Here is a 288,358-nt window from a genome sequence, read left to right on the forward strand (position 1 = left end):
TCTATAAGTTAAAGGATGCACATTCTTACTACATGCTATCCCATTTTCTAACCATCATCTCATATCGTATTCTTATTTTACTACTTTCTTGATCTATTATCTTGATTCCAACACCATGTTGTCGATTTAATAGGCAACCACATTCCATCACAAAGAGCACATCAAGAGGGCATTGTTGTGACTCTTCTTCTAGCTCAATTAGAGGAGGAAAGCATAAATAAGGTAAATGTTTCAATTATTGCTTTGAATCTTCATGTTTTACCCCTTTATTTTCCTTATTTTTGGTGAAAATCAGAGTGCTATACATCTAGCAAAGAATCGGGTCTTACATGTGAGGATGAAGCATATTGATTTTTAGTAGTATTTTTATTGGGATATGGTAGAGGATGGGAGATTGATGCTAGAAAAAAACTGATGCAATGTATAATGTTATAAATGCACTAACAAAACTAGCGAGCACATAAAAATCTAGGTGGTGTTATGAGTCCAAGGGCCTCTTGGTGTTGATACTCCCTTTGCTCTTGTAAGGTGTTTGATAAACGAGAGAATGTTAAAATAGGTGTTTCAATCTTGCTCTTAATGTTAAAATTTTAAAAGGTGTAATTTTTGGGTTGCTCCATAGCACTTCTAGGCTGATTATTATGTATTTATATTTGAGATCTACAATTTAAAAAGGGGCCTAGTCACCCTCTTAGATAATAAGTTATGGGCTTTAGAAGTTGGGCCTTCTATATAGGAAACATAAAAATGTGTTGGACATATACAATGGTTATGAGGTAAAGCTACATTTGTTAAAGAACTTATGATGTATGTTACAACACATTATAAGACATCTTTGGTTGGAGATAATGGAATCAAAATGGAATTCCCATTTTGATGTGTGGATTATAACAAGGTTATGATAAGTGTAAAGAATATGCTATTTTTAGTTTGTGGACTCATCTTGACATTTGGGTATGGATTTCCAAGCTAAGAATTTGGGCACCACTTTTGGATAGTTTTAGCTCATGGATTTCTAATTACCTTTTGACAGTTTTATGTATTGTATCTCTCATATATTAGGTGCCATAATTCCTTTAGATCTTTGCTTGGTGGTACTCCAAGAAAGGCTTTCTCTAAAAGTGTATTGTAATTGTGTTGTTTACTAAATAATATATTGGATTGTTGTGAGTGTGAGATTTTTCTTTTTAAAATGTTTTCTCCATGTACACTTGTGATATGGTATATTATCTATTTTATGTTTATACGTGATTCTAATTTATGTAATTGTTTAAATATTAAAATTTGCACAACTCTCTCTTTAGAATTTTAGTGTAGGAAATATTTTCACATACCTTGCTTCATTTCAAACTTATGCTACTATTTTGAGCACCTTACATCCAATATTTCGTACACCAATCCATCTTGAGCACATCCACCTTTGATGCAACAAGGGACTTGCGGACAAAGAATTTGTTATTGTTTTTTATACTTTTTATGCATGCCTTTTAGCTCAATCTGGAGGTTGTATTTAGATGTGGAATATGACTTAAATTTATTAGTTTGATTCCTTATCTGTGTTCCATGTTTATATGCATAGATATACTACTTATTTAAGTGTTATATCATAATGATTAAATGATGGGTTGATATTAATGACCAAGCGGGGCGCTACATTTTTCTTTTTGTAATGTCAATCTTTTACTATTTGTTTTGATGTATTTTTTTATTTTCTTACCTTCCCCTCTTTAAATATATCTTACAATGAATCCACTATTGAATTATCCACACATATAGCTTGGGTGTTACTATATACCATGCACTCCAAAAGAAAGCGCTTCTCTATCTTAACTATTTCACATGTGTGAAGGCACATACCCTCTCTCCTTTATTCTTGTTTTTGGTCTCTTCCATTTATTTTTTTTCATATCAAAATTGACATGAATTAGTCCTAATTGAGCCATGAGCATTTTTACTCTCCCATCTATGTTTGTTCCTACATAAACCTTTCGATGGTGATCATATATAAGACTAAACTAAGTGAGATAACATTTCTTCTTTCTTCCTAACTTTATTTGTCATATAATTATCTGATTTTTTTATAATAAATATATTTCTGTCTTTTAAAATTTGAATGCACATTTAATAATATTCTATATGTTCATTCATTAATTATTTTGTTTCTTTTATTTATTTCTTATGAAAATTTAATTTAATTAAAAATTTAAATAATTTATTTACATGTATTTATTCAATTTCTTTAAATCCTTAAAGAAATATTTAATCCTGTAAAAATTATATAAAAATTTAGTCGTTCATTTTGATTTTAATTATCATATGTTTTCGTTTTGGAATTAGTCACCTATCATTCACACCCGTCAGACACTATTGATACCATAAAAAGGTAAAGGACAAGGATATGCGGTTTTCTGTATTATACGAACACTATTTCAGTCTTTTGGAGCGTCCTCTAATTTCAATGCAGTTTCCCGCCTATAAAAGGCGAAGACCTGTTCTGCTCGTCTAGCGGCACAAACTATAGAAGCCGTCTCTATAACGTTCACATTTGAGGAACCTTCTACATTTTCCTCAATTCCAGCCCTCTTCTGGAAAGCTTAAACTTGGTGCGAGCATGGATAAATCAGACCCGAAACTTTGCAGGTAGTCTGACCAATTTATCAACGTTCCCTCCAATCTGGGCGCACAGTTTCCTAGAAATTGTTGTATTCCCACCTCAATTTCTCCTGCAACTCAAAGGTCAGAGAAACTTTACGCGGATTCAATTTCACCATGGGAATTAAGGTTTCTATACTCTCCCTTTCTGTTTTGTATGTTTGGGACTTTCATATTATACAGTTTTTGACGAGACAGTTGTATAATGGTTGAATCAGGGCCTAACTAAGCTTTTGGCCACTCATGCTCCCAAATCTTTGAAGGAGGAGAAGCTGGAGACCTACAAGGGGAAGATGATTGCAATTGATGTCAGCAGAAGTGTCTACGAGTTCCTTGTAAATCCGTCTCTTTACCATAAATTTTCTAATCAAAGTGTGTGCATATTAGGGATTTAAAATTTGGGTTTGTGTGTTACGTTTTCTTGTCGCTGGAAAGATATTTTTCTGCCAAGAATTTTAGACAAGAATGTCTATCAATGTAGCTGGGACAGTTGATAGCAACGCTCAAATTTCATTGGGCCAACCAGTTATTGAACTGGACAAGGTGTTATAATTCTCTCGCAAAATGTAGTGCCGATATGGAGGGGAAAACGTACGAAAAATAGACAGAAAAAAAGAGTTGCTCAATCCAGTAATTCTCTCATGTATAAACCTCATAATTAATGAAAATGATCCACTGTAACTAAGAGGCAGGAGTAAAATCATATTTAGAATGACCAGTGGAACTGCTTTGCAGCTTCCTTTTAGGCCTTTGTAAATTAATGAGCGTGAAGGGAGGGTAACCCGTCGCTTGGCAAGTCAAGGGCAATTTCTTGAATCCAATATTCCAATTCCAGTTAAATTTCAAGACCTATGAGGAGGTGTGAGGCAGGCTCTATTTAATCATAGAGTGGATGGAAGTAGATTCTTAGCTTAGAATGATGATCATCTTCAAGATTGCGATCTTTAGACTTGGGCAAGGGGAACTTTGTGCACGAGATATATGTAATGCAACTTAAATTCCATTGCACTAAGTAAAACTTAAGGTTGTAATTTTACATTTCATTATGTTAATGTTGAACAATGAGATTGAATTTTTATTCATTATGTTTTCTCTTTCTAGATGCCTGGTGGAAGAGGTTTGGTTCTAAGGTACTAAATCTTTAGAAGATTGTCATGTGTCTTGAGCCAACCATGTAGCATTTAAGGGTGTGAGTTCAATCGGAGTGTGCTTGAGCACATATGTCTGAGAAGCATAATGGATTAACGGTAGAAAGGTTTAAAATAACCTTGTCTATATTCACTACAACTATCACCTCTGTCACATTTAATCGCGGTCTCAAATTTATCTCCCATTGCACAAGAGGAGTTTGATCCACTATCAAAATGGAACATCAAGAATGAAGATCTTTTGTTTGCCGAGGATGACCGCACATGCATTAATTAGGTTGAGCATGAGGTAGAGGCAGTAGCAATGGTAGAGGAATGTAGAGCACACACAAATCCCTTGTTTTATTTAGCTCAACTCTCCTATTTTGCTCATCTGTTCAATGTTTACTTGTTTAAGTGATCAAAGTAGCTTGTCCTTGATTAGTTTTTAAAGTTGTTTAAAACATATTTGTATATCATGTTTCAAATTGTCAAGACTGTGTTGAGTCCAAGTGTGATAATTATACTTTTGAGACCACAAATGCTGATAGAAGGCTAAAGATCTGTTTTAACTCCTTTTGTGTTAGACCATATATTGCTTTGCATAGGAAAACAACTTGTCTACCTGCCGTTATTTCTTAACTGAAGCAATACTACTATCTATTTCTTATAAACTTAATTTTTTCTCTCTTTGTTACATGGAACAAGCTAGATACTTTTAAGAATTAAAAAAATGTTTCTATTGGTTACATGCAGAAAACTAGATATTTCTAGAAAGACATCGATAAAGTTTATTTGCATTAGCTTGTAAATGCAAGTGAATAGATGTGCAAAAACAGATTATTCCTGAAGTATAAATTAACTTCAATGTGCAATGCACAGTGTCTTGTATAATAATTCATGAGATGGTCATTTGTAGAATGTTGTTTTATGTGTTTTTCTGTTTATTGATTTTTCTCCTTTCTTGAAAGAGGGTCATGTGCAATTGCAAAGACCAATTAATTGACGAAATTTCTATGTTTCACTTGTTGATTTATTATTGTAGATTGTTGTAGGGAGAAATGGACATGGAGCCCTTACAAATCAATTTGGTGAAGTGACAAGGTTAGCATTCTACAATTTACTAGTAATAGCTACTCTTTGAGGCATTACTTGAATTAATTGTTTTGCCAAGTGAAATGATCATGCATGTTCTTGATATGAATGATTGTCACTGCACAAGTGTGCATATGCTTGTCCCTTTTAGGTTGGGATAGGTTTTGAAAATAATATAAACTGTTGCAGTCATTTGCAGGGTATGTTTTATCGGGCAGCGAGATTGTTAGTTGCTGGGGTGATGCCTGTGTGAGTTTTAACCAACTCTGAAAACCTTGGGAAGTTTACTTAATGAATGGAATTCTAAAAGTTTGATGGAAACTACTTCAGAACAGATTACTTCTAAAATCTATATTGTTTTTTAATCCTTCATTTTTTAATCTGGTTGGTGTTGGGAACTTGAGACATGCATTCTGCATGGCAGCTTTGTTTTTGATGGAAAGCCTCCGTATCTGAAAAAAGATCTTCTCATGACAAGGCAAGTTTTCTGTTGTCTTATAATGTGCCGTGGGCACCCTCTACTGGAATTGCATTTCCCATTTTGCTGGTTTCTTCTAATTATATCTGCTAAAATGTAATTCATTTTCCTGTAAGCTTTTCTACCGTCAAAGTATGTTTGAAGGAAAGTGTACTTCACTTTATCATCTGATTTTCAAGTTACAAGATTGGCCTGGGTATGCTGCCATATTAGTTCGTTGTTTGGTTTGTTATAGGATTCCAACACAGGGAGAAGTGCTATACAATACGACACAAGCAATTAATGTGGGCAACTTTCTTCTTTATTTGACGCTTTTCTATTTTATAATTATTTTGGTCAACTGCTTCCCTGTGAACGAAGACATAGTAATAATCACATTTTTCTTGCAGCTAGGTGAAAGGGTGGATATTGACAAATGTAGCAAAGAAACAGTTAAGGTAAGTGTTTGTTAATTCGATCATTAAAAAGAATAACTTAATAGTAGGATATACTAGTCACTATTACAATATAATACCAGAAATGTTAAATTAAACTTTGAAATTTTATATATAAGGTGGGTAGCTTGCTTTGTTATTAGACACTTTTTCTATTTAATAATTAATAATGGTGATCCACTGCTTCCCTGTTAACCAAAGTATAATAATAATCTCACGTTTTTCCTTAAGTTAGTTTTTAAAAGGTGGATGTTGGCAAGCATAGGAAACAAACAATTAAGGTGCATGCATTTGAATTCGATCATCGCAAAGAATGAAACTTAATAGTTTTCTTTCAGTTTGATATTTGTTTGCAAGTTACCATGATCATGTATCACTAGGAGTGATACACTACTTCCCTGTTGTTGTGACGTATTCACACATCACCCCATTGCAAATGGGGACCGCCACTCTTTGCTTTCTGGGGTTAGCCCTTTTGGTTTTGTTGTTAGTCGTTTTAGTGTCTTAGCCTTTGCATTGAAGGGATTGAGTCAGGTGGATCTCCTCAAGAGGTCAGGTCAATTGAGTGATTAGGGGTTATTTAGATCATTCCTAGGGTGTTTTTGGTGTACTATCCGATCACACTTCAAGTTGCTAAATCAAACCTTGGTTGAATGCATAATGTCCTCCTAGGTCCCATCCCTTACATCAAGGACAAAGCGAATTCGCCTTAAGGAGTCTGGAATGTCATCCTGATCCTCAAATGTCCTGAAATTTGGCTGTCTAGAATGTCATCCTGATCTTGAAATTTGACGAAGTCTGGAAAATTAAAGAATCCTCCAAAAACTAGATTTTGCATTATAACTCTGGAGGTCTGAAACCACTCTCAAACATCTCGACAATATATATGGAATATAACTTAAAGCATAAGAAACTTATACTTAAATGTTATATTCCATATATGAATCCTGACGGAGAGACCAACATGTCAAATTTCGCTCCTGACCCTTCCAAAGGTTCCAGAGCGAATTTCCTTATATCTCCCTTCTTGGTCCTAATTTGCCTCATAAACCTTATCCCTATGGCATGTTTGAGAGAGTATTGATGTGTGAAACAAAGTGAAGTGATGAAAAGTGAAGGATTTGAGCATAATTGCAAATTTCGCTCCTGACCCTTCCAAAGGGTCGAGAGCAAAATCCTCCAAATGACTTATTTCTTCACTAAGGACATTAGATGGTGGACATACATGGCAAGGAAGGGATTTTAAAAAGACAAGTCTAAAGCAAGCTAAGTGAAAAAGGATGAGAATTGAGCCAAAAAGAGCAATTTCGCTCCTGACCCTTGCAAAGGGTCCAGAGTGAATTTCTCCATGAAGCAGTATATCTTGCTCAAACCTTTGAACTAACTCATTCCCAAGCATTTTTGAAGGCAAAACAATTGTTTTTGATGAAGAAGATTGAAAATGAAGTCAATAATGGAAAATTTGAGCCTAAAACATCAATTTCGCTCCTGGCCCTTCCAAAGGGTCCAGAGCAAAATTTTTCTAAGCTCTTGACCCTTCCAAAGGGTCCAGAGCGAAATTTTTCTAAGCTCCTAACCCTTCCAAAGGGTTCAAAGCGAAATCCTTAGGATAGCTTATTTCCTCACCAAAAGCATTGAGTAGACACCACTTTGAGAGCAAGTTGGCTTGAATATGATAAGATAAAGGGGAATGGGCAGGTCCAAGGCAAATTAGATGTGAATTGAGCCTAGAAATGCAAATTTCGCTCTTGACCTTTCTAAAGGGTCCAGAGCGAAATCCATAAATGGACTCTCAATTTCACCTAGTGCACCAAGGGAAGCCTTGTTTTGATAGCAAATTGGCTTGAGGGTGATAAGGGGAGGTATAATAAGTTAAATTCAAGACAAAGAAAGGATGAATGGATGAAGAAATTGGGCCTAAGAAGAATTTTGCTCCTAACCCTTCCAAAGGGTCCAAAGCGAATTCTCCTAAAAACACATATTTCCTCCTTGTTCAAATCAAAGCTTTTGTTCCTAGGACATGGTTGAGGGGAGATTGATGTATTCTTGCCTTGAGAAGTGATTTGAGACAAAGAGATGATGAAATTTGAGCTAAAATGCAAATTTCGCTCCTGACCCTTCCAAAGGGTCGAGAGCGAAATTCCTAGGAGGTCTAATGTTTCGCCTAGGCCCTTGAGCAAAACCCATCTGTGATAACCCCCATGATATCACCTGCGGGGTTAAGGATATGGTAAAGGAATAAATTGAAATAAATAATCTAAAGGAAATATATTTAATTTATTTAATAAAGGGAAAGTTATTTAAATAGTTAAATGGAAAGGTATTTAAATATATTCTTGACATGTAATATCGAATATATTTAAAATAAAAAAAAAGAGAGGAAATTATATTCTTTTGAAATGTAATTAATATTTAATATATTAAAAAGAAATAATATATGAAATGCAATTAATATTTAATATATTAAAAAAAGAAATAATATATTATGCAATTAAAAATTAAAAGGAAATATGTTATGAAATACAATTAAACCCATATTTTATATTAAGAGAGGGGGGACGTAGGTATCCCGAACGGCTGGGTACCTCTGCACGAAGTGGTGCGTAGGTAACCGCAGCCTAGGCTACGGTTACCTCCGCACCCCTTCATGCGGAAGGGGGCCCGTGGGGACACAACCCCTCACAAACCATAAAGGAAGGCTGCGGTCAAACAAGGAAGGAAGGCAGCAGACTACGGGAAAAAGGAAGGGAGCGGACTGCAGGGAAAAAGGGAGAGAAGTCAGCGGACAGCAAGGTAAGAACCCTGTCCTATATTAATTAAGGTGAAATATATGAAGGGTTTCCTCATTATTAATATTAATAAGTAGGATTAAGGGTGAAGGCTCAATAATATTAATTAGTATGAATTAATGAACAATGGGAAATGGGTAAGTCCATTGATAAGTCATGTTCATAATTGTCTAGTAAGAATGTATACACATTGTAGGGTGTAGCATTCACTAGATATAAATAGGAAAAAGGTAATCTTGTAAATAATATACACATAAGTTGCATATCAAGAGGGACTTAGGAATACAAGGTATTTTAAGAAACATATTGCAAATATGAAAGATGAAAACTGAAAAGTAATGTTGATATATATATCTATAAGTTAATTATATAATGCATTAAGAGTTCATGTTAACATAAAGGAATATTTATGAACAAAAATGTTATGTAAATTACAAGGCTTGGTTGAGTCAAACTTAACCAAGAAGGGAAGGATTGAGTCAATCCCCTTTGAGGACTTGGATGATGAAGGCATCGTCCAGGGCAAGGAAAGGCAAGGGTCTTCCTTGGCTGGCTTGGGTATAAGAGGTTATACTACAGGACTCAAAGGTCAGGCCGATCCCTTCTGAGGACTTGGATGATGAAGGCATCATCCAAGGCAAGGAAAGGCAAGGGTCTTCCTTGGAGGGCTTGGGTGTAAGAGGTTACACCCAAGACAGGATTTGAATTCATCTTTGATTTTCTGGAGGGCTTGGAACCAAGGGGTTCCAAGAAGGCGAGCCTCATAGCCGCCTAAGGACATACATTCTTATGGCATTCATATCCTTTTTATTAGATTAAAATTATGATTATGTTAATTGAGCATTGAAGTTAGGTTGTAAATTTCGATTACTTACATATGTATATATATGTTTGTGGTGTTCTAACCATTTGTTTTGTAGGTTAATGATCTCTAAATAGTAGGGACATTACACCATCTCTAAGCAATTTTGGAGGCAAGTGACTTGATCTTGATAAGGTAAGGGTGAGAGATGAAGTTCTATAAGGGAAGATTTAGTAAAATGCAAATTTCGCTCCTAACCCTTCCAAAGGGTCCAAAGCGAATTTTTCTTGAGGCCTGTACCTTGCCTAAGGTTCAAAGCGAAATCCTTCTTTTAGGCCATTTTGGGGGTCAAATAAGTGATGTCTTCATGAGAGAGGGATTGAAAGGTGAAAATCAATGCAAATTGAAGTGAAAGGAAGGAAGAATTCAACTTAAAGGAAGAAATTCGCTCTTGACCCTTCCAAAGGGTCCAGAGCGAATTTCATTATAGGTCCTGTCCTTGGAAGGGGTCCAAAGCGAATTTCATTATAGGTCTTGTCCTTGGAGAGGGTCCAAAGCGAATTTCATTATAGGTCCTGTCCTTCTAGAGGGTCCTGAGCGAAATTGATCTTAATGCCTTCTTGTTGATGATTTAAGGTAAGAAATGCTATGTTAGAATGAATATATTATGTATACTTAATCATCTTTTGTTTGTTTTGCAGATCAACAAAATCAAGTTTGAGGGAGATCAGGCCAAGACAAGGGCGACCTATTCGAGTTCCATCATCATTAAAGACGCCTCAAATGCATGAAGGAGGACTCAAGGTGCTTCTAAAGTGTTGGAAGACTTAAAGTGTTCAAGGAGTTGCAAGCTATCCTCAAGATCTTCATTTTACCACATGGAAAAATCACAGGATGACAGAGAAGAAGGATCTTACAAGCACTTCAAGGCAAAGTATGCTACCAGAGAAGGAGGAGTGACTTGACCGTGAGGAGGCCTCACCAAACACATGGGAGTCAAGGAGGTACATCATTCATCGAGTACATCAAGGACGAAGGAGGATCACCGAGGTCAGTGCAAAGGTACGTTGAAGAAGCAGATAGTTTCAGAAGAGTTAATTAGAGTTAGCTTCTCAGCATCACCAAATTGAGTGTTAAAAGAGATACGAGCAAGTACTAGACAAGGTGGCATCCCAGTCACTATTCCTCTAATCAGATAGCTCCACCTCAGCATGTCCAGATTCAATGTACTTGACTCACCAGTGATGGCACAAACTTCAAGGCACTTACCCCTGACATCTATTGGTACACACTCATGGAATGTAATTTTCTCATTGGCTAAAGAGTTTGTTGTAACAAACCCTAATTAGGGTTTCCATCTTTCAATCCTAGCCATTGATTGTAAATCGATCAGAGCCATTGAATTGTAAGGAGCTCTTTATATAAAGCTCCGACTCTTCATTTGTAAAGGTTAATAGTTAAGAGTTAGCTAATAGAGGTTAGAATAGCTAAGAATTAGTAGCTAGAATAGTGAATAGAATAGTAGTTAGAGTAGATTAGGAAGAGAAGGCAAGAAATTGTTGCCCTGATTGTAAATCAACTCCATTTTCATTGAAGTTAAGGTGAAATGTGTTCTTTCTTGCAATATGAATGGTTTCTTGTTGAATCTTCATTTTAGATGGTAAATAATTAGATTGAATGAAGGAAGTTACTGAATGCACTCGCGTGGAATCCGCCTAGTCCAAACCACTAACCTCTTGCTGATTGTAAGTGCACCTTGCATGGTCAACTAGCATAGAATGAGCTTAATCTCGAGTCCTTACACGTCTATTGTTCATGCATTATCTTGAATGGTGATCATTTGTCTGATGGTGTACGATTTGAACATATTTGAAGCATCCCTTAGAAGATCACACTGAGTTGGTGTTGAATTGTTCAGCCTGATGGTGAGACCCAGTCCAGTAGGACTCCACCTAGTCGTTCATCCATCTTCTTGCATTCTAGGTCTTAGATTAGATTCTCCAAACCTTGTATCTTTTGCCATTTCTTTATCTTCCAGCCAGTAGATAGGATTCAAGTTCCAGCAAATCAAACGCTTTGGCATTCGAATGTAAGTCCCCTTGTGATTCCAAGAAAATCACATCATACCACAAGAGCTTATCCACACATAGAGACCCTACATACCAGAACCTTGGAGTTGCCTTGATTGATCCTTAGGCGAAATCTTCAGCATTCGGGGAAACTTTGTTCAAGAGAGGATAATATACCTTGGTATTTTATTCTGTGTTCGTATGTGCATGAAAAACACATCAACACCTGTTAACCAAAGTACAATAATAGTCTCACGTTTTTCCTTTAGTTAGTTTTTAAAAGGTGGATTTTGGAAAGCATAAGAAACAAACAATTAAGGTGCATGCATTTAAATTCGATCATTGAAAAGAATGAAATTTATTAATTTTCTTTCAGTTTGATATTGTTTACAAGTTACTATGGTCATGTATCACTCCTAGCACCCCTTTGCTCCACACATGGCAAACAACTATCCTCACTGTTTTACACAAGCTCCTTTGCACTCTTAGCTACCCTTCTATCTTGGGAATCTGATAAACTGACAAGGCATTGAGAGGGGGGGGGGTGAATCAGTGCAGGTAAAAGCTTGATTAATCTGATAACACCTTTCGCCAATCTGAAAATCAATATGCATGCAAGAAATATAATCATATAAGCAAACATCCAATAAAGCATGCAAACCATAACATAATGATTGGTCACATGGAAACCCAAATGGGAAAATCACAGTGGGAATTAGTACCCACAAAGATCAACTAACTGCAGCATAGAGATCTGACCGGCTAAGGTCTTACAATACCTTGTTAGGGGCACACCTGGTTAGGAGTGTCTCAGCTCGGTTAAGAGCTATACAATAAGGCCTATTAGGAACTACCCAAGTCACTAGGATTTACAAACACTAGGATTTACAAACACAAGCTCATGTGTCACCTTGTCAGAGGATTTAACCTTCGGACTTGCTAGGATCCTACTGCACCCTGTTAGGAGTGACCTTGCTAGAGGATTTTCTTGCTGCAACTGTTAGGAAGACAACAAGTTTGATTGATCTACTGTTAGCACCTCCGTGCCTGATTAGATCCGCTTCTGCTCAACTTTTATCACCGACAACACATCAAAACCTAACTCCTTCCACCGCACGATCAAATTCTCACTCTGATACATTAAATCATATCACTTTCATCTCCTTATATCAAACTCTGTTAGGTCGATGAAAAACCTTGGAACAATTCCCTAGGTTCATTGAATCTAGCCATCTTGCACAATACGCTTTCCTTATGTCGGCAAAACAAAACAGAACTCAAAAACATTACATAAAGTCTACTGGTTTACGGATCAAAGTAACTTTGCTATACTGGTTCTCTGTTCTTCATGACTGACTGCTCTTTTGATCATAACTTGCTCAATACTTCGAATCTGCTGATGCGGTTCCAATCAAAGGCTCATGCCAATGTCATAAACACATGTTCCAAACCGCAACGTCTAACTCTTCATCAATCGTCCGTACCGGTTGTCTAATCATCGCTTTGTTCCTGTTTACCGGTTTGACAACAACTTAGTAGTTTTGCTGTCTAACAAATTCCATTACTGGTTAGGCTCTACCGGTTGGTCTAGATGACTTAGATGACTAACAAAACATGGTTGCCATCAATGACAACACAAATAAAGTCATCAAACATCCTATTACAACTCTATCATCATCATCAATCCAACACAATCAGCCTTGGGTTGTTTGCTTCACTACCTTGGCCTTGGTCACCAAGTCATTGCCACATTTTGTCCTGCTAACCTTCACCTGTGGGCCCCATGTCAATGGCATGATTGGATAATTTGTGCTTCCCAAGCTTTGGGTGAATACTTCAAATAGGTCTTTTATTTAAAAAACATTGGCTCACTTTCTACATGACTACATGGCCCTTGTATTATGTTCCTATCCAACATCACTTCCGCACAATTGTGTGGGGGCTTAATTTGGGTGGCTGTAAACATGTTAAAAACCCTGAAAGTCAATGTGCCTTCGATTATTGTCAGGTGTTTGAGGATAGGCAGTTTTTCATTGCCAACAGGTTTAATGCATATGCTGGTTTGCTTAAAGTTGATACCTACAACGATGCCTTGACTTCCAGTGTAATGTATCCAGCAATAAAGAGATGCAAGGACATGACAACAATTGATACGAAGATCATTGTGATCCTTGTCTCGAATCTTTTCCATTATTCTCTGCTGCTGCCTCTTACATTTAACTCTCCAGGTTATCCTGTTTGATGCCACAATGGATGAATAACTGGTGCAGGGGCACTAGGCATGAAGACAACTTGGAGGACACCATGGAAGCATGACAAGGAGGTGTATGGGTCTAATAGACTCAATTATGATGTCTTGAAGCCAATTATGGCATTTTATTGTAATGATCCTAATGTAATGATTAATTGTCCTAATGGACCTAATAAGGCCATAGGACCAAATATAGGGTTTCATGGATATAGAATTGGGAAGGGTCTCAAAGGTGTTTAGACCTATTTGATAAATCATTTTGATCCTTTAGAAGTCATTAGGTTGGGGTAGAAGTCCATTTCATAAGAGTTTTAAATTCAAAAATTTGAAAATAGTGGCTAGTGTCATTTTGGGGGGAAAAGCTAAAAACTTGTTTGTTAAGCATTTTAATCATGAATAACTGATGGATTTTGGTTTGGGAAGTTAGGGGAAGGTATTATAAAACCTTGGAATTCCATTTTGGTGTGGTTGGATGCTACAGTACGGATGTTGTACGGATTTAACAGAAAAAGTGAATAAAACCTTCATTTTCTTGCAATTTCTTGTGTTTTGTTGCTTGAAAGTGATTGATCTTTCATGGTATAAGTCTTGGGCAGTCATTAAACATTGTAATAAGTGATTTGGAATGATTTTGTAGCAGGTTTTGCTCAGATTTTGTCATTTGTGCTGACTGTCCTAAAATTTTCTGAGTTGTGTCATTGGCATTGAAGGCCCAAAATGCAATTTGGAGCCCTTCTATGGATGTAAGGTCCTGTTTCTCATAGAGGAGGCTCTATCTAACATGTACATTATGATCCTAACCAAAAAATTTGCAGGAAGTGTGTTTTAACAGGTGTACACCATGAGTTTGATGAGGGAGAAGTGAGTAGGAAGCATAGCAAACTTATAGCAGCAGAAGATCTACCTCTTGGAGAGGGTAGTTTGATGATTGAAGTTGGTTAATATGACCAAGGAGATGGTGAAGGGACTTTGAATGAGCCCTGGAAGTGATTGGAAAGGTCTTAATTAGAAAATCCTCGGTTTTGGAGCCTAATGGTGAGGGTTTTGGGGTTTGCACATTAAAAGAGCACATAGAACCAATTTTATTGGATATTACTTAGTTTTGAGGCATTACTAAACACTGTTGAGAGTTTCAATATTGGGGAAGAATTATTTCTTACACTTTCTTTGTAAAACTTGGGTTTTTGGCAAGCAAATTTGTCTGAATCTTAGGACAGCAAAGGCACGGTCCAAAACAACCTACCCTCAATCTTTGATATGTTGTAGTAAGCCGAAAAGGGTGTCTGAAAATATATTTTGTTTTTGGAGTTATTTGGGAAAAGTTGGAGAAAACAATTTATTTCAGCCTCAGGTGGCCTAATTGAGGCTCTAGGGCTAGTAGCAGACATAGTGGGGTTTAAGAGCATGGTGAAGACTTGAACCTTTGAAACTAGTTGAATCTTGTTGGATTGGGTTGGAATAGGTGTTTAACAACCTTAGGAGTCATTGTGGAGAGTGGATTGAGATTTGCCTTTTTAAAACCATTAAGGTGCCTTGGAAACACTAGGTAACTACAAGGAGTGTGAAGCATTTGAAAACATATTTTCTTGAAATCACCTAAAACCCCTGACCCTCTGCATCAATAACAGCTCGCTGTGTTTGGTTTGATGAGATTTTGATTTTCCTGGATAAAATAATTGGCATCAACTTTAACCGCAATGTTATGATCTCAAGTCACCACCAAAATCTCTCATAGAAATTGTTTATTGATGAAAGCATTTTCTCCTTTCCTCAGCATCCCAGAAATGTCTTATGCATTTACTGCTAGGGATCTCCCAAAGACACTTCAAACTTTGAGTACTATGTAGATGCCTAAGTCAAGAAAGGAATGAGGCAGAGAAGTCATGGAATTAATGAAATAGTAGTCTGGTTTATTGCATTTTAAGTTCTCAAATGCCAATCATAGGTCTCTTATTTTGTACAAATGGAAAAACAGATACTCTCCAAGTACAATTGTAATATCCCTTGCCCAAACTGACTGATTTTGGCTCAAGGAATATTGTCAAACACTTTGTATGCTGTCTTTCTCTATTTTGATTTTTGTATTTCAGATTGTTTGATACACTTTGAAAGTTGCCAAGAAATTTAGGAAGTTCACCAATGATGTTGACAATACCTCTTACAATGAACTAGTATGAGAGTGCAGTTCTTTTTGGTATTTTCAATGCATATACATGAAAACTAGATATGGAATGCATACCTACAGCCAACTGACATTTCGACAAACAACTGGCATGCAACCATTATGCTGATCATATATGCTATTAAAAGGACATTTCGTCAAACAAATGGTATGCAACATATATCTTCTTTATTGAATTCATTCCTAAGTACAATGCTGCTATGGATTTGCCAAGACTAATTGGCTTACAAAAAGACTACAGCAATGCCAAAACTGATTCAAAGTTATCACTTACAACAGCAAAATTATATGCCTACGATTTCAATACTAGCTACTAATAGTTGCAAGAGGAACCTGATAATAGTGATGCTCGATGATGGAGATGAAAGTTGCAATCGGAATCAAGCACAAATACTGTAGCGCGGCACTATTCATGCGCACTGTTCACGGGTACTGTTCACGCGCACTGTTCACAGGTACTGTTCACGCGCACTGTTCATGTGCACTGTTCACGGGTACTGTTCATGTGCACTGTAGCAGCAAGAACAAATTTTAAAAAGAACGATTACTAATGGCTGCCAATGAATCTTCAGGTCTGCACTCGATAGTCCTCAATATTCTTCAAACCCTTGTAGAAAACTTCACCAATTTGCACAAAGGAAAAAACTGAAGTATTCTTTCCCACAACTGCAATAATTCAGGTGTTATTTCACACCTTCAAAATTACTATCAATAGGAAGTTTTCGTTTCCTATGATCAAAGAAGAAAATTGCGAAAGCCCTAGGCTCCACAATAAAAATCAATCAAAATACTATTCATCAACTGGATGCCGAGAATGAACTCCTGCCTTTCCTTTTATTCTTTCCTTAAGAGAGCTCAAACACCTTCCTGGCCAATGTGGGATAAAAGATTTATTCCTACATTAAATTATTCACTTAACGCACTTTATTATATTAAAGTGACTTTATTATTATAAAGTTACTTTAGAACTTTATAATAATATTAAAATATTAAATAAATCACTTAAGTCACTTAAACTTTAATATCTCTTGATGTACTTGTCTGATTGCTAAGCCGTCTGAGCCAGGAGTCGACTCTCCCCGTTCTCCATGTGATTGGATGCCTGCCTAAAAATAGAAACCCTGAATAGTGACTTACTATAAATAGTAAGTATGTGGAACTGAGTCAAAAAACCTGTGCAAAGGCCAAAACCTGAATTCAGCTGAAGAGTAATGTCTCTAATCACCAAGTAACTGCCACACGAGGCCCTCTATCAATAATTATTAGCCTACGAGGGTCAAATGATAGGCTAATTCTTACAAACTCTGATGCTCGCAAAATGGGGACATTACAACAATTTTCACACAGAGTGTGAACTACATCATTGAGATAAATGGTTCTTTTAGAGTCATCTTAGACGAAGATACAAAAGGCGAGGCTCCTCTTGGCCTCATCACTAACAATAATCTCAATGCTGCCACGCTAACTCCCATTAGAGTCAATAATGTGGTTGAGCTCATCTGCAAGTTCAGAGCCCCATTGTCTTCACCTAGTTTTCCACTCACTATTGAGAACAAGAATCCTATTTGCCTCCTACTATTTGCTTTGGCATTCATCACGTACCTCTGTGCATTCCGAACAATCTTGTTAAATCCAACATCTCTCATGCATTTGGCAACAAGGCTGAAGAGGGAACAAAGAATACAAATCCCTCTAACTGTCACGTCCCAATAATAAATATACTAAACATACATATATTCATGTATTATAATTTTGATAAAAAACTATTTTAAAAATCAAACTTCTTACAAAACCTTGAAATTCTTACAAAAACTCCCTTAAGGATAACTTGCACCATGCCCAAAATCAGCAAAAAGTGTATGCAGATTGGAATCGGGAAGAAAGAGTTTTTGAGGTGGGAGACTTGGTTTTCTTGAGACTTCAGCCCTATAGGCAGTCTTCACTCAAAGCCAGTGGAGCAGAAAACATCAAACCACTATTTTATGGTTCATACAAGGTATTGTGAAAGATAGGAGAGGTAGCTTATGAGATTGAACTATTAGAGAAATGTAGAATCCACAATATTTTCCTCATCTCCAGACTTGAAAGGTTCTGGGCCAACAGGTTACTCCTTGTACAGAATTGTCTCCCCTTGATGATGAAGGTAAATTAATATTGGAACCTGAGATTATTTTGAATATGAGGGAAAAAAGGTTGAAGAACAAAACCATTCTGGAATTTCTAGTCAAGTGGAAGGAATTACCTGAGGAAGATGCCACTTGGGAAGGGGAGGAAATTTTTAACCATCCCCAACTCAAGTTGCTTGAGGACAAGCAAACTCGGGAGGGGAGGACTGTCGTGTCCCAATAATAAATATACTAAAAACAAATATATTCATGTATTACAATTTTGATCAGAATTCAGATATTAGCTGATCAGTTTTTTTCTTTTCTTAATTTACTACCTATGAATATTAATTCCACTTATTATTGTACTAATCTGATTATATCTGAATCAAATATTTATTAAAACTCTATTTAATGTGAATTATTGTTAACTATTAATTTACTGATAAATATCAATAAATAATCATTAGATATGATAGTATGTATTTCCTAAGATGATCGCTCTGCATGTTACCATTTTTCCAAGAGTCGTAACCCAAGGCGATGATCAGTCTTGTGGAAGACGTGACTTGTTTTGTCTCCTGTAAAGAGACATGATCTATATGCTGCGAATCCCTTGTGATATTTATAGAGCACTTTGTATCCCACACGGGGATAAGAAGGTATGGGGATAGAAAAAAAGGGAAAAACAAGGAACAGACCACGTAAGCTGCCTCAGCCACGTCTGCATTATATTCAATACAATAGGGGTTTAAAGCAGTCAAAGGGAATTCAAAAAGGTGCCGACCAGGTATGTATCGTCCGCTCTCAAGAATAGAGTAAACAATGAAATGACAATATGACAATCCATCCAATATAAGTAAACTGTCAGTAATATTCTGATTATATATACATTGCATCAGACTATTAATCTGGTAATAACATTCTGAAATACATAGCGTAAATCAGATGATATTTATTTAATAATAAGGAAGTTAAATGCATCTTAATTCAGTGTATAACTATAATAAATTCACATTCTGTATTATGGGAACAGTAAGCATAAAATTCGTATAACTGCAATATAATCCAGTACTGGAATAATTCAGTAGCATGTCAATACTATGGTATATACTCAATACAATCTGTTAAATAAGCAATGGTATCCAATAACATAATGAATATCAGAATATGTAATCAATGAATGGTACAAATAACGGCATCATTTAATTAATATCTGATCAAATATAATATCCGAAAGGGGTACAGAGTATGACCAGGAGAATAGGACCCACACCATGTTAGTAAGACCTGGAAGGCTGAGCATGGGTTGGCTGGGTAACCTGATCATGACTCCATTCCCAAAGAGAGTATGATCAGGAGAATAAGACCCACACCATGTTAGTAAGACCTGGAGGGCTTAGCATGGGTTGGCTGGGCAACCCTATCACGACTCCAGTCCCAAAACAATAATCTGCAACAAATTATTTGTAATTAAAACAACTATATAAAAACTCCAATTCGATATACAAATAAATAAAGCAATCTTATTTGTTTCTGCAAGATACTTTAAAGGGAATTCATAGAGATTTTAAGTAAGTAATTTTCTTGTCCTAGTTCACCAACTATTTGTATACTTTCCAGGGTTACTGAATAGGGGACATTACACTAACTTTAATGACTATTCTCTCCACATTGTTTTGGCAAATTTAAATGACTGGTTGTTGGTATCCAAAAGACCCTGGAAGCTTAAAATGTCCAGTCTGGTAATAAATGACACCGCTTTAACTTGCTTTTTTAATAATCTCTAAGCTAGAAAGGAGGAATCAGAAGGCCATTATTTCTTGTCTCTTGGTGCCAACAATATGTTGACTGAGATTACAAAATACTAAAAGGAAATATCAGTCATTTAGGTGGCAGCACCAGTCAAGTTAAAGACCTGTATGACAGTTAGGTAGAAGCATCAGTGAAAAGTAAAACAAGTGCCTGATCATCTGTTTAGTGACATAAGCAGCTCTAAGGTGTGCCTATGACTGTCATGACTAGTTTAAAGTGCAAAAGGAGGTAGAAAGTGTGTCTCATGTGATGGTTATGATTTTGAGAGACTAAGGTGAACTGCACAAGTGCTCAAGACAGTGGAACAAGACATTTAAGTTGCAGAGTTGATGAAATGAGGTGCTTTTCAGAGAGTTTAGCTATATAAGTGCCTAGTTGCTTGGAAATAGCAAAAACCTTAGAAAAGCATGCCTAGAAGACAAAGAATGGTGTTTAAGAGGCACAAATGGCATAAAGGCACGCTTAAATAGACATAGGAACACAGTCAAGTGACAAATGTAATGAATCAGTGCCTGAGGTCATTTTTAAGTGGTACAAGCACCTTATAGGTGCGCTTCAGCAATGACAAGGTCTATTAAGTGGTAAAAAAGTCAAAAAATATCTTTCAATCATTTGTGCAAGTTCATTTTTGTTGTTTGAGTATAAGCAATTATTGCAGTTTGAATATACTTGTTGAAGAGTGTGTCTATGTTATTTAGTGAATATTGTAGTTTGTGTTTCAAATCTGTTATTTCATTTAAATTCTGGAGATGGACAGTACATAATGCTTTCCTTTTTGATGTTGCATTTCAGTTATTATTAATCTTGAACATCGTATGCTCTCACCTTGCCCATTCTGGGATCTGGGTGGTTAGAAAGTGAAAAGGAAGCTAATTTAAATCTCATTTTCCAATTGCAATATTTTCAAATAAACTAGGGGTGTATATTACAAAATTAGTGCAGCAATTTGTCTCAACCACCTCATCCTTCAATGCTAGGGTTTCTCCATAACATGGACTTTGGTCCTATTTTGTTGAAGAAACCTTCTTTTACAATGTGTCTATATGAGATGGGTTTGGAAGTGATCTAAGAATGTACATCAGATTCTCTTCCTTTGACCTAAATGTTTAGTATTCCAATTCCTCTCACGTAATGGAGAAGCGGCTGTTTTTGAGAGTACATGTATTTTGATTGATTGGAATTCAGATACATTAACATTGTGGTTGCATCACCACTCTATTGGCTCTTTCTTTGTAGTCCCATTAGACAAGGATTCCATGGTAGAAAACTCTCTTGTCCATGTGAAAACTCATTCTGCCAAATATTGATAATTGAGGCATCCTCTCCTCAGTGATATATGTTCTTCATTACAGCTTATGATCCCTTCATTACCTCTGTACTTCAAATGAAAGATTCTTTTTGGTGACTTAAACTCATAAAATCAATTTCTTTCTAAATCTCCTCCATAAATTGCTTCTTTGATTTTGCAATGCAAATTACCCAGTGTTCCACGGGGACGCGTCCCCCCGTTAGAAACGTCTTGAGGACAGGGGGATGGGGACGCGACGTCCCCCGCCGTCCCGCCACTGCCACCCAAGCGCCGCCAAGACGTGGAGATGTCTCCCAGGGAGACGTTTGGGCGTCTCCCCGTCTCTCGAGAGACGCCCAAACGTCTCTCGAGGGACGGGGAGACGCCTAGGCGTCTCCCGCATTCCCACGTCAAAGCTAACAAAAAAAAAGCAGTTTTAAAAAAAGATGTGACTTTTGGGGGGATTAAGGGGTAACCCTAATTAGACGCGGGCCAATAGAAAAATAACACCTGATGCCTTTAGACGTGTTGTGACCATTTCACAGATCGCCCCATTAGAATGGGGACCCCCTCTTTTTCTTTGGGTCTTGCTTTCCCTTAGTTGGGTTTTCTCTCTGCTTGCTAGGATTTGAGTGAGTGAGTGGGCGCCTGGGTTGGGTAGATTAGGGTTTATCTCTGAAAGCTCATATTAGGGTTTCTTTCAAGCTGAGTCTAGCCTAGTTTTGGGAGGTCGTTAGTTGTCTGCCTGAAACCTTAAGTTTGCCTTAATGAAGCTTTTCCTTTCAGGAGAATGAAGATGGCCAGATTGAGGAAAATTCTGGATAGGTCTCAGGTCAGGATAGGTCTGGATTAATGGTTTTCTTGTCAGAGTCCAGTTTTCCTCCAGGTCCGAGTCGATTGAGCAGAGTCAGTGGTCAGAAAAAGATGGAAGTAGAGATTTTAGAAATTGATGAACAAATGCACTTGATGATGATTGAAGGAGTTTTGAAAGATATGACCAAGGTTGTTGACTTTTAAGGCGTAATTGCGAAAGTTGATACATTTTTTGCCTTGAAGAAGAGTTTTTAGACCTTGGGAAAATGAAGATTTTAGCCCAAAGGGAGATTTTCGCTCCTGACCCTTCCAAAGGGTCCAGAGCGAAATCTTCCTTTTTTCCCTTCCTTTGACCTTGAAACCTAGTTTGACCTCACCTAGACCCAGTATAATGGAGATTTGTCTTGATTGCGATAAGAGGAAGTTGATTTGGCCAAGTTTGTGTGAGAATGAGTTGAAAGGAAGATGAAAATCAACCTAAGAAGTGATTTTCGCTCTTGACCCTTCCAAAGGGTCCAGAGCAAAAATCCTTAAAGACTTCAATTTCTTCATTATTCAGGACAAGCTTTTGGTTTCTAAGGCATGCTTGGTGATGTTTTTGAATGTTCTAGCCTTGTAAAGATTGAAAGATGAAGGATTTTAGTCAAGAAGATGAATTTCGCTCCTGACCCTTCTAGAGGGTCCAGAGCGAAATTCTTGAAAACTCTCATTTTTCCCTTGGCTAAAGTCAGGATCTTGATAGAAAAGCATGAGGAAGGATCTATGTTTGCCTCTCAAAGAGAATTGGAGTTGAAAAGGTCAAGAGTCAAGCCCAAATCATGATTTTTGCTCTGACCCTTCCAAAGGGTCCAGAGCGAAAATCTTTGTAGCCCACATTTCCTTCCCAATTTTGGCTAAGTGCTGGTTTCTAGGGCATGTTTGAAGATGAATTGGTTTGATCTTGCCTTGAGATGGAGTTGGTGGATTTTTGAAGAACAAAATTTTGGCCTAAAGGAGAATTTCGCTCTTGACCCTTCCAAAGGGTCCAGAGCAAAATTCATCATAAACCTCATTTGTTGCCTTGAATGGACTTGAAACCTTGTTCCTAAGGTGGAAAATGATCTAGTTTTGCCTCTTTAGGTGGTTTGAAGTTTGAAAAGTGAGTAATCTAGCCTAGAATGAGATTTTCGCTCCTGACCCTTCCAAAGGGTCTAGAGTGAAAACCCTCTTGAAGCTCATTTCCTCCTAAGTTTGACTAAATTTTGATTTGCAGGGTATCTTGAAAGGAAGGATGGACATCTTGTAGCCTTTGGAATGTTTGGAAGCATTGAAATGTGAAGGATTTTGGACCAAAAGATGAATTTCGCTCCTGACCCTTCCAAAGGGTCTAGAGCGAAATTCCTAAGATCCCTTATTGTCTTAGCAAAATCATGTCAGACTTGGGTTGGATGTGAGAGGAGAAGTGTTTTCTAGCCTTTTGAGGTGAATTCAACTTGAAATGATGGGGGAATAAAGCCTAAATTAAGAAATTCGCTCCTGACCCTTCCAAAGGGTCCAGAGCGAATTTTCTCTAAATCACCTTTTTTCCCAATTTTGTGCCAAGCCAAGTGCTGACTAGGGTGAGTTTTGATGGGAGAGGTCCTCAGGAATGACTTTGACTTAGCAATGATTATCAAACTTGAAGGAATTGAGCCAAAGAGTGATTTTTGCTCCTGACCCTTCCAAAGGGTCCATAGCGAAAATCCCAATTCCACCTATTTTCTTTGCAAGGCAAGGTAAAATTTTGATTTTTATGGCCTATAGAGGAGTGAGGCAAGGTGTTCTAAGTCTTGGAGGTGATTTGAAGTTGAAAGGATGGAGAAATAGCCCTAAAACAAGATTTTCGCTCTTGACCCTTCCAAAGGGTCCAGAGCGAAAATCCCAAAATCTACCTATTCCTTTCAAATTTGTGTTAAACCATGCCTAGACCAAGGTGAAAGATGCCCTTGAGATTGCCTTTGAGTTGATTGTTGTCTCCAGAAGTGATGATTTTAGGCCAGAGGAGGAAATTCGCTCCTGACCCTTCCAAAGGGTCCAGGGCGAAAATTCTTCAATCACCTAGGGTCCAGGGCGAAAATTCTTCAATCACCTTTTTCTCCTTGCAAAATCAAGTCAAAATTGGATTGAATGGGAGAAGAGAGATGTTTCCTTGCCTTGTGAGGTGAATTCAAGATTAAATGATGAGGAAATGAGCTACAAACAAGAAATTCACTCCTGACCCTTCCAAAGGGTCCAGAGCGAAAAACCCTAAAACCACCTTTTTTCTCAAGATTTGAGTGAAGTCAGGCCTAAACAAGGGTGAAAGAGGCTATTTGAAATTCCTTGGAAAGATTTTTGACCATCAATGATGTATATTTTGACCTAAAATGAGAATTTCGCTCTTGACCCTTTCAAAGGGTCCAGAGCGAAATTCTAGATTGGTCCTGTCCCTGGCTAGGCTTTTGAGCAAATTTGACCTTTTGGGTCTTGTGAGGATCAAACCAATACTGGCAAGTTGAGAAGTAGATTCGAAATGAAGGAGTCTAGATGAATTGAAGTGAAGGAGATTAAAAATTTGACCTGAAGGCTGAATTTCGCTCCTGACCCTTCCAAAGGGTCCAGAGCGAAATTCCCAAAATGCAATGTTTCCTCCAAAATAGTGTTGAGCCAAGTCAGTGGTCGAGATGAATGGACCTTGGAGATTGCCTTGAAGAAGGTTGTTGATCAAAATTAGGTGAGTTGTGACCTAAAAAGTGAATTTCGCTCCTGACCCTTCCAAAGGGTCCAAAGCGAAATTCCCATTTTCACCTAATTTACCCATGTGAAAGGCTAAAAAATCGAAATCCTAGGCTTTGTTAGGCCAAAACAAGCGTATGCTCACCTTTCGGAGGATTTTGAAGTGAAGAAAATGGGGTAACTGAGGCCTAATCAAGAAAATTGCTCTTGACCCTTCCAAAGGGTCTAGGGCGAAATCCTTAAAGACACCTATTATTCACCTTCTTTAGACTTAGTAGAAGGCAAGTTGCAAAATTATGATGACAAGAACATGAAAGATGGCAAATCTAGGTTGTAAGGATGTTGATTAATGAAGTAAACAAGCCTAGACAAAAAGTTCAAACAAGCCTCCTTGGAGAGACCTAAACTATGAACATTCTAGTGCCTAAGGAGAATGAAGATTCATCAAACCTTGATCAAGCTTTAGCATTCGCTAAGCTAGCCTAAATCTTTCCATTAAATTTGCCAATTATACATCTTTGGGAGACTAAGACAAATTCGCATAAATTAAGGCACTTATAAATTGATCAACTAATGTTTAAGCCTTAAAATAAATAAAAAATACACCCTTAGCTTTGAAATCAATTTTAAGAAATTAAAAAATCATATTTGAGCGCTCAAAATTCATTATTGTGCCTTTGCAAACAAGTCGGCCATGCTTGTGGAGGAGTTTTTTTCAATTTATTTAAGCCTTTACCAAGTCGGCCTTGATGCAAAGCAAGGTGAGCCCCCTATATAAGGGAGGTGTGTTTTGACAATTTTAAATCATTCATTCATTTTCCCTTGTGCAAACTTGAAGAGCAGATTTGGAGGTGCGAAATTGAGCAGGTTGGAGGATAATTTCCAGATTTTGGAAGATATTTGAAGGCTGGTTGAGGGCGAACTTCTTCTTGAAGGCTGATTGAAGATTGAATCCATCAAAGAGAGGACCAGAAATTCAGATCAAACATCTTTGTCCAGCAAATTCTCATTCTTCCTTCATTCATTTTTCAAGGTTGATAGCTAAAAGATCAAGGAAGAGGTATCAAATGATGACCCCCAAGACCGATGGATCTACTACTCGGCAGGCTCTCATTAAGGAGGATCAGAAGAATGATGAATTGGAAACCTGGATCGTGTCCAAGTGGAGCAATATCTGAGACACCAATCTAGGAAACTTCAATGTGAAGAAGTTTCGAGAAGCGCCCTACATTGGCAAACCGTCACCCGTTGCGAAGAAGATGATTGAGAGTGGCATCATCAAGGCCGCGGGTTTCCCTCCTGCAGTCAAGTGTCATGAATTGATGATCGAGTGTGTCCGACACTATGATTCACACTCAAGGATGATTGTAGCCAAGGATGGAACTGTCTTAGCCTACCTTTCGGAGGAAGCTGCAAGTGAAGCTTTTCATCTCCTGGAACATAGAGACATGATCTACAAAAGTCTAGAAGGAGCTAGGTCTATCTATGAGGATGATCCTGATTCCTGTTTGAACTTCATTAATATGAATTGGCTACTCAAGAGCAGACCTCGCCTGAACAAGATTCCCAATACACCACACCGAATTGATTTCCAAGAAGAATTCAAGGACTTGATAACCATGCTCAATCGGGTCACGGGTGCCTCTCAAGCTTTCTTCTTCGACAAGTGGATGTTCTTCTTCATACAACTGATCGTCCAAGTAAAGGGAATACTCAATTGGGCTAGAATCATTAGCAACAACCTAGACGTGCAGTTGAGAAGGCTAACTCCTACCAAGTCATTTCACATGAGTTCATATGTTATATATGCCTTGATCAAAAGTTTTGAGTACGCAGGGCTACCGCACTGAGGAGTTGTTGGGAGAGGACCCGGAGAAATAAGAGTTTGTGATTCTTATGTTCAATTGCATCATCCGCCAAGAAGTGACTACAAGCTAGTCAATGACACCTTCACGATGTATATCACCAGGATATTGCAAGGAGGGATTCACAATCGACTGTCTCTGGACGCACAGGAGCTCGTGAAGAAGCATGGTGCATGGTTCATTCAGTTTCCAAAATTCACATACATCAGAGTTCATGGATGTCCTCCACCTCCCTACATGTTGCCGAGATATCCTACCGACGGGATAATACTACTTGAGGTGACTAGATAGTTGGCAGCTTATGCGAAGGCATCAAGACACAAGCCTGGAAATGGGATTTCCGTACCCATCATGCTAGGGAACTCAGTTGAAGTATGTCCTAATACTCAAGCCGTGGAGGATGCAGAGAAAGAATTATCTCTATATTCATTCACATCCTTTGCCTCAAGGGAGAATTTCGATCCTCGTGGTCATATAGAAGAAACAGTCGGGAAGAAGTACAAGCATGAGTTTCAGGTGGAGGACTTTTGGATGAATGTCCAAGATGATGTAGAGGTCAAAAGAAAGATGCATTCCATGTTACCCTTGGATCTCATCAGGAAATGCAAAATTTACAGAGTAGCTGATCAAGCCCAAGACAGTGGTAGATGCCTCCAATCATCCTATGAGAAGGAAGATAAAGAAGTGAAGATAGATTGGAATGAGCTAGAGGTTTTGGACCTAAGAGCTTTGATGGCTCCCGTTTTATCTTGCACTCGCAGATGGGTGGACGTATAGCATCAAAAGTTGAAGGAGCAGAATGTATCCATGACATTCACCTTGGAAACAAGACCAGAAGAAGGAGAGGCAAGTGTGAGTGAGAATACTTCTCATTCCAAAGGTTCAAAGAGGAAAGAAGGACCTGAGAAGAGAGAACCTTCCAAGAAGAAGTAGAAAGTGAATCCTGATCGCCCACCAAGCACATCTTCTAGGCATGAAAAGGAAGCAAGTCAAGGAGAAGATCAGAGGTAGATAGTGTATGAAATTGATGAGTCTATGGAATCCATGGTACAAAATGATAAACAAGGAAAAGGACAGACACCTCAACATTCATCGAGTCAATTTCCCCAAGTTGGTGCTAATGAGCAACAAGAAGAAAAGAATGATAATGAAGCAACATCTCCTTTCAGGGAAGATAGACCTCTGCCTAAAGAAATACAAGGGAAAGGAAATCTATCATTCCAGATTGGCTAAAAGAGAGGTTGACAAGGGTAGTTGTGGTCGAAGAGGAAGAACAAGTATTTGACTTGGAAAGCCTCATAGGAAATTCTCATGAAGAAATAGAAAAGAAGAAGGCCACAAAGATGTCAAAGGTAATTAGAGATGAGACAGGCTCCAGGAAAGTGCAGATAGCTACACTAGTGGTGGACAAGTATGAAGATGAGATTCTAGCAGAAGAATACGATCTGGAAACATTTGATCTTGGTCCACTTACCACTGTGCAAGCCATGGAAGAAGCAACTGATTCACTGAAAGCACTTAATGACAAACTCAAAGAAGAAATGGAAAAGAATAAGAAACTAGAAAAGGGGGTCAGTGCTTGGAGGAATTATTTTAGCCATCTTAATCAACCTTTGAGACAACAGGATCTAGCAATATCTCCTTTGCATGCACTTTCAATAAATGAGGCGGAAAGGGTAAAGAGCTTGGTCCAACTCATGAGTTCTTGGATTGATGAATCTTACAAGGTAGCTATGGAATTTGCAACAAGGATGATGAAGACGGTCCACCGTGCTATCCAAGTTCTTGAGATCATCCATAATCTATTGGTAACTGTGGATGCATTTGCTCGCACTAGAGATGTTGTCATCCCGATCTTGCAAGTGATAAGGAGGACTCCAAGACAGATTGTAGCGCAAGAGAAGATAATGAGTGGAGAAGCCCATAGTCTTCTGTAGTGGTCAACTTTGCTCCAGATAAAGGAAGTTCTTTTCGAAGATATCAGTTCCAGGTGCAGCCAAGTTGAGGGAACTATCCACCCTATTCAAGACAAGGTATTTGAGGTATTGTGGTCGATCCTTAGTAGAAGAGTTGAGATCGAGACGGATGTAGACATCCAAGAATTGGAAGACAAGATCAGGATCATCTTTTGCAAAGAGGAGAACACAGTCACCGAAGAGCAGCGAAATTAGATGCATGCAACTATGTTCCTAATTGAGAAAACAAAAGAGGTGGAGCTTGGATGGGAGACAACTCTTCTCACTGCCTTTGATCAAGTTCTTCACTTGGAAGAACGAATGAAGAATCTTCCTGAGATTCCCATTGCTGAGATTGAGGCGGTCACGTCCAGATTCATTGAATATGCTAGAAAAGAGCATAGAAAGGGGAACAAAGTTCTAGATGAAAAGTTGTTATAAAATGATGTGGCAGCTAGCTTAATTCTTATTGGTCTATGTCTCCTCGTTATTTGTGCCAATTCTTATTGGCTATGGATTGATAATGTTTATCTAAATGGGGACTTTTTTTGTAACAAACCCTAATTAGGGTTTAGGTGTCAGAATCTCAGCCGTCGATCTTCTTTTGATCCAGGCCGTTCATTGTATTTGAGAGTGCTATATAAGCCCTCACTCATTTCATTTTAAGGGGTTAGTTAGAGAGAAAGTTAGAAAAGTTAGAGAGAAATAAGTTTAATATCAGCAGCAGAGAAATAAGGTGTGAAGAAAGAAATTTGAACAATTGTTGTTTTATTTGGCTATGAGATCAATAAAATATTGAAGTTATGGTGTTTTATTGCAATCTTTGTGGCTATTTTCATGGTTGTTTATTTTCTTGAATCACTCTTAGTAGAGATAGCATTTAAGTTTTAAGTTTGAAGGACGAATGTTGTACTTGATCTTTGATAAGACTCACATTCCAAACCACTAGCTCCTTACTGATTGTAAGAATGCCCTGTGTGGTCAACTGGAAACATTGAGATTGTTTAAGAGTTCAATCATTGTTGGAGGCATTGATATGTATCTTACTGATAGTATCTATCCCCTTTAGTGATTTGAAAATCATTGAATCCCCTTAGAAGATCGCACCAATTCCAGTGGAGTTGTAACCTCTTGGCAATACTGAAATTGGTAGAATCTTATCAAGACTAGTCCTCATTAAGTCATTCTTAGGGTTAGTTTAAGTATCTCTTCCTTGAATCCTTTATCTTTTGATCTTTTTTGAAAATCTGTTAGTATTAGGAGAATCCTGTTTCCTCTTTAGAAATGTAGTCACATGAACAAGCTTTCTCTGAAAGTACGTAAGGCCCCTTGAAAAACAGTAAACACAACGACCACTGGTGCTTATCCACGAGTAGAGAACCTACATAAAAGAACCTTGAAGTTTCACCGATTGATCCTTCTTTGCGATATCTTCAGCATTCGGTAACTTTACTCAAGAGAGGATAAGATACCTCTGGGTATTTTATTTTGTGTTTGGTCGTGTACAAAATACACATCAACAGAATTGGCGCTCGAAGGAGGGCCCCTACTTTTCTATGCAAAAGTTTGAACATTCAAGAGGAACAGTACTATCTTGAAAATAATTTTTTTTTTTTTTTTAGCAGAATCTGAGATAAACATGTATCATCATGGTGTTGCCACATAGAGGATTGAATGAGGTAGTACAACCTAATTTGGAAATAGACAACATTCAAGAGGACATTATTTCTGGACTAAATGACCTGGCGTGGAACATGAGGAGAAGTGAAACTAAATATAATAGGGTCAGAATCATTTTGGAACAAGAAGCAGACAGAGCCGAAGAATGCCAAAGAGCCACCGCCCGAGAACTTTGTAACCAAAGGAACTTGCAATAATCCCCAGAAACAAGATCTTCACACTAGATCGTATTGGTTCTTTCTCGCCTGAAAAACATCAAAGGATATTGAGATCTACACCAGGCACGAAAAATCTGACTGAACTCCAGTTCACTTCAAGATCGAAGTGGGCTAAAAGAGAAAATATTCTAAGAGAATCTGAATCGAGATTAGAAGGCACTCCCGAGTTATTACAAGCTCCATCTCTTCAAGAACAAGTACAAGCAACAATTCAGGCAAGTATCCAGGCAATTTCTCAACCAGTAAGCCAGGACGGTTCACCAAGTTCTCAATCAAGTTTCCAACCTTCGGGAAGCACGATGGCTCACAATGCTCCTCCTCCTCCTCCTCCTGCTCATGCACTCAACGGCGCTACGTGGATGATCGATAATCCATCACCATTTGAATTTGCAATTTATCATGATATGCCTAAGAATCCTGAGAATTTCTGTCCTAAATTCAATGCCAGTGATTTCAATCGTACCGCGGAGGATCATATCAAGATGTTCGAAGATCTTCTTCGCAACAGGCGAGTTGAATACGGAGATGTAGCATGTAGGCTTTTTCCCTACTTGTTGGGAGAAGAAGCTTACTTCTGGTTCATTCACCTACCAACAGGGTCCATCAGAACATGGGATGCAATGAAAGATACATTTATTGCAAAGTTTGGTATCTCAACCACGCTAGCTGAGCTATATAGACAATTTGTTGAGATCCGAAGGAGAGAACATGAGCCTATCACTTCTTTCAATAACAGATTCCATAGAGCTTACACGATGTTGCGACATCCATATCTCATTGCTGACCCAAGGGAGATTTATTATGGAGCCTTAGATCATCTCACTGCCATGTTCATGAGAACTTATCCTATCTCGAATGATTTAAATGCAGCATATGCAAAAGCTATTGAAGTCAGTAAGCACATGGGGCAGATTATTACTGGGCCGCTACTCCATATGGGACCTGCTGCAACACCAAACCAAATTCAAGCAGTTAGTATGGCTTTGGCAAATCAGACCCCAGTCATGAATCCTATTCCGCAAGCAACATATCCTAGTATGCAGCCGTCAAACCAATTGGTACTTCATCCTGGAGTTGCACTTTCACAAGCCCCACCAACGCAACCTGTGTACCTGCAAAATGCAACAAGCTCTTCAAGAACACAGGAAGAAAAGGACGAAATGAAAGAATTGATTGAACAAGTCAAGAAGCTGTCAATTGAAGTGACCCACTTGAGGAACCAAAATAACCAACTACAGAGCATGCAAAGAATTAACCAAGGACAACAAATGAACAATCAAAACTTTCAAGGGAATAATAACCAAGGTTTCAGAAACAACTATCAGGGAAACAACAATCAAGGCTTTCAGAGAAGAACATGGAATACAACTCCTAATAATGGAAACATGGTAACGCCACTAGACAACCCATCAAGTTCACAAAATCAGGAGAATCATTCTACCAGTAAAGTGTTTCTAGCAGAGGCGGCCTTATCCAGCTGGTGTAGACTCCATAGTACAAATCAGCATTCTGAATTGCAGTGTCCGAAATTCAAGATTGCAGCTGACATATTCCAGCAAGAAATGCGTAGCAATGATGCACCTGAAAACCCTCCTACAATAGGATATGAAATGGTCCCAACCACTCGATATGACCAAGCCATGGTTGTGGAAAGTTACAAACATTTACCAAAAGGAGAGGTCGACCAGGCCCAGAATGGAAGATTTCCGCCAGCATCAGCTAATGGACCGATGGTACCTCCTGGTTCCTAGTTTCCACCGGCATCAGCAAATGAACCTGTTGAAGACTCAGGATATTATTTCTCGCCTCTGAATAATAGCGTCCTAGTTGAGGGAATAAAAGAAGTCTTCCACCAGTCTTCAGGAGGCGTAGGTCCGAGGGTATACCAAAGAAATCAGAGAAACCAGGAACCTCTGACAACATCTATCCCTCCAAACAACTTCTCTACTCCTCCAGATCCAAAGGCTAGCAATACTCCGGATTATCCACAAGATGCACAAGAGTATAGGCAAAGGAATGCTCCTCCTTCCCCAAGGGATGAAATGAAAAGATTGGCTATGTTGGTGTTGGAAGAACTCAAAAGGGTTAAAATTAGCTTGCCACTCTATGAGTTGTTGAAAGTGTCAGAAATTAAAGATACTGTGATCAATAGCCTAAATGACTCAAACACAGTAAGGCCAAATAACCAGAATACTTCCAAAGAAGTGGCCAATAATATTCAAGCCACCATCAATGTAATTCAAGACGAAGCTGATAACAAACAAAAGTCAGAGGAAGACGAATGTATGGTCCAGACCGTAGCATTCCTCGCCAAAAAGGAGGACATGTTAGAAGGAAAAGTGTTACTTAAAAGAGGCGATGTTAAGAAAACTCAACCCACCGTCAAAGAAAGCCTCATTACAACTCAGATCCTTCCCGAAAAATGGGTTGCTGCTAAGAAAGATGTGATCAAGAAAGGAAAGTCTCCAAAGAAAACGGAAAATTCAAAAGAAGAAACCTTAGAAAAGAGTGACAATCCAAAGATCAATGAAGTAAAGAATCAAGAACATGATGAGGATTCCTCAATTCTTTGCCAAGGAAAAGATGAGCTGGCCCCGTTCCTGCTATCAGTCAGAATCTGTGGGAAACTATTGCACAACTGTCTATATGATTCAGGAGCTTCTAGCAATGTAATGCCCTTGGCTGTCTGTCAGAAACTAGGTATAACTCTTGCACCACAAGAAGGAAGGTCACTCAGTTAGACAAGACAGAAGTTCCAGTCATGGGAGAATTGAACAATATCCACATGCAGTTAGCAGCAGACCCAAGAGTCCAAAATTTCATAGACATATCAGTCGTGGATATACCTGACACATATGGTATGCTTCTGAGTAGAGATTGGTCACGAAAGTTGAATGGGTATGTGTCAACGGACTTTGCACATATGTGGCTACCCTGGAGAGGAGTTCCAAACCAAATCAAAATCGACAGTACTCCAAGATTGAGACTTATGATAACCGATTATGGAGAAGATAATGAAGTCCTATTCTTGGAAACTGATTTGGAGACATACAAACCTAAAGTAGAAGAAGTCTTGATGATACAAGATCTGCAAGAGAAAGGCACCTAACAAGAGGTGATAGAATCCACGGAAATTATCGTGGAAAGCGATCAAGGATCTGACCAAGACGATGATGGAATGTTTGAAAATTGTAGAAAATTTGTCCATAAGAATGTGCAACAAAGTATGCAACTTGGCAACTTAGCCTCTGTTCGAGATCTACTCCTCCCCAACTGGTGTAGGATACATAATGCCGTCCATTCAGAATTTTCTTGTGCTATGTGCAAGACTGCATTAGAACAAGTATACAAGAGGGTCCCACAGACATTGATTGTAGAAGAAATTGAAGACCCAGAAGTTGAAAGCTCTTCAGAAGATGAAATTCTATCCAACACATCAGAGGAAAGCCAAGATGTCCAAGAATCAGAAGACCAGAAGATTCTAGTGTGGACACTAAGGTTTGATGGATCTAAGTCCAAACAAGGATTTGGAGCTGGCATTGAATTGATCAGTCCATCAGGAGAAACCTACCTCGCTGCCCATAGGCTACAATTCCCATGCACCAACAATGTGGCTGAACATGAATCCTTGATTCATGGGTTATTGCTAGCTATCAGAAAGAAGGCTAAAATACTGCAAGTATATGGAGATTCAGAAATAGTAATAAGACAAATTAGGAGGTAGTATGTGTGCCATGACAAAAGGCTGACTAGATACCGGAATCGGGTTTGGGATCTCATTGAAAGTTTTGATGCTTTCAATATTAAGTCCATATACATACATCAGAATCAGGTGGCTAATTCTCTTGCACAGGCCACCAACTCTTTGGTACCATTCGCTATGGAAGGATTGAAGAAGTTCACAGTAGAGCTGACCCCAGTACCTTCAGTCCCAGACAACATCACCAACTTTCAAGTCTTTGAAGACGACAAGCACATATTGGATTTCTTGACCAACACGGATGTCTTCTTAGCCCAAATCATTGATGAAGAGGAAGTGGAAGGAGTAGAACTGGATGCAGAAGGAGTTTTGAATCTGAAAATAAACACTATTCCAAAAGGAATGGTGGAGTTAGAAAGAATCTTTGATCCCGACAAATTGAGGGAGATGAAAAGCCATAGCATGGAAGGAAATGCATGTGACACAATCAATGTTGGTGATGACAGACAAGTTAAAAATGTGTTCATTGGGAAGACCTGTACTTCGCAAGAGAGGAATGGTATCTTGAAAAATGTAAGAGATTTCCCAGATGTCATCGCTTGGAGCTATGAAGATCTCAAAACTTATGATACTGCAATCATCACTCATACAATTCCTTTGAAGCTAGGAAGCAAACCTTTTAGACAAAGACAAAGGCCAGTTAATCCTTTACTGGAACCTTTGATATACCAGGAGGTTAAGAAGTTGCTTTCAGCTAAAATCATCTTTCCAGTAAGACATTCGACTTGGGTCGCCAACCTGGTCCCTGTCAGGAAAAAGAATGGAGAGATCAGATTGTGTGTCGATTTCAGAAATCTCAGTCGAGCTTCAGAGAAGGATAATTATCCACTGCCATTGCTGGACGAAGTGTTGCAAATTGTCAACGGATCACAAATGATGTCGTTTCTGGATGGATATTCAGGTTATAATCAAGTGTTGGTAGAACCTGAAGATCGATTGAAGACCGCTTTTACTACCAAATGGGGGACATTTGCATATAAAATAATGCCTTTTGGACTTATCAATGCCGGGGCCACCTTTCAGAGAGCCATGGATATTGCTTTCAGAGACTTATTTAGATTTAGTATTTCAAATTTCCTATAGTCTCATTTGAAATGTAATTCTTATACTGTAATACTGTCATACATCTTTTCAAAACTAGTTTTTGAAGTACCATATGTATATGTATAACTATATCAGCAGCACCACCCCGCCACCCCCCCGCCGTCGTCCCCAAACTTGGGCCCTTGGTTCCCCCATCCCGGAAACGGGTCCCCTTGTCCCCTCGTCCCCAACGCCCGTGGAACACTGAAATTACCTCACAAATAGGTTTTACTAACTCAACCTTAAATTTAATATTTGGTTGAAGCATAGTTATCAAGTACCATTTGTCTCCCTTCAACTTCAATTTTCGTTACAAATTCAAATTAATTCCTAGCTTCCAGGTATTTCTTACTATATTGGAACATAACGCTTCTTTGACTGCATAAATAGACTCAAGAAACATGAAGAATCTTACCAAATCATGTATCAATAGGTTTGAAGAGTTCCACATTTGTCAAATTTGTAGTACATGATTGTATCCAAAATACATGCTAACATTTCTTTTACACCAGGAAGTCACTCATTTTGCAAATTGGGGTAGCATCTCTAATGACCTAAAAAACATTTGTTGACCTTACCTCCATAATGGAATCACATAATTGGTTTTGGAAGAACTCTACTTTTTTGCTTGAGACCTTTTGCTTGACATTTAGTAATAAACGGTTTCTAGTATGAGTCCAATTGCCTATCACAATGCCATACCTCTCCATAATCTAGGCATATTTTTTCTTTATCAATAAGAGTCAATAAGTTTCACATACTGAAGTGGTTTATACCTTGCTTGTTCATCACTGATAAAACAAGTCATGTCCTCATATTAAGTTGCCTGAGAAGAGTAAAATGGTATGCCATTTGCTTAAAAATTGATGCAATGGATGCATCAATTGCAGCTCAAGTATGCACATTAAACAAACTTCTGATAGGGTTGGCACATTAATTATTATGTGGTACTGGGTAATTCTTCAGCTTTTGGGCCAAAGGTGCCCTTGTCCTCTGATGGAAAGTGTAGGAGTATTGTGTAGGGTTATTTATTTGAGTTTCCGTCGATAGGTAATAATTGTATTTCTAATTTTTAGTTGGATTGCATCAAAGAAAAGAGTGAAGAGGAGGACATATAAAATTAAAATCTAACCCTAAGGTGATACACCAAAATGAATACCTGAAAACCTGGACAAACTGATTAACACACGAAAATAACTAGTAATAAAAGAAACCTTGCAGAACTTAGAAAATTCATAACCTCTGCATCAACACTTCATAAGAAGGCTGTGAAAATAATAATCTCAGTAGGAGAAAAGATGTTTTCTCACAACCTTAGGTTACTCTTACAACTGACACAACCTATGACTTGCAAGTAATTAGAAAAACTCCTGCATCAAGGTGCTAACAACAACACAATCACAAGGATAAAAGACATCACTTGAAATTGCATTAACGTCAAGCACACAAATACAAGAAATCTGAGGAGGCAAAATATTGTATTACTGTCAAAAAGGTGTTACAATGCTGTCAAACTCTCCGAAAATGAGTTACAAACTCACTCCTTTCTGCAGAGAGAACTCAGAAAATTACAGTCTGAAAGAAGCAAAAGGCAAAAACCCTTGAAATAATGAAGTCCTGCAGTATATATGCTTTCCAAAAAGCAGATAATGAATAAAATAATCCACCTCGTCTTGGGCGAGCAGAAACATAAAGCCCACTTTTGAAGACCTAAAATAGGTCTGAAAGGGAACACACTTGAGCAAAAGTCAAGCCAGCCCATGCTGCTACCATAAAAGCTCTTAAATGCATCATAAATGGCCCCAAAATATCTCCTGACAGGCCTGCAAGCCTTCATTAATGCAAAAATATCCCCTTTGACCTTATCAAATAAAATGAAAATAATCTCATAAAGTGATTTTTTTTTTATTTTAAAATTTACTATTTAATTGAATATTTGTTTTATTTCATGTTTATGTTTAAAGGCAAAATGGTAATAAATGTAAATAATAATAAAACAATTTAATAAAGTGATCTATCTATTACTTTAACAAACATTTTATTATTTCATTTATTAGTATTTTTGACTTAACTATAAACATGATATAAAATAAATATTTAATTAAAATGAAATTTAAAAAAAAAAACTTTAATTAATATATATTAAACTTTTTATTTTATGACTTATGCTCAAAGGTCTTCGTAAAAGACATATTTTATTAAGTGATTTATTAATATCACTTAATAAATATTTGTCATTACAAATCACTTATTAAGTGATATTAATAAATCACTTAATAAAGATGTATTAGGGGAAAGCAAAAAGGAACGACCCCTTAGGCATTTCACGAGGGATATGAGAGAGGAAAAAGAAAGGTAAAAACAAAGGCAAATGATGCCTTAGGCACTTCGATACATTTTAGGGAAAGTAAACCCTAAAATCTACTCCATTTTCATTCTTGCCATTGGCATGATGTTCTCCATCTCTTCTGCCGCCGCCATAGGGTTTGGAGCTGCAAATTCGATTGATAAATGCTAAGAATTTGGCCTCCACTGCTGCGATTTGAAAGTCGATTCTATGTGTGCTGGTTGTTATTTGCTGGCCTCTCTTGTGCTGGGCGCCACCAAGGGTTTTCGCAAGGCTTTTAGCGGACTCCTTTCACATTTTGATGACCCCTGCGTGCTCACTTTTACTAGCCGCCATGCTGCCATTTCTAGGAACCATTTTCTGGTGACTTCCGCCATTAATGGCGACCTTAGGTGCACGTTATTTATACCAAATAACTCTATCTTCTGAGCATATTTCATTGGAAAAAGACTGTCCATTGGCTTTGTTTTTTGCTGTGTGCTTCTTTTTCTGAGTTTTATTAAGAGAAGGGTTCATTATAATTCGTATTTGATGCTTCTCTTTCCACTCTCTCTGCCTAAAAGAAGGCCTTGGTCATGATAAATAAAAGTGCTTGATAAGAACAATATTCCTGCTCTTTGCCTTTGCTGCTCTATTGAACACCGTTTTGGACTGTATGAGTGATTTTATTCTGCAATTTCTGAGTCTGCTGTCACTGCTATGGCTCCCGTTTGACTGCTATGAATGCTGTCACGACTGGTTTTTTTTTTGAGGTTTTGACTGCTGTGATATATTTATGCTTATCATTGTCATCTAATATCACTGATAAATATTACTGCTCTGTTATGTCTGATTCTTTTCGGTACTGTTCAAGAAGACTAGGGCTGCCAATGATAGTGACAAAATCCACCGAGTGATATGATTGTCCCAAAATTTGTGACTAATTCTCTGCATATTGACCTTGCTTTGACTACTTTCTGCGCATTTCCATCAATGCTTTGCACTCACCGTCAATGCTTCTCGACAAACTGCTATTTTGGACTAGGTGCATTGTCTTAGGAGATCACTTATTGTTTGGACAGTCATATAGTGATTGTGTTACTGCACTTACTGCTATGACCTATTGGGTCTGCAACTTGTACTCCTCTCATTATGATCTTCATTGATATTTTGTGAATTATCCTAACTATCCGCACTTCTGTCATCATGAATCTTGACTAGATCTTTGTCACCTATGTTTGCAAACTGGCTGCCCTTGAATACTGGAGACTTTGAATCTCTGCCCCTTGCACGATAACTTGCTGCTGCAGTCACCTTTTTGACAGTCATCCTCCTTGAATGAGTGATATTGTGGTGATAGCTTGGCATGACTGTTGTAGCTTTAATTTCATGCGTGATACTGCTCCTTTTGTTCAATTTGTACTAACCTCTATGACTAATGAGGCAAGGTAAAACAAAAGTCTGCTCCTTTAGGCCTATACTGCTATATCTTTGACAGTGACATGTAGCTGTACCTTTGGCATGATAGAAAGCTCCTTGAATGTTTATGCTTTGATCCTTTATCATAGTTCTATCACTGTTACAACTGCCCTTGTAGCTGATCATTGATCACTGGCAAAAACTTTGGCTCTTATATGCTATTATGACTGTGTTTGTACTTTTGTTAGGGACTATATGCCTTTTTTTGATGGCATTGTAACAGTGCTAACTGCAAAAGCCTTTTAATCAACCTCTTGATTATCATAACATTCATCTCTATAAGGATTGTAGTCTGAAATGTCATGCAACTGTCCTCGTGAATACATTTATTGTAAACTTAAAAGGCATACCTGTAACCTAGCATGCCGGGCTCAACCCTTGTGGGAGACACATTTTAACCCACATGCTGAAAATGAACATAATTAGATCTATAGCTCTGCACATGAGGCAAACATGTTAGAAATTATATGCCTATGATATTCCTTTGATCTGATATTTCCTTCTTTGAGATTCTTTTGTGATGCTGATTATATGCATCTGATGCATATAGGGATTATATATGCGTGCATGGATGGATGTACATGTTCTGATTGTAATCAGGCATTGCCTAGAACAACATGTTCTAATTCATTTTTTTACTCCATACAGGATCTGGAAAAACACTTAAGGGCTGGGATGTTGGAGGACAAGGCGACAAGGCAAAGCGAGGAAACGTGGATGACTCCAACAGTACCAGTCATTCAGGCAATGATTGGTCATCTCTTAATATGCTTAATTTACATTTATTCATTCATGTTTATGCTCCTTCTTATCCGTATCAGATGTATATAGTCAGTCTCACGGCTCCTTATGTGAGACATGCATTCTATCATTTAAATAAAGGTTACATTTCTTCAAAAAGACTTGAATAATCTTTCTATGCTTCGTACATTTATATCAATGAAAATGATTTTCACTTTGCAATCTTTACATTTTTGCAATCTTTTGAGGCTATTTCCTTTGCAATTGAATGCAACATAGAGAGGCTATGAAATACCACCTACTCAAAACTTAGTGGCTCTACCTGATTGAGCACGTAGGTGAAAATCTGGTAACATTTTTGGCGATTTCTGCTATATGTTAGCCTGCTAAACATCAAGACTAGCTGCCTTAGACTATTCATTGGGCATAGAGTCGCTTGTAACTTTTGTGAAAACTGGAAAAACACATCACAACACTGCAAAACTCTCTCTTTTCCTCTCAAAACTTGTCCTAACCTATTGAGTACAGGTGTGTGGTTTATGGCAATGGTCTTGACACCTTACTGTCATGAATTCTACATGTGTAATTGATAGATTAGGATATGGCAACAACAAAACACTTCCTTTGGAACACATTCATTTGCACTACTGAAACTCAGATTTAGACTGAAACCTCTGTTAATAACACCTCTTTAGAAAATTGTTGTGAGTTGTCCTAGTTCTATGAGGCAGATATGTATGATGTGTGGCAGTGAAATCGTGTATTCACTGTTCCATATGATGGGTGTCTACCTCATACAATTGTAGCACCTTACAACAGCTTCAGAGCTTCCGCAAAACCAAAACCAAAAACAACTAAGTAACCTGTGCACAAAGCACTTAGAGAAAATAAAACTGCAACTAATCTAGTGTGCAACAACACTTATTAAAACAAAAACACCTAAGCTACCCCAAGCAAAGAAGCTAGTTAAACAAAACCATTGACTGGCTTTGCAAAATAACACCCCTTTCTAATCAACAACTGATTGATTACATGACTATGTATTGCCGAAAGAGCATGAAACACATGTAGATATTCAATAAATTGTTCCAATGCTTCCTGAAAGAGGCAAAAAAGCTCACTTACACCTTGATTTCAATCATGTCCACTGCTGTCTTGGACTGGACGCTGTCCTGGACTGGACAAGTGAGCTGAAGTTGATCACTTTCAGCTCCAACTCCAAAATCAGCTTCTTCTTTAATTGCATCCTCATGCTTGGGCGCAAGCATGACCTCTAGGACCTCAGTGGCCTCCAAACTGGATAAGTGCCTTATAGGACAGCCCCTAGAAAGCTTTGGACTGGTTGCTTCATTTTCTTCTTTCAAAGATATTTCACCTTACATGATAACTTGCCATGCTGATTCCTCCTTCAAAGTCAAAGGACCATCTTCTCCCACTAGGGTAGCTAATAGCTCATCAAAGCTATCAACCCTTGGTAGGTTCCTAGAGACAACTAGTTCATTCTCAACATCCCCATTACTATCCAAGGAGGTACACTCCAAATCAAGATTTTCTCCTTCAACGAAAGAAGGCAAATGTTCAAACAATGAGATAGCCTCCTTGAACCAATCTTCAAACAACATATCAGCTTCATGCTCTTCTGTACAGCAGAAAGGAAGCTCCTCCAACCAGCTGAGATCTTCCAAATCAACTTCATGAGAAGCTTCTTTACTTGAGAAAATAAACTCGTCTTCATTAAGACCATGTTCCTCCTGTTGCTTCATGTCTAATTTTTTCTCTTGTTGATTGTTACCTTGCTGCTCTAGCTGATCGAGCTCATCACATAGCTGCAATAAACCTGATTCTGCTGCTGGTTCACATGGCATCAAGTTATCGTCAATATTAGAGCAAAAGTCCTCTATGATGCTTGAGAAACTGTTCTCATCTGACTCAAAAATCTGTACTGAATCGAGATGAGTTTTATCACTCTGATCTTCAAAGATCACTGTTGATGAGAGCAAAATCATACTTTCTTCGGTATTTTTAACAGAAGAATGTAGCTCTTTACACCAGATTGAAGGACATTCTTCCTTATTAGCCTGCTCTAACTCCCCATCAAGCTGCTTTGGTTGATCTTCTGAGATAAAAACTACAACATTTTTATCAACCTCAATGAAACAAGGGAGCTCAGTTAGAATATTCAAGGGTTTATCCTTAGAAATCTTTTCTTGTTCAAGCCGATACTGCCCCATAGCCACATGCAGTAAATTTATACTCCTAGCATCCTCTAAATTGAGTGCTTTATCTTGACAAACAATAGGACAATCAAATTCATGAGGTAGGGAAACTTGGGGAGTCTCCTGAGATAATTCTTTGAGGAGATAAGGCTCTTCAAGTGGCTGATCTTGAGGAATATCAAGCTCAGGCTGTGCCCACCCAGATTTATGCATAGGTAAAGGGTTCCTAAAACTTGGAACCTTGACACAAGGGGGCTTTTTTGGGGATTCAAAAGGCTTTTTTGGTTTAAAACTGGGAATTTTGGGCTTGGAAACCTCTTTGTTCAAAGGATGACTCATTGTTAAAGGAAGAGTTGAATTGAAACTAGGAGTGATGTTGAGACATGGACTAGCTAGGACTCGAACCTAGGACCTTCCATACGCTGCTGGAGTGCTCTACCACTGAGCTACTGGCCCCTCTTGGACCAGTCCATCGTCGGTCCAGGTGTGGCTTATTTCCAACACCAACACCCCCCCTTAAGCCACACCTCTCATGTGCTTGGGGCTCCGAGCCTGGACCTGGCTCTAATACCATGTTGAGACATGGACAAGCTAGGACTTGAACCTAGTACCTTCCATACGCTGCTGGAGTGCTCTACCACTGAGCTACTAGCCCCTCTTGGACCAGTCCATTGTCGGTCCGGGTGTGGCTTATTTCCAACACCAACAAGTGAAAGGGGCTGATTGGGTCTCATACCTTTGTACTTGTGCAAACAAGTCCTTCATTTGTTCTTCTTTGACTGCAACTTGTTTAGCAAGCATCTCTTGCTCATACCTTTGAGCCTCTACCTCCCGCTGGCAAATATAACCTTGATAGGCAAGTTCCCCTTGCTGCATGTTATACTCTTGCTCATCATCAATGGCTGCCCACTGCTCTTGAAAACTTGACAGTATGTCTTTTATGCTTATACTTTCAACATGCTGGGGCTGATCATGAGAAACACCATGATGGCTTGGAACAAAATGGCTAATTGGGGGCTGCCAAAAGGATTGAGCAGGGGTGGGAGGGAGGTAGGCATATGAAACCTGTTGATAACCTCCTCCATCAGAGGTAGAAGCAACCTCTTCATGATATGATGGGTTATAAAACATATTAGCACCTTGTTTGCTTAAAACCAGCAAATAATCCTCTCAGAGTCGCCAGGTGTGTAAATAAAATACCTCCTAAAGGCTGAAACTTCTGCTGTACACACCGACCAGCAGTATCAAAAGTATAAAAATGGATTGAGAAACAGTTCACAGTCCCGCCGGGCATGCCAAAAATTGTTATCAATAAAGCCTGCACCCTTACTAAAGCTATGAACTACAACTGCCTATTGAAACGTGGGAACACTTCAAGGTCGTGGGTAACCTAAAACTGAAGTAGAGCTCCAGAGTAAGCTGGTTCTTTTCAAATTCTTCACCTAAACTAACGATTTCTCCAGAGAAAAGAGTGAAGAGGAGGACATATAAAACTAAAATTTAACCCTAAGGTGATACACCAAAATGATTACCTGAAAACCTGGACAAACTGATTAACACACGAAAATAACTAGTAATAAAAGAAACCTTGCACAACTCAGAAAATTCATAACCTCTGCATCAACACTTCATAAGAAGGCTGTGAAAATAATAATCTCAGCAGGAGAAAAGATGTTTTCTCACAACCTGAGGTTACTCTTACAACTGACACAACCTATGACCTGCAAATAATTAGAAAAACTCTTGCATCAAGGTGCTAACAGCAACACAATCACAAGGATAAAAGACATCACTTGAAATTGCATTAACATCAAGCACACAAATACAAGAAATCTGAGGAGGCAAAATATTGTATTACTGTCAAAAAGGTGTTACAATGTTGTCAAACTCTCCGAAAATGAGTTACAAACTCCTTCCTTTCTGCAGAGAGAACTCAGAAAATTACAGTCTGAAAGAAGCAAAAGGTAAGAACCCTTGAAATAATGAAGTCCTGCAGTATATATGCTTTCCAAAAAGCAGATAATGAATAAAATAATTCACCTCCTCTTGGGCGAGCAGAAACATAAAACCCACTTTTGAAGACCTAAAACAGGTCTGAAAGGGAACACACTTGAGCAAAAGTCAAGCCAGCCCATGCTGCTACCATAAAAGCTCTTAAATGCATCATAAATGGCCCCAAAATATCTCCTGACAGGCCTGCAAGCCTTCATTAATGCAAAAATATCCCCTTTGACCTTATCAAATAAAATGAAAATAGTTACATTTGTGGAATTCAGAGCAGATAAGGCTTAAGAATGCCATTTGAAGTGCACTATGATATGGCTCCAAATAAGCAATCTTCTTCAAAGAAAAAGTTAGGGACCAATGCAAGACGACTCTCCATTCTCAAGCTGAGTAACAACAGTTGTAGGGTTTTTTGTAGGTTGATGTTAGTCAAGGGTGGCAGCCCCCATTTGAGCAATTTCTCTTCCTCAATTAGATTGCTTGGATATCTTTGAAGCTTGGTTGAGGAAAGCTCGTGAAATTTTTGGATATAAATTTCATTTGATAGTTAATTTAATGATGAGGGACTCAATTCTCTCAGTCTACGAATTGATAATAAAATAATTTTATAGAAAGACGATTAAAAAAATAGAGAACACTGAAAAAGTTGAAACCTAAAAATCCTAGCCTAGATTAAGATAAAATATGCCAGGCTCAATAACATTATATTTAAATAAATTTAAGTCTACTAACTGAAAATATAGTTAGTGTAAGTAATAGGCAAAAACTTCATAAATTAATAAACCACGTTTGACAAAAACAACTTGAGGCAACTCATGATGGTAGCTTGGAAAACTTAAAAAATTAAAAGTTATAGTTTAAAGCTCAATTCAACTTGATTTTCGTATCATTTTCTTATTTGACTCCATCAAATAACCAATAAGCATGAAGAATTAAGCATAAATAATTTTTATAGCAGTGGATGGAAATGGGAAGACTTGGGAAAGGAGGACAACAATGGGAGTATAGGCACATGCTCGAAAACGAAATTTTTTCTTAGTCTTGTGTCCTCTTTGGTGCCTTGGCCCTTCTTTTCCCATCAGTGATATTCAATTAGAGACTGTCTTCAATAGTCCCCTTGGTCAATTTGTGCGTATTATGGTGCTTTGCCTCCCTTAATTGCTTTGTGATGAGCCTAAATGTTAAAAAAATTCAATTATGAGGGTTTTTGGGTTAGTATCTAGGTTTGGGTTAGACTTTGGGGATTCCCCTTCCTAGGATATCTTTCCTCAGTCCCCGAATCCTAGGTTCCCTGCATCTTGGGATTTTGGGATTTCCCTTCTCAACACGTCTTTCCTTCAAGTCCTCGTTCCATGATTTCTTCGAGTCTTGATTTTGGACTTTTCTGCTTCCTCAGGTTGGCATGCCTTTTCCTCAAGTCCTCGTTCCCCAAGTTCCCTCAAATCTCAATTTTGAACTTTTGAGGTTTCTCACACTGGCATGCCTTTCCCTCAAGTTCTTGTTCCTCAAGTTCCTTTGAGTCCTAAATTCACAATTTCGGCTTGCAACATGTTTAACATTGTTTTGAGATATGAACATAAGAACAATGGAGTTCTTAACCCCCTAATTTTTCAACGTCAAAATCCAAACAATTGATGCTCACTGTCTGGAATTTATCATGAGGAAAAAATTTGACCAAAGTGACCGACGAGCTTTGGAGAGAGAAATAAATTAGAAGCTTGGTAGTTGGGTTTTCAGCTTGTTTGTAGCATTTCTTCTTAATTATGAATTTGTTCAGATTTTAATGTTAGAAAATATTGCCTCTGGAATATTAACTCTTGAAGTGACTCCATATATGTAATTTTTACTAGAGATTTTTTGTGGGCAGGTTACCAAAAAACAGAATGAGGATTGCAAATTACTTCTAACACTCATGGGAATACCTGTGCTTCAGGTAAACACACCAGTGGCATTTATTCAGCTTGCAAAATACTTCTATCTGTATTTTTCATAGATCACATATGTTTACTTTAGTTAGCCTATCATGCAGAAACAAATGGCTTGCTGCTTTTTGAAAAGGTATTCTTGGATTATCAAGTAGGATGGAACTGCACTAAGCACATTTCCTGTTAAGGATGGAAGTGCGCTAAGCACATTTCGTGTTAAGAAGGGAAGGGCACAAAGCATATTTCCTGTTAACAAGGATTATTTTCTGATGTTTATCTTTACATTCTACTAATCTCATCTCTGAGAATTATGGGCCCCCTTCCACTTTTGTATTCTTTTTCCTCACAAATATTTCAAACCACTTTCAAATGCTTGTCCCCTGTTTTGAAACTTCTTCAAAGCATTGTCATGAAGTATATTTAGATCCTTTTATGGATCACATTTTCTCATAATGGAGCCTTTTGATCTCCAAAAACTATGGAGACTTAACAAGAGAGGGAGGATGAACTCAATTTATGACAGGTATGCCACCTTACCTTGCACCACAAAATAAACGACAACCAAATTTTGCAACATTTTTGTCACCAAATGTCTGTGTGATCTGATGATAAAGTACATGAACATGGAAGAACTTGATCAACATTGATTTTCTCGAAGGGAATGATTCTTGTGGTTCCACTTAATATCTTCCCATGAAGATTCATAGCCTCTCTTGGTTACATCTAGTAGCAGCCAAAATTTGAATCATATGCTCCCTTTTTTCCTTTCTTTCAAGACAAGCATAATATCCTTATAGACTTTTGAAAATGTTTAATCCTACATTTTGCTAATTGCTATTTTCATAAGGTAGTCCTTAAAATACATTTATACAACATTCAGAAGTGATAAAGTTTTGGGACAATCATCTGTAAATATAATAGACTGTCCTATTCTGAAAAAAATCAAGTTGCCTGATGTTTTTCTTGCGTGACCCTGTGGTTTAGTTGAACCTGGTGTGTTTTGTATGTTTTTTAAGATGTCTTGAAAGAACACAATATAGCTCACAAGAAACAATATGCCAAACTTAAAGTAATTTCAACAAACAATTGGTCATCACACATTAAATGTATTCATTTGTAACAGTTATTCAAACTTTTTATTCCATTAATGGTCACATGCTACTCAGATTTATTGTTTGAAATAATGCAGAGAACAATCGAACTTTGGCATTCAACATGCATGGTCTAAGCCCAACAAAACATTATCATTAAGGAATTTGGTTGTCGGTGCATTTGCTGAGACAATGAATTTGCTGTGAGTTGCGTCCAGCACCACCAAGACTCCCCCGTCCAGCACTGTGACTGTAAATTGCCGAGCTCACTGCTGGGCATCCTCAAACCCCGCTGCAACGGCCGTACTAACTTTTCCAGCACCATGAATAGCTTATCTCTAAATTCGTGGCAGGTCCTGAGTTAAGCAGCCAGCATTGTGCCAAAAACCTGTGACTATGGGGAGTATGTAGTTGGTTCTAATGACCACGACCGTGCTGTATGGAATGCTACGTCCCAGCTGTAAAGGTTATGTGTCCAGCTACATGCCCAGACTCTGCGACAAGATAGAATGTGTGAACGTTATTAATGGCTGCGTCGCTTGTTGTGTATAGCTGCTACGTCCCAGCTGCAACTCTCCCTGCCGCCAACTTTCTCCAGTCTTATTACTTCCAATGCGAAGATAGGAGTATCGCCAGTCACTAATTAACCCCCTGCGATTCCCTCCAACTGAGTATTCAATGCCAAAATAGACAATAATGGATTTCGACTGTGATTTGCAATGCCTTTCTGCTGACAAAGAATACTCTTACCACTTAACCAAACACTACGACTCCTCCTTGGTCAAACTTCAACCTGCAAATACTAAATTCCCTGCCATGATTCACAATCTCTACAATTTGTTTGAAATTTCCCAGGCCTGGTATTGCACAGGTGTAGAAAATGTTACTAATGAGGGATTTCGTCCTCAAAAGCCAGCAAATTTCCAAAATCGACTCCAGAAACACAAATCCCAAGAAGCACAAATTCCAAGATACCCAGTCAGCATTAAATGCTCTCATTTATAACTCGATTTGGGCACAAATACCAAAGCACCATGAATGTGGGATGAAAGAAAGTTGTAATAAAATAATAATATCCCTTATGTCTCCAAAATGAAAGGGAACTTTTAATTTTTTCCTTTAAACATTAGTCCCAGCATTAATTAGTCACTAAAGTTAAATATTTAAATTTAACTTTAGGAACTTTTAGTTTAATTGCTCAATTAATTAGTGGCTCATAAAATTAGCAATCTTGATGAAGAATTAAATGCACCAAAATACTGACATCCAAAAATGCTTCAAATCTTACTAGTCACTGAGCCACAATTGACTTACTATAAATAGCAAGTATCTGGAAATCTTGTCAAAACACCTCCTATTGGCCTGAAACTGAAATCGCCTAGGCCTAATCCTTCACTGATCCCTGTAAAGTCTTGGTTAGTCCTCAAGACCATGGCAAGATGGGCTAACGACAAAACACCTGATGACTGCTAAAAATGGGACATTATAGTAAACTACAATGAATATTCCATTTGTTAATTCATCAACAAAGTATTACTTAGAGGACAACAAATAATACTAGAATGAACAAAGCAAGAATTGGTGTTACGTTCCCTCAGCCAAGGAAGCATAAAATAGATTATTTTTATAATAAAAAGTGTTTGTAAACATTGAAATAATAATAGAATAATAATAATAATTATTTTACTAATAATAAACTTTGTTTTGGTGTTTTGGCCCACCTTGGTTTGTTCTTCCTCTTGGGCCCACCTGTTCTTTTTTTTTTCATCCACAAATAGGTATACAAGTTAGTTTGGAGGTTCATTTCGAGTACTTTATGAGAATTTGGAATGTTACACCATTATTCTTGGCTCAATAGGGAATCAGGGATAAAAACCTTTGCCACAACATTGTTTAGGTGAGGACGAACTCTCCACCTAGATTCATTGTTTGTAGATCAAATTTGAGTTATTAGATCTGATTCGTTTTTAGTATTGCTAGTGCAGGTCCTTCTATCACAGTAAAATTTCCAAAATGAAGGGTTTTATCCAAAGTTTGAGGACTCGGACTTGCCACGGACTCGGCAAAAACAACAACTATAGTTTAACAAAAAAAAAACAAAAAGAAATTAGTGCATTTAGAGAACATAAGAGCCATAATTGAAACATTACACATATCATATGATCTCCAAACACTCAATACTTGAAATTTCATCATTCATACTCATAGTTTCAAAGTTTAAAATGTATAAAAGTAGCATAAGTTTATAAATGTTTACAAAATTACATATAAGGATATGTTAAAATGTGGAAGCAACATACTAAAGAAAGGACTACATCTTTCTCTTTGCTCTCCTAATATAGCTCAATTTTTCAGGTCTCAAGCTAGTAGTAGTAGCAGTAGGTGTTGAGGTATCTAAATGGTGAGATGATTCTTCTTTAAAATCAAAGTCCTCATCTTCATCCTCCTCCATGTCATCCAATCCTGCTACTTTTGCTTCTTGAGCTGGTCCTCTCTCTATTTCTGCAAGGTCTTCTTCGGTAAGGAAGACATCATCACCATCATTTTGTTCATTGATGGCCCAATCACCATATGGATCAATTTCGTCCAAGTCAATGGCCTCAGGTGAAACACCCTCCACCTTTCTAGTGTGAAGGTGAAGGCTGTACCAAACGAAGACAAGATCATTGAGGCGCTTTTGTGTTACCTATTTCTCTTCTTTTTGTGAATGCTCTCAAATAAACTCCAATTCCGTTCACACCCAGAAGCACTACATGGCTGGGACAAAACACAGATGTCTATCTTTTGAAGATTGGGCATGCCAACACCATAATTCTCCCACCATAAATCTACAAAAAAACAATTAGAAATATTAGAATTGAGAAAAAAATGTAACAATCAAGTTTCAAGTTTTTTTCTTGTAGTATTGAACTAATTTTTTTACCTGGTTGTTTTCCTCTCCTATCAATTGGTTGTTGTGAAGAGAAGAGTCTCCCCTCTGCACTCTTGTAGATGTTGAACAACGAACATTTCCAAATTCATAAATAGATAGTCAAACTCAACAATGAACATTTCCAAATTCATAAATAAAGATATAGCAAATGTCAAATCTCACTTCCAACTCACCAAGAATCTTGTCTCTCAACTCATGATCAGGTGCCATCTTATCAATGCATGCAACAACACTTTCCATGACCTCCTCATCAGCCCTAAAAGCATCAAAGAAGTAGAATTTCGGGTTCAAGAGTAGGCGAAGGCATGTATCGGTTGGTGGAGTTCGTTTGTCCACTAACGATCAATGATGCGCCTTCACATTTTCTTGTATTTCTGCCATAGTAATGTGAAATGGCCTCTTTGGCCCTATTCATGGCCTCATAAATGAAACCCATTGGCATGTCCTCTCCATCCACCATACGAAGAACCCTTATCAAAGGTTCTATCACCTAAAAAAAAGAAAACAAATTTTAAATTAGTACAAAATTAACCCCTAAAAAAACAGCAAATAGATTATCTTGTATAAATTTTATGTTTGTGTTTGTTACTTACCCCAATCAACTCCTCTCCACTTTTGATGAACCCTTCATAAAAAACAATGCTTACAATCTTCTCCGCTTCAGCTCTTTTGGAGTATGTAGACTCCAACCAAGCATTAGACACAAACATTTGCTTAAGATGAGGAATGGCACCAAGAATGCTTTGCAAAGTGAGGAAGTGGCTTGCAAACTGTGTCACTCCAGGCCACACAAGGGCCTTGCCATTTGTGTGTTTCCTCATCAAAGCAAGGACCCAAGTATGATTGTAGATGAATTTGGTGACATTTTTTGCATCTTCAAACGACCCTTTTCACCCATCCAATCTTCCCTATGCCGTCTAACAACAAGTCCAAGCAATGTGTAGCACAATGACTCCATGTAATTGTAGGATGCCTCTCCATAAGCATTCTACTTGCAGCTACATATGCAACTGCTTTGTCTGTTATAATTTGGACAACATTCTCAACTCCAACTTCCTGGATCACCCCATACAATAGGTTACATAAAGTTTCTGCATTTTTTATTTCATTTGAGGCATCAATAGACTTTAGGAATACCATTGCACCATTTGAAGCCACCAAGAAATTGAGGAGAGTGCTATTCCGTCCATCTGTCCATCCATTCGATAAAATGCTGCATCCTCTTCTCCTCCAATATCTTTTCTGATCATCAACCAAAACTTGTTTATTTTTGACGGCTTGCTCTAGCAATGGCCCACTAAAGTCTTTGCCTATTGGGGCCGTAAACACCTTATCTGCAACTATAAATGCATTAACCAAACCTTCCCAATACGGATTGTTCGCCACTTTGAAAGGTAAATTATTGTAATACCAAAAGTCTGTTGTTGCTATCCTTGCTTGCTCATGCTTCTTTTTTTTCCATCTCGTACCTTTAAGTGAAGGTTGTGCTCCTGGAACATTGTGTGGAACAAAGCAATTAGGGTCTGATCTAACAGGAGTCTCACTAGCCTCACCCTCATTGTCACCAAAAGATGAAAGTGCTTGACGTAAATTTGGGCTTTTGCGAGTGCGACCGAGGGGACCTGAAGTGGACAATGTGGGATTCATTGCAGCTGCTATGGCTTCTTTCGTTTTTTGCCTTTCTTCTATTTGCATATCGTACTCATCAAGAAGGGCCTTCATCTATCTAACAATTTCCGAAGTTTGTTTTGTCACATATCTCCACACCTTGTCCAGGTATTTGTGCAAGGTGGTATTTTAATCTATTGATTCCACCAGTCATCCATTTCTTACATTCGGTGCAAGTGACCTCCCCCTTTTTGTTTCTCGGCTTTGTCCTTTTCTCTTCTTGGCTTTGGGGTTGCCCGTGGAGTTGAACTTGTCATTGCTGTTTTAACATGAAAAAAATATAAGGAAATAAGTTAGGAAAGGAAGTAGAATTTTTTTTTGGCAGCATATCCCCTTGTTTTCAAGATTTTTCTGATTTTCAAAACGTAGAAATGAAAAAAAAAGAGAAGAAAAATCCTTATCTAGATCTTTTTTGCTGTTTTGATCTTGTTTCCTCTCCTTCAAACTGTTGATGTTTAGTAGCAGGAGATATCTTTCCCCTGACTTCTATCTTTAACCTTGTATTATCTTACTTATTGCTGAATCACCTTTGCGATTTCTTTTCTATTTGTATTTCCTACATGTTAATATATATTGAGAGTAGTGATATAAGATTTCCACAATCCATAGAATTTCTTAACAAGGGTGTGCGAGTTTTTTTCGATCAACGTTTTGGATCACACTCCATGATCCATCATCAGGATGCATGAGAGCATAAGAAGTAAATTTGTTTTTTAGATCAATGTTTCGGATCACACTCCGTGATCCATCATCAGGATGCATGAGAGCATAAGAAGTTAAAAATATTATATTAATATTTTTTACTTCTTATGCTCTCATGCATCCTGATGATGGATCACGGAGTGTGATCCGAACCGTTGATCTAAAAAAACTCGCACACGATCTTATCCAAAAATCTACTACAAGAAAATATATTGAGTGTTAATTTACTTAACCAATATTTAACTAGTATTCAACACGTTAGTGAGGGAGTGTTGATCGAATTTACTTATCCTAACCACACCCTTGTTTTGATAGGTTACTCCATTTAGAGTCATGTCCCTTCGTATGGTCTAGACGGATATATTACTTGTTAATTCTAGAGCTTTAGGTAATAGTAGTTTTGTCGATAAAGTTTATATTGCGAATATTCACAATATCTGTGGAGGCCTTTCTGCGTATCCAATTTGCTCTGTATACAATTGTATCAATCGTGAGAATATTATTGTATATTCCCATCATTTGTGGAATTACACTCTTGTTATATGCGATAGTCAATGTATAACCTGTAGTGATTACATGTGAGGCCTGTGTAGGTTTTATGCCGAGTCATCCGAAAGTTATATGCTGTCATCCGAAAATCATATGCTGTGAACATTCACTCAAAACTTGTGAAAGAATATTTTCCTATATGTTGTAATTAAAGACTAGCAAATTGATATCAAGCAATATATTGATATACATTGCTTCAGGTTAATAAAATTAGAGAAATTTAATTTTGTACTTCTTCCATATATAATTTTGATCCTTAAAATTAACACAAACCCTACAAACTTGTTTTTGAGCAAATAAGAATGGTAAATGAGTGAAAAATAAACCACTTTAAAATTGTAGCTAGGCGTGTTTCTGGGCGTCGCGAGTCTTCTCGTCGTACTCGTGAGTCTCGACTTAAGACTCATGCGAGTCCTTGGCACAGACTTGCGAGTCTTGTGCTATGACTCGTTTGGACTCGGCTCACGAATCCTTGGCAAGTCGACTCGGCCTACCAACAGACTCACGAGTCATGGCAAGTCCCACGAGTCCTCAAACTATGGTTTTATCAGCATCTAGAGGAGCTACAATGACTTGCAACAAACCTGTCATGCCTTAGAATCAGGAGACCACTAGTCTTATCTAGACAAATATACCAGTCAAATTGAGATCTGCAGAGCTTCACTTGGGTGACAATCATTGCAATGACCGATAAAGAAGGAAATCTGAGCATTCATTTGGGCATCTTTCTATTGCATCAAACAGCATAGGTGAGAATATAGCATACTTTGGCAGTCATTAAAGGGAACTAAAGAGGATAAGATCCTGATTTGCAGTTCTGGGAGAGAGGACACAACTACCAACAAGCCTAGATCACTATCGGGTGGTAAATCTAGATCAAATCCAAGGGAAGACTGAAGTTTCCAGCATTAGAATAAGGTAGTGTCATGACTATTACTAGATTCGAAGGTTGGACATTGCAAGGGTAACTTGTTACACATACAGAGCTGTCGTGACCTTTTCACACATCGCCCCATTACAAACGAGGACCCCCTCTTCCTGCTTTGCGCGTTTGGTTAGTTTAGGGTTTTGGCAGCATAGTTCGCAATTTTGAGTTCCAGTGCCTGAGTCTCAAAATTTTGATCATTCCTAATTGTCATTTAGGATTTTGAAGTTATAGGATCAAATGCGTAGATGTTAGTTATGAAGTGATCCTAATTTTGTGTAAGAGTGAATCTTTTGAGCGTAAACTTGTTTTGAATGGCGTCGTCGGTGATTTTTTTTTAAGTGCCTTGGTGTTTCAAGGACCTTTAGGTGTTGTTTTCTCGCTTGTAGGAGGTTATTCAAGTTGAATTTGCACTTTATCCTGATAGGTTTCCTTTTTCTTCACTCAAGTTTTGGTGAATTTGCCTAAATCCCGATTTGTTTTATTGAAAATTTGAAGTTTTCAGATGATTTGAGTGGTTAAAATATTAAATTCCCGATGAAAATCCATATTTTGAGGGTTTAAACGTCAAAATTCCTGATGGGAGATGCTTTTCCCCCCACATTTCCGATGACCCATGATTTTCCCCCACTGAAAATCATGATGGGAGAAGAATTTCCATTGGATTTCCGATGGACCTCTTTTTTCCCCCATTTAGATTCTTGATGCAAGACAATTTTCCACTAGGAATGTAAAATTTGATTAAGTGTTGGGAAATCCTCCTGATGACCTACGTTTTCCGCCTAAGAGTGCAAATGACTTTAATGCGGATGAAATTCATGTTCTTGATGCAGATCAATTTTCTACCAGAGCAGTTAATGATCAAATTCTAAGAATTTTTGTGCGGATGATGATTCCTAATGGAGGGCGAATTTTCCCAAGTGGGATTTTTGATGTAATTTTGTTTGGATAATTATCCAGATAGGGGTCGATTTTCCCCTAAGGTAAATTTTTGAGCTCATTGACGAAATGAAGTTGGAATTTTCATTCCAGATGGATGGCATTTTTCCCCTGGAGACCTTTTGTGCGAATTTGATGGAATTTTGATTGGGATTTTTATCGCAATGAGGGGTGATTTTCCCCTATGAGCATAATTTAACAATTTAAATAAGTTTTTATTGGGATTTTATCCCAATATGGGGCGATTTTCCCCAGGGGGTTTAAATTGAATTAAATTTTGAAAATTTTAAACAAATGAGCCCCAAATTTAATTGTTTTTGCATAAAGTAATGATTATTTAAAAATCCAAAACAATTATTAAATGACTTGCAATAATAATTAATTAAAAAGAATCTTATAGAAGCAAGTTGATTTTTCCCAGGCAAGTATAAAGGCAAAGTTTTATCCCACATTGCTTGTGTGGTGAAAACTCAAGGCAAAAGGAAGTTTAAAGAGAAGAGACCAGCAATAAAATAATATTGTACTTGCTGATGTGATTGAAGTTTGGAAGGTAAGTGGTTGATTTGGGCGAATTTCTCCAGCTGGGGGATTTTTTGTGTAGTGTTAATTTGACACTATTGGAGCTAAACTGTGCTTTGAGTTTTATTTTCTTCCTAATTAGACCTGGGTGCGATTTTGGGAGACCACCACAACAAGTTTGGAAGGCGATTTTGGTGAAGTGGCGCCATGACTGAAGCTGGGCGATTTTGGTTAGAGTAAAGATTTTCACCATTTTTGGAGTAAAATACATGTGTTTGGGAGACACCATTTATGAGTGTTGGCTGTGCATTCTTCAGACGTGCATATTTCCACCATTGCTAAAGCTTACTTGACTTCCATTATTGATTGGGAAACACATATTCAGACTTGACATTTAATTACCAACAACTTTCCACCTAAGGCAATTTTGACTAAGGGCTGTTTGGAGGAGTTTTCAGTGCATTTCTAGAGGTTATTATTGTTGTTGCAGGTTGGAGATACCATTGTTGCAGGCTGTCTTCAGACTTAGCTCCATTTCCAGCCACCTTCCAATTTGGGCGATTTCATTGGGGAGACATTTTTATGCCATTTTGGGGTCATTTTCTGGGTTTATATCACTGTTTAGGGTGCTGGCAAGTCTAAAACACATTTTCGGACTCGTCTTCAGAACTTTTTCCTTTTACCAACCCTATATTCATACCCAGTTATGATTGTTTTGACCTTGGGAAGATTGTTTCCATCAAATATTTGCATTCTAGATGGCTGCAACATGATTTAAGTGACTGATTTTAGGTGTTGCAGGTTGTCTTCAGACTTATTGGCAGCCATTAGAGAGCTCGGAATGATGTCTTCAGACATTTTTTGAGTGAAAATCAGACTTTTCACACCTTTCCTAATACATTTCTAGATTTGGTATATTCCTATGACCTAGATTTTCAATGAATTTATGAGTATGCTAATGTCTTCAGACTTAGTTAAGTCTGAAAATGGTGATTTTTAGAGGTTTTATGACGGTTTTGACCCTATTCTTATCAATTTATTTTCTATTTTCAGAATTCGTTAAGAATGTAGATGAAATCAGAACTAGTCTAATTCTGAAAATAGCTATCAGGATGAATTTTTCTAAGTCATTGACTTCCAGCTTCGTACAGGTACAATGTCAAAATCCGGAATTGGGATTCGAAAGGAACAATAGAAGATAGTTCAGGAGCGATTCTATCCAGAATCCAAGATGTCATCCAGATGGAAGGAGATTATCGAGACAAATATGCATTTCCTAAACATGGACTAGATGCGGCAAAGGATGTTCGGAAATGGAAACCAAATTCCCTCTCCTAGCTATGCGAATATCATGAAGAGTGGCATCTATCAGGTCGTTAGATTTCTGCAATCCATACAGTGCATCGAGTTGATCCTGAAGTGCGCAAGATGTTACGATCCTCTCTCTCGAATGATCAAGACTCCCAAGGGTGTGACCTTGCCTACCTTGCTGAGGATGTGATTGCAGAGGTGTTTGGAATTCCACGCAATGCGGACATGAAGGATAGAACGAAAGATGAATATGAAGCAAAGTTCAAATTGAAGGCGGATGCATGCAAGACTATAGTGAACAAGGAATGGATGATTGAGCCTAGGCCTCATCATTTCAAGGCTCCTAAGACACTCATGTGCACAGATTTGAAAGAGGAATATAGCAACTTGGTATTCCTAATTAACCGAGTGATGGGGATGTCACAGGGTGCAATATATCATGGATGGATGTTCTATTTTATCCAAGATTGTTTGAAAGGAGCAATGATCAATTGGTCAAAAATCATAAGTGACAATTTGAATTTTCAATTAAGGAATGTGGAGAGATCCAAATCATTCGCCATGACTTCTTACCTGGTGTATATACTTGCATGATTTATTACTTATAAAGGATTGATATGCAAAGGTGAAGTCGGGAATGGACAAGGACAATACACGAGTTATCCTTAGTTGAATATGTATAGAGTTGAAGATTATAAGAGGGTGAACGATGCATTCACCATGTACATTACACGGATTTTGCAAGGCAGAATCCAGAAGAGGTTGTCCAAGGAGGCAACATAGTTGATTGAGCAATATGGATCCGTGGTACATACAGTTTCCCACTTTCATATACTTTAGGATTCATGGATTTCAATCCGAACCTTACAAGCTTCCTTGGTATCCTACAAACAGAATAATCCTATTGGAGGTGGTGAGACAACTTCTAGAATATGATTCCATCCAGAAGGATAAGCATAGAAAGGGGATGACATTTCCTATTTCCATAGGAAAGACATTGGAGGTTTGCCATTCCATTGCTGTAGCTAGCATGGTTATTGAAGAACTTGCATTTTATCGCCTTGGAACGTACAAGAAATGAGAAAGGTTTGATCTAAACAAGAAGGTTGGAAGGATCAGAGGAGATAGATTCATACACAAGCTGGACATTGAAGATTATTGGGCCAACCTAATGGACGAGCAAGTAGTGAAGAGAAGAATGTGGTCCAGAATGTCCGTGGATTTCATGAGAAACTGTGAACTCTTTCTCATTCCTGATCAGGTGTTGGATGACAAGGATCATACCCATCCACAATATGAGAATGAGATGAAGAAGACTTTCCTATTGCCTAATTGGTCAGAGCTAGAAGTGATAGATTTGAATGAATTGATGAGAGAAGTCCTTAGTCTCTTCTGAGGATGGGTAGATGGTTAGTTGATATGGGTGTTATCTTCATGTATGATAAGATGAAGTAGGAGGAATCCTTTTCTGAAGATGATTAGAGGACAAGCAATGACATAAGAATTCATGTAGATGAGGAGAGTCAAGCTCCAAAGCGAAGGAAGAATACACCAGGAGAAACCAAGGCTAGAGGGAAGAAAATTGAAGAAGTAAAGAAGAAGAAGAAGCAAAAACCTAGCATTCCTTCTCCTCCCCTTAGTCCCTCATCAATCAAGGAAATTGATATCCTGGAGAAGAATACAGATGTAATGGACACCCTAGAATGCCCAAAAACTAAACCAACTACTGATAGGAATTTAGTCAAACAGTTTGCATCCAACTCCTTATTTCTCTGTTTAATGTTTAAATCCCCTTATAGCTTCGGAAATGAAATGTTTGTTTGTTTTTAAGTCTTTGCATAGATTTGAAATCACATAACATGAACTAGAAGGAAATTACAATAATATGCAACATGAAGATTGAACTACTGCTGATAATGATATTATTTCCAGAATTATTAAAATCAAATACATAGCAGATTTTTCAACTCACTAAATACTCCAGCATTTTTGACATAATATTCTAGCAATGACTTCCCATCTTGCTGCTACAGTAACATGAATAGTTGCGTGCTACAGTAACGTGAATAGTGCTGCGCTACAGTAGCATGAATAGTGCCGTGCTATAGTAACGTGAATAGTGCTGCGCTACAGTGTTGCTACAGTATTAATTAGTCTTCAATCAGTCCAATATCTTCATAAAATCATCCCTTCAGAATGGCATAAGCATTGGTCAAGAAGTGGAGAAGGTATGAGCAAAACACCAAATCTGCCTGTAGCTGGAGATGCACCCAATCTGCTTGTTAATGAAGCTGATAGCAATGGATTCCAAAGGCCAAACCCCAAGCGAATGACGTCTAGAATGTCACAAGAGACGATAGACGTCCTCTAATGCCAATAACGGATCTGCAACTCACACATCAATTTCTTCTCATATTCAACATGCTGAATGAAGCCACAAAAGCTTCCTTTTATTCTTTCTCCAAGGGTCGACCCAACTCACTTGAGCATTGTGGGATAAAAGATGTGCAATATAAAACATATTAAAATATTCACTTATGTCTCCCTTGGGTGCCCCTTTGATTTGCACACATCCCCATAAAATAAATATTAAAGTAACACTTTAATATTTTACATTAAAATTAAATGTTACTTTAATAACACTTCAGGCATTAAAATATATTAGCAATCGGACTCCGAATAGCGCGAGTGATAGCTCGTCGGAAAGCTCTCACCAAGGAGTATCGAATCCAATCACCAAAATTAGCCTCCGTTGTGTCCTGCTGACTTACTAAAAATAGTAAGTATGCCTGAAACTAAGTAAATGAACTCCGTTTTGGCCCAAACTGGAAATGACTAGGCCAAAACACTCTAGGATCCCCTTAAACCCTTTGTTAGCCCTTAGGACCATGTAGAGCTAGGCTAACGCACCATACACTTGGTCAACTGCTAAAGTGGGGACATTACAACAGATTTTGAGCAATGCTCAAACACAGTGATATTGTCGGCAAATATTCAAAAGTTGCATGCCACAGCTACATCCGCTCCACCTAATGAAGATGATGATCAGCTAGGGTCTTGTTGATGTGTTTTCATGCACATGCGAACACAGAATAAAATACCTAAAGGTACCTTATCCTCTCTTGAGCAAAGTTTCCCGACTGCTGAAGATCTCGCCGAAGGATCAGTCGAGGCAACTCCAAGGTTCTTGTATGTAGGTTCTCTACTCGTGGATAAGCTCTTTGTGGTATTATGTGATTTTGCTGGAATCACAAGGGGACTTACACTTGGTGACTAAACGTCTTATTTGTTTTGAATATTGCTGGAACATAGGATTTCACTACCCTAGATTTTTTGAAAATAAGGAAAAAAGGATGAGGGTGAGGAAATGATCTAATTCTGACACTAAGAATGTAGGAGCAATGAATGATCTTTGATGAAATTCTAACTAAGTCTTGTTTTGACATCCCAGGACCATCTCCACAAGATTAGTGCGATCTTCGGAGGAAAACTTTATGATGTTCAGATCATCGCTACAGGCATAGACACCATCAGGTTGATGCATATCAGTGAAGAAGCGACAATTGAAATTAAGCTTAAGCTGAATGATTCCAGTTGACTACACAAGGCAAGTTTGTAATCAACAAACTGCTAGTAGTATGGATATACAAATTTCACCATCAATCAAACACATTTCTTCCACTCATGTAATAACATGAAATCAAATCTAAAAAGTATAAAGGCCATGCAAATTGTTGAATCGACCCATAGATTTCACCATTTCTTCAATGAAGTTTTACAAGCCTTTTACAACAACATCTTGGCAACAATCTTTGCCTTCTCTTTCTATTCTACTCTAATTGCTATAATATTAACTGACTATTCACTATTTCTAACTATTCACCTTCTAACTACTGACTAACTATTGTCTATTAGCTGACCATTAGCCTTTACAAATGAGGAGCCAGGGCTTATATAGTGCCCTCAATACAATTCAATGGCTCAGATCAATTTGAGATCAATGGCCGAGATTTTACAATGAAAACCCTAATTAGGGTTTGTTACAACAAACTCAATTCAAGCCAATGAAATAATTGCATTATTTGGACACATGTCTTCTCTGGAATATTCGACCAATGGATAACTGGGGTAGGTACATCGAAGTTAGTGCCATCTTTGATGAGTCAGGTACATTGAATCTGGATACGCTGAGGTGGACAAATCCGATTGGAGGAGTGATGACTGGGATGCCACCTTGTCTGACACTTGCAACTTGGTAGATATTCAATTTGATGATGCTGGGAAGCTAACTTAAGTTAACTCTTTTGAAACTGTCTGCTTCTCCAACGGACCCTTGCTCTGACCTCCTTTGTCTTTGATGTGCAGGATGGATGGTGTACCTTTCCTTGGAATGCTGGACTGGAAGATGTCGTCCCTGATGATGCTAGACTGGAGAAGGTCATCCTTGTTGATGCTGGACTGGAGGAGGTCGTCCTTGATGATGTTGGACTGGAGGAGGTTGTCCTTGGCCTTGCCTGGTCTTGTTTCATCTGCAAGACAAACCAAAAGATGATTAAGGACACATAATAAATTTATTTTAACATAGCATTTTCTACCTTAAATCATCAACAAGAAGATGTTAAAATGAAGCTTGCTCAATATTCTCCCCATGGACAGGCCCTATAAGGATTTTGCCCTGGACCCTCTGGAAGGGTCAGGAGCAAAATTTGCATTCTTGGCTCAAATTGTTCTCACTTTGCAACCGTACTTGCGTAGATAAATGCCCAAGGACGCCCTCATTCTCAACCAACACCAATTTTTGATGCAAATTTGGGGCAAAAGAGAGGTTTTTAAGAATTTCCCTCTGGACCCTTTGGAAGGGTCAGGAGCGAAATTCACTTTTTAGGACAAAATCTATCATGTTTCCTCTCCAAAATACCTTCCAAGGCGAGCACACACTAGTTTTCCTTCCTCTAGAGCCCAGGGATCCACGCCTTGACCTCTATCATGAGCAATTTGAGTGAAATTGGGAATTTCGCTCTGGACCCTCTGGAAGGGTTAGGAGCGAAATTCACCTTTTAGGTCACAACTCTTCATTTTCTTCACTTCAATTCATCTTGCAGGGCAAAGTAACATCATTTCAACCTCAACTACGCCTTAGGACTCCTAGTCTTGACTTGACACAAGGAGGAAATAGGTAGATAAAGAATTTCGCTCTGGACCCTTCGGAAGGGTCAGGAGAGAAATTCTCATTTTGAGCTCATTTCTTCGTTGTTTCAACCTCAATCAACTTCAAAAGGCAAGGACACACCTTCTCACTCCCATCCACGCCATAAAAACCAAAAGTTTGATTTGATCCAAGGAGAAAATGATGGATTTGAAGAATTTCGCTCTGGACCCTTTGGAAGGGTCTGGAGCGAAATTCTTGTTTTTGCTTAATTCCTTCCAATTCATTGATTACTAGCAACTCAAGGTCATTCTTGAGGACATCTCCAATCTCAACTTACTCCGATCCACACTTGACTTAGCATAAACTTGAGATAAAAGAGAGTCTTGGAGGATTTCGCTCTGGACCCTTTGGAAGGGTCAGGAGTGAATTTCTTCCTCTAGCCCAAAATCATCATTTTTGAAGACAACAATCAATTTAAGGGCAATCTCAAGGGCATCCCTCACCTTAGTCTAGGCATGGCTTGGCACAAATTTTGGAGAAAATGATGGGTTTTAGGATTTTCGCTTTGGACCCTTTGGAAGGGTCAGGAGTGAAAATCTTGTTTTAGGCTCACTCCTCCATCATTTCAACTTGAATCCACCTTAAAAGTAAAGAAAACACTTCTCCTCTCACATCCAAGTTATAGAAACCCAAGTTTGACTTGATTTTGCTAAGAAAATAAGGGTTTTTAGGAATTTCACTCTGGACCCTTTGGAAGGGTCAGGAGCGAAATTCACTTTTTAGACCAAAATCATCATTCTTTCAAACCCAATCTTCATTGCAAGGTAAAATCTCATCTCTCTTCACCCTAGGAACAAGGTTTTAAGCTCAAGCAAGGTAAAAAATATAGGCTTGTAAGGAATTTCGCTCTGGACCCTTTGGAAGGGTCAGGAGCGAAATTTCCTTCCTTGGCTAAAATACTCATTCCTCAACTCTTTCAAACGTCCTTAAGGGTTTCAATATGCCCATTCTCTCTTTCAACATACCTTGGACATCAAAATTTGGCCAAATAAGGAAGGAAATGAGGTCTAGGAGGATTTTCGCTCTGGACCCTTTGGAAGGGTCAGGAACGAAAATCTCATTCTTGACTTGATCCTTCATCTTTTGAACTCCAATCTTCTCTGGAAGGTAACAGAACATCATTCTTCACCTAGGAGACAAGGTTTGTGGTCTAAGCAAGGTCAAAAAAATAGGCTTGTAAGGAATTTCGCTTTGGACCCTTTGGAAGGGTCAGGAGCGAAATTCACCTTCTTGGCTAGAATCCTTCATTTTTTCAAAGCTTTCAAACATTTCCAACGTCCAAACATGTCCACTCTTCCCTTCAAGATGCCTTACAAACCAAAATTTGGTCAAATAAGGCAAGAAATGAGTCTTAGGTTGATTTTCGCTCTGGACCCTTTGGAAGGGTCAGGAGCAAAAATCATCATTTGGGCTTGATTGTTCATTTTTCAAACTTCAGTTTTCTCCTGGAGGCAAATATTGATCGTTTTCCATCTAAGGAGCAAGGTTTCAAGCTAAAACAAGGGAGCAAATGAAGTTTATAGGGAATTTCGCTTTGGACCCTTTGGAAGGGTTAGGAGCAAAATTCTCCTTTTGAGCTAAAATCTTGATTCTTCAAAGCTTCTAACTCCCTCTCAAGGCAAAAACATACCCATTCAACCTCCATCAAGCCAATGCCTAGCCAAAATAAGGAAAAAAACAAGGGTTATAAGGATTTTCGCTCTGGACCCTTTGGAAGGGTCTGGAGCGAAAATCATGTTTTGACCTTGATTCTTGATTTTTCAAACTCTAATCTTCCTTGGGAGGCAAACATAGATACTTCCTCATGCATCTCCATCTTGATCTTGACTTTGGCTAAAGGAAAAATTAGTGTTTTCAAGAATTTCGCTCTGGACCCTTTGGAAGGGCTAGGAGCGAAATTCGCTTTGGACCCTTTGGAAGGGTCAGAGCGAAATTTGACATTTTGGACTCTCCGTCAGGATCATTTTATGGAATATAACATTTAAGTATAATCTTATACTTTAAGTTATATTCCATATATACTGTCAGGATGTTTGAGAGTGGTTTTGGACCTCCAGGAGTTATATTGCAAAATCTAGTTTTTGGAGGATTCTTCAGTTTTCCAGACTTAGTCAAATTTCAGGATCAGGACATTCCAGACTTAGCCAAATTTCAGGATCAGGACATTCCAGACTTAGCCAAATTTCAGGGCATTTGAAGATCAGGATGACATTCCAGACTTCATCACTCACCAAGTTGACCTAGCTCAAGCAGAGCCTGCTATCCAGGTGATCCTCCTGGCGACACTCGAAAAGCAAAGGCTAACAGACAAAACTCTAAAACCCAGAAAGCAAAACCCCACAAAGGGAAAAAAAAGCAGGGGTCCCCATTTGCAATGGGGCGATGTGTGAATACGTCACAACAGGTCTCCCACTGTCCTTTTGGAGGTTAGCTTGGGAAAGGATGTGTATGATCTGTCTAAGAATAATGAGTATGATGATGATGATGATGTTATTTCACCATTGAAGGAACTTGATTGCGAAATGTGTCTCGATGACGGGATGGAGATGATTGCTATTTCTGATTGGCTAATGAAGAGCATGGAGAAGAGTAAGAAAATGGTAGAGGCGCAACCAATTGATGATTACTTAGCTAGGAGTAATAAGGATAAGGAACCTAAGAGGGCTAAGATTCTTTCGAACGTAGCTAGAGATGAGACAAGAATGTGGATTGCGTAGGTTGTTGTTCCTATTGGAGATATTACTAGAGATGCTGCTACTCCCATGGATTTCCAGATTACCTCGTTTGCCCTTGGACGAACTACAAAGGAGCAAGAATTTCAGGAACTTGGTGATACGGTTTGAGTTATCAATGCGAGAATGGATAGGCAGATTGAGAAGAAAAATAAATATAAGGAAGAGAATATTAGACTTAAGGAGTACATTGTATGAATGAGGCACGAGAATCCCACCCGTATTTCTCCTATTGCGGTTGATCGCGGACTACATGCAGATTATGAGGCAGCGAGAGATACACTCTCAGAATTGGGAAAATGGATTGAAGATGTGAATAAACAGGTCGATGATTTCCTTACTCATTTTGTCAAGGCATTTGACAGGACAACACCACTCATATTCAAGATCCAGTATTTGGAGGGAGTTTGGGAGGAATTCCGATCTATTTAGTAGAAGACTATTCCCCGCCTCAGAGTTTTGAAGAGGATTCCTATGCCCACATTGATCAGGGAAGGAGTTGTGCAAAATGGAGAGAAATATGATTTGCATGGCTGGTATTGTTCATTGGCCATGAAGAAATCTACTTATGAGCACGCACAAAAGGATTGTGCAGAGATGGAAGGATCAATTCGGGAGATACAGTCAAAGATCCTTGCATCTATTGAGGAGTTATTGGGAGTGGATGTTAGTGAGGCTAGTGGTTTACGCTTAGCAGAGTTGAAAGATGAGAAGTTCATGTATTTCAATCAGTTGGATTCTTTGAAGAAGAATTAGATGGATGATTTGGTTTTCTTGTTGATCCATGTCCACAATTTGCAGAAGGTTATGCCAGATTGGGAGAACACCTTAGATGCTTGCTTGGATGCGTTGGACGTGATTGATTTGCAGCAGGATGCCTTGCCTAGCATTTCCATGGAGGAATTAGATTCTTGGAGTATGCTGTGAGAGAGAGATGCAGGATGAAATCTTCTAGAAGATTCCTTACTTGATGACTGCATTATTTTATTGGGTCATATGTTGGTGGCTCCATTTTTGATGTAAACCCTAATTAGGACAACTCTAGGGTTTTGTTGGCATGATCTTGGCCCCTGATTTTGGTTGAATCTTGGCCATTAATTTTGTTTGAAACTCTATATAAACCCCATTGCCTCTCATTTGTAAGAGAGTTTTTTGAGAATTGTTAGTATATGCTGCAGATTTGAATACAAATCATTGTTCGACTTGATGGTGAATTTTGTTTAAGTGTTGTTTGCATTTGAGGTTCTCAATTCCTCCAAGTTAGACTAGAAATTTAGATTAGAATTTTTTAAAAGTTTTTGTTAGATTGAATGAGAAAATCTGTTGAATCCCTTTGTGTGGAATCCATATTAGTCCATACCACTAGCCTCTTGCTGATTGTAAGTGTGCCTTGCATGGTCAACTGGAATTTCTATACGAGTTTAACTTCAATTGTTACATGTCCATTGTTTATGGATTAACTTGAATGGTAATCAATGTTAGCAGCAATATTGTACACGAAAATAAAGCTAGTTAATTAAGTTGTAATTGTCTTGGCTAGTTGGCAACCGAGGGGTGGTAGTTGCGGTGCGACGGTTGGTGCTCGTACCCCCTCGGTATCTTTATATACTTCTGAATGTAACTTGTGACACACGATTATGAATGGAATAACATCTCTTATATTTTATCTGATAACTATGGCATTATTATTTTGCATTACGTGTTTTATCTGTGTACTTAAAGTTATTCACCCGAGAGGGTAAACAATCAATGTTTGATGGTAACGATTTGAACATCTTTGAAGTATACCCTAGATGATTGTACTAAGTTTGTGTCAAATTGTTTGACTTGATGGTGAGACCTTGCCTAGTAGGATTCCAGTGAATCATTCACCCTTTTCTTGCATTCTAGGTTTAGAATGGAATCCCTAAACCTTATTCCTTTTGCCTTTTTTATAAGAAATCTTTGTTAGAATAGACCAAGAGCTTAATTGCAAAATCCTAAGTCATCGGCATACCTATTTCAATTCCAAATCTATGAAAAATCTCCATATTGAACAATTACGTAAGTCTTTGAGTGAAAATAACATTATCACATCAAACCATTGAGTTACCCACATGTCAAGAAGTTACTGTAAAAACCTTGGAATCGCACTATGATCTTTCTCACAATCATAGCATATTCAGTGATTTTGTTCAAGAGAGGGTAAAATACTTTGGTATTTTATTCTGTGTTTGTATGTGCGTAAAATACACATCAACAAGAGCCAAATGCAATTGCCCTACAACAACAATTTGTAAGATTTGTAATCAATTTTGGACCTCTGAATTAGCTTAGAAGATTGATATGTTTGTCCACCAAGTTTTGAAACTTGTTATGCTTTCTTTCTGTGGATTATAGCATTCTGTTTGAGTTTGAGTGTGCTGTTGTGAATTCATTGTTGGAGATGTAAGGGTTTGTCTGAAATCAGTGATTTAAAATTAGAAGTAAGATAGACAACCAAACCCTAGCTTCATAACACGGGTATCAAAGCAGGAAGTCCTGCTAGTCTGCTGGGTAAACTTTGTGTATGTAGCTGAGCCAAAGTGATCAACGAGCTTTGGAGAGAGAGAGAGAAATTAGAAGCTAAGTCACAACAGTTAGGGTCTGTAAGTGAAGACAAGGGGTAAGAAAATGTTAGATTGGGATAAGAACTGGGAATCTTTCATGCAAATACAACATCAAATAGCACAAAGGCAGGAACAAATGGCCGAATAGCAGGAGAAAACAACACAAATACTCCTTCAAATGCTGCAAATCATGAATAATTCCAACAATTCCATTAGATCTGCGCACAATAATGGATCAGTAGGCAGTAACTCAAATCAGAAGGGTTTCCTAGACCCACACAACCCTCATTCTTGCCCAGAGTGGAGTTGTCACAAGAAAAGGAAGAACTGAATCCAACTGAAAGTGATTTTAATTCTTGCATAGATGCCTATTCAAGATGTGATTGGAAGTTAGGCATCAAATTCCTTTTACATAATTCCTTAATGCTAGAAGTGGATCAAGAGGGAGACAACCTATGCAACAAGTGAACAAAGATCTACAACAAAGAGTGAATAAGTTGACTTTCCCAACTTTTGATGGCTCGGGAAAGGTCACTGCACAATCTTGGGTCCACAAACTAGACATGTTTTTCTCTCAGCCCTATGACAAAAGACAAAGCTATCGAGTTTGCTATTCTTCACTTGGATGGTATGGGCATGAGTGGTGGGATCACAGGATAATCACAGAAGGACATTATAGTGTTGTGACATATGTTGACTTTACATAGACTCATAGATAGGTTTAATAGGAGAGAACCCGAGATACATTTCAAAGAGTCAACATGCTTGAAATATCATGGTTCAGTGGAGGATCATATACTTAGATTGAGAAATAAAAATGCTACCATTAGTTTGCCAAACCTCAACACCTAAACAATAATGGAGAAGCCCCAAATCTGTCATATCAAAATCCTGGCATAGATCCTGTTTCATTTCGGCAATCAAATGTGCTGAACTGCCAGTAATGATTAAGTCATCCACATAGACAACAAGAAAGAGAATATCATCACCAGAGTGTTTGATATACAGATTACTGTCTGAAGGGCAACGCTGAAGACCATGAGCAACCAAGTACTGATCAATCTTAATGTACCACGCTCGAGGTGCCTGTTTAAGTCCATAGAGTGCTTTAACGAGTCTACATACTTGATGTTCTTTGCCGACAACCTTGAAACCAGGAGGTTTCGTCATGTAGACTTCTTCCAACAATTCATCGTTCAGGAAGGCACTCTTAAATCCATCTGATGGACTTTCCAGCCAGAGTGAGCTGCAATAGCGAGAGGAAGACAAATGGTACTCATCTTGGCAGTAGGAGCCAATGTCTCCTCATAAACAATGCCCTCCTGCTGTGTGAATCCTTGAGCAACTAATCTGGTCTTGTATTTATCTAAGGTACCATCTGCATGATACTTGACCTTTTAGACCCATTTGCAGCTAATGGGTTTCTTCCCTGGAGGAAGATCAGAGAGAACCCAGGTGTTGTTTGTCAGAAGGCTTTGGTATTCTGCATCCATTGCCTGTTCCCACTCTGGAATCCCTTTTGCTTCGATTTAAGTCTGAGGCCCATAAATGCTGTGAATGTTGGCCATGAGAGCAAAGTTAACTGTATTTTGTTGCTTGCCCTTATTTCTGGAAGATCTACCCTCAATGAGCTCATCAGGACGAAGATCACTGATGGTCTTGGCCCACCACTTAGACCGGAGAGTAGATGTGCCAACATCTGATGGAGGAGGAATAACTGAAACTGGAGGAGGAAGAGGATCTGCAACAGGTGGAAGATTAGCATCATTCGGAGGAAATTCAGGTAGTGCATCATCAAATACAAAATCTGCATCATCCCTCCCATTAGGTGAACCAAATGGAAGACGTACACCTAAATCAGAAGCCTTCAAAGGCTGATCCTCATAATTTTACTCAGATGAGGAAAGCTGAAATGGTCCTCGATCTTCATCAAAGACAACATCGCGACTGAAGATGAGACGATCAATGTCTACAACAATCAGCCGCTAGGCCTTATGGTTGTCACTGTATCCTGTAAAGATGAGCTTTTGACTCTTGGAATCCAACTTAGAGTGCTTGGCATTTGGAATCCAAACATATGCAAGAGAGCCAAAAACTTTCAAATGATTGATCCTGGGTTTGCGACCAGTCTAGGATTCCTCAGGAGTCTTCCCTTTAACAGCATGAGTGGGAGACCTATTAAGGAGATAGACTGCAATAAACACTGCTTCTGCCCAATACTTCTTAGGAACATTTTTGTGTTCCAACATAGACCTAGCCATTTTTGTAATGGTGCGGTTACGACGTTCTACAACGTCGTTCTGCTGAGGGGTGTATGTTGTGGTTAACTAATGTTTTATGCCAGGTGTATCACAGAAAGTGGAGAAAGCAGTAGAACAAAACTCACCCCCTCATTATTAGACCTAAGATAAATAATAGAACAACCAGACTCTTTTTTGTACCAAGGCCTTAAATTTCTGAAATATAGGACCGCTACCAAACTGTTGTTTCCAGCGATCTTGCTACAAAAGTTTGGTGCATAACTCTGGAAATTTCAGATCAACATTCGTAGATGTAATGTTGAGAGTCTCTATGAAGTGCTCGTAGGATTTTGGTAGACTTTTGAGGGTTATGACTACCATATCCTCTTCCTCCATTTTCCGACCAATAGCGTCGAGCTGATCTCAAATGTCCTTAATCTTTGTGAGATGCTCCTGTGAGGACATGCGTTCATCCATCATGATGGAGAACAATTGGTTCTTCAAGTAGAACGCTAGACTTTTGTCAAATGTCTCATGCTATTCCTTTAGATGCTTCCAAATGTTTGAGGTTGATTGACCAGAAGGAATCTGAGGTAGCTTGTCATCTGTGACAGAGAGCTTGAGAAGCATGACAACTTCCCTATTGCGGTCATTAAATTTGTCTTGATCGACTCCGACTGCAAAAGGACGAGAATCTTTTTCCAAGACAAGATCATCTGGGCGGCGATATTCGAAGATTGTCAACATGTGCTGCTTCCAGGTGTTATAATTTTTGCGGTTGAATCACTGATTGCCTTCCAACATCAAGTTGGTTAATGACGCCATCTTGCACGTTTTCCAATGCACGAAAAATGAAAGTCAGAGAAGATGCGGTAGCACATAATACAAAGCACAAATCCCAATGTAAAAGACAGGCAAATATAGGTACATACTTCAAAAAACAGATGAAGTACGAATGGCACAAATTTCGAGAAAATTTTTCGGCTGACCTAGAAAAATCTGAAGACAATCCAGAATCCTTGCGAAAAACCCAAAAAGAATCTGAAATCATAATTGAAATCCGCTGGCACAAAATTTGGGGCATGGAAAACAATGCACCCAGAAAAATTGGACAACAATTCAGTTCCGATTTCGAAAAACCTAGAAAGATTTTGCAATCAAAATAAATTTTTGAGTTGAACTAAGGGGCCAAAACCCTAGTCGAAAAATGTAGAACCTTAGAAAAAATAAATGCAGGTTGCAGAAAAAGATCCTTCAAAACCCTCGAGTTGCAGGCCGAAGCAAAGTTTTTTATTTTTTTGTTTTAAAAATGTCGCCACCAAATCGTGGAGAAATTCGCATCACCCAAAACCGAAGGTGAATGCAGAAAAAATCTGGAGAAATCGGCACGTGTGAAAAGAAATCGAACAGTCGTGCAAGAAGGAAGTCGTGCGTTGAAAAAAGTCGCCTAAAAAAACATCGAGACTGCAGATCGCGACAAAACACGACCACGGGTAGAGACAAGCAGGTCGCAGTGCGGAAAAGGGCGCAGATTGTAATCACGTGAAGACAAAAACCAACCACAGAGGGAAGAAAAAACGGATCCAAAAATTGCAAATTGCAGATGTGAAGACAGGCCATGATGTCCAATACTGATTGGGATATTTAGCATGAACGCGTCAAAGAAAGACGCAAAAAAAAAACCCTCGACCAATCCTCCCGAACGAGGATTAATTTTCGAATAATTTTTTTTTTCAAAAAACTAAAAAAAATTCGTGACGAATTTTTAATTGAAAAATTATTTCGAAAATACCCAATGCTCTGATACCATATTACGAAAGTAATCTGGTAAAAATAATTGTTGTATTTACGAATGATCATGAAGATCATTATAAAGAATTACAAAGAATCTCAAAATAGAAAGATCCTAGTGAGAAACTAAAATTACGATATCTTACAATATATTACATTTTTGAGCATTAATAACTTAGGAAACTATAATATTAATACCAAGGAGTGCAAAATGCATTTTAAAACATGAAAAGACTAAAATTTTGTCCATGTGATGCACACCTTATCAAAAAGTGATAAAAAATGAACATTGAAACATTAAAAAAGGTTGCTCATGAAAGCTAAAAGCACACCTTGCCAAAGAGGGGTCCAAGTTTCAACTCCAAAACATGAAAAGTTGTCATCAAGACCCCAAGTGCATGCTTCATGACAGAATGGTTACAGTCTAAAGGTTAAAACACAAAAAGGGACCCTCCTGTGTATTGGAGTGTAGTGGCCTGCCCTGTTTGCTACTAATATTTTGCACTTTCCCCTCTACTTTATTGCTCAGGAATTATGTCAAACAGTTGTGATACATTCATTGATAAAGAACATTATCTTGCTGGTCATGGAAACTCATTTTGCTGATGGTTTATTGTTTGTTTCAGACTTGCAAGGTAATAACATGAGTTTGATTTAAGTGCAAGCGGATTTCTTAACTCAGAAAAGAAGAGAAACATATACTGACTGAACACATATGATTTACATTTGTACATAAACAGAAATGATAATCTTTCTTCTTAAAAAGCAATAGATTTGATCAATTTACCAGTGCAGCGATATAAATTCTGACCTCACGTTGGCAAACCATACTGTTTTCAATTTGTATTGTTGAGAAATACAAACAGCAATCTTTTATTATAGATATAAGTCTGCAATCTGTATTGCAGCACTCAGAATTGCACAAAAGAACCCTTGGCGCCACCCTTGAATGGTATTTTAATCAACAAATATGCTTGAACTGGCAATGAAGAAACACGCCTAGGTCCGATGTAAATTGCAGATGGTTCAACCTCTATTTTCTTCCACAGTATTGATGCCCGGCACAGAGATAACTTTCCTTACGTCCAACAGGAATTAATACACCAATTTATTGCTAAAAGCTGCACCAAGCAAATATTGTCCAAAACCCTCTATGCCAAAGCTGATTCAAGTCTCATGCCATGAAAGAAACTGTTGTTATCAATCCACGCCAATAAGGAAAGACTGAATCCCACACCAAGAAGTAAACCTTCTAAGTCGCCAATGAAAGATATAAAATAATCCACACCAAGACTCTACTGCAATCTTTCCACTGAAAGAAGCCACACAAGAAATCTTAAATCTGAAAGCACTATGAAATACTTGTAAGATATCTCCAACAAATGCCAGCTAGAGTAGATCTTTTGCTACCATAGCTAGTCTTCTTCAAGAAAGATTTCATCCTCAAGAAGGCTGAGATGGACCAAGTTGAAATCTCTAGAACCATGCAGGGTTTTCTCATAGCGAGATAACAAAAATCATAAACTTAACATACCGAATGAGCTCTCCATCCCCCTTTTTATAAGCTTTTATGGAGTTTTCTAGAAACTCCCTTTTACAATCACATTATTAATATATCAAGCCTTTTAACTCCAAAAGTGATTTAATTTACTTTTAAAACATTTCTGGCACTTAAAAGTCACTTTTTAAGTGTCTTGACATTCAAAAATTTCTATTATTTTTCCAACGAGCTATAACATTGAGGTGCCCAATAAATTAATTAATTTAAAATAGTATCCTTAGTGGAATTAATTAAATGTAGCTCAAAAATACACCCAATTAGCGACAATGGTTGAAATGCATTGAAATTGAAATTTGACTGCACTGGAGTCATTTCGATGATGATAGATGATAAAATAGACCTGACAAGGTAACTAAAAATAAACACTCCCTCCAATAATCTTGGAGCCCAAACTTGAAGTTGGAAATGACATTTGTGTTGGTGTAAATAATTATTCATCTTGGATATTATTACACTTTACTTAAGTTTACTTAGGAAATGCATTTTATAGTAGTTTGGGTATGAGACACTTGGGTGTTTGTGCCACGTTGTGATAGTGTGTGTAGGAGAATTTCCACCTTTTATGGTGTTGATCTTGTTGTTACACTCCACATTCAGTGGGTGATCCACTTCATGCGGAATATTATATTGTTTCTCCTACCTACCCACACCTATTTCCTACTTACCCTTGTTTCTTATTGAGCCACATGTCATGTTTGTGTGCTCACATATCCATATAGCCTTGCCTATATAAGCAGGCTCATATTCATTGTATGTAACGATTGATGATCCAGTTGATCAGTATTTTCATCTTGATAGAATACAGTTTATTCCTATCAATATTTTGTTCTCTCTTATTTGTGCTTTCCATTGCCTCTAGATCTTGGAAAAATCTCACATGGTATCAGAGTTGGTCCATGTCTCACATGGTATCGAAGCCATTAGAGTGTCATTGGTTTGCTAATTGAGAGAAATTTGATGCTATTTGGGGTTGTGTATTTTGGAGTTTTCTATTGCAGGTTATTATTGAAGCTTGATGGGTCAAATCTTAGGTTACCATTGGATTGAGGAGGACCAAGGAAGTCATTTTTGCCTTTTGTTTCATCCAAATCGGACTTCGGAGGCCAAATCTAGAGGCATTTGAAGTTTGACGCTGTAGTGGAAATTTTCCAGAAATTATAATTTTGCAGGCAATTTTCAAATAGCGATATCTTACTCATCCGGACTCGTTTTTCCAAGCAATATTTTTTGTTTTGGGGTAGAATTTCGTGATCTATACAGTGGTGCATAATTTTTCTGATTTTCGGATACAGATTTTTCGGAAATCGTGAAATCCCGCTTTTTACAACTTTGGAGGCTTCGTTTGGGCTCATATGGACTCCTTTTCAGGTGCTGTTTTTTTTGAAAGTACATATTTTTTCATCTACTTTCATAATCTGCCATCTGTTTGTAGTGATTTTAAGTAGAAATTGTACTTTCAGTATTTGGCCATTTTTGGCATATTTGGTACTTGCATTTTGCTTGGATCTTAGTTTAGATCACTAGCAGTATTTGTTGAAGTCTCTTAGATCTCATTTTGAGAAGTTGTAAATTGAAATCAGAAGTCCACTTTTCCTTGTTTTGCAAGTGGCCCATTGTATATGCACTAAGTATAAAGTGCCAAAATCACCATTTTGGGGGGATTTCTTGATTGAGTATTTTGGGGGGGTGTCTTGTGTGATTGTGCCTCTCTCTATCTTGTGTTTTTTCATTTTGGTGCTATGGGTTCTCCTAAATTTCCATTTTTAACTCCTCATAATTATGCATCATGGAAAATTAAGGCATGGAGTAAACTAATGGAAAAAGGACTCATTCATTATGTAAATGAAACTATTACAACACGACCTGATCCTAAGGTTGATCCTAATGCTCAAATTGAATGGCTTACTAAGAATGCTATGACACTTGGAACACTTAGAAAGTATGTATCAGATCACCTCATTTTTCATATTGATAAGTGTACAACAATTAAAGAGGCTTGGGATATTTTTAAGAAATTGTATGGTCAAGTTGATGAGATTAAGGGCTACAAGCTTGATAGTGAACTCACAACTTTGGATCCCAAGGATTTTGATACAATCCAAGATTATGTCACAAAAGCAACTGAATTAAGAGCAAAGCTAAAGGATTGTGGGATTGACAAAAATGATGCTCAATTGGTTTATAACTTGTTGGACAAGCTTCCTTCAGAGTATGCAGCCTTTGTATCTAGCTTTCACACCCATAGGTTAGCTCAAGGTTCCTCATACACTTCTCCCTCATTTGATTCATTTACAGAGATGTTGATACTTGAGCAATCTAATTTGACCACGATGGGGATTCTCAAATCTTCAAAGTCACAAGCTTTGGTGGCTAACAAAGGTAATCAAAGTAATCAAGGAAAAGGCAAGAATCAAAAACAACCTAAGTCTAAACCACAACAAGATGGAGCACAATCTTCCTCTCCACAACAAGGTGATTCACCATTGTCACCTAAGAGGAAATCATATAAGGACAATCTTTTTTGTGGATATTGCAAGAAGTCAGGACATGATGAGCATCATTGTTATAAGAAGGATATTGATGAGTTGAAGAATCTTCTTGAGAAGAATAGAATCAACCTACCTTCTAGAATGTCTACATCGACTTCTTCTTCCAAGGATAAAGGAAAGGATCACTCTTTTGGGACGGATAAAGGAAAGGGACAAGCTCTTTGTGCTACTACAAGTCATGATTCAGGGAGATGGCTTCTAGATTCAGGGGCTTCTCATCATATGGCATCTTCGCAGTCTATGTTTTCTACATTTGAGCTTTGCCACATGCCGCAAATTTTGATGGGCAATCATACATACATAGATATGATTGGGAAAGGATCTATTGCCATTGGGGATAACTCCTTCAATGATGTGTTGTGTGTACCCCACTTGACAAATAATCTTCTTTCCATCTATCAAATCACACATGGGGCAACTAGGAAAACTGTGGAGTTCACACCTGATTCAGTTATCATTAGAGACTTGGAGAGTGGAGCTATCATTGCGACTGGGGTGGTTGATCATGCATCTCGGTTGTACTCTTTTTCAGATTTTTGGTCCTATTGATGAGGTTGATTCTTCCTATGTTGATGATTCAATTTTGAGGAGAACTTTGGGCATTTGAACTTGGGGATTCTCACATGTGACCCTGTTCTTGAGCCTTGCATTTCATCTCCTTCTATTGATATCACACCACCTATTGCACCTGATGATGTAGCTAGTGCGACAGTTTTGCCTTTTTGTGATTCAGTGCAGCAGGATATTTCATGTCTTCCAGCTTCAGTTGATTGAGATGCCTACTTGACAGACATTGCAGGTTTGTTTGTGGACTACTACATTGCAGATTTGGGAGACACCATTGATGAAATTCATCTTCTCTTTGATGAAGATGATCCTTCTTTGATTGTTGGGAGGGATCACTCTGACCCTCTTGTGTATTCTCTACATGATCAATCTTTAGAGGTTGACATGATTGTGGATACTTTTGTACAACACTTGGAGGAGGTCTCTTTATCTTTTGAGGAGACATATGAGTCTTTGGATATTGTTCTACATTCATCTCCACTAGATCTTGGAGTGCCTTTTTCAACAGTGTGGCGCACTTTACCACCTTTGGAGGGGCTACCTTTCAGCATCGACATGGGGACACTTGAGCAGTTTTCAAAGATTCCTTTCATCATGAGTATTTTTGCTTCATCTTCCCTTCATGGTTGGGGAGACTTCATGGATACACCTTTGGTTTTGTTTCTTCCTAAGGGGAGGAATGTTGGTCGACGTTCATGGAGCAGTTTCTTCATTCATCTTTGAGCTTCTATCATTGGTGCAGATTCCAGACTGAGGGGGGGCTTCCTAGTCTCTGTTCTTCTTCTCTCATATGGGGGGGACTTTTTCCTCACATGGGGTTTTGTCCTTCACATAATTTTATGAGAGTTCTTTGTATCTAGTTTTCATCTCTCTTTTGGGGGAGGGTTTTTTCCCATTGGGTTTTTCTCTCTTTCCCCATTTTGTGAGAGATTTCATTGCATTGTTTTGCATGCATTTGCATTTGTACATGGGTACTTAACATGGCCTCGTAGCCAGGACCCATCTTGCATTGCTTAGTTGCATTGTAAACTTTAGTGCATTCCCCTAAGTTGCACTTAAGGGGTGGTGTTGGTGTAAATAATTATTCATCTTGGATATTATTACACCTTAAGTTTACTTACGAAATGCATTTCATAGTAGTTTGGGTATGAGACACTTGGGTGTTTGTGCCACATTGGGATAGTGTGTGTAGGAGAATTTCCATCTTTTATGGTGTTGATCTTGTTGTTACACTCCACATTCAGTGGGTGATCCACCTCATGTGGAATATTATATTGTTTCTCCTACCTACTCACACCTATTTCCTACCTACCCTTGTTTCTTATTGAGCCACATGTCATGTTTGTGTGCTCACATATCCATATAGCTTTGTCTATATAAGCAGACTCATATTCATTGTATGTAACGATTGATGATCCAGTTGATCAGTATTTTCATCGTGATAGAATACAGTTTATTCCTATCAATATTTTGTTCTCTCTTATTTGTGCTTTCCATTGCCTGTCGATCTTGGAAAAATCTCACAATTTGAAAGTGTCATATGGCTCCTCTAAACTATTTGAGCTCACTGGTAATGTTAAATTGCCCCTTTGAACAAGCTGACACAAACCTGAAAAATTAGTGACAACTGCAGTGTTAGGGAACTTGAAAACAGGGACATTACATGGAGTGCTCCTCTCTAAAGGGAAACCAACTTTTGTTAGATGCAAGTGACCATTGGAGTGCTTTTCTTCAAGAAGTGGACAAGTTTCATGTAGGGAAAATTCATTAACGTTTTAAATGAGGCTATATTAAGTTTTTAAGTTCTTTAATATGATTTAAATGACAACATATCATTTGGAATTCATTTATAGGAGCTCCCAAGGGTTTCCATTAGTCAAATGTTTAATGGGCAATATATAGTAGTTTGAAAAGACATTAAAGTCTCATTTCCTTCACTTAATTCAAGGCATTTCAACATCATTGGCGTGAATATCAGCAAAGGAGATCATGCGGAGGTTGTCATCAAGCAAATAATGAATTGCTAGGGTTTCAAGTTTCGATTGACAATTTGTTATTAGAATGAAGGTGTCTCATCAGAATCACTGATATGAGCTAACAAACACTGTATTGACATTTGTTAGCCATTGCTATTGTGGAGGACAACTATTTTGAGATATCTATTTGAGGTTCTCTTGTTTTAGACAAATTATCTGAAGACAAATTTTGTATATAAAGCTTGCTTAATGTGCAAGCAAACCATTTTTAGAATAGGAACTTTAAATATACTTTCTATTTATCTTGAATAAATTGCATGCGCACTTAATTTAACTAATGGTATTCTATATGTCTATTTGTTGTTAAGGTTACCGAACAAGTTTTTTGTTTGATCTTGAGTATGTGTTGATTAGGTGAATCAAATTACTTTTATTGATAATTGCAGGCTTTGAATTAAATATTTAAGTGAAGTGTGGTTGTTGCAGTATGCAATTTGATTTATTTGACTTTGCGGAATCTTGTGTGTATTCCAATTTCAAGTTTTGTGTTGTACTTGTGCTTTTAGTCTTTGCATTTATCATAAAAGTGTGAACATGGTTAGCTCTCGTAGGTATTTACTGTTAAGAAAAAGTTTTAAATGTCTATTTGCTTTTAAGGTTACCGATCAAGTTTTTGTTTCATCTTGAGTGTGTGTTGATTAGGCAAATCAAATTACTTATATTCAAAATTGCAGGGTTTGTACTAAATATTTAAGTGAAGTGTGGTTATTGCAGCTTTGTATGTAGTTTGATTTATTAGACTTCGCGGAATGCTGTGTGTATTCCAGTTCCAAGTTTTACGTTGTACTTGTGCTTCAGTCTTTGCATTTATCTAAAAAGTGTGAGCGTAGTTAGCTCTTGTAGTTATTTACTTTTAAGAAAAAGACCAAAAAATATTGTTTTGAGTAGAACTGCTGATAAGCCTTGTACCTTTGCCCAAGAACTAAAAAGATAGGCAAGTTCTTTAGTTTGTTTACAATACATGCTCAAAACTTAGAGATTTAACTTGTACATATTGTAAAGAGCTAGATGTTGTTTCCTTAGGTTCTAGGGTTTAGTTTTGTTGTAAGTTGCAAAGGAGCTTCCACTTGTTATCAGAAAATGATGTTATACCTTACACGCTGTTCTGTTTTGTGTTGTTCCAAAAGCAACAAATTCAAATGCTAACTACGACAGCGATAACTATGCTTAATTATTCTGCCAAGCTTTAAGCTAACGATAAGACCATCACAAATCCACATTGAAAGGCAGGCATCCCTTGATATTCATCACCAAAAGGTAATACTAATTTGGGTTTGTGTCCACCATCTGGCCAGAATAAGTTAGACAATAGAAATATAAATTGAGATCATGGAAAGTCTATTTCTATTCTCTTGATATCATCCTCAATAGGTAGCTTATAGGTGTGTACTATAAAAAGATGACTCACATGCATCTAATTGGGAACAAATACTCATGGGACAACTTACAAGCTTCAACCATAATGGTATGACTTATAAGTATCATTCAAGAAGGTCAATACTCAGGTATGCCTACGAGACAGCTTGTAGGTTTTGATCATAAGGGGATGCGTTACAAGCATCTAGGAATTGGATCTGTAACTGAATAATGTAGGGATGAATAATGATTTAAATTCTCTTATCATACATATATAAAATACTAAACTGTACATCTTTAGTTGATTACCATTACTTTTCAGTCAATAACATTAGTTTCAGGTTAAAATATGTACAGCAGTTGAAGTTGTAGAAAAATAATCAACTTTTTCTACATCATGTAATAGAGGATTTGCTAAGATGTGTTTCCTGTTGTGCATTTTTCCACATTAACTATGTGTATGAAAGGAAATGATTCTTGACCCACCAATTTTAACTGTTATTGCATAGTAAGCTTTTTCTTTTAGCATTGCTGAAAGACCTCTGTGGGCAAGTACTATGTATAGACAAGCACATGATATTGTTAGAAAACATGAAAATATTACCAATAACAGATAAAGAGTGAGAAGTTTATATGCTCTAGTAGTTGGGATACATGTTTGGTTATTTATATTTTTAGAGATTTTAAATTTTCAGAAGACATTCTGCACTCACCGTTGGTATTATTCCATGAACTGACCTAGGCTCCTTCTGAAGCAGAGGCAGAATGTGCATCTTTATGCAAAGTTGGTAAGGTATGCTGAATTCTCGTCTCTTTAACTTTTGAGAGTGTGGCCATTTTTTTTGTAATGCTTGATTCCATGAGATTTTTGTTTCCTCGGCATAAATTTTGCAGGTAGATGCTGCAGCGTCTGATGATACAGATTTGCTAGCATTTGGAACTCCACGATTTCTCCGGCATTTGACTGACTCTCCCTCAAGAAAAAATCCAGTTATCGAGTTTGAGTTATCCAAGGTATAAGCAATATTTTTTATATGTCTTTTGTTTCTTTAACTTCTATTAAAATGCAATGATAGAGCAGGTAAGTTTGGTATTATAGGGGTGAATAAATCTATTTGGCCATAAAATTTTTGTGTTACTGGAAGCATTGGAATCTTCCTGTTCATACCCAGACCGAAATATCTGGATTTGTCCAGGTAACTAATTTAAGGAATAAAAGAGTAATTTCACCTAATCTAACTCGGCCAACTTCTAATCCTTGCTCCCTGCTACAACAGAACCACCTCTAACTCTAAAACAAAAGGAAAATTGTAATGTTCCCAACTAGTATTGTTTGGAAATTTTTTGAAATGTTTGAATGGAATGCAAGACACATAGTTCTAAATGTACACAATACAAAATATTAAAATATTAAGCATGTCTTGGCGGCATTGCCATCCAGATTTACATTCGAAAGGAAATCTGGTGGTGAACTGCACAGATGTTACAATATGAATAATAAGCAATGAAATACTCTTCTATTTTAATTTCAGGAATCATATCAAACAATTGTTCAACAATCTGAAAACATGCATTTTGCAAAACAGTTGGAAAGCAAAGGAAATACATAAATATAAAAATATGAAGCAAGGTTGAATTGAGGATGGAGCAGCTGATACAAAACCTAATCTAGCCATTTATAAATTGTTGTAATAGCAGTTACCTCTAAAAATCAGCAAAATCAAAAGCTATGATGCTGTAGTGGCATCGTAGCAACTGAAAATGACTTAAATTAATCTTCTCTTATTATAGCCTTAACCCTGTTCTGATCAACGGCAAGACTTTCATTGTTCTTCATTAAAATGCCCACCAATAAGAAATAGAAATCTTCACACAAATGCAACTAGAATATGTAATGAATTGTAGAATCTTTCAATCTTCAATACTAAACCCTTCACCAAATTCTTCAATCCAAAATGATATGCAAAATTTAAGCAACAACTCAAACATGCGATCTTTGTATAAAATCACCATAAAGAGATTGGAGGGCTTTCATCCTTAATCTGAAACTTGAGGATTTCAGTCTTTAAGAGAATAGATGAACGTTGTTCAATCTTGGAAGTAGAAATTCTTTTTCCAAATGGATGTCTTCCTCATACCCCAAATCCCTTTTTTAAAGCTTTTTGAGGAATTTTAATATTATTTTCTTTTTGAAGTACTTAGTAGACTTTATCTTTTAATAATTTGAATTTAAGTTATCATTTTTATAATAAACATAAAGTTACCATTTGAACAATTTTAATTGAATTGTTAAATAATATTTTCTTTTACAACATCCCAATAGCCTATAGAAAAAGTAAAAGTAGGCTAAGGGTCTTGTTGTGACCTAATTCACACATCGTCCCATCATAGATGGGGACCCCTTGTTTTTGTTTTTTTAGGGTTTGTCTTAGCTCTGCAGTTTCATAAGTCTTCATTTTGAGAGAGTTTAAGAGTTAGAGTTTTGAGGGCATCCTAAGCCAAATTGAGAAATCTTGCTCAGAATTGCATTTGAGTGTTGTCAAAGTGTTCAGAAGGTTTGAAGGATGAGGATCACAATTGCTTTGGGTCATTTCTGACAACCTGCTATTTTAGAAATTTTTGCTTTTTCTACTTTTTTGAAAGAGGTATATGGGTTTTGTTACTCGAGTTATTTCATTACTACCTATTTTGTTGGAATTTGAAAATCTGGCCTCTAGGTATAAAAAGCAGGGCTTTGAAATTTTTGCTTTTTTTTGAGATTAGGGTTTTGTTCTTTAGGCCATATTGATCTTGCCCATGTCTTTAGATTTGAAATTTTTTGCTTCTAAGTGTAAAAAGCAAGAGTTCAAAATTTTTTGCTTTTTTTTGGAATTAGGGTTTTGATCCCCATGCCAAATTATTACTACCCATGTTCTCGGATTTTGAAAATTATGTCTTTAAGGGTAAAAAGCAAAACGCAAACCCTAATTAGGGTATTGGTCCAAAAGATCAGCTATTTTATTAGTACTCATGTTCTCAGATTTCGAAAATGAGGTCTTCAAGTGCAAAAAGCAAAGTGGAAATCTAGATTAGGGTTTTTGTTCCAGATGAACCAGCATGGTATCAACGTGGCATGTCACTATTGATCAAGTACAAAGGAAGAATTTAGATATGGCACATTGAAAATTTTGTCTAAGTCAGACAAGTGGAATGGCAAATAGTTAGTCAAATTCGTCCAAGGATGTCAAGTATGGAAGATGTTCAAGTAGGATCAAGGTTCTCCTACAAACAATGAAGTTGTCCAACGAATGACAAACTCCTACCATCGGTTAACTAACCCATGGCAAGCGTTACTTAAACTCCTACATGGGGTTAAGCTTATTCATACACAAAAATGTCTGACAATCTTCTAAGTGCACTTCATGACCAAGCTAAAATTGTCCGACAGATGGCAAACTCCTACTATTGGTCAACTAACTCATGGCAAGGGTCAAACATACTCCTATGTATGGTCAAGCTTGAACCTACGAAGAGATGGCAAAGTAAGTGTCAAGTTTGCCTTGGCCATGTATACTCCAAATCCGCCAAACAAAGATGGAAGGAGGTCTTCAAAGTCTGCTAATGATTAAAACACTCTAAAGTGTGCCTTATCCTAAGGTTGACAAAGTCTGCCAAGGATTAAGAGAGAATGACTAAGGCAATGCAAGGCCCACCTAGGCAGAGTGAACAAGTTGGCAATAAAACGAGTGACATGGCATTCGCAAGACTCGCTTTAATGATAGCAAAATGGAAAGAAGTTCTCCTAAGTATTGGATTGAAAATATTATGACATGACATCTAAACTTCTTCAAAATAAACTTCTAGAAGAAAGCAAATAAAACTTTCTAAAGCATGCCAGAAGCTTCCAAAGGATCAAATTCGAATTTCCTAGAGATAGGATAAAACAATAAAACTTTCTAACTTTGCAAGCATGAAAGAGAATCTTCCAATTCGCCTTCTAGAAGAAAGCAGTAAAAACAATAAATAAAGAAAGCTTTCCTTTTAAGTTCACCTTCTAGAAGAAGGATTAAGTTCGAATGTCCTAAAGATAGAATAAAACAACAAAGCTTCTAGAAACCACCTGAGAAGCTATAAAAGAAGGTTTTATTTCATTAACACTTCTCTTTGCCAAACAAAGTTCTAATTTCTTCTAGAATTCATGAGCAAAGAAGGCAGCCTCCAAGCAAGGTTCGAAGCATAAGGAGATGTCCAAAATTCACAAAAGTTGAGCAGATTCCACATATGAAAGAGCCTGATCAGATCATCAAATTTCAACAAGATAATAAAATTCGCTATGGAGAGAAGAGATAAAGCATGACCAAGGGTTTTTGAAAAGTTCGACATATTCAAAATCCTCCAAGTTTGCCATTGACAGCAGACTGAAGGTTTGCTGATAAAACAATAGAGCATCTTCATATCTTGTCATTCACTTTGATCATCTCCAAGTCTGCCTTGGAAGGGAAAGATTGTTCAAATCTGATATAAAGAAATACACATGTAATGATCTTCCAAGCATAACACAAACTTGTCCAAGAAAGTGTATACTCCGCCTTGTCAAAAGAAAGACATTCAAACATGAAACCTCTTCCATGAGACATGACATAGCTTCACCTAAGTTCGCCTAAGGATGAACAATCAAACGTGACACGAATGAATTTGCCAAATAAGCAAGATCAAATGGTCTGATCATATTCCTAAATCTGCTCAAGACAAGAAGACATATGACTTTCCAAGACATGAGGAATGATGTCCAAGCCTTGCTAAACTCCGATCTGCAGTTAATTAAGATGACACGAGTTAACCAAACTCCTACCTAGGGTTTGAGAAGACAGCAGGTTGAAAGTTTACCTATGAAGCATAAAAATCATTCCAAAGTCTGATCAAAGACATGAATTGGCAGACGATTATCCAAATTCACCAAATTGAAGTAGCATGAGATTGGCAAACACTCTTCCAAGTCCGTCAAGATAAAGCACAAGACAAAGCATGTCCAAACTCTTTCCATGTTCGCCTTGTCTCAGACATGACAAAGAGCAAAACAAATCGTCATGAAGTATGCCAATACATAGAAGGTGAATATTGAAGGAAATTGGTTCCAAGGCAAAAACCCTAAGGCATGAAGAAATTGTCCAAACCCTTGCAAATTGATCAAACTTCGACACAAATTGATTCATCCGGACATAAATGGAATATGTGAAGATACCTAGCTAGAGACCTAAAATTTGACGACAATTAAGTTGACATGCCAGGAAAAAAGATAAATTTTGATCAAAAATTTCACATGAATCAAACCAGCATGTTGGAAAATAAATTTGTCACATGAAATAACTTTTAATTATTTTCCAAAATTAAATTAAAAATTATTTTCAACAGAGAATTTTCAAAATTCAAAATTTCTAGAAAGTTGGAGAAGATCCCTTGATAAGATCGAATTTTTGAAGGAAGAAATAAAACTTTCCATTTTGGAAAGATTAAAACAAACAAAAAAAACAAAACAATAAAACAAAACAAAAACTTCTAAATTTGAGAACCCTAAACTCTATATATTTTCAACCAATTCACTTTCATAATTCATAAATCAGGTTGAGAATTTTGGAGAGCATTAAAGAGAAGTTTTCTCTCAAGTTTTGTGAATTTTGGATTTTGAAGAAGAACTATCCAGAAGTAGATTCTTTTGAGTGTTGACAATCTAGAAATTAAAATACTTTTGATTTTAAGACAAATTTTCTGATTCAAAGGTAAATTTCAGTCATAAAGAGGATCCAAAAACTCAGTCTGACTGAATTTCCTCGCTTTTCAGAAAAGTGAAATTTTCAGAAAAGAGAATTAAAAATCAGAATTAAATTCTGAAAACAACATGGAGTTTTCATGTGTTTTTGCAGGTAGCAATGAAGTTTGCCAGCAAAGGAGTACAACTGAAGTCTAAAATTAAATCCAAATGAAAGAATATCATCGACACAGACCTCAAACATGTTGATATGGAGGAACCCAAGAAAAGAATGTATGGACATGATGGACACATTCCTACACCTAGTGCCCGCAAAATGATGCACAATGGAATTGACCAAGCAACTGGATTCCCATGAGCCAAAGAGTGTGTTGAGCTAATAGTTGAATGTGCTTTGCACTATAAAGCACAATCGAGAGAAATCATTGCACCAGATGGAAGAGTTCTGGCAAATCTTTTAGAATTGTCCATCCAGGAGACATTTGGCATACCAAACCACAGTAAAACCACCTACAAGACAAAAGGACAAGCCCAGAGGGTCTATGATAGTCAGCCTAAACACTGTGCCGCAAATGTGAACAAGTATTGGCTGGAGAAGAAAAGACCTCGAGGGAAAATATCGAAGTATTTGTTGCTTCCATACTTCAAAGAAGAATACGGTGATATCATCCTATTGCTGAATAGAGTAATGGGCAGCCCTAAGGGTCAACTATTTGAGACATGTATGTATTATTACATGGATGGAATCACCTCAGGAACGAAGTTATTCAATTGGTCCTGCATAATCAGCGATAACCTTCTTGAACAATTGATGAACTTGGAAAGGACAAAGCATTCCACATGAGTTCTTACATAATTTATCTGCTGGCTGCAACTTACAGATATTCAGGACTGATTTGCAAAGGCATAGTAGGAGGTGGTGAGAATGAATTCCAATCATCTGATTTTTATCCTCAGCTGTAGCTTAAGGACAAAAGTTTCCGAGCCCATGACACATTCCTGATGTACATCACAAGAACACTGCAAGGAGGTACTCATAAAAGACTTTCTCCTAAATCAAAAAGTCTAATCAGCAGGTACGGATTCCGGTTTGTCCAGTTTCCAAAGTTCACTTATATCCGAATCCAAGGTTTCGCTAGCCGTCCTTACCGATTGCCAATCTACCCAACCAATAGGATGGTCCTATTGGAAGTTCTCGGACAATTGGAAACATATCAGAGCTACAAAAGAGTAAAGCAGAAGGCAGCCATATAGGCAAAAGGCAGCCAAATCTTTCCCAGTCTTCATCGGAAATATGGAAGAATCTTGTTCAACTGCACAAGCAGTTGAGAGTGCCAGACTAGAGATGCAGTGGTACCCTTTTACCTTCTACCAATCCAGAACTAATTATGATCCTGACAATAACATCAGATTAGTGAAAGAGGAAAGATTCAGACATAGAGTAGATATAGAAGACTATTGGGCAAATGCTGATGATGAATTTGATATTAGAAAAAGGATGTGCTCCAGACTGTCAATAAATTTCATCAGGATGACTGAACCTTTCCTTGTACATGATTAGCTGGAAGACAATGTAGAGTATACTCAGCCTGGTTTTAATGAGCATGCACCCCTTCCTCCTATCAAGTGGTCAGCACCAGAGCTTACAAACTTGACCACCTTGATGCGGCTAGTCATGACATACAAAGTGGTGGGTTAATCAACAGTGTCACTGACTGAAGCAGAAGAACATAACTTTGACTTATAATCTGATGGGAGTAGCAGAAGGATATTCTTCAAATAAAGAAGCAACACAAAATGCCAGATCAAGTGAGAGTGCTAAAAGGAAGGGAAAGCCAATTGAGAATGAAGAACTTGCTCAGAAGAAGCAAATGATAGAACCATGTCATTCCGCCACATCAAGGAATGATAAATACATGTTAACTGTTGATGAATCGTTGGTTGAAATAAAAGTTCCTTCTTCAGTTCATGAGGAAAATGCAGAAACAGTCCATCGGGAAGATGAATAGCCACCATCTCTTATTGGCACAAAAATCCTAGAATCAGAGCATGACACAAATATTGAAGAGGGAGAGTTTCAAGAAGGGATGATTTTTGCTCTCCAGGGTATTGCACGTGACAGAGAAACAAAGGATGACCAAGAGGTAGAAGGCATTGAGCAGTCCATTGTTCCTGAATGGCTGAGGGAGAGATTGAAGATGAACACACCAGTAGTAGAAGACCAAGAAGAAGATGACATGGTAGATTTCTTGGCCAGATTAGAGCAAACTGCTGTGAAGAAGCCAACCAAGAGAGTTTCTACCATCCAGAGAGATGAGATAGGCAACCACATAGTGTAGATAGCTGTGCCTAAGGTGAACAAAGCAAAGGGAGACATTGCTCCTCATGAGTACGAGATTACCACCTTTGACTTAGGCCCAAGCACAAAGGCCCAAGTAAAAGAGGACTTAGAAAATTCAGTTGCATCCATGAAGGCAAAGCTGGATGAAGAGACACAAAAGAAGAATGAACATAAGAGAGAAGTTGTGCGCTTGAAAGAATATATTCGACAGTTGACTACTAAGCCACTTGATCAAGCTAGTCTAGAGATTCTCCCACTTTTGGATTCACAACAGGTAGTCAAAAGTTCCGAGGAAGATGCAACAACAACTAGAGAAACTAAAGATTGGATAGAAAGTATAAGAGAAGAACTAGCCAAGTTCATAGAAGAAATCTCATCAGCATATGATCAAACTTCCTCTTTGTTTTCCAGGATTGAGAATATGGTAGAAATGTGGGCTGACTTCCAGGATGTCCAGAATAGAATCATTCCATCCCTTAGAGAACTAAAAGGAATCTCATCTCAAGAGTTGGTTGATCATATGATAATTGAAGCAGTGGTTGCCTATGATTTCAACAGTTGGCACTGGACACTGGTTGCACAGAATGAAGTCTTGGAGAAGGTGAAAGATGACGCTGATAGAATAGAAGGATAGATAAAGGCAATTCAGGTGAAGATCTTCCTTGTAGTTGCAGAAATAATTGGGAAGGAGACTATCCGGGAGAGCGATATGCAATTGGAGAATTTGAAGGTCAAAGTTAAGGACATCTTCTTTGCCATCACAAGACCAGTCTTGAAGAATAATTTGGCAAAGGGGTCAAACCTCATGTCCATCAAAGATGCCTTTCACAAACAAGAACTAGACTTGGAGATCACCTTTGCTCTGTGTGCAGATGACTTGGAAGGGTTAGAGTTTAGGATCAACATGTTGCCACATGTCACCATGGAGGAAATGGGCCAAATTGTGTCCAAATTTATTGAATGTTAGAATAAAGGGATGCAATCCAAAAATAGGATCTCGTGCCACTTGTCTCTTTTGAAGTTGATCTTTGATATTATTTTTGGAAACTCTATCTAGTTGTAGGTTGTCTAGATCTCAGCCGTTGATCTTAGATTGATCTCGATTGTTTATTTTGCTTTCAAAAACTCTATATAAACTGGCTCTCTCATGTCATTTCAGTGTGGAGAGATTTTTGAAATTGTTGCACAAAGCTATTTGAGTAATAAAAGTTCGTTATCAGTATTGTCTTGTAATCTTTTTATTGCTAAATGGTTGCATGGTTGCATATTCCCTTCAACACTTAGATTAGAGTTACTTTCAGTAATTTGCTTTGAAGTTAGATGAATGAAGGATCTGATTGTATTGATGGTGAAATCTTCCTCATACTTTTGTTGGATGAATGATTTTCATTAAATGTGCAAAGTCAGTCTGAGCTTTTAATATGGATGTTTAACTTCTACTTGGAATGATATTGTTCAATTGTTTGTATTCTTCCTAAGTGTGAAAATCTTAAGCATAACCCTAGAAGATTGCACCCGCTTTGCATAGTTGTCCGAGTGTGGTGAAACAAAACGTTGTTACCGGTTTCACCTAGTCTTTACCCTCTCTTGAGTTCATAGGAATAACTTAGAAGTGGTATAGAATCCCTAAACCCTCATCCTTTTAATCTGTTTTGTAGTCTTAAACCAGAAAATCCAAAAACATAGAGCATAAATTGTTAAATCTGCCTAAGTTCAACTTGTGAATGATACTAGTTGATAAGCGTAAGTCCCCCTTGAGATTTTCATCATACACTACCCGATAAGCTATCCCACTAAAGTCGCTTGTTCTCACATATAGACCTTGGAGTCGCCTTGTGGTCTTTCTCGCAATCTTGGCACAAGTAGTGATTTTGTTCAGGAGAGGATAGAGTATCCTTGTGGTATTTTATTCTAAGTGTTCGGTAGACGATAAAACATCCACCAAAAAGTCACTTGCTAGCCTAAGTCCAAGAAGAGGCACGACAGTCTTTCCATCCCAAAATTGCTTGCCCACAAGCAATTGCATGTTGAAATGCTCCAAAAACTATTCTCCTTCCCAAGTGCATCCTTTACTAGTAGATCCTTCCATTGAAACAAATACTCCTTAATGCTTTTATTCCTCAATATTTGCCCTTAGTGTCAGTAATTTTTTTTAGGAACCGATATTAATTTCTCTTTATTATTCAAGGTAGGTAATTTAGCTGACATGACTAATATGTTGCCCTAGTGCCTTTTTGAGGCAAGACACACATAAGCTATTGTGTATCTTGCTATGCTTTGGAAGTTCTAATGCATAAGCAACCTTGCCAATTCTCTTCTTAATTTTTTATGGTCCTGTTGGTGTTTGTTTTATCATCTGCCAAACATTAGAATAAGATACCTGAAGGTATTCTATCCTCTCCTGAAAAATCACTACTGATTCCAAGGTCTATATGTGCAAACAAGCGACTTTAGTGGGATAGCTACTCGGGTAGTGTTTGCTGAAAATCTCAAGGGGGACTTACATTAACAAATGTCTTTTAAGCTTCTGGACTTAGACGGATTGAGCAATTTTAGGCTCTCTCTTTTTTTTGGTTTTTTCGGGATTTAGACTTTCAAAAAGGGAAAAAGGGATAGGGTTCAAGAAAGCTGATCTAAACCTACGAATTTTGGAGACTGTATTAACTGGGTGTTCTTGGGAAACCACACTTTGCTTCGCCACACTAAGGACAACTACACAAAGCGGATGCAATCTTCAACGGGTTGTGCTTATGATCGAAATGTTGGAATACATAGGGGATAGGCTCAGACTAAATTTGCATAGTGAAATGGAAATCATCCATTCACCAAAAGTATGAGCAGAGATACACCGTCAATTAATACTTATCAAATCCTTCATTCAATTCTAACAACATGAAAGCACATCTAAGTTAACTTTAACTAATGTGTTGAGGAAATTGAAACCATGCTAATCACTCAAATAACAGAGATTACAAAGCCTTAAGAGAAAGCGCACATGCAATGTATTATTTGAAAAAAGGACCTTCACGCAACAATATATCAAAAACCTCACACTCTCCAAATGAGAGGAGGTAGCCTTATATAGTTTTTAGAAAATAAATGAATGACCGAGATCAAACATTGATCAAGGGCCCAGATTAAAAGTTATAAACCCTAATTAGGGTTTCCCAGAACTCTATCAATTTGAATGAATGAGAACATTACATGTGGCATAGCTGCCATTCTCACTAAAAAATGCGTCTAGTTTCTTTTTCGGATAAGTCAAGTTCATTGAATCTGGGCATGTTGACTTGGAGCAATCTGATTGGTCGGAAGATGACGAGGCGCCACCGCAGTGTGAGTCACTCCTAATCTTGTTGAGGCGGTGTAGGAACAGGTACGAGAGCTGGATCAACTCCTTGGGATGGCAATGGATGTTGCTCTCTTCCTTGAATCTGTGCTTCAATGCGATCAGCAATTGCTTCCTCCTCTTCAAGGATAAAGCACATTCGACACTAGTCGGGATAATTTCTTTTTACACTCCAAGCTAAGCTGTATAATTTTGTGATGATGTTTTCTTGCTCGTCATTGAAATTCAAGTCTAGCTGTAGTACTAGTTCAAGATCTCTTCTTGGTTCAGGAGGAATGATTGGCAGGCCCATGAAGCTTGGAAGGAAAATTGTTGAATTTCTTAGAATAATTTCTTGTTGACGACTCTGTGCTTGCTTCTTTGTGGCCCCAATTTATGTTGCACGAGAGGAGGGTGAAAGCTCTAGATAACCCCTTGCAAATATGAAATGATAGGATCAAGTTGTTCAGACATTCGCTGTGATCATGCCCTCCTTCTTGATACCTTGAAATTTGGAGAAGAATTTCTGCATGCCTTCATCATAATTGAGGAAATTGGAATTTTCCTTGTGAAACATTTCCCATTCTTAGCCAAATTTTGGCTATCTTCACGCTCGGATGAATCTTGCTCGTGAACTTTTCCTCGATCTCCATTTGGCTTGAAACTCCAACAGTGATCTCTATGATGATCCCGCTTCTACTACCATCTGCTTCTTGCAAAACCAAAGGAAAATAAGTTAGAAATCTATCTTTTAGTGCAAAGCTTCGAAGGTTAGATGGCAGAATGCTTTGATCTTCCGATTTCTCAACACTTTTAGCTTTGGAACAAGCTGCGAACACTTAGAAGGTCATGTTTGAAAGAAAGAACGTTCAATCCAAAATGATCCTCGTATCAAAATTTTGGATAAACCTAATAATACACTCAGAAAAATTGAGAAATTTGATAAGTCTACCCACCAATCAATTTCACCTTTGACAGAAATGAGAATACAAAAGGAACAAAACTCAGAAACTTGAAAGTTCTGCCTTCTACTAGTTGATTGGACTCCAAAATCTGCAGATACTTGATAAGAATGAGGTTGAAAAATTAAAACTCCTTCAAAAGTTCTCTCAATCTGCAAGAGATCACCCTGCAACACCTCCAATCTGCAAAATCTTCTTTGAAATAACTCTCGACCTGCAAAATAACTCTCAATATTACTCTTAACTTGCTCAGAAAGATCGAACCTTATGTGTGGAATGAAGAAGTGAAGAAGGTATTTGTAATGAAGTTTGAATTTGCAATTAGAAACTTGCAGATCTTTTCCAATTCATGTTTCTAATTCGATTTCAACCTTGAGAAAGTTTCCAATTTGATTTTGAGTTGCAATGTCATCTTCCTTAAGTTCAAATTCTTCATTTTACAACTTTCTAATTTGATTTTCCACTTCATATTTGATTTTCCAATATCTCTTTTTAAAACTTTCTAATTTGGAACTTAGTTCGAATCTTATGAAGATTTGGATGACATCACCAAGGAATATTCTCCTTTCCTCAATACTTAGCAAGTATTTTTGGCTTCACCTTTGACTTAGGCAAACTTCATGAAGTTTGTTTCTCATTGTGTTGCAAGGCAAAGTCAGACTTTTATAGAGTGGGAACTTTCGTTATGTTTATGTACACTTCATGTCTTAACTTTTTCACATTTCCCTCAAGGCGGACTTTGTTGGTCATGTTTCTAACTTGTTGCAATGTTGGGCGAACTTCCATCAATATGAAGGATAAGAGCCATGTAGCATAGGGCGGACTTTATACATCATACTTTTCAAGGCGAACTTTTGAAGTATCACCAAGGGCAGAGTTTAAGTGTTGCTTTGAAATCATCTTCTAGGCGGAGTTTGGAGAGATAGGCATCTTCCTTCATCACCTTAGGCGGACTTTTGAGAGATCATCAAGTAGGGCAGACTTTTGTGTGATCACCAAGAGGGCGGACTTTTGAGTGACCACCAAGGCGGACTTTCTTTGCCTTAGACTACCTTTCATTTCACCCATAGGGTGGACTTTTGAAGGCTTGGCAACTTCATGGAGAGCGAACTTTTGAGAGGTCACCATTATCATGCATGGGTAAGGCGGACTTTGAAGGCACCTCAAACCTAGCGGACTTTCATGACTCTTCTTCAAGCATGGCAGACTTTTGGTAGCGACTCTTGGGTAGACTTTGGAGGCTTCAACAAGAGGGCGGACTTTTAAGACACCTCCATCATTATGTTTGGGTGGAGTTTTATAATCTCTCCATAGGGTGGACTTTTTGAAAGACTCTTCTTGTATAGGGCGGACTTTTCAATGACCACCAAGAGGGCGGAGTTTGAGACACATGCTTGAAGGGCGGACTTTTATAGACATCCATTCATCAACACCTTGGGCGGAGTTTATAGGCATCTCCATCATCATGCATGGGCTGACTTTTGAAGTATCACCAAGTAGGGAAGACTTTTGAGACTACCTCCAAGACGGACTTTGAAATGTGCACTCTGAGGATGGAACAACTCTTGACACCAAGTTTGTTCTGTTTGTATATGAAATATAACATTTAAGTATAAGTTCTTATACTTTAAGTTATATTTCATATATATTGTTAGGATGTTTGAGAGTGGCTTCAGATCTCTAGGACTTATAATGCAAATTCTAGTTTTTAGGAGATCTTTCAAAATTTCAGACTTAGTCAAATTTCAGGCCTAATCAGGATGGCATATGCGAATTTCCAGACTTAGATGATTTTTCGAGCTGGTTATCCTTTGAATGTGCCATGACCCCCTAAAATATAGGAACTTAGCTTTTTGGGTCAAAACTTGAAAATTTTTGATAGCTTTCGATGCATGCTAGTGGTACCAGTGCAAACCCTAGGTCCCCAATCCGAAAAAGCAAAAAGAAGGCATCCCTAAAAAATAGGGAAAACTTTCTAAAAATAGCCATACTGGGGATTGGGCTAAAAATGCCAAAATCAAAACTTCCTAAAAAATAGGAAAAAGCAAAAAGCAAACTTTTCAAAAATAGAAAGTTGTTCAAATTCGTCCAAATCAATTGCGATCTTCGTCCTTTGGCCTTTCTAGGCACTTTGACGATATCCAGACTCTGTTATCACTTGGCTTGCAAAAATTGACTTTCTATCTCTTAGACTCAAACCATTCAAAACTTGCTAGAACCGAGCAGAACTGAAGCGGAAGGCCACCGGGCACTAACAAAAACCCTAGAAAGCAAGAAAAAAGGGAGGGTCCCCATTTGCAATGGGGCGATGTGTGAAAAAGGTCACAATAGGTCCATATAATCAAGGCTTAATTTTTTTATTTCTTAGCATCATTTCTCTCAACTGATGATTGCCTGTATGGTTTTAATATTACGAAGACCATGTCAACAACCTAAAAGACTTTCTCTATTTGATGTTGGGCTGCATAAATTTTTTGGTGATTCTAAGCAATATGGAGGTTATTCTTAAGAGTTTTCATTATTTCGTGGCAAAGATTGAGTGGAAACTAGAATCAAGAACTCAAACAATAATCTTTATCACTATCATAATATGATTGATCAATGATGAAGTATCATAGTATCAGTATCAAAGATTCAAATGCCATTATTATTATAAAATAGTATACAACCTTCAACTTCACACAAGAAAGGTAGAAGACAAATCAAAGGAGGTCATTGATCTGGATGATATTGATCCTTATAGCTATTGGACAAGGCAAGATGGGGAGATCCCATTGTTTATTGCAAACGCGATTCTTGATTTTGAGATAAGGTAATGGAAGATGTGGCTGTACCAAAAGGAGCTACAAGATTGTCATTGGATGACACTGATAAGGTAGAGGAGTCATTGCTTTCTGGCTCCAAACACAACTTTCAATGCCAAGCGAGTTGCTACAATTGAGTGCTAGGATTAGAGCATCTTCGTGAGTTTTCACTAGACCATAGAAAAACAAGATGCAAAATGTTGCAATATATGCAGTTTATGAATTTTGATGATAATTTTTAGAGGCTGTCATCATAAATTTATAAACTATCTACCTAACTATTGTATTAGGATTCCCACGTTGATGTGATTTTGTACTCAATTTATATTCAATGAATCAAATTTAATAGAAAACACGTTTGTACTCATTTTGGACTTATTGGATACACTGTCATTGAATTTTGCAAAAAAATAGTGTTTTGAAAGAAATTTAAGCATTTTTTAAAGTTGCCAAGTTTTTTGCCGAGTTTTTCCCGAGTCATTGTTGTGTTGCAAATTTGGGTTTGCCAAGTTTTTTTGAGTTCGAGTTTGCCAACTATGCTCTCCAAGACTTGGGTACATTTGGTGCAGGGATTTGGTTAATTTGGCTTGGCTAGCTTAGGGACTTGAGAGTTTGAGTACTTTGAGAAACCCCAAACTATGAACTTGAGTATTCTGGCATGGGAACTACATGCTTGAAAGATGATTTCTTTATTGTTTTGGAGTAACATTATACTATTTTTGCTAAAATAAAGTGTAAAATAACACCTATTTATACTATTTACAAAGCATTGCACAAAAAAATGAAGGAAATCTATATGCTATGTCTACCTTGCGTAGCTTGATTGCATGAATGCAAGCTATATTACAATTAATCCTATACAGTAATTCTAATTTTGATACATGCAAATATCAGTTCAATTTATGATCAAAATAATTACAATTTACCATTTAGAAGTCACATCTTTCACATAGGAAGAAATCTAAAAATTGATGATCTAAAACTAGTTTAAAAGTTCCTTACACTAAAAATAGTGATTGCTAAAAATAGCTTGAGCTATAGGTATCTCTAGTAAAAATTAGAAAATCCTAAAAGATTCTCTTTTTTTTTGAAAAGGTGATCGTTAAGTAGTCTTTTTGATAACAACTTTGGAAGATTTTGATGAAGTGTTTCTTGTGTTTTAAACATGGTGAACATTTTGAAAAACACCATGAAATTGAACACTTGTAGCATTGCAAATCTAATGTAGGACTAATGTTTCAAGACACTGGTGCTCTTATAGACAGATTAAGCTTTTGTATATGCTGGCAACATTTCCTTGATAACTTAACTTTTCATGAAATTGCCATGCTTCGATTTGTTTTCCTAATCTTGATTGTGTGCATATGAATAACAAAGTGTTGTCACATTGATGGTTCACTATGGCATTTCAATGAAACTTTTGTCACAAAAATATTATTTTACAACGCAAAATCAAAATCAAGACTTGTAGGGAAGTTTAGACTTCTTTATATTTCAATGAAATATTTCTTATAGTTTATCTTATTTTGACATAATCCTAAGTTGCAGGGTTCGCCTGCTTAGGGGCCTGGTATCAGATCCTGGTCAAGTACGCCTGCAGATCTGGCTAGGGTTTATGCTTGGGTGAGGTAGTTTGTCTTGGGCGAACCTGTGGCAAACTTGGGCTAACCCGAACGCCTTGGCACTTTTTTTTGTAAAATTTGATTAAATCTTGAAATCCGCCACTTGAAAAATAGAAACAAAACCCTAAAAGTGACTTTTATAACCTTCACTTAGTTCATTTTTGCTCATTTGTTTTGCAAACAACTATTATTTCCTTGCAGGTTGAGAAGAGTTTGGCTTCTAACATCAAATAGAAGGAGTTGAAGATTGATTTTTGAAGCTTGATCAAGTGTTGCAGTTTCATTCCTACTCATTTGCAAGCTTCAATTGGTTTTAAGAGGTAAGGTTTTTTACGTTTTTTCCAACCATTTTTGTTTCATGAACATGAAACCTTATTTATTTAGTTAACCTATTTTTTGCCATTCTTTTTTTTTTTCTGTTTTGTTTTTGTGTTCATAATATTTCTTGCCATAGGAACTAGAATGGCATCTACCTCTTCCTCCATAGGCACAAATGAAGAACAAAAACATAAATTAGATCCAAATTCTCCCCTATGGAAGTATGTTGATGTTATAGACTGCTTCTAGAGGAGATGGGGGATTTCGTTGGAAATGCCAAGGATGTGATAAAGAATGTAATAGTTCATATTTTTCAGGTGTTAGGCCATTTGTGTGGAATACTAGGAAGAGGCATAAAAAAATGTGCTAGAAAAAACAGTGTGCCTATAGCAGAAGAGACGGTGTTAAAATATATTAGGGAGCATGAAGAAGTAGAAGAGAGAGAAGCATGTAGATTAAATCAAAGCGTTTCAAAAAATTCAAAGGGAATGTAGCCCTCATCTTATCCCAATATTATAGTATGAAATCACCCACTTGTTTCCACAACTGAGCCTGAAAGTGAGGCACCAATTTCACGCAAAAGACAAAGGGGCCTTTAGACAGTGCATTTCAAAATGAGAGTCGACACATTGCTGACCAAGATGTAGCAAGATGCATATATGCAAATGGGTTGGTTTTAAATGTTGTTCACTCCCCATATTGGAAAAAGATGTCAAAAAGTTCTAATGAAGCTCCAAGAGCATGTAAGGTTCTAGGTAATGAGAAGGTATGCGGCACCTTGTTGGAAAGAGAGGTCAAGGGGGTTGAAGATGCATTGAAGCCCATAAGGGATTCATGGACTGAGACAAGTGTATCCATTGTTTCAGATGGGTGGACAGATTTCGAAAATTGTCTGTTGATCAATGTCATAGCGGTGTCCCCTAAAGGAGCAACGTTTTTGAAAGTTGTGGATTGTTAGGGACAGATAAAAGATGGGCAATTTATTGTAGATATTCCCATCTCTGCTATGGAGACAGTGGAACCTTGTAATGTTGTTCAAGTCATAACGGACAGCAGAAAGAATTGTATACCTGCTGGTTTGTTGGTTGAGGAACGCTATCACCATATCTTTTGGACACCTTGTGTGGTCCACTCACTCAATCTTATGCTACAAAAGATTGAGAATACAATTGATTGGATCAAAGAGGTGTATGTAAAGGCCGAGGACATCCAGATGTTCATCACAAACCACCACATGTCTCAAGGGATTTTTAGATCCTTTTCAAGTTTGGAGCTATTGAAGGTAAGTGAAATAGTAATTTAATTTTACATTTTTGATTTTTTGATTTCTAATGTTCATAATTTGATTGTGTAATGTGTATTCTTCTATAAAAGTTAGTCTTTAATGTATAATCATTTTTGACTTTAATTTCTATTATAGGTTGTAGATACGCTTTTTGCATCTAACACAATCGTCTTGAAACAAGTTGTGAAAGTTAAAGTGGCACTTTGTAATATGGTGAATAGCCAAAATTGAGCTGTATGGAAGCAAAGCAACACTGAGAGGGCAACAAGAATTAGGCAAAGGATATTGGATGACTCATGGTGGGATCGTGTGAAGTATCTCCTTAGTTTCATCAAGCCCATTATGAAAATGGTTCACTACACTAACATGGATAGGCCTTGCATTGAGAGGTTTATGATGGCATTGACTCAATGCTTGAGCAAATGAAGTGCATCATAAGTGCAAAAGAGCCAGACCTTGTGGAGACTTTCTTCAAACAATTCCAAGCAATTGTTGTTGAAAGGTGGAATAAGATGATCACTCCTTTACATCTTCTTGCTTATGCCTTGTTTAGGTAATTGGATGATCAATTAATGAAACGAAGCTACATAAATAGAGAATTACAAATCAATGTTTCTAAAGGAAACAATTGTCAACTAAAGATAGAAATAGAAACTATCTAAAACAACTAAGAAACCTAAATGACCATTAAATAACCAAATATTACTTTAATATCCTTCCTTAATGTTCATCCTATCAGCTACATCAAGTTGTCCTCTAAATTCACAAACTTGTCCGAGCTCAGAGACTTGGTGAGGATGTCTATAGTATGATCCTCAATTGGAAAATACTGTGTTTGAACTACAAGCTATCGAATGAAATGTTAGTGAAGCTCAACATGTTTGGTGTGCTAATGGAAGACTAGATTCTTGGCAGGTTTCAACACCCCTTGATTATCACAAAACAAGGGAGAAGGACCTACTTGAGACATTTGTATGCCATAAAGCATCCTTCGAAGCTAAATTACCTCACAAGATGCCTTAATAGTTCCTCGATATTCAACTTCGGTCGAGGAAAGAGCTATTGCCTGTTGCTTCTTGGTGGTCAATGTGACTGCACCTATGCCCAAACTGAAGACATACCCATAAGTGGACTTTTTGTTATCAACAAAACCTACCCAATTTGAGTCTGTAAAATCAATGAGCCTAGGATCTTTGCTTCTGCTGTATAAAATGTCAAAGTCGGGAGTGCCCTTCACATATCTTAGCACATGCTTTGCTACAACTCAATGTTCAGCTTTAGGAGCTCTCATGAAGTGAGATATGTAGCTCACAGCATAACTGAGGTCAGGTCTAGTGGCGGTGAGATAGATGAGGATGCCCACTAGTTGCTTGAACACTAATTCATTCACCATAGGTGAATATGATTTGGCTAATAGGTTCAACCCTTTCTCCATAGGTGTAGATGCAGGTTTGCAATCGTGCATTCTAAATTTATCCAGCAGACTCAGAACATACTTTGACTAAGAAATAAAAATGTGGTCATTTGTCTTCCGAAACTCTACATTAAGACAATAATGCAGAAGTCCCAAGTTTGTCATGTTAAAGGACTGACACAAATTCTGTTTGATCTCCTTGATCAAATGTGCTGCACTACCATTGATGATTAGGTCATCAACATAGATGACAAGAAGGATATCACAACCAGTATTCTTGACATACAAATTGGGATTGAAAGGACTCCTTTGAAAGCCTTGATCAACCAAGTACTTATCAATTTTTATGTACCATGCTCGAGTAGCCTGTTTGAGGCCATAGAGTGCTTTCACTAGTCTGCATTCTTGGTGTTCTTTACCGACAACCTTGAAACTTGGACGCTGCATCATATAAACTTTGGATTTCAACTCACTAATGAGGAAGACACTCTCAATGTCCATTTGATGGACTTTCAAGGCAAACTAGGTTGACATAGCGAGGACAAGCTAGATGGTGCTCATTTTGGCCGTGGGAGAAAATATCTCCTCATAGTTGATGCCTTCTTTCTACGAGAACCCTTTGGCAAGCAACCGAGCCTTGTACTTATGAAGAGTTCCATCAGCCTTATACTTAACTTTATACACCCATTTGTAGCCAATGGGTTTCTTCCTAGGTTGAAAACACAGGACCCAAGTGTTGTTCTTTAGAAGACCATGGTGTTCAGCTTCCATAGTCTGTTCCAACTCAAGGATTCTTTTAGCCTTTGAATATGTTTGAGGCTCATACACACTATGAATGTTGGCCATAAGAGAAAAGTTAATTGTGTTCTTCTGCTTGATCTATCTTCTTGTTGATCTACCCTCAATAAGTTCATCATCATGGTGATCACCAATGGTCTTGGCCTACCACTTAGCTTGAAGAGTAGAAGTACCGACATCCAATTCAAGAGTATCAACATCACCTGGCGTGCTTGGAACAAAGTCTTTTGGATGCAGATAATTTTTTTTTTGAGGAAAGTTGGGTGGTGCAATGTCATGCTTGGGAGATTCTACAACTTTAGAGTCCGATTCATCTGAATCCCTCCCATCAGGTGGACCTAAGGGAAGACGTGTTGACGTGTTTTTTTATGACAACTCCTAACACAAAATAAAGTTGCCTAACGATCACTTCACTCTCTCTTGATCAAAGTACGATTGCATGCTAAGATTGCAGTGAGTTCAAACAATCGACTCCAAGGTTCCTTTATGCAATGGACGTGACTCAATTGGCCCGATGTGATATGTTGGTAATCCAAGAGGACTTACGTTTGGATTGTTCTTTCACTTCTTTGTTGTGGCTGGAACTTCAGCATTAGATATAGCAATTCTATGATGCTTCTGCTTTCAACAAATTGAACTGGAATGAATTGAAATTAAAGGGGAAAGGGTTACAAGGATCTAAATTTACTCCTAAGGGGAGTGATATCAATAGATAATACTTTAGTGGACAATTTCCAAATAAACCAAGCTCTGCTTCGCCAAGTTTAACTACAACTCCACAAGAACTGGTGCAATCTTCTGAGGATGTTGAAGGATTTTCACATTGGGAAAGTGCATTTGAATATCCAACACAATGCAATCCAAACGACTATTCACAATCGAACTTAGCACAAATTTGGTGGCTCAGGCTAACTTTACACGACAACTTATAATCAACAAGATGCAAAAAGTATGAACCATGGAAATTCATCAAACACCATTACTTTCTCCATTGAAATCAAAGCACTATACTACTTCTACTCTAAGTGAGGAAGGTGAAACCATGCAAGTTTTGAAAAAACAACTTAAGTGAACACCATTAGAGAACAATGCATCACTGTTATTATCTCAAAAACTTATCGCAACAATGTCATACAAATTTCCCTTCTTTTACAAATGAGGGGGGTCACCCCTTTATATAGGCTTCAAGCCTTGGCTACATGCAAAACCCTAATTAGGGTTTGACCCAAAATATTCCACACACATGATGCAACAAGGTGGGAATAAGCATTAATGACCCATTATGCCCATTATCAATTAATGTAATGTCCCCTTCTCACTGATGTTCTTTCAGAGGTCCATTAGCCTATTCCTGAGACCCATAGGCTAGGTGGAATAAGTAATCAGGGTCTAGCATCGATGAAACGAGGACTTACTATTTTTAGTAAGTCAGGGGATGACCGTTCTGGTGCCATTGTCCGACCGAACACTCCTTGCTTTGCCTCTGGACGCGATGATCATATTTTTCTGAGCATTAATTCTTGACTTACTATTTTTAGTAAGTGGCTGGGTGGCACATTTCTATTTTTGGCAGTAGTCAGGGGTTTGAATTCTGCAGCAGTTTGTGGTCGTCTGGGTTTAGTTTCATCTTGGAGGATAATAATCAGTGCGGGAGATATTTGCAACATAATTAAATATTATTTCCTTTCCTAAGGTTAATATTTAATTAATCTATTTTTTGGCTGCTGGTTTATTAAATTTGGGATTAATACCTGTTTAATCCTAAGTTTGGGCGAAATTCAATTATTTTATGGGACGTGAAATGTTTTTTTAAAAGGGATATTATTTCACTTTACATTGCCATTTTGTGCCTAAGTGTCCAACGTGGGTCCTCCCCTCTCTTGGGCGTGACTTTTGACTTAGGGAGTTGGGCGCTACTCTTGGGTCCACATGAAAGTGGAATGAAATTCAAATGCAAGCGTGGAATTTGGAGGGATGTCATTTGGATTTGAAGAATGAAGTTATAAATATGAGGCTTGGGTTCCCATTTGGACCATCTTGAAAATCTGTAATGTTATGCTGCCGGATTGGCGACAGAACTTGAGGCTTCGGAGTGCGTCTCCCTAGTGCTACCCGGTTTCGTACTTGAAATACAGTACCTAGCTGTGCCTTGTATTCTCCTATCGCTTTCAGAGCTTTGCCATAGACATCTTGGTGTTGCAACGATTCTGGACTTGCTGGTTTTGCCTGTGGCTGAAACACATTTTTGCTCACATCTCTCTGCTGGAGCGTCTGATAGTTATGGGTATTATTCCTATCTTCCTTCCCAGCACTGGCAAATAAGTTTGTAAGTTTTTAGCACATTTGTTTGAGTATTGATTTAGTTATGCAAAATCGAAATTCCTAGTCTAGGCGTGGGTTTTTTTGGGTTGCATTGGGATGCGTGCAAAATAAAAAGAGGGTTGTTTGGGGTGTGGCTGTGATTGGTTGTCATTGTATTGGATGTATGGTGGGATTGGGCTTGATTTGAGTCAATTCGGGTAAAAATTGAGTGAGTTATGAGTATTTTCATGTTTTCATGGGCTGCTGGAACTGTACTTTCAGCCTGCAGAGCAGTGTAACAGAAAATTACAGTATTGTGTAGAAATCTGCAGTTAATCTTCCCATCTCATCTCCATATTGTAAGGATTGTTTCAGTAGTACTGAGCATCCCATTCTATCTGCTTATTTTGTAATTCCCACTGCATAAGTGGAAGAGGCTGGCTTGCCGCCTTCTCAGTTTTGTAATTCAGTTTTCTTTGATAAATAGTCCTCCCGCTGAAATATGCGGTAGAGTGATGTTTTAATGTAATGTCCTCCCGCTGAGTAAGTGGTCGAGTGATAAAGTTCAATGTTTTGGTCCTTCCGCTGAAATATGCGGTAGAGTGATTGTTAATGTAATGTCCTCCCGCTGAAATACGCGGTAGAGTGATTGAACTTCTATTTCTTGTAATATTTCCCTTGGTCGGTTTACCGCCAAGAAGTTTAGTTTCTATCCTGCTGGATAAGCAGAAGGGGATGGCTTGCCGCCCATGTAGTTGTAATGTTCAGTTTGTTTATTGATGCTGACGATCCCCGAAACACCGTATGCTCTCACCCTCCCAGTCTGGGCTCTCGGTGAACAAAAGGTGTAAGGGTTCCCTTTAGTTGTTTTGCTTATTACTCTAACCTTAACGGGTAATTGTTGTGGATGAATTGCTATTGGCCTGAAAAAACAAAAAAAAAATTAGTGGGATATTACAGTGGTATCAGAGCTGGTTTTCCTGCCAGCCTGTGAGAGTCAGTGGGTTCAGAAGTCTCCATGAGTGACAGAGACGTCAGACACTACAACAGAGAACAGAAGAGACAGCAATTTCAGGTTCCTATAGTGCCCGAAGAGGACACATTTTCAGAAGTACTGAGGAACAGAGGGAAGAATCTAGATACCTCAGATTCAGTGGATTCAATGGCAGATAAGACTGCAGAAACAAATGAGGCACCCGACAAGAAGGCAAAGAGGCAATTCAATGCCATGATGGACATGATGTCATTATTGCTGTCAAAGCTCAACCAGAACGTTGTTGGGACCCCTAATCAGCCCAACAATGGACCGGAAGCCAGCACTTCTAACATTCCTGTAAGCAATGGAAATGGGAGCAATAACGGGAGTAACAATGGAGGTTCAGCCCCAAGGCCTTTACAACCTGTCTTTTTGCCCAAAGAAGTACAACAAGCTGAAACAGAGATACCCACAGCTGATGAGATAAGAAATAGCTACATGGAGTATGCTTCCCTTCCTGGTGAGATCCGAGATATCCTAACTCTGGATCAATTCATGAATCAGAAAATGAAAAGAGGACGGAGGAATGACTACAAGTCTGCTGCCCCAAGAGATTTCCAGCAAGCTCTTGGAAGAGTGACCTTAGCACACTTTGATGGGAGCGCTAAGGGTACTGCTAGAGCATGGGTACAGAAGTTGGACAATTACTTGTCCTTGAGACCGATGCCGGAGGAGGATGCCATCAAGTTTGCTACCTTGCACTTGGATGGAGTGGCCCACGAATGGTGGTACCATGGGTTGGTCACCCTTGGTCACAACTTAGTCACCACCTATGCTGATTTCACCAACAAGCTAATTGAGAGATTTGACACCAGGGATCCAGAGGTGAAGTTTAGAGAACTTGCACAACTGAGGCAGCAAGGTTCCTTGGACACTTACGTGACTGAATTCCAAAACCTGTCAGTCATGGTGAGTAGCATCTCAGAGAAGCGACTGGTTGTCCTTTTCACTGAAGGACTTGAAGAACCATTGAGAGGATGGGTCAAAGCTTTTGATCCGCCCACACTGGCAGAAGCTATAAAAAAATCCAGAAGTATGGAGTTGGCTGCCCCTAAGAGTAAAATTCAGTCCAAGCCTTTCCCTTTCAGAAAGGATAAAAAGAAGTTCGCTAATCAGACCAAGAGGTTCCCTCCGCGAATGGATGATGGGCTCCGTCAAGAGCTCCGGAGAAAGAATCTATGCTATTCTTGCAGAGAACCGTGGGTTCCCGGGCATAGGTGCCATGGAAAGGGGAATTTACATCAAATGGAAGGCTATTCTGGAGATGGATCAGATTCTGAAATTTCAGAACAGCAGACTGAAGTTGAGGACAGCGAGTATGAAGAGGCTCTTGAAGGGCCCGAATTTGGGTCAGAAGATAGAGGAGTAGTTGCTCAACTCTTGAGCATTCACAAGAATGAGTCTTTCAGAGTTCGAGGTGTGATTGGAGAGCATCGTGTCATAGCTCTCATTGACACGGGTGCAACACACAACTTCATTGATGAAAGAATTGTTGCAAAAAAGGGACTAGTGGCAGAGGAAGTTGAGGGCTTCAAAGTCATGGTAGCAGATGGCTCCACTATATCCTGTAATAGAATGATTTCCAACATGTCTCTGAAGTTGGGAAATCATGAAATCAGAGATGATTTCTTTGTGGTAAGCATTGGAGGGACTAATGATGCAGTCCTCGGGATTCAATGGTTGAGATCTCTTGGTGAGATCACACTAAACCTACAAACCATGGAGCTGAAATTCATGTCCGAAGGGAAAAAGGTAGTTTTGAGAGGAATGTCGCATGGGGGACTTAAGTTTGTATCCTTGAAAAGAATGGATAGGCTGATCCGCCATAATCAGGTGGAGTGGGCAGCGGAGTGTTTGATAATGCCTTCCAATCCATTGGTGGATAAGGGCAATTATTCCTCAGACATTTCAGCAATGGTCAAAGATAAGAGCAATATTGTGGTGATACCTTCAGAACCACGACAAGAGCACAGAAAGTATCCTGAAGACATTCAAGCTTTGATAACTAAGAGAAGCAAGGTGTTCGAAAAGCCACCTCCTGGTAGACCTCCTGAAAGAGGTGCTGAACACATTATTGAGCTTGAGGAAGGAGCTAAGCCAGTCATGACTACTCCTTACCGATACCCCAAAAAGCAGAAAGATGAGATCGAGAAAGCAATTCAGGAATTGCTTGACATGGGTTACATCCGGCCTAGCAAAAGTCCCTTTGCTTCGGCTGTTGTTCTGGTGAGAAAGAAGGATGGGACCATGCGCATGTGTGTGGATTATAGATCGTTGAATCAGAAGACCATCAAGAATCGGTATCCTATTCCGAGGATTGATGAGCTCATTGATGAGCTACATGGGGCAGTGTTCTTTTCCAAAATTGACCTCAGATCGGGGTACCATCAGATTAGGATGAGAGCTTCAGATGTGGAGAAGACTGCTTTCAAGTGCCACTTTGGGCACTTTGAGTTCTTAGTCATGCCCTTTGGGTTGACGAATGCTCCTGCTACATTCCAGTCATGCATGAACAGGATCTTCACAGTTGAGGAAGTTTGTGTTGATAATTTTTGATGACATCCTGATTTTCAGCAGATCATGGAAAGAGCATCTTCAGCAGTTGGATGAAGTGTTGGGCATACTAGAATCTGAATCCCTCTTCGCCAAGGAATCCAAGTGTGAATTTGGGATGGAAGAGTTGCTCTACCTGGGTCACATCATCAGTGCAGGTGGTGTGAAGGTAGACCCTGAAAAGATTAGGGCTATCATCGATTGGCCTACTCCAGAAAACATAACACATCTGAGAGGATTTTTGGGATTGTGTGGATTCTATCGGAGATTTGTAAAGGGATATTCTCAGTTGGCTGCCCCCCTTATAGATCTTACCAAGAAAGGGGCCTTTGAGTGGTCTGAGAAGGCACAGACAACATTTGAGCAGTTTAAGAGGATCATGAGCTCCTGCCCAGTTTTAGCATTGCCCGATTTTACCAGGCCATTTGAACTACAATGTGATGCGTCTGGAGAAGGTGTTGGTGCGGTCCTCATGCAGGATAAGCACCCTATAGTTTTTGAGAGCAGAAAGTTGAGAGGTCCTGAGAGACTATACTCCATTTATGACAAGGAAATGCTTGCCATAATGCATGCACTTGCAAAATTCAGACAATATTTGGTGGGAAGTAAGTTCATTGTCAAGACTGACCACAACAGTCTTAAGCACTTCATGCACCAGAAGGATCTGAATGAGAGACAGCAGAAATGGGTGAGTAAGCTACAAGCTTACGACTTCGATATTGAGTATGTAAAGGGGAAAAACAATGTGGTAGCAGATGCCTTATCACGGAGGCCCCATTTGAGCTCACTCTGCGAGCTTACTGCTGGTTGGAAAGAGTTGTTGCTTGCTGATTATGCCAAAAATCAGTTTGCAATCAGTCTTGTAGAGGGTACTTTTCATGATGAAAGGTACAAATTGGTTGAAGGATTGATACTGTACAAGGGAAGAATCTTCATAGTACCTGAATCTAAGTTAAAAGAGAAGATTTTGCAGACCTTCCATGACATTCCCCTTGCTGGTCACCAAGGTTATTTCAAGACATACAGGCAGATCCGAGAGAGATTCTCTTGGAAGGGGCTTAAAAATGATGTTTTGAAGTACATTAAAGAGTGTCATACATGTCAGAAGAACAAGGATGAGCACACTCTACCTGCTGGTTTGTTACAACCCTTGCCTATTCCCGGTCAAAAATGGGAAAGTATTTCCATGGATTTCATCACGGGGTTGCCTCGGGCTCAAGGAAAAGATAGTATTTATGTAGTGGTGGACAGACTTACAAAGTTTGCTCATTTCTTCGCCATTACCAGCTCTTTTACAGCAGCACAAGTTGCTGAAGTGTTCTTCCGAGAGGTATTCAGACTGCATGGTTTACCGAAGAACATTGTGAGTGATAGGGACAGCAAGTTCCTAAGTGCCTTTTGGCAGGAAATTTTCAGATTGTGTGGGAATGTGCTCACTCCAAGCACCAATTATCACTCCCAAATTGATGGACAGACCGAGATAGTAAATAAGTGGGTGGAAGGTTATCTCAGAAACTATGTCTCGGAACAGCAGAATACTTGGGTGAGGTGGCTTCACCTAGGGGAGTATTGTTACAATTCTTCCTATCACATGTCCATCCGGATGTCACCATTCATGGCACTATATGGTTATGAAGCTCCTAGCTTCGCAGACTTGGTATTTGGTGATAGCAGAACCCCTCAGGCGAAAGATATGATACAGCAAAGTTAGGATATTCTGAGAATCTTGAGGGACAATCTACAACATGCACAGAATCAGCAGAAGTTGTATGCTGATCAGCAGCGTATTGAGCGCACCTTTGAGGTGGGCGACATGGTTTATTTGAGGCTCCAGCATTACAGGCAGTCTACTCTCAAGAAGAGTGGGGTTGAGAAATTGAAACCTCGATTCTATGGGCCTTTCAGAGTCAGTAGAAGGGTTGGAGAAGTGGCTTATGAGTTGGAATTACCGGCAAGCAGCAGGATCCATAATGTGTTTCATGTGTCTCGCCTTAAGAAGGCTTTGGGACATAATGTAGTTGCTTCAGCTGAGCTACCTCCACTTGATGAGGAGGGAGAGTTGGTTTTGGTTCCAGAAGCTGTCCTTGAATTCAGGGAGCGAACTTTGAGGAGAAGAGTGATCAGGGAATACTTGATCAAATGGAAGAATCTACCAGCAGAGGATGCTACGTGGGAGAATGAGGAGATTCTATTGCATCCAGCCTTACAGTTGCTTGAGGACAAGCAATTTTGGGGAGGGCGGACTGTAATGTCCCCTTCTCACTGATGTTCTTTCAGAGGTCCATTAGCCTATTCCTGAGACCCATAGGCTAGGTGGAATAAGTAATCAGGGTCTAGCATCGATGAAACGAGGACTTACTATTTTTAGTAAGTCAGGGGATGACCGTTCTGGTGCCATTGTCCGACCGAACACTCCTTACTTTGCCTCTGGACGCGATGATCATATTTTTTTGAGCATTAATTCTTGACTTACTATTTTTAGTAAGTGGCTGGGTGGCACATTTCTATTTTTGGCAGTAGTCAGGGGTTTGAATTCTGCAGCAGTTTGTGGTCGTCTGGGTTTAGTTTCATCTTGGAGGATAATAATCAGTGCGGGAGATATTTGCAACATAATTAAATATTATTTCCTTTCCTAAGGTTAATATTTAATTAATCTATTTTTTGGCTGCTGGTTTATTAAATTTGGGATTAATACCTGTTTAATCCTAAGTTTGGGCGAAATTCAATTATTTTATGGGACGTGAAATGTTTTTTTAAAAGGGATATTATTTCACTTTACATCGCCATTTTGTGCCTAAGTGTCCAACGTGGGTCCTCCCCTCTCTTGGGCGTGACTTTTGACTTAGGGAGTTGGGCGCTACTCTTGGGTCCACATGAAAGTGGAATGAAATTCAAATGCAAGCGTGGAATTTGGAGGGATGTCATTTGGATTTGAAGAATGAAGTTATAAATATGAGGCTTGGGTTCCCATTTGGACCATCTTGAAAATCTGTAATGTTATGCTACCGGATTGGCGACAGAACTTGAGGCTTCGGAGTGCGTCTCCCTAGTGCTACCCGGTTTCGTACTTGAAATACAGTACCTAGCTGTGCCTTGTATTCTCCTATCGCTTTCAGAGCTTTGCCATAGACATCTTGGTGTTGCAACGATTCTGGACTTGCTGGTTTTGCCTGTGGCTGAAACACATTTTTGCTCACATCTCTTTGCTGGAGCGTCTGATAGTTATGGGTATTATTCCTATCTTCCTTCCCAGCACTGGCAAATAAGTTTGTAAGTTTTTAGCACATTTGTTTGAGTATTGATTTAGTTATGCAAAATCGAAATTCCTAGTCTAGGCGTGGGTTTTTTTGGGTTGCATTGGGATGCGTGCAAAATAAAAAGAGGGTTGTTTGGGGTGTGGCTGTGATTGGTTGTCATTGTATTGGATGTATGGTGGGATTGGGCTTGATTTGAGTCAATTCGGGTAAAAATTGAGTGAGTTATGAGTATTTTCATGTTTTCATGGGCTGCTGGAACTGTACTTTCAGCCTGCAGAGCAGTGTAACAGAAAATTACAGTATTGTGTAGAAATCTGCAGTTAATCTTCACATCTCATCTCCATATTGTAAGGATTGTTTCAGTAGTACTGAGCATCCCATTCTATCTGCTTATTTTGTAATTCCCACTGCATAAGTGGAAGAGGCTGGCTTGCCGCCTTCTCAGTTTTGTAATTCAGTTTTCTTTGATAAATAGTCCTCCCGCTGAAATATGCGGTAGAGTGATGTTTTAATGTAATGTCCTCCCGCTGAATAAGTGGTCGAGTGATAAAGTTCAATGTTTTGGTCCTTCCGCTGAAATATGCGGTAGAGTGATTGTTAATGTAATGTCCTCCCGCTGAAATACGCGGTAGAGTGATTGAACTTCTATTTCTTGTAATATTTCCCTTGGTCGGTTTACCGCCAAGAAGTTTAGTTTCTATCCTGCTGGATAAGCAGAAGGGGATGGCTTGCCGCCCATGTAGTTGTAATGTTCAGTTTGTTTATTGATGCTGACGATCCCCGGAACACCGTATGCTCTCACCCTCCCAGTCTGGGCTCTCGGTGAACAAAAGGTGTAAGGGTTCCCTTTAGTTGTTTTGCTTATTACTCTAACCTTAACGGGTAATTGTTGTGGATGAATTGCTATTGGCCTGAAAAAAACAAAAAAAAAATTAGTGGGATATTACAATTAATTACATTCCTTCCAAAAAATGCCGTCCATTGTGCATTTAATGCACCACTTCTTTCAAATTCACCATGTGTAAAAATCGATTACATGCAAAAGATGCTCCACCACTGCATCAAGTATGACGGTTGCCATGCAATGAATTAACCGTCACCTTGGTTAAATATTCCAGCAATGAATGCGTCACTATGCCTTCATGTACCGAATAGATTCTCACCATGCAAATTGACCCAACCGTCATTTTGTAATTTTCTTGGTTGTGCTTCTTTGCATGTTGCCAATTCATCCTTTACAACAAATCACAAAACCCTAGGGCAAATTTTGAACTGGAGAAACATAGAGAAAATGTAGAATAATGGTGGTTGAAACCTTAGTCGCAATCTGATCTGTCTCAGGAACAGCAAACTTAGTAAAAAATCGCGAGTAGAACCCATGACCACAAAAGTCCAACCGTGGGTAGGATTGTTGTTGGGAATATTGTAGGAAATGTGACCAAACAACAACAACCTTCCATCGTAGAAGAACTCGTGAAAAAGAAGCCTGGCATGAACAAAAAATGCGATCAACAAAAGTTGCATGACGGAAAAAGAAAAACTGAGTAATGCAATTTGTAGACATGAAAAGTCTTCCATGATTTTTCCTTCGGTACACTCACATGAGCAGAAGAGAATTGCGAGTATAGGCACAATGAAAAGAAAATGTAGAAAAAAAACTTCTTCATGATTTCTTGGCCTCAAACAACAAGCTCACACAATTAGGAACCCTAGTTGCAGGTCGCGTGGAAGGAACAGATAGATTTGAAAAAAAACTTTAGAATAGCCCGTGGAAAGAATTCCTACTTTGATTTAGAAATCCGGCCTTGGATTAGAAAAGATGACCTACGATTTTCCACGAAAATAAACTTCTTATTTTTCCTTTTGAAGAAAACGATTTTTATCATATAAAAATATTGAAAAAACTAAAAGAATCTTTTAGAAAGATTTTTAGCGAATTTAAAAAACTCACTCTGATACCATGTTCAGGTAATTGGATGATCAATTAATGAAACGAAGTTACATAAATAGAGAATTACAAACTGATGTTTTTAAAGGAAACAATCGTTAACTAAAGACCGAAATAGAAACTATCTAAAACAACTAAGAAACCTAAATGACCATTAAATAACCAAATATTACTTTGATATGCCTTGCACCATGGAGAGATTTAGAAGTGTTTGAAGGATACAAGGCAACATTCTGTAGACTCTTTCTTGAAGATAATGTGCGAGATTTGATTACAAACGAGTTCACAAATTTTGTGAATGCAAATAGTCTAAGTGTTGATGCTCTTTGTCATAGGTTTGAGAAGGATGCTCATAGTTGGTGGTACTTCTATGGCACATACTTCCAATCCTTGCAGCCCCTGGCCTTCAAAATTTTATCACAAGTAAGTTTAACAATTAATGAAAGTTTATTTTATCACAACTATGTTTTAGTTATAGTTTACTTTGGTTTCATGGGTTGCTAGTAATTTTATAACTTTAATTGTTTACTTTGTCTTCATAGGTTGCTAGTTCACCAGCAACATAAAGAAATTGGAGCACATATTCTTTCATCCACTTAGTAAAGTGCAATAGATTGCGATCAAAAAGAGGGGAGAACTTAGTATGTGCATTCCAACTTGCGTCTCCTTTCACACAAGCAACATGACTACAAGCAAGGGGAGTTGAAGATGTGGGATATAGAGCTAGAGCATATTGATTTGGATGCTTCCATTTCTCAGGTTGTTGCATTTGAGGATTCGAAAAGCAAGCACACTAATACTGCAAGTGCAAGTGGCATTGGCATTGGCATTGGCATTCGATCATCTAATGTCAATGTCAATGATGAGGAGGATGAGAATGATGATGTTGATAATTTAGTGAATCCATTTGATGACTAAACTTTAAAACTATAGTTCCAATTGTTGAAACAATGATAGTTGAACTCGATATTATTATTTTGTCATTATGATATTGAACTTGATGTATATGATGCTATGATGGTATGATTATGATGCTATGATTACAAGGTTATGTTGGTTTTGTTTTTTATATGATGCTATTGGATGTGACATTCTAATTTTAATTGATGCTTCAAGGCTGCATATATATAATTTTTACATTGTTTCTGTACTAACGAACCCAACACCCTTCTCAAAATTTTGCTGAACCGGTGTCTTGAGGTCTCGAACCTGAACCGGAACCGGCAACTTAGACATAATCCAAAACCAGGAACCAAGAGTAAATGATGAAGTTTTTGTAATGTTCTAATGAAATATTTTTCAAGGTTCAAATTTTCCTCTTGTCATGGAGTTGGCAAATTAGCATGTTACTATTAATTTTTGTTTTTTGAGTATAGCATATTTCTAAATACATGAATATATGTGTAGTCAAGAATTTTTTTTTCATTTTTTATAATTACCATCAGTGGTGATTACTTCTATTGGATGAACTTATAAGCCTGATGTTTATTGTAATCAATAATTAATTTCAGGTGTTGGATGAGCTGAATCTTTCGATGGATCAATTTGTGGATATGTGTATCCTTTGTGGGTGCAGCTATTGTGAGACCATAGGAGGTAAATTAAATGAAGATGATCAGTTTTCCTTGTTTCTAGATATGCCTTTATTCTTGGGCATATTGCAGTTTTTAACAGTGTAGCATACAGCCTTTTTTATTGTTTGTTTTGTGATTCCAAGTGTTTAATAGAAGAAGATGGGAATGCAGAAGTTGTGATTTCACAATAGATACATATCACAATGATATTGTACTGAAATAACAATAAATTGAAATATCCACAACCAGCAAATAACTGAAAGTACAATATGTCATCAAATTCAAAGAGACCCGGTTGATAAATCATGTTAAATTCAAATATTCAATATACCCATTTGCTAATTACATACAAATTTGAGCAATAACAGAATTAACCAGCAACAGTAGCCTCCAAAACAGGGCGCCACACCTCCAAAATGAACTGGAATTCACAAATTGAATATAAATCTGTTCTTCAACCCTAGGCGTCACAAATGCAGCATTAAACTCCTGCAAAACATGGTACGACCAGCAAGGAAACATGGTACGACCAACAATAAGGTATAATCTACTCTAAACAGTGCTGCAAACCTATTAAATTTTCTCCAAGTAATCCCTTCTAATTCCGCTCTGAGTTCTCTGTGAAGCAAACTGTAGATATTAACCGAACAATGAAGCCCAATTGTGATCTCTGACTGAAACCACCATTAATCTTCCAGATTGGATCTTTCACCAACGTAGAAGATGTTTCTTGCAAGGGTTTCCATCCTTGCAAAGCCACAAGATGAACAAGTTCAACCAGCAAGAGAAATCTCAAAATATCATATCCAAGTATAACCAAAATGAGCTAAAAAATTCACTTTCATAGGCCCTCCAAATCCAATGCCCAGCTAGGAATTCTTATGTCTCCCCATAAAGTGGTGCTCTTTCTAACCCTTTATTAAATATTTTCACTTTATTATTTTGGTGCCCTTATAGTGACTAATTAAGTAAATCAAATAACGATAAAGTTAAATATTTTTTTTTTGATCGATAAGAGGCCGAGGCCAAAGAATTTTATTAATTAAAAAATAGTTACATTTACACCTCCATTTAGTGTGGGCACCAGTAGGAAAGAATAGAGGGAAGAAAACCTCCGATCTAGCCCAGATCCCTCAAGAATCAGAAAAAATATTAAGACTTAAGTTACAAATGGAGATAAAAGATCACAAAGGGATCTTGTCCAAAATAGTCATGAAGATTGCATGTGAGAATCCTTTGTGAAAATTTGAGCAGCAGACTACCCATCTCTTGGGGTGATCCTGCTACTTGTAAGCGGCAACCCTTTCTACTCCTGAAAAGACAGGGTTAAGCATGCTCTGCTCCCTAAGCTGCACAAGATCTTAAAATATTTCTTACCAGGATGTTAGGAAAAAGAAAACCGAACAGAGGTCAGCTTCTAATCTAATCTAAGTTACACAATTAATCATACCTACCTGGATGGTCACCCTGTTAAGATACAAAACTCAAGATATTAGTCTCAAAAAATCTTCAGAAACATAATGCGTGGTCAATGATTGCCCATCGGAGATTAAAAGATAAACTCAATTTAACGAGGCAGATTCCATAAATATTTCTAATCGTGTAGTGCTACCATCCATCAAGAAAATATTTCAAACAAGAGCCTTCCAAGCCCTAATTGAGTTTCATGGGAAAGCTTAAGTGAGATAATTTTTTTATCAAATTGACCCTAATTCTAATAATATTATTCTGGAGATTACTAGGAAGAGACTAAATATGAAAGAAAGATGAATATTGAAGTATACATCTAGGTCTATATATCTTAAAAGTCTGAGAAAAAAGGCAGGTAATTAAGAATATATATGAACATATATACATATAACTATATATACATATGGTTATATAGATGTATGTCTATATATATTCCTCATATATAAATGTGTACATATATATATATATTGTGACTATGAAAGGCTTGCGACTATGAAAGGCATAGAGGGCCTGAAGGTAATCGAGACTGATCATACACAGAGAAGAAGATGTAGCAAAGCGTAAACACAACTTAACAAAATTTCGAAGCTAAGTTAAAGCGTCCCAGTGTCATTATAGCCTGAAACTTCTAAAGATCAAAACAAGAGACATATCACCGAGAAAGATCAAAACTACACATAAGATCCCCGAATGCAGAGACCTGGCTGCTTGCCTTCCGAAGGGAGCTTCAGCCCTTCCAACATAGATAGCGCAATAGGCTACGATTCATCATAGGATTTGATTTAAATAGAGATCCCATCATGCCCTGAGTGTATGTCATGGGAGGCTTAAAGAGAAATGAAAAGAACCATCTAAGCGAGCCCAGTCCGAAAATACTGTAAATAACTAAGAAGAAACATAAATTGAGATCCACAGTTTTGCAAATATATAAGCATATATACATATATCTATATATAAATATGGATATATGGCTGCATATCTATATATGTGCAAAATATAACAAAAACTCAGAAGTAGCAAAAGGGCAGAACCATCTGAAGTTCACCGAGAAAGTTTTAGCAGAGCATAAACATATTTATGAGACATTTCTATCAAGGAGTTTTATAAGCTAAGTAAAAATATCCACATGAAAATGTTCTGTTACTTTTGAAAACAAAAAAGGAGTTTTGAGATAACAGAACAGAAACCTCGAAGCATGCCGTCCCGGAGGAGCTTCAACCTTTCTTGCTTGGCTTGAGGAGAGGCTTGGAGCTAGAGCTCTCTGGATTTGATGCTGAAGGGCCGACAGGGGAGCGTGAGATTGGTATATTATCAGGGATGACCATGATATTCTCCGCCTCCAAATAGTTGATCAGCCATTTCTCACGAGGAGGTTTCTTAACTAGAAGAATCCAAGAGAGGAAAAGGAGATTTTGGCTTCTAACAGGGCGAAGAGCTTCGAAGGCAATAGGTTCGCCAATGATTAGAATGGGATAGCGAGGAATTGGTTTATTCATTCTGATAAGGATATCATAATCCCGAGGTTTGGGAGCTGTGAGTTCCTCATCAATATTGATCACCACTCTCTCTAATTCCTCGAGGATATCTTTAATGAAGACCTTCTTGCATAGTTTCACCACTATTTCCCTATCTGTCTCAAAATGCATTGCGAGGCCTAAAAACATTGCTGCAATGTCCGAGTTTGCTTTGGTTTGGTCCTCATTCATAATGAATTCCTTCCCTAAAAATTTCATAACCGTTCCAGAGATCAGAGGGTTTTGTTGGACGAGAATGCCTTTCATTCTCTCATCCTTGATCTCGCCTACGAAAGTCATCTGGGGTTTCAACCCTAGAAGCCTGAGAGTGGTATCCATCATAGCTTAATTGAGAAATGCCAAGGAGGACCAACTGGGCATTCTAAATAGAACTCGCAGTCTTAATGCTTCATAATGAGCAATTAAATAATGGGTTGATACGATGTATGGAGTGCAATCTTCAAGGATCAAGGTAATTAATACCACCACATAAAGCCATCAGGCAAAGGGTACCTCAACTGTCACATCACTAATGGAACATCACCTCGACTTTGCATAGAGCCGTGAAGAAGATTTGATCGAGAAAGAGGGTTGACGTATGATGTCCGACCATTGCGTCTCAAACGTCTACTGCAGCTCACCAAATATAGGGGATCATAAAAGTGAAATAGAGATGAGGATAGCTGGGTAAGTTTTAGTCCTAGAGGGAGGAAGGCAATATCTACATGAATAATAATACCTATATATCCATGACCACATATAGCTAGATGCGAAATATGCCAGCACGTTTATATACCTATGCTTATTAATGTATGGTATTGCCTCCTTCTTAGACTTAAAGCTTACCCAAACGGAGCAACAAGACTACATAAAGCTAAATTTAGGAATAATCAAGTATTAGGAGAAAATGCGACCTGTGGTAAAAAGTATATGCTTAAACATCTATATCTAAGAGGTATAAATCTGAATAAGTGAATATATATATATATATATATATATATATATATGAAAGTAAAAATGATTCTCTCTCTCTCTCTCTCTCTCTCTATATATATATATATAAATATATATAACTAAATATCTGTATATAAATCTAAAACAAATGTATATAGATATGGAAAGGTAAGAGTAAAAATACCTAGAAAAATATATAAATGTATATATATTTAAAAGTATGACACTAAGTATATATAAATATGTATAAAGACATATATACCTATAGATATATGAGAGATATGAATGAAATAAGGATTACGCAAGTATTGAAGGATGAAAATAAATATATTTATATAAAAATATGTATCTCAATATCTGTAAGTGAGAGTATAAAGATCTATGGATTTCCACAAAACTAATATATATATATATATATAAATATATATATATATATATATATATATATATAAATATGTATATATATGCCTATATGTATATATATGCATATATATTTGAAAAAAGGAAATCAGCATCTTAATATAGATGTTTATATAAGAATATGTATGAATCCAAAAATGTATCATTATATATATATATATATATATATATATAGATATATAGATATATAAAATAAATATATAACTGTCAAGAGAATCTTAATACATGCGACGGGGATGTGAGTGCTTATCTATCCCCGTTAACTCTTAAGAGGACCCTGGGCTGCAAGAGTGTGAGATTATGTCTATATATATATATATATGGCTGATTATGAAGATAGATGTCTGAACCTAGGTGGGTATCTATATATGAAAATTCTAGATAAGTATATACAAAATATAAAAAGAGGAGCCTCTCTTTGGACTTGAGGATGGAAGGACTAGATGGGTGAGAAGGAGAGGTATTTATATATAAGATTGAGTATTTGTGAATTAATGAATATACAAATCAAGGGATTAAGCCCGACTACCTGAGTTAAAGTCTGGGAGAACAAATATATGGGCATGATTTAAATGAATATATGTCTGAATGATTATACATATATGCAAGGGACCAAGGAAAGGTCTACAAGAGGGGGACGAGACAACTAGAGTCTGGGCAGGAGAAACATAAGGGGATGGAGAGAAAGACATGCTGACGAACACTAGGACAAGAAAACAAAAGAGGGGATGGCCTTAGGGTGGCACAAAGAGGAGTTTGATGCCATCGGTTCCCATGTTGGCCAGCTCATCCGCTCTTTTATTGCCTTCCCTATAAATATGATTGACTGTAAACTTGTCAAAATCTTTGCATAAGTCAAGAGCTTTTGACAACAAAGTGTTTAGTCTCCAATTAGGTATGCTGCCTTTCCTTAGAGCATTGACAATTATAGCCGAATCTCCTTCAATATCCAAGTTTTTCACTCCTAAATTCCTACACAAGTGCAGACCCTCCACCAGGGCCAACAATTCCGCCCAATTGTTGGTATTGATGCCAACCGGGGAAGCAAGGGTTGCTAATTCTTTGCCTTCCTAGTTATGAACAACACATCCTATCCCTGCCTGCCCTGGATTGCCACGGGATGCCCCATCAAAGTTTAGCTTCACCCAACCTTCGCTTGGGGGCTGCCATCTGCATGCAACCCTTGATCGAAGACTTGCATTAGGGCCATCTACTACAAAGGGAGGAAAGGATAAGCCCTCCCAACGTTTTTTCATCTTTTCATCCCAATACGTTATAGAGGCGTTCTTCAATGAACCTGATGAAAGTCGGTTATTTATGAGCTCAGTGATAGCTGACTCTATCCTATTAATGATTTTGAGAACCTCTAGTCTTTCATTCTTAAAGAGACATCTATTTTTCTCCTTCCATAGTTCCCACATTATGGAAGAAGGGAGAGCTATCCATAAACCTTCAAAGAGACAGCCACGCCTGAGGAGAGGCCAAGCCTTGAGCATTCCTAAGATGGTATGGGGGAAGGCTGCAGACCATTCAAGTTTGTTGGTGAACCAGATCCAACATTGGTGAGCAAAGGGGCAGTTAAGGAGGATATGATTGGTGTCTTCCTCATCTGCCTCGCAAAGAGGGCATCTACTAGGGCCCTCATACCCCATTCTCCTAAATTTGTCTGCAGTTAGGAGCTTGTTTTGAATTGCAAGCGAGGAGAAGATGCCTGCCTTAGGCAGACAGTATCTATCCCAACAAAGTTTCAAGGGAAGCTCAGTCATAGGTCTTATAAACACTTTGGAGATATGAGAGTACCCATCCTCGGAGTTGTATTCCCCTCTTAAGGAGCCATCCCATACGAGCTTGTCCTCGTTATGACCTAAGACTATGTTCCTTGATTTGAGAATTGCCATAAGTTTTTGTTTATCCCTTTCCGGGATATCCTCATCTTCCTTCTCGATCCACTGCCATCTAGCCCCTTCCTCTGAAGGGGAGATATAGTTGTTTAACAGGGGTCCTCTATGTGATTCAAGAAGGATATGAGTGGCACCGAAGTCATGGATATTTTCAATTGCCTTGTACCCTCCCCATGAATCAGACCAGAAAAGGGGTTTATCCTCGGACCCCAAGTTCCAAGTAAGTTTGTCAGAGATAATCCTCCTGCAGTCTAGCATGAAATTCCATAGTCAGGACCCTCTGGGAGGGTTGATTTCTCTGAAGATTTGGATAGGATCCCCTCCATTAAGGTATTTGTGGTGCAACAGTCGAGCCCATTTGAGGTGGGGGGTTCTGAACAATCTCCAGACCAGCTTGGCACCCAAGGCTTTGCCCCGATCACGAAGGTTTTTAATGCCAACTCCTCCTTCTTCTTTGGGTTTGCATATCTTATCCCAGGATATGAGTGATATTTTACGGTTGTCTTTAGCACCTTGCCAAAAGAAAGTCTTGAGATGCTCGTTGAGCTCGGCAAGTTTGGAAGAAGATAGATGTTGACAGGAGAGTTGGTAAACGGGCATTGCTGACAGGACCGATCTAACCAAGGTTGCCCTTCCCGCAGAAGAAAGCCATTTTCCTTTCCAAGTGTTAATCCTAGACTTGATTTTATCCACCAAGTTGTCCCATTACTGAAGAGCTTGCATCGTCCGACTCCGACTCAGATGACTCAAACAGATGGGAGTGGGGTTCCGAAGGAGACAGAGGAGGGATGGAACCCAACAAGGAGGGAGTGCTGGAATTGGACGGACGATCTGAAGATGAAACTAGTTCATTGTCTGGACTCTTCCATTGGCAAATGGGGGACTACGAGGTACTCCATCCGGAGCGTCACATGTTTTAGATATGCGAGATTGGGGAATCAAGTGGCAGTATAGAAGAGCTGTCATTCCCTCCGGAGTATGGTAGGTACCTGGAAGGGGTGGCACGAGTTGATGACACACCGGCCCACCGGTTTGAACGGGATAAAACTATCAAGTACGAGGAAACTAATGTGAAAAAAGTAAATCTAGGCAAGGACGAGGACCCAAAGGTGATACTCGTAGGGGATGATTGGAACCTCGTACTAAAGGCGGCGACTTTCAGGATATTCCTCGAGTACAATGACGTCTTTGCCTGGACGTACAAGGACCTGAGGGGGATGCCTCCGGAGTTGTGCGTACATCGCATACCCCTCGTACCAGGAGCCCCACCCGTATAGAGGAGGCCGTAGAGGATGAAAAGAACTATGCCGCCAAAGTGAATATGGAAATCAACAAAATGTTGGAGGCTGGGATCATATTCAAGGTGGAGACAAGTGACTGGGTCTCCCCAATCGTTATTTCCCTCAAGAAGGAGGCCAACCAAATAAGGATATGTGTGGATTTCAGTTGTCTAAATGCAGTAACAATCAAAGATCCGTTTCCAATTCCATTCACGGACAACATCTTGGAAGAAGTAGCTAGGCACTAGATATACACGTTTCTGGATGGGTTCTCTGGGTACAATCAGATAAGTATTGCGGAAGAAGATAAGCTAAAGACCACCTTCGTGGTGGAAGATGGGGTGTAGGCCTATAATCGCATGCCCTTCGAGGTGTGTAATGCACTGACAACCTTTCTAGAGAATAATTCTACACATCTTTGACAAAATGTCAGTAGGGAATTTCAAGGCGTTCGTGGATGACTGGTCTATTTTCAGTGACCAGGATACTCATTTGAAGGCACTTGAAGAATGTATGGAGAGGTGCCCGAGAGCCAGGCTAGCTCTCAACCCGAAGAAGTGTAGGTTCATGGTGTCGCAGGGAAAGCTCCTCGGCCACATTGTTTGTAAGGAAGGACTAAAGACAGACCCAGACAATGTAGGAGTGATTATCAATATGGAGAGTCCGATGGATGTAACAGGGGTGAAGTCATTCCCAGGCAACGCTAGCTACTACCGGGGATTCATCAAGGGCTTTGCACAAGTTGCCGTTCGTATGGGGTACGGAGCAGGAAGGAGCCTTCAGGGAATTGAAGAACCGGCTGGTAAGTGCACCGATCCCAGTGTACCCGGATTGGAATAAAGAGTTTCATGTACACGTGGATGCCTCCAACTTCGCCATTGGCGCGACCCTCGCACAAGTGGGGATGCAGGGATTGGATCATCCCATCTTCTTCGCCAGCCAACTATTGTCGAGGGCCGAACAAAACTAGAGTACAATGGAGAGGGAGGGATTGGGGATGGTGTACGCCGTACAAAAGTTTCGCCACTATTTGCAGGCTACCCCGTTTACGTTTTACGTGGACCACCAGGCACTGATGTACTTGGTAAATAAATCAATCATCCAGGGTCGGGTAAGTAGATGTCTGCTACTTTTGTAAGAATTCACCTTCACCATTATCGTGCAGCCAGGAAAGTCCCATGTGATAGCCGATCAACTGTCACGGATCAGGTCAGGGGAGTCGACCGAAGGGGTAAATGAAGACTTTTCAGATGCGCACTTGTTCTAGATTGCAGTGCTACCATTGTGGTATGAGAAAATCGGCCAGTACCTGTCTACTTCCACATTTTCGCAGGAGATGTCGTCGGGGGAATAACGGAAACTGGCACTGAAGAGTAAGACCTTTCAACTGATCAATGGTCTTTTGTATAAAATTGGACCTGATCAAATCTTGAGGAGATGTATAATGGGGGAGGAAATCCCCAGTGTCTTGAAGGAAGCACATGACGGATTAGCAGGGGGATACATGGGACCGGATGCAACCACACGGAAAGTACTTCTGGCTGGTCTGTGGTGGCCAACTCTACACATTGATGCTCGAGAGTGGGTGGTCAGGTGTGACACTTGCCAACATGCAGGGTAACCACTCAAGTGAGACTTCATGCCCCTCTTCCCCTCCTAGTCGTAGGAGCTATTTGAAAGGTGGTGTCTGGATTTTGTGGGACCATTGAAGCCAAGCAGTATGCATAGGTGCAAATATATAGTGGTGGCTACAGAGTACCTCTCCAAGTGGGCAGAAGCGAGAGCCCTACCAGATAACACTGCTCTTAGTACGACACGGTTCTTGTATGAACATATTTTCACCAGGTATGGGATACCCCTTCAAATCACCAGTGATCAGGGAGTGCGTTTTGTCAACCAAGTAATCCATACGATGACCGTTGAGTTAAAAATTTTCCAGAATCCCTCTAGCTCGTACTATCCCGAGCAAACGAACAAGCAAAGGCAACTAACAAGGTACTAGTGTCAATAATCTATAAGTCGTGTAGGATGGAGCAGGAGGATTAGGAAGAAAGGTTGCCGACAATACTGTGGGCTTACCGCACGACCTACAAACTCACTACAAGGCATACCCTGTTCTAGCTCATGTACCAACAGAAGGCTATGGTACTTGTGGAGTACACCATATCAAGCCTACAGGTGGCGGTGGACAATAGACTTGGTGATGAAGAAAGTCTGAGTGCAAGGCTTGACAACTTGGTGAAATTGGACGAACGAAGTGTAATGGTACAATGGGCAACGAACGTAGCACAACGGCGGCAGAAGTTCTGGCATGACAAGAACCTATGACAGGTGAACTTTCGACCTGGGCAGTTGGTTTTGAAGTATAATGGGCGTAACGAATTGCGACCAGGGAAGTTCAAAGTTCGTTGGCTTAGACCCTATAAGATCAGGGAGTTCAGGAAGAACAAAGCAGTAAAGCTAACTACCTCGGACGACAACCCAATCAGAGACCTGGTGAAGAGTTCGAAACTAAAAGTTTACAGAGAACGAAACAAACCTGTGATAGTGTTGATGTGTCTTTTGTACACGACCAAACCCAGAATAAAATACCGAAAGGTACCTTATCCTCTCTTAAATAAAGCTTCTCCAAATGCTGAAGATTTCGCAGAAGGATCAATCGGAGCAGCTCCAAGGTTTTGATATGTAGGTTCTCTACTTGTGGATAAGCACTAGTGGTTATTGTGTTTGCTATTTCATCAAGGGGCCTTACGTACTTTCAAAGAAAGCTTGTTCTTGGAATTACTTTTCAATGAGGAAACTGGATTTTCCTAATACTAACTGATGTTTCAAAAAAGGCAAAAGATATTTGGTTCGAAAGGGCTATATAAAACTAGACCTAAGAATGACTAAATGGAGAGTGATCTTGGTGAAACTCTAACAATTTCAGTATTGCCATAAAACAACAACTCTTCTGGAATCGGTGCGATCTTCTAAGGGAATTCAAGGATTTTCGAATCATTAATGAACATAGACCCTGTTAATTAGATACATATCGGTATTCAAATAATGATTGAACTCTAAACAATTTCAATATCTCCAGTTGACCACACAGGGCACGCTTACAATCGGTAATGGTTTGGACTATGAGATTTACCAAAAGATCAAACACAACATTTTATCAGTCAAGCTAATTCTAAAATCTGAGTACTATCTCCACTAAGAGTGATTCAAGAAGATAAACAACCATGTGAAAAGCCACAAAGATTGCAATAAAACACCATAACTTCAATATTTCATTGATCTCATAGCAAAATATAACAACAATTGTTCAACTTTCTCTCTTCACTACTTGTATCTCTGCTGCTAACAATCTTATTATTCTTCTCTCTTTTCTCCAACTCTTTAAAATGTATTGAATGAGGGCTTATATAACACTCTCAAATACAATGAACGACTTGGATCTAAAGAAGATCAAAGGCTGAGATTTTGACATCTAAACCCTAATTAGGGTTTGCCACAAAAATCACCCTAATCAGATAAGCATTATCATAACCTAGCGAATAGAAATTGGCACAAATAACGAGGAAACATAGCCCAATAGGAATTGAATTGCCACATCATTTCATAACAACTTTTCGTCTAGAATTTTGCTCCCTTTTCTATGTTCTTTTTTGGCATATTCAATGAATCTGGACGTAATCCCCTCGATTTGAGCAATGGGAATCTCATTCAGGTTCTTCATCCGCTCTTCCAAGTAAAGGACCTGATCAAAAGCTTCAAGAAGGGTCGTCTCCCACCCGTGTTCTAGTTCTTTTGTTTTCTCGATCGAGAACATAGTAGCATACATCTAATCTCACTGCTTTTCTGTGATCATGTTCTCCTCTTTGCAAAAAATAACCTTGATCCTATCTTCCAATTCATGGACATCCACATCTATTTCGATCTCTATCCTTCTGTCAAGGATTGTACATAATACATCAAATATCTTATCCTGAATAGGATGGATAGTATCCTCCACTCCGGTGCATCTACTATTGATGTCCTTGAATAGAACTTCCTTCATTTGGAGTAAAGTTGACCATTGTAGAAGATTATGGGCTCCTCCATCAATTATCTTCTCTTGTGGTGAAAGCTATCTTGCTGTCCTTCTTACTACCTGTAATACAGGGATGACAAATCTCTAGTGTGAGTGAAGGCATCCACAGTCACTACTAGATTATGAATGATCTCAAGGACTTGGATAGCTCTGTGGACTGTCTTCATCATTCTTGCTACAAATTCCATGGCTACCTTGTAGGATTCATCAATCCATGTATGCATGAGTTGGGCTAAGTTCTTCATCTTTTCTGCCTCATTTATTGACTCAGGAGGGAGGGGAGTGCCTGCAAAGGTGAAACTGCCGGATCCTATCGCCTTAATGGTTGATTAAGGTGGCTAACATAATTCCTCCAAGCGTTAACCTCCTTTTCTAACCTTTTATTCTTTTCCATTTCTTCCTTTAGTTTATCATTAACTGCTCTCACTGAATCGGTCGCTTCTTCCATGGCCTACTCGGAGGTAAGTGGACCAAGATCAAATGTATCTAAATCATATTCTTCTGCCATAATCTCATCCTCGTACTTGTCTACTGTTGGTGTTGCTACCTGTATCGTCTTGGATCCTGCATCATCTCTAATTACCTTTGACATCTTTGTAGCCTTCTTCTTTTCGATTTCTTCCTGAGAGTTTCCTAGGAGACTTTTTAAATCAAATACTTGCTCTTCATCTTCAACCACAACTTCCCTCGTAAGGCTTTCTTTTAGCCAATCTGGAATGGAAGATTTTCTCTCTTTTACTTGTATTTCCTCAGGCAAAGGCCCCTCAGCTCTGAAAGAAGATGTTGCTTCATCATCATTCTTTTCTTCTCGTTGCTCATTAGCACCAACTTGGAGAGGAAGAGACTGACTTGATGAGTGATAAGGTGTTCGTCCTTTGCCTTGTTTATCATTCTGCATAGTGGATTCCATAGACTCATCAACTTCATACACTATCTCTCTTTGATCCTCTCCTTAACTTATCTCCTTTTCATGTCTAGAAGAAGTATTCGATGGACGATCAGGATTCACCTTTTGTTTCTTCTTGGATGGTTCTCTCTCTTTAGGTCCTTCCTTTCTCTTTGACCCCTTGGAATGAGAAGTGTTCTCACTTACACTTGCTTCTCCTTCTTCTATTCTTGCTTTTAGGCTGAATGTCATGGCTATATTCTGGTCCTTCAATTTTTAATGCTAGACATCTACCCATCTGCGAGTGCAACTCAAAACTGGGTCCATCAATGCTCTTAAGTCTGCACCTTCCTGCTCATTCCAATCTATCTTCACTTCTTTGTCTTCCTTCTCATAAGATGATTGGAGATATCTACCACTGTCTTGTGCTTGATCGGCTACTCTATAAACTTTACATTTCCTAATAAGATCCAAGGGTAATCTAGAATGCATCTTTCTTTTCACCTCCACATCATCCTGAACATTCATCCAGAAGTCCTCTACTTGAAAAACATGTTTGTACTTCTTCCCAACTGTCTCTTCCATATGACCATGAGGATCAAAATTCTCTTCCGAGGTAAAGGATGTGAATGAATATAGAGATAGTTCCTGTTCTGCATCTTTGGCTGCTTGAGAATTAGGACACACTTCAATTGAATTTCCCAGTGAAATAGGTATGGGGATACCATTCCCATGCTTATGTCTTGATACTTTAGCACAAGCCGCCAATTGTCTAGTCACTTCAAGTAATATTATTCTATCCGTAGGATGTCTTGACAACGTATAAGGAGGTGAAGGATATCCATGGACCCTGATGTAGGTGAATTTTGGAAATTGAATGAACCATGCACCATGTTTCTTCACGAACTCCTATGCTTCTGGAGATAGTCGTTGGTGAATCCCTCCTTGCAACGTCCTAGCGATATACATTGTGAAGGTGTCATTGACTAGCTTGTAGTAATTCTTAGGTGGGTGATGCAATTGAGCATAAGAATCACATACTCTTATCTCTCTTGTCCCTCTTCCAACAACTCCTCTATGTGGTAGCCCTGCATACTCAAAACTTATGACGAAAGAATATATAACATATGAACTCATGTGGAATGACTTAGTAGGGACTAGCCTCCTCAACCGCACATCTAGGTTGTTGCTAATAATTCTGGCCCAAGTGAACATTCCTTTTCCTTGAACAATCAACTATATAAAGAAGAACATCCACTTGTCAAAAAAGAAGGCTTGAGAGGCTCCTATAACCCGATTGAGCATGGTTATCAAGTCTCTGAATTCCTCTTGGAAATCAATTTTGTGAGGCGTATTAGGTATCTTATTCAAGCGAGGACTACTCTTTAGTAACCAATTCTTATTGATGAAGTTTAGACAGGTATTAGGGTCATCCTCGTAGACAGACTTAGCTCCTTCTAAGCTGTTGTAGATCATATTTCTCGGCTCCGGAAGATGAAAAGCTTCACTTATAGCTTCTTCTGAAATATAGGCAAGGACAGTTCCATCCTTGGCTACGATTGTCCTTGAACGTGAATCATAGTGCCTGTCACATTCAATCATTAGCTCATGACATCTGACTGCGGGAGGGAAGCCTACGGCCTTGATGATGCCACTCTCAATTATCTTCTTAGCTATGGGTGAGGGCTTGCTGATGTAGGGTGCTTCTCGAAACTTCTTCACATTGAAGTTCCCTAAGTTGGTGTCGCCAATACTGCTCCATTTGGACATGATCCTTGTGTCCAAATCGTCATTCTTTTGATCTTCTTTAATGAGAGCCTGCCGGGTAGCAGATCCACTTGCCTTGGGGGTCGCCATTTGCTACCTACAAAAAGGCTTAAGTTAGGTTTAGGTATAGTACCTTAGATAGGTGACTTGAGATCTCTTAAAGAAACAATTGAGCTTTAATTTGAAAATAAAATGATAAACCCTTAAAAGTATGAATTTTCAAATTTACATCACCTACGAGTCAAACTAGATTATTGAAGACCTAACCTTAAAAAGATTGACATATAAATTTGAATCAGATCTTCGACACCTCTTCAAAAAATCAGATTGTACATACCTTATCCCTGATTTCTAATTATCAATCCTAAAAGATGGATAAAAAAAATGGAGATTGCTGCTGGATTCGCCTTCCTTCCAAGTGATATTCAAAGGGTTTCAAAAGTTTCAGGTCTGCACCTCAGGCTCGCCTTTGTAGATTCAGTCCTTGACCAGCCTTCTTAGATGAGAAATTCGCCTTCCTAGTGCGATTCGCTCTTCCAATTCTGCTCCTAAAGTTCCCTTATGAAGAAAGTATGAATGAATGATTAATGCTTGAAAACCTACTTTCCTTTATATGGCGCTTTCATCCTTTTTCAAAGAGGCCGACCTCTTAAGTAAACAAATATAATTTAAAAATTCATCTCCAAGGTGGCCGACCTAGCAATAAGGCTTTAAAAAAAAAATAATTAGGCGGCAAAGAGTGAATTTTTTGAATTTTAAGGCTCAAAGATCAATTTTAGCCCATTTGAACAAGTGTTTAATCAAGGCGGATTTGCATATTTATTCCAAATGAGGTTTGATTAGCGAATTAGGAGAGGAAAAATGTGTCTTGAATGTGACTTTGCTTGTGAATCTCTTGAAGAGGCATAGGCAAGTCTAGGAGATATTGAAGTTTCTTTAATGTTTGCCACTTTTCTCCTTTTTTTCATCCTTTCACCATGTTGATCCTTATCCTCTAATGTTCTTGCCATTATGAACTTGCAATTTGCATTCAAACAAGGTGAAAAATGTGGATTTCAAAGGACTTCACCTTGGACCCTCTGGAAGGGTCAGGAGCGATTTTTGTGATTAGGTCCAAATTGTATCATTTATTTTTACTCCAAATTGCTTTCCAAGGCAAGCATATACTAGTCTTAGCTCTTCCAAAGCCTAGGGATTCATATTTTAGCCTCCATTATGAGTAAATTATGTGATCTTGAGAATTTCGCTCTGGACCCTTTGGAAGGTTCGGGAGCGAAATTCATGTCTTGCTTCTTTTCTTTCACTTAGCTTCATTTTTTTATCCCTCGTTTCCTTTGATTGTCACCTTTGGATCCCTTTCTTATGAAGACAACACTTGTTTGACCTCAAAAAAGCTCTGAAAGGGGAAATTCGTTCAAAACTATGGCCAGGGACAAGACCTATTTAGGATTTCGCTATGGACTGTCTTGAAGGGTCAGGAGCGAAATCCATGTTTTAGATCAAAATCCTCATTCTTGGTGGCCACAATCCATTCAAGGGCATGCCTAGAGTATCTCCAAACTGATTTCACCTTGATCAAGGTTTGTGTTGACACAAAATTTGGAAGAAAGAATAGGTTTTAGGAATTTCTGTTGGGACGCTTTAGAAGGGTCAGGAGCGAAATCCATGTCCTTGAGCTCATTTCTTCATTTTTTCAACTTCAATCCACCTCAAAAGGCAAGGACACATCACTCCACTCCTATCCACGCCATAAAAACCAAGGATTTGACCTTCTCCAAGGGGAAAATAGGTGTTCTCAAGAATTTCGCTCTGGACCCTTTGGAAGGGTCAGGAGCGAAATTCTAGTTTTAGCTCAATTCCTTCACATTTGGTGATCACAAGCAACTCAAAGCCATGCTTAAGGACATCTTCAATCTTAATTCACCCTGATCCACACTTGGCTTGACACAAAATTGAGAGAAAAAGGTAGATTTTTGGAATTTCGCTCTGGACCCTTTGGAAGGGTCAGGAACGAAATTCTAGTTTTAGGCTTGACTCTTCATCTCTTCAACTCCAAACTTCTTTGCAAGGCAAGTATAGACCACTCCACTTGCATCCACGCCATAGGAACCAAGGTCTTGACGTCATCTAAGGAAAAAAAGGTGTTTTCAAGAATTTCGCTCTGGACCCTTTAGAAGGGTCAGGAGCGAAATTCTAATTTTAGGCTTGAATCCTTCACTCCTTCACTTTTAGTCACTCCCTGAGGCAAAAACATGTTAATCCACTTCCAAATGCCCAAGGAGCTAAAGTATTGGCCTAAACAATGGAGAAAATGAGGTTTATGGAGAATTTCGCTGTGGACCCTTTGTAAGGGTCAGGAGAAATTCACAAGCTTGGACAAAATCCTCACTTTTCAATGCTTTCAATCACTTCCTAAGGCAAGAACATGTCAAAACCTTCCTAACATGCCTTAGAAACTAAGATCTTGGTCTAATCAAGGAAGAAATAGGTGTCTTCTAAGAATTTCGCTCTCGACCCTTTGGAAGGGTCAGGAGTGAAATTCTAGTTTTAGGCTTGATTTCACACTCCATTCCCTCAATTTGCCTTCAAGTTTGATCAAACTCACCTCCCCTTACCACCATCAAGTCCATTTGCCATCCACTTAGCTCAAAATCTTTACTTTTCAATGCCTGAGGCAAAATAGAGGGTCAAATGAGGATTTCGCTCTGGACCCTTTGGAAGGGTTAGGAGCGAAATTCTCATTCTAGGTTGATTTTCACGGTTTCATCGCCTCAAACCTTCCTTCAAAGGTTAATATGCATCAAAGTCCTTCAAACCATGCCTTAGGAGCTACAAATTTGGTCATGTCAAAGAGAAAAGTAGAGGATATGGAAATTTCGCTCTGGACCCTTTGGAAGGGTCAGGAGCGAAATCTAGAGCGAAATTCTCATTTTGAGCTAATTTCTCACTTTCTTTCTCCTTCTCATGCCTTGGACAAACATTGTTAGGCTTCCTTCCATCATGATCAAGTGAATTTGCTCCTCAAGTTGGTATCTAGTTCAAGATTTTGTGAAGAAATAAGGTCTTATATGAATTTCGCTCTGGACCCTTTGGAAGGGTCAGGAGCGAAATTCTTCCTTGAGCTCAAATCCTATCTTCATTTTCCACATTTCTTCACTCAAACAAGGGTTTTACCTTCACTCCAGCCTGGGAATGGGCTAGCTCCTCATTTGGGTCAAGGTGGAGTGTCTTGTAAAGGAATTCGCTCTGGACCCTTTGGAAGCGTCAGGAGCAAAATTCCTATTCTTGGCATGGTTCCCCTTGACATTGACTTGACTTTGCCCTAGATTCACCCCTTGATGCATATCCTTCCATATCCTTGCCAATTCGCTCAACCACTCTTTGACTTAGGTGAAATCTTGGGTCCTTGGTGAAATTTCGCTTTGGACCCTTTGGAAGGGTCAGGAGCGAAATGCATGTCTAGCCCAAGTTTCTTGACCTTTTCCACCCATCATGCCTTAAATTCATCTCCTTGAATCTTCTCTTTGTCATTCAAGTCTATCATTTGCTTATTGGCCCCATTGAATCGACTCCGACTCGACAGAAGACAAGACTTTGACCCAAAAACCAACAACCCTGACCTATCCTGACTCAAACCTTTTAACTATTCTATACAATCCATACATTTTCATCTCCTCAAAGCTGAGATCCCTCTAAGATTACATCAGGGTTTAAGGCAGACAACACATGACTTTCCCAAGCCTAGGTCAAATTTGGCTTTGAAAGAAACCCTAGGTGAGCTTTGCGAAGGAAGCCCTAACCTACCCAGCCTAGGCGACCACTAACTCACTCAAAACATCTAGCAAGCAAAGAAAAACCCAACTAAGAGAAAGCAAAACCCAAAAAGAAGAGGGGGTCCCCATCCTGATGCGGCGATGTGTGAAATGGTCACAACAAATAGTGATCAACATGCTGGGATATGCCACAAGGGGAGATTGGACCATCGGGTAGGGTAGGGAAGTGGAAGAAGACCCGGTGGTGAAAGCAGAGCCCTATCGCCGAGATGAAGATTGGGCGAAACCGCTCACATTCATGGAGGAGCGACTCGTACCGAAGCGGGTGGAAGGTGTTTCGATTCCGAGGATCCATAAACACCTAACAAATGCATACTTTGGGGACCTGATTGTGTGGGTATGGATCTCAGGCTATTGGAGGAAGAGGGCTCCATATGAAGGCCTTCAAGAGGGGTATGTAGCATATGATATCGATGAAGAAGCCGAAGCCAAGAGGAAAGCCGATAATGCAAATAAGGAAGGGGAACCTGCAGACCTGGAGGAAGAAATTGACCTAAAGGAATACGGGGCACCACTAGGTCCCTGTTTGAAGATGGTCTTGAAGGCTGAAGACTTGTTAGTGATAGCTCTGCAACCGGGCGAGTAGGAAGCAGGCCCTAATGCCCTTTACCGGGTAGTCCCCAACCCCGCGGGCCCACCACAGGTGGATGGCGAAAAAGTAACCTAGTACCAACAACATGGAGGGTGGTACATAGATGGGAGATATAAAGGGGTGGTACCGGCACTGTTGGTAAATAAAATATGAGACCTGGAATATGTAGGCACATGTTGTCCTAAGGAATGTTACAGGAGACTGCCGCATGTGTGCACATGGCTTCACGACTCAAAGATCAAAGTTCGACCCCAGGAGGATCCCATCGGGGTAAAGAGGAAAATGGAGGATTCTGATGATGAAACTGATGCTAAAAGGCCAAGAAGAAAAGTGAAGAAAGGAATTAGCAATAAAGTAAAGGCGGGAAAGAGACTGAGATTGGTGGCACAAAAAGCTAAGTTGCGTAAGCAAAAGAAGGCGGTCATGCAGAGAATAAAGGTGGACTCGCCGAGGTATAGCCAAGCAATAAAACAAGTAGTCGGGGGAGGCAAGTAACCCAGTACCGTAGCCACCTAAAGGTACGAGGATTACAATTTAAAAGAAGTTGCCAAGTTCAAAAATTAAAATGATATTTTAAAAGCAGAGTACTAAAAATAGAAAAAGCAAGGCATGACTTAAAAATTAAAAGGAAAAGGTTGGAAGTAATTAAAAAATTAAAACAAAAGGTAGAAATTATGAAAATAGAAAACGAAAAATTAATGATGGTGAAAAAAAGATTATTTTATAAAAAATTACTGAATTTCGCCTCAACCGTAAAAGTGAGAAAACTCTACAAATTGTCTCAAGTGGCCAATTTCATCACACCAGAAGACAAAATTTGTGTGGAAGGGAGAGATAGGCACTATACGGAAATTGCAAGAGGAAATCCGTACGGTAATAGTACAGAAATTGCAGTAGACGAAAGTCTGTACGGAGGGTGTACGAGGGTTGCACATAGGGGAAAGAACGACGGTACGGAAATCACAACTGATCGTACGGAAATTGCAGGAGACGAATGTCCACACAGGCGGTGTATAGAGGTTGCACATATGGGAAAGAACGACGGTATGAAAATTGCAGCTAATTGAAGTCCATATGGAGATTGCACAGAGGTGGCGGCGTACGGATACCATACGGAAATTGCATACAAAAGCCCGTACTGTGGCCATACGGAATTGGAAGTGACACATGAACCACAACATGAAGGAAATTTGTACGACGACCGTGAAAATCCATACCATAACACGGCAACCAAATCCGTACGGTAATCTGTACATGGCGAGAGTGGTTAGGGGAAAAAGTTATTGAAATCCGTATGGAATTAAGGCGCTATAGAATTCCGTATAGTGGAGACAAGGAAGAATTCAGGAGGATTTGGATGGATGGCAAGAAACAGGAAAAAAATTTGTATACCACTAACAATTGGTAGAATTCAGTGGGTTGCAGGAACAGTTGGACTAACGACTTTGACAACGATAGTGTAGATTCGGTGGGTGAATTGGACAAGCAATTTGGTTGTATAAAACTTGATTTAGATATGCCGAGGCTGAGTTTTGGAAACCCCGGTGACAAAGGCACAGTCATTTTCCTTGGGAACATGGCCACACTAGGGAGCAACAAAGGGAAGAAGGTGCGGGAGCATGTGCAGAGAGACGAGCCTGTAACTATGCAGTCCTTGACATGGGAGGGGTTGAATGGCAGCGATTGCAGGACGTGGTGGGACGAGACGAATGACACCAATATCATCAAAATGAATCTGAAGAGGGTAGGGGTCGACCACATTTTGACCATGCCAGTTTTCAACATTAAGGAATTTGAGTTTGTGCTAAAGGAGATGGTGGCTGGATATGATTGGCATACACACAGGTGTATGGTACAGTATGGGGGATGTCACCTCACCATTTCTTATTCCACCCTTGAGTTCGCCAGAATTTTTGGAATTCCTAACCAGGGCATCCCTATCATTAAAAGAAAAATGACATTAGAACAAAAGAAACAATTGGTTCCACTGGTTTGTCGAGGGGACTTGACACAAGGCGAATAGGACAACATATGGAAGTTTGGCAATAGCCGCAGGGTGAAACAGACATTTCTGGCCAATACAGAGTGGCGATGCATCATGGGCATCATCAAAAGCAGACTGACAGGAGCCAGTTGGGGGCCAGACATCTCCTTGTGGATGCTGCATTTGATGAATGGGTTGCGGAATGGCATGGTCTTCAATTGGGCAACATTTCTTTCAAAACGCATCCGTGAATATCTAGGGCTACAACACTGGTTTTTTATATGTCGCATCATGCCATCACCATGTTCTTGGATGCCGTTCGCACATGAGTTCCACATGAGAAGAGGGGCGACTTGCAACTGTTAGCCAGGCTAGAGCCATATAGATCCCCCATCTTTTACTGGATGCATCTGGACATCATGACAGCCGACGGGGAACCATAGCGGAAGAAGTTGTTAGTACATATTTTTACAAAATATTTTATGCTACATAGAGGCCTTTTTCTTTTATCATATGAGCATTTATTACTGGTTTGCATGTGCAAGAACCTTATTAGCACAAGTAAAGTTCTCTAAGGATCAGCTGTTTCAGGAATGTCAAGGTATCACTTGGGCACACTGAGGGCATGCACTAAGTATAGACTGCACAAGGAATCCATTATGAAGCAACAGAGGAGTCATCATGGTGTGATCAAGGATTGTCTTCTAGTATGTTTCAGACCTTGTGGGAAAAGTGGGGATCATCAATTTACAGGATGGATGGCTCATTTGTGCTAAATTGCAAAATTTAACTTATCGGCATAAGCAGTTCCGATGAAACCGCATTGGCAAGCCAAAGGAGGATTATTGACATCACTTATACCGATGAAACAAAGCGCAGACTCATTGGAGCACTTAAAAAAATACTCAACACGGTGCACACTCTTGGAAAGGTCATTCCATCGAGATAGCTTGTTTCGACGAAGTACTAGGCGGTTGTTTTCTATCGGTTTGTATTGGCTTATCGGCCAAGCAAAGAAATTGCTATACCGATAACCTATGAAACCATCGGTATAACTTATAATGGTATGGCAAGGCTTATCATATAGTATCGGGAGATCAGAAGGAAGGAGAAGGTTTTATCCCAATACCCGATGACTAAAGGAAACCGAAGGTGAGCCCATCGGAAAAAAGAACCATATCAGAGTAGTGCAAAAATAGCTAGACTGATCCCCGATGACATGGAGAATCGGATAGCGGATCTATCAATATTACCTATACCGATAAAACAAACTCGGAAGCATAAAACACAAAAGGGCATCAGGAACTCATCGGGACTTCAGGAGGAATAGAAAAAGGCTATTCCGACCCCCGATGAAGATAGAAGCACTTGCGGGGGCATCGGTGTGAGTTATACCGATAATGAAAGCATCTAATGAGGATTCATCAGGACATCAGAAGAACTTTTATGTTATGCCGAAACCCGATAGGACCATTTAGGCAAATGGTAAGTGCGAGGAGTTCCTCGGGATAAGTTATGCCGATAACGTGGTGGTCTTAGTTAGAATGCGGATTGGAATATTGAGATCATCAAGGCATCGGAGGGACATGAAATAAACTATGCCGACACCCGATGAGTTAAATAAAAGGAAACCAAAGGCGAATGCATCGGGGAGAGTTGTGTCGATGGAGCATTGAAACAAAAGGCAAAGCTGAGACTGAAGTGATGCCCATCGAGATGAAATGAACCATCGGGATAAAGAAAAAATTGATATCCCAAGACTCGATAAGTGGGTCGGGATAGCTTGTGCTGATTAAAAAGCTAAAAGCAAAAAAGTCATAACAACTGGTGCCAAACATTTGAATCATCAGGAGGAGTCTCGCCGATTAGCCGTTGGACATCTTGATGAAGAAGAATTGACAAAATGGTTTCCATTAAATGCATCAATTGAGTAGATCGGTTGCTGCACGAAGCAAATCCATCAAGATTTGCAATAATCAATGGCAAGATTGGACTCCTTGGGACATATAACCAGTATTGCAGAGCAGCTTTTCTCTCGAAGTTATTGCAGACAGATATCAAGTGCCTATTGAGAAAATTTCTGAGTTACTGAGCATAGAGTGAAAGAACTTGCAGAGATGGAGGGGTCAAGCTCAAAAGGGAAGCGAAAGGTTGCCGAAATATCCAGTACCACGACAAAGAAAACAAAGGGTGAGGTCAATGAGGTCTGAAGAAAGTTAAATCAGGACCTGATAGACCAAATGGGATCTCCAGGAGCTAGGTCACGCAGAGCTAAGGTAAATTTGCCTATCCGCGACCAGTTGGAGGATAGATACAAAGAGATTGGAGATGTATTTACCATAGTGCGAGGGCACGAGTTGTTCCTTTTCCATTATTTATGCAGGGATGAGCCCATGCCAATTTCAAACCCATGGAAAACTGGTCTAGGAAAACTTGTAGCACCCAATGTGTTTGTGAATATTGATTTGTTGAAGCTTTTAGTAAGACATTATGATGCAAGCAAGCAATACATTATGTTGCCTGATGGGACTGCTGTAGTGCACTTTGCAAAGGCTACAATTCAGGAAGTTTTTGCAGTAGATTTGGAGGTGGATGTGCCTTTGTCTTTTGTAGATTTGGAAGAGGAGTACAGGAAGATGGACACTACATACCAGGGCTGGAATCTCGCTGTCCACAAAGCAGAGAAGGGGAGACTAACAAAGGAAGATGGTCCTCCTTATGACATGACTATTTTCAAGAAGTATTTGCAATATACATATATGGCGTGTGGTTAGGTGGGAGGAGTTGAAGGTCCTGTTGTGGCAAACATAGGACCGCTGGTTCTAGCAGTAGAAGTTCAGAGGCATGAGCCTAGGGTTTTTGACTTCGCTTCATACCTGGTAGACAGATTGCATGAAGGTTTCCTAAACCTGAAGGATAATCCAGATAAATATTTCAAGCACTATTTATTGTTGATGCATATTGTTTTATTTTATGGGAAACTTAGAGGGTTGTGGCCAGAAGAATTGAATGTAAATACAGTTGGGAAGGATGGAAAGGAGCAACCAGTGCAATTATGGGTTTCCCTTTGGGATTACAGATTTATGAATTTCCATTACCTCAAATTTGAGGAATTCTTTGTCAAACCAATTTTCTTGCTTTTTGGTGAGCCTCGACAAGGATCATTTTCTGAGGAGGTCAAGAAGTTTCTTAGGCCTCACGAGCACCAAAATCCAAAGGTCAATCACAACTGGGGTGATTGGTACTCGTGCCAAAATTTCACTTTTATTCGATGCTATGGATTTGAGGGTTATCCATATGTGCTACAAAAGCCTGCACCAGATAGGATTACCTTCTTGGAAATTGTAAGGCAGTTAAGTGTGTCTAATGCCAAATATTTCGGAGGAGCACACAAGCAAGTTTTCCTCCCTAGCACACTTCAGTTTCAGGATTTTAAAATTGTATCAACCAGGGCATATGAGGCCATTGACAAGAAGTTGGTGGATGAATACAACTTGTTTCAGCATGCATCTAGAACACACTATGATCCTGAAGGTTACATCCATTCAAGCAGGAAAAGACAGGAGTTGGTAGACTACTTCCATCAGGAAGATGAATTTGAAGATATTTGCAAAAATAAGGAGGTGGAGGAGTTTGCAGAAGTTATGGGGACCTTGGAATAGAAGCTAGAGGAAAGAAAGCAGAGACTAGAAAGGATGGAGGGAGAACCAACCCAAAGTTATTCAGGGAAAAATGAAGTTGTCTCCAAGCTCCGTGCACTTGAGAAGGAGAAGGACTCAGAAGCAGAGAATAGACTTATTGTTGCTCTGAATGCAGAAATAGATGAAAGAATGGCAGAGCATGTTTCTTTTGTATCTGATGATCAATTCATTAGGTCTAAGGAATTCAAATGATTCTTGTACCACTTCAAGGGTAAGAAGTTAAGGGAAGCAATGCCAAACGTTACCCCTAAAAATGAAGCAGAAATGATGAAGAGGTTGAAGAAAGACATTGACACAGAAGTTTAGGCTATGACCCTGCAAAAGGGTAGGCAATTGCTAGTAGAGGTAGGAATAATTGTGTTTCCAGGATGGGACCTGAGTGCTTCGTTCATTTTTGGTTCTTTGTTACATTCAGATAATAAGGATATGAAATTAAATATCCAAGGAGTGCAAGATATTTTTATTGGATCAAGATATGATCCAAAGGAGGAAGAAATGTTATCGTGGGCCTTATATCCTCCTAACAAAAGGCAAAAAATCATTGATGTAGATAAAGCTTTTGGTCATATGATGACTTTGAAAGTTGGAGAAGTAGATCCTATGGTCACAGCTGACATGGGTATTAATATTTCAAAATTCAATAAGGCCCAAATGAAACATGAGATAGTAGAGAAGAATAAGTATAAGGCTTTATATGAAGAGACCCTTAAGAGGAGTGGGCACCCGGTTCCCCAAATTATAGATTCAGGAGGCCAATGGAAGAAAAAATTTGAAAAGCTGTCTTATGAACACAATAAGTTGAAAAAGGAGGTGAGAAGCATTAGGGCTGATACCGCTTGTGTGTTGCTAAGTAAAAGATATGACAATATGGAGAAAGCATTGGACGAATTCTGGGGTGAATATTAGAGGAACATGGACAATATGGTTTTTCACACCAAAATTCGAGATAGACTCGACATGTTGTTACAGGATGCATCGACCAGAGAGAAAGTGAAGAAGAAGGTGCAGGGTCTGCTTGTTACACATGAAGAAATTACAAAGGAATTGAAGTCTGAGTTTGATGAATGCCAACAAATTGTTCAGCATGGGGTTCCCAGTCCGGTAGATGATGCAGGTGTGATCAAAGACAAAACCGTATGGATCTCTGAGTGCAAGTCTATGCTTAGTGCAGCCCAAGCCATCGCCAGAGCAGATGTCCTTGACATGAACGACACGGCTGATCAGTTGGAGAATTTTTATGTGATCGAGAATGCAGCCAAGGATGCGATCTTCAACGCTACAACATACAAGGATCCGGGCTACTTGCGGCATATTCAAAAATGTGGACGACAGCTGGATCGAAAGTCTTAGTGTTGTGTTTTAGTTTATGTAATGTAATTGATATCTTAGTTAGGTTTTTAATTACTATTCAGTTAGTTGTTAAGATAATGAAAGGGTGTGTCCTTTCATTCGTGTCTTTCAGCATATGTATTTGTATTAAGTCGTTTTGTATCAAAACGGGCCATGGTTTTTTGGGGGAAATCATCATACTGCTGTAGGGACTGAAAGTCATATGTATTAGGAAATTTTATAGGAAGAAGAAAATGTCATTTTTGTGCAAGCAAATTGTAACGAAGTATCTTCAAGTGTAGCTTTTGTGTATTGTCATTTCTCAGAGATTGATATACAGGATTCGCTCTTTCTACTTCAAATGCATTGTCCACTTTCTGTGTTGATGAAACATTCTTTGTCCTCTTGATAAATCTGTTTAAGGATTTGCTATAATGTGAATCACACGCTGTTACATTAAATGTGAGATTGGGTTCTTATTGTTTATGTGACACATACTGAACCATTATAGTGATTATTAATATTGTCTCCTGAGTTGATAAAGTTGTTTGTTCACAAAGTATCATATATATTCTGAGATAGAGGCACTGGTCTGTTATTCATTCTCTGAGATTCTGATTTGATATGCACAAGGTCCGTGAGAGAAAAACATTCTTCTGAAACCTTTTGAACTATTCTCTTGCATATTTCTTGAATGTCTTGAAAGCATTTTATATCCAAAATACAACAATCTTTATACACAATTATCTTTACATTCAGATTTTAATTTCAAAAGCATTCAAATAAAAGCACTCAACAGTAGCAGGAAATTATTGCCATTCTTGCAAAGAGCTGTCTTTCCAAAGTTTAAATCCACTTTAAATAACTCTTTTTGTGCTTGAGAGGGATAGGTATACCCACCTAGGTTCAGTGGAGCCTTAAGTGTAGAGGGATTTGGTCTTTGACCATCCCTGTTCGTTGGCCAAGGCTAGTTGGATCAGTTAAGGGCAAGGCAAATCCTTAAGTTTTCCAATCTGTGGTTTTGGGCTCTAGTAGAAGCGACGACAAGATGTTGTGCAATCCCCCAGTGCAGGCGGCGGGATAGTGAGGAAGATGTTGTAGAGGCATCCTCGTCTGACGATGGGGAGAGTGGAGATAATGATAGTTTTCGCTTGGCTCCAGCTATCGGCACACGGCCAGTTGAGGCTGGAACAAAGGGTGGTGATATTCCAGTTGTCGAGGAGGTGACAGAAGGGGCAGGAGACAACAACGTGGCTGTGGAAGTGACGGTGGTCGAGAACCCTCTCGACAGACCTCATGTTGTTGAGTAGACGAGGGATGTACCAACCCAGGTGATTGATGTCGTGGACGTGGAGGCATCGCCGCCATCGCCACTGCCACTTAGGGTGTCCCCTGGGCAGGAGGAGACCGTCCCACACTTGAGTCCCACTCGTGCTGATGACCACCGGGAGCAGATGATCGACTCTTGGTTGTTGGAGACCCTTGGGGTAAGGGTGGAGAAATTGCTTGAACTGCTGCCGCCACCTGGTGGGGATGGAGGACTTGATACCAACACTTTGCAGATTGGCGGTATGGAATCTGCAGGGAAGGATCTCCAGACTCCCAAGCCTACAAAAGAACTTACATTGCCCAAGGAAGTTCAGGAAGGGAGGGGGGAATCTTCCTCGCCTCATACAAGAGAATTGATAGTTTGGCTGGATAGACCGGATCCTGAAGACCCATTTGGCACCTTGTAGCAATGTGCGCTCTAGTTGGAGGGCATGGTGAAGTTCCTGAGTGATGTCGGCCATATCGTGAAGGGTGTGGAAGTTGGCTAGGACTCGAGGATAGCTCAAGTGGCCGAGCGCTTGCTGTCCTTTGTCAGGGAAGACTATGAGGGGGAATTCTTTCGAAGCTTCACGGCGAAAGGATGGTTGAAAACAGAGATCCTAGAGATGACAGATACCTGGATGAGGAACAGGATAGTCACAGAAGCGAGTGGGCTTTATGGTTCCATGCAGGGAATAGAGACAACGTTTCGGGACCTTGTTTTGAAGTATCGGTGGTTGGCAGTGGTGAGAATGGAAGCTATGAAGGCCCAACGGGATCAGGCACTATAGGAAGCAAAGAGTGTCAGGAAAACATTGGCTCAGGAGCACTCTCAGATTACCCCGTTGGAGGAGACAATTGCCAGGAACGTGTAAGAGTTGGAGGTGAGTGGCAAGGTGAGAGATGAGCTGACAGCTAAGGTGGCAGGCTTGGAGGCTAGACTTGCCGAGAAGGAGCAACAGTTGCAGGAGCAGGGCTAGGAGATTCAAAGAGCCCACAACAAAATTGTTGAGGCTACCCATATGGTCAAGCTGGCACGAGAGCAGTAATTGGCGGCTACACAACGACTCTAGCGAGCGAGCACATCTCAGTCATCTGTACTTCCAGGGACGCCCTCTCATTCCTCTTCACATTAGTTATAGTTGCAACAACAACCTCCATTTGTGTGTCGTCTGGAAGACGACTTGTTTTTTTGGGGAGTTGATGTTAGGCCGTAATTAGGAAATAAAAGTTTTAAGTTATTGTTATGAAATTTTGTTATGTTTTGGAGTTGACCGTGTGGGTTCCTATGTCAGTTACGACGGTTGGTACCTTGGCCAACCGCTAGATAGTATATATTGCCATGTAACGGAACCCCGACAATAATGTTGATGTACTGAATATTTTGGTAATGCAATAAAAGAACATCTTTTTGCCATTTGAGTGTTACCTGCATGCTCTGTAGATAGTTGCACTGTTGGTATATGTTCTGTGCTTATTCTGTGATTCATTTTGGAGCTCAAATCATTCACAGTAGGGAACAAACATGTACACACACAGACATGCTCACACAGACACACACATAGACGGATATATATATATATATATACAAAAATTTAAAGAAATATACAAAATTATTAAACTAAATATGTGTGATAGTATGATACTTCATCATTGATCAATGCCAAATGCCAATTGATAGTTCAAAATTGAATTGGACGATGGAACAATGCAAAATGGCAGAGGAAAAACAGCAAAGGGCTGTTGGAATGCCTTGGCAAAACCTAAGGGTGATCCCGAACCCAGTTCGGGTGTGGGGATCTAAACTGGCCAGGCCGGTAACTGAGGTTATTCTGCATGCCCAGGTCCGTAGTTGACCCCCAAATCGCACACCAAACCCCTGGTTCACAATGATAACAATGTCCAATGATTGTTCAAATCACCTTAATCAAAAATAGATCCCTTCAACCCAATTTAACTGGTCGACTCTCAACAATTTATATATTTTAGCCTGCCACTATGATCTGATATATCCAGTGCCTGCCAAAATCTCTATTGATCTTGGGGGTACACTGCAAAAGGGACAGTCTGTAATGCCCCCTATCAGACAACCTTAGGAAAAAGATGAAATCTTGAACAATGTGCAAGTTGAGATGATAAACAAAAAGCAAATTGCCAATTATAGATGCCAAAATGTCACTGAACATAATGCTAATGAGATGTATGCTAATTGTAAAACCTTGTCAACTATATATAACTTCAAACAGTGAACGTGAACTCACAAACTGATGTGGTACATTGGATAAAACCTCAAATGCAATATTAATGAACTATAATAGCAGTTTTGAATCTTATATGCCAAAATAACCAAATGTGACAGCAGATCTGTAATATCTTGTTTTGGTAAGTACCCTAAATTTTCCCACACTGAATAATATTGCTATAGCTTGCAGTAATTAATGATTTCTGATCTGATCTGTATGCCTGACTGCTGGTATAATTGGAATTGGTCTGCTCTTTATTAGTCTCAACCCTTATCCAGTTGTTCTCCTTAATCAATTGCCTTTTTCCTCCTATGATGCCCATATTGCATACCAATTTATTGTTAATAATCAAGTCTATTATCAATGATCTGATCTGATCTCTTAAATAAAAATAGATCTTATTCTTATTCAGCTCATGCCCTTCTCTCAAGCTGATCTTATTCTTTATATACCTTTCACGGCTGGGGTTATGCCTCTTCATTCAGAGGGATGCACCCTTTCAAATAGATTCGCTGCCCTTATGTAGTGACTTAGTCGGCCCATTAAAATAAATTGGTATTTTATCTAACTCATGGTTGGCCTTACAAGGATTTGTTCTTCATTAGGTCGGTCCTAAATTAATTGTTCTTCATTAATTTGAGCCAGGCCTAGTTTATTTCATCACTTAAGCTATTCAGGTTGGCTAGCAAAAATAATAAACATAGTCAACCAAAAATAGAAATCTGATGATATGAACATGTTTACTATAATCATTGGAAACACATCAGGCATGAACCAAACACAGAGCATACACATAAAATCACGAAGCATACATATGAATATATGTAGACACAAAGCATAAACACAAATACACGTATTGTTAGATTCCCTTCTTATTGTCTAGAATTCAACCATTGATTTATTTTTACCTTGTAGGCAGGCATGATCAAAGAAGAAAGAAAGAAGTATTCGGATCTTCAGAAGGCAAGTACATCAAAGGGTTTGGAGGAAGAAGCATTATAGGTACACCCGAAGTTGTCCCTGCACTAAGCCCAAGAGCGGACAGTCATCCTCTTGGCTTTAGTGGCATGCACATTGGACATCCACTCGGGGTGGTCTACCTAGTGGGGTGCTTGTATCTGCTTTCCCTATTCTGCTTCATCCTTTTAAGTCAATAGTTAATCATCAGAGGGTTTGTTAGGGCCTAGGAAGGGGCTCTAACCTTGGCTTACTACTCCCATAAGCCAAGAAGGAAGCCTACCCCGCCTTGTCACTTATTAGCCACTTAGAGCGAAAAAGAGGGCCTAACCCCACCCTTCTGCACCCATGAGCTGGGAAGGGTGCCTATCCCCACCTTGCCTCTCATAAGTCACTTAGAGCCAGAAAGAGAGCTTAACCTCACCCTTTTGCTCCCATGAGCTGGGAAGGGGGCCTATCCCCTCCTTGTTGCTCATAAGCCACTTAGAGCGAGAAAGAGGGCCTAACCCCACCCTTCTGTTCCCATGAGCCAGGAAGGGAGCCTATCCCCACCATGCTGCTCATAAGCCACTTAGAACCAAAAAGAGGGCCTAACCCCACTCTTTTGCTCCCATGAGCTGGGAAGGGAGCCTATCCCCACGTTGCTGCTCATAATCCACCTTGAGGTAGAAAGAGGGCCTAACCCTACCTTTCTGCTCCCATGAGCCAGGAAGGGGGCCTAACCCCACCTTGCTGCTCGTAAGCCATTTAGAGCCAAAAAGCGGGCCTAGCCCTGCCTTTTTGCTCCCATGAAGGTTCTCAATTCATTGACCACTTGTTCGCTCATTTTGTTGTTGGTAGATGCAAGTTCCTTTGTTTCTCTTTCCAAGGCTCTCTGAGCCCTTTAGCTAGGTTGCATCAACTATCCTCTATCTCTCAGGCTGAATGGAATGGTGCTTTGATACCAATTGTAATGTCCCCATTTTGGGACATTTCCTATTTTTGTCCTAAAACAGTAATTCCAACTAAAAATGATAATTGCATTATATCATAAATATAAATTTACTAAAAATGATAAAATTTTATTATAATATTCAACTTAATAATTCTATGAATAATTCTGAAAAGAGAACTTATCTTGTTTTTTTGCAATGCCATTACTAGTTTCAGAATTCTTCCTTAATATTGACTTGTCTTTCTATTCATTGATAGATCCTTATATATGATCCAAATTGCTGATCTGTTTATTCGATCATCATTCCCTATAGCCTTTAAAGTCTACAACAATTTACTCATAAGTATTGTTAGATCCCTTCTTATTGACTAGAATGCATCCATTGATTTATTTTTACTCTATAGGTAGGCAAGATCAAACAAGGAAAGAAGTATTTGAATCTGTGAAAGGCAAGTGCATTGAAGGGTTTGTTAGAAGTTAGGAAGGGTGCCTAACCCCGCCTTACAACTCCCATGAGCTGGTGAGGGACAAATTCTCGATACAGCATAGGTTTGTTTCAAATAGTTTGACAACTTCTGTCTACAGGTTCTTTTCTTCTTCGTCACGTACAAATTGTACGAACGAGCTGTTGGTACTAGTACTAGATTCCGAGTCTTCGTTTGAAGAAGAGTGTACATTTTGGCTACTGGCTTGGTTGGCGAGTTCTTCGCTTACTTCGTCGTTCAATAGTTGCAGATTTCTGTCAACCTCCTCAAACTCACCCCACATACGTGGTCTCTCTCTCCTGACTATGGATTCCGTTGGCACTCTGACTTCTACTTCTCGTTGGACTTGTTGAACCTTCGACGATTCCTCTTAACCGTTGTCTCCTCTCACTTTTCTCTCTAAGACAGAGAGATCTTCTTACCAATACCTCCCCTTGCTCTCGGGTGTTTCTGGTACGTCGGTCTTTTTTTGGTCATAGGGGCATTAATTGTTGGGGGTACAACGTTTGGCTAGAATAGTCCCATGACTCTTCTGGGGTCATCATACAATTGGTCTCTGGCTGCGGTTCAACATGATAAGAAGCAATCCAACTATAGGCCGGGTGGGTAGCTCCTCCTCATCCTTCTGGCCGAGCCGAACAGGGGGTGTAAATGCAGGGTGGCTCAACTAGTTGCCTTTAGAACAATAGGGCATCTGATAGTCGTTCATTCCCCAGTCCATCCCTCACCCCAGCTTCCTTCCCGGGCCTTCCCGGGCCTTCCTTCCATCCTTTAGAGTATAGGCCCTTCCAAGCACCGGATGGACGTTCTAAAACTCTCGGTCCGGTAACAGATCAATCAAGCAATAGCCAAACAATCAATCGAGATGAAGCCATCCAATAACTAATAAACTAGCTTCCTTGTTAACTTCTATACGGGGCGGGCCTTCTTTCTCGTTCTTGTTCTCGGGATGTCTCATCGCCTAAGCTACTACAGCTACTACTCTCTCTCAACTACACTGTCTTGCCTCCCGGATGCTCGGACCAGAGAAAATGAAAGCTCAGGTAGGCGTCCTGGGACTCTAACTGTTCACTCTTTCGGGGCTCCCCACCTGCGGTTAGGCGTTAGGTTCCGTGCCAACAACCTTGGTATTCTTTCGAAAAGATCGAAGATTGCAGGGTTCAATGTGAGGTCGTCGCGTACCATGCCTTTAGGGATCGCTCACTCCCGAGCTTCCCTCTGTACGTATTGCGTGATCTAAACTTCCGACAGATCTACCAATTCTTTCGTCAATCAATCTTCTCGTGCTTCTTCTTGTGTTACCACTTATTTGTTGTCACTTTCGGTTACTCGAAAATCGCAGGGTTTAATGTGAGTTTGTCGCGTACCGTGCCTTCAGGGACCGCTCGCTCCCGAGCTTCCCTCTGTATGTATTGCATGACCTAAACTTCCCACAGATCTACCAATTCTCCCGTCAATCAATCTTCTCGTGCTTTTTCTTGTGTTACCACTTCTTTGTTGTCACTTTCGATTACACATACTGTTCGAATGAGCGACCCATTACGCGTGCATACCGCTTGTCGTCATATTGATCTCTGAGTTCATACCTGCAATGGTGCCAAAATGTTTACTGCTGAATGGAATAGTTTTTACTGACAGGAAATATATAGAACACAACAACATAACATAATAATAGTAAATGAGTGTTTAACGCAACATGTGGCAAGAGTGATGTTTCTTTATTAGCATGTGGAATTCTGTATATCAACAACATGAACTGTTCCCAATACAACAACTATATAAATGGTACTGGTACTAGTTGGTTGGTTAAGATTGCCAATTGTTGGCAACCGATCCCACTCTTAGGAACTGATTACACTGCTCTTATTAACAAAACGTTGACCAATTTATTTATGAGCGGCGTATTTGCCGTCTACAATGACCATTGGCTATAGAGCATATTTTATATATGATTCTCATTCTTCCCCTTCTAGTGGCTCTTCTTTAGTGGATTCCATGGATTTGTGTATGTATCATGCTTTTTGATGGAGACTCTCTTGAGGATCTTTTTTTCTCTTACTTGTGATTTGCCCTTAAAATGATTGTGTAGTATTTTCTTCTTTACTTTCTATTAAACAAACCCATCATTTAGACAGACATGAGAATAGTATGCCATTAATTGATGATACATCTTTTGAATTGTTTCACACTAGTAATGAAAATGCAAAGTGATGCAGAGCAGGGTGGCAACCTTCTAACAAACCCAAATTGGTCAGGTTCCCACAATCTTTTAGCCCTTATAACCCTAACTCAACATACTTTCACAAGTCCACCCTATACTTCTTGTAGCCCTCCAAAACATGAAACTTGGGCATATCTTTTAGAGAAAGGCCTCACTCCCAAACTCTTCATCTTTTCAGATACCCTTTTCCCTCTTATGAAACATATCTCAAAATCAGATTAGGTCACTTTTGAACGAACATCCCCAAAATGGACTGGTACGCTGTCCCACAAGGCCAATTAGGCCACTTTTCCAAAGCAACTACCCTCTAAATTCTCTTCCCAACCAAAATTTTTCCTTCAATAGCCTAGGCAGGATTGAAATAGACAAATTCCACAATTTTTATTAATGGGCACCCTCACAAATTCACCCAACACACCAACCTCACTTTTAGGCCTTCTAGGCTTGCTCACAATGAGGGTTTATTGTAACTCTTATCTCCAGATCTCAAACCACTTTGCCAATACCTCAAACATGTCAAAATATGTTTGCACATGCTTTACAAACCTTCACCCACTCAGTAACAATGTTCTTTCATCCAAATCCTACATGAAAGCATCAACTTTCACCAAAACAAGACATGGAATGCACCTAGGGCATCATCACAAAATTGGCAAATGGCCTCCCCTGCTCTTGACGACCCCTAAAACACAAAATTTATAATTGTGTGAGCTATTCCACCAAGTTACAGCATGGTACAATGGGTGGAATGGCTTAAAAGTCCATGTTTGACTCTCAAACCCTTGAACCTAGGTTTAGACAGGCATATTTCAGAAAAATTGCTATAACTTGCACTAAACTTAACCAAAATTCATGAAACTGGTGCCAAATAAAAGGTAATTCAGCCCTCTTTCAAATGTGTTTGGTCTTGATCCTTAACTCTTCCGTACCGATTCGGAATAAACACTGCAACAGGACTGTTAATGTAAAAATCTGGAAATTGCAGTCATTAAAATGATCATAACTACTTCAAATCTGAATGAATTTTAATGCCACAAAAGCCAAAATGAAGGTAGTTCACTACTCTAACACATCCAATTGGTTTCCAATCAAAACATGATGAATTTCATACTGAAAAATGAAGAGAATCAGACTGCTATGCCCAGAAATGCATAAAAACTCCAACATTCATTAGCAAAATTTGCAAAATTCCACCAACAAGCCTTGGATGGCATGCCAACGGTCTATACATATGCCCAACCAAGTGGGTTACATCCTCAAACTGCTATAAACTAACTTTCAACCACATTTCAAGAAGTTGCTTTCAAAAGTTGCAAAAATTGTCACAACAACAATGACAATTTTTTGCAACTTTTATATTTTAAACCATATGGACCCGAAACTTTCCAAATTGGGTCTTAATACATCAAAATGGCCTCAAGTGGCATTATTTGTATAAAAGAGCACAAAACAAACATAAAATTCAAATTTTGACCTTTTGGACCAAAACTAGGTCCCTAGGGTGCTCCTGCACCAGAAAGTTACATGTTAGATCATACCTATCTCCATATTATGCTTATATATATGATTATAGTACTTTGATGCATGGATTTGGTAATTATTTTGTTAATAGAGATAAGTAATGTTTTAATTATGTCATGCTTTTTATAAATTCTATAATGATTTTTTAGGTGCTTTCATTAGATTACTTTACCATTGGTTATAGACCATATTTTTCATATGATTCTCATTCTCCCCATTTTGGTGGCTCCTTTTTAGTGGGTTCCATGGATTTGTCTATGTATCATGCTTTTTCATAGAGACGCTCTTGTGGATGTTCTCGTGCTTACTTGTGATGTGTCCTTAAGTGACTATGTAGTATATTTTTCTTTACCTTCTATTAAACAATTCCATCATTCAGATGTATACATGATGATAATATGCCATTAATTGATGATACATCTTTTGAATCCTTTTTCAATTTACACATTATACATGTACACATATGGATATGGTATAGGTAGAGCATAATCCTTTGAGTTCCCTCATGAATAGTTTGAATGATGAAAAATGTGTTTTGATGGTTATGAACAAACCTTTAAACCAGAATATTCTATCAATGGTATATTGTACAATATTTTGGCATATAACATTTTGGTTTATCATTCATCTAGTGGATTTATGGCACCATATTTTAGAAAACATGACGGTAGAGGTGATCCATTATTAGTATTACATGTACAATACTTCCAACTTCCAGTCTATGTGCATCCCATATTTTCACAAGGACCAATTTCTTGCTAAAGTGTTCCCAACAAGGTTGAGTGGTCATTCACTTACATGGTTCTATTCATTACCAGAAACTTCTATCAGTTCCTTTGAGGATTTCACAAGTGTTTTCCTGAAACACTTCCATTATAATATTGAACTTTAGAGGGTAACAAAAATGCTATAAAGCTTATGAAATGTAAGCAAGAAGAGCAAGAGCCAATTAGAGATTACATTTAGCAAGTTCAAGTATTAACTGCCAATATGAGTTACAACTTGGAAGGCAATAAATTTAAAAACATATTTATTGATTGTTTACTTCCATTCTTTAAAAAACTAGTGTATTTTAAGCCTAATCATTTGTTTTCAGATATATGTGTTGATATGTGCAAATGTAAGCATGCTTTATTGGAAGATCCTCTTTTATGTAAGCATATTTTTAGCATTTCTTCTTATGTTCATGAGTTATTGTCATTGTCACATTTGAATAATGGGGGTGATGAGGAGTGACCTAATGATGATGATCATGCACATATGAAATTTAAAAAAATAGACAATTGACTACATTACAGGACCCTAAACGTGTAAGTTATGTTAATCGATATGTCTAAGCTGGCACCATGTGTTTACTTTACATATATGCAATTACTAGAGCATAGTAAACTGGTTTACACATATATGATTGATTCACATGAGAATACCATATTGATTCAAAAGATATAATAGTTGTCTCTTTTATTCATCAATGTTCTCATTCAAATTTGGGATATACGGTTTCTTTTGCCAACTACAAGAGAAATATGTAAAAACTTGCTGACAGTTGCCAAGGAACTTAACAGTTAGCAACTACTCAAAATTAATATAAGCAACTGATGAGGCATAATTACACTCATTGACTAACTAAAGGTACAATATAACTAATGCAAACCATAACTAATATATGTTTTAACTATCTACATCAGCCCGTCCTAAAGAATAATCATTTTTAGGATGATATAAAGTAGACAAAACCATCACTATTGAGGGGCTAGGTGAGAAGATGTCCTTAGTTGTGTATGTTGGAAATGTTGCCATTGATGTCAAGAAGGTATTCATTATTGCTACTACCCAAAATTAATTTAATCAACTGATGAGGCATAACTAAAGGCACAATATTAATAATGCAAACTATAACTAATATATGTTTTAACTATCTACATGAACTCCTCCAAAAGAAAAATCATTTTTGATATGATATAAAGTTAGACGAAACCATTACTATTGAGGGGCCAGGTGAGAAGATGCCCTTGGCTGTGTATGTTGGAAATGTTGTCATTGATGTCAAGAAGGTATTCATTATTGCTATCATTGATAAATAGATGAGAGTATTAGAAGTTGTCATTGATGTCAAAGGTATGGGAAGTTGTTGTTGATGCCAATTGTGAGAAGACATCATTATCATTGATGTCAAATGTGGGTAAGATTAACTATCATTGATGTCAAAAGGTAAATCATTGTCAAAGGGTAAAATGACAATGATCAAAGGAAGTTTATTAAAACTTAAATTAAAAATTAATACTGAAGAAGCAATGTTTAATTTGTGGAAGGTAGCAAATTAAGGTTTGAATTAAAGGTGGTTAGTTAATAAATGGTCACACTTTTATAAAAGGTTTTCCCCATTCAAAGGGATGCCTCCTTTCATGAAAAGGCATAAGGATGATATAAAGGTAAAGAGAAGTTGGAGAGAGGAATATGGGAATATATAAAGAGATTTGTGTCATTCAAATCGATTTATTAATGAAGAGGTGTGATTAGCATATGAAATGAAGAGTTATAATTTTTAAAGGTGGAAGGAGATGTCTCTAAATGACATTTACCTTTCTTGGGAAGATATAAACAGAGCATTGAGTGAGGGATGATAGTGTGGGTTGTGTGTACAAAAAATGAATATATCAGCTATAAAAATCAGATTGATTTGAAGATAAATAAAGCATTTTAAAAAGACAATTATAAGGTAAGATTATTAACAAAGGGTGATATATTTTCAAAGAGTTGTCTCTTTTCTACGAGATGCCTCTCTTCATGGAGTGATGAAAATATAAATTGAATTTGTGGCATGTGGAGAATATGATGCGGAAGAAGTGAGAGATGTGTGTAGAAGACAAATAGAAATTATCATTAATACACCAGCTGATTCAAACATATGAAGAGAAGATCTTAAGTTGTATATTAGCAGATTTTATGAAGGGATTGTGAGGACTGTTAGAATGAATTTAGAGGCAGACATTATGGCAGATTTATGGGCAAGAGATTTGTGAAGAGACTTATAGCAGACCTTCAGGAGAAGAGAATATCATAAAGGTGAAAATATATAGACAAGGCAGATTTGCAAGGAAGATATATACATGATGAAGAGAGATTTGTAAACTAAAAGAGACATCCATTCAAATAGTTGTCTCCTTTCTAAGAGATGCATCATTTCTTGAAGACATTTGTGGAGATGATGTGGGATTTGTGGAGGTAACGTGTGTGGAGTAAAAATAAAGTAGATTGAGTGAGATGTAAAAGACAGATAATTGTGATATGAAGAATATTGCATACTAATGAAGGGTTACCTCTATTGGTGAAGAGGTATGTTGGAGTAGTATAAGAGGAGATAAGTGAGAGATTTGAAATGCAAATCTTTTTAATGCAATATCCTTTCAAATAATGAGCAGATTTATGAAGACTTTATGAGATTTGTGAGGAGGGTTTCATGCAAAGATAAAAAAAACTTTGGAGTAGAATTATGAAGCATATTGAAAAGAGTTTTGTGAGAAGTAGTATGACAGATTTGTAATAATTTTTATGAGAAAATTTTGATCAGTTTTGTGGCAGATATATTGTCACCATAATAGCAGATATGAGGAAGACAGTTATAGCTCTTGTGAAGACAATTTGAATGAGGGGTTGGTGCTTCTAGTGGGCTAATGCTAATGAATTGAATGAGGGATTGGTGCCTCTAGTAGGCAAGTGCTCATGGACTGAATGAGGGGTTGGTGCGTCAAGTAGGTTGAGCCCACAAAATTTGTAAGAGATTATTATCTGCAAGAGTTTCCATGTAAATATTGTGTTATTGTGTTCTTCTCATGTGCATGACTATTAAAATTGAGTAAATGATGCTATTGTGATAAATAAAGTTTAAATTGATAAACGTTGTTATACTGATTCTCATGGCCTCATGTGGTCCTTAACCATGCTAATGAGGTGGTGTATTTAGTGGAGCTTATACATTGTTCTTCTTTATCATGCCATCCTTCTCTCCTCTTATGATTGAGGATCCCTTCTAGTTCACCTCAACAATTGACCAATATAGGGTTTGTAGGGGAGACTACAATAGGGTGCCCTTAAGTTGATTCTATGCCCAAGAGTGGAATCTCTGTCCCCCTTGGCCTCATGTGGTCCTTAACTATTATCATGAGGTGGTGTACCTATTGAGGCTTGTATGCCTTTCCCTCTCCTTGCACTCCCTTTCCTACCCTAGCATGATTAATTGTTGCAAAATTGGAAATCATAATATTACTATAGTTTAATTTTCATTGTGCTAAATACATAGATGTGGGTATCGTATTAGTGAATAGAGTTTCATGTAGCAAATTGGAGCTAGCGTTATCTTTTACCAATTGTGGAACATGATAGATCCTGTATATTTTGATCTGCTCTCTTGTTCTTTCCTATGCTCTAAGTTGATTGATCTTTCCTTTATACATTATTGGTGAAAGAGTCGCCACCTTTCATAGGGATTGAGGCACCACCTTTCATAAGAATTGAGTCGCCACTTTTCATTGCTGCCTTTGGGAATAATATATTATATATTATTAGTGAAAGAGTCACCACTTTTCATATCCCCCACCTCCTGGGAGTTGTTGATGCATTGTAGTATAATTCCATAAAGGAGATCCTGTATCAACTTTAAATCTTTGGTTTTTAGTCTTGTAACCCCCACCCACTGAACTCGAACTTGTTGCCATTTTTTTTGTTTGTTGCTATTATAAGAAATTAAGCATTTTTAAATTAGAAAAAAAAATGCAAAGATTACATAATGTAAAAGCTAATGGAAGTATGAAAAAACATTATAAAAAATGGTAGAACTTATTTATCTTTTTCTAAAAAAAAAAAACTTGAAATTTTTTGTTAAATGATCAAAGAATAGGGATAAATGCTTACCTTAAGTGCTTGAATCTCTTTTGTGCAAGCTCTCCACCTTCGTCAAGTACTCCACGAACAATCTCGAATCTCCTTTGTGCAAGCTCTTCATCTTCTTCAAGCACTCCACGAACAATCTGCTTCAAAAATAGTCACTTGCTCTTCAAAGTGCCAAAATGAAACCAAGAGAGAATAGATGAGAAAATGAAATTGTTTAAGGTTTCAAATGTATTTAGCAAGGGGCAGATTAGGGTTTTCTTATTGAAAAGGCAATTTGTTTAAATTTTTTTTAATGTTTAAAAGTCACTTTGTGGCTTAACTAGTCGACGAACTTGGGTTCACTCGGGTTCGCACCTGGGTTCTCTCGGGTCCAACCAGCGTTCACCCCAGGGAACCCAGACCCACAGTGAACCCAGGAGCCCCTGAGAATCCTGTCCGGACCCATTGTGGGGACCCGGTGCAGGCTAGAGCCTTCAGATAGGTGAACCCGGTAACACAAGTATAATGGCATAGTTGCTTCACAAAATGGCTAGTAATATGAACACACGTAGATAGCCAACATGTGAACCAAGTGCTTCTGAGGGTAGTAATCTAGATGCCACTCAGAGCCACACACAAAAGATTGATCTTGTTTCAATTGCAAGACTAAGTCAACCTACCTTTCTTATAAGGAGGTAGGGGTTCCAGAACCTAAAGCTCATAATTGACTGCTCAATGATAATAGGGTCACTGTTGTCATTTTATGACTCCCTTGGTCCATTAGTGAAAACCGATCAGAGATATGTTCCATGGACCAGTGCGGCCCCAGTTGATCAAGGAGAGAAGAATCATGAAGTGTGAAGTGTTGCCTTGACCGGAGGAAGTTCCTCCCTTGGCCCTTTTCTTCTTCCCCAGAACTCCAGAACCCCGAGGTTCCGAAGTTCTTTGCCTTAGCCGCTTTCTTTGCTTCTCCGAAACTTCGGAGCCCCGAGGTTTCGAAGTTCCCTTCCTTCCCTCATCTTTTCTCCAGTTTCTCCGGAATTTCGGAACCCCGAGGGTCCAAAGTTCCTTCCCTAGCTTAGCCCCTCCTCTCCTTAGCCTTTCTCTCCTTTTGCCCGGAACTCCGGAATCTTGAGGTTCCGAAGTTCCTTGTCCCTCTTCTCCTTCCCTTCCCAGAACTCCGGAACCCCGAGGTTTTGAAGTTCCTAGCCTTCCTTTCCTTCGCCTTTTCGCTCAAGCACCCCCTTTGCCCAGAACTCCGGAACCTCGAGGTTCCGAAGTTCCCCTTCTCTCTCTTAGTCCTTTTCCTCTCTTTCCTGGAACTCCGGAACCTCGAGGTTCCGGAGTTCCTTTGAGTAGTTCCTCAGAACTCCGGAACCCTGAGGTCCAGAAGTTCCCTTCCTTGCCTTTCCCGGAACCTCAGAACCCCGGAACCCCAAGGTTTTGAGGTTCCCTCCTCCCCCTTCTTCCTTCTTCTCCCCGGAACTCCGAAACCCCGAGGCTTCGAAGTTCCTTTCCCCTTTGCTTTCTCTCTCTAGTTCCTCCGGAACTCTGTAACCCCGAGGTTCCAAAGTTCTTTCCTTGTCTTTCTCACTTCGGGAGTCCGAACTTCCGAAGTCTCTTGGCAACATTTCCGGATGGCGTGATTGACACTCAAGGCTTTTAATGCTTCGATAGTTTTGGACACTTGTACACTTTCTTTTATGGAGCCACAAGGGTGCATTAAGTATTTTTGGCAGGATTTCCATCAAGGGAGGTACGGGGCCATGCTTGGTGACTTATGTCATGTCTGACTTTGGAAGGTTTGTCAACCCACCTTCTTCAAAATTGCCTTTGGAGGTATGGCTAGGTTGCTTGCATGTACAAGTCAAGTGCACGCACTTCCCTGCACTTCACTGCACTTCCAGACTGACATGCAGGGGTCATGATCACCCTTGTATCCATTTTTCTATATAAGGCTTTTAAGCCTCATTGTAAAGGGTTCTCTCCCTGTTGCCTTGAGCTTTCTTATGCTCTTCTCTTCGCTTGAAGACTTAAAATTTTTGCATTTCTGCAACTGTAAGATTGGCTTTTGGCCTTATGATTAATTGAAAATCACCATTCTTGCCTCTTTTCAACTTATGTATGCTGTGTATGCTTTCTTACCTCCATCATGCGTGTATGTCTTGTGGCTTTTTCTCTTCATATATGTTGTGTTAACTGTTTTTCTGAGTGTGACTTGTGGGAATCCTTCTCCCCTCTTGGCATTCAGTGAATTCTAACCTTCATATATGCATTGGGGTCACTCATGCAACTGAAAAGTTGTGCATCTTCAGGGTGTTTCAGTTAATTACTTGTGTCATTTCGGTAGGGAGAGGAACAATCTCTTCTTGGTGCATCACCTCCCTTTGTTTCAAGCAATATCTCTCTTCCATTTTCCTCTGCAGATTGTTAGGATAGGTTTAGAAGTTAGTTTTGAAGTGTTGAGTTGGTTCAACACCTGCACCTAGATAGAGAAGGGAGTCGACTTTCTTCGGAGATTCAACCCCCGTGCGCAATGTCCCACACCTCGAGGTTGTTTCCATGTTTCACAAGGTTGCTGAGTTGATGGCTCAGCAAGGGTGCAAGCTTTTGTGATAACAGTCACCATGCAAAATACAAAGTTCTTCTTGTGGAGATCCAAAGTGAAATGTCGCTCATCAATTATATGATTGTGAAGAAGTGCCAAAATGGTTAGATATGAGCCTAGGTCATAAGCCTTTCAAAGGTGTCCAACAAATTGTGGGAAAGTTGACACTCTCTTCCTAGGATGGATCTAACAGCTGCTAAGCTCATGTGGGTACAAAAGCTAGACACACACCTGTCCCTTTAACCAATGACCGATGATGAATAAATCAAGTTTGCCATCTTGCATTTGGAGGGTATAGCATGAGTGGTGGTATCTGTTGATGTGTCTTTTGTACACGACCAAACACAAAATAAAATACCCAGAGGTATCTTATCCTCTCTTGAGTAAAGTTCCCGAATGCTGAAGATATCACAGAAGGATCAATCGGAGGAACTTCAAGGTTCTATTATGTAGGTTCTCTACTCGTGGATAAGCACCAGTGGTCGTTGTGTTTGCTGTTTTACAAGGGGCCTTACGTACTTTCAGGGAAAGCTTGTTTGTGCAACTACTTTTTCAACGAGGAAATTGGATTTTCCTAATACTAACTGATGTTTCAAAAAAAGGGCAAAAGATAATGGTTTTAAGGATGTGAGATTAAACTAATCCTAAGAATGACTCAATGAGGACTGGTCTTGATAAAACTCTACCAATTTCAATATTGCCAAAAGATTACAACTCCACTGGAATTGGTGCAATCTTCTAAGGGGATTCAATGGTTTTCAAATCATCAATGAGATAGATACTATCACTAAGATACATATCAATATCTCCAATAATGATTGAACTCTTAACAATCTTAATGTTTCTAGTTGACCACACAGGGCGTACTTACAATCAGTAAGGAGCTAGTGGTTTGGATTATGAGTTTTACCAAAGATCAAACACAACATTCGTCCTTCAATCTTAAAACTTAAATGCTATCTCTACTAAGAGTGATTCAAGAAGATAAACAACCATGAAAATAGCCACAAGGATTGCAATAAAACACCATAACTTCAATATTTCATTGATCTCATAGCCACATAAACAACAATTGTTCAACTTTCTCTCTTCATTACTTATTTCTCTGCTACTAACAATTTTTATCTTATTTCTCTTTTTCTGACTCTAACTCTCTAACTCCTTAAAATGAAATGAGTGAGGGCTTATATAGCACTCTCAAATACAATGAACGACCTGGATCAAAAGAAGATCAATGGCTAAGATTTTGACAGCTAAACCCTAATTAGGGTTTGTTACAAAAAAGACCCCATTTAGATAAACATTATCAATCCATAGCCAATATAAATTGGCACAAATAATGGGGAAATATAGCCCAATGGGAATAAAGTTGCCACCTCATCTCATAACAACTATTCATCTAGAATTTTGTTCCCTTTTCTATGTTCTTTTCTAGCATATTCAATGAATCTAGACGCAATCCCCTCAATCTCAGCAATGGGAATCTCATGAAGATTCTTCATCCGTTCTTCCAAGTGGAGGACTTGATCAAAAGCTGTGAGAAGGGTCGTCTCCCATCCAGGTTCGAGCTTTGTTGTTTTCTCGATTAGGAACATAGTAGCATACATCTGGCCTCACTGCTCCTCTGTGACCATGTTCTCCTCGCAAGAAATGAGCTTGATCCTATCTTCCAACTCTTGGACATCCACATCCATCTCAATCTCAATCCTTCTGTCAAGGATCGTACACAATACATCAGACACCTTGTCTTGAATAGGGTGGATGGTGCCTTCAACTCGGCTGCATTTGGTATTGATGTCATCGAAAAGAACTTCCTTCATCTGGAGCAAAGTTGACCATTGCAGAAGGCTATGGGTTCCTCCATCGATTATTTTCTCTTGTGCTAAAATCTGTCTTGGTGTTCTTCTTATTACGTGCAAGACCAGGATGATAACATCTCTAGTGTGAGTGAATGCATCTACAATTATCAATAAGTTATGAATGATCTCAAGGCCCTGGATAGCCCGTTGGACTGTCTTTGTCATTCTTGTTACAAATTCAATGGCTACTTTGTAAGATTCATCAATCCAAGAACTCATAAGTTGGGCTAAGTTCTTCATCCTTTTGGCCTCATTTATTGATTCGGGAGGAAGTGCATGCAAAGGTGATACTGCTGGATCTTGTCGTCTCAATGGCTGACTAAGGTGACTAAAGTAATTTCTCCAAGCACTAACCTCCCTTTCTAGCTTATTCTTTTCCATTTCTTCTTTGAGTTTGTCATTAAGCGCTCTCACTGAATCAGTTGCTTCTTCCATGGCTTGCTCGAAGGTAAGCGGACCAAGATAAAATGTCTCTAGATCATATTCCTCTGCTAGAATCTCATCCTCATACTTGTCCACCACTGGTGTGGCCACCTGTATCTTCCTGGATCCCGTATCATCTCTAACTACCTTTGACATCTTTGTAGCCTTCTTCTTTTCGATCTCTTCATGGGAACTTCCTATGAGACTTTCCAAGTCGAATACTTGTTCTTCTTCTTCAACCACAACTACCCTTGTCAGTCTTTCCTTTAGCCAATCTGGAATAGAAGACTTTCTTTCCCTCACTTGTATTTCCTTAGGCAGAGGTGTACCTTCTCTGAAAGGAGATTTTGCTTCATCATCATTCTTTTCTTCTTGTCGTTCATTAGCACCAACCCAGAGATATTGACTCAATGAATGCTTTGGTGTTTGTCTTTTACCTTGTTTATCATTCTGCACCATGGATTCCATAGACTCATCAATTTCATACACTATCTTTCCTTGATCTTCTCCTTGACTTGTTTCTTTTTCATGCCTAGAAGATGTACTCGGTGGATGATCAAGATTCACCTTTTGTTTCTTCTTGGAAGGCTCTCTCTTCTCAGGTCCTTCTTTTCTCTTTGATTCCTTAGAATGAGAAGTATTCTTACGCACACTGCTTCTCCTTCTTCTGTTCTTGTTTCCAGGGTGAATGTCATGGCTACATTTTGCTCTTTCAATTTTTGATGTTGCACGTCCACCCATCTGCGAGTGCAATTCAACACAGGAGCCATTAATGCTCTTAGGTCCGAAACTTCTGGCTCTTTTCAATCTATCTTCACTTATTTATCTTCCTTCTCATAGGACGATTGGAGATATCTACCACTCTCCTGGGCTTGATCAAGTACTGTATAAACCTTACATTTCCTGATGAGATCCAAGGCTAATCTAGAATGCATCTTTCTTTTCACCTCTATATCATTCTGAATATTCATCCAAAAGTCTTCTACTTGAAACTCATGCTTGTATTTCTTCCCAACTGTTTCTTCCATGTGACCATGAGGTTCGAAATTCTCCCTTGAGGCAAAGGATGTGAATGAATATAGAGATAACTCCTTCTCTGCATCCTCCGCGGCTTGAGAATTAGGACACACTTCATTTGAATTCCCTAGTAGAATGGGTACGGGGATTCCATTTCCGTGCTTATGTCTCGATGCTCTAGCATAAGCTGCCAACTGTCTAGTCACCTCAAGTAATATTATTCTGTCCGTAGGATACCTTGGCAACATATAGGGAGGCGAAGGACACCCATGGACTCCGATGTAGGTGAATTTTGGAAACTGAATGAACCATACACCATGCTTCTTCACGAGTTCTTGTACCTCGACAGACAGTCGATGGTGAATCCCTCCTTGCAATGTCCTGGTGATATACATCGTGAAGGTGTCATTGATTAGCTTGTAGTCATTCCTTGGCAGATGATGCTGTTGAACATAAGAATCACATGCTCTTATCTCTCCGAGTCCTCTCCCAACAACTCCTCTGTGTAGTAGCCCTGCATACTCAAAACTTCTGACTAAGGAATATATAACATATGAACTCATGTGGAAAGTCTTGGTAGGGGCTAGCCTCCTCAACTGCACGTCTAGGTTGTTACTAATGATTCTATCCCAATTGAGCATTCCTTTTCCTTGGACAATCACTTGTCTGAAGAAGAACATCCACTTGATGAACAAGAAGGCTTGAGAGGCACCAGTAACCCGATTGAGCATGGTTATCAAGTCCTTGAATTCTTCTTGGAAATCAATTCTGTGTGGCATATTAGGTATTTTGTTCAAGCGAGGCCTACTCTTTAGTAACCAATTCTTGTTGATGAAGTTCAGACAGGTATCAGGATCATCCTCGTAGATAGACCTAGCCCCTTCCAGGCTCTTGTAGACCATATCTCTCGGTTCCGGAAGATGAAAGGCTTCACTTATAGCTTCTTCTGAAAGATAGGCTAAGACAGTTCCATCCTTGGCTATGATTGTCCTCGAATGTGAGTCATAGTGTCGGGTACATTCAATCATCAGCTCGTGACATTTGACGGCAGGAGGAAATCCTGCAGCCTTGATGATGCCACTCTCAATTATCCTCTTCGCAACAAGTGACGGCTTGCCGATGTAGGGCGCTTCTCGAAACTTCTTCACATTGAAGTTTCCTAGATTGGTGTCTCCGATATTGCTCCATTTGGACACAATCCTGATCTCCAAATTGTCGTTCTTTTGATCCTCTTTGATGAGAGTCTGCCGGGTAGTGGATCCACTGGCCTTGGGGGTCGTCATTTGATACCTACAAAAAAAGAGGCTTAAGTTAGATTTGAGCATAATACCTCAAGATAGGAGATTTGAGACCTTTCAAGGAAATGATATATTACAATTTGAAAATAGTGTGATAAACCCTTAGAATTATGAATTTTCAAATTGATAAGAATCAGATTGAAGACTTAACATCACAAAAGATTAATATAGAAAATTAAATCAAATCTTCAATATGCCTTCAAAATCTGATTGTACATACCTTCTCCTTGATTTTTAGCTATCAACCTTGAAAAAATGGATAAAGGAAAATGGAGATTTGCTGGATGAAAGGTGTCGTTGATCTGAATTTCAGGTCCTTCCCTTTGATGACTTTAGCCCTGAATCAGCCTTCAAGTATTCTTCAAAATCTGGAAATTAGCCTAAATCTGCTCAATTTTGCACCTATAATTCTGCTCTTCCAATTCGCATAGGAGAGAATGAATGAATGATTAATGATTTCACAAAACACCTCTCCTTTATAGGGCGCTCACATTATTTGCCCAATAGGCCAACTTGATAAATGCATTAAAAAAATAAATAAAATCACCTTTACAAGCTGGCCGACTTAGCAATAGGAGTAAAAAAATATAGTTTTGAGCGCCAAAGTGTGGATTTTTTGATTTTAAGTTAATTTCAAAGGCTAAAGGTCGATTTTGCCAATTTTAACAATTGTTTAATCAAGGCATATTTGCATTTCTTATCAAAGATGAGGCTTAGTGAGTGATTTTAAATAGGAAAAATGTGCCTTGAATAAATTCGCTTGTGGATTATTTAAAGAGAGAAGGTAAATCTAGAAGATGTTTTCATAGTCACTAGAATGTTCATGGTGTGAAAAAGGTTTGAATCACACCAAGGAGGTTTGCTTGAATTTCTCACGTAGTTACATTTACTCCATCTATCAACACCTCCTCAAGCTTGATTTATCACCACTTCATGCTCTTGTCATCATGTCTTTGCAACTTGCCTTCGTCTTAGTCCAAACAAGGTGAAGAATAGGCATTTCCAAGGATTTCGCCCTGGACCCTTTGGAAGGGTCAGGAGCGATTTCCTTGATTAGTCTCAATCGCCTCATTCTTTCACTCCAAATTCCTTTTAAAGGCGAGCATATGCTAGTTTTAGCTCAACAAAGCTTGGGGATTCAATTTTTTAGCTTCTAACATGAGCAAATTAGGTGATGATGAGAATTTCGCTCTGGACCCTTTGGAAGGGTTAGGAGTGAAATTCACCTTTTAGGTCAAAATTCACCCTTCTTTCATTCACAATCTCTTCTAAGGCAATCTCTAAGGTCAATCCACCTTGATCATTGACTTGGCTCAACACAATCTTGGAGGAAACATGACATTTTATGAATTTCGCTCTGGACCCTTTGGAAGGGTCAGGAGCGAAATTCAAGTCTTAGGTGAATTTCTTCATTTCCTTTACTTCAATACACTTTGTTCTCTCTAAACCTCCTCATTTGAATCCATTTCTGAACCTGGCAACATTTGCTTGATCCTCAAAAACCTTGAAAAGGAAAATTCGCTCAAAAGCCTAGCCAAGGATAGGACCTATCCAAAATTTCGCTCTGGACCCTTTGGAAGGGTCAGAAGCGAAATTCATGTTTTAGCTCAAAGCTCAAAATTCACATTTTTGATGGTCAAAAATCACTCAAAGGCAATCTTAAGGGCTTTTCAAACCTTGGCCAAGGCCTGGCTTGGCACAAATCTTGGATGATAGGATGGATTTTAGAGTTTTCGCTCTGGACCCTTTGGAAGGGTCAGGACTGAAAATCATGGTTTTGCTCAATTCCTTCAAGTTTGAAGATTATCAACAAGTCAAAGCCATGCCTAAAGATCTCTCAAATCTCAACTCACCTTGATCTATACTTGCCTTGGCATAAACTTGATAAAAAGGTGGTTTTAGTGAAATTTCACTCTGGACCCTTTGGAAGGGTCAGGAGCGAATTTCCTTTTCTAGGACAAAATCTCCACTTTCCATTGCTTTCAAACATTCCCTAAGGCAAGAACATATTCATCCTTCTTCCAATATGCCTTGAATATTGAAAATTTGATCAAAGAAGGAAGAAAATGAGGTTTATTGAGATTTTCGCTTTGGACCCTTTGGAAGGGTCAGGAGCGAAAATCTTGTTTTAGGCTTGATTGTTCATTTTTTCAACTCCAATCTTCCTTGGGAGGCAAACATACATCACTCTCCTTGCATCCATGCCAAGATCTTGACCTTATCTGTCATGTCCCCTCCTGGATCGATATATATATATATATATATATATATATATACGGAGAGAAAGAGAGAGACCCTAAATGAAAAAAATATTATGGCATGAAATCGAAGGAGAAAATGAGTGCTTTCAAGAAATTCGCTCTGGACCCTTTGGAAGGGTCAGGAGCAAAATTCACCTTTTAGGCTAAAATCCTTCATCTCCTCCACCTCTAGTCACTTCTTAAGGCAAAAACATGTCAAACACTTCTGAATATCCCTTAGAAACTAGGAATTTGGTCTAGTCAAAGAAGAAATTGAGGTCTATAAGGATTTTCGCTCTGGACCCTTTGGAGGGGTCAGGAGCGAAATCCCTATCCTTGGCTAGTTTCTCACCTTGTTTCATCTCATTCTCCTTCAAACTTGATCAATTCAACTTCCACCTATCGCAATCAAGACAATCCACCATCCAACTGGCACTAGGCAATGTTAAACTAGGTCTTAAGGCCAAAAAGAAGGCTAAATGGAGGATTCTGCTTTGGACCCTTTGGAAGGGTCAGGAGCGAAATTCTCCTCCCAGGTTGATTTTCACCATTTCAAAGTCTTACTCCTCTCCAAGGCAAACATGCATCAAAACCTTCTCAACTATGCCTTAAAAGTCAACAATTTTGGTCATATCAAAGGGCAAGGTGGAGGAAAAGTGGATTTCGCTTTGGACCCTTTGGAAGGGTCAGCAGCGAAAATCATGCCTTAGGTCAAAAACCATATTTTCAAACATCTTCAATCACTTTCTAGGGCTAGAATATGTCAATTCGCCTTTACCATGTCCAAGGAATCAAGGTTTCCAGTGCAAACAAGGAGAAAAAAGGCGACTTCAAAGAATTTCGCTCTGGACCCTTTGGAAGGGTCAGGAGCGAAATTCATGTTTTGCTTGATTTCACACCTCTTTCCTACTCAATTCACCTTCAAACTTGGTTAAATTCACCTCTCCTTACCACCTTCATGTCTTCTTGCCATCCATTTGGCTCAAAAAATCTTCATTGCCCATGCCTTAGGCCAAAATTGAGGGTCAAATGAGGATTTCGCTCTGGACCCTTTGGAAGGGTCATGAGCGAATTTCCTCCTCTAGACTAATTTCCACCATTTTGTCGCTTCAAACCTTCTTCCTAAGGCAGATATACATCCCAATCTTCCACACCATGCAGTAGAAATTTCAAACTTGGTCAAGACAAGGGATAGAGTAGAGAAATATGAATTTCGCCCTGGACCCTTTAGAAGGGTCAGGAGCGAAAATCTTGGTTTTGACTCATTTTATACCTCAAAACTCCTTTCCTTGTCTTGGATATAACTTTTCAAGACTTCTTTAATCATCATTAAGTGAATTTGCTCATTAATTCCCGAAATCGCCTCCTGAATCTCCCCTTGGCCACTGACTCTGCTTAATCTACTCTTACTTGGAGGAAAATGGGACTTTGACGTAGAGGAAAACGGGACTTTGACCTACCCTGACCTGAGACTTGAGATCTTTCATCACTTTGGCATAATCTATCCATCTTCATTCTATTGAAAGGTAAAACCTCTAAAACAACCCTAGGGTTCAAGGCAAACAATAAATGACCTCCCAAATCCAGGCTAGATTCATTTTGAAAGAAACCCTAGGATGAGCTCCCTGAGAGAAACCCTAAGATACCCAGCCCAGGCGACCACTCACTCATTCAAAAAAACTAGCAAGCAGAGAAAAAATCCTAGCTAAGGGAAAGCAAAACTCAAGAAAAAAGAGGGGGTCCCCATCCTGATGGGGCGATGTGTGAAATGGTCACAACAGTATCACAACCTGATCACTTAGGGTCATGGATCCATCACCTCATATGATGGATTTTGCAAACTTTTGATTGAGAGGTTTGACCAGAAGGATCTTGAAGTTTATTTCAAAGATTTGACTCAGCTCAAATACTCTAGTTTAGTGGAAAACTACTTATTAGAGTTTCAAAATTCGCCAATGATGGTGCTGGACATCATAGAGAGAAGATTGATAGGTCTTGAAGCATTATGAGATGTCTTGTAAGGAGCCTTGGCATACAATTGAGTATGTTAACTTCTTTGCCTACTCTTAGTTTGTCACAAATGATATCTTGAGGGATTTGACTCTGTTTAACTACCTTCTATATGTTTTCTTTCACTGATATATCCCATAGATTTACTAGATTTGGGTGAGTTCATCTTCTCCTTGATTAGATTCTATAGATCCTTCAACTGGCTGTCCCATTATATTGCCATTTTAACCCAACTTCTTGAAAGGCAACAACACTAAATGTTTACTTGCTTTGCGGATATACAGTTACTAAAGCACAGTAAATTGGTTTATAGTTATACATACATGATTGATTCACATGAAAATAACATGCTAATTCAGAAGATACTAGAACTGTTTCTTTTATTCATCAATACTCTCTTACAAAATTGGGATGGAGAATAATTTTCAACAAGTCTTTTTTCTTGGCTACAAGAGAGTATATAAACTGATTTATGATTAACTCCATTAGTACACATGGCTATATCATCATTGTAATTCGTCATTGTTTCCTTAAGCAATCCTGTTGGTCTGCTAAACTTTGCCTCATTTCAAGGATAGCATGTCATTTGGAGTAGAACTACTACACAAAACCAATACAAAAGAATTTTCTATCAAAACGGGTTTGGTGTGCATTCAGTTCCTTGTAAAACTACATATTGATACTTTTAACAATATGTTATTTTGTTGGAGATCTTTTTTCAAGTCACTAAGCTATTCTAATTGTCATGATATAGTTTATTTTGGTAATGTGCCGGATGATTATGTGATGACTATTTACATTTAGATGTACTTCTGTACATTAAGTCCTCATGCATATAATTGTGTAGGTATTGGGCCACAAACATCGTTAAAGCTTATTCAGGAGCATGGTTCGATAGAGAAGATCTTGGATAATATTGACAAAGATAGGTATGTTATTTCCCGCCCTTGCCATTTTGGGGGTTATATATATTGTTTTATATTTTATTTTTCCGGGATGTAGGCAGTGGCCAAAGGGGTGAGAGGGTTGTGGTTTAGTCATTATATGTGAGGAATGGAAATTGATTACAATAATGATTAATTGTCATATGTGATAGTGATTAATCTTGCAGATTTTGTTAACCATTCATTTGTTATAGCTGTCTATGATAATCTTCTTTGCCATCCATTATATTTGTTTCTGTTTTGATTGGAGAAGACCATGTTCTTAATTGCTGTACAATAATTGATGGCATTTATACCTTGGCATTTAGGTTTCAAATTCCAGTGCACTGGCCTTATCTACAAGCTCGATCCATTTTCAAGGAACCCCAAATAACTCCTTTGGAATACCAATCGAAATTGGAGTGGTCGGCTCCAGATGAGGAGGTACACATCTTGGAATTTTATTAAGATAAAAGAGTTTTTGCTTTGAGATACTTGACATACATTCTTTTATGTTTTGTACTGCTTGTTTCAGGGATTGAAGAAATTTCTTGTTGATGAAAATGGATTCAGTTTTGAGCGAATCATGAAGGTGTCTTTTTATGCTCAAGGACTTTTCTTTTATTATAGAAGATCAAATGATGAAGGTATCATGTGTTCCTATCCAATTCAAACTTGTTATCTTTTGTTCAGGTGATAAAGAAGATCAAATCAATCAAGAGTACATCTGAAAGGTACTACATAATGTAATTCAACCTTTTCATTTTGGCTTTGAAATAGTTTTACTTTATTTCTAATTTTGATAGTGTTTCATTTTGTCATCTCTTAGAAGCCTTGTGTAAACTTATTTTGGCCAAGAAAGCGTGTTTCAGGTACCTATGCTTTTCTCAGTAAACATGTTTGAACTATGTTGTTAGATTCCTTCTCCATTTGATATCAATCATTTTGTGTAACTCATAGTATTATCATGCGAAGAAATGTTATTTAGGACATATTTAATGTTGTAAAAAAATCTGTTCTGTATATATATGCTGGTTTTGTAACAATAGGCATTCAATCAATTCTCGTCATCCACATGCTTTGGAAATGAGGTTTTTGAAGGTAATCTTTAACAGGTTGTATTTTCTGAAGTGCGGTCTTAAAAGTTTTATAGTAATCTTGATGAATGTATCATAGAGAAGCATAGTATCTTAGGCCAAATTTTGTAGTGGACGTGAAGGTTTAGAGTGAATTTTTTCCATATACAATAGAATTTACATTTTCAAGACACCATTTCTCATCAATCCATAATTTGTATGACGATTAAGAGAATAATTTTCCCCCCGTCTATAATTTGTGTTGTGATTCAGAGAATAAATTTCCCATGAATCCATACTTGTGGTAGCAAGTTACAGACCAAAATTTCTATCAAAATATATGTATGGTGGTGAAACAGAACTTAAATTGTTTGTCTATCTATGTTTATTGCAATCAATCAAATAATAAACTCCCCATCAAGCTCTGCTTATAGTGGCAAATGAATTAAGAAAGTTTCCTTAAAGATGATGGTAAAACATAAATTCTAAATATCGTTGCCTATCTATGTTTATTGCAATCGATCAAATAATAAATTCCCCATCAGGGTCTGCTTACAGTGGCGATTGAAATAAGAAAGTTTCCTTAAAGATGATGGTAAAACATAAATTGTAAATATCGTTGTGCCTCCGTCGAGTTGATTACCTTGAACTGCTAGAAGAATCACTACAATATATCAAATGTGAATTGATTTAGTGGGTACTATAAATTTCCTATGTGAAATGAAATGAAATGGATGTTATAAGTATTATGCTTATGGCGTGTAGATAATTCAAATTCTTCCATCAACATGATTTATCATGCCTTTAGATTTTTGAGGACGATAATTATAACAGAATATTCCGAGGAATTCAGTATAGTTGTGCAAAATTTGGTATGACTACAAAACATTTCAAGGAATTGAAAATAACATGACTAAAGAATATTAAGGAATTATTATAATATGAGGAAGGAATTTCTAAGAAATTTATTTTAGATTGGAATAACTAAATATATTCCAAGAATTTAATATAATTGCTTTAAAATTGTGATTACTAATTGATTGGTTACCTCCTAAAGATAGAGTGATACAAGCTGAATATTACATTGCCTGTAAATTTTGTTAAATTTAATTTATTGGGGGTAACACTAAGAAAAGTTTTAGATTAACATTTAAAATGGAGGTAGATGTAAACAAAAAAAAGTCAGAATTACCGCTAACAAAGCAAATCAATCAAAGCCCAAAACTTTATAATATTGGTTCAATCCATGTTTGTTCTAAACAATTAATATTTGTAAATTAAGATGAATTTCCGATCAAGAAAAATATTTACTAGTATAAATACCTTAAATTAAACTATTTAAAAAATGGTGAGAGCTATAATTTGTTATCATTTTTTATTTCTTAAGAATTATTTTATTTTACTTTAGAACTATTCTCTTTACTACACTTGTTTTACTTTTATATATAACTTTTAATTTGACTTTTGGAAAAATTATCATTCATTAGTTTGGCAATTCACTTTTAAATATTTAAAATGTTATTTACATCTAATTTTTTTTATATATATATTTTTAAAATTTTATTATTATTAAAAATTCAAAAAAGGATTTTTTTTCTTGTCTACAAATAAATACAAAATACAAAATTATTATATCCTATATGCTTGATTTAACTATTATTATTACTATTTATGTTTTTTAAAAGAATTAATTATGATGAAATAGTAGGTTATTTTTATTTTTATTTTTATGTTCTGGTTTAATTATTCAAGTTTCAATAAATGGTTTTAATACATCTATCTAAAACATATAGTTGAATTATACTTTTTCTCCCATGTTTATTTTTCATTTATTTATTTAAGATATATACATATCTATTATTTTTTCAACTATAATTAACAAATAAAAAATTAATTTATATTTTGAAATGTAATAGTTGTCAAATCTAAGCTTAGAGGTAAGAGTTTTTGTTAACACACTTACGTCATTATGTTACACCTTTTGTTGCCATTGTTGAATGCCTCTTGACATTAATAATCCATTGACATTTATTAACAACCTAAATCCAACACTAGAATCTTATCTGTGCTTTGAGTTTTTATTTAGAGTTTCCTTATGTTTGAGAAAGGAAAAATATTACAAGCAACTTTGAGAAAAATTGTATGAATTTATTAGTTTTAATGAATTATTTTAAAAATTGTTTACAATTTAATGGATTGTAAAATTTTTATGTGCACTAATTTAATTTTTTTTGAATATAAGTATATATATGGAGATATTTTATCTCAATAGAAGCCAATCTAAGTCTAAGGGGTTGAGCTTAATTGGTAAATATGTTGGGTTCTTGTTGTGAAAACCGAAGCTCAAATCCCTATAAGAATATTTTATATGGAATTGTAACTTGCAACTCTTGGTCTTTGATCATTGGATTCTAATGTGGATGACTTTCCTAAATAAAGTAGATTTCTAAGTAGTGGCTCTTGGTTTTCCATAGGTGATTTCTAGTGTGTTTTCTCATAAAGAACTTGTATTGATCTCATCTTGATGTTCATGTTAGTAGAATATTTTTAAGTAATGTAATATAAAACAAGAAAAGACACCAAACTAATGCCTTAGTGTACTATTGTTTATTCATTTGGTTAAGAGTTATGTGTCATTAGAGTTAGGGTTTCTAATGGTTTATTTCTCATGTTCTTATAAGGAGTTTGGGTTTGTATTCCTTGTCAACATAATATTTCTTCTCTCATGATGTGGATTGAATGTTTAGACTAAAAAACTTGATGTATATGGTGTCTAAGGTAAATTTAAAAAACATCTTATAAGAATAAAATATGGCAATTTATGAAATGTTCCTACAACAAATTCAAGGTCTTTCTTCTCATTTCTTCTAAAAAAGCGTAGCAATGAGATTGCCCATATTTGGCTCGACACTACCAGAACTTACTGTAATGGTTAGATTTTCCCAAGATTCAGGAGGAAAGTACTAGTCATTTAATGAAACCCTTGGTCCATCAGTGAGAACCAATCAGAGATATGTTCCATGGACCAACACTACCTTAGTTGATCAAGGACAAAACCAATGGAATCATGAAATGTTAGTTGTTATCTTGTCCAGGAGGCAGGTTTCTGAATTTCCTTCCCTCCCAATCCTCAAAATCCTCAAAATCCTCGAACCCCCAGTTTTTTGATCTCCTTTCCTCTCTTCCTTTCCTTTTGGACCCTTGAACCCTAGGTTTCCAGACCTCCTTTCCTCGCTTTCCTCCCTTTCCTTGTGAACCTCTAAAGATTGAAATCTCGGAACCCAAGGTTTCCAAACTTACTTTCCTCCCTTTCCTCCTTTCTTTTTGGACCTCCTTTCCTCCTTTCCTCTGTTTCCTCTTTTCCTTCCAAACCTTGGAATCCCAGAGCCTCTCCCCTTGCAATGTTTTCCTAAGGGCCCAATGTCTGACTTGTGACAACTTGCTACATTTCCTAATGACGTAATCAACACTCAAGGCTCTTAATGCTCCACCAACCCTTGCCTTGTCTACTTTTATTCATTGAGCTATGCTCTACCAAGCCTTGCCTTGTCTACTTTTATTCATTGAGCTACAAGGGTGGTTTTAATGTTTTTTTGCAGGATTGCCATGAAATGGAGTCCAAAGTTATGCTTATTTATGGTTATTTGATGGCCTTCATGTTAGGTCTACATGCTCTGACCAAGAAATGTTAGATAATATACTTTCTAGAAGTACTCTTCTTGGGATTGCCTTGTTAGGGTATGGCCATGTTGCTTGCATGCATAACCATATCAGATCCGCATGGTTCCTTGCCTTCTCGGACCAACATTCTTTTGCGCACGCCAAGGTCAAGGCTTCCCCTCTTTGACCATTGGTATCTCTTCTACGACCAATTTTCTATATATAGGTTGTTAAGCTTCATTGTAGAGGGTTCTCTCCCTTCTGGCTTGAGCTACTTCATGTTTTTTTCACTTCTCTTGAAAATTTGTATATTTTCTTGCATTTTTGCAATTGTAAATTTGGTCATTGGCCTAAGAATGAATTGAAAACATTATTCTTGCCTCTCCTCAACTTGAGTGTTGTGTATGTTTTCTTACCTTTGTTGAAGTGTATGTTTTATGGCTTTCTCTCACGTAAATGTTGCGTTAACTTGTTTATGAGTGTGACTCGTGGGAAGCCTTCTCCCCTTTTGACATTCAACAAATTCTATGCTCCATACATGCATTTGGGGTCATTCATGCAATCGATGTGTATGCATCTCTAGGGTATTTCATTTGATTCTTTGTGTCATTTCGGGGTGGGGAGAGGAACATCTCTTATCTTGGTGCAAAACCTCTTTTCATTTTAGCATTTCGTTCTTCCTTTTTCCTTTGCAAGTTGTTAGGATAGGCTTAAAAGTAGAATCTAGAGCATTGTGTTGGTTCAACACTTGCACTTGGATGGAGAAGGAAGACGACTGTCTTTGGAGATTCAACCCCTTTGTGCAAGGTCCCATACTTCAAGGTTGTTTCCATATTTCACGAGGTTGCTGAGTTGATAGCTCAACAAGGCTGCAAACTTTTGTGACAACAAGTACAAAGCAAGCAAATACACTTATCCTCAACTTCTATCTTAAGATCTATTGATGTAAGTTGACTTATAATGAAATTGAAGAAATTTAAATATTCTACAATAGAATCACCATCCTTCATCATCAAATAATACAAGTGTTTTGTGAGATATTAGATAATTGTAGTTTGATAGATTTCACCTTTTCTCTTCCACAACTTGAATACGTTGTTTGTAGTAGAGACATTCAAGAGGACATAATTTACAAGACAATCGACTAGTTCTTTGTGACATGTCCAACTTTCTCCAATCTTCATTCCTCATGGTAGATGACTTTGCATCTTGTGAAACTTTCTACCATTGATCTCTATTTAAGGAGATTTGCCATCTTCAATTTCCACATCTCATAGCCAATTCCATTGAACTTCTCAATATCTTGATGAGAGGTAGTGGGCATATTATACAATCTTCTCCACAAATCTACACAACCCACAATACAAAAGCTCTTGCTATAGCTAAAAATCTTTCAACACTTAAGAGAAATGTGTCCCTCTCTCAACAAAACTGTAAGCTTTGATGCTTATTGTTAAGAATGTGTTTGCAAGTATGAAAACAAAGAAACTACCCAATATGATTTAAGTGATTGCACATTTTACAAAAGTATCAAATTAACAATACAACAGATGATACCATACTTATGTGGAAAAATCTTTCAAGAAAAAACTCTACTTGAGAAAGAGGGCAAGAATATTATTGATCTTTAAGGAGATATGGACAACAATACTCTTCACTTCCTCTTTGACCGATCTGACATCACCTAGATACTTACTACTCAACATGAAACTACTATCTCAAGCCTCCAATTTATAGAGGATTGTGAGAGGGATAGCCATTGTGGAATGTCAAAACAAGCAAAAATACCTTGAAAAATCCAAACCTCCCTTAGTGGAACCCATACACATGGTAAAAATAATTCAATGTTCACATGGCCTTCACATGGGTGCCTAACCCATAGCCAATCAAAATTAGTAAATGTTGGGTGCTCCATTACTCTGTCGGCTTCGATTGCTCAATCCCAGAACATGCATACTGGGGCACCCAACCCTAGGTATCATGCAAATGACATGTCAACATGCACAAACATGCAATTTTAGGTGGTCCCTATTTAGAAAGTGGATTGTTAGATGGAGTATTCTCCTAGAATGCTTTGTATCTATCATTGAAAGTGTTTCCATCAATATGAATGTAATTACAATATGTCATAGAATAGTACACTAAATATTTTAGCCTATCGCGTCCCTACACATCCAACACGTTCTAAAGAACATGAAGACATGAACATAATTTAGGATTGTAAGGTTAATGTCACATAATCCTAATAGTTTAAGTATACTCAAATTTGTGATAGGATAGTTTGACATTAGGTAGCCATTAATAGATTAGCATAAGATTCGAAAAGAAATTTTGGGTTAAGAATATAAAAAAATCTCCCTATCTTTTAGATCTAACTCATATTCAAGGTTCCAACAAACAATGCATATGTCACTTTGTGTGTTACTACAAAAATACAATGAAAACTAAGCCCTATCACAAGCTAAGAGCTGGTCATAAGGAGCCTCGAGCAGGGAAAACTTTAAGAAAACCCTCCGTTGGACAAGGTGTAAAAACCTGGCGAAAGTTGTATAATTCCGAAGAAAATTTTAATTTTATTGGCGAATTTTTGCAGTTTACGGAGAAAAATAATAATCTCCATTGGTGAATTAGCCGTGAAAAATCCTGGCGAATTGTACTGTTTTTAAAACCCCAAAAAATAATTGCATGGGCGAATTGTAATGTTTTTAAAACTAGAAAAATATTTGCATTGGCGATTTCAAGCTATTTTCAAATCATAAAAATAAAATATTGGCAATTTCAAGCTATTTTCAAACCATTAAAAAAAAATATTGGCGATTTCAAGCTATTTTCAAACCATAAAAATAAAATATTGGCGATTTCAAGCTATTTTCAAATGATAAAAAAAAATATTGGCGATTTCAAGATATTAACTTTAAGTAATTAAAACACGTGGCACATAGTCGTCAACTCTCTGCCTAGAAGACTGCCCATTAGAAAATCTCGCGACCTGAGGACAAGACCTTACGACTCTCTCTATCTCCAACTTGCAAGCCAAAAATGGTAAGCCTTCGTAACCTCGAGATCTAGCAACTGAGGGAAACTGAACTGGCACTCGCCAATTCTCGACCACAAATGTTAAGTCCTCGTCACTGCAGCGACTTGGATATAGTGGTAACTTTAACCCTTGTCGTGTACTCGCCAACATAAAACTGTTTATCTCTTAACCGCTAGCACTTCACTCACAAGCTCGCGGCTTGATCGGGTCTTCAGACATTTAACTTCGCGAGCTGGTGATAACCATTAAACCTAACCACAAACTGTCTAGTCGCTAGCTCGTGACTTAAAAATGCTAACATTAAACAAACATGAGAGCTAGCGACAACTGTATGAAATTAGTTACTCACTAACTCTCGCGGCTATAATGTATGACATCAGACCAAAGCGAGACCTCGCGACCAAAGCAATTTCACTAACAATCTTCAGCTCGGTAACATAAAACGCTAACACCCAAAAAACTAGAGACCTCGCAATGTAAACCCAAACCAACTTGTCGCCAACTCGCAGCTTGATCACGTCTTCAAACATTTTACCTTGCGAGCTGGCGATAACCATAAAACTTAACCACAAACTATTTGGTCGCTAGCTCGCAACCTAAAATTTTTAATGCTTGGATGCTGACTCGTTCCTGACGGACTAGTTTGAAGGTTTCTCTTGAGTCGAGGTTGATTAGACAAGCGAGGACGACGGTTTCAGAGGCATAAAAGGATTTGATAGCTTCTGAGTTAGAGATGGGAGATCACGGATTTCTCTGAGAAATAAGAGCTCAGGTTGCTTGTTGTCAGGGATTCTTAAGCAGAATTTGTCCAATCAAGGAGGAATAAAATCAGAACAAAATCATTCACAATAGGTGAGCCTTAGTAGGATGTAGTTGATTTGATAGGCACGACTTCTAGAGTCTACAGTCATGTTGAAAAACACCAAAATGATGATTTTTCACATGAATGAGCATCACCAAATGAAGTGTGAAAATATTATAAATACAATAGAGTGGTGACTTAATTGGTAGAAGAAAAACTCAGAAAAGAAACCTTTTTCATTTTCCGAGAGTGGTTTTTTCCTCAGAAAAGAAGATGATGTTTGAGCAGGATCGTACATGGAGTTGTTGTGTGCTCTATGATACTAGATGGGTGTTTTTTTTGTTTTCTTTTGTGTGAGTTTGTTTATTGTCAGAGGGGTTGTGAAAGTGAGAAGGATTGCCAGAGGGGGTGTGAAAGCCTTTTCTTGTCAAGAAGGGCCAAGCATGGCACATCCTCTGCTTTTACTCTGCCATAGGATGGCAAGGGGTTTGAAGAAGGAGCCCGCAGAGGAATGAAAGAAGGATTTGTTTGGGTGGGGAGTGGCAGCCAGTCATCTTTGTGACGACATGGAAGCTGCGACCCCTCCCCAACAGATTACATTTACCCTAAAGCTCCTGTTTCCACTTTCCTTGATCGTGGGCATGAAGGCTCAAGTTCCTCTTTCCATTTTCTCTGTTCCTAGGCATGAAGGCTTCCTCCTCAATTTGGAAACGATTTGTTGGACTTGGACAGAACGTAACATCTCACATTCCATCCGAAATGAAGGCATCAGGGTGATAATGACATGGCTCAAGCAGTTTTGCAAGTTGTATAGTCATTGGGGTTCCTTTTCTGGTTCCAGTAGTGATTCTAGACTCTAGGTGAAGGGAGCAAGTTGTATACTGTATAGTCATTTACAGAGCAAATGAAAGGCATTTAGTGTCAAGCTTTGTCTATATATAAATTTATTTTGTGTATAATTCTATCTCTTTCAAATGATCAGAATCATGAGATTTAATTTTTTTCATTTGTTGCATTGTTATGGTGTATGTAATTTTTCATTTAATGCTTCCTAATCCTATTATTCCCTGGAATGCAAACTTTTTGTTAGTCTGGAATCATATTAAATAATTAAGGATTCACCTCATTGTAATTGGTGGGTGGATTATAGAGTCATAGACAGTCATAGAACACCTCCATATATATTACATAAACATCAATAGCATATAAAATCATAAGAGTATTAAGAATGAAAGTAGTAAACACCACAATAGATTATTAGATAGGATTACAATTATAAAACATAATTAGTAAAACATCAAGACAACAAACCAGTGCCTTATCCTAGGGCATAGAGTCACTTACAATTTAAGACAACCTGATAATAAACTTCAATAAGATTCATTTGCAGATAAATAGGAATGAAATTATGAATAATGCCATTACATACAGTTACACAACCCAGATTCATATGTAAACTAAAAAACCCTTGACCATTTAATTCACAGTGAAAACATAAATTCAACACAAAGACAATTATGTGAAGATCGCATTGCTCAAATTGCAAATGATATTGATATTATATTCATAATGATATCAGAAAGTAAATTCACAATGCGATTCAACTATGCACTTGTCAAATTCTTGAACAGTTGAGCTATTATAACTATATTAATATAAGAGTTTTCAAGTTCAACATCATTGATGAATAAAAGTGGCAACCTCAACCTGAGGATTCAACAAGCTTAGGATTACTGTGAGGAAACTTGGGTAGCAACTTCAACCTGAGATTTCTTCTTTGGCTTTAGCATGGCTTGCCACCTATCAACCTCTTTGTCTGTTGGCCAACTGAATGCTTTTACCTCTTCCAACTTTGCAACTGAATCTGCCCATCTGGCATCTGTAACTGCCTTGGACTCAACAATAAACTTTGCATGGTCAACATCAACCTTGAACAGTGAATCAAGGAGACCGTTAAGGAAATCAGCATCAACCTGTTCATTTACATGCTTGATTATTTCTTCTTGCTCCAGAATCAAATCAAATTCGTTGGTCCAATCAGAATTTGATTTCAAATCTCCATTACTACCATAAATTGAAGGCACTAATTTATTATAACCTTCCCCAAATGTCTGCAATTTTTCATTTATAAGCACATCCTTCCTTGTGAAAAATGCATAAGCTGCATTCATTACCTCCACCATGTCTTTAGTGTCACTGATCTTGGGAGGGAACTCGTCACTATACATCATTGCAGTATCTAGCTTATCCATTAATCTGTTTCTTCCTGACCAAACATTGAACAAAGGTCCAAGAAAAGCAACAACCTCAGAGGATGTTTTGCTTGCCTCTTTCAAAGAAATGTGCATATCATGCATAATCATCAATTTGTCTTTCAATACACTAATCCTGTGTTTCAAAATTCCTGACACAACAAAGATAGCCTTGACATTTTGTTCCTTTTCAAACTTTTCAATTTTCCCTGCGTATTCCTCCATTTTTGCTGTCACATCAGCTGGTATTTCTTGTACTTGTTATGTAATCTTTATTGGAGGGGGCTCATTCGCAATTTTTTCTTTCAACTCCACTAACTCTTCCTCTAGAGCACCCTTCTTCATCAGTGTCTCTTCATATTTTTTAGACGATGCAATCAATTGGGTATATGTTTATGTGTATCTTCTTAACAAATCCTTTGTTTTTGATAAATTCATGAAAGAAACTTGAATAAAAAATGAGACAATCTCTGTGTCAGTTGTGTTCTGCAAGTTCCAAATCATTCTATCAGCTTTCTTTTCTACTTGGATATTTAGAAGGTGGGGCTTTTGAGTGGAAGGGGCCAAAGACCAAGCATCAAGTGTCTTTGACTTAGGATTAAATCCTGATCCTCTTATTACATCTCCAATTTCAAATTCAGTTCTAAACATTGGGTCCTCTTGCTTCCTAATCTGATCAATAATAAAAATAGACTAGATATCCCAGCCAGGCATCATAATCATACCAGTACTCTTTATCAATTGTCTTGCCTGTTCCACAGATATTTCCTCCCTGTCAGGATCATATTCCTGCAGTGCCTTGATGATCTCCTCTTTCTTTTCTTCATTTGCTTCCTCTATGATCAGATTTTGTTTTAATTGATTTTGTTTCAACCTTGTCAAAAAACTTTTAAATTCATTTGACTTAATAAAGTCATCATCTTTCATGAACTCATTTGACAACATCACACGCTCATCAAAGCTTTGCTTCGTTTGTTTCTCCCTGTTCTTCATTCTGCCCTGCTTCTCTAAGATGTGTCCTTATTTGATGAAAGTAGTGTCCTTGTTCTGTAACAATTGCTCTAGCAGGGTTTCTCCTCACAATTGTACTGACCTAAGTGGTTTTTTGTTTCTTTGCAGCTGGCACTCGGGTAGATTGAACTTCATCCCCACTCTCTCCATCATCAACAGACACACTAAGTGGCCTCTTGCCATGTGAAGAATGTCCATCTTGGGGGTCTTGCTACTGAGCAGTCACTTTTGGAATTTGAGGCATTTGTTCCATTAGAGTTTCATATAAACTCAACATTTTGTTAATCCTCTCTAGGTACGGGCTATCAGGGCAAAAACCTGAGAAACTAGGGTCAGCAACCAACAATTCTGCTTCAACTCTCATCAAATTTTTCCATTTTCTTCTCCTTTCTTGTACTTCATCTTTTCTCAGCAAATTTCTAACCACGTCTTCATCATCCAATGGTTCATGGTCCTTTATTGTGGCCCAAGGTGTCATTTTTGGCATTGCAACTTTAATAAATTGTTCCAGATCACAAAATCTAGACACAACTTTAACCAACCTATACTGTTTAAGGAAATTGTTTACTTCATCAAAGGAACTCCTACCAATGGTAAAATCAGACGCAACCCAAAGCCTAGGAAGAAAAGTACCCTTCCTGTGTTTATCAAGATATTCTTTTTCAACTAGGGCCAATTGCCAGATAAACTCCATAAAAGCAATCCTAATTGGAACAAATTTTGGTAAAATATGGGGAGGCTGAGGACACCCATAGACTTTCATCACAGTAAAGTTATCAAAAAAATAAAAGTCCCCCTAGTTATGTGAAATAGGCCAGTTTGGAACATACTGGTAAGGTCTCAAAACTCTCCTAACATTAATTGACAATCGTTCCCTATTTATTCCTAGCATTTCCATAATTGGCGAAACAATCCAATTTTCAAAGAAAAGAAAGGAAGAATGGGGAGAACTATTGTCCCAAACCTGGGTCCATCTTTGTATTGGCACTAAGACATCGAATTCTTCTTTGAAAAGCTCCAATTTTTTATCCACAAACTCAACATTATAGAACAAGATTAAATGCATCAGCAATGAATAATGCTTGAATGTAGGGCTGGGTGCATCACTCTGAATTTCACTAGAGCATTATGAATTTGTTCAACCACATAGCCCACATAATCATAATCTTTGTTAACATTTGGGTGTTGAAAGTCCATAGCCATCATCAGTAATTCAGCTGACACTGTTGAATCTCCATCAAAACCCAACACTCTGCATAATCCATAGATTGTACAATGCATATAATGGTGGAAAGGTGTGATGTCAAATGGTGGTTCGATACTCTTTGGAATTATAACCGACTTCTTATTCACCCTAGGCATGTATCTGGGCATTGCATGCTTCTTGATAACATCTTTGTATTTGTCAGAATCCTCTGCAATCCGCTCCAAACCTATATCTGTACATGCAGCACTAGTAATCTGGAAAGCTTCAACAAAGCTAGCTCTGTTAATTGAAACTAGGGCAGACTGGTTCTTTCTTCTGATTACCCTAGATACTGGGCAATAGCATTTGTCCAACTCTTTGATCAAATCCACATCAACATACACATCTAGCACAATTAACTTTGCCATATTTAAATCCCAAGGGTTTGACATTGGGACTCTTAACCCTATTTTTCTAGAAATAATGAAACAAAGCAGAACCAGTCATATTAAGCGTGGTAGGGTTTCTGCATTGGCTCCATAAATCTCTCCATGCCGAATGATTTGTATTCAAAGCAACAGAAGTCCTTGGAATCAAATCTACAAATTCATCTTTGTATTTCTTAACCATCGTTTCCTCAGTGGCACTAGCACTGGCCTTGGAACCTCCAGGTCCACCTGCTCCACTTGTCGTGGGCTTGGGCTTGGGCTTGGAACCTCCAACACCACTCGTCGCCTGGCTCATTTTAGCTGCAGGAGAAAAACTTAACCAATTTTATGAAATTTTCTCACACCCAACACTCTGAATTCTCAAACGTTGTTGCAAAGCTCAATTCACTGGATTACCTTGAAGATAGAATGCATTAATGCAATTATACAAAACCTCGGCTCGATCATGCAATTTATGGTATTTGCAATTTGAATTTTGGGCGCCATCACTTCTCTCAAGTCTCAAGTCTCATTAATTGCCACACTTGCATGAACTATCTAGTAGCTACTATGGCATAATGACATTAATTCAAACTTCAAACTGAAGTACTCGAGCGAAATTTGAATTCATGCCCTTCTATTTGATTGGCGATTGGCATTCAAAACTTTTACAGAACCCAACAAACAAGTCCACATGTTAGCGAGTTAGCGACAATGCTACCAAATCCTCTTAATCGCAAGCTCCCAACCCCTTTTACGAATCCTCAAATAATCTCGTGAGTGAGCGACAATCGTTGATCTAACAAAACAACTTATTTCATCGCAAGCTCGCAACTAGAAACTTAACTTGACTTAAACCCTTGCGATCTCGCAACAACAAGACACTTAACCACCTTCGCATGCTCGCAACACTTTTTGACTTAAGACTTATAAACCGGGGAGCATGCGATGACCACAAAATCAGACCAAAACTTACCTGTCGGCAGATCGCAACTTAAAATGCTAAACAACTTCAAAACCTGCAAGCAAGCGACTTAACCGCATCGCATGATCGCGAATTAAAATGACTTAACCGCGAACACCTCGCGACATTGCGATAACATAAAATCACACCCAGTTGCAACCTCACAACATAAAATGGTATTTGGGCGTCATCACTTCTCTCAAGTGACCAAGTCTCATTAACTGCCACACTTGCATGAACTAGCTAGTGTGACATTAATTCAATTAAACTGATAGAATGCATTAATGCAATTGTACAAATGTCAAAATCTCGGCTCGATCATGTCAAAACTTTTACAGAACCCGACAAACAAATCCACATGTCAATCCCCATCTTTAATCGCACACTCTCAATCGGTTATAACAATCAGGAAAGGAATCGACGAGTTAGCGACAATGCTACCAAATCCGCTTAATCGCAAGCTCACAACCCCTTTTATGAATCCTCATAGAATCTCGTGAGTGAGCGACAGTCGTTGATCTAACAAAATAACTTATTTCATCGCAAGCTCGCAACTCGAAATTTAACTTGACTTAAACCCTGGCGATCCCACGATATCAAGGCACTTAATTGCCATTGCATGCTCACAACACTTTTTGACTTAATACTTACAAACCCGCGAGCATGCGATGACCACAAAATTAGACCAAAACTTACCTGTCGCTAGATCACAACTTAAAATGCTAAACAACTTCAAAACCTGCGAGCAAGCGGTGAAACCAACTAAGCTGCGATACCAACTACATCGCATGATCACAAATTAAAATGACTTAACCACGAACACCTCGCGACCGTGCGACAACATAAAATCACACCCAGTCACAACCTCACAACATAAAATGGTCAAGTGCAAAACAACTTGCGAGCTAGCGACAACTAAAATCTCCCAGTAGTCGCAAGCTCGCGACTTAAACTGACTTGATGATAAAGGACTTGCGAGCTAGCGATAACCATTAAACATGTCTGACCAACCATTTGACCACACTTGACGTTGACATGGACAAATAAATAGAGGACAACTTAGATTTTCAATGCACGACAACTTCGGTTTACTAGCCAACTAAGACAAAAAACAAACACAAAACCGTAATCGCCATGAAAAACATTTTAAGCATTTAATGTAGAACAGTAGAAAGGTAACAAGGGTTCTAGCAATAACAGTTATGCAATATGAATAATTTTATGGATCTTTTGACACAAATTTGTTGCATTTCATGTTCAACATGTTACATAATGTGGAACCAAATACCAATTTACTAATAATTCAATTGTTTAGTAATAATTCAAATTCACAATTAAAAATATGAAATAAGTATCCGTTCTACTTCTGATTGACAAATTCAAGGAATACAATATCAAAAATCATCAATGACAACTATAGTATTGCAATTTTGCAAATTGAAATTGTAATATGACTCAAGAATTGTAGTATAATTATAAATACCTATAAACTGACTGCTAATTCACTTCAGTGATTCAGTCCGACTGTCTGAGGCTTCTATATCCGAAATGGACTCGAGATCCGGAAACTGACTATTACTAACAGGTTCATCTTCATTTTGAGTCAGGTATTCAAAAATGTCTTCGTCTTCATGCTGACTATGAGTCTGCGATCCATCATATTCATTTGTCTCAGCACTAGCACTAGCAGTAGCACCACCAGCTTTTAAAGTGTTGCACACCCCTCGTCTATCACGCAATGAATTCCAGATTGCCAATGCCCTATTATATGGAAAATCTCTAACATTATACTAGGTTACAAACAACCTCAAGCAAGTTTCCAAATTCTTTTCTAATTTGTTTTTGATCTTTGATTTCAAAAGTCGTAATGCACTGAAAACTCTCTCATCTTCCACCAACCCCAATATCATTGTTTGACATAAATCAACAAGTTTCAAATATTCTGGTATTGCAATAGGCAATGCTTCACTTTGATCTATCCTTTTCCAAAGCCTTGTGATTGATCCAAGTTCAAATGGATTCTCCAAGTTAACCAACTGTTGTTTCATAACCAATGCAAACTCATAACCAATGCAAACTGTTTACATTGTTTTCTAAGATGATCTGAATTTAAAATTCCTTCTATTGGTTGTCCATTGCAATATGCATCTTTTGAAAATGTCAATATCAATTCCTCTAGTTTTTTATGATACATCTTTGCGTCATTTGGATTATCTCCAATTGAATGCCAAAATTGATGATACACACAACCCATGGCTTCAAGTATTTCTTCTCGAGGGAATCTTTCTCGAATCTCAGTTGAAAGTTCATATGCAATAGACTTCAAATTATCACTAACAGATTTAACAATCCTATCAAAATCTTCCTTTTGAACTGGTAGTGCTCTGCCTCGCTTGCCCATCTTAGATTGGTGCATTGGTATCTGAAATCCTTTTATAAAGACACATAACTCATTTTTTGTATTGAAATGTAAAAATTTTTCAGCATGATTCAAATCTGTAATTATCTGCCACCTAAAAAAATTTGGGCTTCGCCCTGTTAGATCTGAATATAGACCATCCAGGCTCAAGCATGTCATTTTACGTAGAGTGCTATACTCATTGATATACATAGTTCTGTATTGGGTTTTCTTAACAAGTTTGTTCATTGAATCCAGCATGGGGAGAAGACTAGCTAAAGTTAACAGTCTCTATATCACTTAACTTATGTAAGAGATCATGAGCTTTGTCTACTGTGAGGCGTTGCTCATACATTAGTCCGATCAAGGATTGAGATTTTGTTAGAACTCGTTCTGTTGGTCCATGCAAGGAGATCCATCTGGTCTCAACATCCCTGAGAAGCTTGTTTCCTTCTGTTACTCCCTCAGCAAAAATCCGAAATTCTGCAAAACGTTTAGGATTTTGGCAGAAGTATGAGTGGAGCTCGTGGACTAGATCTTCAACTTTTGACACTGTAGGGAAATTGCTTACAATTCTATATGCTAAATTCATTCGATGGGCCATGAAGTGATTGCCAACCATGTATGGTGCAATACTAGTTTGTAATCTTGCGCAAAGGCTGATCCTTTGACCTTGCATTACTGCAGCTCCAACACACACCAACTTCTTGGCAATTGTCAAGTCATCCATACCAACAATTTCATTCAAAGCTTTCTTAATTTCCAAATATAATTTTTCTGCTGTTGAATCCTCATTTTACGAACACAGAGTAGATGAGCTCGGCGGACGTGTTCTTTTACGATATACACATGCATACAAACCCAAGCAGTGTTATCTACCGCAGTAACTTCATCTATGGATAATGAAATGAAATTTGACTCTTTTACACTCTCTTGTAAATTTTCCTTTTCCACCTCAGCGAGATAGTTTGCCATTTCCCATCTAGCGTTTATTGACTAATGTGACATAGGATAGTGAGGAACATTCAAGAAAGATAATAAATTACTAAATTCTGGGAAATCTTTCATAGGACGCCCTCTCGACATAATATGAAAAACAACACTCATCTGAACAGTCTTTGCTAGGTTTGCATCTTTCGCTGCATGTTCAAGCCCAACCTTGATTGTATTTCCAAATCCACTATTACGAATTAGTGTCATTTTGTGGTTATGCTCTTCATATTCCGTGACATACTTAATATGAAGACATTCTTCCTTTGTTTTCCATCTTACTACTCGTGTTTCCTTTCCGCCTATGATTTGCTTTTGATAAACCTTACCAATATGCTTTTCTATGGTGTCAAGCTTTAGTTGCATCTTCTTCTCTCTTTTAGTTTTCCAGCTACAAATCTTACACCTGCATTCTGTTGGTTGTTCATCATTGTTTGGGACTGGTTCAATGAATGGGTACTTTGCTACCCAATCAATCTTAAAACTCCTTGTCATCTCCCACTCTCGCCCCAGTTTTACTTTCCTTTTTCTTTTCTTCCTACGAACATCATCTTCAGTACTAGCATTTGCATTCGCCAATGGTATCTCATTGTGTGTATCCCTTAGAACATCTTCTGCCGTGTCGGTATTGTCATCCTCATTTGATGCATTTAACTCAATGACAATCCCACCTTGTGGTACTGGTGGTGGTGAGCTACTCTGAATGGGTTCTACAACTGCAGAGGTTGTTGGACTAGAAACTTTGCCAATTCCAAAAAAAGACTTTATGGTACTATCTTTAAGTTTAAGTTTTAGGCATTTTGATGGCCTCCCAATCCCTTCAGTTTCACTGCCCTGAGGAGTCTTACCCTTGTCTTACATCCCAATCCCTTCACCAGCCTGAGGAGTCTCACCCATGTCTGACTGTGACATCTTGAGTCTTGACCTCTCACTACGAATTAAAAGTTAAAACTAATACTATCAAGTATGAAGAAATGATTACTCACCTTTATGCCTTCTCAATTCTCTGAATCAGGAATCAGGAATGAATGCCTGGGCCTGTGTTGCAGGATTGTAACTCTGGCCCTCTGCCCTACAATGAACTTCGACATTCCAACTCAATTTGCGGAATGCGAATTGAGACTCGAGACTCTGAGAGCTCCCAATTTACTAATCAGACACGAACAAATTGTAAGAAAGAGTGTAAGAAATAGTGTATTTATAGCAATCCATGAATGCATTTTTGGCGAATTGGGCGGGGCTCGGGCGTCGCAATTGCTAATAAACATTTAATTTAATTGCATTTTTGGTGAATTGCGCAGGCGTGCAATGAACATTTAATTTAAGCGGGGTGAAATGGGTCCTCGAATGCTTATAATGTTTTATTTGATATTGGCAAATTTGGTCGACGCATGCAATGAACATGTAATTTACCATTGGCGAATTAGGTCTTTGGTACGTGGTTGTTTTACTATTGCTGGCGAATAACGAAGGTGATCTAATACCCACGTCCGAGTGATTCTAGGTGAATATTACGGGCATGCACGTCAACGGTGTGTGGTCAATGGCAAAGCCAGATTCTACAGTGCACCGTTAACCCCAAAATTCTGGGCGATTTGACCACGATTTTGCCTCTGACTATTCGCGCGGAATTCGCCAATTGGCGAAGATTCGCCACTAAAATACTCTCTGGCCTCGAGATTATTGTTTTCTATCTCACAATTTGGTTTCCTTTCAAGGGAGGTCAAATGCTTTGGTATTTCATCTTAGTTGTCAAATGTGTCAAAAGACATTTAAACAAATTGGCATTAGGAGGAGGGTAGACACCAAAAGACGAAATCCTTGCATATGTTAAATAAATTAAGCTTAGGGAAGGTTTATTTCAAATGAACCATCCTTTATGTTTTCAAGGGGAATTGATGCAAGAGCATTTAGGCTCACAAGTGATCCTGAAAACATTTTAATTTTATTTTAGAATTTTGGTGTGTGTTTTGGTTTACTTTCATGGTTTTATGCATCTCTCTATATACAAAATTCACTTATTTTATTAAATTTGTGAAAATTAAGTTTTCGTCAAATTATCATTTTGGAAGTTTTAGAGACAATTTTGGTAAAACAATTGTTTGGGGGAATCCTAATAGCTAGGGAAATTTCCTTTCAAGGGTAGTTTCTTGACTACATTTCATCAAATGTGTAAAAATAACCGTAGTCAAATTCTTCACCATTTGGGAGAGTTTAATTTTCTCTATAACTAGTTTACAAAAACAATTAATTTTGAATATTCTTAAAAGCTAGAGCAAAATCCCTTTATGAGGATTTTAAAGAGAACATTACATGTATGGTTTGTTTTTAGATGACAAAAGATGCTTCCAAATGAAAGCTATGCAAAAAGTCATTTTCCTACATTTTCAGTGCAGTGTTGAAGTCATATAGTGAAATTTCTTCTCCAAACTGTTTATGATAGAATTGAGGCATTCATTTTTGATAGAACATTCAACCCTTGGGGCTGCATAGCAAATGGGTAGAGGAGGCTATTATTAGTAAAAATGAATAAAATATTCAACCACAAACAGAAAGAGTTGCGTGGAAAATGAAAGAAGAGGAGAGATAGAGAGGTAGGCCAAAGTTTGGGTATTTAAAAATGGTCTTTTTTTATATGTAAGGGACAATAACACAAAAAGAAAAAGGAGGCTGCCAAATAGAAGAAATGATAGAAGCATGAGGATGAAAGATATATGAGGAGAAGTTAAATGTAAGGAATGGGAGGGAAGTGTAGAGAATTGAGGCTATTTTAAAACAACAATCAAATTCATTTTAGATAAGCAATCATAGGATAAAATGTAGAGATGAAAAATAGAGAGAAATACATGTACTAATAGAAAGAGTATTTGAAGGGAGAAGAGTCACAAAGTGTTGATAAAGAATGAAGGTTATGAATGAAGTATTTTGTTGCAAATTTGCTTTTGTGTAATGTAATCAAGTAGTTCTTGTTTGCAAAGTTTATTGTAATCAATTTTGTTGTAATTAGTATAAGTTTAGTGTGTAATTAAATTGTTTATACGGTGTTATTGAATGCGATGAGTTGTAGGTTGCAAGAATTGGCTACACTTGTGTGGGTACCCAGTCTTTGACTACATCAAATTGTATTAGAGCGAGGAGATTGCTAGCATAATGAGAAATATGGTTGAAGATTGATGTATGGGAAAATTGAGAAATGGAGAGTTGTGAGAGTGAGTTTGTTGTAGGGAGGACCTATGATTGCAAAGGGTTAATACCCTAGTGAGCAAGATGTTTTTGAAGGAGGGGATGAAGATTTTTTTTAAAGGAGCTTTGAGGATTCTATTTTGGGAAGACTAGTGTGCCAAGAGATTTAAGAGGTTTGTATATGAGGAGTTGTTGAAGTTTGCGGCTATAACAAATGCCTTAGAGAAGTCTTATTTTTTTAGTAATGTTATGATTGTAAGAAAGACGGAAGATGCAAGAGAGTGTCATGCATGTGGCACTAAAGAAAAAAATAATGGTGAGATTGCAATAATTAGAGAGATAGAGAGTTAGATGAAGAGAATGCAATGCTTGAGGAAGATACCATGAAGATTGAGGAAATGTTCTAATTGAGGGAGAACTTTGAAGAAAATAAAGTACTAAAGCAAACATGGTGAAAGAAGTTGTAGCCAAGAGTGAGGAAGAGGATGTTGCAACAATATAGATTGTAGAGATAAATTTTAAATTTTTTAAATTTAATGATGAAGTTGATATAGATTTGCATCTTGTTAAGGTGAATAAAGAGTTAGTGCAACTAAGTTAGGAGGAAGATGTAGTAGTTATAGATTGGTATGCAAATGTTGAGAATACAATGAGATAAAATGGAAAGATGAACATTGGTGGAGGATGGATTATAATGGATTGAGTTTCATGAGGAGAAAAAAGGAAAGGCAAAAAAGGGAGAGAAATTTAATGTAGGGTGAATAAAATAAATCAAGAGGACTAAAAACAAGCATAAAGTTTTTAAATGATCATGAATCTCTTACTCATGAAACATTGTCTCCTTACCCAACGCATTTGATGTAGGAGCATCTCGGTTCACAAGCAATGCTGCATTAACTAAAAATATTTTTACTTTTATTTTCAATTTGGTGCGTGTTTTGGTTCACTTTTGTGATTTCAAGCATCTGAAAGTCACCTATTTGATTAGAATTGTAAAAATCAAGTTTTTGTCGAATTGTTGTTTTGTAGGCTTTAGAGGCAGTTTTGGTAAAACAATTGTTTGAAAACCTAAGAGCTATGAAAAATTCCTTTTAGGGGTAATTTTTTTATTACATTTGACCAAATGTGCAAAAATAATCACAACCAAATTCTTCACCATTTGAAAGAATTTAATTTTCTCAATTCTAGCCAACTAGTTTACTGAAATAGTTAATTTTGAGTATATTTGAAAGCTGGAGCAAAATTTTTGTATGAGGATCATAAAGAGGTCATTGCATGTACGCTGGTTTATTTTTAGATAAAAAGACACTTTTGAATGAAAGTTATGCAAAAAAAAATCAATTTCCCACATCCTCATTGTAGTGTTGAAATCATAAAGCAAAATCTTCTCCAAATTGTTTATGAATCTTGATGAGACAAAGTAACTTGAAATTTTACTGATGGAAATGACCACATCTATTTTGGATTGAAAATTATTACATTTGGTGTTGGAATCAGAAATTTAAAAAATGAAGATGCTACAATTTTATGAGGGTTACAAATTTTCTATATTTAGTGAAGTACTACTTCTTTTGATATATATTAAAACAATGATTAAAAGCTCCACCTGGGTAGTTTTTCAACTCCTCACATGAAGCAGTATTGCAGATATCTAAATTAATAAAAAAGCTCCAAAGGGTCAAGGGGTATAGGAATGATGGGAGGAGTGGGTAAGCTAGTCACCCACTTCCTCTTCTCTATTTTTGAGAAAACATCAAAAACTTGGGGCTGCATTGCAAATTCTGAGCGGGGGCTGCTATTAGTAAAAATGAATAAAATATTTAAACACAACAAAAGCAAAGATAAAGGAGCTCCGTGGTTAATGGAAGAAGAGGAGAGATAGGAAGGTAGGCCAAAGTTTGGGTATTTAAAGTTTTCCTTTTTTAATATTTAAGGGACCCAAATAAAAAGGAGAGGAGTTTGTCAAAAAGAAGAAAGGATAGCAACAAAGAAAGAAAATAGATGGCGAGAAGAGAGAACTTAAATGCAAGAAATTAGAGGGAATTGTGGAGCATTGAGAGCATTTAAAAATAATTAAATTCATTTTAGAAAATCAATTAGAGAATGAAATGCAAAGATTGAATATATATATATATATATATATATATATATATATATATATATATATACTTGCTGATGGAAAGAATATTTGAAGGGAGGATAGTTGCAAGGTGTTGATAAAGAGTGAAGGTTATGGATGAAGTATTTTGTTGCAAATTTTCTTTATATGTGTAATGTAATTTAGTGGATCTTGTTTGGAAAGTTTATTATAATCAATTTTTTTGAATTGATATGAGTTTAGCTTGCAATTAATTTTCTTTCGTAGTGGAATTGAATGCGATGAATCGTAGGCTACAAGGATTGGCTAAGGGTACCCAATCTTTGACTGCATTAAATGGTATTAGAGCAAGAAGATCATTGTCATAGTGAGAAGTATGCTTGAAGTTTAAGGTATGCGAGAAATGAGAATTTTAAAGAGTTATGAGAGTGAGTTTGGGTCAGTGAGGACCTGTGACAGCAGAGGGTTAATACCCTAGTCAATAAGATGTTTTTGAAGAAGGGGATGAAGATTGTTTTGAAGATACTTGTGAGAATTCTATTTTGGGAAGAACAACGAGCCAATAGATTTAGGAGGCTTGTTTATGAGGGTTTGTTGAAGATCGAGGCTATAGTGGATGCCTTGGAGAAGTGTTATTTTTCTAATAATGTTTTGATTTGAGGAAAGAGGGAAGATTTAGGAGAGTTTCATGCATGTGACACTAAAGAAAAATAGAAGAGTGAGCTTGCAATAATTGGAGAGATTGTAGTTGAGGAGGATGTAGTGGCTTGTGAAGGCCCTATATTTGATAGAGCTTGATGAAGAGAATGCAATGCTTGAGGAATACATCAAGAAGATTGAGTAAATGTTTACATTGAGTGAAATATTTGAAGAAAATTAGAGTACTATAGCAAACATGGTGAAAGAAGTTATAGCCAAAGGTGAGGAAGAGGATGTTAAACTTGTGTGAATAACGTTGTCATCATCAAAAAGACAGTTCTTGGCAGTAAAACCCTAATGAAGCATTTCTAGTGAGTTAAGTATCGGTTCTTGAGTTCATTTCTTTCATATCAGTTAAATTTGCGTGAGATAATTGCAAATAGTAGAGTAGCAGTAAAGTGAGCAGTGCAGAGCAATCATGGAGGGAAAAATGATTGTCGAAGGTTCTAGCAATGAAGATTTTGAAATCATAGACAAAGTGCTCCTAGATGAATTCAGCCCAGAAAAAATTAGAAATATTGAAGTGCAGGCTTAAATAATGATGAATTGCAGAGAGTCAAAGAGATAGACGACAAAGGTATGAATCTGTGGACCAAATTCCTTAGCCATGTGCGAGATAATTGCATCATGTTGGATAAACCCTATCCAATCACAAAGGAAATTATTTTTGTGATCACCGGCTTGAGCGACAGTGGAGGTGTTTCGACGAAGAAATGAATTTTGAATAGGGAAGTGGAAGCCCTAACCGGTGTGAAGGGTGATCAACGAGCTCTTATCATCAATACGATCATCAATCCTGTGGTGAGGTATGTTTCTTATGACATATCTTATAAAGTCTATTTCAGAAATAGGGAAGGAGGCACCTTAGGAATTGCAATGTATATGGCATACATATTTGTGATGGAGAACAAATGATTTGACTTGCATGAATTACTAAGAGATTTGTTATTAGAAAATATCAGAATGACAAAAGAGAAGATTCATCCTTTCCGATATGGGTTATTACTTGTGAGTTTACTCATGTACTGTTTAGAATTCCTTCCAACAAAAGATAATGTCATTTGGGAATTTGGTGTGCCGATTGGAAGAAAAATATTTAGATACCTAAATAGTTTGGATAACAAAGAAGAAATGTGCAATAATTACTTTAGATCATTTGTGGATATGTGGAGAGTTGGCTTGGTTTCCGTTTCTTTCTCTTCCAGTTTTGGAGAATCATCTTTTGGGAAGAAGAAAATAGGACAGTCTGTTCCTATTGAAGCTTCAGACTCAAAGAAAAGCAAGATTGAAGATGTTGTTGTAATTGATGATCCAGAAACCCTTGCAGCGAGATGAGTTTCAGAAAAGGATAAGTAGGAAGCTGGAGACTCAGATGTTAAGTCTAATCTGTCAAAGTTGATTGTTAGTATAGATGGAATTCAGAAGATTGGTGTAAAATGGTTGACCTCGGTTGAGTTGAACAAAATTGAGAGCATTTTGATGAAACACTTGATCCGAAAGAATATAGGTCTAGTAGATGTCAGTAATTTGCTTCCCAAATCATTGACAAAAATCCTGAAAAAAAAGAATATCTGAGCAGTCATATGAATGCAAAGGTTTGGATATGGAAAGTATGATAAATGAATGCACTATTGCTCAAAGGAACTTGTTAATATGCATAGAGGAATTGAGAGATTGCATCCACAGTGCTAGTAGAATCTATAGATATTGTATCTATAGAAGTCGAACTGATAAAATTGATGGTATTGAAGCCGAACTGACAAGTGTAGGAAAATCTCTTGATTTTATGAATGATAAAGATGGTGAGTTTCTGTTGCAAAGACAAAAAGAAGACTTTGTGAGCACATTTTGGAATGTTAGGAGATTGTGGAAGCGAAGTTAGAACACTTTTTAGGTTTGCTTGAGAATGCAAAAGAATATGAGCAGAATCCAACTGCTCCAGACAATTTTTCAAATTCGGTTGATATGTTGGTTGAATGTAGAAGCCTTTCAGTAAGTATCAAGGTGGCTACATGTTCTTGGGAAGTCCTTCCAGAATTGAAGGAAAATTACAAGCTCATATTTTCAAAGAAGAGTAGCTGAAGGTTTCCTTGTGCAAGAATCACATTTTTGGTTGTATATATCTATCCTTTCTTTTTGTTTCCTTTTTTTTCTTCATCAAATACATTCTTTGTCCTTGATGTCAAAAAGGGGGAGAAAGTAAAGCAACATGAGTTCAAGGTTTTGAGAAATTGCATGAGTAAGGGGGAGTTGGCACAGTCATGTTTTGAATATGTTTTGCCATCAATGACAAAAGGGGAGATTATTAGACTTGTGTGAATAACGTTGTCATTGATGTTAAACTAGTTTCTGGTTCTATACCACACAGTGCTTGCAGGCTCAGATATCAATCCAGACATTATGGATGATATATGCAAAGGTGTTGTGGTTATGCATGTGTAGTTCAAGTGTTGTTGTTTTTGGTTATAAGTTACTATGCAACATGGACAAGTTCTAATGATGATCTTTTTGAGGTTCTATCAAGATCTCATTGAGCTCAGTATCTTGGAGTTAGGAATTATGGTTGATTCTGGTATCAGTCGTGTCCTGGTGTCAATAGTTTGCAACATTGGTATTTGACAGAAGTATCTCTTTGAGTTTTGTGATTGTGATTTCCTTGGTACGTTTGAAGTCTACATTTTGGAGATATTGAGTGTGATCTTGTGGTGATATGTCCGTTCTCTTGGGTCCTGATGTCCCTTGCCCTTTTTCTGGTAATCACAGTATATACATTAGTAATTGGAAGTATGCAAAAGAATTGTGTAGAAGTATTGCAGAGGTTGACATAAGCTTATTAGCAACGTGTCGGGCTTGGCCGACATAGACATACACACACACAAGAGGATCAATCAGGTGTGACGTGCATAAGATAGTTGGTAGTGAAAGAAGTAGTGTATGCAAGTATTGCAGACAATGAAGGAAGATAGTAGTATAGTAGTCCTTTACCAGATTTGTTGTGGACCAATAGTGCAGAGATCTCTTACTGGATCTTTCGTAAAGTCTGAGTTTTGAATTTAAGCTTAAACTTGGAACTAATCTCATGCATTTGTAGATGCAAACATTCTCAGTTCAATCCTTTCTATTGTAGTGAGCATTTCGACATTTAGTCGTTTTTGCCTTTTTTGTATTTTTAGTGCGTCGTTTTGTAATCTAGTAGTGAGCCACCCGACAATATGCCACTTGTTTGTAAACACAACTATAACTAGCTATATTTTCTTGAGAGTTAACACTCAATGGTTTTTCCCATTTTGGGTTTTCTATGTGCAAAATCCGGTGTTCATCTTGTGGATGTGTTTTTCATGTTTATAGTGCATTAATTGTTTTACTTCAGTCAAGTTAGTGTGATGTTTTGAAGATAGATTCAATCGGTAAAAAGTTTATTATTTTTATCTTAATTGGGAATACTGATTCACCCCCCCTCTTAGTATTCTGGTGCTTTCAACCTAATCAACACTAGAATCTATGACATCTGTATCTTGAAGAGTTAGGAGTCATAATTGGAATCTATGCTTATGGGCATGTATCTTTGATGAAATAGGACTGATCCGAGTAGACTACTTAGGGGGGGGGGGGCAGGCGGGGTGAATCAGTTGTCTCACAAACTTACACAAATTAAACTTACTCTCTGATATGATTATTAAGCATGAAAGCATAAATCAACAACACATCAAGAACACACATAACACCAAGATTTTTGATGTGGAAAACTCGGTCAAGAGAAAAACCATGGTGAGAACCTACCAACAATATGATGATACTTTGTTAGAAGTAAATGAAATATTACGATGGGGAATGCACATGCATTCATGCACATTGCCTAGAGCTCACTTCTCCAAAACAACAAAGGGCAACAACCCTAGGGAAGGCTCATTGTCTTACAAAAACATTCGGATTACGTTTGGAAGATCATGAATTGAAGAAATAGCATCTCTTAATGTCTAGTTACAAATTTGGTTAATTACATAAACAAATTCTCTACGCTCTTCTTTTCTGCCTCCGAAAGATATATGCATTATTCGCTCATACACATTTGATTCTCATCCATACACTTACTCGCATAGTCAACTACAAAGATATTACATTTATTTATACATGGCATCAACTTCACCAAGTTTGGGTCAACACACTTCACCTAATTACAAAAAATATAAATACACATGCTACAAAATCAAATGTGGACCAAGCAATGTCAGCTAAGACATAACACATACCCATATCACACACCTCGAATATGAAATACTTCCAAGAATTAAGCATCGAACATTCGATACACGCTACAAACATCATGTCGACCAAGAACATGAAGAACACCACCGAACCAAAGAAAATTATCAATAACGCGCTCACCAATCAATGCAGACCACCAACACGAATAACACACGATCTAGAAACATCGACAAGCATCATGAATTACCACAACAACATCTGCACCAACTCAAATTACTAGAATCATCATTATCAACATACCGGACCTCAAGAACACTAATTGAATTGATTGTCAACCGGAAATATTCACTTGCAAAGCTCCAAATCACGAACCACTTGAATTGAAGACACACATCAACTTCCCAAATATTCCCCCAAATATGCAAATCAAAATATTGCAATATGGAGTAGTGCAGGTTGAATTACTAACACTCTGACACCATTAAACAACAGAAAAACTGGCCACAACACAGATACTCATAACTCAATTAAATCTTCATTCAGACATCTCCAATTGCACTGAATCATCTAAACACAATCTCCTACAAACCCTTTAATCTGTAAACACTGATCATCAACATACATAATATGTCGAGTAAGTAAACACTACTGCAACACTGCTATAGACAGAGAAATATGTTGACATCAATGACAAGACATCTCCTAGATATCATTAAAGCACATATTTGCAACGATCAACCAACAATCTCCCCCTTTAGCATTGATGGCAACATATGATGTGAAAAACAATCAATGTCAAAGAAATCAACAACTCACTCATTTACTCTTTCTCACTACACAAATAATCTCTCCCTTAGAAATTATTACATAGTTTTTCACACGAATCTCCCCCTTTGACATCAATGGAAAAGGTACATATTTGCAAACACAAAACCTCACAAATCTTAATAGTTGACTACTCCCCTTGAGTAGCAACCATCTCATCAATCCGGATCACAAGATATGATTGTGAAATGCACTTGACTGATGCATACCAATGCATCTTAGTTCTGATCAGGAGGGGCACTCACCCCTAATTTCTCTTTGAGATACTCAAAAGTATCCTTAGGTAAAGGCTTCGTGAAAATATCTGCAATTTGTTCCTTTGTAGGCACATACTCCAATCCGACTTCCTTCTCATTTACCTTGTCTTTCAAAAGTGAAACTTGATTGATATATGCTTAGTCTTGGAATGCAACACCAGATTCTTTGAAATAATTCACTTGAATTGTCACGGTAAATAGCAATAGGCTCATCATACACAACTCTAATATCCTTCAACGTCTGCTTCATCCATATTACCTGAGTACAATTGTTAGCAACAACAATATATTCTGCTTCTGCAGTAGATAAGGAAATTGATTTCTGTTTTTTACTCAACCATGAAACCTATCTTTTACCCAAGAAAAATGCACCACCATTAGTACTCTTCCAGACATCAACATCTCCTATCGAATCAACATCAGTAAAAGAACTCAATGTAAAATCATCTTTAGAATACAAACCAAAATCAACAGTTCCTTTCAGATATTTGAAAATTCTTTTAACAACAACATAGATTCCTTAGGATCACCTCAAAATCTAGCAATAAGACAAACAACATTCATGATATCCGGCCTAGTCCTAGTCAAATATAACAATCCACCAATCATAGATCTGCATCTGGTCTAATTTGCTTTAGGGGAATCATCATCCTTAGTCAATTTACATCCGGTTACCATAGGAGTCCCACCTGGCTTTGTATCCTCTAAACCAAACTTCTTCAACAATACCTTCACATACTAGATTGTGATATAAAATTCCCTTTTTATGTCTGTGTAATTTGTAATCCCAGAAAGAATTTCATCTCTCCAATCATAGACATCTTAAACTCATTTTGCATCTCATTATCAAATTCTTTGCACAAACTATCATTTCCTCCAAAAATAATATCATCAACAAAAACTTCAACAATCAGAATATTATCAAGATCAATCTTTAAATACAAATTACTATCAACAATACCTTTATTAAATCCAAGTTTCAGCAGATACGTATCCAGTCTGGCATACCAAGCTCTTGGCGCTTGCTTCAATCCATACAATTCTTTCTTCAACTGGCACACCATATCTCTTTGATTAGTCAATAGAAATCTATTTGATTGCTTTATGTATACTTCTTCTTCCAATTTGCCATTTAGGAATGTTGACTTGACATCCATCTGATAAACTTTGAAATATTTGTAAGCAACATAAGAAAGAAATAATCTCACAGCTTCAATCTCAGCCACCAGAGCAAAAGTCTCCTCAAAATCAATTCCTTCCATTTGAGAATATCCTTCACAAACAAGTCTAGCTTTGTTTCTAACAACTTCACCTTGATCATTCAATTTATTTTGAAAGACCCATTTAGTTCCAATTACATTTTTATCTTTAGGTATGGGAACAAGAATCCATGTATTGTTCTTTTCAATCTGATTCAACTCTTCTTCCATTGTTTTTACCCAATGTCCATCTTTACATGTTTCATTCACATCCTTAGATTCGATTTTAGAAATCAAACAATATTCAACTTGAATTTCAATTCTTCTCCTAGTTTGAACACCCTTATTTGTATATCTTATAATTTGATTTTCTGAATGATTCAATCTTACATACTTGGGAGTCTTAGGATTTTCTTGATTTTCAAATTCTTGTGTTCTTTCTTCTGCACTTGCACTATTTCCTTCTCCTTGAGTCACTGGATTCACTAGAACAATTTGAACTTGGTTCTGGGTCTGTGGTTGCTTTCTTTTATTTACACTGTCGCTCTGATCATCTGAATCATATCCGCAAGATCTGGTATGTCTTTCATTGCTTTAATCAATTTTGACATTATCACTCTCAACTATCTTTCTCAATCTCTTGTTATAACACCAATAGGCCTTACTTTTATTAGAATAACCAAGAAATATTCATTCATCACATCTAGCATCAAACTTTCCTAAATCTTCATTTCTTTTGATATAACATTTACTTCAAATTTTTTTGAAATATTTAACAATAGGAGCATGACCAAACCATAATTCATAAGGAGTCTTACTGGTATCACTTTTAATATGCACCTGGTTAAGAATGTATACAACAATACTCACAACTCTCCAATAAACATGCAAAACATTTCCTTGCGACATCATGGTCCTAGCATCTTCTTGAATGGTTCAGTTCTTCCTTTCCACAACTCCATTTTGCTGAGGGGCTCTCAGTGTAGACAACTGTCTTCTTATCCCATGCTTTTCCCAAAATGCATTAAACTCACCAAAAATGAATTATCTACCTCTGTCAGATCTCAAACACTTCAGCTTCAAACCTATCTCGGTCTCAACCATAGCTTTGAAAATCGTGAACTTCTATAAAGCTTCAGAATTCTCCCTTAAGAAAGTAACCCACATCATCCTTGAATAATCATCAATTAGCAACATGAAATATCTATCTCCTTGCAAGATTCTAACTCTAGAGGGTCCAGACAAATCAGTATGCACAAGATCTAATAATCCATTTGAAAAATGCTTCTTACTCTTGAAAGATATTTTAGTTTGTTTCCCTAACTGACATTTCTTACACATAGGGCTAGTAGAAATCATCAACTTAGGAAGATCTCTCGTAGTCTGAATGGAACTTATCTTAACAATGTTATCAAAATTTACATGACACATCTTCCCACGCCACGACCAACTTTCATCAATCTGAGCAATCAAACATCTTTTACCAAAGCTATTCAAGTAAAAGATAATACCTTTAGTCTTTGTACTTGATGTAATCTCAATTCTAGAGCCACCCAAAATTCTACACTTTCCATTCTTGAGCTGAAGATCATAACCCTTGTCAATCCTGTCCGACACTCAAAAGATTATGCTTTAGTCCTTCTACATACAAGACATCATCAGTATTGTGCTTACCATTAAGAGAAATAAAACCTCTACCACGAATTATACTAGCTTTATCATCTTCAAATCTTACAACACCACCATCATACTTTTCCAAGACCACAAAATTTTTCTTATCACCTGTCATATGATGAGAGCATCCATTTTCAATCATCCATTCATCTTTATCTTCAACTTAGCTCTTTCCTCATTAATGGAGCTAGCAAAATAAGTAGGTGTTGGATCATCTTCCTTGATAGCAATAAATATCCATTAATTATCACTTGTATTTCCTTTATCTGATTCATCATCTATCACACCATCAACAACATAATAACATTTCTTTTGAAATTTAGGCTTGTAATTTTTCTTAGGAACTCTTTTCGGACACCTTGATGCAAAATTTCTTATCTTATTACATGAAAAATATTTAAAAGACAACTTTCCTTTATACTTACCTGCTCCTTTAGGCAATCTTCTAGCAATCAATGCTTCAAGCTCCTCAAGCTCCCATTCTTCTTCTTCAATTTCCTTCATCTCTTTTTCATATCTTGATATCCTCTTGGATGAATCTTATCTTGGATCATATCTTTGCATGTCCTTTCTAGAAACAATGGCTTTGAATGCAGATTCTACCTTTGGAAGGGAGTCTTTAAATTCACTTAATTCAAAGGATGATAACTTACCAATCAACATTTCTCTGGTCACATTAGTCACAATCTGGATCTCCTTAGTAGTAACAACTTTATGTTTGTTCGATGTGGGTAAGGATCTGAGCACTTTAACAACTATCTCTGATTCTTCCAACTTTCCACCGACACATTTGATATTTGCAAACTAATTCATTCACCTTTTGAGTAAAGGAAGTAATGTTCTCATCTTCGCCCATTCTCAACATCTCATACTTTCCTTTCAAGCTCTCCAACTAAGCAATCTTCACATAATTGTCACCTTCATATAGGGTTTCCAACTTCTCCCAGATCTCATGAGCAGTCTACAATTCTATAATATTTGACATTTTAGAATCTGTCAAGGCACTCAACAATGCTTCCTTAGCCCTAATATTACATTTAACTTCCTTAATCTCATTCGAAGTGGAAGGTCCATTTGCAAGAACAATACTTGTTCTTTGTAATAGTCTAGTAAGCCTCGCCATCTGAGATGACATTCCATGCGGCTCTTCCGAAGAGAGTAATTTGTTCCATCAAATCTCAGACTATCCTTCTTGCAAGATGCCATCACCGATCACCTCAAGTTAAACTTCTTCGGAGGAATCTGCTCTGATACCAATTAATGAAATACGACTAATTCCGGGCAGACAACTGAGAAGGGGGGGGGGAGGGAGTGAATCAGTTGTCTCACAAGATTACACAAATTAAACTTAATATTTGATCTGATTATTGAGTATGAACGAATAAATCAAAAACACATTATGAACACACATAACACCAAGCTTTTTGACATGGAAAACTCGGTCAAGGGAAAAACCACGGTGGGAACCTACCCACAATATGATGATACTTTGTTAGAAGTATATGATATATTACAATGGGGAATGCACATGCTTTGAGGCACAATGCCTAGAGCCCACTGCTCAAAAACAACAAAGGGCTACAACTCAAGGAAGACTCATTGTCTTACAAAAATATTCAAATTACTCCCGAAAGATCATCAACTGAAGAAATAACATCTCCTAATGCTTGGTTATAGTTCTGGTTAAGCACATAAACAACTTCTCTTCACTCTTCTTCTCTGCCTTCAAAAGATATATGCATTATTCACTCATATACATTTGATTCTCATCCATGCACTTACTTGCACACTCAACTACAAAGATATTGCATTTATTTATACATGACATCAACCTCACCAAGGTCGGCTCAACACACTTCACCTAATAACAAAAATACAATCACACATACTACAAAATCAAATGCGAACAAAGCAATGTCAACTAAGACACAACATGGACCCATATCACACACCTCGAATATGAAACACCTCCAAGAATTAAGCATCAGACATTTACAACACGCTACAAACATCATATCGGCCAAGAACATGAAGAACGCCACCGAACCAAAGAAAATCATCAATAAGGCACTCACCAATCAATGCGGACCAGCAACAGGAATATCACACGATCTAGAAACATCCACAATCATAATGAATTACCACAACAACATCCGCACCAACTCAAATTACTAGAATCATCGTTATCAACATACCAGACCTCAATAACACTAATTGAATTGACTGTCAATTTGAAAGATTCACTTGCAGAGCTCCAAATCACGAACCACTTGAATTGAAGACACACATCAACATCCCAAATATTTCTCCAAATCCGCAAATCAAGATATTGCAATGCAGATCAAATTACTAACACTCTAGCATCATTGAATAATAGAAAAACTTGGAACAACACAAATACTCATAACTCAATCAAATCTTCATGCAAACCTTTGCAAATTAGACTAAATCATCTAAACACAATCCTCTACAAACCCTTTTATCCACAAACACTGATCATCAACATACAAAACAAGATGACTAACCGAAAACTACTGCAACACTATCATAGATAGAGAAATATGTTAACATCAACGACAAAACATCTCTTAGATATCATTAAAGCACATATTTGCAACAAACATCCAACAATCTTTGGGTTTAGAAGACCTTGTTCTGTTCTAGTAATTGAGGCATATGTTTTGATTAATTCAAGTGTGTGAAGGAAGAGTGTAGAAGATCAGTGAGGGTCGACTTGATTACTCTATTTTTGGTCGAGACATATTTCGGATAACGTGTTGATTTAAGAAATGCATTATTGTGTAAATCATTGTGTGTGCCTGACATATTATCTGGGCATATGTGGTATAAGGAATGGTAGAGTGTAGATGTGATATTCAACGAAGTGTGCGAGAGACAAAGCTGTGGGCAAAAAAGCTATTGCAGTGATAGAGCAATATACAATTTGAGCAGTGGAATATGATACACGAGTGAAGGTGTGTGTGAAGAAGAGTCAGAGTGAAGATAGTTTTGTAGTAATCTTTTACTAGATCTTCTACAATCAGTTGGTTTAGCAAAGTGCAGTCATAGTGGTGCAGTAATCCTTTACCAGACCTGCTGTAGGCAATTGTGAAAAGGTTGAAGAAATCCCTTACTAGTTCTATTGTGAGTTGATACCTGAGCTTACCTTGGAACTGACTTCATGTATTTGGAGATGCAATTCTCCTTAGTTCATTCATTTCTATTGTAGTGAGAATTCTGGTAGTGAGTCGCTTTGTATTCTAGCAGTGAGCCATCCAGCAGTGAGGCACCCATTTTGTAAACACCATATAACTAGTTATATTATCTTGAACGTTAACACTCTTCGTGGTATTTACCATTTGGGTTTTCTACTTATAAAATCTGATGTTCATTTGTAGTTGTGTTGTTTGCTTATTCTGTATTTGCTATTTTATGTTGATGAGATTTATCGATGAGGTTTTAATAAAAGTTATATAAGTGTGGGAATAGTGATTCACCCCCCTCTCAGTATTCCGGTCCATTCACCCATTCAACAATTCGTATAAGAGTTTGGTCCCTTGTTTGATAGCTTAATCACTTGAGGGAGATCCTCGTTGGTTGAATCATGGCACCAATGAGCATGACTGAAGAATATCATCTAGATGAAGAATTGAAGACAACCCTTGAAGATCTAGAAAGTGTGGAATTAGAGAATGAAGAATTGAAAGAAAATGTGAAGGTTGCAAATGAATGTGTGTAGAAGCTGAGAGAAGAAATTCAGAAGTTTAAATTGAGACATAAAGAAATTAACAATCACTTGAAGCATGAGAATGAAACCGTTAAACATTTGGTGCTGAAAATTGAGGAGAAGAAGAAGACAGAAGAAACCTTGAAAGAATCAATTACACTAAAATCCAAAGAATGTGAGAGGCTGAAACAAGAAGTGAAGAAGTTGAAGGCAAAGAGAACTTCTTGAAAGTAGCAAACTATTGGAAGACCTAATTAACATGCAAGAAGCTCATTTAGATAAAATAGGACTATGTTTTCAAATTGATCAATGTTCAAATCAAAATGATAAAGACAAAGGCAAGGAGGTTAAGATAGAAGCAGAAAAGAAACCTGAAGATGCTAGCAAGGTCCGGAATCAAAGATCTATGGCAAGGAGACTATTGGTTAGTCAATTGAATGCATAGAGGTACCCATCATTTAATGACTATTGTTTTCAATGCAATAAATTTGGTCATAAGGCTGCAGTTTGTAGGAGCATTTAATGTTATAACTACGAGAAGTTTGGTCATAAAGAAAATTCCTGTAGAAATCATGCTGTGAGTCAGAATCATAATTAGGTTGTAATAAATAAGATGAATATGAACTTTGATGGATATTGTCATCTGTGTAATGGTTATGGTCACAAAGATAATCAGTGCAGATCTAGAACACATGCAACAAACTCAGTGCAGAGAAACATCAATTGTTACAAGTCCAAGCAATCCAGACATTATGCTAATAAGTGCAAAAATTATGTTCGTATGGAGAAGTCTATAGAGAGGAATGTAATGAAGACCACTAAATCAAAGAAGAAGGAAGACATGGTATAGAGAAAGGAGGCGAATAGTGAGGGCAAGTGTTGTGTATCAAAATTCGATGCATGCACCTCTTCCTCAAGTAACTGAGGTTATTGCCTTGGCTCAAGGGGAGTTATCCAGAAAATCATTTGATCCCCTCTTTCAAGTTAGTTCATGTTGTAGGTCCGACATGATGATGTTTGAGATGCAATTTGATAATTTATTGTTTGTGCTGACATCATCGACAAGACACTTTTTGACATCAAAACCCTCAGAGAAATTGGTAAGATAAATTTGGGAATTTTAGATCATTTTCTTCATTATGTGAAAATGATTGTTTGAAAGAGGAGTAGTAGTTAAAGAGTGAAGAGCAGAGAAGAACCACAAGTAATCATGGAATTGAAAACTGTCAAAGAATTGAGCAACAATGGTTTTCAATGTTTGAAGAAGGTACAACTGGATGAGTTTGACAAAACGAAGATCATAAAGATGAAAATAAGTTTAAGAGAAGCAGATTTGCAGAAGGTTAAGGAGTTAAGCCATAAAGGAATGGATTTGTGGAGCTAATTCCCGTGATTCAACAATGAGGATGTGATCGGATTAATCTTGAGTCGTGTGCAAAATGGCTATATCATATTGGATAAACCTTATCCGATTTTGAAGGACATCATTTCAACTGTTACTAGTCTGTGGGGTAGTGGGAGAGTATTGATTAAAGACGGTAAACAACAAGCAAGTGGAAGCCCTAATCGGTGTGACAAGAGATTAGAGAGTGTTTTTTATTGACAAAATCATTAATCCTGTTGTGAGGTATGCTGCATATGGTATATCTTACAAGATTTATTTGAGGAATAGGGTTGGTTCCACTTTGGCTATTGTTGTGTATATGATTACTAGGTGTATTCGATTTATGTGAATTGTTGAAGAATCAATTGTTAGAGAACATTAAAATGACAAAAGATCAAGGTTACCCCTTTCGGTTTGGGTTGTTGCTTGTATGTTTGGCAATGTATTGTCTAGGATCTTTACCAACGAAGGAAAATATGAGATGGGAATTTGGAATCCTGGTTGCTAGGCATATTGTTCGGTATCTTAATGTTTTGGATAAGAGAGAAGAAGCTTGTGATGTTTATTTTAAGTCATTTCTTCTATCCTCTCCTACCAGCTCTATTGTGGAGGGTTCGGCCTTCGGAAAGAGGAAGCTAAAAGATATTGTGTCCTTTGGTTTTTGGGAACCCAAAAAGAAGCAACACAAATTGAAACAAGAAGAAGTAATTGAGCTAGATGATCTAGAATCCCCTGTGGTTAAGGAAGAACTGGAGATTGCAGAGCAAGAGAAAGATGATTCCGAGGAAGAATAAGATAACTTGCAAGATATGTTGGAGAAATGTTAAGAATCTAAAAGGAATTTATCATAATGCATAAATGAGATGAGAGATTGTATCAATAGAGCCAACAGAGTTTACAAATATTGTCTACAATGGCCGACTGCTATGGTGAAGCACAAAGCAAAAGTTGAATCTGTTGAAGAAGAATTGAGTTCTCTGGGTAAGTCATTTGATTTTTTAAGTGAGAAAGATGGTGAGCAAAGGAAAAAGGTGAATTCCTTGCAATCTGAATTGTTATTTTTGAAAAGTTAGAAGGAAAACTATGTGAGTGTTTTCTGGAAAGTCAATGAGATTGTTGAGGCTAAGCTAGAACACTTTTTAGTATTGCTAGTGACGTAGTTGAGTATGAGCAAAATCCATCTACTCTAGATAGTTTTTTCTCATGCTATTGATGTGTTGGTAGAGTGTAGAAGTTTAGTTGTTAGAATTAAATTGGTTTTTCATTCATGGAAGGTTCTCCTTTTGGAGCTCAAGGAGAAATACAAGCAAATATTTCAGAAGAAAAGCAGTTAAGAATTATTTCTGGTTGGAATACAATTTTGACATTCTTTTTGTTGTTAACCACATTAATTTTTTTCTTTCTTTTTTATCAAAGGAACCCTTTGTCGTTGATACTAAAGGGGGAGAAAGGTAAATGGAGAAATAAAGACAAAGGTAAACAAATATATGAGTCATATTAGTTAGGGGGAGTTATATGCATGCAAATATATTTATGAGATTATTCTTTTTGAGAAGTTTTTTCATCAATGACAAAGGGGGAGACTGTTAGATTTGTTTGAATGTTGTCATTGATGTTAAACTCGGTGATATGGTTAGGACCGGATGTGGTGTGTTGTTGTTATGGTACTGAAAGTCATTCTAGTATTGTAGTTTTTGCAATAATGGAAGATAGTTATGTATGTGGTATGAAGTTGTATGACATGTATTATTAGCCTAGAGTTATTTTTGAAAGATCTCCCTCTCTGAAATCTTGTGTTTTGTGTATCATGGTTGGTATCCTATTTCGGTATCAGTTATATTAGTCATATCGGTTATATCAATTGCATTAGTTGTGTCTATTGTATTGTCGAATGACTATATTGCATCATGGTTTATGTTTCAAAATCTATGGCATTTGTGTCTTGAAGTTAGGAGTCATTGTGATTGAAGTTTGTGCTCATGGATCCGTATATTTGGGTCTGACAGACCTTGTTCTATTCTAGTAATTGAGGCGTATGTTTTGGTTAATTAAGTGTGGTATGAGGAATGGTAGAGTGTGTAGATATGATATTCAATGACATGTACAAGTGATAGAGTTGTGGACATAAGAGTTATTGCAGTGAGAGAACAATATACCGTGTGAGTAGTGGAATATGATACATGAATGAAGGTGTGTGTGAAGAAGAGTCGGAGTGGAGATAGTGTTACAGTAATCCTTTACCGGATTTACTGCAATCAATTGGTTTATTAGAGTGCAGTCATAGTGGTATAGTAATCCTTTATTGGATCTACTATAGGTAGTTGTGAAAAGGTTGAAGAGATCCCTTACCCAATCTATTGTGAGTTTTTGTGAGTTGATATTTGAGTTTACCTTGGAAGTGACTTTAGATATTTGAAGATTTTTCCTCAGTTCATTCATTTCTATTGCAGTGAGCATTCTGGCAATGATTCAACTTGTATTCCGGCAGTGAGCCACCCATTTTGTAAACACCATATAACTAGTTATATTATCTTAAGAGTTAACCCTATCCATGGTTTTTCCCATTTGGGTCTTCCACGTATAAAATCTGGTGCTCATTTGTGGTTGTGTTGTTTGCTTATTCTGTATTTGTTGTTTTATGTTGATGAGATTAATCGACGAGGTTAACTTATCAATAATTTTTTTAGAAGTGTGGGAATATTGATTCACCCCCTTGCCTCTCAGTATTCTGGTCCATTCAACCATTCAACAAGTTGTGATAATGACTTAGCCTCCCTTGTTTCACTCTATCCCTCTCTTATGGATCTTCCTACCCATGAGGAAATTTTAGTGCATAAAGAGACCATTAACACTTCTTGCAAAACTCTCCCTTCTAAGGATGAGGTTTTGGTGAATAATGTTGATCTTTCTCCTAAAATGTGCCTCTCCCATGAGAGTATCTTAGAGAAAGAGGATGATATCATAAACACCTTCCTTAATGTTACTTTACCTTCCATACATGGTACCTCTCCTAGAGAAGAAGTGTTGATGGACATTAACTTATTCTCTTCCAATTTGGTCCTACCAATGAGGCCACATTGGTGCAAGATGAGGTTATGAACACTTCTTTCAAAACTCTCCCTTCTAAGGATGAAGCTTTGAAGAATGTTCATCTTTCTTCTAAAATGTAGCTCCCCCATGAGGATCATTTAGTGTAAGTAGATGATATTGTCAATACCTTTCCTAGTGATACCATAACCATACCCTCTTTTCATTTCAATGAATTTCCACTAGAGACGAAGCATTAATGAGTTATATTTTTCCTTCTCCTAAAGCTTGTCTTACCCATGAAGATACCTTGGAGCAAGAGGATGAAATCATTAGAAATTTCCTTGATGCTCTCCCTTCTAAAGATGTTTCCTTGGAGAACAAAGAACCTAATCAAGCCAATACTATTCATGTTGAAACCTCCCAATATCCTAAAAGTTGCAAGATACACATCTGAAAGAGGTACTATGGAAAGGCTACTACTACAAAAATATGGTATCGAAGTGCCTAAAATAAGCAACAAGAAGAAATATCCCAATGTTCTTCTCACTTCCCTGTCTTCCCTTCCTCATCCTAAGAAGCATGTTGATAAGGAACCTAATCTTTTTGAGAAACTCCATGATATCTTAGCTAAGATTTCCCTTTGGGATTTGAATCAAACTTTAACTTCACACTATAAGTTGATCCAAGAAGCCTTATAAAGAGTGGTTCCTCATCGTTCTTCTATACCAAATGATATTACATTCTCACAAGATGAATTTCCTTCTATAGAGGTTACAAATAGATATGATTCCCTTATGATTACTCCTCACATTTATGAACACAACATAAAAGGTACTTTAATTGGTAATGGGTTGGCACTTAACATTTGTCATGTTGAATTCCTGGATAAGATAAATTGGGATTATTCTTCTATTCAACTTGATCCTCTTTATGTTCGTGGTTTTGATAATGTTCCCAGAGAGTCACTTGTATAGTCATGTTGCCCATCAAAGTAGGGCTCATGACTTTATCTACTCCTATTCATGTCATGCCTAACCATCTTAATTATAACATCCTTCTACGTATACCTTGAATTCATGCTATGAAAACAATTCCTTCTACTCTTCATCGCACAATCAAAGCTGATCCTAATCCTTATGATTTTATTCATGATGAAGTAGGATGCATTTCTCCCTTTAATACTATGATTCCTTCAACAACACAATCTCATATCATCGATGCTTCCTTAGCAAGGAATTGGGGTACATTAGACTTTACACCCTCCTTCAATGGGTAGAAGATCCGTCAATCTAATAATGAAGCCTTGAAAGGACCTTGTGTGTCATTTATCCAAGCTTCTTCTATATCAATTCCCACCTCTCTTTCCAGCACATGTCTTGATGATGATGGGGGTTCTTTAGACTTTGATACTAAGAATGAACTCTCTCCTCTAGACATTTTAACACATATATCTGATTCTACACATGGATACAATGGACATGGTTTGACAGTTATAAGAAATCTAACATCACACTTTTTCAAAGAAGGTTCAGGTTTCCCAAGTCCTCCTTTGTTGGCATCCTCTCCTCCATTGTCTAATACATCTATGTCTTCTTATAAATTCTCATCACAACAAGAGAGTATCTTGTATGAGCTTCTTAGCCAACTTGATTACTCTCCCATTAAAAAATAAAAGAAAGAATCGTAAGAAAAATCAACATAATTCTTATTTTTGCAAGTATCATCAAATCCATAGCCATTCCACTAATAAATGTCATGATGTAGCAAATAAAATCCAACAACTTATTGTAACTGGTATCATTGAAATACTTGATAACATTAAGTTGAACTCTCATCATTTTCCTTTTACATAACATTTAAATTCCTATTATGTTTCTCCTCACTATGTGATAATGTTAGCTTATTTATTGGGGGCTCTTTGTCATTCATGGTCGTACAATTTCAAGTGCAATCATACTTAGGTAGCAACATAACAACATTGTTATACTTGCTCCATGCTTGTGGGGCAAGAATAGCCTTTCACTCATCCTTCTTTTCTAAGGATCTGCTTTTCCTTTATTGAATGGTGTTTGTTTATGATATGATGTTATTCCTTGTGTGAAGAAGTTTGTTTTCTCAAGGATTCTCTCTTATGCAAGAGGTGTATATCCTTGTGTACAACTTCTTCTTCACTTGATAATGTATGTTTGTTATAATCAAAGCCCTCACTTTGGATCAAAAGTGTGTTATTCTTCATTAAGAATCCACTTTTTCCTAAACATTAGAGGTGTGTATTCTTGGCCCCCTTCTCCTTTCCAAGATGTTATCTTTATTAAGGATCTTCTCTATTCTTAGAGGTAGGTATCTTTATATAAAGATCTCTTCCTCCTTTGTCAATTATGCATCCCTTAAAAGGATCCCTTTACATTTTTTGCCATATATCTCTTTTACAATTATCTCTTCCTTATTTAGGGAAATGAAGCCCATTCAGGCATCTTTCTTCATGGCTTGGAATGCACGCATTGTTTCTTAGAAAATATCTCCTTGGTGTTGAATGTGGGTGTCCTTGTTTCTATCTACCTTAAGACATCAACATAATAATGTGTTGGCATCTTAAGGGGGGGCATATATGCGGTCTCCTAGTTGCATTTCACCAATTTGGGATTATTGCATCCTCATGTTTAATCCTCATCTTATCCATCATTTATGCAATTTTTGCATCTTCATTCATCCTCATTTTATGCATCATTTATCTTATTTGAGGTGTTCATTCTTAAAACCAAACCAACAAGTCTTATATGAGATTTATTATGCTTGAAACTAGACATATTTTGTTTTAATTTCATGTCTTATATAGGCTATTGCATGCTTGAAACTAGACTAACAAAGTCTTATACAAGATGCTTAACTCTTGAAACTAGACAACATTTTAGCAAGATGGGTGAAACTAGCATAACACAACTTGATAGACTATTCTGACTCTTCCTTCCTACATGGATCACCTAGCATAACATAGCTTGCTAGCCCATGGAATCCATGCTCCTTCTTTCTCTCCCACATTGAAACTAGACAACATTTTAGCAAGATGGGTGGAACTAGCATAACACAACTTGCTAGACTATTCTAACTCTTCCTTCCTACATGGATCACCTAGCATAACATAGCTTGCTAGCCCATGGAATCCATGTTTCTTCTTTCTTTCCCACAAACCCATAGCATAACACACTTTGCTAGCATTGGATCATGGTTTATTGTGCTTTCAATTGATGTACATCCTTGTTCTTTCTATAAGTCCACTTGTTCTCTCTTGCAATAACATGTCGAGAATGATATTAGCAATTGAGACATTTTGATTATCAAGGTCTCTTGAACTAGTTGACTAGGAACTTTGTGTTTTTGTACTAACGTTGTTTTGTCTTGATAATAAATGAAGGTTACTTAAATGGATTGATAGGATCCTATGCTTGGGGGATTGATCACCCCTCAACATTATCTTATTCCTATTTTGTCTTGCTCTCAGATGCTCTATCTCTTCATTTCTACTTTACTGAGAGTATGACTGTAAGATCATACTTTGCTAAAGTGGGGGATAAATGTAGCATCACAAATTGTACACCTTTATTAGTGTGTCCAATTTCACACTCTCCTAGCACCTATTTTAGTATTTCTTTTTCTTCTATGCATTATAGGACCTTTCTTGTAATTAATTAATATTTAATTCAATATTATGGGTCTTATTCCAATTTATTATATTATCACACTCTTATTTGGGCCCTTAATTCTAGGTGTGCCCTTTATTATTTTATCTTGATTTAATCTTAATCTAACCCTAATTTCAACTCTCAAAGCATGTTTTGCATACCCATGCATTATGGTTATTGCCACCAAGCTGAATTTGACATTAGAACCCCATTATCTCACATCTCTATAAATTTAGAAAAAAGTTGATAAGACCGGGTAGTAAACTACCTGGTCCTGCACTTTTTTTCTTGAATTTTGGGAGGACAATTTAGTGGTCTATTCTAATTAAAAGCTTGTTTCGTGTGAAAATATATCAATTCTAAGTCGGTCTAATGGTGATTTTAATTATGAAATCCCTATATGAGGCATCCCTCTGAATTCATTTTCAACATGACATCCTATGCTAGCATTATCATCAAGTAAAGAACAATTCTTCTTCATCACAAATTTGACTCAAGGAGCAACAAACTACATCAAGACATCTTCAACTTATGTTTTATCTATGATTTCATGATGGATTTTATGTGATTTATCATGTTATTGTATCAACACATAGAGGACTTATCCTAAGAGAATTGCATCATCTATTGAAGGTTTAATATTCCACATTCAAGCATTTTAGCCTTTCCCTCAAAAGAAAATCTTTTCCAATTCAACTCAACTTCAATTTCTATTTCAATTAGGGGTAATTCCAAACCCAAGGTTTTACTTAAGGCAACCCCCTATCCACAACACAATTTTCCTTCTTATGGTGTGTAAGTGACAAATTTGGGGGTTGTGTAGGTGAAAAAAGATAGAGGAGACAAAACCAAATAGAATTAGATTTTGTAGAAGTTCCAAAGACCTCTCAAGACTAGGGTACTACAAGAGGACAAGGGCGAATTTCACCCTGGTCTAAATAATTTTCGTGGATATTTCATCAATGGACTTAATGGGTCTTGCCATTCTCAAAAACATCCAACTTGAAGGTCCAGGGCGCCCCACTATCTGGTCTCAACAATTTTGCCCAAATTTTCAAGTACAAGTTTTGATTCTCTTCTACTTTCCAAATCTTTGTCTATGACTGTGTCTGATATCTACAACATCCTGTTTGCATCAATTTATTTTAAATTTCTCAAATACTTGCTCTAGATTCAACTATAGAATTTCAATTGCATTTTCAACTCGTTCACAAAAGGGGAACAAGAATTCAATCAAAATTCAACCCTCTTCCTAATAGAATTAAGGTTAGATCTTGTTGACAACATGAAACAAATTTAGAGGTGGGAGGGGGGTGAATCAGTGTGCACCAAAAACTTATGCAACTTAACAACAAATCAGATTTGATAATTAACAATTAAAACATGAAACAACACCACATCAATATCACACATAACACCAATATTTTTGACGTTGAAAACCCGATTAAGGGAAAAACCATGGTGGGAACCTACCCACAATGAGATAATACCCTATTAGGAGTAAGTGAAATATTACACTGGGGAATGCACATGCATTCAGGCACATTGCTTAGAGCTCACTGCTCAAAATAAGAAACCCAAAAAGGATACAACCTTAAGGCAAGTCTCACTGCCTTACAGGAAGTCACACTGACTTACAAAGACATTCAGACTACAATCCGGGCCTTATGAAATGTGAAAAAAGCATCCGCATGTGCCTAAGTACAATTCCAGTTAAGCACATTGTTGGATTTGCAACACTTCTCTTCTTCACACTTTTGAAAGATCAGATCACTTGTTCACAGATCCAACTCGATCATTCACTCACATATACAACACAAACACTCGCAGACATGCATCTTACATGATTATCACATATATTGATATGTAAAGCGGAAAATCGAACCCTAAGTGTTCCCCCACTCCAAGGAGAGAGAAAGGAGGTCACTAGGATTGACGGTTTTCACTTAGGAGAAACTTTACATTCAAAAGAGGGGTTGAAACTCACAATATCCAATCCCACACAATGCAAGATTGGATTCTAAATGAGTTTCAGGGGTTAAGACATCAAGGATACCCTCTTTTGTAAAGAATGTAGATAGAAGGGTTGAACTAGGAGTGCATGTAAAGTAAGAAAGATTCGCTTGTAGATGGAGATAGGGACACGGGATGAAGCTACGAACCTGAAATTAGCAGTAAAATGTCGAGACGATGCTGTCCTGCAAATTTGAGCGAAAGTTGACGGGACGATGGCGCCCGGAGTGCACACGGTCCTCCGAAAAATCCGCGAAACGAAGGGGGATCTGTTCGTCTCTGCACAAGGATTCCAGATCTTCAATTACAGCCGCGTACCTGCAACCTACACACAGAAAAGAGAGGACAATTGGGGGGTTAGGGATTAGGGGTTTGCCTTTAGGTCAAACCCCGGTTTTGGAATTAACCAAGAAATGAGAATGCTGTAAATGTAAGTGTTTGTAATGTAATCAAGTACTGATACCTTGTTGTAAGAATGTTTGTATTCTTACATGCGAAGGTGTAATGATGTTGTATGTTGTATGTTGTAGGTGATCTCCTCTTCAATGGTTGAATCCTTGTCTTGAATGCAACACCTAGCCTTGAATGGAGACTTAGAATGCTCAATTGCTTGAAGGGATGCTTGAATGCTTGAATGTTTGAATGTTTGAATATCGCTTCTGCGTCTTGCTTTTGCTTACTTCCTTCCCCCTTTCTAGGAGAGGAAAAGTAGTTTATATACTTGTCAATTAGGGTTAGGAGACTGATTTTTCCGACCTTAGGCCGACCCAGGAACATTATTTTCCAAATTGCAAACTTAAAGACCCGATGCCCAACAAGAGACCGGGCCCAAAATAGGGCCAGGGACCAGGGCGCTGAGCTCCATGGTCCCACCTCCCGGGACAGCAGGGTGCAAGGAGGATCAGGCCAAGGTGTAGAAATATGCAGTTTTTGATGTCGCAAGCAGGTTTCAGGGTCTCCATTCAGGCTCAACGTTGCGCCGCCATCGTGAAGACCCAAATGTAGTTGAAATTGCAAGTGTCGCAATTTTAGGACGCTACATGATATAAGATATCAACCTATATTTCAAGGTCAGCTAAACCCTCAAATACAAATTATAAAATAATATCCTCACACGCTACAACAATACATGCAAACCAAAGCAATGTCGACTAGGACATAGTTTGGACCCAAATCAATACCACAAATACACAACATCTCCAAGAATTATGCCTCAATCATCCGCAACGGGCTATAACCACCAAGAATGTCACATAACGTGAAGAACAACGCCAGACAAGGAAGTAACTTCAATAACATGCACAACGATCAATGTAGACCACCAATACTCATAGAACACGATCTAGAAATATTCACAAGCAATGTGAATTGCATCACAACAACCATAACAACTCGGATTACCCAAATCATTACCATCTCATCGTCGGAGCTCAAGAACAATATCAAAACTAACTATTGACATGAAATATTTGCTTGTGGACATCCAAATCATGAACCAATCGAACTAAGGATACACATCAATATCCAGATGACATCCCATACATCCGCATTTAGAGATATAGCAATTCAGAGAACAAACCAGAATAGTGAATAACACGAACAACTGGATATCAATCTCAATATCGAATATCATAACTCAATTAGAACATCATGCGGACCATTGAAAATTATGTTGAATCAACTAGAGATACTTATCTCAAAATCCATTAAACCGCATCAACTCAACTACAACACACTAACAAAACCAACCCATTTAATCTGTCTGCAACACTGGAATACACAAAAGAATACGTTGACATCAATGACAAAACATTATTCCAAAAAACTCCTCTACAATATACAACAAATCTATTGTGTTCATCCTCGTTTTAATGTGATGTATGTGAAAGTTAGGTCATAGCTTAGTTTGCAAAGTATAACTTGCAAAACCCTATTTTTTTTCCATCCATTACAGGTATCTATGATCAAAAGGTGGTAGTTGGATAGATAATCGATTGGAACACAAATCAAATTGTGCATTCATTTTATTCTTATTGGAACATTTAGGCAATCCATTGCAGAAGATTATATCGAAAGGTCTTGATTTTGATAAACTAAAATGCAAATTGAGTTTGCATTTTCTCTTTAATTTATATCAAAATTGTTGAAGCCTATAAATGGATAATCATACCAAAATATATCCAAAAGATGATAAATTAAAATGCAAACTAGATTTTTATTTATTTCATTTCTTTTAACTATCTGGGGGCAAAAGTCGGTTAATATTTGTCATATGCTCAACATAATCCTTGCTGGTATCTAAGACAGTTGAAGCATTAATTGTTGTAATTTCATATTCTAACATTGATAACTCATCCAATTTTGAGCTCAATTTGTCAATGACCTTTTCTTCATGTTGATTGATGGCAAGAATAATAGGAGTGCTGATCTATGAAAGTTCATTTCTTTATTATTTCTGACTTTGTATTATTCCATCATCCTTCCAAAAAGATGGCATTGGGGATCCTTTTAATTTCTCAAAATGATTCAACTCCCTAACCATAAACACATGAAAATTCTTATGTTGCCTTAAAAAAGTGTTGACCACTTTGAAAGTGCCAAAAATATTTGTCAAATGTTTCAAGAAATATGTATCAAAGCATGTTTTCTTTAAAAGAATATGAAACACTTTAATATTGGGAACCGTATTTCTTTCTCAACACTTTAACTTTATTTTCATTCTTCTATGCTTAACATATATGTTCCGTGGTGCATTATAATTATCTCGAGTTTTATTAACATGTTTCATAATCTTCTCTACTTTCTTGGCCAAGATGCTTGTGACCAAGGTGAGCTTCACATTTTTTAACTCCTACACAAGCTTTTCTTCTCTATATCCACTTTCATTTAACTCTTTATTTAGTGTTCTCTCTTCTCTAGAAGGTGGTGGAAGTCAGATTGGATGCATTGCACCTGTTGCAATGTTCAACCTCTCATGCAATGATAAATTTTCTCTGTTCAGCTTCTCAAGCTATGCTTGCATCTTCCTAACTACTACATCTATAAATATGGTTTAAAGTGTTTTTAAGCTTGTAGCTTGAACAAGATTTGTATCTTCCAATCTATGCATAATGAGGCTCCCTATCAGTTTGTTTGGGTCCTCTATAAGCAATGGTTTATTATCTATGAGGAAATGGCCCCAATAGTCAAGGCATTTGTATCTAGATCAAATACAAATCCAAAATATAATTAATTTTCTTTTTTTTTTCATTTATTTTCAAGTAAATGCCCTCATGCCTTCTTGTAAGACCAAATGTGATGATATATAATATATCCCATCATGGCAACAACAAGCAACCACTTTTCAGGATAATTTGTCGACCCTTTTGTGGCTTCATCCATTCTATGTTCTTCGTCACTTTCTTCCAAAAATTAATAGTTGGTTGTTGTTTATTTTCTAGAGCAATCTCATTTACTTTATTTCTAATGTTTTAAAACTTATAATCATCACTGGCTATTATCCTTACATCATCAGAGAGTTCCTCTAATGTTTTAAAACTTATAATCATCATTTCTTCAACTGAACTTGCAACTTCAACCCTTGGCAGATACATAATCTGCATAACATATGACATGTCCACTGCTTCACTTTCATCGAGAGAAAAATTGGAGCAGGAGAGGGATGTTGGACACACCACAAGATTGAGGGGAGTGACAAATTAGTCTAGACCTTAAAATAAATTATGTATAATACTTTAAACTTCAAATCACAATTAACTTACTCTTGTAATTATGAAACATGAAACCATAAAGTACAACAGACATAAGAGCACCAAATTTACATGAAAAATCCAATAAGGAAAAAACCACATCAAGAATCACACTCACAATATGAGTAAATAATTACAATGTTAAAGGCTCAAGGCCAAGGAAGATCATTGCACCTGATTGGACTTGCAAGACAAAAGCGCACAACCTTAGGGCAAGATACAAAGGACCAAGATACAAAGATTACACAAGATTCCAATAGGTAGAGAGAAATTATGAATTGAAATGAATAAGATCTCCTAATCATGAAACTATCCTTGAACAACTATGTCAAGTGAATTGAAACGATCTTAGAGAGTTTAGAGTAGCAGGGGTGTGATGGGTCCTCCTCAATGGGATGGGGAGGGTGGTGGTGGTGGTGGAGCCACGACATCTGGAGCGAGTGGCATTTGAGGTGTCCTTTGCATTTGTTACTATAATGATACTTGGATGGCTCTTGGTAGCCAATATTTTTGACATCATTATATTATGATACATGTGTACTTTATTTTGATGAGATATATATGATGAGATCTCAATTTTGGTGGTGATGATATGGTATGCATTTATGTGATGATATGATTTGTTTTATGCATTCTGATGTCATGATTTGAATGATGATACTAACATGTGGATGTAGGTTATATTTGATATATGCGATGATGTTTGATTCTATCTATATGTATGATGTTGATATGTGGATGTAGGATTATATTGGATGTATGTGATGAGGTTGACTCTATCTATATGTATGATGTTGATATGATGATAGTGATATGTGGATGCAGGTTTATATTGGATGTATGTGATGATGTTGATTCTATCTATATGTATGATATGAATGATGTATACTTTTGGAAAATATAAAATGATATGGTTGATGATGTAAAATAGATATAAGATGATATATTTAAAATGTTTGTGCAAATTATTGGTTATTTATGATGGTAATATGTATTTGTGAATATATATTTGATGCAACGGATGAATCATTTGTGTGGATGTGCAGTATATGATGATAATGATGTGATGATGATATGAACTAGATTTATGTAAATTATGAAATGTACCAAATGAATCTAATGAATGTAAATGAATGTTCTTTAATGAATGCACTAAATGGATGTATATGACTGTATTTGAAATAAATATACATGAATGGATGTAAATAACTAAAGCTACTAGAAAAAGTATTTAACATTAGATACAACTCAACGAATTAAATGAATGCACCTAAAGAATGTACTAAATGACTTTAATGAATGAATGCACTTAATGATTTTAAATGAATGTACTAAAAATGACTTCACTTAAATGAATCTACATGAATGTAAATGAAGGCACTTAACGAATTAAATGAATGCACTTAATGGCTTTAAATAAATGTAGCTTAAGGTTTTGAAATGGGATGTACTTAATAAATAGATGTAATGATAATGCAAACTGAATTGACCTAAATGGGTTGAAAATGAAACTATTTATAAATACTTTATACCTGATATGAGACATAAATGCTAATGTGTTAAAACATGAAAAAATAATATGGAGATGTGAGAGGATGTATCAGAATACTCCATCATGATGTTTGTGTAAGTTAAGCCTTTTGATAACAAACTTTTTCATGGCATCCCTAATTATTTACATGCTCAACAAAATGTGTACAATGTATAAATGAATGAGTGATATGCAATGGAATGCAATATATACATATGAGATGGAATGACGATCCATGACTTATTAATTGTGCTTTGTATCCTCATTGAGCATGGTAGTATCGATCTTGGCCGAGGTATCAAAAATCAAGTTTGAACGTTGTCCCTATAAACAAACACCGCAAATAAAGAAAGTAACCCTCCATTTTGGTTCATATGCAGATGGTCGAGGTATACACTATAGTCAGCAAGCCAATAGGGATCCATGACTGCATATTTTTCATAGGATTTTGTAGCTTAGTGAACTTTTCATGTAGACACCATTAGTACATGCCCCATAACTTCATTGATTAAATCCACAAACAGAAAACAAAGAAAAAGATACCCGGAACCATCCTGGCCACTCTAATCACTTGTGGATATCCTAGAGTGACATAGGAACCAAATATATATAAAGCTATAATTCAACCAAGTGCCTATCAGCTAAAACAACATCTTCTTGTCAAAGATATATGTCACCATGTCACATTTGTTTGAAGGAAGGATTCATCCTTATTTAAGACAGTTTTGTGTATGTTGCACTTAGAATGTTTGTGTTTGTTGATCTGATAGGGGGTCATTGTGAAGTAGCTCAAATGTTGTTATGTGGCTGGTCGATGTTTATGCACAATGAACAAGTGTATTGCAATGTTTTTTAGTTTAATTTGATGTTTTTCTCATGTTTTTGGGTTTTTTTGTGTTTTTACAAATATTTTTGGATTATTTCAGGATGTTTTTTCGAATGTTTTTGATCTTTTATGAGATTTTATAAATGTTTTTGGATTATTTTAGGACGTTTTTCGAATGAGTAACTCAACGAATCACCATTATTCAGAATCCACACCCATCATTAGTTTATGAACATTGCCCCCTGTTAGGTGTTAGTGTGAAAACATGATGCAGGATATATGAGGCAATAACCTTGATTACAAATCAATAACAAGCCATGATAGATAGGATGTATGAGTGGATGCAATGAATGTGATCGCAACAAATTTGAATGACAATGGAGCTACAACCTTTACGAATGGTGCCTGTTTACCAAGTTTTCACCACCGTACTTATCCAAGGCAGCACTGAAGTGGTTTTCACCATTTGGATGAATGATTTTTCTTTACTATTTTCTTGATTTTTTCATTTTTTTGTACTTTTTGCAGGACTTTTTCTGATTTTGGTATTTTCTGATATTTGACGAGCCTGATGCTCTGCATAACTTATGTATAATTTTTTTTGAGATGCATGTTGTTGATTGGATCTACCAGTGGTTATCCTTCTAAAGTTGTTAATTGATATGCCCCAGACTTGAAGACTGTAGTGATGACATATGGACCCAGCCAATTGGATTTAAATTTGCCCTAGTGTTCTCGATTTGATTGATTGCGAGAATTTTCTTTGAGAACAAGATCTCCTACCTCAAATGTGTGAGGTTTGACCCTACGACTGTAACTTCTACTCATGCATTGTTGATATGCTTTTAGGTGATTGTAGGCAGCTTGTCGCTTCTCATCAAGCAGTCCCAAGTCCTGAAGATGTGAGACCCGATACTCTTCATCAGTAATAAAATTGCACAAGGAAACCCATAGGGATGGTAATTCAACCTCAATAGGAAAGATAGCCTTTGCTCCATATATAAGTGAGTATCGGGTTGCGCCTGTAGGGGTTCAAATGCTATTTCAATATGCCCATAGTGTTGGATTCAGACGAATATGCCAATCATGACCGGAATCATTGACTATCTTCTTGAGGATCCTCAATATGTTCTTGTTTGAGGCTTTTTCTTGACCATTTCCTTGTGGGTAATATGGGGTGGAGAAACGATATTGGATATGAAACTTCTCATAGAGCTCACAAACATCCTGATTTTTGAAAGAAAGCTCATTATCTGTGATGATGGAAATGGGTACACCATACCGGTAGATGATGTAATTGAGAATGAATGAGGCGATCTTGTTGCTGATGACTTGGGTGAGTGGAACAACTTTGATCCATTTGGTGAAGTATTATGCAGTGGTAATGATGAAGTTGTGACCATTGGATGAAGATGGATGGATTTTACCCACAAGGTCGGGTCCCCACTAACAAAAGGTCCATGGTGTTGTGATAGGTTGCAATTTTTGAGTTGGGGCATGTATCAAATCTTTGTGAACTTCGCACTTCTTGCACTTTCTGACAAAGTAGTAGGAGTCTTTTTCCATATAGGGAAAATAGTATCCTTCCTGCATGATCTTTTGAGCCAATGAAGGGCCACTTGAATGAGCCTTGCAGATACCTTCATGTACTTCTAAAGTTATGGTCACCTCACCTTTCTCTAGTGATTGGAGGAGAGTACCATCGAGAGCTCATCAGTATAGAGTTTCAACAATGATGGTGTATCAAGCAGATTGGCATACGAAGGGTTTTCGTTGGTTGTTTGATTGGTTAGGTGGAAGGATTTAATCACGTAGGTAAGCGTAAAACTTACCATACCATGGGGCATTAGGATCGATGAGTTGACAAACCATCTCAAATTCTGGGATACCTTAAGTGGGGATCCACGGTTGTTCAACTAAGAACTCGTAGCGTGGTGAATTTTGTGGAAGATCAAGGAGAGAGGCTATTGTCACCATTGCATCTGCAGCTTTGTTTTGATCTCGAGGAATCTACTCAAAAGTGATAGCCGTGAATAATCATTTGAAGCTATCAACCATTTTCTTGTAAGACATCAGAGAATCATCCTTAGTTTGGTATTCATCATTGACCTATTAGATTACTAGTTGCAAATCACCATAGACCTGTAGCTCATTTAAGTTCCACTGCATGGCCATGCATAGTCTTGTGGTCAAGACTTCATATTCTTCTATATTGTTCATGCATGGGAATGCAATCCTATATGATTTTGGAATGTTGTCACCTTGAGGTGTGATAAAAAAAATGTCAGCTCCTAAACCATGTCTAGTGTACGAGCCATCAAAATATAACTTCCATTGCCGTGCTGGCAGTAATGTGAAGATTTCCTCATCAAGAAAATTTGAGTTGAGCGGATGGTCTCCTATGAGTGGTGCTTCATCCAACTGATCTGCAATGACCTACCCTTTGATTTGTTTTCGATCCACATACTCTATGTCAAACTCGCTGAGTGTAACCCATTTTTCCAAGCGGCCTGTTAGTGCAGCTTTATTGAGTAAATACTTCAGTGGATCTATCTTGGCAACGAGTTGTATCTTGTGTGTCTGCATGTAATTCCTTAGTTTAGTTTATGCTAAAATCACTACTAGACAAGCTCGTTCAATAGGGGTATAATTGAGTTCATACTCGACTAGTGTTATGGAAATGTAATATACTACACATTTTTTGCCTTCTTCATTAAGTTCTGCGAGTAAGACACCTAAGTCCACAGCTGTAGTTGATATGTATAACAATAATGGCCTATCTAGAGATGGTGGTGTCAACAATTGTGGCATCATTAGGTACTCCTTTAATTGCTGGAATGCTTCCTGGCAATTCTCTTCCCATTTGAAATGGACATTCTTATGAAACAGATGTGACATTTATCAGCCAATTGTGCAATGAACCACCAGATTGATTGTAGCCATCCTTGTAATGTTCTTAACTGATTGATGTTCCTAGGAGGCAGAATTTCCATGATTGTTTTGACTTTTGTAGGATCATTCTCAATTCCTTTCTTTGAGACAATGTATCCTAGGAGCTTCTCGGAGGTTACTCATAAGACACACTTCTTTGGATTAAGGCGTACATTACATTTTTTTGGTTTGGTGAAAATTTGGTCTAGCATGACGAGTTGTCCCTCTCTTATTAATGATTTAGCTAGTAAATCATCCACATAGTCTTCCATTAGTGTATGCATGTCATGGAAGATAATAGTCATTGCCCTTTGATATGTAGCGCTTACATTCTTGAGACCGAATGATATTATATTCCAATAGTATGTACCCCGTGGACATGTAAAAGTTGTTTTATGTTGATCTTCTGGAGCAATATTTATCCAGTTGTATCCTAAAAAACCATCCATGACTGATAGCATTGCATGTCCTCCTGTGAGATCTATGATCATATCAATATTTGGAAGAGGGAAGTCATCCTTAGGAAATGCTTTGTTGAGATCTCTAAAATCTGTATAGATATGAATGCCCCCAGTTGGTTTTTCCACTAGTATAAGGTTGGAGATCCATTCTGCATAGTCTATAGGTCTTATGAAATCCACATCTAAGAGCTTTTTGAGTACTGCTTTTACTAATAGTGAAATCTGAGGATGCATCTTTTTGAGCTTTTGTTTTACCGATTTTACGCCTTCTGCTACTGTCAAATGATACATTACTAATTCTGGATCAAGGCCTGGGATGTTTGCATAGGACCATGGAAAATTGATTTGTCGCTTGCGAAAGAACTCTATAAAATCAAGATCTTTTGCTAGAGTCAGTGATTCTGCTAGATGTAGTATATGTGGATTTTCCGGTGCCCCGAGATTGACTTCCTTTGTCTCTTCTATGAGAATAGACGGTCTCTCTTGATTAATGTTGAAGGGGAGAATGTCAAACCTTCCATCCTCAGGTGCCTTAGAGAGGTTTTCACCATTGGATACATCCTTTATCTTTACTATTTTTGAAGCCACAGGTGCCACAATGTAGTTTTCACTTGAGGATCCTGTTTTGTTTGTAATATTTTTGCGACTGAAAGGTTTGGCATTCTCTCCAAAGTAATCCACACTATTAAGTTTAATAGCACACCCAACTTTGTGATCTCTGCTTGGTATGTTATCCATAATTCAAGAAATTCTATGATCGTGTCATCGTTTTGGAAGGTGTCAAGGTGTAGGGGATCTTGTTGGTCCCAATCAATGAGTTTGGGGTGAATAATTGGCATTGCTTCATCGATTAGGTTAAGTTCATAAGATGTGTTGGTTAGGGTAAATATGGAGGAATCAAGGTCATCGTCAGTACTATCCTATTCGTAATTGGGCTCGGGAGGTGAAATATCCATTCATGAAGTATCTTCAGGATCAAAATCCCAAAAGTGTTTAATCCATGCTTCTCCTTCAATGACTTTGCCTACCAGAGGACCATGGGATTCATCTTCAGATTCTTGTGAAGCTAAAGAACCCCATTCATGCTCATGTGAATCCATCTCAAATTCACTTGGTAGAACTCTATTGCTATATTTTATAGGGATACCAGTTGATGTGAAAGATTTGTCAATAACCATCGCAGGGGTTTTATCTGACGGGGTTGCTGATGTTTCTTGGGTATCTGAAGTGGACAAGAGTTTTATCCCTTGAGTGATATTTTGGCGAGCAACATAATTTTTTTTCTTACTTTGAGAAGTGTTTTTGTGATTGGAATTTGTTGATCTTGTAGGTTTATTTGCAAAGGACATAGTCCTGCTTCTGGAAAGGGTGATCTTAGAAGTGGTCTTCTTTTGTTTGCCGAGAATCCTGAGCTTAGGAGAGCCTCCTAAACTAGGGTTGAATCCGAGTCCAGTTGTATCCCGTGGTTGTAATAAGGGTTGTAATGGCTCTTGTACACCTTGTTTGTTTAATCCTAATGTACTATGGCCATCATAGCCCATCTTTTGCATTAGGGTAAAACCTTTTCCATACCTCTTTGTAGGGATCTTTATCTGTTGTCCGGTTATATCAGAAGGGTCTTTGTAGAGCCATCCTACTAAATCTTCATCAATAGTTTCATATTCTTGTGATATGTTGGGGACGAATCCATCACGTGTAGTGGCGTTGACTGCAATAAGTGGCTTGAGTGAATTTTGTGGTTATCCATGAGTCCTAGGTGAGAGGGGTAGCTGGCCAACACAAAAAAATTAACTAATATTATACTCGCCTGGGCCTTCATCGTTTACTTTTATTTTCAGCTTTTCTTGTTTGGGTGTAGGGATTGGTAGATTGGTGAGATTTGTTGGGTGAATGTAAGATGATGAGGCAGTGGCTTCTCTATTGTTAGAGACTATGATATGAGGTTGATGCCTTATATTATTACAAAAAGTGAATTGGTTGGCATCACCAAGGATAGTAATCTTTACTTCGTTGTGTGAAAACTTGATACATTGATGGGAAGTGGATGGTACTGCTTGCATTGCATGAATCCATGGTCTACCTAATAGGATATTCTATGGAAGAAGGAGGTCTAGGACTTGGCAAACCACATTCTTCAACATGGGTCCTACCTTGACTAGTAGAGTAACACACCCTTTAGAGGAGCATTTTACATCATCATAGACCTTGATGGTGATCCGCTTTCTGGCATCTACTACATCTTCTGCATATCCTAATGTCATGATTAACTATAAGGTACATATGTTAAGGCCAACTCCATTGTCAATGAGGACTCGCTTGATTATGTGTTTATGTATGTATCCCTCAATGTGAAGAGGGGCGTTATGTGGTTGTTGAAAGGATGCGTCATCATTCTTTGCAAAAGTGAGACACAATGATGATTTGAGACTACCAACCATGGCTTGAAATTGATCTGTATTGAGGTCGGGTGGAACTAAAACTTCTTGGAGAGCTTGATCTAAGATGGTTTTATATGAGGGTAATTTGCGCAAAAGTTCTAGTATGGAGATAAGTGTTGGCATTTTATCTAATTGGTCCGCAAGGTTATAATGTTTGGGCACATATGGCACTCTTGATGGTGTGCCTGGTAAGACACGCTTGCTACGATGGGTAACAACATTACAAGAGAGATCTTTGCCTTTGATGGTGATGGTAGCAACTTGTTCATTGGCATCATAGAGATTATTGATAGTATAGGTATATGTTGTGTGTGTATAATCTATCATGTTATCTTGATTCTTACCTTGATGGGATGGACCTCCTTTCTCATATGATGGGAGTGGATTCTTGAACATGGTATAATCAGTATTGGAAGTTTTTGCATTGTGACCATCCACTTCTATTTCACCTCAATCAACAAGGTCTTGAACAATATCCTTTAACCGATGGCAGTTGTTTGTTTTGTGCCCTTTTCCTTTATAAAATTCACAATGCTCATTATCTCTCCACCATGAAGATTTGAGCTGTGGTTCATAGTTTGATGTCTTACGTAATGTGATAAGATTAGAATGTTGGCATATGCACACTCCAATGAGACATTGTAGGTGATTGAAGGTTTTGTCATTGATGGCAACCTTACAATCCTATGGCACTGAAAAGGCATTACATCGGCATCAACAGATCACACTCGACACCGACACTTAGACCACCGGCACCGGCACAGAGAAAGGAAGCATTCCGACACAGAGGTCGACAAGTTTTTTGATATATTATATTTTTTTATTATTGTAAATACTTTGTAAGCCGACTTGGCAAGTTGTAAAATGACTCTTATATATAAGAGAGATCATTGTAGACATTTTGTAAGCAAGTAAGAGAAGGAAGAAATATTAGGAAGACCTATTATGCGAAATATAGGCTAAAGATTTATGTAAAGAACAGAGCAGAAACCGGTACTAGACTTGGCATTATAGATGCTATTGTAAAGCAATACAAGATATTGGATTTATATAATCCACATTGTAAGTTAGTGAGACTTCCCATTGAGTAGTGAGCTCTAGGCAATTGGCCTCCCTGCATGTGCAGGCCCCTCTTGTAAGTAATATTCTCTTATTGGCCAGTAAGTGAATATTGTGGGTCACAAATCCCACTGAGGTTTTTCCCACACCGGGTTTCCTCGTTAAAGTATTGTGTTATGGTGTGTTTCTTATGTGGTTGCTTTCATTTCTGTTTATTGTATTATTGCTTGCATATCGGTACACTGTTATAATATGCTCTACATGTTTTAAGTTAAGAAATTCTATTCACCAGTTAGATACTGATTCACCCCCCCCTCTCAGTATCTGTGGGAATCCTAACAATTGGTATTAGAGCTTGGTCCTCTATTTTCAGAAGCCTAACAACTTGAGGAAGATATTGACACCGGTAAAGATGGAAAATCTGATGAAGCAACTAGAAGCAGCTCTCTCAAACTATGATACAGAGAAATTGAAAAACATCAAACTTGAAAATGATCAAAAGGGAGCTCGGGATATCATTCAGGCACTTCAAGAAAATCTTACTATTTCAAGAAACAAGAGAAGAGAACTTTGTGAAAATATGCAAAATGAGAATGATGAAAAAGAAACTCTTAATGATCAAATAAGCAAGCTGAAACTAGAGAACATGACAACAAAGAATGAGATGCAAGATATGACCATGAGATTCTGCAAAGAAATTGAAGATAGGAAGAAGAATGAAGAAGATTTGACCAAAAGACTAAGTGATGCAACAAATGAGAACACAAGACTTAGCTATGAAAATGACCTATTGAAGACAGATTTGATGCATGCATAGAATGACTCAAATGAATTGATGAGACAGAAAGAGACCTTACAAAGAGAACTGGATATTGCAAATCAACACAATGACAAATTCAAGAAAAGCTCAGAGGAACTTGGTGACTTATTGAAGATTCAGAAACCTAATGGTGATACTTGTGGAATTAGCTTTGAAGTTGGTGAAAGCTTCGGTATTGCAAACACTCAAGATCACAACAAACCGGTAAGGCAACCTAATGCTTATAAATTCAATGGAAAATGCTTTAACTGTAATAAGTATGGTCATAGAGCAAATGAATGTAGATCTAGAAATTATCAGAATATCAACACACCCACCAGTCCATGTTCAAAATGCAACAAAGTTGGTCACAATTCTAAAAATTGTATAATGAATGTGAGATGTTATGTTTGTGGAAGATTTGGACACCTATCTAATCAATGTAGAACACAAACCGACATAGGCTATGGCAAAGCTATTCAAAAAAATAATGTGACTTGCTATGCATGTAACAAAATTGGACATATTGCAAAATTTTGTAGAAGCAAAGGATCACCGACAGACAACAAAAGTTCTAGCTTGAAAGGGAAAGAAAAAGTTGGAGAGGTAAAACAATGGATTAGAAAAGCTTATCTAAATGTTGGGAATGCTCCTCCACCGGTAGAACTAGTCAACACTCCACCAACATAACAAAGTATTACTCCACCGGTAGAACAGAGTAGTGCTCCACCGATAGAACAAAGTAGTGCTCCACCGGTAGGAAGTTCTTCATCAAAATGAAGAAAGTTTCTTTGAGGGTTTGGCAATCTAATGACACATGTGCTATTATTCCCTCGGTTAGAGATGAGAAGTTGGAAATTACTTCATTACCGACAGACAATGTTAAGTGACTACTTAACCGACATGCATTAAATGTGGTAGATGGAAAATAAACTTTATAAATTTGTGATTTTGACTCCATTTCACTTCACCAAGATTTCAAACATTTGAAGAGCGCTAAGGGATTTCGAGCAAAGAGGCAAGAACACTTCGAGCAATCAATCCACCCTAAGACAGAAAAAGGTATTTACCATCATGGCATCCACCTCTGCACTTGAATATATAGCAAACCCTACTGTAGTCGAGGTTATAAAACGCCCTAGGCCCGTTTTTCAACTAGTTCCCAAGGTAGCAAAGAAAGATGACACTGTAGGTGCTTTTTCTCAAATTCCAAAAGGAGTTGTTTATGCTGAAGACCCCAGAATTTACATTCATTGCAACATAGAGGAATTAGGAGATGAACAGATCAAAACAATGTATAAATCTATCATATGTGATAATTCCGGAAATGTAAAACTAGAACATAAAATCATTGAAACCCTAGGATTTACTGAAATCCTCTGCATTCCTGAATTTCCCAAGGATGTGATTAGGATAGTCTTAAGCAGGGTACATGGTGAATTTTTCTAGTTAGATGCAATTCACAAAATTACCAAGGAAGCTGTGAAAGCTGTCACAGGGTTACCTTCCACCGGTAAAAGACCAGACAAGACTAAAAAGGTCTCAAATGACCTAGTAACTAAACTAATTGGTGCAACATTAGACAAAAGGTCCTTGAGGGTAAATTATGTAACAGATATAAATGTGAGATTTTTTAGCATGATTTTAGGGTATAAAGCTACTCATGCAAATAGACTCAACTCAATTTCAAGTTTATGCATTAAGATTGCTTATGACATGATTACAAACAATGTAAAAATTGACATATGTGAATGGTTAAAAGATGAGTTAATTGACAGCTTAGGCAAGATAAAGAAAGATAAGAAAGGAACTTTTAGGTTTTGTAATCTGCTTGTATGCTTGATGCTACACATAACCAAACAAGTTCCCGATATAGGCTATAAAGAACTTGGATTTGATATGCCGGTAGGGAAACAGGTAACAGAACTATTTAATAACATGGGTGAAGACAAGGAAAAGAATATCCATGAATACTTTCAAGCACTTAAGGCCAAAATGAACAAAAGAATCAGATTATCATAGAAGATTGTTGACAAGTACAAAGATGATATATGTTTTGTAATAAAAAAGGATGAGATCTGGATGGAAGCAGTCATCCCAAGGACAATTTGGGTAACAGAAATGGGTTATGAGACTGATGACCTTATCATTGAAACATATGCTAAGGCACTTCTTGAAGCACCCAGAGAACCAAAGGAAGAAGTATTTGGTAGTGTTGAAACCATAGAAAGTCGCATTCAATCTAAGAAGAGAGTGAAAAAGGTTGAGGAAGTTGTGAGAAGAGGTTCTAGACAGGCAACAACTATTAAAGAAGATGTGATGAAACAAACCGGTATCACTAAGGATGAGTTAGCAGCCCCACAGCCTGAAACTCACCTATCACCGGTAGGCACTTCTTTGAAGAATGACATGCCTGCAACTTTCAAGAGAGTTGTAAGGAAAAGAGATCCTTCACCGACAACCACACCCTCACCTAGGAGAACTAGACAGAAACAACAAGCAGTGAGATCTCCGGTTAGAAAGACTACACCAAAGAAGAAACTGACACCCAAGAAGAAGAAGAGAACAAAACAAAACATGGCCCCTCTTGACATATTGCTATATGAAATCATAGAGGAAGGGAAACTCAACAACATAGGAAAGGTCTATGATACACTGTTTGTAGATGACAAAGAACAAGTGGAAAACAATTTTATTTTGCACATGGACATGTATAAGAATTTTTTGATGGAAGTGATAGATGAAGTACCAGATGAATTGTTCAAAAGACTGGAAGCAAGAAGACAAGCTGTTATAGAGCTTGATAAGAAAATCAAAATTGAAAAGTTACTCGTTGTTTACCCAGTAAACTCACCTAAGGAAATAGATGATTTAATTGCAGAAGCCAACTGGTCAGTATTCTCTACCACACACTGACATATTGATTTAATGGTTGGAAGAGTTAATGAGGTAACTGAAGAAACAAAAAATGCATGGGATATATTCCTAGTTGAAAAAGAAAAACAGGAAGAGTACATGAGCCACAAACCTATAAAGGTATATCAGAAGGACAAGGACAAGGGTAAAGGAAAAGTTGGAGGACCTCCCAGTATCAAAGTAAAAGACAACTTACCCCCACCTCCTTTGATTACATCACCGGTAACAACAACTACAGAAGATCAAACAATACTTGAAAGTATGAATATAGAGGATATAAATCCTAATCCTGAAGTCTTATACATAGTAGATGTTGATACACAAAAGATCAACATTGTGGTAGATAAAGATACAACTGGTAAGACAGACATGGCTAGTAAGCCACCGGTAACTGAGCAAACTGATCAAACACAAGAGAAACTGACAGATGATAACATAGGAGAACAGGCAGAGATTCAGATAGAGACAGACACAGGTCAACAGATAGAAAAACAAGAAGAGCAAAAGGCTCCAGAATAGGTACAGGAATAGATTCATGAGGAAACAGTACAACTGGCAATAGGAGAAGTACAAAAACCATTTCTTAAGGAAATGCAAACACAAACAGACCGACCAGAGGTCACAACAAGATTGGTTACTTCCTCCACCGACGGAATTCAGAATGTTAGTTCATCATCAACAGGCTATAAATCAACTAATGTAACATAAGTACTCTTAGATTCAATCAAAAGGATAACAGATTGTAGTTCAGAGGCTTATAAAGCTATAGATGACACAATCCCAATTTTGAAGAGGCTAGCTCCTAACTGCAATATAGACAATAAAGATTCATTGTCAAATTGACATTTTGTCCAAGTACATCACTGAGAACACAGTGACAATTGAGCAAATAAAGGAAGAGGCATTAAAGGATAAGATGGAACTTGAAAAACAAAAATTCTTTGAAAATCAAATAAAGAAGTGTACAAGGGAATTTGACACACTTCTACCAGAACTATGCAACTTACTAAAAGAGTTCAAAACTTTGTATAGAGACATATGCAAAACAAACCTACTAACAACTAATATAGATAAGAAAATGAGCAAGGTACATGATGAAATAAATAAACTTGCAGACAATTTTGTTAACTCACCTGATACATTATCAGTTTTTGAACAGAAGATAACAAGTTTTGAGGAAGAGTTACTTAAGCTAAGAAGAGAAAAGGAGAGCATAGTGGATAAGGCAAAGAATTTGAGACTAAGACTGAGTCCAAGATTGGACTATCTAGCATTCATGTAGAAGGAAATATCTGAGGCACTTGTACAGGGACAGAGAACACTGACAGAGCATATGCAACACCTCACCGGTACAGTTCAAAGAACAGAGACAACAATAAGAGACAGTAAGAAGTTTATGGAGAGTATAAACTTGATTTTGGCGGATCTATTTCAAATTGTAACTACCCAGTTACAAGGTTGAGGCTACAATTCTATTGACACCTTGACAACCTTTGTCATTGATGCCAAAAGGGGAGTAGTAGTAAGAGAAAATAAGAGAAAATAACTGGCAAAAGAATTATCTACTCAGGGGGAGCATATCTTTTTTGTAAAACATTTTTGGTAACATATTTTTGGATTACAGTTTTGGATACACTTTTGAATTTTCTTATGAGTGTTGCCATCAATGCCAAAGGGGAGATTGTTGGCATATGCACACTCCAATGAGACATTGTAGGTGATTGAGGGTTTTATCATTGATGGCAACCTTACAATCCTATGGCACCGGCAAGGCATTACACCGACATCAACGGATCACACTCTACATTGGCACTCAGACCACTGGCACCGGCACAGAGAAAGGAAGCATACTGGCACAGAGGCCGACAGGATTTTTGATGTATTATATTTTGTTTATTATTGTAAATACTTTGTAAGCCGACTTGGCAAGTTGTAAAATGACTCTTATATATAAGAGAGATCATTGTAGACATTTTGTAAGCAAGTAAGAGAAGGAAGAAATATTAGGCATACCTATTATGCGAAATATAGGCTAAAGGTTTATGTAAAAAATAGAGCAGAAACCGGTACTGGATCTGGCATTATAGATGCTATTGTAAAGCAATACAAGATATTGGATTTATATAATCCACATTGTAAGTTAGTGAGACTTCCCATTGAGTAGTGAGCTCTAGGCAATTGGCCTCCCTACATGTGTCGGCCCCTCTTGTAAGTAATATTCTCTTATTGGCTAGTAAGTGAATATTGTGGGTCACAAATCCCACCAAGGCTTTTCCCACACCGGGTTTCCTCATTAAAAGATTGTGTTATGGTGTGTTTCTTATGTGGTTGCTTTCATTTCTATTTATTGCATTATTTCTTGCATACCGATACACTGTTATAATATTCTCTACATGTTTTAAGTTAAGAAATTCTATTCACCGGTAAGATACTGATTCACCCTCCCCGCCCCCCCCCCTCAGTATTTGTGGGAATCCTAACATAGAATAGATGTTGTCATAAGATATTTTCAAGAGATTCTCCCAAGGGTGTGTATGTGCGATTGGGTTTGTAAGTTGGGTACCTGTTTTTAGGTTCTTTTTGTTATGTGTTTCAAGGTTGATTTCTTGGATTGATTTGAGGATTACCTTGATTGGTAGTGGGTTTATTGTGATTATCTGCAACCCTTGCAATTTTGACTATGGGTTGGGTGATTTTGATAGTTCATGCATCCACAACACCATTATTAACAATGTTTTTGTTCTTGGCCCAAAAAATTGGTTTGTCACTATTGTAGGTTGGTCTTGGACCCTCCTTATTGTCATTGTATATTTTGAAAAGTCCCTTTTTGATAAGGGCTTTCTCTATTTTAAGTTCCTGAGCTATTACATCTTTGAAATTGTTTGAACATTTTATGTGTAAGTAGAATTCCATATCCTCTTTTAAGTTTGAAAATAAAAATTCAACTAATTGTTCTTCAGGAATAGGAAATGAACATCTACTACAAAGGTGTCTCCATCTAAATCAGAAAATACAAAAAAAAAAGTAGGTAATTTGAATTTGTTTCAACCAACAGGCCCCTTGACAGGTACAATCACATAAACCATTAAGATGCCCATCACCACCGAGACCCGACTATAGAGACCTTGGAGTAGTTAGTTTCCCAAAACTTCTTTTAAGGAGAGGTGGTGAGTGTTCACATAAACTACATGACTATTGGTGAGTGTGTCAAAACACCCGTCAACAGTACATTTCATCATTTATAAACATAAACATCTCAAATAGGATTCATCATGCATTGCATCCAATAAGACTTTTGAGAATAACTCACCATTCTTTTGTTTTATATTGCATAGATCAGCCATGGAGACATCTTGTTCTATGTTATGGGCATGATGAGTGATAAATTTTTGTACCAGGTCCTCAAAGGTCTTGACCCCGCCGGGTAGGCATGAGAACCATTGCATGGCTGAGCCTCCCAAACTTTGGGGAAAGAGGCGCATTGAATATGTGTTCTCGTATGCAACCTCTAAGCAGGTGGAGAAAAATTCTCGCACGTGATCTCTAGGGTCACCCTTTCCTTTGTATTTATCAAACTTTGGAGTTTCAAAGGTGCGTGGGAAAGGATGCATGTATATGTTCCCATCAAATGGATATGGGAAAATATATTCAAGAGAATATTGCTTTTGTGACCTTCTTGAGTGCACTTGTTGGGTGAGGTCTTGCATCTATTGTCTCAACATATCAATTTCTGTAAGATGAAGAGGGGGGGGGGAGTTGTTGTGTTGATAGTTATCATCATAGTTATGTGTATTCCTTTCTCCCTGTCACCTTGATTTTGTTCTTGCTGATGGCTATGTCGAGCTTGTTCTGGTATATCCTTAAGTTGTGATACGTCAAAGTCAGTGGGAAGTTTGACTCCTTCTTGAGAAAGTTTTACAAAATGGGCATTAACACTTCCCTTGAGAACTTCAAAAAGTTTGTTAAATATGGGTTCGCTAAGTGCATCTTCTATTTGTGCTTGTGTAGCGGTATCTAGGTTTCCTCTTCTAAAAAAGGGGTTAAAATTCTCTTCTTCTTCTTCTTCCCATATTTCATTTTGAGTTTGTCTATGACTCTGAGATCTAGTCCGAGCAATGTTTGAAGCACGCATTTGTGGGTGAAAAAGTGTGTGTTTGAGCTCCTTTGATAGGCCCAAGATTTTGTTTGAGTAAAATGTGATGAAGATGTGTTGCAACATGTATGGATGAGTGATCTCCTTTTACCGAAGGTTGGATATCAACAAATTTTTTTTTTGAGATTGCTTGATTGGTTTTAAATAATTGCGAGATGAGGTGTAACGAGGTTTTGCGTTTTACAAAGCACAAGCCACCTAGCTACGAGAGGATGCACTCAAAAACTAGTTTTATCCTATCTAGATGCTTAGTAATGCCTCTTAGGATGATTGATCTTAGATGTAGAGACACACCAAAAAGTATGTTTTGTTGTGATTTAGCAATATCCAAAATAGCTAAGGACAAAACCTCTTTGTGTTTGAGAGTTGAATGAAATTTTGATATTTTGGAATGAGTGTATAACCTTTGAATTTCTATGAGGTGACTATGAATTTTGATGATGGTTGTTGGAATGATGAAGATGAATTGTGGAAGATATGTGATTTTGGAATGACTTTAAATTTGATGAAATATGGAAGATGTTTGAATTCTTAGAAATATGTGAATTTTAAGTATGATTATGGAGAGGATTTATGAGATATGAAAGATTAGAGAATGACTAAAGAAGATGAAATATGGAAGAGATGTAACCTTGGAATCTCTAATAGGTGATTGTAGGTTGTGGAATATATGATGGATGAATGCGTTGACCTTGATTGTGATGATATGACAAAGCTCTTCTTTGTAAGGAAGCTTGGGATGCAAGTGGTTCTAATTCAAAGTCGTCGGTAAAACCATGACTAAAATCATGATATCAATGGATGAAGGTGTGATGTTTTAACAACAAATTATGGTTTTTGTACAAGAAACTTATTCTCTTTTGGATTTTCTTTTCACTTTGCTTCTTTTTGGTTTTTCGATAAATTGACTTCTTGGTGTATTTGAGAGATTTCCAAACACAAAGAATTGATGACTTTTTCAAGAATATTTCTTTTGGGATGTAACTTGTTTCAAATGGTGGATAATTTCTTTGACAAGAAGACACAGAAAGCACACAAGCACATAGAAATACCCCTTTTCTCTTGCTAACTGTTGATGTATGTTTAGGATCTTTTCAAATATATTTAAGGGTATTTTTAAATCCTCTTTTCTTTTCACAGGTAGTTTGAACAAACAAAAAGACAAATCAGATAGACTCTAGTATTGTCAAAAAGGTCATTCCCAATATCAATAGCTCGCACTTGATATTCACCCTAAGTTACGCCCATTTTTTTGGCTTTGTCCAGAATTTGAACCAAAGAGGATTGCTCCTCAATTCGATCACTTTCTTGGGAGATATATGGTGAGTGTCTTGGGGGTAGATTATTCCCCACCCTTGCACTATGATATTACAAATGTCTAGCTAACTGAGTTGGTGAGGTTTCTACTTCTAAAGTTTGTAATCAGACTTCCGTTCGATCTTCGGTGATAAAATCCATCGAGAGGCTTCCCAACCTTTAGAACAAAGGATTTGCGTATCTCAAGGATACTGTGGGAAGGCTAATCACTGAAAAAAACAGTTGGAGGGGATTTCATCAGCCTCCACATTTGATTATAGTGGGTTGGAATACTTGGATAAAAGTCATTCCCCACTTAGGTTGTTCCCCTCACACTGACCTTATAGGCACCTCGAGAGGGAAAGCTTGCTAAAGGTTTTATCTTAATGCTAAATTGAAATAAAGCAAATAAAAGTGAGTTTCAATTTTTTATCACCCAGTTAAGGGGAGAACATATACCTATCACTTAAGACAAAGAAAACAATGTTTCTTTTTAGCTCTTCATAGAAATGATTTTCTAAGTCCTATTTGGAGATGTTGCTCCAACAAGCATGATGTTCTTTTTATCCACAAAGCATTTTGTGTGTTTCAAAACTTTGGAAATAAACATGGTCAACCAAAAAAAAATCGTATATTGGTCAACAAAATCAAAATTGTGTAGCCAAATTGTCAATAAAATTCTTTTTATGTTTGCACTAAAGAAAAATGAAGTTCTTTTTAGTTTGCACCAAAATGAAAGTGATCCTTTTTAACTTTGCAAAAAATAAAAGTTTGTTTGTAGTTCTTTTTTCCTTTTTGCAAAATAGAAAGTGAGGGCTTGTTTTAAACACCAAAGAAATGATGAGGTTTTTTTTAGTTTGCTCTAAAATGAAAGTGAGATCCTTTTTAACTTTGCAAAAATAAAGGTTTGTTTGTAGTTCTTTTTACCTTTTTGCAAAATATCAAGTGAGGTCTTGTTTTAAACACCAAAAAAATGATGAGGTTATTTCTAGGTCCTTGCAAGAAATGAAAGTGAGTTCTTTTTAAAATCCTGTTGTAAAAAAGAGAATTTTAAGTCAAAATCTACTCTAACTCCTTAGAACCTGCAACAAACTGTTAGACTTGCAAAAACCTCTCAACAAGTTAGTTCATATGGTGGGCTTTACAAGCCTAAAACTTCATTTTTGTTACAATTCTAAGCTCTTTGCCAGAGATAATAGCACTACTCTGTTGAAAAAAAAGGCGCTATAACTACAACAAAAGCACAATATTAGAACAAAAGCGCTACAACAGACAACAATAGCACTAATTTACTATAAAAGTGCTATAATAGACAACGAAGGTGCCAAAGTAAGACAAAAGCGCTAATCTGCAGATAAAATCCAGGCGCAAAATTTGGAATGAAGGCACTAAATCGGGTGTCAAAAGTGCTAAAGTGCTTCCTGTGCGTGAAAATCTGCAAGTTCAAAATGGTCAATTCAAAATTTTTAACTTCTTAGTGTTCGATTCACGTCAGGTTCACCAAGTGATATTGTGGGAAATGGCTTCAAGAGTGAAAAGGCAAAGCTCAATGTTAGTAGGTTAGTTCAACAGTGAAACCAAAACAAAGAACTAAAAACCATCCAAAGTATATCAAAAGAGATTCAAAGAAACATGAAAGAAGGTTAAGTAACAAGAGGAAGGGAAAAGAGCCTTCCTAAGATGCCTCCATGATGCTTAGATGATATTCCTTTGTTTCTCTCCTCTCCAAGTCCCAAATAGGTGAAGCTCTCTGCTTGTAGCACAAGCCATGGATGCCATATGGAGATTCAAGATTATTCATAAATGCTCAAACAAGATGCTTATGCAAACGAAAATGATGATGCTATGAAAAATATCTAAATGTCTAGGCTAATACTAGTATAGTAATAACAATCTAATGCTTCCTCTTTTGCTTGAGGGTAAGGGCTCCTTTTATAAGGAATTTTTTTGATTGAATGGATAAGATTGAGTGAGCTTGTGAAGGGCTAGGATTGATGGGTTTGTGATCCATGTGATGGTTTTCAATCCAATCCCATGATGACAAGTGTCAACATGTAATGGCTTGAAAGGAGAGGAAGGGAACATTAAATGCTCGAGGGGACACGAGCATAACCTCATGTGGTTGGGGTTATTGGATAAAGCTTGTATCCAAGGATAAGGTTATTAGCCAATGGATAAACTCTTGTGCAAAGTTTACCCATGGTTAAGCCTTGACCAAAGGGTCAAGACCCATGTGGGTTGGAGTATTGAAAGAGGAAATGAATTTAAAACTCTATAAGAGCCTTAAATGATTTTTGAAGACTTTTAGGAGGGATTTTGGATTAGGATTATGCAAAAGTTTATAAGAGGGATTAGGCTAAATTGGAAGGGGTTAGAAGAGTCTAGAAGTGGTTTAGAGTATTCTAGAAGAATCTATAAAAAGGTGGGTGTGGGTGAATAGGTTTTTATTAAAATAAAAATCTATTTAAATGTGCCACTTGCATTTGCAGGAAAATGCAAGTAGATGGGCTATTTTTAAATAAACGTTGATTTATTAAAAAAAAGATTTGTTTTTTAAATAAATGTTAAATTTATTTAAATTGGAAGAAGGGGGATGAATTAAATAAATTAGATTTATTTAATAATTTGGACTATAGTTAGTAATTAAATAAATTGATTAAATTTATTTAACTAAAACAGAAGAATAGGCTAATGTAAATTAATTTAATATCAATTTAATTAATAGACAAATTTATGTGTCCATAGTTATTATGTGAGTTAAGATCCTCAACTTGAGGGCTTGCTTCCCTTAGCTTAGCTACATCTTATCTCTCGTAAGTATCGCTCCTAATTTTTCTCTCTACTTTACTGTGAATATAATTTCATACTCCTACTAAAGTGGGGGATATATTTAGTGCCATAAATTGTATCCCCTTATGATTTCACTTTTTTTGGGCCCTTTCTTTAGTCTGCTCTCTCCTTGCTCATTTAAAGCATATTTTGGGCCCATCCTACCTAAACTATCATCATATGCTAATGTGTAACCAAAACCTATGTCTTGGGTCTTTATACTCTTCAACCACCTTTTTCTACTACCCTTTTTACTGGACTAGGATGCCCTAGACCTTGAAAAAGAGGCCCAAATTAATATATGTGGGAGTGTTGACTCTTTCCATATGTGATCCAAACTCAATATTTTCATTTTACCATTGGAAGTAGGCCTAAATTAGGAAATACCTTGAGAACCCAATACAAAGAAATATTTTCTCATTCATAAATGACAAGTGATTAAGAAAAAGAATCATCATTCCTATTGAGCAAGCATAAATTCAAATTTGAGAATTATGAAGTATAAAGCTACAACAACCAATATTCAAGCATGATTTCATGATTGATTTTGTTATTTCTTATCATGTTATTACACCAACACTTAAAATACTTGTCTAAAATACATTTCATCACCACCATTATTAATCCTAAGGTAATATCATTCCATTTCATCATTTCAATTATGATTTAGTCTCTGCCTTATCGAGGGTAATCTCTCTTTTACATCACCATTGCAATTGTAGAGGTGGAAACACAAATATGGGGTTTGACTTAGGCAAGTTTATATATACTACAACACTTTTTTATTATTTCATGTGTGCAAGTACAAATCTAATAATTGAGAGTTGTATAATTGCATAGAGTAGATTGAGACTGATAGTCCCAGATATTGAATAGGAAAAAACCCCTAGACTATGTTGATTTGCACACATGTCTAATACTTTTAGGCTAATTTTTAGAGGGATAGATTTGCAGAGCCTCCTGATTGAGATTCCAAAGCTTTCTATTGACAAAGAAACCTTCAAACTAGAGTGCTTAGCATAGTGAGGTAACACCTTCAACTCTAGATTACCATCACAAGTTTGTCTCTATGTCCTAATTTTAGAATTGTACTTCTTTTTGGTTACCAATTTTGTATCTTTTTATTTATGTTAAATATTATTAATTTTGTATCACTTTTTTTAGATCTTACATTTTCATATCAAGTCATAACAAACACACTCTTTAAAAAGGAAAAAAATAATCAATTTTTTTGCTCTCATTTTAGACTATAGTTGAACCTTGTTGGTTGTTTATCAATGAAATGAATCAAAGAGTGGAAATGGTGAATGAATAATTTCTTAGTTTGCATCCCTAGGAAAAGACCCCATTTCTATCCATTCCAATTCAAAGTAATTCATAAGGAGGTATCTAATAGATATAATTCTACAAAGTGATTCTTAATCTTGTATTTGGTTTCAAAGATCGATCAATTAACTTTGTAGTTCAAGTTTCTTATAATCCATTTTTTTTAAAAATATTTATATGTAAGCACTAATCTACACAAGTTTGGAATTTGAGGTGAAGTTAAAATGACAATGCATCCACCATTGGAATTCAAGTTTTTTTATTGTTCAATTATTTTTAGTCAATATTCTTTATTTTTTAATATTTTTTATAATATTTCAATGTAGGCATTTTTCAAGAGTAGCAGTGGTTTGAGCTCTACCTTATTGAGCGAGGAAAGCTATACTTGAGAGAGATTCCATAAGAAAAAATATTTTTCTATATGTGCATGCTCTATAGAGATGACCTACTCAAGAATGAATTGATGTATTTGTACATGAGGACATGGACAATATGATATGGGAATTATTATTTGTATTGATGATCATGATGGTTACATGTTGATATGATGTATTTGTACATGACAACATGAAAAATATTCCATGGGTATTATTAGTTATATTGATAGTGGAATGCATGAAAATTATGACGATTACGAATTCCATGTGTATGTGTAATGATGATTATGATGAAAACATGAATAGAAGTTAACACATCATATGTTTTTGTACATAGTGATGTATGCTCATGAATGCCACATGTATGCATAGTGTTGATAATGTGTGTGGAACATATGCAAATTATGATGATTATGATGAAAAGGTGCATAGAGTAACAAACTATGATTATGATTATGTTTATGTACATAGTTGTATATGTTCATGAATCTCACATGTATGTAAAATATTGATTATGAAGAAAAGATGCATATAATAATAAATATTGTGTATTCACCTACTTATTTATATTCATGAATCTTGTATGTGTTATGCTAACTATGAATCCTAGAGCACTTTTATTTTCTTCTTGCAATTTTTTGCACTACTTTCCATTAACAATTTTTGCAAGAATGCATTTGATATTGTCACAGTCAAATGGTGTTGAGTTAACCAAAATTAAGAGAGGTTACTTTGGAGGGATGTAATATCCTCTTGCAATTATAGATGAAACATTCCTACGTGCTACAAGGTTAAAGAACTACTTAATCAGAGTTTTGCAGTTTTTTCCTCTTAGGGCTCTTTAGAGACTACCTTGAAATAGTGCACTCCAAATGATTGAGTGATTTGGGAAATGAATAAAAAAATTCCCTAGCATTTATCTACCCACCTTGACATGTTGGTATAGTCAGTTTTTCTTGATGATGCATGAAACAAAATAACGCTTCTTTCCATGTTTGCATTGTTGTCCACTAACAATTTTTGCAAGAATACATTTGATGTTGAAATGCCCAAATGGTGTTGAGTTGACCAAATTGAGAGAGGTTAGTTTGAAGGGATTCCATATCTATTTACACATCTAGATGAAACATTCATATGTGTCATTAGTTCCTAGAATGATTTCATGTTTACTAGATTTTTCTTTTAGGGCTCTTTAGAGACTGCCTTGAATTAGTGTACTCTAGAATGATTGGGAGACTTAGGCAACTAAAAGAGGCCTTCCCTAGTGTTTACCTTCCTACCTTGATGTGTTTGCATTTCCCATTGGTAAAAAATACTAACAATTTTATAATTATATATATATATATATATATATATATATATATATATATTTTCTCTTAGGGCTCTTTAGAGACTACTCTAGAATGATCAGGTTAACAATTTTATAATTTTATATTTTATTTTATTTTTTCTCTTAGGGCTCTTTAGAGGCACCAAAAATGGGTCTTCTCTAGTATTTATCTATTGTAGCATCGTATATTGCACACCCTTAATTGGGTGGTACAAATATTGTTAGATAGTTCAAATAATTGGAAGACAACTGAGAAGGGGGGGGTGGGGGTGAATCAGTTGTCCCAAATTACCGAAACATTTAGAAATTAAAACTTTAATAGTGGAACTCAAAAGATCAATACCAAAACGCTTCAAACAAATATCAAAATAGAAAATAAACCAATTAAGCATAAAACAATAATCAAATAATAAATACCATCCACATGACACCAAGATTTATACGTGGAAAACCCGGTAAAGGGAAAAACCACAGTGGGAAGCCTACCCACAGTTAGATAATACTTCTGCAATAAGTATGTGAATTATAATTGGGGGGCCTGCACTTGCAGAAAGGCCAACAGCCTAGAGCACATTTCTCATCACAAAAGGAGTCTCACTGACTACATAGAAATCCAGACTACAATTTGAAGAAATGAATGAACTGCAAAGATAACATCTCTATGTCTGAATACAGTTTCGGTTAAGCTCAATACTAGAGGAATAAATCCTCTTACATAAACCCAACTCGATCACCAATGATCAACCAGATCCTCTACCTGAATGATTATTATATTATTCGCTCCTATACCAATCCCATTCCCATGATAAGCTAGAATGAGATCTTACATCATATATATACAAACCCTCGACCATAAACAATAAGGTCGGCCACCAGACAATAAAACAATTACATAATTACAAAAAATGTCAGCCAGAGACCAAACAAATAATAACCAACCATAAGACATCTTGGAAACACATCAAGAGGTCCAATCCACACATTACATTAAGTTGATCCATAACCTAGATACACAGGGACCCAATTTAGGTCCATACATGCTAAAGCCATAATCCCAATCAACCAAGTCTCAAAAATGATCACCATAAGCATCCTGAAACTCCACCAGAAGCTGCACCAACACCACTTATGCAATTAATCAAAGATCTTCATCAAAGCTCTGTCGGTGAAACCCTTGTCGGAACCACAAACCAAGCTTTCTAGAAAATAGAATAACATCCGATCAAAAGAACAAAACCAATTGACTAAACATGAACATGAGTAGCATGAATAAGCCAATTCCATAACCCAAACATACCAAAGCATACCGAATCATATCTAATCAAAAACCAAACATCCTACTAGGACCAGAAGGGTGTCAGTAAAGCATCCAAAATAGCTAGTGTTGACATCAATGACAAAACATCAATGCAACACATAATCAATTCCTCCAAATGGCCAATAAATATTCTACGCTTAAGGTTAGCACCCGCCTCATTGTGTTTACATGTTGCATTTTAAATTCCCTTTGAACATTTAATTAATTAATTAAATTAAATTTAAAGTCTTCTTTTATCCCTCCACACATCATAAAATTGGGACCTTTTCCCTAAGTGTGCCCCTTTTTATTTTTCCAATTAATTATTTCATCAAAAGCCCTAATTCGTATATCTAAACACCTTGATTCTTCACATACTCCTGGAACTGAATTTAGAATCATAATATCTTGCTTCCCTGAAAATTTGAAAAAAAGTTGGTTGGACCAAGAGGCAGCCTCTTGGTCTCGACTTTTTCTCTCCAAATTTTGAGAGCATGATTTGGCAGTATTTTAATGTTTGAATCCAGAGAATTGAGAAATTATATTGATTCTAGGTCGGTCTATGATCAAAAATAAAGTTAGGGTTTCATACATATAGCCTTTCCTTTCCTCATTTGAAGGATCCATCAACAAGAAATTTTGAAGGAGCCTCTAATGAAGTGAAAGTGCAAGTTTACGTGAAGTATTCAATCATAAAATCAAGCACTTGTCAAGTCTACATCAACTATTTTCATCATCAATAGGAGCTTTGAAGATATTGAAGAATAATAGGAGATCGCTTACTGTTGATTGGCTTGTACCTCTCCCTTTGGGTTTGGTATGGTTTCATGTTATTTTCATGTGTTTGTATGAGCTTCATAACATTCATTTTCATATTTACATTCATGCTTTATAACCATTATTGCATTTGTGATTTTAAGCATTTACATTTACATTTTTTCTCATTTAGGGTTTACTCTCCAAAGCGTAGGGTAGAACTCTAGATTTACTTTCTTGATCATTTAGGATCTTGCAAACATTTTCAATACATTATCAGCTATTTGTGGAGGTGGAAATCACCAAAGAAAGGGGTTTGACTAAGGAAAAACCCTATATATCCATCTAGACACCATCTTTCAAGTTACAGGTGCAGGTACAGGAATCTGACGTACACACAACATTCAGAACTGATAGATCACACAAGTACAGACTCAAGGATAGAGAAAGATCTTAGTTTCTTGATACTAGGGCATGGTGCCCTATTCCTTTAGGTTTTCCATCTTCTTTTGGTTTTTCCATAGTGCAAACTTTTAGGATCCAGATTCTAAAAGTACAACATGGTGTAGTATCAGGGACTAAGGCGTAGCACCTTGGTCCTATGCAATCAACATCATTTTTTAGTGATAGGTGCACATTTGAATTCCCCTTCCTTCTCTGTATTTAGTATCTCAGTTTTAGATCTATAAATTTCAGTGTTTTTCAATTTACATTCACATCTTTTTTTATCTCCTTGCATAGTTGATTATTGCATTGTATTTTGCACATCTCCCCTTCATAGGAGAAAAGGAATAGAAACCCTAAATATATTCCTTGACTCTCTCTTGCAAGAAGTAGTCAAAGTGAATCATCTCCTTAGGCTCTTTCGTATTCCAATGTGTGGAGGAAAGTTGGGTTAGGTCCTAAACTACCCAATCCAATTTTCACCATCACACCTACCTACCTAGATGTTTTTACACTGCCATTTGTCCAAACTATTAAAAATTTTACAATTTTATGTATTTTTGTCTTGGGTCTCTTTAGAGATTAACATAGAATACTGCACTCTGAAATCATCAGGTGACTTGGTCGATGAAAAAAGGCCTTCCCTAGCATTTACCTATCTACTGTGATGTGTTCACACTACCCATTTTTCAAATCATAACAATTTTATAATTTTACTTTTTTTTGCTCTCAGGGCTCTTAAAAGACTAACCTAGATTAGTGCATTGTGGAATAATCAGTGCCCTTAAGAGAATAAAAGAGGTTTTCACTAGAATTTACCTGACTACCTTGATGTGTTCATGCTACCCATTTTTCAAAACCATTAACAATTTACTCCATTTTTTTTTCTCTTAGGCTTTTTCGAGAATACCTTGGATTAGTACACTCTAGAATGCTTGGATCCCTTGGCAAAAAAATAAGATATCTTCCCTAGATTTTTTCTACTTACCTTAATGTGTTTATGTTGCCAATTTTTCAAAACTATTAACAAATTTATAATTTTCCATTTTTTTCTCTTAGGGCTCTTTAGAGACTACCCTAAATTAGTGCACCTGAGAATGATTAGGAACCTTTGGAAACAAAAAGAGCCCCCCAATGTCATTTACCTATCTATTTTAACATGTTCATGTTGTCCATTTGTAAAACTACTAACAATTTTTTATTTTTATGTGTTTTTTCTTAGGGCTCTTAAGACTTGCTCTAAATTAGTGCACTCTAGAATGATCAAGGGATTTGGGCAATGAAAATAGTACTTCCCTAAAATTGACCTACCTACCTTGACATGTTGGTAGAGTTGGTTTTACTCCATGATGCATAAAACAAAAAATATGTCTCTTTCCATTTTTGCACTACTTTCCACTAACAAATTTTACAAGAATGTGTTTGTGTAGTGTCATAAAATTGTGAACCTAGCAATTTTTGACTGTATTAGCATCCTCACGCATGTGAGATCAAATCCTCTACCCTGATCGGAGATCGAAGACTACTCAACCCTCAGAATTTGCTTCTTCCTTGGCCTCCGTACCACCCTGTTTGCACTTTTCCCTGGAGAAAGGGGTAGGACAGGGGTGTGGTGCCCTTGTCCCCCTAGGACAGGGGCGTGGCAACCTTGTCCCTACCCTATTTTGGGGCAGGACTTTTCCTATAGAATGAATTGTGGGTTCTGTAGTGAGCAGGAAACTCCCCCGATGTCGGCCCTTGACAAAAATCAAATTCATTGACATGAATTTAAGAGGCATTTGCCCTCTCTTTTTCATAAGGTTCGATAAGTTGGATTTGGTCAAGTTGCATAAGTGATCAAGAATTCAAGAGCATTCAAGCATTCTTTTCCAGCATTGAGCATTCTCAAGTCTCCCTTCAAGGCTAGGTGTTGCATTCAAATCAAGGATCCAACCATTGAAGAGGAGATTGATTCCAACATTCAATTACACACAAGCATTTCTATCAACATTTCTACCACAACTTCCCTTGAGGTGATTTACAATTCAATCTTTCATTTACATCTACTTGCAAGTACTTTCTTTCATTACTTGGTTAATTCTAAAAATGGGTTTGACCTAAAGGCAAACCCCCAATCCAAACCCATTTCCCTCTCTTTTCTGTGTGTAGGTTGCAGGTGCATAGCTGTACTTTCAGATTTGGGCTCCATTTGTAGAGGCAAAAAAACCCTTTTCGTTTCACAGATTTTTCAGAGGACCATGTACATTCTCGCCACGGTCGAGGCAACATTTCCTCAAATTCACAGAGCAACTTCATCTTGATATATTACTACTAGATCGAGGTGCACAACTTCATCCCATATTCCGATCTTAAGTTATAACCAATCCTTTATCACTTTTGCAGTACATAATTCAATCAATTCCTTTCCATTTGAAATAGGAAGAGGGAATTAGCTTATCATTTCCATTTCACTCAGAATTCTATCTTCTTCTTTGAAGGTTGAATCTAGTGAATTCTCCTCTCCTCTTCCAATGTAACTAGGTGAAAAGTGTTTGAAGGGAAATCCATAGTGAAACTCTCATCTCTCCTCGGAGGGAAAGGGTAGTTTTCCTCTTGATCTATCATCCACACATTTCACCACATTACATTTTGGTGAACCCGACGTCTTGCATGCTTTCCTTTGAACAAAATTGCATATTTTTTATTTGCAAATTTAGTGGTTAAATCATTAAAAGCCCTAGTTTTTAAAATTAAAATTGAATTTTTGACTTGTAAAAATTGTTTGTGGTATCTTAGATCCAAAAATTGTTTTGTTTGTCAAATTCAATTTCCTCATTGTCTTGTTCAATTTACAAATCAAATTTACAAAATTAAGTGGTTACTTGTTAAAACCCTAATTTTAAAAAATCATCTTGAACTTGTGCAAAAATTGGATTTCCATTTAATTTTCAGATTTCTAATTGTTCTCAGACTTGTTTTCATTCCTACAAATTCAAATTTTAAGTTTCCCTACTTTTTCCCAAAATTCAAATTTCAAAATTAAGTGGTTAAGTCATAAAACCCTAAATTTAAAATTTAATTGGATTTTATGCAAATTTCACATCAATTTCATTCACATTCAGATTTCTAAACATTTTCCAAGGTGTCCTTATCCATTACGTTTAACCTTTTTCAAATTTGCAATTCAATTTCTCTTTTTCTTCAAAACCTTAATAGGGTCCTACTTTTACATTTGCGCCTTCATTTCACCCATCTAGAGGTTGTAAAATTCATCATTTTTTTGGGGCTAGCTTTCAAATCATCGTAATATTCATCCTTGAAAATTTCAAAAAAAATTGGTTGGACCATGTGCGTTCCCGCCACAGTCCTCAACTTTTTTCTCAAAATTTTGGGAGACTATTATGACAGTATTTAATAGATGAACTCTAGAAGATTGGTTGATTTTGTCGAATTTTGATCCCTCTAGAATTGGAAATACCTCCAAAATTCAACATTTCAAGTTTCAAGAAATTTTTTTAAATTAAGAGGTTAATTATAGTTTGCCTGATTTTAAAATTAAGTGGTATTCCCTTGGTCCTAATTTTAAAATTCCAATTTCTTTTCATTTTTGGAAATTGGGTCATCCTCTTCCCCCAACAAAGTTTAAATTGTGTAATCATTATTTTTTAAATTTTGATTTAATCAATTTTTTAAGCTTTGTTCCAAAATTCAAAATTCAAATATTCCCTCTAGTGCATGAGTTTTACCACTATTAGTCCTACCTATCCTATCCCTGTTAGATGAAGCATTAGGATTAAGGCTGCCCAAGGTTTAATTACCAAGGAAATGGAACCTAATTTGGGTGACTTCTTTAATGAGGATCATGCCAATTCTTCCCATCTTAATCATGTGCCTATTCACCCCATTGATGAATCCCATGATGAAGAAGAAACTTTAACTAGGGTCTCTATAGATCAATTTTCTATATTGGACAATCAATTTGATAACTTTCAACAATGGATGTCCCAAGAATACCCTAATAGTGAAGCTCTTCCATTAATTGAATGCCTTAAGCACATGATTCAAAGTGATAAGAATGAAATTGATATATTGTGTGGCATTGCACATATTGTTGATTCTAATGTCATGCCTATCAAGAGTTGTGTCGAAACCCTTGGTTATTCACAACCTTCAACACAAGTTAATCCTTCTATTCCTTTGACTACTCTTATGACTAGTATTCCTACTTTTACCTTCAATATCATGGCTACTTCAACTCAAAGTTTCATTCCTACAAACATTGGTCATGGGGGTAATCCCTCTTCTTCATTTAATACTCCATCTTTACCTATGTCTTCCATAAGTATTCCTATTATTCCTCAACCAATCAATGTGACACAAGGGGGCAATTCCTTCAACAAATTTGTTCCTCCTTTAAGTATCCCTTTCCAACCCAATCGTCACCTTTGCCTACTTATCATAATGTCCCACCGCCATATTCTCAGTCCATGCCTTCTTTCAATAACATCACACCATCTTCTCAATCAACTATGTCTAACATCAATTCTTCTACCAAAATTACAATTAACAATCCTTCTCAAACCATGTCTTCCCTACAACAACAAATTGCTTCTATGAGTCAATCCAAGTTTAGTGTGCCCACCTTTGGTGTTGTGAGCCCACTTTCTCTTGATATTGTTAAAGCAGTGCCACTTTGACATGTTGAGATCCCTCAATTAGAAGTCTATAATGGAAAAGGTGACCCTCTTACGCATGTCAAAACATTTCAGACCTTGTGTACTAATTTTGAATGTGATCAAAGATTGCTTGCAAAATTATTTACAAGAACACTAAGAGATAAGGTTTTACAATGGTATTTCTCTTTGCCTTCTTATTTTATCACTTCCTTTCAACAACTAGCAAATGATTTCATCCAATAATTTCAAAACAACATTGGTCCTCTTTCTCTAAACTTTGATGAAGAAATGGGTGTACATGTTATTCATAATGATGATACAACTCCTAATGCTTCTAATAGTGAGTATGCATATGTTGATGTGGACAAACATTTATCAACTGAATTTTAACAAACCCTAATCCTAGCTACTAGAATCGAACAAAGTGACTTACAACATGAGCATAGTCCTTGTTTGGATCTTGTGATAGCTCCATCTGTTGTGCTCGATGTCACTCCTCTGGTATGTTGCTCACCTTCCCGAAATAGTGATCAACAAGATTGGGAGGTGGATGTCATGCCAGATTAGAAATATTAGCACTGTAGATTCTCTCTCTCTCTCTCTCTCTCTCTCTCTCTCTCTCCTTTCTTGCTTTTTTGTGACCATTCTTCTATGTGTATCCCTGTTCATCTATTGTTCCCTTAATGTCTACTTGGGGATGATGCAAAGCATTGTGATCTGTTTCTTGGTCTCTTTCATGTTGAATCAAAAGACATCCTCTCTTCCCTTTCTTCCAAGGTAGTGTCCTTCTTTGGGGAATGATGATTATTATATGTACATATACATACATGATATACATTAGTTATCATACAACATACTGACCCCAAGGAAAGTAAAACTACCTTGTAACTCATGTTTTGTGTCCATTATCCTTGGGTTTATTCCTCGATTCGGGGCTAAATACTTTTGATAATGTTCTCCCTCTCTTCTCTCTCTCTTGGGTGTATCCTACTTTAAAGAAATCGCTCTCGATAAGGCATGCACAGTTGCTTTAACATGGGGGCATACACTATGCTCATATTTTCCTTCTTGATACTTAGAATTACTTAGTGAACTTTGTTTTTCTTTGTAATCCTTAGTATCCTTTCTTTCATGACTCATAGTAAGGGTAACTTTGCTACTTGTAGTCATGGTTCTTTCCTTCTTGATCTTCCCTTTTACTTTGTCAATCGAAGTCGTAAGATCCTAAGTCCACCGAGGGTTTGGTGCATCTTTCCTCCTTGACATGGTAAAAGTCTTTGAATCTTGTTTCCTTGTACTTTACCGACATTATTGGCATATGCTCATACTCTTGCTAAAGTGGGGGCTAAATTTAGTGTCATAATTGCGACCCTAGCAATTTTTGACTATGTTAGGGTCCTCATGCATGCGAGATCAAATCCTATAGCCTGATTGAAGACCGGAGACTGCTCAAGCCTCAAAATTTTCTTCTTCCTTGGCCTCTGCACCACCCCATCTGCACTTTGTCCTAAAGAAAGGGGTAGGACAAGGGCATGGTGCCCCTATCCCCCCTAGGACAGGGGTGTGGCACCCTTTTCCTCCCAAGACAGGGGCATGAAGCCCCTGTCCCTACCCTATTTTGGGGCAGGACCTTTCCTAGCGAATGCATTGTGGGTTGTGCAGTGAGCAGGAAACTCCCCCGATGTTGGCCCTTGATGAAAATCAAATTCATTGACATGTATTTAAGAGGAATTTACCCTCTCATTTGCATAAGGCTCGATAAGTTGGAGTTGGTAAAGTTGCATAAGCGATGAGCATTCAAGCATTCTTTTCCAGCATTGAGCATTCTCAAGTCTCCCTTCAAGGCTAGGTGTTTAATTCAAGTCAAGGATTCAACCATTGAAGAGGAGATTGATTCCAACATTCAATTCCACACAAGCATTTCTATCAACATTGCTACCACAACCTCCCTTGAGGTGATTTACAATTCAGTCTATCATTTACATCTACTTGCACATACTTTCTTTCATTACTTGGTTAATTCCAAAACTAAGTTTGACTTAAAGGCAAACCCCTAATCCTAACCCATTTTACTCTCTTTTCTATGTGTAGGTTGCAGGTGCGTAGCTGTACTTTCAGATTCAGGCTCCATTTGTAGAGGTGGAAAAACCCTTTTCGTTTCACTGATTTTTTGGAGGACCGTATACATTCCTGCCATGGTCTGGGCAACTTTTCCTCAAATTCATAGGGTGACTTCATCTCGATATATTAGCGGTAAATCCAAGTGCATAGCTTCATCCCATATTCTGATCTTAAGTTATAATCAATTCTTTGTCACTCTTGCACTACATAATTTAGTCAATTCCTTTCCATTTCAAATAGGAAGAAGGGATTAGCTTATCATTCCCATTTCACTCAGAATTCTATCTTCTTCTTTGAAAGTTGAATCTAGTGAATTCTCCTCTCCTCTTCCAAATGTAACTAGGTGAAAAGTGTTTGAAGGGAAATCCGTAGTGAAACTCTCATCTCTCCTTAGAGGGAAAGGGTAGTTTTCCTCTTGATCTCTCATACACACATTTCACCACATTATAGTTTGATACTAGAATGCACAAGCAACATTGAGTTGACCAAAGATGTGACCATTAATATAACCAAATGGATAATACCATGAGATGTAATATAGGAGTAATGGAACCCCAAATCCTACACACGCATGGAAAAAGGTGATAACAAGAACACGAGAGAGAGATCAAGAAATTAATTGAAACAAAAAAGATAAAGACAATGGTCAGCCTAAATGGAGAAGAAAGGAGACTAAGACAAACAATGGAAAGAGATGAAAGATATAAGAGAATAAAGGAGTGAACCAATGAGGGTTTTGTTGAGAATGCCAGTGTGAGTTCTACTAAAAGAAAGGAGAAAAGAAGCAGAACTAAGGAAGAGGAAATCTCAAAAAGCATAAATAAACAATTTAATAAAGTACAAGAATTAGTAAGAAGGATTAAAAAGCAATAGAAGGATATGAAGGAAAGATGAGAGTATAGTTAGGGTCAAGTAGTAGAGGGATGACTCTCACCCTACTATAAATCCCTAAGAAAGATATTACTAATATTTTAATCAAGCTAGATGATAAATTCCAATATTTTCTACAAACTCCGAAAAGAATAACATCGATAATTGATCAATGCTTGGAGAAATTAGTTAACTTACTTGTATAAGAACATTAAGAGAAGGATAAAACAAAATCGAAGGAGATAATTGAGGCTAAATGAAGAGGCGTGACCAAATAAAATGTCATTTACAAACCAAGGAATAAAAATAAGTTTTGAAGAGGCACATCCTTTGGACCAAGACCCATCCCTTGCCAGATATAAAAGGAGAAGAATTGAGATAAAGAAGATACCACAACAAGAAGAGAAGAAAGAAGAAAAGATAGAAGAAGAGAAAGAGAAAACAAAAGAAAGCAACAAATAGGATATACCTTGGAGTGAGACATTAGGAGAAGAATACTTTGACATAAAATTAGCAAGACACAAGGACAAAGAAAATAAGCCTTGGAATAATAATAAAAAGGAGAAGAAACTAGCAATCAAAAAACTAAAAAACAAACCAATAACTATATATAAGGCAAACCCAAAGCTTGGTACTAATACAAATAAGGCAGAAAAATACTTCTTTATGTTGCAATCTATATGGAGGAAAATTGGAAAATTTGTAGACAAAGTGAGACTTTCAGATTTTGTGGGGTTCCTAAGGAAAGATGAACTAGATTGTTATATCAAAAATAACACCAATCATACAGCCACATGGGATGAAAAGTAGATTTTTTGATAAAATTTGGGACATCGACAATCCCCACAAAGAGTTTGACCAAAATGAAAAGCCTAACACAAAGCACAACATCAATCAAGGAGTATGATAAAATGTTCAAAGAAGTTTGCAAAAAAGTTAGAAGAAACCCTAACCAAAAATAAAAATATTGAGTGGTTCATCTTCATACTAAATACAAATATCAAAGCCAGGCTAGATGGAAGAGACTTTCATAAGTATCTTGATTTGATTATGATAGCCTATCTAATAGAGGCCCAACCATGGAGAGTATTAAAGAAAGACCAGAATACAAAAAAATGGAGGATTTGCATGGGAAGGTTCAAATATGGGTGATACAACAAGAAATAATGTCCACTAAGACTAAAATGATATGATTCATATGGTGTACATACTACAATGGGTAAGGAGACATTCAGAATGACTATCTAAATGATAGAATAGATAAGACATTAGCAACAACAAGAGCAGTCAAACCAAGCTCCATGTATTATGCCTATTGTTAAGAATGGAAACTCATTTTGTTCAAACCATAATTGTACACAAGAAGAATGAGACAAACTAGGGTACCTAATTCCCCCTTGGTAGGACAACCAAAATGCCTGTGCCTTTCATAACAATCAAGGATACTCAAACGATAACTAGAACTCAAATTACAAAAGAGGTTGAGGAATATGCCAAAGTATTTAAAGAAGAAATGATGAAACATGTTTTAATTGTGGTAATATTGGCCACTATGGATCAAAATGCTTGGTAGAAAAGAGATTAAAGTTTACATTATGTGGAGGAGAGATCATAAAATGTTTACTTGTGAGAAGGAAAATAAATTTTACACCAATCTAGACAATAAAGGTCCATCCTTGAGTGATGAATCACAAAGAGGAAACAAGGTGATCCAAAGGGTACCATAGCTAGGAGTAAGAGGATATCATAGGATGGGCATGTGGACCTTAGACACATCACATGAAGAAAAACTCTAGGGAGGAATTGATAACAGAAAAGAATCAAATTAAAAATAAAAATAAAAATAAATAGCCAATGTGGCGACCAGACAAGGAACTGACATTAAAGGACAACTAAGAAGAAATCCTTAATGGAAGAGAAACTTGAAGAATACTATAGTCTAAAAGAAGGGGGGGGGGGGGGGGGGGAAGAACTATAAACCTTCAAACCAAACAAGGAGCAACATGAAAAAATTATGGAGCAAGAAAAGAAATGAATCGTGTAGAAAAAGAAATAAGAAGTAGGTTGTTTTACAAAGCCGGAAGTAAGAACACTAAATGATTTAACTAGCATGACTAAGGAAAAAGACCTGGTAGTCAAGTGAAAAAATGGGGAAAATATAGGAATAAACAAAATCAAGTGAATGAACTTTCAAATGACATTAACTAGAAGAGTGGTCCCTTACTAATAAATGTCCAGTTTAATGATCATAGGACCAAGTATGTCATTGTTGATCTAGGAGCATTTTAAATACTATACCTTATGCAACATTGGAGAAGTTAGGACGAATAAAACTTGTTAAAACACCCATGAATATAAGTTTGGTTGATGGTTATAGAATGGATACCCTAGGAATGTGGAAGAATTCAAAAGTCAAGGTTAAAGGGATTAAACAATGTGTTAATTTTGAGGTAGTGTAGCTAAAGGACCCCTTAAATACATTTTGGGCCCTACGAGGCCTTAAATGGTTTGTGAACTCAAATGACATTGTAGACTCCTAGAAAGAGGAGATATCATTTGTTGATGATCAAAATAGTCAAGATTCCCCTAGGTGATTTGAATGACATAAGATAAATTGAGGAAATTGCACAAGAACATGTCAAAGAAGATGTTAATAACCTTTACACTATCTCTACACTTTTGGATGGGTGGAAATAAGAAAACCTTAATTGTAAAGGTAAATTGGAGCTGGAAAGTGATGATTGTAGCACTAAAAGTGATAAAGTTTTAGAAGCATGAATGCAATGTGAACCTAAAGTGACATGCCATAGAGTGTACGGATTCTGGAGAGCATTTTGAACAAAAACCAAACCAAACACTACATACAGAAGAACCCAAAAAGGCATCACAATTAAACTATAGAAAAGGGTAGCATGTAAATTAGCTAAGCAAAAACACACTAGATGTTAGTAATTTTGGGTGACTAACAAAACATACGCCCAAATTCACAAACCATAACAACATAAAGGCCACGCTAACAAGATGCAAACGAAAAGGGTGACACCTAAAACCCTAGCCACAACACAAAGCCCTAAGTTTGGCATGGCATTAGTGAAATAGATCAAAAGTATACACCAACATAATGTTCACTGCATATAATCCAGTATAACATTTTGTAACATATTGTACATTAAATTATTAGGAAAACTAGATATTAATGACAAAAAATTACTAGTTATAGCAATTAACAAGCAAAATATGATAGGAAAGTCTATACAATGAATATTAGAGCTATGAAGACCACCACAAAAAATTCTATAAGAAGACCATACTCCCACTAAGTCATCCACTTGTTTATTCCAGCTTATAGCACACCCTTAGACTTGTTATACTCTGGCACCAACAACTCAGTGCATCCCCATTACAAACCCTAAGTGAAAATCATTGTCATGGCCACTCCTAACCCGATCTGTGTTGTAGCCAACCACAACCCATTTACTCCAAACTTTGTAATAAAACCATGCAAACTAACTCATTAGGAACATTTTAAAGAGTACCTACCAATTTCATCTACACTGAAAATGTTAGAAGATACATTTATTCACCCTTGGAGGAGACTGATCACACCACTTTCAAGGAGCTAAGACAAGAGATATCAAAGAAAAATAAAAATGAGTACAAGGAAAAGTTTACTGAGATTGGCAAGAAGAGACTAGATGTATTCAAGGACTTTTTAGACTTCACTAAGGAGAAGGACTGGGTCCAATTGATGTTGATTAGGCTTCATGATGAATTCTTCTACCTCAACCGACCCTACCAGATCACCAAAAAGTCTATTCAATTTGTTACTGGACTGTTAAGAGAAGGAGGTTTGCCACCATAGAATGGCATGAAGAATACAAAGGTTGAGAAGCTCATAGGGGAAACATCTGACAACCAGATTCTTACAATTGGCAACACTACAAACAAAGAGGTTTTATATGCCACCAAAGTCATTGCCTACATAGTATATTTCACAATCCGAGAAGGATCAACAACAACAGTGGCCATACACACAATATACCAAATGGCAGTTGAATGCAAAGACTTCAATTTGTGCGAGGTCCTAAGATAAGAGTTTTTGAAGAATGTTGCATGGACAAAACAAACCGGTTATCCCTATGGTATGGCATACTACCGGTATGCCTCACATTCTACTTTATGAGGGAGTTACCCCAATATTTTGATAGGAAGGAGTCATAAGACAATTCAATTTTTTTTGTTAAGTGGGTAAATAGTATTGATATTGTTTTATTCAGCATTAAGAATTATTTTTCAAATATTATAGTGTATTGGCTCACAACAAACCTTTATTGTCATCCTACATCTTAGGAAATAATCCCACATGTTGAAATCTATTCTACAGGAACAATTTGCTTACATAGAGTAACCCCTAATAAGATCTCAAATAAATAAAATTAAATATAATTAGTATTATTTGGTATTTGACTAACTAAATATTCATTTAATTAATAAGATCATTTTTTGTTTCAAATCTTTTACCATATTAGTGTGTCCCATTTCTAGGACATCCCACATATTATTTAGAAAATTAAATGATTGAAGACTTGATAGGTTTCATCTAAATGGTATTAACTAAAGAGGATTAGATCAAACCCCCTTGGATAGAGCCCCTCTAATATTAAACCATACTCATAATGGAGTCTCTTCTACACTTATAAAAATGCTAACAAAAAACCACTTTTAATTTACCTTTTTGGGGATCAAATGTAGTCATTTAGAAATCATGTTTTGTAAATATGTATAGTGTCATAAATTGTACAACTTTAAGAGTGTGCCCAATTTCACACTCTCCTAACACTCATTTTAGTATTTCCTATTCCTCTATGCATTATGGGACCTTTATTGTAATTAATTAAAATTTAATTCAATATTATGGGTCTTATTCCACTTTATTACATCATCACTCTATTAATTGGGTCCTTAAATCTCGATGTACCCTTTATATTTTGTTATCGTGATTTATCCTTAGTACTACCCCAATTTCAACTTCCAAAATAAATTTTGTATATCTATACATCATGGTTTGAGTCATCGGACTAGAATTAGCATAGAACCTCAGTATCTTACATCCCTAGAAATTTGGGAAAAGGATGTCAAGACAAGGACGGCCAACTCCCTTGGGTCTTGATATTTCTTCCCCAAAATTTGGGAGGATAATTTGGTGATCATAATCAATCAAAATATATCTCCATGCAAAATTACACCAAATCTAAGTTGGCCCAAAGGTGATTTTAATTATGAAATACCTATATAAGGTATCCCTCTTAATTTATTTTCATCATCACATCTTATGTATGTCTTATGTGAACATTATCATCCAATTCAAGAGCAGATCTAATTCAAGGAGTAGCAAACTACTTCAAGACATCATATTATGTTTCAATTATGATTTAATTATGGATTTTACATGATTTATCATGCTATTGCATCAAAACATGTTGGACTTATCCTAAGATCATTGCATCACCTATTGAAGGTATAATCATCTACATTCAAGCATTTCAATTTTTGATCTAGCCAAGTGCCCTCAAAAGGCAAGCTTTTCCAATTTGATTCAAGTTCAATTTCTATTTCAATAAGGGTTGATTATAGACGTGGGGTTTGACCTATGAAAACCCTTATCCACAAGATCCTTTCTCTCCTTTTGTGTGCAGGTACAAGTAGTTGACAAAGACACAGATTTCAGGAGACCTTCAACAGACTAATACAAACCCATTCTCAATATTTGGACCTAGTTTTCTGGAACTAGGATACTTGGGGCACCCTTGTCTAGACTAAGGCACTAGGAGAACGCTTGTCCTTAGTGTTTCCCTCCATATTTTTCATGTAGCTTAGTTGCAATCTCAAAAAGAAAAATTTTCAGAAACCAACTACAGGGTAGAAGACTAAGGCATTTTGGGCATCCTGGTCCCACAAAATTAGCTTCGGGTAACTCTTACAAGTGCATAGCAAAATTTCCTACCCATTTATATACCTGTTGCATAGTTTTTCTTTGTTTATCAATCAATTGTAGAATTCTAATTTCATGCATGTACCTTCTTATCCTAGATTGGGACTTCAATTTACATCTTGTTGATTGCATTTTCAACTCAAACAAAAGGAAATTGAATCCAATTAGAATTCAACCCTCTTTATAATAGAATTGAGATTGGATCTCTTGGTTTCATTAGCAATCCCCTTAATGAAGCTTTACCTCCTATTCATTTAAATGACCTTCCCTCTAGAGATGAAGCATTAATGAGTTATATTTGTCCCTCTCCTAAGGTTTGTCCTACTAATGGAGATACCTTAGACCAAAAAGATGATATTATTAACACTTTCCATAATGCTCTCTCTCTTCTATGGATGAAGCTTTAGTAAATAAATAACCTAACCAAGATCAAGTCAATACAATTCATGTTTCTATTTATGAGAATCCTAAGATTGTAGTCTACCTTCATCAAGATGTCCCTCAACCTCAACAAAAACCAGTGATTGTTGTTGTAATGCCCCACCAAGGAAACCTAGAGGATAAGAGTAAACTATACATGGAATGCATGGAATTTTTTGTTGTTGGAGTAATTTTTTGTTGTTGGAGTAATTAAATGTCATCATGCATAACATATACAAGTATAACACTCAATTTCAAGATAAAGTTAACTAACAGTTAACCAACTATGCCCATGCAAAATTCTAAACTCTTGGAACTCCATTTGAGATAACTCAAGTCACCTCTAAGGGTTCCCTAATATCGCTACCTTACCAACACATCCAAGGTTGGATCGCAATCTCATGACCCACTAGGAGATATCCAAAACAATATTTGAGACTACACCAAACAAATATAAGTTTATTTTAAAACACAAATTGAAATGTTCCTATGATAACATCATGTTACATCAAGAATATAGAAGCATAAGAGATCATACATCATGTCTGATCCCAACACTAGTGCACATAAAGCAATACAAATACATATCCAATATTAATTATTACATCAAATCTCCCATTGGAATGTTTCAATACATACATATTATCAATGATACAATACATGAACCAATATACGAATGATTACATCATACAAGAAAGAGAAGAGAATGAGAAGAATCCAATGTTGAGTAAGAAAGTAAATCCATCAAGCTAATCATGAACCAAGTCCTATGACCCCCAACAATGGTTGACAATGCCACCTGACCATGTGATACCCTCAAGTCCACCTCACATTGCTCGTGGAGATAGTCACATAGCCCAAATAGTCATATAAGTAAACAAGTGAGAGAAATGGGCTTACATGAGAGACAAACATTGAGAAAATACTCATCATTAAAAAATCAACCCAATAAGAATCATGAAACCACAACAAGATGGAAATGCCAATAATTCATCACTCACATCATAGAGAAACAATCAAATAAGACAAAGGTGCCTAATAAATCAACAAGTAAAATACCAAAAGAATGAGGAAGTATCCTCAATTGACAACAATAAGGACAAGGAGGTACATGTAAGAGAAACACCAAATTTCCATCTGACATATGTCACAATGAGATAACCAAAGTATCAAGCAATAATAAAACTATAGGGTGATGCTCAACTATTAGGACCTAGATACTAGAGTGCTAAGTGTAGGGAGTGTCATCATGTGTGTTCGAAGGGATGGCACCACACAAAACCAAGTATTCCTCTCATATAGATGAGGAGAATCAATCATGCCAAATCGATGCCCCATTTATGGACAAGCCTTCCCAATAATCTTTAGCCTTGAACTACAACTCAAGGAATGCAAGATGCATCCAATTATCTTTCATTAATGTTTTGGTTTTAATTATGTTATCACTTGTCTTAGTCTCACTCTCCATTGAGTTACCCTGGCAACCAGTTTGGGCCCCAACCCCCAATAAGAGCCACACCCATGATCCACTCTAGTGCCTATACCTAGGATCATCTCATTCAATAGAATGAAGAATCCAAATAAAACATAATGCAATGATTCAATGTTTTATATTCTCAATTATATCAGGTATCTGTTTTACACAATGCCATATCAACCTTATACAAGGCATACTTAGTTGGTCATGCTACCAAGAAAATGGATCCACCTCATCCCATAATGAAATTAAATCATATAAGAGGATACAAAAATTCTATTCCAAGATTACCATAAGTACTCAGGCATTCTTAGCACTTGCTCATATTAAGAGCTATCAATTCAATGCATCCGGGTAGGTACGAGTCAAGCAAAAGTAACAAGACTATCAAATCCATTGCAAATAAACATTCCAACATCAAATGCATCATCTCAAGCATAGATACACATACTCATAATCATAATAACATCTTAAGAGGTTATAGACATAATGCATATCAAGCTATAACTCAAGCAACAACCTCTAGGTCTCTACGTCAATAATTCAATCTTGAAATGATCTTAATTAGAAATTATTAATGCAAATACTCTTTGACATCTCTTAAAAGAATGTATAAATATCAAATTTCATCATATCACAAAAAAATTGGACCTGTACACCAAGATAAGTAGGTAGGACAACTCATTGACCCCCCAAAGAAGATAAAAAACCCAAAAATCAGTTTAGAGCAAAAAATTGTGAAATTATACTTGCAAATGAGAAATTATTCATGAAAATGCAAAATTATACATAAAAATGTGAAAACATAGAAGTAGTTGCAAGATTCTACTCTAGGAGGTTACTTAGGGCATCAAGTTCAAACAAAATAAAGTATAATATGTTGAATCGGGGACCAACCCATTTGAGAACTACCTCATGAACTTTCAAAGAACAATTAAAACACCCATATAAGATTATCAAAAAAATTGGGTAGCATATTCCCAAGATCGCCCCATTTTCACATTGATTTCCCACACCTACATTGACAACAACCAAGCAATTCATCAAATACTTAAAGGGGTTGTATTTCATTAATAAAAAAGGTTTCAAATCCACATTACAACACAATGAAAACATTCAAAGAGATCAAATTGAAAAAAAAGTGTGATATGGTGAAAAGTGATGAGGGGAGATCAAGTGGAAAGCTTTACTCCCCTCAAAAGAGGGATGAAAGTTTCACAAAGGATCCCCTTCAAATTTTCACACATATTACATTAAAAAAGAGGGGTTGAATTCACTAGATCCAATCATAATGGAAAGATATTGAATACTAAGTGAATTGCAGGGAATTTGGAATGTACTAGGAAAGTCAATTAACCCTCTTTTATAATAGACTAGTTGAATCAAGAAAATTGAGACTAAGTGTAGAAATGACAAAAAAATGATTATATCTTGAGATAGAGATGCAGGATGCAACTGTGCACCTGGAATTAGCATTAAAATGTCGAGACAAAGCTTCACTATAAATATGAGCAAAAGTTGCAGGGATCGGGTTGAAGTTGCACCTGGTCCTATGAAAAATCCGCGTGCTGGAAGGGGTTTTTTTGTCCCTAAAAATGAAGCCTAAACCTGCAATTACAACCGCACACCTACAACCAACACATAGAAAAGAGAGGGAAATGTTGTTGGGATTGGGGGTTTTCCTTCAGGTCAAACCCCATTTTGGAATTAACCAAGTGATTGAAAAATGCTGCAAGTAAATGAAAGGAAATGTCTGAAGTAAAATCCATCTCAAGAAGGGGATGCAATTGAAAATGTTGATAAATTTGCTTGAAAGGATATGTGAAATAGGATGTCTTGAGTGTTGATAGGAATCTCTCTTCAATGGTTGAATACTTGACTTGAATGCAACACCTAGCCTTGAAAGGAGACTTGAAATGCTCAATGCTTGAATGCTTGAATGCTTGAATGCATGAATTCTTATGGTCGACTTGATTTTCCTTATTGAACTTAATTTCTCTTATGCAAATAGGAGGGGGAAATGCTCCTTATATACTTTCCAATTAGGGGTATTTAGCTAATTTTTCATCGTAGGCTGACATAGGAAAACTTTTCCCGCTCAACAATTGACAAGCCCAATGCAAGATATAATCAAAGGTCACCCAAAATAGGTCTAGGACAGGGGCACCACGCCCCTATCCTAGGGGGGACAGGGGCACCACACCCCTATCATAGGGGGGACAAGGGCACCATGCCCCTGTCCTACCCTAATTTAGGAAAGGCAGTGCAGGGTGATGGGAAATGCAAGTTTTTGATGTTTTGAGTATGTCTCGGGTCTCTGATTAGGCTTAGGGATTCATTTGCTAATGCAAAGATCCAAATGCGGTTGAAAATTTCCAGGGTCACAATTTTAGGATGATGCATTTAGCCCCCACTTTAGCGGGAGTCTAAGAGTATGCCAATACTACCAGTAAAGTACAAGGAAACAAGATTGAAAGACTTTGACCACTTCAAGGAGGCAAGATACACCGTGCCCCCAGTGGACTAAGGATCTTATGAATTCGATTGACAAAGTAAAATGGAAGATCAAGAGGGAGAACCATGACTGCAAGTAGTAATGTTCCCCTCACTATGAGTCATGAAAAGAAAGGATACCAAAAATTACAAAGAAAGGCCAAGGTTCACCAAGTAACTGTAAGTATCAAGAAGGAAAATATGAGCAGAGTGTATGCCCCCACGTTAAAGTGATTACACACACCTTATCAGGAGTGATTGCTTTAAGGTAAGATACACCAAAGAGAGAGAGAGAGAGAGAGAGAGAGAGAGAGAGAGAGCACATTATCCCAAGGATTTAGCCCCCAATTCAGGAATAAACCCAAGCATAATGAACACTAAACACAAAGCACGAGGTGGATTCACTTTCCTTGGGGTCAGTATGTTGTATCATAACTCATGCATATCATATATATATGCATAGAATATTCCTCATTCCCCAAAGAAAGGAAGCCACCTTGGAAGAAAGGGAACACATGTTTCTTTTGAGTCAACATGAAAGAGACCAAAAGAGATCTTAATGCTTTGCATCATCCTCAAGTAGACATCACTAGGGACAACAAATAGAAGAATAGGGATACACTTAGAAGAATGGTCACAAAAGAGAAAGAAATGAGAGAGGTAGAGAATCTACGGTGCTAATGCAACTAGTCTAGCACAACATCCACCTCTTGATCTTGTTGATCATTATTTTGGGAAGGCAGGAAACATGCCAGAGGAGAAACATCGAGCACAAGAGATCGACCTATCACAAGATCCAAACAAGGACTATGCTCATGTGCTAAGTCACTTTGTTCATTTCGAGGAGCTAGGATTAAGGCTTTTGAAAATTTTGCAGATAAATGTTTGTCAACATCAACATATTCATATTCACTATTAGAAGCATTAGGAGTTGTATTACCATCATGTATAATATTTTCACCTATTTCTTCATCAAGATTTATAAAAAAGAGGAGTTTTAACATGAATATAAGTAAAACTATCACATGTTTTTTGCAACTTATGATTTGGAGATGTAGCTTCAACATATTTCTTAGGAGAAAATGGAATCATGTCAATTGTTAGTATTTCAGGAGATTGAACAACTTCACAAGCTCTAGCACAATATTTTCTTCGGTGTTCTCTCGCACAATGATTATGTCGAGTCTTAGCAGAAGGCTAAGAAAAAGGAGGAATATTCTCATCTTTGGTAGTTGGATGGTTAGGTTGAGGTCTTTTAGGTTGAACAAGAGGAGAGGTGGGTCTCTTTTCTCTATAAGAGGAAGTGTTATCACTGTTTTAAAAATGGGTTTTCCATTTTTTTTATAATTGGCTATGATCTTGAAATTTTGAGTAAGACACATTATCAATTGCCTCAGGTCTATGTTGGGTCTTAAGGGTTTAGGGTTTTTGATTTTAAATCGCTTAATGTCTGATAAAAAACCCTCTGGTTTCTATTCCTTCGTTACTTTATCCACTTAAGTAATGGGTCTTGGGGTTGTAGGAAGTGTCCCCCCTTGTCATTTGCCTAGGCGATCGTATGAATTAATCGTTAAATTTATACCTTATGTATTTTCCTCCTAATGTTGTCGGGCCCAGTAAGTGGTGTGCATCTCTCGGGTGGATCTATGGTTTTCGCTATTTCGCTAGGTGAAGTTGCGAAAAGGCTTAGCATTCTAAATGGCAATTTTGATCCGGTCTAAAGAGGTCTCATCTTGTCCAAGATCCAACGGCTGGCGTTATTTCGTAGCCTGAACCTGCAAGCGAAATACCTTTCACGAAATGGTGAAAGATTTTGGTGGGACCCTGTTATGCGAGGATTTTCTAAGTGACTAAAAGGTGATCAAGTCCCATTTAATCTGACGGTTCACGCTATTTTGCAGGATGAAAATGCTCGACAGTTATCTTTCGCAAAGTTGCAAAATGACATGGCATTCCAAGTAGACGGTCTAGCTGGTCGAGAGGGTGAGTAAGATGGTGGCACGTGGCAGAGGCTACAATAGTCAGCAAGCTGGGTCTAAGAGTAAATAGGTGGGTCCCAGAGGTGAGTCATGCCGTGGGATAAGAGGTGACCTGGCAGATGTAGGTGGTGAGAATTAATTGGAACCCAGTGTTTTCTCTCGACAAATGAAAGACTGACATGTCAGCTTTGAAGGTGACTAGATGCTAGGTGTTCAAGGTTGAGTTGGAGGGCCCACGTCTACCAGAGTCTATTCAGATGGTTAAGCACCAAACAAGTAGAAAATGATCTGACGGCTCGTGTGATTTTGCAACGATAAGATTCTTGTGCTTTATACCCTGCGAAATGGCGAAAAGGTTTTTCGTCCCCAAAGGCAGATAAAGCATAGGGTTAGAAGAGGATCGACTTTGTTTTGATCCAACGGCCGACGCTATTTTGCGGTTGCGAGATTCTTAAAGGATATGCTTCGCGAAATAGCGAAAGTAAAAGGGTTCATCCAGGTGTCATGATAGATGGTGACGTGTCCATAGACACGTGGTTTTAGAAGAAGTTGAGGGCCCGCCAAGGTGAAATCAGTGGTATAAAGGAGAGACATGTGGCTGACGTTGAATTAAATGCAAAGGGTTTTCCAAAGCCAATGGTTGAGTGCCACATGGTAGCCAGTAGCCAATGAAAAGGCGGTGTAAGTAAAGCAAGCATAAAGGTTTCCCTTAAAGGATGGTCATCTCTGAATTGATCCAACGCTTTGCGTTGTTTTGCAACCTGAAGTTGATAGATGTTTAAGCTTCGTGAAATAGCGAAAAACCACTAGTAGTCAAAGTAAAGGCGCGGTTAGTAAAGATGTTGATGGTTTCAGTCAAAGTTAAACACTGAGCAGTTAGAGTTCCATCTAACGCCTGGTGCTGTTTCGTGAAGGAGAAGTGCTCGAAAGATAAAGTTTGCGAAATGGCGAAAAGAAGGTGGGGCCCAGTACGGAGGCAAGACTGTTAAGTCAGTATAACAACCGATCAGGTTTCTTTTGATCAGACGGTTGGCGCTATTTCGCAGGATGAAATTGCCTAAAGGTTATGCTTCACGAAGTTGCGAAAGAGCGAAAGGAAAGAATTGCAGGAATCAAATGGTCCGTTGGAGCGAAAATACGAATTCTCTCATGAATTCAATTCTGAAGGGACGACCGAAGCATGCAGAATCAATGTTGCAGTTAAGAGCCTGGTACCATATATGATTTCCTATCAATTGGATGAAGGTATCTTTCTAAAGAATTATTGCAGAGGAGCAGATACAGAGCCATTTTCTTCAAATACAGAGCAAGCCAATTCAGTTGCAGAGCGAATTCACTCGAGCTAAAAACAAGTTTTCTTGTACTCTCGTGTAGCAATTTCTTTGTGGTGTGCTTTAAATAAGATATTGATTTATCATAGAACCATTTGGGGACAGTATTTTGATTTCTTACATTTTCAAAAATGGCACCTAAGAGAGAATTTTCTGGGAAAGTCAATTATCCAGAGAGAGCCATTTGTGATGATTTTCTTGAGCAGCTGACGTTGTCAACTAATCAGGCATCGAAGGCAAAAGAATTAGTTCCTAGAGCTCCTTGTTTGAAAATAGGAGAAGGGCTATATGACAAGGGTAACTGGTTGAGAGATCCACAGGTTAGATTGTTTGGGTTGGAGTTATTCAAGGTTGGATCTGGAATGAGGAATTCTTTGGCCCCACAAAATAGCATCTAGGAATTAGATGTAGGGAAGTTGGTAGTCCCAGGGTTATTTATGGATATGGATTTGTTGACCCAAATTGCACTTAATTATGATCTAGTCACAAGAAGCATTCGAGATATAAATGGAAAAGCCCTTATTGAGATTAATACTAAAGAGTTCAGAAGTGCTTTTGGGCGAAATGAGTTTACAAATTTTCTTGAACCCATGAATTTCAAATCATTAGCTCAAATATACAGTGCACAGAGGAATCATCTTAGGAGTGGGCCTCTTAAGGAATTTTTTGTGAAGATAGGTGGGTTGACTATTGTAAGACCCAATACAGAAGAGCCCTTCTCATTAAATTTGTTCACCCTTAGAGCTAAGGGAATGTATTGGTCACTTTGCCAAGTTTTGGGAGAAGATGCTGAAATGAATATGCCCAATCACTACTTGTTAATGATTGCTCAGATTTTAAATCCTTCCCTTGCAGTAACATTTGATTATGCTTCTTTCATTGCTGATGCTATCCATGGAGGGTTAGTAGGAATAAAGAATGGAAAGGTGGATAGGCCTTTCAGATGGTACTCACTCCTGATGCATCTATTTCTGTTCAAAGGAGGTGATTACTTTGCCAGTGGACTGGACCTTATCAAAGAGAAGGAAGGAGAGAAGATGCCAGTACAACTATGGAGTACTATCTTGTCATGGGATAGAGAGGATGCCAGTTTCTTGAAGTTTGATAAATATTTTGCATCCAAGATCAGGACTCTCCTCTGCTCGGAGAACCCAAGAATCCCCAAGGTTCTTTTGGAATTCATTAGACCAAAAGAATTTGCAGAGAGCATAAAGATTGTTCACAATTGGGGTGACATTTATCTGTACCCAGTCTCAACAGTTTTTAGAGTTTTTGGTTTCAGAGGCACTCCATTCTTGTTGCCCTATCAGGTCCCTCTCAAAGTGGGAATTGCAGAAGTCCTTAGACAAATTGGTAGTGTACAAGAGGCAGAACTAATAGGCAGGGGTAAAGGGACTATTTTCCCTATGGTTACCATAGCCCACCAATTTGTAATAACTAAGGGAGGTTGGAATTGTTTTGAGGATTTTCTCAAACCTTATCATTTGTCAACTGCAATATCTAGGTGTGCCAATCCAGAAGAATTCTTTAATGGCATGTTTAGAAAGAGAGCAACGTGTAGAGGTAGACCCCATCAATTTCAGTTTCCTGAAGACCTCATTAGAAATGAATTTGATTTGGATGAGAAAGAACTGAGGAAGGAGAAATGGGTGGCTTATAAGAAAGCCTTAGACTTTGTGCATCAGTTTGATGCCAGCTATGACCCATTGTCTAGCTTTTTCCCTCTGGAGGAAAAAATAAAGTTTTTAATTGTTTGCTTTGAGGATGTAATGCAGACCCTGAAGGAGAAGAGGGAAGCTGTGATTAAAAGAAACCCTGAAAAGGCAAGAATGATTCTAAGTAGGTCTACCTCCACCAAAGCAATCCCTCCTGGTGACTACACCCTACACAAGAAAACTAGTTATAGTGTGTTGATGCCTACAACAGGGGAGCCCTCTACCTCCAAAGGAAAGAGGAAGATACAAGATGTCATTAACATCCAAGAGAGCCCAAAGAGTATCCACATAGGAGATGAGCAAGCAGCAGCTGAGCAACTTCTACAATTAGGCAGTCTAGGAGAAATTGCCTATACATATGAAGAAGTAGAGGAGGGTATGCCAGAAGAGGCCCTTGCTGCTGAAATGAACATCGCTACCACTGAACTCAAAGACTAGGAGTTGGATCCTGAGATAAAGCAAGCCAGTGATGACGTTTTGGCTGACAACAATTTTGTTACCTCAGGAGCATTTATGCAGTTTGTATGGAAACAAAATATAGATAAATACAATGCAAGATGCGAGAAAAGAAAAGGTGAACAACCCAGTAGAGATCCAACTCGGGTAGAGGAAGAAATAAAATAGGAAATGATGGAAGAATTTAAGACCATCACTCCTAAGCAAGGAAGAGACATGGTGGCACAAGCTGGAGTGCTTATTCTCCCTGAGTGGGACATAGTAGATGCCCTAGTTCTAGAGGGAGTAAGGAAAGAAACCAAGCCCATGGAGGGAATCACTTTCAGCAAGGATAATGTTGCACTAGTCATGTGGTCTCTCAAGAGAGATGAGAGTAAGAGAAGCAAGGATACCCTAGGGTCAAGTTACCTTGGTGGAATGATAGTGAAGAGAGTGCAGAACAGAGGGGTGGTAGAAGCTGCTAGTACTGTGTTAGAAACTGCAAAATTTAGTGTTGCAGTAGCAGAAAAGGAGGCCAAGGAGAAAGCAGACCTCCAAGTCAAGTTGGAGACGATTCTGAAGGCCTATAACAGTCTTAAGGAAGAGGTAAGAGGTAGAGATAGCATCATTGCTAAGTTGCAAAGCCAGTTGACAGGACAGTACCATCAAGGTGAGTCTTCAACACTGATGATCTCTTCTTCTCCTACAAGACCTCCACCTACCAGCCCCATCATTGAGTTCCCACCATCTCCAGCACCTTCCAGCTCTCAAATGGTTGAGATTACTCCTCAAGAGCTAGAGAATTTAAAATAGGCTCAGGCCTTGTATGCAAAGAAATATGAGGAGAGAGTAAGGGCTACTATTTCAAGTTTTGCAGATACAATGAGTGCCTCATTGCTATATAGTAATATAAGCAAGATTTTGGAAATGAGAAATGAGCTCAATGGAGATAAAGCCATTCTGACACCTATTTTTGACAAATGGAGGCCTAGAGAGCAGGACTTGGAGTCTATTTGTGCCTCTTATGATGAGGCAAGGGCCAATCCTTTCATCAAATCCACATGTGATACCACCAAGGATCTATTGAAACTAGCAGAAGGGGTGGATAATACTGATAGGAAAATTAACTTGTACAAAAAGGAATATACTGATCAAGTTTTTGAGTTGCTCCCAGGAGTTTTTGCCAGCCCAGATCAACTGAAGGACAAACAAGTGTGGCTCAAGGAATTAGAGGCCAAATTGTCTGCTAGGATTAAAGGCATTATTGATCTAGATGATGCTTCCTTCTATGTTGTGACAATTCAGGAGATAGAGAAAATCAAGTCTCATTATGGTTTTCTCAATTCAGAGGTTAACAAAATGAGAAATTCGTGGAAAAGGTTGACCAAGGCTAAGACAAAAGTGATTGATTTCACGTGGCCAACTGATGACGTGTACAATGAATGGACAATGAAATATGCCATCCAGGATGTAGAGCAGTTAGAGGGCGCTCCTGAACAGTTAGAAGAGGTTGCAACCGGACAGCAAGTTGAAGAAGCTGTAAAGGTTGAAAAGGACTTGTAACCATTTTTGCAAAAGGTTTTGTAACTTCTTCTTGAGAAGCAATGATTGTAACAAATTCTCCTAGGAAAATCCGAAGCTTTGTGCATCCATATTGTTATAAATGGATACCAGGACTAAAAAAAAAAGGATCGCAAAGAATTGTAAGAAAACGCTACAGAAATTTATCTGAGCTTTTCTAAGTTTAATGGAGAATATTCAAAAGTTTTTGTAATACTTTCTTGAAGATAATATCAATATACAGACCATCGGTTTTGAGTAAAGCTTTGTGTCGTCTTCAAATGTGTTTGCAATTATTTACTATTTCATATTGAATAATCCAGGGTTATTTTGTTTGAATAGGGGTTGTAAGGCAACTTTCAGTAGATGTGTTTGCCAGCTTTTCTCTTTAGGAGGGAAATTAAATATGCGGGGATCACTTCTACCAATAAATTAGTTGTGAGACATCTTGAATCCTGACGAGCATAGTTTGATTTTGTGTGCATAAATTCTCATGTATGTCAGGCATATATAAGGATTAACAGAAGCTGAGCCAATGGGATGTGTAGAGATCTTCTGTTTGGGGAATATTGTTTGAATTTAGATGACTTTGTGACCTTGGATAAGGCACTAGTATAGATCAAGGTTGTCCATTGCATGTTTTGTAGATCAAAATATTGAATATGAGTATAATTTTCATTCCTTTGTTTTAGTCAGCTTCAAGGTGATTAGATCCACTGGTTTTCTGGACTGGTTTGCTGTGGATTTATCTTTTGAAAGTGTGAATTTAGCTCACAAAGGTATACCCGCCTAGACTCTGAGTAAGTCCGAAGTGTAGAAGGTTAAATCAAACCTTGTCATATGTTGTCCTAAGAGTTTCCTTCCCCTTAACATCTCTCCTGCACAAAGTTTAATCATCTTATTATAAGGATGTTGAAGTGAATCAGATTTTGAAGACAACCGGAAGGAGGTGGAACTGCACCATATAAAGGACGAATGTTTGGTGTAGGAAGGAGACCAGGTCCATCATGAGGAGGTATAGGTCTAACCTTAGGAGGAATATTATTGTTCTTCTTAGGAGAAGGCATAGTTTCATCCATAGGAATAGGTTGAGAATCTTCCTTAGGAGGAATATTAGTTCTATTTGTTAGAGGAAGAACTTCATCTTCAAGAATGATGGGAATATCGAGTTTTGGAGTTCTAGGTTGGTTTAAGGATAAGATCATATCTTTCTTCCATTTTTTATAAGATTGAAAGAGAGAATCACTTCTTGTTGGAAGATATTGAAATTGTTGAGGCCAAAAGCAATCAATAGGAACACATGGGCTTCTTTCGGTTGGTCGAAATAAGCTATGGTTAACAGTTATGATTTCTCCATTGTGGGGAAATTTCAAACACTAATGAATTGGAGAAACAATATTCTTAATGGAAGCTAGCCAAGGGTAGCCTAACTTCACATGGAATTGTTCAGATGAAGGAATGATAACAAAGTTAACATATATAGATTTAGTATGAACCTCAATAGGAAGTGCAATAGAACCAATGGTAGGACAAGAAAATCCATCAAATCACTTAACGACCACATTATTATCATCATAGATTGGTTGATACAAATGTAAAGTATAAAGATACTCTTCAGTGATGACATTAACCATGCAAGAGGGATCAATAAGCACACCATGACAAGGTTTGCCTTATATCTTTGCAACTGTGTATAAAGGGCCATCAGGTGCTCTAATGGTCTCGCTAAGGTCAAATGTGATACATGGGTCCTTAGGTGTTTCTTGTTTCTCTACCATAATAACCACATTTGGAGTTGTGAAAGTGACATAGGAGGGAGAGGTATGTTCAATCTCAATCACGTTAGAGGTATGACAATTTAAAGGATCAGTGAAAATCTTAAGATTTTGATTAGGAGGAGCTACTGATTTGTTTCGCTTTTCATTCATACCTGCCACAGATATAGTATTATTATCAATCAAGTCTTGAATCATACATTTTAATGGAAACATTTTTCAATATCATGACCAAGTTGACGATGAAATTGACAAAAAGAATTATTATCAAAGTGAGGTGAAGTTGCCTTAGAAGGATCAACTAGTTTTATTGGAGGAAGTTTGATAACATTTCTTTGTAACAACTAAGATGTGATGCTATGCAAAGATTCATTCAAAGGATTGAATTGTCTTTCTCTTTTGAAAAATTTAGAAATAGGAGGCACACTTGTTGTAGCATTCACATTGATGTTATTGATAGTGTCATTGAATTTGATGAAGCCTTTGTTTGGTTTGAGCTTCACAAATGGTTGTTGAGCACTCTCACCCTTATCACTCGGAGCCATAGGAGTAGATTGCTCCAGTTGACTCATAGTCAATTGATAATTATGAAGTGTTGCACACAACTGTGGAAAGGAAGTAAACTCAGAAGGAGAAGTTATTCCCTAATGTCTTTTTGCAAATTAGAAATGAAAATTCTTTGAATATCATTATTAGGCATTGGAAAGGAAATTTGAGAACACATATGCTTATATCTACCAATGAAATCAGTCACCTTTTATTTAACACCTTGTTTACAATGCATTAAATTAGTCAAACTAATTTTAGGACCTACGTTCTTTTGAAATTATTGAATAAAAGAATTTTCTAATTGTTGAAAAAAAGTAATAGGATAAGAAGGCAAAGAGAAATACCATTATAAAGCCTTATCTCTTAATGTTCTAGTAAACAATTTGGCAAGCAATCTTTGATCATAAGCAAAGTCAGTACACAAGTTTGGAATGTTTTGACATGTGTTAAATGATCACCTTTTCCACTATAGAGTTCCAATTGAGGGAATTCAACATGCTTAGGAGGGACAACTCTAACAATATCAAGAGAAAGTGGGCTCGCAACATCAAATGTGGGCACACTAAACTTGGATTGACTCATAGAAGCGATTTATTGTTGTAATCAAGACACAATTTGAGCAAGGTTATTAATGGTTGCTTCGGTTGAGGAATTTATGTTCGACATGTTTGATTGAGAAGGTGGTATGATATTGTTGAAAGAAGGCATTGATTAAGAATAAAGTGGTGAGACACTATGGTAATTAGGCATAGGTGATGATTGAGTAGGAAAAGGGAGACTAAAAGGAGGAGTAGAATGATTGGATGAATTGTTGGCATATATGAAGAGTATGTTGACATAATGATATTGTATGTTGTCATTGATGTCAATATGATGAAGTAAGCACTTGAAAGAGAACCAGTATATATGAAAAAGTGAAGTGGTATGCCTGTCCAAGGGAACCGGTATGATGAAATGTGAACCGGTATATGTGAAAAAGTGAAGCGGTATGTTTGTCCAAGTGGACCGGTATGTTGGAATGTGAACCAGTATATGGAATGTTTTGTATCAAGGTTTCATATGGTATGACTACTAGTTGGTAGTCTTAGCTTTAGGGTTTCCGATTGAAGTTTTCTATGCCTATGTGATTCAACCGATGACATTGTGTGATGTGTTAGCATTGTAATCAAGAACAGATTGTGTTGCCACGTTAGCCTTGTGCGCATGAAGGATCCTGCATGAAGGAGATTGATCCTATCTACCTCAGGAATGTGTGAAGTCTCTGTAAACTATGGAGAATGCGTGATGGGTATCAGCCTCCAAGAAGCGATGAAAAATGAATGATGGAGAATGTCTTGAGAACTGTTCAAGACTATTGTAATCAATGCAATATGATCAATAGTTAGGATTGAACCGACTGAATTGCTTAACCTAAATGTTTAGGGTTTACGGTTTATGCTACCGACCTATCTGTTTCCTATAAGGTCGATGTTGTTTTTCATGTTGAGGTTGTTGGAAAATGTTGTGTGTGTATCTAAGTGCAAAGATACATGATTCTTGCCAGACCAGATATGAGAATAGATACCTGCATAGTGTGAGTGCAGAAGGAAGGAACTAAAGCGGATCTGCATTGGCATTGAGTGTTGTTACCAGATCATTGTAATACCTGTTGACCTCTAACAACTTCAACAGTTGGAAAATCCCTTAACAGGGCAGCTTTAACTGGCTTGCTGTAAATCCTTTAACAACGTGACTCAAAATCATTGAGTTCTAAAAATCCTCTAACAAGGTAACCTTTAACAGGGTTTAACCCTTAACCGGGTATGTTAGCCATCCCTTAACCAGGTGATCCCTAGCAGGATTGGTTCCTAACATAACCTATTTTAAAGTCTTTAACCGGACTAGGCTCCTAATAGAGCGGACTTCAAAAGGGTTCAAAGAGCAGCTTGTGGGTATTCATCCCCACCGTGGTTTTTCCTAGTTGGGTTTCCACATGAAAAATATGTGTGTTATGTGTGATGCTTTGTTATTCTCTGTTAAGCAGTAAAGCATGTTGAACCAGTAAGTCTTTACATTTCTGTTGTAGTATTACTAGTGTATGCATATGAGTGAAGTGGAAATAAGATGTTAGATTGTGTGCAAAATTCAGTTACCAGTTTATGTCTTTCACTGTGCTTAACCGGTAGTAATCTAGTTTAGACCGGTGTTATTGCTTGCCAGTCAAAGTGAAAGGTTCTGAGTCAAATCGGTTCAAGGAAAAAAAAATTTGCCTGTACTAATTCACCCCCCCCCTCTTAGTACCAGTTTGGTACTAACTGTTCATCATTAATTCATCAATTAGTATCAGAGCATCCTTCAGGTCCTCTATGTTGTAAGCCTAACCACTTGAGGTAAAGATCCTACTCTAATGATGAAGAGGGAAGGTCCAAAGTTCAATAGAGACAACTTTAAAATATGGAAGGACAGAATGAAGATATACATCAGAAGCATGGGTGCTCAACATTGGAGCTATGTTGAGAATGCTTATGTTATCCCTACCGATACTCTCACCGATGATCAAAAGAGAGAGATTCAGGAGAATGGGCAAGTCATGGAATCCCTAATTAGTAGTTTATCTGACATTGAGTTTATTGATGTTCAGGACAAAGAGAATCCCAAAGAAGTATGGGATGCCCTTGAGAATATCTATGGCGGTGATTAGCATGTGAAACAAGCTAAGGAAGAAAGCCTGAGGGGAAAGTTTGAAGACATGCAGATGGTTGAAGGAGAGACCATTCAACAATATGGAATAAGAATCAAAACTGTTATTGGAGATATCAAGAGTGTAGGTGGTAAAATGGAAGATTCCACTATTGTTAGCAAATTTTTGAGATCCTTATTACCGGTCCATGCAATAAGGGTTGCTGCTATTCAGGAGTTGAGGTCTATAGACAAGACAAAGGTATCCTTGGACTCCATCATTGCAAAGTTAACATCTTATGAGCTAAATAATTATGATGGTAGTATTCAAAAGACTGAATCAGCCTTTAGAGCATCTGTTGCACTATATAGAAAAGGCAAAGAAGCTAGTACCAATGGTGAACCAAGACAAAGTAGAGAAATGGATGATGAGGAGATCCTGATAGAGTTTTAAGCTCTTCTTGCCAAGAGACTTCCCAAGGGAACCGGTAAGTATAGAGGTAAGCTTTCTTTAAAATTCTTTTCTTGTAACCGGACTGTAAACTACCCTAATGGTGACAACAAGGATAAACCAGAGAGGTTCAAGAAGTTCAAAGGAGGAAACCAGAGAAACTGTTTTGTAGCAGTTGATGAAGGTGTCACTGACGAGGAATTAGAAGATGAAGAAAATGAAGATATTGTGTTTGTAGCAGTCAAGGAAGATGTGTCAGACAAGAAAGCTCTTGTCTCTTGATTTGATAATTCCAATGAGTGGATTATTGACAATGGTTGTTCTCACCATATGACTGGTGACTAGAGTAAGTTTCTATCTCTGGAAGAGTATGATGGTGGTGTGGTTCATTTTGGTAATGATGCACCATGTATGGTAAAAGGCAGAGGGATCATCTCTCTGAATAGAAGAAGCAGTGCAGACAATGTGTATTGGGTAGAAGGTCTCAGACACAACCTTTTGAGTGTTGCTCAACTGAATGATAATGGACTCACTCTGGAATTCAGAAATGGAGTGTGCAAAATCAAAGGAAAGAATAGTGAATTGATGGCTACCGGTATGCAGACCAAAGGTAACCTATTTCAGCTAAATGCTAATGTCAGTACATGTCTAATGGCTAAGTTTGAGGATAGCTGGATATGGCATAGGAGACTTTGCCATGTAAAATTTGATAATATTGTGAAGGCCAATAAGATCAAGGCAGTTAGAGGATTGCCTATGCTGAGCAAACCAAAGAATCCTTTGTGCAGAGAGTGTCAACTGGGGAAAATGTCTTCCTCAACCTTCAAAGGTAAACCTTTCACTGCAGACAATTTACTTGATCTTGTGCATACTAATTTGTGTGGTCCTATGAAAACTAGGAGTGTGCAGGGAGATAGGTATTTTATGACTCTTACTGATGATTGCTCAAGAATGATGTGGGTCACATTCTTGAAGGACAAATCTGAAGCTTTTGGAAAGTTCAAACCCTTCAAAGCACTTGTAGAAAAAGAAAGTGGTAAGAGGATTAAGTGCTTAAGAACTGATCAAGGAGGAGAATTCACTTCCGGTGAATTCAACAAATACCATGAAGAGAATGGCATCAAGAGGCAACTGTCTGCCCCCCGAAATCCATAGCAGAATGACCTAGCAGAGAGAAACAACCAGACTATGGTTGAATTAGCAAGAACTATGTTGATCGAAGGAAAGGTTGCTCACACCTTTTGGAGAGAAGTGGTGAGTACTGTAGTCTACACAATGAACCGGGTACTCATCAAAAAAGGTAAGGACAAAACACCTTATGAGTATTGAACCGGTAAGACACCAGTGGTAAGCTACTTTAGAGTGTTTGGTAGTAGATGTTATATCAAGAGGAGTGAACATCAGAGCAAGTTTGATGCTAAATATGATGAGGGAATATTCCTAAGGTATTCCACAAAGAGTAAAGCTCTCAAATGTTTCAATAATAGGAATCAGAGAATTGTTGAAAGCATCAATGTTAGAGTTGATGAAACCTCTGAGAAATCTAAGGAAACCCTCAGTAAGCAAGAAGGAGATGAACTGGTAGTAACCTTTTGGGAACCAGTTGCAAAATAGCCAAGCACCAGTAACAATGCTCCTACATCGATGGATGCTGCTGCTGATGAAGATGAGGATGAAGAAGAAAAGAAAGAGGAAACAACTAAGATCATTCCAAGGTATGTAAAGTTGAATCATGATCCAAAGCAAATCATAGGAGACAAGGATGCGGGAATTCTTACAAGAAGAAAGATCAGAGAAAACTCTTGCACGATCTCTGAATTTGAGCCTAAAACATTCAGAGAGGAACAAAAAGATGAAGACTGGATCAAGGCAATGGAAGAGGAACTTGACCAGATAGAAAAGAATGGTACATGGTCTTTGGTACCCAGACCAGAGCATAAAAATGTCATTGGCACCAAATGGGTTTTTCAGGAATAAGTTGAATGAAGATGGCTTAGTGGTTAGAAACAAAGCTAGATTGGTGTGTAAAGGATATGCCCAAGAAGAAGGAGAAGACTATGGAGAAACCTTTTCTCTAGTAGCCAGATTGGAAGGAGTTCATATGCTTCTTGAATATGCAGCATTCAAGGGATTCAAAGTATATCAAATGGATGTAAAGTCTGCATTCCTGAATGGAATACTAGAAGGAGAGGTGTATATAGAGTAACTAGATGGGTTTGCCCTATTAGAAGACAATGACATGGTGTGTAGACTACATAAGGCCTTGTATAGACTAAAGCAGACACCTACAACATGGTATGAACGCTTGCACTCCCATCTTGTGAAGATTGAATTTGAGAGAACAAGTGAGGATAGTAATATCTACCTGAAGTCAGAAGGAGATCAGATTCTAATCTGTGAGGTATTTGTTGATGATATAATATTTGGAGGAGATGACAAGATGAGTCATGATTTTGCAGATGAGATGAAAAAGGAGTTTGAGATGTCACTTATAGGGGAGATTAAGTTCTTCATTGGACTACAGATTCAACAAATGAAAGATGGAATCTTTATCACTCAGTCCAAATATGTCAAAGAGGTGTTGAAGACCTTTGGCATGGAAGACAACAAACCCATTGGTACACTGATGGTGACTGGTTGTAAATTATCCAAAGACGATGACTTGGGGTTGGTAAATGAGAAGGAATACTGATCAATGATTGGTAAATTGCACTATGTAGTACATAGCCGACCGGACATTGCACATGCAGTGGGCATTGCTGCATGGTTCCAGAAAAGCCCAAGAGAATCCCACTTGGTAGCAGTCAAGCGAATTCTGAGATATCTAAAGGGAACTATTGACTATGGATTATGGTATCCATACAGTAATGATTTCAACCTGAAAGTGTTTACAGATGTTGACTGGGCTGGTAATGTGGACGACCGGAAGAGCACAACCAGTGGTGCATTCTTTCTTGGTGGAAGACTAGTCTCATGGATGAGTAAGAAACAGAGTTGTATCTCTCAGTCTACAACAGAAGCGGAGTATGTTGCAGCATTTATGAACTACACCTAGACAATTTGGATGAATCATGTATTAAATGGCTTCAAAGTTCCTATATCTGAACCGATAAGTATATTTTATGACAACACAAGTGCAATTAACATCTCCAAGAATCCAGTTTTACATTCTAGAACCAAGCACTTTGAGCTTAAATATCATTTCTTAAGGGAAAAGGTTTAGAACAAATAAGTTGTACTGGAACATGTTTCCAGTAAGGAGCAGTTAGCAGACATATTCACCAAGCCTCTACTGAAGGCTACCTTTACCTATTTGAGAGGTGAATTAGGCGTGTTGCCCCTTCAAGAGGTGAACTAAAGGTGTTTGCTCCACATCAGTCAGGACTTACATTGATATATTTTTCTCAGGATTGGTGTGTTGAAGGATGCTACTCCTTAGGGGGAGCATCATAGTAGAACAAAGATGTTTATGCCTTCACTTTGGCATTGTTGTCAAAGGGGGAGAAGATGTGAAGTGGAGAAGATCTCTGCAGTATTGGGGGAGAAGATGTGATGCTTAGAGATATCTCTGTATATTGCCATCAATGCCAAAGGGGGAGATTGTTGGCATATGTGCAAAGTATGTTGACATAATAATATTGTATGTTGTCATTGATGTCAATATGATGAAGAGTGAACCGGTATGATGAAGTAAGCACTTGCAAGAGAACCGGTATATATGAAAAAGTGAAGCGGTATGCCTATCCAAGTGAACCGGTATGATGAAATGTGAACTGGTATATGTGAAAAAGTGAAGCGGTATGTTTGTCCAAGTGGACCGGTATGTTGGAATGTGAACTAGTATATGTAATGTTTTGTATCAAGGTTTCATATGGTATGACTACCGGTTGGCAGTCTTAGCTTCAGGGTTTCTGGTTGAAGTGTTCTATGCCTATGTGATTCAACCGATGACATTGTGTGATGTGTTAGCATTGTAATGAAGAACAAATTGTGTTGCCACGTTAGCCTTGTGAGCGTGAAGGATCCTACATGAAGGAGATTGATCCTATCTACCTCAGAAATATGCAAAGTCTCTGTAAACGGTGGAGAATGCATGATGGGTTATCAACCTCCAAGAAGTGGTGAAGAACGAACAATGGAGAATGTCTTGAGAACTGTTCAAGACTGTTGTAATCAATGCAATATGATCAACAGTTAGGATTGAACTGACTGAATTGCTTAACCTAAATGTTTAGGGTTTAGGGTTTATGCTACTGACCTATCCGTTTCCTATAAGTTTGATGTTGTTTTTCATGTTGAGGTTGTTGGCAAATGTTGTGTGTGTATCTAAGTGCAAAGATATGTGATTCTTGCCAGACCAGATATGAGAATAGATACCTTCATAGTGTGAGTGCAGAAGGAAGGAACTAAAGCGGATCTGCATTGGCATTGAGTGTTGTTACCAGATCATTGTAATACCTGTTGACCTCTAACCACTTCAACAGTTGGAAAATCCCTTAACAGGGTAGCTTTAACCGGCTTGCTGTAAATCCTTTAACAGCGTGACTCAAAATCATTGAGTTCTAAAAATCCTCTAACAAGGTAACCTTTAACAGGGTTTAACCCTTAATCGGGTATGTTAGCCATCCCTTAACTAGGTGATCCCTAGCAGGATCGGTTCCTAACAGAACCTATTGTAAAGTCTTTAACCAGACTAGGCTCCTAATAGAGCAGACTTCAAAAGGGTTCAAAAAATAGCTTGTGGGTATTCATCTCCACCATGGTTTTTCCCAGTTGGGTTTCCATGTGAAAAATATGTGTGTTATGTGTGATGCTTTTCATGTGATGCTTTGTTATTCTCTGTTAAGCGGTAAAGCATGTTGAAACAGTAAGTCTTTACATTTCTGTCTTAGTATTACTAGTGTATGCATATGGGTGAAGTGCAAATAAGATGTTAGATTGTGTGGAAAACTGAGTTACCGGTTTATGTCTTTCACTGTACTTAACCTGTAGTAATCTGGTTTAGACCGATGTTATTGCTTGCCAGTCAAAGTGCAAGGTTCTCAGTCAAACAGGTTCAAGGAAAAAAAAAAATTGCCTGTACTGATTCACCCCCCCTTCGAGTACCAGTTTGGTACTAACTGTTCATCATTAATTTATCACAAATTGCCCCTTGTGCCACATTGATTGGTTGAGAGATAATATGAATACTCATTGAAGGCATAGATAAAGGTGGAGGATTGAATGGAAAAGAGGGATTTCCCCAATGACTAATGGTTTTAGGTATGACATTTTGAGTTGAAGTAGCCATGATGTTTGAAGTGGAAGTAGGAATACTAGTCATAGAAGTGGTCAAAGGATTAGAATGATTGATTTGTGTAGAAGTTTGTGAATAATCTAAGTTCTCAACATAACTTTTCATAGGCATAAAATTAGAATCAACAATTTGCGAAATACCACACAATATATAAATTCCATTTTTATCACTTTGAATCATGCATTTTAGACCTTCAATTAATGGAAGAGCTTCACTATTAGGATATTCTTGGGACATCCATTGTTGGAAGTTGTCAAATTGATTGTCCAATTTTGATAGTTGATCTATGGAAACCCTAGTCAAAGCTTCTTCTTCATCATGGGAATCATCAATTGGGTAGATAGGGATGTTATTAGGATGGGAAGAATTAGCCATATCCTCATTGTAGAAGTTAACCAAATTAGGCTCCATCTCTTCGAGAATTAAACCTTAGGAAGCCTTAATTTTAATGCTTCATCTAACAGGGATAGTATAGGTAGGACTAATAGTTGTAAAACTCATGCACTTGAAGGAAATTTTGAAATTTGAATTTTGGGAACAAAGTTTGCAAAATTGAATAATGCAAAATTCAAGAAAATAATGATTATACAATTTGAACTTTTGCGGAAAGAAGAATGACACAATCTCTAAGAAAATTTATGATTAATAAGAAGAGATTGAAATTTAAAATTAGTGTCAATGGGATACCACTTGATTTCAAAAATTAAGATTGAGAAAATTAAGATCGTAAAATTAGGGCAAATTACAATTAACCACTTAATTTTAAATGTTTCTTTGGAAGTTGTAATGTTGAAATTTGGGAAGTGTTTTTTAATTTTAGAGGGATCACAATTCGACAAAATCAGCCAATTTTTTGGATTCAAGCAATTAAATACAATCATAATAGTCTCCCAAAATTTCGAGAAAAAAGCTAGGGACTAGATTGAAAGTGCACCTGATCCTCCCAACTTTTTCAGAAATTTTCAGGGATGAAAGCTACGATGATTTGAGAGCTGACCCCAAAAAATTGATTGATTTTACGATCTCTAGATGGGTGAAATTAAGGTTTGAATGTCAAAATAGGACCCTATTAGAGTTTTGAAAACGATAAGAAATTGAATTGCAATTTTGGAAAAGGTCAAACCTAATGGATAAGGCCACCTTAAATAATATTTAAAAAACTGAAATTGGTTGAAATTGATCGAAATTTGCACAAAATCCAAGAAAATTTGAAAATTAGGATTTTAGGACCTAACCACTGAATTTTAAAATTTTGAATTTTGGGAAAAGGAGGGAAATTGAAAATTTGAATTTTAGGCAAGAATACAAGTATGAAAACAATCACAAATTTGAAAATTAAATGTAAATCCAATTTTTGCACAAGTTCAAGTTGATGAAAATTAGGGTTTTGACAATTAACCACTTAATTTTATAATTTTGATTTGTAATTTGAACAAGACAATGAAAGAATTGAATTTGACAAGCAATGCAATTTTTAGATCTAAGACAATAGATATAATTTTTTTGCAAAACACAAGTTCAATTTCAATTTTAACAACTAGGGTTTTGAATTAATTAACCTCTAAGTTTTGAAAATTGCAAGAAAATTAAACTTGTATATGAAAAATGTGGAAGAATTTTCAATGTAAAGCATGTAAGATGTCAAGTTCACCAAAATGTGATATGGTGAAAAGTGATGTGGGGAGATCAAGTGGAAATCTTTACTCTCCTCGAAAGAGGGATGAAATTTTCACAAAGGATTCCCTTCAACTTTTCACACATATTACATTAAAAGAGGGGTTGAATTCACTAGATCCAATGCCAATGGAAAGAGATTGAATACTAAGTGAATTGTGGGGAATTTGGAATGTACTAGGAAAGTCAATTAACCCTCTTTTATAATAGACTAGTTGAATCAAGAAAATTGAGACTAAGTGTAAAAATGAGAAAGAAGCAACTATATCTTGAGATAGAGATGCGGGATGAAGCTGTGCACCTGGAATTAGCAGTAAAATATCGAGACAAAGCTTCCCTACAAATTTGAGAAAAAGTTGTAGGGAGCGGGTTGAAGTTGCAACCGGTCCTCCAAAAAATCCATGCACCGAAAGGGGATTTTCCGTCTCTAAAAATGAAGCCTAAACTTGCAATTACAGCTGCACACCTGCAACCTACACACAGAAAAGAGAGGGAAATTTTGTTGGGATTGGGGTTTTTCCTTCAGGTCAAACCCCATTTTGGAATTAACCAAGTGATTGAAAAATTCTACAAGTAAATGAAAGGAAATGTCTAAAGTAAAATCCGCCTCAAGAAGGGGATGCAATTGAAAATGTTGATAAATTTGCTTGAAAGGATATGTGAAATAGGATGTCTTGATTGTTGATAGGAATCTCCTCTTCAATGGTTGAATCCTTGGCTTGAATGCAACACCTAGTCTTGAAAGGAAACTTGAAATGCTCAACACTTGAATGAATTCTTGAAAGCTTATGGTTGACTTGATTTCTCTTATTGAAATTAATTTCACCTATGCAAATAGGAGGGGAAAATTCTCCTTATATACTTTCCAATTAAGGGTATTTAGCTAATTTTTTTGTCTTAGACCGACATAGGAAAACTTTTCCCGCTCAACAATTGACAAGCCCAATGCAAGATATAATCAAAGGAGGCCCAAAATAGGGCTAGGACAGGGGTACCACACCCCTATCCTAGGGGGGACAGGGGTGCCACGCCCTTGTCCTGCCCTAATACAAGACAGGCAGTGACAAAAAGGCAGTGCAGGGTGATGGAAAATACAAGTTTTTGATGTTTTGAGCATGTCTCGGGTCTCCGATTAGGCTTAGGGATTCATCTGCTAATGCAAAGACCCAAATGTAGCTGGAAATTGCAAAAAACGCTACAAAAAGAAAAATATTTAAGGACCTCCTACCTCATTTGTTCCAAATTGGAAGAATGCAAAGATCATCCAACATACCCAACCAATTTGCACACCCTTTAGACAACTAGACAACCTTTGTATTTGTACTCCATTGCAACAAACAACATCAAATTTCACCCATAAATTAATTCAAACTCCCCATTTCAAAATCCAACAAGGAGAGGGTTTTGAGAGAGAGATTAAGAGGAAGAAAAATGACCGTCTCCTCTTTTGCAAATGAGCTCAATTACACAATATTAACTCACTTTTAGGAGTGAGAATGTTACAATAATTAAAACCTATTAACAAATAAACTCCCAAAAGACCCCATGATTAATCATCCAAATCTCATTAAATCAAATACATATAATACATATTCCATATGTAAATATTAAAATACCATTAACACATGCAGTATGATGATGGCATATCTAAATTGAGTGATTATGTAGAGATGGTCATTATGGGCTGACTCAACATGATGATTGGGTATTTGAAAGCTACCAACTATGGTTGTTGGGCTCAAAATCATAAAATAATGAAAATAGTAAAATCAAGGGAATTACCCTAATCAGGGGCACAAGTTTTGGCTTGGGATAATTGGCTAGTGTGCTATCTCATGTTAATCACCATCAAGGATGCGAGAATGCTCAGACTTGTGGAACCAAGTGGAGTCGATGCCCTATACCTATATTCACTAAAACATTCACATGTCAAGTGTACCTGCTCATGTATATACATATAATAATTGAATTAACTTGAATTGTTGAAGGAGATTTTAACATCGTATGCATTCTCATATAATTCAATGATACAATATCATCCCTTTCACACTTAATTATCAATTAAGCTTTCATAATAAGAATTACATCTAATTACCTACATAAATAGCATCATCAATATTTTTCCTCTACAACACTGAGCATATAACTATATTCCTTGAATGGGGTCAACATCATAACATTGTTATTAACATGATACCTCATCAAATTAAAATAACATAAAATATAATTCATTGCTTTTACTCCACTAATCCAATTAACATCATTTATCTCATTCTAATAATTACTCAAATCAATATCTCACATATGATAATACCAAATTATAAAATAGGTCTATCTCAATCATCAAAGCATGTTAGATTGAGCTCATGCCATAACAACAAACCAATGAGTCAAGTATCCAAATTATTAATGCAACCACATAGTCAAATCACCATGAAAAAATTCAGTCACATCACTGGTCTAGAATGATCATGAACATGTATCAAAATTGAGCATAAGATAAATGCTCAAAATCACATACACTACAATAATAAAGAAGAGTCCAAAGAAAGATCAAGCATTGCATAAACATCCACATCTAAACTACAAAGATACAATCCTAGGGCATAAATCCAAGTCCACATACAAAAGTATGAAATGTAGAAAAGTAGACAAGAAGGGATTTATAGCTGTTAAAAGTGAAGTCAACAACTTGATTATCATACAATGGCTCACACATATAACACTCAAAATAACAAGAAAGATTCTAATGTTCTTCCTCCTTCCCAACCTATTCTTCGCCCACCCCCTCATCTTTCACAAGATGTTGGTAAGGAGTATGATCTTGTTGAGAATCTTTGTGCCACCCTAGCTAATATCTCCCTTTAGGACTTGATTCAAATCTCACCCACATATAATGAAATGCTACAAAAATCCTTACTAAAGAAACCTAATTATGTTACTTCTTTGTTGGAATGTATGCATGCAACCAGAATAGACATTGTGTTTTATCAACATGAGTTTCCTCTTGTAGAAATTCAAAACCATTGTTAAACTCTTATGATTGTTGTCCTCATCAATTATAATACTATAAGACAAACTCTAGTTGATACGGATTCAACTCTTAACATGTGTAGTGCATAACAATCAAAGTGGACACTTCTCTTATTCAACATGATTATCTTTCTATATGTGGATTTGATAATATTAGTAAACCATTATTAGGTATCTAAATTACCTTGCCTATCAAGGTAGGTCTTGCAGTTTTACCTACACCTATCCATTTCATGCCCAATACTCTCTCATATAGACTTATTTTAGGTAGACCTTGGCTTCACGCTATGCAAGTGGTCCCTTCTACTCTTCATCAAAAAGTAAAGTTTGCCTATGAAAATAATGTGTATACTCTAATTGCTAATACAAACTTACAACAATGTTTACTCACATGATCTAAATCTTCTTAAACTTTGTTAGTATCTTCTTCAATATAAACAAAACCACCATTTCATTGTAAAGAGAATCCTTCACCTAAGAAGGGGCTCCTGGGTGATGATTGTCGGTCATTTGACTTCACACCCTCCTGTATTGGATGATACAAAGTTCCTAATCTTGTGCCTCAAGTCTCATTTGTTCAAACTTCTTCTACACCCATTCCAATTTCTAACACAAGTCTTAATGATATCTATGGCTCCTTAAATTTCAATCCAATTCAACCTGAGATTGGAGCCTCTCCTATACCTAATTCTACACAAACATGTTTTAGGATGTGTGCAACAAAATTTTAAAGATAATGAGAGATCATACTTTTCCAAAGATTCCCAACCTCTTCCTATGTCTAGCACATCCATGTCTTATTTTTCATTACAACAAAATAATGTTTTCTCCAATCTTCTTCAAGATAAATTGATTATTCCTCTCCCTCCCAAAAGAAGAAGGAAACATAGACAAGACCTTGAAAATATTCCTTTTTGTGCATACCATCAACTCTACAATCACTTCACTAATGGTTGTTGAGCTTTTAATTGTCAAATTCAATAATTCATTGATAATAGTATCATTATAATAATAGATGACAATGAGTGGCATCTTTTCCAAGGACCATTCTAAATAACATTTATGATCTATTATGTTGCTCTTCACTATGTGACATTGGAATCTTACCTTGTGGGGCTCATTGTCATTCATGGTGGTACAATTTTAGGTGTTATCATAATTGGGAAGAAAAATAATAGTATATTTATTCTTGTCTCCATGCTTGGGGGGTAAGAATAGTTTTTCAATCGATTCCTTATTTCTTAGGATTCACTTTTTCCTTGTTGAGTTTCATCTTTCATATATTGATGTTATTTCTTGCATATAATTTTCCTTCATTTTTGCACATGTAGGTCCCTTGGGTAGGACCTATTCTTTGTTTGAAATGGTATGTCTTTTATGAATAATATCTCCTCAGTGAAAATGTGTAATCATTTACTAAGAATCCACTTTTTCTTAGCAATTGGGAAGGTGTGAAGTTTTATTCTCCTTCCCCTTTTTTCTTTATTTCCTTTCATCCCTCAAAAGGATCCCTTTACATTGGTTGCAAGATATCTCCTTTACAACTATCTTCTCCTTTCTTATAAGAGTTATGCCTCTTTAGCTTGGAGTTATGTACATTGTTTCTTAAAGGATATCTTGTTGATGATAAGGGTGTATCCTTGTTATTTCTAACTTAAGATATCAACATAAGGAATTGTTGACATCTTAAGGGGGAAGATATATACTACCTCCTTGTCACTTATTTTCAATCCAATGTTGCAGAATTTCATTACAAATTGCTTGGATATCCTTTTTAAATTTACATTATATTATGAGATTGAGCTAACAAACATAACACTCCTTATTTCAATTTTTGGGATTGAGATGACTATCATAACACTCTCTTTATTTTAATTTTTGGGATTTAAATGACTATCATAACACTCTCCTTATTTGAATTTACAAGATTGAGGTAACTACCATAATGATATCCTAATTTCAATTTTGGGGATTGCATTGACTATCACAACACTCTCCTTATTTTAATTTTTAGGATTGAGTTGACTATCATAATTCTCTCCTTATTTTAATTTTCAGGATTGAGCTAACTATTATAACATGCTCCTTGTTCAATTTGCATCATATTTTAGGATGAGTTGACTAGCATAACACAAGTTTCTAGACCTTTCAACTCTCCTTTCCTTCTCATGAATCACATGACATAACACAACTTGCTAGCTTGTGGAATCCATGCTCCTTGTTTCTCTATCATGAACTCATAACATAACACATTTTGCTAGTGTTGGATCATGGTTTCTTCTCCTTTTAATTGGTGTACGTCCTTATTCTTTCTATAAGCCCACTTGTGCTCTTATAATAACATGTTGAGAATGATATTATTAGTTGAGACATTTTTTTAGTGAGGTCTCTTCAACTAGCTGACTTGGAACTATGTGTTTTAGTACTAATGTTATTTTCTCTTGTGTATATATGAAGGTTACTTACATGGATTGATAGGATTCTATGCATGGGGGCTTGATCAACCCTCAAATTTAGTGTTCTCTTATCCCTAGCTTGTCTTACTCTTAGATGCTCTATTTCTTTATTTCTACTTTACCGAGAGTATGACCCTAAGATCATACTTTGCTAGAGTAGGGGCTAAATGTAGTGTTGTAAATTGTACACCTTTATTAGTGTGTCCAATTTTACACTCTCCTAGCACTCATTTTAGTGCTTTCCATTCCTCTCTACATTATAGGTGTAGACACCTAAAATTAATATTTAATTAATTTAAGCCTATCAACATAATTAATTAATTTAATTGTGTTGTCCTCATTCCTCTCATAATCAATTAAATCTAATTTAATTAATTCTATCACTATCGTCCAATAATTAATTTATCAAATAAATTAATTATTCTCCTATTCTTCTAAAGTCCCCTTCAATAATTATTTCCTCTAAACCCCACTCAGTTAATTAATTCTAATTAATCAACCTAGTCATGTGATTCCTACAAATCACTTTTCCTAATCCCACTCAACCTAATTAATCCTTCTAGAATCTCTCATAATCATGCTTATCATTATCCCTCAATTTTTAATTCCCACTAATGTCACATCAACATTGAGTCGCTCAAAGAAATTCAAAATTTGTTTGAATCCCTCAACGCATCCTTATTTTGGAATTTTTAATTCCTCATATTTGAAATTCAAATTTCTCCCCCCTTTTTCCAAGGAATTTTATATTCCTGTTTATTTTCCCAAGGCACCCTTGATCCATGCCTTCCATCTAAAATCAATCTCAACCCTTCATAATCAAATCAATCTTGGCCCTCCATTGGCCTAATCCAATCTATAAATTGGAGCCTATTCTCCTAACAAATCACTCACTTCTCATGCACTGTCATGCTGCTCTTTTCTCCTCTTCTTTCTCCAATCTTTCAATTCAAATCCATCCAAGATCCATCCAATAATCCTATTAAATCCAATCTATCTTGTTGAGCACTTGGAGAGCATTCCACATCCAAATCAAGCAAGCAACACATCAAGTGGAGCATCAACAGTGCATCCTCATCATCCACTTCATCAAGCTCAATCCGAGGGAGAGGTAAAAATAGCAAGATATAATAAGCTTTGTCTTCATGCTTTTATGTGGTTTTATGCATGTTTCATATTTTAATATCTTTTAGTGTTTTGATTGCATGCTAATCCAAATCCGCCTTGCTGGTTTTCTCCCTCTTCAATAGGACCTTTACTCAAACAAATTAATCACAACTTTAGATCTAATCGGGAACAACAATAGAAAAGATAAACATCACATCAACAACACACATGACACATGTATTTTTGGCGTGGAAAACCCGATCAAGGGAACCTACCCACAATATGATAATACTTTGTAGTAGTATGTGTAAATATTACAATGGGGAATGCACATGCATTCAGGCACACTTCTTAGAGGTCATTTATCAAAAACATCAAAGGACAACAACCCTGGAAAGGCTCAATGCCTTACAATGATTGGACAACAACCTAGTTTACATGAATGGAAAGAATAACATCTCCAAATACCTAATTACAGTTCTGGTTAAGCACACTATCTGTACAACAACACTTATTTTCTCTTCTCCACTACTGAAAGATAAATTCACTTGTTCACACATACAATACTCTCACAAATCATAGATTCAACTGCAAACACATGCATCTTACATGATTACAACACTTATTTATACAAATCATCAACCTTAACCTTAAGGTCGGCTCAACACATAAGACCTAATTACACAATTACATCACAAGATACATAAATCAATAACCAGACCAATACAATGCCAACAAGGACATAGCATGGACCCAAATAAAATCCTCAAACATGCAACACCACCAAATAATTTGCCAAGGTCATCTGCAACACAATAAACCACTGAATATGTCGCAGAACATGAAGAATACCAATAAATTCTTCAATAACATGCACCATGATCAATGTGGACCACCCAAACACATAGAGAACGATAAGAGAACATCAACAAGCAATTTGAAATCAACTGCAACAACTCGGATAACAAGAATCATCATCATTTCATCATTAGAGCTCAAGAACACCAACTGACAAAATGAAAGATACACTTGTGAAGTTATAAATCATGAACCATCTTATCAGAGGACACACATGAATGTCCCAAACACTCTCCAAAATCTGCACAACATAAGGAATCAATTCCAAAGCAATACAATATAGAAATCACAACTCTGCAATACAAAACCAACAGAAAAATCAACCATCACACCAAATCACATAACACGATCAAATCACCTTCCGGAACACTAAAACTCATACTAAATCAACTAGAGATAAGTATCTCAAAACCCATTGATCCGCATCAGTACATTTGCAATAGATCACCCAAACAACTCTCTGCAAGAAACCAATTTTCTGCAACATAAGAATATGTTGACATCAATGACAACAACACATTCCAACAACTCTAATATCCAACAATTACATCATCACGCTATTATTTGGGCCCTTAAATTTAGGTGCACCCTTTATCTTTTATTATCCTATTTTGTCCTCAATCCTACCCCAATTTAAACTTCCAAAATATATTTTGTATATCTATACATCATGGTTTGACCCATCCAGATGGAATTAGCATTAGAACCTTGTTATCTTACATCCCTAAAAATTTGAGAAAAAGTTGTTGGGACTAGGATGACTAGCTCCCCTTAGTCCCAAAAATTTTCCTTGAATTTTAGGACGATAATTTGATAGTCCTAATCAATTCAAAGTTAGCGTTGTGTGAAAATACACCAAATCTAAGTCATCCTAAAGGTGATTTTAATTATGAAATACCTACATAAGGAATCCCTCTCAATTCATTTTCATCATCTCACCTTATACTAATATTATCATCGAATTCAAGAGAAATTTTTCTTCCTCAAGAGTAGATTTGATTCAAGGAGCAACAAACTACTCCAATACATCTTCATATTATGTTTCAATTATGATTTCATGATGGATTTTATGTGATTTATCATATTATTGCATCAACACATATAGGACTTATCCTAAGAGCATAGCATCACCTATTGAAGGTATAATCATCTACATTCAAACATTTCAATTTTAGATCTAGCCTTCTTGTCTAAAGGAAAGCTTTTCCAATATGATTTAAGTTCAATTTCTATTTCAATTAGGGTTAATTCCAAAACTAGGGTTTGACCTAGGAAGATCCCTATCCACAACATCCTTTCTCTTCATTTGTGTGCAAGTACAGGTTGCCAATAGAGACACAAAGTTTAGGAGACCTTCAGTAGACTGATACAAACCCTTTCTTAGAATTTGGACCTATTTTTCTAGGACCTAGGTGCTTGGGGCATCCATGTTCAGACCAAGGTGTTGGGGATGCCCTTTCCTCAAGGTTTCCCTTTAGATTTTGTAGGCAACTCAATTGTAGTCTCAAATTGCAGATTTCTAGAAACTAGGTACAAAGCATAAGACTAGGTCATTTTCAAGCATCCTAGTTAGAAAAAATTGTCACATTTTAGGCCCATTTATCAACACAAGTGAATTTAAGTATTTCTACCTAAAAAACAATTTTAGTCAAACATATGGTCTATATAGATTCATTGTAGCCAAGTTATATATGGGCCACAACTTTTCCAATAAGAATTGTTTACTAATGTATATTTTATACCACTTTTGGTCTAATTACCCAAAAAATATTTTATTTTAAATTTCAAAACTCGATGTTTCAACAACTCCTACTCTTATAAATAATATTTTTTTTAAATATAAAAATACCCTTTTGTAGGTCTATAAGTGAATTTTCTAAAATATATATCTTTTAATATTTTAATTAGTTTTTTATATTTTATATTTAAGTTTTATTGAAAGTAGGTCATCAACACTAAAATATAAGGTTGGTTATCTTGTCAAATAAAAAATACTAAATTTTTTTTATTTATTTTTTAAAAATATGATGCAATAGAGAAAAGAATCTATGTCAAGATGATATAATTCTTTACTATTTTGGATAAATAATTAAG

The 288,358-nt window shown here is 37.5% G+C and overlaps 1 protein-coding gene across 7 annotated transcripts; it reads left to right on the forward strand.

Annotated features, from left to right (window-relative positions):
- The first annotated feature begins 2,422 nt into the window (after window positions 1-2,422).
- LOC131029254 (flap endonuclease 1-B) lies at window positions 2,423-237,653 on the forward strand. Of its 7 annotated transcripts, none has more exons than XM_057959668.2 (18): window positions 2,423-2,781; window positions 2,871-2,987; window positions 4,825-4,883; window positions 5,064-5,121; window positions 5,279-5,352; window positions 5,588-5,636; window positions 5,742-5,789; window positions 39,648-39,743; window positions 45,828-45,893; window positions 79,893-79,943; window positions 80,045-80,164; window positions 112,375-112,459; window positions 164,987-165,068; window positions 165,392-165,506; window positions 165,598-165,654; window positions 165,756-165,796; window positions 165,892-165,934; window positions 237,482-237,653. In XM_057959668.2, exons 1-17 carry the CDS (start codon window positions 2,770-2,772, stop codon window positions 165,902-165,904), a joined length of 1,143 nt encoding a protein of 380 aa, XP_057815651.1. In that variant the 5' UTR covers window positions 2,423-2,769; the 3' UTR covers window positions 165,905-165,934; window positions 237,482-237,653. The 7 variants fall into 7 exon arrangements, with proteins under 7 accessions (XP_057815651.1, XP_057815652.1, XP_057815648.1 ...); XM_057959669.2 differs by lacking the exon at window positions 237,482-237,653 and adding an exon at window positions 166,178-166,559; XM_057959667.2 differs by lacking the exon at window positions 237,482-237,653 and adding an exon at window positions 166,112-166,361 and having other exon boundaries at window positions 2,424-2,781.
- The last annotated feature ends 50,705 nt before the right edge of the window (window positions 237,654-288,358 follow it).

The sequence above is a fragment of the Cryptomeria japonica genome, chromosome 5 (assembly GCF_030272615.1).
Source record: "Cryptomeria japonica chromosome 5, Sugi_1.0, whole genome shotgun sequence".
Taxonomy (NCBI): Eukaryota; Viridiplantae; Streptophyta; class Pinopsida; order Cupressales; family Cupressaceae; genus Cryptomeria; species Cryptomeria japonica.

Coding starts and splice junctions, on each gene's coding strand:
- LOC131029254 (XM_057959665.2), top strand. Junction 2,988..4,824: donor GAAGTGTCTACGAGTTCCTT/GTAAATCCGTCT, acceptor TTATTATTGTAG/ATTGTTGTAGGGAGAAATGG. Junction 45,894..79,892: donor TGGGAATACCTGTGCTTCAG/GTAAACACACCA, acceptor GAACTGACCTAG/GCTCCTTCTGAAGCAGAGGC.